We start from the raw sequence: 241344 nt of genomic DNA on the forward strand, positions 1-241344 counted from the left end.
ATATAATCCTAGACCACCAGGGGGCCTTACATAAGGCCATGATTTGTTTACCTGGCAAGTGTCCCATCGTGACCCTTACCTCCTTATGGAACTTTTCATTAGGTTGGTGTAGGGATGATACATCCCCACAGTAGCCATGTTAGTCTGTATCAGCAAAAACAACGATGAGTCCTTGTGGCACCTTAGAGACTAAACAAATTTATTTGGGCATTAGCTTTCGTGGGCTAAAACCCACTTAATTAGATGCATGGAGTGAAAAATACAGTAAGCAGGTATATATATTACAGCACATGAAAAGATGGGCGTTACCTTACCAAGTGGGGGATCAGTGCTAATGAGGCCAATTAAAACAGGGTGGATGAGGCCTGTTGCCAACAATTGACAAAAAAGGGTGAATATCAACAGAGGATATCAAAACCGATATCAAAACCACTTTGTGATAGTGGTGCAAATCAGCTGTCATAGGGTCAATGCAGTGTGGCCTTCCATCTCTCCTGTTGTTCTCGACTCATCCCTCTCCCTATAACATCACTTTCACAGCCTTCACATCATCCTTGACTCTGAAACTCCATTCTCCTCCCACATGTCCTATGTCCTGCCTATAAGTTGTTGCCATTGCCAGTACATGTCAATGCCTTAAACCCACCTCTGCTGAAATGCTATTCCATGTCTTCTCCACCGCAGATCAACTTGACTACTGCTGCCCCTTCTTTGTAGCTTTCCCATACTTCAGCTCTCCATACCCCAGCCTGGGCAGAATGGCTCACTTGACTTTTCACACTTACAAAGACTTGCAACCCCATCTCTCTACAGATTCTTCATTCATGTTCATGTCAGACCTAACTTGACCACCTTAATTTGTGGATTTTGCTCTTGTGCACCTCTCTGTTCCTTCACCGGGATTTGTGCAAAAGCCTTTGCTGCTTCTGTCATCTGGGAAAGTTTCTTTGTATCTAAATGCCTCTATGACATGACTCCTGATTCCAAATCTTGTCTGAAAACCTCTGTTTTTGTTGCCTATTTATTTCTCTCTCCTTTTTGGTTTTTGTAACAGTTATTTAACTATGAAAGGCATCTTAGGTAAAGTTTGTATGAAAGACTTTGTTTGATAGGTCTATAAAAATGTAACTCCCTCTATTAAGCTTTCTATTCTTTGTGCAACTGTATCATATTGGATCTAGATTGAAATGAAGAATGTGAACATCAAAATGAGCGGTAGCCAGACAGTGCCTGAGGGGAAGAATAGAGAAGCTAGTATAAAGGAGAAAATGTGGAAGTTTTTAATGACAGTAAAACTTTATCCTCATGAATATACTTGTTATTCCTCCTCCAGTTTTGCCCAATTTAATAAAAGCTCGGAGAACTTTAAACCTGGTACACCTCCTGATTTTTAATGAAAACCCATTGAAGAGATTAGATATTTACTTGTAATCTCTTTGGTAAAATGAATAGATGTCTACATATTACAAACCATTCCTGCATAAAAACACCTATGAAATGCATTTTTCTTTATCCCTACTTTATTTACTTCCTGTTTTAACAGACAAAATCTGCTCAGTCTGATATTCACTGGGGACATTTGTTTACACTGGGGAATGGAATGTTGCCTGGTGGTTAGAAAAAAAGTTGGTGGGTTAGGACTCCTGGCTTTTCCTTCTGACTCTGCCACTGATTTACTGTGTGACCATGGGAAAAGTCACCTCTGTGTTCCTCAGTTTAATCCTCTGTAATGTAGAGATAAGATTTAGCTACTGCAAGAGGAATTGTGAGGCTAAGTTCACTATGGTTTATGAAGCACTTTGAGATCATAGATGCAAAGTGTGATGGTACAAATTTACTAGCAGTTCCTTTTGGAACACTTACTGCACAAAACACAGGAGGAATCAGATTCAGAGATGTTTCAGATAGTTATACAGACACTAGAAATGTGTCAGAATTCTATTTTACTCTGAGAAAAGACTTTAATGTTTTCATCACTAAATAAGTATTCAAGGACATCCCTCTTCTGGAGTGATCCAAAGATCCTATAAACCGATTCATTTTGCTGACAGGTGTCTTCCAATAAGACATGGAATCAGTGATTCTGAATGGGAGCTCGAGGCTTGAAGGCTCTGGCTGTCACCATAATAATATGAATTTAACATTTACAGGCCCAGATTTTCACATGGGCCCTTTTGTACACTTGGGCTGGGTTTTGCACATGCAGAACCCAACGTGTACGAGTGAATTGGGATTGCACATGTGAGGTATGCAGTAAAGTGCACTTCTGAAAATCTCTCTCATGTAGTTTCATCTGGGGATCTCCAAGTGCTTTCAAAGATGGGAAAAGTTAGAGAGTTTAAATGACTTGCCCAATGTCACTCAGCAATTCAGTTTTAGAATTGGGTGATAAGATGGGTGTCCTGCAACAGAGATACCAGTGTAGAATAAACACCCATAATCTTACTGTGAGGTACTGTTTTGTGAGGCATTCAAACTCTGTAGAGGAGCTGAATTTGGAACCACCTTCTGTTGGAGAGATGGGAAACTACTGATGTTATGGAAAGGTTAATTTGGCAGAGGCAGCTTCAGGGAGCTGCTAGGAACAATACTATGTCTCCAGAAGAGGAGCACCCAGCAAGAGCTTGTTCTCCTGATGTAACGGGCCTTAGCTTCACAGTTCAGTTCCAGCTCTGAAGCTCAGAGGTGAACCCCTAACCCCATTAAGGCCAAGCTCCATTAAGACCAGTGGGAGTTTTGCCATTGATCTTAACAGGATTTCACCCCTAGAGCATTTGAGTCCACATTTTTGATTGATTTCTTTACAGAAATGAGGGCAGGCTGTGAAATTTGGCATTGGCTCAGGACTTGTATAAAGTCTGCTGAAGCGAGGGAGTTCTGGCCCCTGGTTTTGGTTTAGGCCCTTCTCTTAATACTTCTAACTTGGTGTTTTGTTGATGGAGTTAGTTTGCTTTAACAGGCAGTCCGGCAGTGGATATGAGGGTAGAGTTCTGCGGAAGAGATTAGAACTTTTTGTCAGTACTTTTAAGTTAAACTCTTGCTGCAGTTTTTCTTACTTGTCACTTAACTGTTAATTACTTGTGCTCCAGATTCTGTGGTGATCAAAACTTGGCTGTTACACTAAATCTAATGATAGAGCACGTACCCAGAAATAAAGATAGCCTCTATGTCACCTCCCTTAATTAGGAAGGTGGTGACTCTCAATCCATGGCATAGGTGCCGACATCTACTGGCGCCGGTGGGTGCTTGACCTCCCCTCTGCCCCCGGCCCTGCCCCAACTCCTCCCCAAAGTCCCCACCCCAACTCCATCCTCTCCCTGCCCCTATTCCTACTCCTTCCCCAAATCCCCACCCTGGCCCCGCCTCTTCCCCTGCCACGTTCCCACTCCTCCTCCCCCCTCCCTCCTGGAGCTTGTTACAGCTGTTTGGCGGCGGCAAGTGCTGGGAGGTAGGCGGAGGAGGAGGTGAGCTGGGGCGGGGCCTGGAGCTTGACTGCCGGTGGGTGCAGAGCATTCACTAATTTTTCCCCGTGGGTGCTCCAGCCCCGGAGCATCCACGGAGTCGGCACCTATGCTCCGTGGGACTATTCTGAGAGTACGGGACTACTGACCATGAGTAAGGGTAGCAGGATTGAGCCCCTTCACTTTCTTGGCACTGCGCAGTATCCTTGAAAGAAGAGCTGCTCAGATTCAGCTGTCTAGATTTTATTGGAAATGCTGTATGTGTCCCTAAGTGAAATATCATTCATGCTCCAGGCTGAGAGGCAGATCCATATTTTGCTGGCTGAAAATGTCGATGACCAGTTTCCATGTTCCAGGTGTAATTCATGGGGCTGCTGCCTGAGAAGTTTTTATATCCAACCCTAACAGAGATAAACAGAGTGACACAGTTTATTAAGCCGAAGGCAAATGTAAATGATAAAAAGCTGCTGTGTAAAACCACATTAAACACAACCTGTTATATGATATAAATCAAATTTTGTAGCTGCTTAAACTTAATACTTTTTTAAATTTCTCTAATTTCCCAGTAATTTTAAATCTCTATCACACAAGTTTTTTTTATGAGGTAGGAAAATTTATGAATTGTGGCTCTTGTATATTTTAATACAAATATTATCAGTGTCAAAATATTACATGGAATAATGTTATTAGGATAGATATTGATCTCTAAATATCCTGTAGTTCAGAAAGGGAGCTTCCTTTTATATCCACAGAATTTTTCACCCATAGCTGAATTGTGTGTGAGTATTTGCCCCTCTGCTTGTTTGTAGGCACTACTCAGGTAGCTAGATATGCAGCTACTTGGACTTACAGATCTGCAAGTCGATTTGCAAACACAAAATTGGAAGGCATAAATTGCATCTACAAAAAAGGAGGCTGGGCTTCAGGGTGATTGCAAATATACCCTTCAAATATGTCTGCAGGTATTAGGACAAAATCTACCGGCAGTAGTAGTTTTACACATCCATTGCCTTCAATAGGAAAAGAATGAATTTGGCCTTTAGTCTACTATCAATTCAACTGACAGGGACAACCAGGGAGAGCGTGTTTTCTAACAGGTGCATTAAGAGAGATCTGTCAAACTGTATAGACAAGCGAGGTCTTGGCAACGACACCAGCTACTAATCTGCTGTCATGGCCTCGGTTATAACAAGAGCCTTTTATTATTCCTTTGGGGTAGACTGGACAGCTGGGTACAGTTTGCTGTGTGAGAACCATGTTAGGGACTTCTTTTTAAATGTACCTGCTGCAGACAGGCTTTCCACAAGTTGTAATGTGTTCCATTTCCCTGATTTTTTTTGGTGGATAAATGCAGCACTACAGCATGTGATCTCATTCAGACAGGCCCTTCTGCACCAAATCTGGGACTGAAAGCCCATCCCACCTATGTTAAAAACTGCTGCAATAAATATTCGGAGTGGATTGCAGCTGAGCAGCTATGGTCCTCTGGCATTCGTTAAGGGTTACCAAAGACTCTTCTCTGTCAGGAATCGTCTCGCCTAGTGCAAGAGAATGTGAGTGTAAATAACAACTTGTGGAGCTTCCACTGATTCCGAGTGAAAGGAAGGGTGTGCTTTAGCTAGGTGCGTCTAGCTTTCTTAAAGAGGCCAGAAGGTGTTTTGTTTTGTTTGTTTGTTTGTTTGTTTGTTTGTTTGTTTGTTTTTTACACTTGATGAAATGCTACCAATTGGGAGCCAGGTTTTTAGAAATGTTTTGTGCAGACCTGAATTTAAAAAACACGCACAATACCCATGGATGCATATAAACATTGCGTGTGCCAGTGGATATAATTAGGGCCAGATTCTGGCTTGGCTTGTGAAGCATTGCAAAGGGAGTAAGGGGGTGTTACTGGCCCCCTTACATCCTTGTGCCAGCCAGCTACCTGGATTATGGGGAAGCAGTGTGGGGAGGAGAGTAAACTCTTTAAACTTTGAACCATTTCTACTTCCAGAGCATTGCACTTCATTATTTGTAATTTTGAAGCACATCTGAATTATAGCTACTGCTAGATGTGGAGGCAGAGGTCTCCAAACAATATGAAGGAAGCTGTTTTTAGGTAGTTTTATCATGATCAGGAGTTTAAAAGTACTGGAAATCTGGCTCAGAAGCCTCTTTTTCTGAATTTCCAGGTAGATTTTGCAGGCTCCATAGGTTCAGATAATCTGAAGAAACATCTGAACTACAGTCATCTTACCTGCACCACCTTACCTGAAGCTTTGGACACGTGCCCTAACTATCTTATGAGATTTGCACTAAGACCACATCAAGACCATATAGCCAGGGAGATCATCCAGGCTTCCAAGCCTTGCTAAATGCCACAGAGTAGAGAAACCCATGCTTTGGGGTGGTTTATTTCTGCCAAGATGAGAAGTGTTTCCATGTATTCTCCAGTATTTATTACACCTCCATATTGTAATTCTCATTAGCTTGCATTTGGTGTGAATCATGAGCCAGTTTCAGTGCAAAACTATTGATCTTAAGACATATGCAATGCACAGCACAAGCAGGATAAAACAAACATAATTTATAGCATTAATTAAAAATATTTACAGCACTACATTCCCAATCAAAATTTTAAACACAGCTTTATCATCTTCTTTTAGAATTTTGTTTGGCATAAATGTAGATGTAATTTGTTGTTCATAAATGTGAGAAATGGAAATATGGCCTTGAATTAGATATAAAGGATTCAGATGCACTGCAGGTCTCCACTCACTTGCCCACAGTCTATTGTTACCCCAGTCTATTATTGTTCCAGTGTTTGGCCTCCTTTTCTGAAAAAAAAATTCTGTCAGGTTGCATGTGATATGTGGATAAATATCCATTCATTACTAGGTTAATACTTGCTTTCTTCATTCATGAGAATGAATTTAGTTAATGAGGACAACAAAACAAGAAAGAACAAAAGTAAAGTGTCCATGAGGCAAGCACAGTGTGTGTATATCTCTTCCTTGTGTTACAGGCTGCAGTAGCTTTGAGAACAAAATGACTCCGCTCTCTACATATAGGCAGGGCTTTGAGAAATGTGAAGATGCAATGCACCATGAGCAAAGGCATAACAGTTTCAGAGCTCATGTGCCCCAGTAAAGATAATCAAATTCATTTTACTTATGTCTGACATTTGAAACCAGAAGTGTTAGTAAGTGGTGAAAAAGAGAGTAAATTTCCCTCTCTTTGAACCCTCTTCTGAGGCTGAAAAGGAAGTGCTGAGATCAGTTCTGAACCCAGACATGGAGAGGAGTGTTCAGGTTCAACTCAGACAGACTTCAGGTTCACTGGACATAGGGTTGCCGGCATTGTATTTCAAAAATGAGGGACTGTTTTCTTAGCACCCCCACTCCACCCCTCCTCCCAATATTATTATTATTATTTATTAATACGTGGTACTCCCTACATTCATCAGGGGTATTTCTTGATGCTTTTTGTAGTACTCAGCAATTTCCGATCTTGTGGTACAGAGATGAAAAAAAAACCACCAAAATCTCATGAAAACAATAATTCTCACAAAATTTTGGCTATTTCTGAATCAAGCCTGGAAAATAGGTTCGTGGAATTTTGTGTGTGCAAATACTTATATTAGACTGTTTAGCAGTGGTGTGCATTTCCCATCAGAAAAGTAACTAGATTTTATCATAGTGTAAAGGATGAGCGTAGACCTATGTTCTCTCTCTTATGAGTGAGGCGCCCTCTCTATGCATATCATGTGATCCAGTTTTGCTTTTTGAATTTTTCATTTACACACTTGTGCAGTTTCTCTCCTGATAACCTGCTGCTCCTGGCCGTAAACAATCAGCAGTTGGAGCCCTGAATAGTTCTCCAAAATAAGCAATCAGTGCTACTTACTATACTCTACTTCTGTAGCCTCTGTGGTTTCTTTGCTGTCCTTACATTTGCTCATGTACGGGCTGTACTCAAGTTGTTCAGTGCTAGGGCCAGTAGATGTTACACTTAAAAAATGTTTCAAAAGAATATTCTTCAGGGAGTATTTTTTGTGCCTGTACCATTAGAGTCATTAGATTTGGGTGCCTATTACACCCCATACATGCTCCACAATTTGTGTTTTTCCTCCTACCTTTTTAAAAATAGCCCTCTCAGTGCTCTGCAGCATCACAGTGTGTTGCTGTGGAGATGACTGTGATGTTGCCCATGGAGACTGTGACTTCACTGACAGACTCCGAAGCAGAACGGAAACACAGAGAGTGGTTATTGTTTTTGTTTCAGCGTCCAGTCCCTAATGACTTCATTCTCACAGTTGGCTGCGTTCCCCATGCTTTTACACACTGAATTGGAATTAGTGTACCAGTCCCCTTTCTTTCTATGTTTTGGCCTATTTAAATATGTTTAAGGTAAGTCCAAATGTAGTCTGCATAAAGATGCAAAACTCGGGCATCTAGATACCAATTTTTACCTGCAACTGTTGTTGCCCAACACAAATTTGTACAATATGGGGGCTGAGAAGTTTTCTTGTATGTCTTCCTTGTAAAGGTCAGCATTGTTTACCTTGAGCTAAGAGCAGGCTTTTCCTACTAATTCACACCACTGCCCAACATCAAACAAAGTAACTTTTTGCCCCCAAATCCACTGGATTGCGATGCAAAGCTAACCTGCCCCGGCCCCCACAGCTACTCCTTTCCTCTTCCACATTTCTCCTTGCTACCCTCAGGGTCAAATGTGATAACACAAATGAGCCTTGCAGCATGACCTGAAGGGATTTGGCATATGATGAACAGCTGAGAACAGGCTCCTCACTTCTTAAACAAGAGGAGTGTCTTCTAGTGCTTCAGGTTAGCTGCCTGGGTTCCCTTTTAAAAATGTTGTTTATTACCAGAAGGCCAGAGTAACTGTTGCAGAGTGAATTATTTATTTTCATTAGATCCATGTGTGGAAGGTGAGGGGAGTGGGATTCCAGGAGAAAAGTGAGGGGGCTGGGATGGGGCCAGTGCACCAGGCATCATTGTCCGTCTGCCTTTGAGCTCCTGGTGGAAACGTAATGCAATTCGAGGTTGTGTTAAAGAGCCCCATCTGCACTCTAGGTGTCTTCATGAGAAATGGGTTGCATGGGAGTTGTTGGGAAGCCATGAGGACACAGACCTGGCTTGGACAGTCTATGGTTGGGCCGTGTGGCCTGTTCTGCTGGGGGAGATGAAGAACAAACCCTATCCTCTGATGGAATTACTGGAGAGAAATCTCGGTGAGGAAACCTTTTAATCTCCTCTGGTGGGTTTTTTCGTGGCATGGGGTAAAATCAAGCCCTTAGATTTATAGCTAGATGGTACTATCTTGAAGTTGCCATGGTCAACTAATGTTCTCTGCCAGGCTAAAAGAAAATCTAGCTCCAGTGACTAGTGAAATTTGTAGTTATACAAAGTTTTGTACGAAACTCCCAAACTGTATAAACAAATGACAAAGTTAGCACTCTAGAAATACAATGTATTTCTTTCTGGCAATCTGGGAGCTCACATTGGAAACTTCTTGCACTCTGATGGTAATTAGGTGTCACTTGATTGCAGCTGAACTATGAATCAACTACAGCCCATGTTTAATAATGAAGAACTAAACCATAATCAGAAATGTACTTTCCAATGCTCTGCTACAGATGACAACGATTATGTGGAGGAGATGGTGCCCATGGCCTCTTCTTAAGACAAAATTCAATCTTCAGAACAGCTGATTTGATTTGAAATGGAACAGAATGCAAGAACTAATATTGCTCTTTTGTGTGCCCCAGTGCAGTCCTATTTCTGACATCCTGTTTGAGAGGAACTTCCTTTCATAGCCACTATGCAATGCCAAAATAATCAGCAGACATTATTGTTAGTAGGAGTGAAATGTGTGCTTTAAATCAGTTGTGAAAATGGTGCATTAACCTCAAGTGTGGATAATTGAAAACTGTATTTTAGCTCTCCTCAATAAATGACAATGCCTGATAATATTAATACATTGATAAGATACTGGGGTGATGGAGGCCATGTAAATAATTAGATAGAAATGAATATATGTGTAATACCTTTCAGATGAGATCTAACACTACACCCCTGACCACTAGTAGCCATTAATGATACCTTGGCACTTTGTGATAGGATAAGGGTGTGTAAATACTCAAGCCAAATTCCTTTCTTCTTGGCTAAAGGCTTGACACTGAGCACATCATTGAAATTAATGAATGTTGCACATTCTCAGCACATTTCAGGTCTAGAATTCCTCCAGCAGTTCCAAATGGTCCTGGTACGCCTCACTTCCTATCCTAAGCTGTTGTACAGTGATAGTGTGTTAAACAGTTTCCTTATTCCACTCCATTATTTTATCATCCTCCAGCTCTAGATACTGAATTTTGCCCAGGTCATCTCAGCTGAATAGAATTCTCTTCCCATGAGATACATTCCACCTAAGTAATTGCAAATTCCAGACAAAACTCCAAAGCTGATACTTTTCTAGGGCTAGGTCTACACTACCCGCCTGAATTGGCAGGTAGAAATCGATCACTCGGGGATCGAATTATCGCGTCTCGTCGGGATGCGACAATCGATCCCTGAATCGACGCTCTTACTCCACCAGTGGAGGTGGGAGTAAGCGCCGTCGACGGGGAGCCGCAGAAGTCGATTTTGCCGCCGTCCTCACAGCGGGGTAAGTCGGCTCCGATAGGTCGAATTCGGCAACGCTATTCGCGTAGCTGAATTTGCGTATCTTAAATCGATCCCCCCGGTAGTGAAGACCTGTCCTAGTTCTCGCCATCTCAGTTCCTATTGTCCTTTGTTTGGTTTTCAAGATGCAGTGCTCTATTGGGGAAGATAGCTCCATTGGAGGATTGTAGATCTGGAGTCAGTTCTCTTATGACTTATGGGCCCCTTTGTTTCTTGTGGCCATTATGGCATAAGGGCAGTAGATCTGCTTCTGCAGAATAATCTTAGAAGGGGGCGTCTCCAGCTGGCACAGTATTGATGCAGCTGGCTGTACACAATACAGGGGAATGAAACAGGTGTTCTGGGCCATGACTGGGTTAAGGGGACATGGCTGGTGTACCACTGCTATTCTCTGCTGACACAATGGCCCTGAGGGGCCATGGACTACTGAGGCCTGGTCTACACTAGAAAATTAGGTTGGTTTAACTATGTCTGTCAGGGGTGTGAAAAATCCACACCCCGAGCAGTGGTGTTAAGCCGACCCAAGTCTGCATAGATGGCGCTAAGTTGACGGAAGAATTCTTCCTTTGACTGAGTTAGCGCCTCTTGGGGAGGTGGATTACCTACGCTGATGAGAGATCCCCTGCTGTCAGCATATGTCGTATCTAAACTGAAGTGCTACAGTGGTGCAGCTGCAGCGTTGCAGATGTGCCGCTGTAGCATTTAAGTGTAGATATACCCTGCGTGTGTGTTTAGCGCAGCACAGAGGCTGGCTGAGCAGATCCTGGACAGCCACAGGTGCAGTGGAGAGGTGCAGTGCCCTGGTCAAAAAATGCCCCACCACCCACCCTGAAAAATGTCAATGGAGATGGAAAAAAGGGATATTTCATGGAAAAAGCACACTGAATTTTTTAGGTTTTGGTCAATTTTTTTTCTAGTTTTGGGTTCAATTTTCCACTGAAAAATCAATTTTTTTCAAGGAAGCCAGATGCTTTCAGGAAACATTTGTTTAGTTGAAACCCAAAGTTTCCATCAAAAGTGTTTTGGTGGGAAATTTTCAACCAGCCCTAAATGTCACGTTGCCTCTCTCTGAGCGCAGGCTGCCCAGAATAGACAACTGGGTCCTTTAATTGCTTCCATCTTTGTCTGTAAAGTGCCTGCTGCACTTTGGGTGTTGGATATGTAAGTAATAGTAAAGATACAGTACTATTCAATTAAAAAGAGGCCTTGTTAGTTATTAATGCTTTGCCCACATCTTGTGTCAATCTACAGGACCTAATACAGTGATTAAAAAGGTTAAGAGTACTAGATTATATTTGACCTCTGCAGGTCTTGATTTTGTCAGAAGAATTGGTTTAATTGGCTAGGCCGTTTGGCACTGATTAACTGAAGATTGCAGCTCCGACAATCGGCAGGAAGGGACTCGGGACTCAGTCTGTGGGGAATTCCATGAAATGCTGTTCAGTGGATGATAATGGAATGATACGGATGACACAAACTGGGCAAGGAGAACAGCAAGGTTAATTTACTAAAACTAGCACTTTATGAGCCATTGATTTATTGATGGGCTGAGCTCTGCTTGCTGAAGAGATTAGCTGGATTAGCTACTTTTAATTAGTCTTTCTGAACTTTCCTGCTTTTTTTCAAAACTCATGCTTTGCTAAATTGCAGCAGATATGATTAAATCAGAAGAAAGGAAGGGAGCAGTCTTTTGACTTTAAATGCTTAGGGACAATACCGTGGTGGGGGAGAGTTGGCTACAGCTTCCTAGAGTGATATGTAGGTTGACTTTAATGTGGATTATATGGTTTAAATTTCTTTCAGTTTCTTTGCATTCTACATGTTGAAACAGGGCAGAGAAGTATTACTCTGCTGAAGAGGGCGCATCAGTGGTAAAGGATTTGTATCTCCTGACTGAACAGGCCCGTTTGGCTCTTTTGCAGAATTCTAGTGTCGGGGTAGAAATGAAAGCTGACGTGGTATAAAAATCCTGACTGTTGCTCTTAGCAGTCCCTCTGGAATAGTGATCGGATTTCCTTTTTAGGTAATCATACTCGGAGAATGAAATTGGACCAAATCTGGAGATCCTTTATAAGTTTTTACTCAGTTCTTACTCAGTCAAACTCCCATTCAGTAAGTAAGGATTCATTTAAATAAAGTATTGAGGGCCTTTGGGTTTGGCCCATTGTGAAATTCCATATTTATTCCCTCTCAATGATATCCAGGTCCTGATCTTGTAACTTTTCTTACTTAGTAGTACGTAGTAAAAGTAAAAGTCTTGCTTGCCTTACTTAGGCAAGTAGACACATTGATTTCAATGGGACCACTTGCATGAGGAAGGACTATGGAATCAAGCCCCAAATATGTGATGTCAGGATCTGAATTTTCTAACATCTGGCATTTGTTCTTCTGCCTCCTGTATTAACCCCAGTAATAAAGACTCCAGCACTGAACTTAGATGAGTGTTCTGGTGGTGATGCATGATGAGGAAAGAAATCCAGCTCCCCCTTCCATTAGTCCTTTGGCTCTGCAGTGTTGAGAGAAGTGAAAACTGGTTTTGTCAAAAAAATAAATAGATGTAGATGAAAGAGCTAGGGGATGCTGAGTAAGAATGTGCTACTTTAACAATGTCCGTTTTCTGACCCCGAGCACAGTTTATAGTGGATCTTGATGGCAGCTGTGAGTGACTGACTGTGATGCATCTGCAAGGGACTTCACACAGCTCATTTGCAACACTCTGTACTTGCTCTTTTGGTTTTCCACTGTTTCACAAAACGACCGTGAAAGGAAGGTATCAGTCCTCCAAAAAAAAATGTTTGTGATCTTAACTGGCTTGAAGACAAACTGCAGCCCCATAGAAGACCCTTGTTCTCTCCTATGATGTCAGATGTGACAGTGATGGATACTTTAGAAATGAGGATAATAAATGACAGTGTTTCATGAATGATGAAAAGGGATGCGTGTCAGCTTATAAACTGAGTGAACTCCAATGCTGTGGATGTAAGTTTGAGCCATCTAAGGGAACGTATTTGTGTTTGCACATAATGCTATAGTTTTCCCCTCATTAATAGCTTTCCTTCTTCTCTGAAGAAAGTTTCCAGTTATGCCTTTTTGAGTGCTTCGACATCAATATCACTGAATATACCCTCCTTTTTTAACTAGGTGTGATGCTTTCTTGGGGTGTCCAGAACTGTAAGTCACTCTGTCACCCTTCTGCTTTAGCAAAAGAGGAGCTTGTTGGTGCAACACTGTGTGACAGCTCCCTGTCACCCTAGTTTGTAAGCCTGACAAAGTTCTTAGAGTTCTGCCAGTCCTTGCCATGCAGGCTAACGCTTTGTGTGCTTCAGTTCCTGAACTCTTCAGAAGCATCTCTCTGCAGCATCCAGCCCCTGTCCCTGGATGGCTTCAGAAACACCAAGTCTGCTGTCTGCAAAGAGACAGAATATCATTAGCTCAGCTGAGGATGCACACCTCACTTTAATATAGCAGCACTGAGAAGAATTGATAATAAAACAAGAATAAGAGGTACTAAGCAGAGATCGGAGAAACAGAAATGGTTGTAAATAAAACAGCAAATCTAATCATGCTTTTAGTGACGAAAAGTTAACGCAACAGGCTACACTCCTTGTCTTTTCTCATCTACAGCCAGTTCTTAGAGTCCCCAGCCCCACACAGTTGGGGATCCACCATTCATGGAATGCAAAGAAAACTGACCTTTCTGTTCCCTTCATGATGGGATAACAAAATGCCCTTTTGCTTCTCCTTATATTCCCTAAAGTTCACTGTCTTTGTCTCAAGAGTCAGGATTACCCCTGGGTGTCCTCTGGTGTGCTGACACCATGCTGTTTCCTCATCCTCCTCATAACTGGTGTTTACCTCAGAAACAAATGAACCCCCCATTATCTCTGGCATCCCCATGTTCAGTTTACATCAGAGACGCTGGCAAATCAACATTCCTTTGTCTAGGACAAACTTATTTATCATCTGTGCCCCCCAAAGATGTTTTAGGAGCATGTTTCCAGCACACATACATAACTCTTTACACACCATTGGTATATGCTTTACCCAATGATATTAATACCCAGTGTGTCACCAGCTTTCATTTGATACTTCACACATCACTCTTTACAGAGAACTACTATGACAGCAATAGGCTAGGTGTAGTGAGTGTGTCAGGCCATATAGGTTTCAGAGTAGTAGCCGTGTTAGTCTGTATCCACAAAAAGAACAGGAGTACTTGTGGCACCTTAGAGACTAACAAATTTATTTGAGCATAAGCTTTCGGGGGCTACAGCCTACCTCATCGGATGCATGTAGTGGAAAATACAGTAGGAAGATATATATATATATATATATATATACATATATATATATACACACACACAGAAAACATGAAACAATGGGTGTTACTATACGCACTATAAGGAGAGTGAGTGGGGCCTCTGCCAGTTGCATTGAGGGCTTATAGGGTGACACTAGTTAACTATAGACATTAACTATTTTATTAAGTAACATCCAGCTATTCTGGGATTCTGCGCACAGCTTGATTCTCCTCTTTTTGCCCCCATTATCTGATCCTGATGGACCCACCAAGTTGCACCTGCTTTCACACACACATGTTGAATTCCATATGTGTTCATATCTGCCCTGTGCTGAACCTTAGCAAATAGTTCAGTGAACCTGAATTAAGAGTTGAATTTGAAACCGAAAATGACACCACACATTCAACTCTCTTTTCTGCTACACATGCAACTGTGCATGCAGTCACTTGTTCAGCTTATGTGTACAATCACAACTACCTGTGCATTTGGCTAACTCTTTGACATTCTGACCTGTGGGATATGGAGGTACCGGTCTGGTTTGTGTCATCACAGTAACTGTGCATTCAGATCAGATACATATTTGCATGTGCAGTTTAATACATGCAACTGAGCACATAGTTTAGCAAATCAAGCTTGGATCATTTTGATTTCAGAAGGACCTCTAGTGGACCATTTAGTCCATGGTTAATTTTTGTTATCCTTTAAGTTTAAACTATCCTAATAGAGGGATATCTAGTCTAAGAGTTTGTGGGAAACTACCAGTATGGTTAAGCTGCTATAGTTATACTTGTATAACTCTCTTATTCTGACACTTTTATTCTGGAATAAGAGTGTCATTTTCATTTCAGCTTAAACCAAAGTGATGACAACTACTCTGAAAAAAGCCATTCTCTTATAGTGGAATAGGAGTATCCATGTTGGGAAGGGGGATGAGTCGCTCTATTGGTTGGTTTAAATGCACTTTGCTTACACTGGCATAACTTTTCTGTGACAAACCCTTTCAATTTCCAGTTACAGAGTTCCATAACTGACACTGATAGTCTCTTTCTTTGCCCTAACTCTTAAAACATCCTCTCCTAATAATTAAACCACTCTTTCTTGGCTGCATTTTAAATCCATTTACTCTTCTGTTTTCATTAACATGAACTTATTGGTACCTGTATGGGACGACGACTCACCCTGCGGTACCCTAACCCAACCCCCTACCCCACCTCGCCTCAGTCTTTGGCTACTGCCAGTCACCATCTAGCACCCCTCACTGGGGCAGACTGCAGTATAATTGCAACTCATCATCTGCAAGGAGGGTTTGGACCTGCTGCCTTTGCCTGCCCTTGGGCTGCCCCTCTGCAACCCCAGTACCCTTCTTGGCCTTTAACAAGGCCTGCAGCCTGGGGGTTTTCCAGGCCGGAGCTCCCCAGCTCCTCTGGCCTTTCCCCAGCCCTGCTCCAGTCTAGGTGCCCTGCTCAGCACCCAGGCCCATCCCTCTCAACCTCGAGAGAGAGATTGTCTACCTCCAGCCTCGCAGCCCCTTTATAGGGCCAGCTGCGGCCTGATTGGGGAGTGACCCAAGTTGAGGCTGCTTCCCCAATCAGCCTTTCCCCAGCCACAGCCCTCTCCAGGGCTGTTTTTAACCTCTCCGGGCAGGAGCGGGGTGATCACCCTGCTACAGTACCCATTTTCTTTGAAATGACTCTTTGGTAGTTATCATGTCTCCATTCTATCTTCTCTCAATCAGATTAGTTTTTTGTATGTAAATTTATACTATTCAGTACTTTCCAAATCCCTAAGAGGTCTTCAGCTCATGATTTTTATTTGTGAATTGGAAAGTGCATATATTTTCACTTGTTCTTACAGCATTCACATACAGTGTCATTATTTCTAACAAAAACTATTTAGTATGCAGATTGCAGTGTAAAAGATATTACCTCACCCACATTGTCTCTTTAGTATGCAGTGTTACTTTACTGATTAGTACCACAGCTAGTCTTATAAGAATATGGAGAAATACCTATTTCATAGAGCTGGAAGAGACCCTGAAAGGTCATCAAGTCCAGCCCCTGCCTTCACTAGCAGGACCAAGTACTGATTTTGCCCTAGATTCCTAAGTGGCCCCCTCAAGGATTGAACTCACAACCCTGGGTTTAGCGGGCCAATGCTCAAACCACTGAGCTATCCCTCCCCCCACTTCAAAGTTTGTTTCCTTTATCTACATTTGTTTGTACTCGGAATTTTTTGTTATAATGCCGGAAAACAAAATGTAGCTGCATGTCTCTTCAAAGCATCATAAGACACTAAACAGAGTCAAGAAAACTAGCAGCCCTGATTGTTGCACAACAGCCAGGAGCCCTGGATATAAAAGGAAACTCTAGCTAACCCATTTATTTGTTTCTCATCAAAATAATGGACTATATATCACTGTTCTGTAATCCTAGCAGTACTAAAGGATTAGTGTAGGGCACAACAGATCTGCACTGTATGGAAAGAATATTTTTAAAGCAATTTTGCCAAATTGTGCTCTTACACAAGGATAAACCTGGAGGGACATATTACTCCAGGTGTACAGAAGCGCAGTGTATCTCCTCCTTTTCAGGAGGGTGACTCCTTACTCCAAGTGAACTGTTTACATTTCCCAACCCTTCACATTTACTATAAAGAGTACAAAATGTACTGACAATACTTATAAGCTAGTATAATTTGTGTGTGCATTTCAACAGGTTGACAGAGAATTACTTGACCTTGAAGGGCAAAGGTATGTTTGGAATGAGGGAGCAAGATTATTTTTGCTTTAGATTGTAATTAATTTTTTTCAGCTCCGTAGTGACACCCCCAATTGCCTTTCATGATCTTCCTGCCCCAGAGGTCGTGACCCACCGGTTGAGAAACACTGCATTAAAGGAGGGCAGAATCATGAGGACACATTCCAAAACATGGGGCCAAATCCTGAATTTCTGACACAAATTTTACTTACTGTTCACTCACTCTTTACTCGGAACCTGCATTTGAATCTCACCCCTGAGAGTAAAACAAGGTGCTCAATTTTTTGTACTGACTATGGGAGTTCTGCTTGAGTAAGGACTGAATAAAGTCCTCATAGTTTGATTCAGTGAGAGTTTGCCTGAGTAAAAGTGAAGTGAAGCTTTCAGGATTTGCCCCTAAAGCCAACATATATTACCATACAGCAGTTTGAAAGCTTATACAGCATCCATCTCTAATCTATTAACTGGCCCTAAAGAGATAACAAATGGACCCAGGTGCTTAGCGAACATTGTTATGTGGTTGGGGAAACATCATTCTGTTCTACTACTGAAAAATTAGACTTTAAATAAAATGCTAATGAAGCCTGAAATCACATTTGCATTGCAAACAATGCAATTAGTTCTGCTTTTGTACCTGATTAATTTGAGCTCAGTTTGTTGTTTGTTCCAATTGTGAAATAGAATAATGAATCTCCTGTGGGAGCCCATCATTGTGAAGAACTTTTCCATAAACAAGGCAGGGTAAATAAAACTTTGCTAGACAGACAATTTACCTAGTCTACTTTCTGACATTCATTTTATCAGCCAGCTTCAGAACCCTAATTCTGGCAGGGAATCCCATTCTCCTCAGAAACAAACAAGAAATATTGTTGCTGTTTTGTTCAGTTAAAACAAGGATTTGAGTTACAGCTAAACTGGGTGATTATCTGGGGTTAAGCTGCAGCACAAAGTGTTCTTGTTAGCTCTTTAACTTACAGTAAACAGAATACAGAAAACTCTATGCATTATTTGTTAACCGATTAAACATCTAATACTATAGCAAGCCATAGAGGATGTGAATGCAGTGTAGATGGTAGTCCCTTCCTTTACTTTGATTGGTTAGTCTATCTGGGCAGGGATGTAGGATGACTCTGGATATGGTGGTACTAGGTAGCCTAAATTGTGTTTAGTTAGAGAATACAGAGAGAACCATAGAATCTTTGTCCAGAAGCTTCATTACAATACAATTTGGCTGGTAGCTATGCTCCATCTAGATTCTTATAACACCACAATATCTTAGGGTTTAGACAGATCTGGGAATTTCACTACAATGCCAGGTCATCGGCCGTAGTTGCTCTGGCTGGTGCAATGGTCCTTGATAGACTCTGGGCATCTGATGATGATGTATACTTCAGGGCTATTTTCTACGCCATCCCACATGACACCAGGCCATTGTTTAACCACAATATTGATGAAGAGACATTGGCCAGTACAATAACCTCGAATCCTTGTGAGTTATAATGCTGCTGAAGGAGACAGATTGGAGTTCCTGGGTCAAAACCTGCTCATCCTACAGCTTTGGTTTCAGATTGCACCCAAAATTTCAGTCCTGGCTCGGATGCAGTATTTGAGCAGAGCTGATGAAAGCCATATGAGAGTATCTGCATGAATAGTTGCAGCTGAAATCTTGTGAGAACAGATCGGTTGTTCTCAACCCTCAACCCACAGGCCACTTGCAGGCCAATCAGCACCCAGCTGCAGCCCATCTGATATTCTCAGGGCCATACAGGTAGTATACATGTGTGGATGCAGCTCTGATAACACATTAGCTGCATATGCATCCCACAATGGTAAATAGGTTGAGAACCACTGGAACAGATTGAGATTTCAACACTGTCTAATCAGAATCTGAGCCCTGTCAATTTGATTTGGTCATGAATCCCTGAACAGTCAGCTAAACCTCAAACCTGAATCTGAATGCTGCCTTCTCCTCTGCCCATTTCTAGTGGAGACAAGCATCCCAGCAAACTGATCTGTGGTCACACACAACAAAAACAAACAAAGAAAACAAGCCCCCACCCCCCCAAAATCACAAAAGCTCACATTATTATAAAGAAGTCACCAACTGCTAACAGTAAACTGCACACACAAACCAGCCATTCACAACTATCAGCTTATTCACAGAACTCAGAAACCTGCTCTGTTATGAATTTGTCATAAGCTAGAATGACATGCAAGTCAGAACATCCTGCTTGGCGTCAGTATTCTGTATGGATGTAGCAAGTAGCCTTGAAATTGGAATGGGGTTTCCACAGGCCAGTTTTACATTCGGACACGTTTCATCCTGTTTGGTAACTGATGCAAAAAGATAGTAAGGTTTCTCCTGGATACTTACAGTGGGGGGCAATAAAAACCCTGGGCTTACTATTCCAGAAAACAAGAGACTGTCAAGGATAGGCAAACTGGTTCAGATAAAATAAGAACCACTACCAAGGCTCATGCAGAACTCAAACCAAATCTTTTTGAAGCTTAAGGAAAAGGTTTTTCATACCATTAGGTGCTGTACAAGCACAGAACAAAAAGACAATCTCTTCCTCAAAGAGTCTTAGAGTTCACAGGGTTCTTGGTAGTTTTAGGAGCTCCCCTGTAGCCACAGGTGCTGACTTTCCAAAGTGCCTGGGGGGGTGCTTGACTCCCGGCTCGGCCCCGCCCCGCTCCACCCCTTCCCCCAAGGCCCCACTTCTGACCCCACTCCGCCCCTGCCCCGCCTCTTCCCATCCAGTTCTGCCCCCTCCCCTGAGCATGCCACGTCCCCGCTCCTCCTCCACCCTCCCAGCCTCCTGCATGCCGCGAAACAGCTGTTCGCAGCAGGTGGGAGGCGCAGGGAGGTGCTGATCCATGGGGCCCACCGGCAGGTGGGAGGTGCTGGGGGGGGGGAGGAGCTGATAGTGGGGCTGCCCGTGGAGTTGGCACCTATGCCTGTAGCTGTTTTCAGAAAGCAGGTCTAGGCAGAGATTAAACACTATTCTTCCTCATACCAGACTCTGCATGTACATTTCAGGATTATTTGCACATGACTTTATATCTGAGATGGACTAGACATGTCAGTCTCTTCCAAATCAAATGACCTCTGAAAGGACAAGGCACAAACAGACCATCACCCTGGGTAGGGTGACCAGATGGCCTGTTTTTAAAGGAACAGTCCCGTTTTTTTGGTACTTTTTCTTATCTAAGCGCCTGTTATCCCCCACCCTCTGTCCCGTTTTTTCACAGTTGCTATCTGGTCACCCTAACCCTGGGCCCAAACCTGCAAGGTCGCGAGCAATTGCTGGAGGTGCTGAACACCTTCACATTGAGCCAGTGGGAGTAGAAGGTGCTCAGCACCTTGCAGAGTCAAGCCCATTGAGCGCGTGCTAACTGATTGGCCTACAGCTAAGTGCTAATAGGCAGGGGTTCTCAACCCCTTTCTGAACAGCCCCCTCCCCCAACATGCTATAAAAACTCCATGGCCCACCTGTGTCACAATAACGGGTTTTCTGCATATAGAAGCCAGGGGTGGCATTAGGGGGTAGCAAGCCGGGCAATTGCCTGGGGCCTCATGCCACAGGAGCCCCTGCAAAGCTATGTTGCTCAGGCTTTGGCCTCAGCCTTGGGTAGCAGGGTTCAGGGCCCGGGCTTCAACCCCACGCAGCAAGGCTTCGGCTTTCTGCTCTGGGCCACAGTGAGTCTAATGCCAGCCCTGCTTGGCGGCCCCCCTGAAACCTGCTTGCGCCCCCCCCCCCCCCCGCGGGGGGGCCTCGGACTCCTGGTTGAGAACCACTGCTAATAGATATGAAATATTTCATTGGCTCAGAACTGTTTTTAAAATTAGCTCAATTTCTTGAGCTGTGCTCCAAAGCAAATCATCATCAATAAAAGGAACAATAGTGAATGTACTAATCTGGTTTTAGTCCTGGTGTAGTTGGGTATTAAAAGACTTCTCAGGCATCTGAATATTATGATTTAGCAGTTTCCGTTAAAGAATGAACTGAGGGAAGCTGGTTCCCATTTTTACTGCTAATGACTCAAACTTTCTAGAGCACATCCTGTTATCTTTTGAAATCAGCTCATGGGTTCAGATCATAAAATATTCGCAGCTCTGATTGTCATTCTGCATCTTATTTCTTATGAAAACCAAGCGATGCCTTCTGACATAAAAGAGAAGAGGGTCTGCTTCAAAATCTATTCCCCAATGACAACTGCCAGGAATTAATTACTCCCAAGTCTGCCAAAAGAATGAACCTTAGTCCATCCAGAAGAGAACAAAGCATCCCAACTGCATCAGTCTCATTAAGCAGGCTGACAACGTGTTTCGTGAAATTCTGTCCAGAACAAGATCACTGACACCACGCTTTACAGACATTTACTTTTAATTCAGCCACTCGGATGTCCAGGTGGGGGGTATATTGTGCCTATATATCTCCCCTCCACCCCAACAAGAGATGTCCAGAGGTTTCCACTTGTGATTTTCACACTTATAATACATTAGCTGAATGTTTGAAAAGTATTTTTAAGTAGGTTGAAAGAATACTCTTCATTTCTTTTTGCTTGCACGAGAACACTTAAACCTGCAAATAGCATACATAGATTCAAATATAGCAAACTGGAAAGCCTTATATTTTGAGTCCCAATGCTATACAGAAATCACTTTGGAGAAATCATTTTGGTGTGAAAGGATTATAAATGAGATGAAAAATTTCAAAGACATATTTATGCATGTTGCTAACTTAGGTGTATGCAATCCCTGATGCATGCACACAGGCAGGGCTTTTCAGATGTTAACATTGACTTTTGCACACACACTAAGGTATTGTGCATGTACAGCTCGGGCACACACATTTTACCTTTGAAGAGGAGTGCCTTGATTTCTAGTGGAAGGTATTGCATAGGGAAACCAGGCATGTAACTAGAAGATTGTGTTACTGTATCTTTGAAAGATTCTTTTGGTTTATTTGCTCACAAAGATGTAATTTTCTGTCTCAGAGTATCATATTGCTGCTGAAAATACGTATGGAATCATCTGATTTATTTCTGATTTGTCTCCAATTCTTTAATACTGTTAATAACTTTTGGTCCACCTTTTGAAGGAGACCCATCAAAATTAGCAAATTACATCCATCCATTTGTACATGAAATAATATATGAATATACAACACCACAAGGTCTTCAGAGAGTAGACCTGAATTTCTCAGCTGCGGCCCATCTCTGTCTGAATCTGCATTTCCCCAAACTTTGGGATGAGGTTTTGAATCAAAAGTTTGTGGTTCTGGTCCATCTGCATACAGGGAAGTTTGATTCAATGCAAAGCTGAGATTCAGAATGTGTGAACAGATGTCTGCAAATATTTTGGTTTAGTTTTCAGAGGCTCATTGACACTTTAGCCCTTTCCGCAGATTCTTCAAGTGGCATGGGCATAACTATGAAGCAGATCCTCTGGAGCTGAGTTGGAGGGGAAAGAGGGCAAAAAATTGCTTACTCTTCACACCGTGCTGCACTTGAGATGTATGTAAATCTGAGTGTATTGCTGCTTGCAAAAGGTATCTTAAGCAATGAGCAAAAAGCATTCTGGCAAGTGATGGCACCACACAATTAAGTGCATAAGTAAATTGTGACTAGCAGAAAAGGTTATGCAATGCTAACGAGCAATTGCCATGCAATTTCATAACTTTTGCTTGTATCAGAGCAATTTGAAAGGAGGTTGATATCTTAATAGGGTTTATATGCCTCATATGGCAAATGCTATGAGACTGAGTGCAGTGTCTGATTTAAACAGCAATTTTTCACCATCTACTTCTTTTTTTATTCCTGTTACATGGTTCTCGCACAAAAAGTGAGTGAGTGAAAAATTGCTGTCATAAAAGACTCATCTGCTTTCCATTACAGTGACATTTAAAGATTGTACACATTAAAATTCTCCTACCTGCTGCAGCAACTGACACAGAAAAAACAGAAGGTACAGTATGTGAAATTTACAACAGGTGGGAGATTTTATAATTAGACAATACATTAAAAAGAATCCAATGATTTAGATACTATAATGCTCTCCCCACACCTAATCTCTTCTCACTCCCACATATCTGTCTGTCAAGAGGATGAACTGCCAGTAGAGGGGAAACTGGGCTCTCCTAAAAGGGTCTTCCACCTATCTAATTCTTCACAAGGATCATAGTACTGTAGTACAGGAACAAAGTCAGTTGGCCAGATTCCCTGCTGGCATAATTCCTTTGAAGTCAATGGCTTAATATAAACCAGCGGGTGTAATCTATTTCCTGGGTTACAGATATAAGAGAGCATTTTTGTTTAAATAGAGAGAAAATTGGTTCCCAGCCCCTCACCTCTCCTTTGGGCAGCATACATCCCTGGTACTGTACATGGGATTTATGGCAAGGTAAGAAGGAAAGTTTTTGTAAGAGCCTTGTTAAAATTCTAGCAGCACATCTCTGCCCATGGCAGATAAATTACTCTGTATCCTTAGCATGTGAAAACGAAGGGGAGAGCGTCTCCAGGCCACCCAGGTATTGGCAGTAGAATGGAATCCACCTTCCCCCCAACAAATCTTGCATCCACCTTTTACTGAGTTCCAAAGTCAGCGCAAGGGGGCGGTGTTTGGACAATGATTGATTTGTTCATTGTTGGGATTTTATGATGAAATCAACCATATCTGTAGGCTTGGCAGAATTTGATATTTATTTTTTATAATTTTGATGAATAATATTTATTAATTTTTAAGCATTTTTTTCTATTTTTATCCATTTAAATTTTCACAATGGTAGGAAATTGTGGAGCCAGATAATGTGTGTGTGTGTGTGTGTGTGTGTGTGTGTGTGTGTGTGTCCCAGGGGTCATACAATAATTATTTAATAACAGTAGATGTTCCAAATAAAAAATTACAGCTTTATAACCATTAAAACACGAATTGTCAACAACTTGTCAAATATAAAAGGTAAATATTCTTAAATCAATCTAAGATCTTAACCAGCATTTTTTCTTACTCTGCCTATCTGTAAACTTCGATCAGGGCCGGCTCCAGGCACCAGCCGACCAAGCACGTGCTTGGGGCGGCACCTTGTAAGGGGCGGCCAATCTTGGGGTAGTGGGGGGCGCTCGGGGTTTTGTTGTTTTGTTTTTGTTTCGGCCGGGCGGTGGTCGGGGGGGGAGGTTGTTTGTGTTTCGGCGGCATGGTGTGGCACTCGGGGGGGAGGGAGGGGGGTGTTTGGCGGCACAGCACTTGGCTCCCCCCCCAGCAGCGCAGTGGTCGGGGGGGGTGTTTCGGCGGCGTGGCGCTTGGGGGAGGGGAGGAGTGTTACGGCGGGGCGGTAAAAAAGTTAGAGCCGGCCCTGACTTCGATTATCATTGATGAAATCTTTTTTCAGCAGTTTGTGTGTGTGTGTGTGTGTGTGTGTATGGTGAAATCGACATTTACCAGTAAAAATCTACTCCTTCCAAGCCTACATATTTGATATATGCTATCAAAAATATAACAAAGCTAATCAGTTGCAACTGAATTTTGCCTTGAATAGAAATGGGCATGAAACAAAAAAGGAGCAAACTCTTAATCATGAGGGTAATTAACCAATGGGACATAGCATAGTCTCCCATCTTTTGAAGTCTTGTTTTTAAAATTAAGGTTAGGTATCTTTTTAAAAAGACATACAGTACCTTTGACAGATATTATGGGCTTATGCAGAAATTACTGGGTAAGGTTCTCCGGCCTGTGATATGCTAGATGTCACACTAGTCGATCATAATGGTCCTTTTTGGAATTAAAAATCTGTGAAACCCCTGGGAAGTTTAGGGAAATCACATTTGTGGATCCCCATTTTGTGGCTTCACCCTATCTCTGGTCTCGAGTTTTTGAGTTTAAATGAACCCTTAACTCGGATCAAATTTCTTCTCGTGAAGCTGTCTGAACCAAATTTACAGGAAAGGTTTGAGTCTTATTTGAACAAAAGGTGCAGGGTTTTCTTCTCAAGTGTTCAGGAGTAGAGCATCTGATTGTCTGCACCTGTTTTTTTAAATCTGCTGGACAAACAATTGTGTGTCTAATTTGTGCACACAATTATTGTAAATTGTACACACAGTTCAGGTAGTTGTGAATGTAAATCAGCGTAATTAGCCAAGTAAATGTGAAATTGGCAAAGCAGGGTCTAGTGGGTTACAGCGGGGAGCAGATACATCTGGGTTCTATATAAGAACATCAGATTGACTATACTGGGTCAGACCAAAAGTTCATCTAGCCAGTATCCTGTCTTCCAACCAGGGCCGGCTCTAGCATTTTTGCGCCCCAAGCAGCGCAAAAAAAAAAAAAGCCGCGATCGCGGCAGCAGCTCTACCGACGCTTCATTCTATGGCGGCAATTTGGCGGCAGGTCCTTTGCTCCTAAAGGGAGTGATGGCCCCGCCGCCAAATTGCCGCCGAAAGGGCCGGACGTGCGGCCCCCCCTCTTCATTGGCCGCCCCAGGCACCTGCTTGCTAGGCTGGTGCCTGGAGCCGGCCCTGCTTCCAACAGTGGCCAATGCCAGGTGCTCCAGAGGGAACGAACAGAACAGGCAATCATCACGTTACTCTATTGCCCACTCCCAGCTTCTGGCAAACAGAAGCGAGGGACATGCAGAACATGGCGTTGGATTCCTGCCCGCCCTGGCTAATAGCCATTGCTGGACCTATCCTCCATGAACTTCTCTAGTTCTTTTTTGAACCCTGTTATATTTTTGACCTTTGCAACATCCCGGGTTTTCCAGATCATTTATGAATATGTTGAATATGTACCTCTCTCCATTCTCACCTTTTATTCCTACCCTTTGTTTCCTATCTTTTAACTGAAGTGCCTGGCAGCGCTTTCGGGATCCTTAATTTACTTTAATGATAAGCCTTTTGTTATCTTAATCACCCTGCCTCTGTTTATAAACAAACTCCCAGCTCGAAGGCTGTGCTGCTCCCAGTTTCCGAACTCATCACATATTACACTCAAGTTGTTGCAGTTAAGAGCTCCGTCTGGGGCTAGGGTGAGTAGACCTCCCCTATGAAACTCGGGGGGGAGGGGCTAGAACCCTCCCTTGCCCCTCCAAATGGCGCCCCTGTGCATATCATTCTCTGTTCATTCTACTTCATAAAATGTCCCTGCTAACAATTAAGCTGGAATCAGAATGTGGCTGGCAGTGGTGTTTCTGCTGTGTGACACAGAAAAGAATAGTTTGCACTTTTGCTATTATATGAACGCTGCATCTTGAAAGGAGAAAAAACTTGATTATGTCAGTAAACAAAGCTGCTTTGTCTCGGAACATGGATCCTAAGGGGAGTAAGTATGGAGAGTATCAAGGTATTCAGTGTGCACAGTTTTTCTGACCCTTAAAGCCCATTACAGTGGTCCTAGCCTTACATAAAATGCATCTTTCTGCTCAGTAGAAATCCTCTGTCTGCAGAAATAAGATATTTGCTATTTTAGAGGAAAGAACAAAATGGAGTTAATTTATGAAATGGGAAAAATTCCATAAGTCTCTTAATCAAAAGCAGAATGGTGTGTGGAAACCTGGAGTCCTGACTCTTGCTCCCTTTCTCACCACTAAACAAATTATATCCCTATGTTAGTTAATATTATAATAAAGAAATGGAATTGTCTTGGCTAATCAGAATACATGGATACTATACAGTTACTGGTCCATAAGTACTCTGGTCTGATTGGATGAGGGGGGTCCTGATTTGCACAATAATTTTAAGATGTGTACAATATGACAATATAAAATAGCAATTAGGGACAATTAAACACACCAGGGGCCAGATAATAAACTCTGGCCTACATATCTGTGGATGCACTTCTGCAAATGTTGATGCTCATGTTTCTCACCCCCAAACGAACTGCGGCTTCAGTTATTCAGCCCTGAATTTATGGCTTTGCAAACATTAACTGTGTGCAGAGATAACAATTTTCTTGGTGAGAGGGCAAGATTCATTCTATGAAGAAAAGACGGACAAAGGGATAGAATGAATGTCAACACTGCACCATGCATTGCAACATTTAGCTGGTGTGTCAAGGATAAATAACAGCCACTTTCTTTTTAGCAATATTCTGTTGCCTGTTGCTTTACTTGATCTGTTTTCTGTAAATACTGAGGATATGAAACAAATGCTCCTGACAAGATCAATGGGGAATTGTAATCAAAATGGAGACCAAAGACTATCTGGCAACCCATTTGTAGGTCTTGGAGGAGGGCCAGCAAATTGTAATGGTCCTCTTTGTTATAAAAAGGCCACAGGTACTTCTAAACACCTTTTATTATAGCTGGGTGAAATTTGGGCCAGTCATTTAATGTGTCTCTTGGTACCTCAGTATCCCCATTTGTAAAGTTGGGATAGCAATAGAAACTGTTCTTTATGAACAGTATCTGATGCCAATGTTCATATTTTAAATCCATGAATAACACTTATTAAATTCAGTCATGGTTGTAAAACACTTTGTGTTTCTTTCCCCAGGGTTCTCATAGTCTTATAACAAAACCTGAAATAGAGGGGAAGGGTGATCTGAACACACAGAACTGGAACACAGGAGAACAGTGTTCAATTCCCAGCTCTGCCACAGACTGCCTCTGCAACCTTGGGCAAATCACTTTAACCCCAGTTCAGCAAGGGACTTAAAAATGTGTCTAACACACAAACAGTTCTATTGATTTCAGTGGAGCTATGAGTTTAAAATTAGGCACATGCTTAGGTAACTTGCTGAATTGGGGCCTTAAACTTTGTGCCTCAGTTCTCGATCTGTAAAATGGAGATAATGATACTCCATTTCTTCCACCTTATTTTTCTTGTCTATTTTGGACTATAAAATCTTTGAAGCAAGGGTGGTCTTTCACTATCTGGGTGTACAGCACTCAGAATAATGGGGACTCTAAACGCAGTTGTAATAATAATAATAAATAACATAACTTAGGTTCACAAACCTCTAAGGCACCTGGTGTTGTTCCTGTAAATGCCTTAAATGCAAAAAGCTCTATGGAAGGATTTATGATTCTACTTTGTTTAGGTTCTTTTACCATGCCCACCACCAACCTATCTGAGCCATAACTTTGCACATGGTTTGGAATCAATTTGGTGTTTTTAAGCTTTTTTTTTTTAGTTTTGATTTTGTTTAATAGAAGTTAAACAGACTAAACCGAAAGAACACACTGTGCTCAATTAAATCACTATGGCCCATTGGAAAGAAGTACCTCTTTTCTGTGCCTGGTTTCTAACCGATCCATTGCAGAGTTTTGCTTGGATTAATGTGACTTGGGTGCTTCCAGAAATTGTAGCATCAGCAAATGCTGCCTTAATATGTTCTAGTTGGCAGAAAATACAAAATGAGCTGCGTGGACATAATATGGAAGCAAGTATGGTCAGATTTAATCGAGGAGAAATACAGATGGGTTGTTTGCAAATGAGGAAAATATCTAAAGGTGTCTTTTTAATTATTTTACTCCTGATATTTGCAGAAAACAGTGCCTCAGTCTCCTTTCACATACACCAGTTTTTTTTAAACTGGTATAACTCCATTGGCTTCAATTTGGTTATGCCTGATTCTACCTTAGTGACCATCAGATGAGAATCAGGCCCTTTATATTTACATTGTATGTGAGGTTAAACACATTCTTTTTGTTTTAATTTAGAACTGGGTCTCAAGCCAAAAGCCTGCAGGTAATCTATCTGTAGTTTGCACCAGATCTGCATGTGATGGCTTAGCGCCATCTCTAAAACAGGGAGAACCAAAATGCTGAACCCTCAGTATCCCCAAAGTTCGGGGAAGATTGCCTCTGGATCTAGATCCAGGCTTTGTGGTGTTAGTGTTGCCAGCTCTCGTGGTATTTGGTGTTTTTCTCTCTAAAGCCCTGGCTGCTGGAAACAGGAGATTGCATGAGAATCTCAGCTTTCCTCTTAAAAAAAAGTTTTTAGCCTTTGTAGTTGTAGAGAAAAGCTTGAATATGTGAAGCGAGTGCAACTTAAAGACTCAGAAACCAGAAAGCAATTAAGAAGCACCCAAGATGACTTATTATTTTAAAATAATGATCTCATGATTTTTAAACCAATCTCATGAAACTTGGAGGCCTGACTCCAGATTTTTAAATTCTTGTGGTTGGCAATGTGGGTGGTGCCAAGTGTGTTTCTAAATTACATGCATTAGTGGCTCTTACATGGTGGAATGAGGTCATTTTGGGAGTGGTCTAATGTCCCTCAGACAGACTTGGGCAAGGGAAGACAGTGGTGAGCAATAAGGCGCACAGAGAATCTGACACAACTGACAGAAAGACTCAAGAGTGAAATCTATTTAGCATAACAAAGAGAAGGTTAAGGGGTGACTTGATCACAGTTTATAAGTACCTACATTGGGAAACAAAAATTTGGTGCTTCCATCTAGCAGAAAAATGTATAATAACATCCAATGGCTGGAAGTTGAAGATAGACAAATTCAGACTGGAAATAAGGTGTAAATTTTTAACCATGAGGGTAATTAACCATTGGAATAATTTACCAAAAATAGTGGTGGCTTCTCCATCACTGGCCATTTTAAAATCAAGATTAGATGTTTTTCTAAAAGATATGCTCTACTTCCAAAAGGAATTTATTCAGGGATGCACTATGGCCTGTGTTATGCAGTAGGTCAGAGTAGATGATCACAGTAGTCCCTTCTGGCCTGGAATCTATGAACCATGGAAGACATGATTAAGTTTGGAATTTATCCATTAGCACTCAGACACTGTGATAGATGCACTTGAAATATGCTGGATAGATGAGCTAGGTTAGATAGTAACAGCTTGTCAGTGAAATCATTTTACCCCACTACAGGTGGTAAAATCAGGGTCACCTTGCTTTTAAAACCTAACCCTCCTCTCCACCTTACTCCTGGAAAAAATATTATTTTGGTTCTTTTTAATTCTTTAACTTAAGCTCCATATAATAAAATCATGCTTATTTATCAAGTTCTTTATTGGCTTGTCACATTTCACTTTAATTTCAGGTGACCTTCAGCACTGATCATGTCATCATTCGAAGAGCACATCAATAGTAGTTGACATCAATTTAAAAGAAAGTCAAGGGTGATTTTTCAACCAGCTCTGTTGCTATTTGTGTTGATGAATGAGAGAAATCATGTTTTTGTGATTTCAGTCACTTTCTGTAGAAAAGTAGCTATCCCAGTTAAAAACCCAAAACATAAAAATTCATACATCGCAGAATCCTGAGAAATTATTAGGAATTCAGTAGGATGAATAAGTTGGTTTTTAGGCTTTTGAGTAGCAGTATTGACAACCCTGACATTCAAAAATCAGGAGTCAGGCCCAAACAAGTCATGAGATTGGCTTACAAATCATGACATTTAGAAAAAAAATTATAAATGTTGGTTGCTTTTTATTTGTCTTCTGGCTGTTGAGTCTTTAGTGAGCTCTTCAGATCACTTTTCAAGCATATCCCCATATTCATGAGGGCTAGAAACTAACTTTTTAAAAAATGAAAGCTGAAGTTCTCGTGTGATCATTTGATTGCAATACCTGAGGTTTTGAGAAAAACATCAAATATCACAAGACTCACAATATAATGGCAAGAGTTGGCAACACTATTTCAGGCACACTTTCAACTTTTAGACAGTATATTAAATTATATTTACATAAAGCTAGTCTTAGGAAGAGGACTATTAAATTAAGCTAATTGGAGAATAGATAAAAATATCATCTGAGCGCCTTTATTTTCATAATCTTTACAAATTGTATAAAAAAGCTGCATGTATGTGCCAGAACAAGAGGCATGCAGACATTTGTAACTCATCATGGAAAATAAGGCAGACAAAAGAAAACATTATTGCCTCTATTACAGGACAGTTCACATTGTTATGTTTTTGTTAGCGTACAGGTAAAGTAATTGTATATGAGTCATCATTTAAGCAGCAAAAGAGATCACAGGTCCTAATTCTGAACTAACGCTAATGTAGATCAGGAGTAATTCCTAAAAGTCAGTGCAGTTACACTGATGAGAGGAGAGTTGCAGATGAGAGGAGAGTGTCTTGTCTATAATTGACCCGAGTTATTTCATGTGTCAAGCAGTGCTACTTTAAGCATTTGAGAGGCACAATCATGCAAAGATGGGTTTTTGCAGGCTTAACGGGTCCACTCATGCACCTTCCTTTTAAAATCTAATTTTGCCTTTCTATAGTGCCTGACATCCAAAGATCGCAGATTGAGATGTACTTAATTAATTAAGTGCAATAATTAGTAATTAACTAAATGCCCCAATATTCCTGTGAGTTAGGTCAACAGCATTTATCCCAAATCGAGGTCCCCAAGAATTTAATCGAAGGAACTGAATATCTCCTATAAGCTACTGACCATCCTTGCTCTGATTAAAGACAATAAAAACATAAGAACGGCCATACTGGGTCAGTCCAATGGTACATCTAGCCCAGTATCCTGTCTTCTGACACTGGCCAATGCCAGGTGCTTCAGAGGGAATGACCAGAACAGGTAATCATCAAGTGATCCATCCCCTGTCGCCAATTCCCAGCTTCTGGCAAGCAGATGGTAGGGACACTCAGAGCATGGTGTTACATTCCTGCTGATCCTGGCTAATAGCCATTTCTGGACCTATCCTCCATGAACTTATCTAGCTCTTTTTTGAACCCTGTTATATTTTTGGCCTTTGCAACATCCCCTGGCAAAGAGTTCCACAGGTTGACTGTGCACTGTCTGAAGAACTTCCTTTTGTTTGTTTTAAACCTGCTGCCTGTTAATTTCATTGAGTGACCCCCTATGAATGGGCATGGCAGTTCCTGATGCCCTTTACAGATAGTGCTGCTGGGGACACTGATGTCTACACTGCAGTGGCTACAGAGGCACAGTTATGGTGCTGCAGCAGTGATGCAGTAACGCTGTAGTGTAGACATGTCCCACATTGACAGAAGGGGTTTCTCTGTCAATGTAGTCAACCCACCTCTCCAAGAGGCAGTAGCTATGCTTACAGTGCGGGTTAGATCAAACTCATTTTTCACAGCCCCGGAGTAATGTAGCTAGGTTGATCTTATTTTTAAGTGAGACTCACCCAAAGTCAGGCAGAAAGTCAGTAGCAGATCTCTGAACAGAATCCAGGCTTGGCTTCCTTATACTGTAGAATGTTTAATGAAGTGTTAAACTTTTCCCATATTGGTCTCCTTTGATTTATGTTCTCAGTAACACTCTCTCCTTCCAATTTGACAGATATTGCTATATATTTAAACTGGTATTTATAATGATAGTAAACCCTTTTATAGTTCAAACTCTTCTTTTTTGCTATAATATCCTTATCTTGGATAATTTTATCCTTCCTATCAGAAGATTCAGTATTGGCAATCTGATATAAATTGGCTATATAGTTAGGTTATATACTGGAGTCACATCGCTGTAAGATTGGAAGAACGCAGTTGGATCTGACCCATATTCATAAGATTTGGAACATGGAGTACCTTGGAATAAGAAAAAATCATTTATAAAATATTTTCATTCTTTCCCAGAAAGGTATTTTATTATTGTTTACTCTATAATACTGTTGCCCCCTTTCACCTGAGCAGCTAGTCAAAGTTTGGGGCCCTAGTAGGGTTGCCAACTTTCTAATCCCACCAAACGGAACACCCTAGCCCTGCCCCTTCCCAACGCCATGACCCCCGCTCACTACATTTCCCCCTCCCTCGGTGGCTGGCTCTGCCCCCACCCTCACTCACTACCAAAGCACATAGCTGTAATAATAGTTTCTGCCCTTGGGGGCAGGATACTATGTTCAAGGCAAACCAATTACTTACAAACCATTTGTCTCACCTATCCCATGAGGCTATATCTTTAAAGGAATTTTCCACAGAATGAATTTTGTAGGCCACCGTTCCTGGCACTGGTTAAATCGTTATTAGCCATAATTAGGGTTACCATATTTCCACAAGCAAAGAAGAGGACACTGGGGGGGAGGAGCCCCGTTCTAGCCCCGCCCCTGCCCCACCCCCATCCACTCCCTCCCACTTCCCACCCCCTGATTGCCCCCCTCAGAACCCCCAACCCCCCCTGCTCCTTGTCCCCTGACTGCCCCCTCCTGGGACCCCTGCCACTAACTGCCCCCTAGGACCCCACCGCTTATCTAAGCCGCCCTGCTTCTTGTCCCCTGACTGCCCCCTCCTGAGAACGCCCTACGACCCTACCTGTCCCCTGACTGCCCCGACCCTTATCCACACCCCCACCCCATATTCACACCCCTGCCCCCAGACAGACCCCCGGGGACTCCCATGCCCTATCCAACTGCTCCCTGCTCCCGACAGGACCCCCCGAACTCCTGACCCATCCAACCCCCTCTGCTACCTGCCTGCCTCGACCCCTCTCCACACCCCTGCCCCCTGACAGCCCCCCCAGAATCCCTGTCCCTGACTGTCCCAACCCCTCTCCACACCCTTGCCCCCCTGACAGCCCCCCCCCAAACTCCCGACCCATCCAACCCCCCCTCCCTGTCCCCTGACCAAGGCCGGCTTTAAAGAACCCAGGAATAGGGCTGTGCTCCGGCCGGGGTTGCGGGGCTTGGGGCTGGGCCAGAGGTGCTCGGCCTGCGCTGCTGGGGCCCGAGCCGGGCCGGCGCTGCTGGGGCCTGAGCCGGGCCGGGTCCGGGCTGGGGGTGCTGGGGCCCGAGCCGGGCCGGGGCCGGGCCAGGGGTGCTGGGGCCCGAGCCGGGCCGGCGCTGCTGGGTCTGGGCTGGGGGTGCTGGGGCCCGAGCTGGGCCGGAGCCGCTGGGGCAGCCGGGCGCCGCTCGGCCAGGGCCGCACCTCCCTGGAGCTCTCCTCCTCGCGCCCCCCGCCCCAGCTTACCTGCTGCTGCCTCCCGCTTGCCCCTGCTTCTTTTCAGACTTCCCGCGAAGATCTGATTCGCGGGAAGCAGGGGAGGGGAAGGAGCGGGGGGGGGCGGAGCGTTCAGGGGAGGGGAGGAGGGGGAAGACAGCTACGGGGCCGGACAGCGTGGTAAGGCTGCAGGGGATGGGGGGAGCCGGGAAGGGGCTTTGGGCGCCCAGCGGCGCTTGGCCGCAGCTTTTCTATCTATAAATAGCCGACCGGGGGGAAATCCCGGACATTTTTAGATTTTTAAAAATCCCCCCCGGATGGCTATTTATAGACTGAAAAGCCGGACATGTCCGGGAAAATCCGGACATATGGTAGCCCTAGCCATAATGAAATCCGAGTCAATTATTAGCTCATCCACTATTTCAGCCGGCCACACTTCTTGCTCGAATTCCAGAGGTCCAATCTTCAAACCACATTTCCCCAGTTTTTGGATGGGTACCCTTGCCCCAGTCACTTGTCTCCATTTGCGACCAGTTTTAGATCATTCAGTTTGGATCCCCAATTCCCTAACCTTTTTAGAATATCTGGTTATATAATTGTTATGTTTGAACCATGTGACAATCACTCCTGTGCTGTTTATCGATCCTCTTTCAATATCCAAGCTCTCAGTATTGTTTTTTAACTGCCCAAATCTAAATGAAAACTGCGAGGCTGATCCTGATACCTCCACCAAGCTTTTGTCTCTTCAGCTTCGTGCGCCCCTGTTACCTGAACTGGGAGAGAGGCTTTCATTAGACACTTGAGACAATCTGTCTTGGCCGGCTTTAAATTTATAACAAGCTGCTGTTTTGTGGCCAATTTTGTCACATTACTAGCACTTAACTGAATTGTTTCCTTTTATTTTTGCAATATTGCCAATTTCCTGGTGGTGTTTTTTTTTACAAACCAAATTTATCAGTTTTTCTAATCATTCAATAAGGCCATGAACTAGATTAGAATCCCTTCTTTCATTGTACCTATTGGACACACAGCTGTATTTATAGAGCTCATGGCAATCAGCTTCCATGTTCCTCAATAGCAACTGCTTCCTCTTCTGGTGAACTGCTTCAAGCAAAGATTCAAGTTCTGTGGCAAATTCCACAGCCTCACATAGCGTCTTTGGCCTCCTTTTACTGATCTTTCACTGCAAGTCCAAGTCCAGCTGAGCATTTATGAATTGGTGCATTGCCAGTTTATGTTGGAAGGCCTCAATGGTATCTGGGTGTGCCAGGAACACAAGTCTCTTCAGGTCCTCTGCCAGTTCTTCTTTTCCTCCTAGCTCTTGGCTGCTCCCTAGCCAGGTCTCACTGATGGCTATCTCCAAACCGCACGTCAGGAGCGTTTACCAGGTCAAGATAACTCTGTCTTTTCTGGCGGTAAATTCTGCAGCATTGTCAGAACTGGGCCACCCAAGTTGATTGCTAGAAACCCCCCTTTCTGTCCATCTTCCCAGCCATTCATTTGAGCTATAATGTTGAAATGAGCCAATAAGCCTCCCAGTGAGTTTTTCCCCTCAAAGATAGTGGGGCTTTTGCATTATTTGCAATGGGACAATCTCACCTCTTCCCTCTCAGCCTCTGTGGTTTTAAACAGGGTAGAAAACTGTTATAAATATCCTCTGGCTCAATTCCTCATCCAGGCAGCTGCCTTATGCTATGGGCTGTGACACCCCTTGATTTCCTTCTGGAGCTGAATTTTCAGTTCCTTAAGTCCTTACTGCAACTCACCTCTGTTAGCAAGTTCCAAACAGGCCAAAGCCTGTTTGGTTTTGCACTATTTCATGGAAAAAAACTACTGGTCTGTGGTAGTCAGATTGCTGGTCACCTCATCAGTCCATTTTACCATTCCAGCCTGGGTGTGTAGCAACTGGGTTTTGCAATGTGTCTGGGCTCTTTGTAATTGCTGCTCCAGCAGGGATCTCAGCCTGCAAGTTCTCTCTGAGCCTTTCTGGGAAACTTTTAGCTCTTGCTTTAGGTCTTGTGTTTAATTCCTTTTGTGAAGTCTCCAGCTCCTGTTTTATGTCTTGTTTTAAATCCCACTGGCCATTTTTGATTTCTGTGAGCACTGCCATTATTTGTTCCATCAGGATACCAACTCACAAGCTTTCTCATTGGAAATGATCCCACGGCTAACGCCAGTGTTGCCCCTTTTCAGCCTGAGTGGCTAGTCAAAATGTGGGGTCTGATAGAGTCACATCATGTAATGGGTGTGTGCATGCATTGCTGTTTGGTTACTAGTTGGTAAGGTTTTGTGAGGAAGTTTTAAAATTAAAAGGCCAAATTCTGTTTGATTTTGAACCATGCAAACCTCATTAAATCTGTGACCTCAATTTGATCTAGCAAATAGAGTTCTGCCCATCGATTCTACTGAGGTTTTAAAGGTAATTGAATTGGCTGGGTATTCCCATTTGATCTCAAACATGAACTATATTATTTTGGAAAGGATTTATTATATCCAGATGAATCAATAGAACTGTTAAAAGAGAAGTGGGATAACAAACTGCACATGCAGTTTGAGGTAAATCAATGGAATAAGATACTAAATTTTACAGAAAAAATATTAGGAGGCAAAATTGAAGGGCACTTAAAAATATTACATAGGACTTAGTGAATGCTAGTTTGGCTGCAACAATGGGAACTTTAAGAATATAACTGAGGGAACTGAACATCTCCTGCAAGCTACTGACCACCCTCAACTGTGATTGGAGACAATGGGCATAGTAGTTTCTGATGCCCTTTGAGGTGCATCATATGCAAACTTCTCACTGCTTAGAAATTGTAACACATTTGATACAGCAGTTTTAAATCTCAGACCCTACTACAATATGCTTGTGTCTGTAAAGGAAAGAGACTAAAAGGAAGGCAGTATGGTCTAGTACAAGAGCCCTGGGCTGGGACTCAGCAGACATGGGAGATTTTTGCAGAGCTCTCGTATTGATCTCACAGTTCTGATTTCACTTGGCAGGAACCAAACAGAAATATCACAGCTGGGATTGCTGAAAGCTGAGACAGGCAGACAGAGACCCACACACCACCCTATTGAAAATGAAGAAGAATTTGGGGAGAAAAGGAGAGCAGAAGGGAAGGGAACGTCCTTCCCTCACATGCAAAAAGTTAACCATTGAGTGAACACGGTGCCTTTTAACTTCCAGCCATGGTCCAGATCTGTTGTCTTCGATAACAGCAACACAATCCTACCAACCCTTTTTTCTTCTAAAGGATGTATTACTTACCTGTAGTCTGATGATAAATACACCAGTCAAATACTGTGGGCCTGGCAAAAGCTGATTTCATGCTGTGTACTTCACAGTCCTTACTCTTGACTCACCTTCGGAGATGAATATGGCAAGTCTCATTCACTTGCCAGTGACTTTGATATGCAAAAGCTCTGGGCTTGTCTGCATTGTCTGTAGTCACTAGACCACATCTAAGAGCCAGGAACAGAAACAAAGGTTCTGGATTCCCAAAGTTCCTCTGCTAGTCAGGTAGTGTATTGGCAAGTGTGCTGTCCATATAGCTTTGTCTTCCTTATTTAAAAAAAAAAGTGTTCTTAACTCAAGTTTAGAATTGGTCAGGAATTGTTTGATGAAAGGTTGTTTATTTTTTGTGGGACTGGAAAATGCCAATTAATCAAAATCGAAACTGTTTGCAGGAAAGGTCGGTTTGGATGAATTTCCTGTTTTGAAAAATATCACTGTCAACACTGCATTGTTAGTGTGGAAATATCCTGTTATCCTGTCACTGCCTTGTGGGTTGCGGATGCAGGGCTGGAGCACCTTCAGTGCTGTGAGAATGTATGCAGTATCGTAGCTCCTTAGCTTGCTGCAGGTCCTGTACAAGAAGAAAGTCTCCTCTGCTTTATAAGAGGAGCGGTTGCTGACATATGAAGTCTGACAAGGCCACAAGAAGGGACACAACAGCTAATCTCTGTGGAAGATGGTTTCCCAATTAGCCAGAGAGTGTCAGACTGCATGCTGTGTGGCTGTTTTCTACACAGGGGAGAGGTGCTAATAATGAATATTTATACGGTACTTTTCTTCCCAAAGAAGAGCTCTGGGACTGGAATGGCAGGGGTGCTGGTCAGCATAAAGGGGTTTCAGCAAAGCTATCTCTGACTGGGAGAATTTCTCCTTTCATCCCCCAACACCCCCCACTCTCCCGCCAGCACTATGCCACAGCTAAAAGTCTCTCACATTTATACTGTATAAGAGCTAGGTGGCATTATTTATGAACAGTAAATTCATTCAGAAATTTAGAGAGAGCAAAAATAGATACAGACATAGCCAACTCATTTGAAAAACATTCTCCTATTGATATTTACAAGTGTCTACTTTTATTAGTAGTTAGAGGTCTCAATAAACACTTCCAATAAAATGCTCTCACAAATCGCTGTAACTGGCCATGGGACCTTTCCCTAGGGACAGGACAGTTTTCTCATGCACCAGGTTATGGTTTTATGCTTATCCACCTATCTGGCCGTTTTTGGTCTCTTTAAAGTGCTCTCAGACCCTTGGATGGAATGTGCTTGCAGTGCAAGGTATTATAATTAAGGCTACATTTTAGTCACGGGTATTTTTAGTAAAAGTCACGGCCAGATCACGGGCAGTAAACAAAAATTCACGGCCCATGACCTGTCCATGACTTGTACTATATACCCCTAACTAAAACTTGGGCCGGGGGGCCGCGGGTGCTCTCTGGGGTGGTCTGGGACCCCTGCTGGTGCTGGGGGGGGGCAGAGTTGGTGGGGCTGGCAGGCTCCCTACCCGGCTCCACGCAGCTCCCTGGAAGCGACCGGCATGTCCCTGCAGCTCCTAGGGGGAGGGAAGGCCAGGGGGGCACCGTGTGCTGCCCCCACCACGTGTGTCGGCTCCGCAGCTCCGATTGGCCAGGAATTGCAGCCAATGGGAACTGCAGGGGCGGTGCCTGTAGGCAGGGGCAGGAGCAGTGGTGCGCAGAGCCCCCTGGCTCCTCCACCTAGCAGCTGCAGGGACATGCCAGCCACTTCTTGGGAGCCCCCCAAGGTAAGTGCTGTCTTGCACCCCAACCCCCTGTCCCAACCCTAAGCCCCCTCCCACACCCAAATTACTCCTGCTGCTGGCCCAAGGGCTGTGCAGCCCCGGAGCCAGCAGCATCAGCTGCTGCAAAAGTCACAGAGGTCATGGAAAGTCATGGAATCCGTGACTTCTGTGACAGACACGAAGCCTTAATTATAATAAACCATTCCCCCCCTATGATTCCCAAAGCAGAGGGAGGTGTTGTAGTGTTAACACGCTAAGGGCTAGAGTTTTCAGACAGCCTTCATTATCCTGCAAAACATGTGCTTGAAAATGGCAATTAGATGCACAATTGCAGATGTTGGGCTTCAGGAGTGCCGATGTATGTGCCTACATGAATTCATGAGTCACTGAACAGCTAACAGATGGCAACAGTTTTTGATCACTCTGAGCCTGGGCTAAATTCCAACCAGAGACCTAGAGATGGAAGCTTCCATATGCAATTTCCAGTTCCCTGAGCCATCCTGTCCCCTGTTGATTTGGTTTCTTAGGGCTTACTTTTTTGCACCAAATAGAACAATACTGTACATTGAACAGCCTCTGTTCCTTTACATATTGATGAAACTGTTCATTGGAAGCTATTCTGAGATCCCTTTGTACCTAGATGTTTCCATAGTAAATTATATGTATGTATGCAGGCTTGCAGCTAGAGAAAGCTGATCAGGAGAAGCCAGCATTGGACTAACTATCATTTCTCCAATCTGCCTTCAGAAGAGACTACAGCCTTTTCTGAAGACTGGATTGTTGCTGGCATCTAAAGGTTTTGCTTGATCTGTTAAACCAGGGCTGCTTCCTTTGTAAACATTTTCTTCCTACAATACAAGTTTCCCAGGAATCCCAGCAATAACTTATGCACCAGTAGTTTTAATGTTTAGTATTAATTAATTAGGTAAAATGTAAAGTAGCAAAGGCATAGATGACAATATTAATGAAAGTAATGAAACCAGATTAATGATTAATATCAAAGGAATAGATCCAGCATTGCCACAGATGAGTAAATTAATGAGATTTGTTCCTTTAGCTTTTCCAACCCCACTGACCTCTGCCAGTACTTCAGTTTCCTTAGTTAGCTGAGAGGAACAGATTTGACAGAATGAAGCTCAGGGCTTGTCTACATGGTAACTTAGTCCACACTAGCTGGGGTGTAAATTTTAATGTGCACCAGTTATTGTGCACCATGTGGACCCTGCTGGTGTGCACTAAAAGTTCCCTAGTGCACATTAATGTAATAGCATTATAAACAGTAAGAACATAAGAACGGCAATACTGGGTCAGACCAAAGGTCCATCTAACCCAGTATCCTGTCTTCCGACTATGGCCAATGCAAGGTACCGCAGAGGGAATGAACAGAACAGGTAATCATCAAGTGATGATTCCCATTCCCACTTTCTGGCAAACAGAGGCTAGGGACACCATCCCTGCCCATCCTGGCTAATAGCCATCCATGAACTTATGGATCCATGAATTTATGAGCTATCCTCCATGAACTTACCTCGCTTTTTTTTTAACCTTGTTGTAGTCTTGGCCTTCACAACATCCTTTGTCAAGGAGTTCCACAGGTTGACTGTGTGTTGTGTGAAAAAATACTTCCTTTTGTTTGTTTTAAACCTGCTGCATATTAATTTCATTTGGTTGCCCCTAGTTCATGTGTTATGAGTAGGAGTAAATAACACTTCCTTATTTACTTTCTCCACACCAGTCTATAGACCTTTATCATTTCTCTCCTCAGTCGTCTCTTTTCCACAATGAAAAGTCCCAGTCTTATTAATCTCCCCTCATATGGCAGCCGTTCCATACCCCTAATAATTTTTGCACTTTTATGAACCTTTTCCCAAGTCCAGTATATCTTTTTTGAGATGGGGCGACCATATCTGTGTGTGGTATTCAAGATGTGGGTATACCATGAATTTATATAGAGGCAATATGATATTTTTTGTCGTATTATCCATTCCTTTCTTAATGATTCCCAACATTCTGTTCGCGTTTTTGAGTACCGCTGCACATTGAGTGGATGTTTTCAGAGAACTATCCACAATTACTCCAAGATCTCTTTCCTGAGTGGTAACAGCTCATTTTATATGTATAGTTGGGATTATGTTTTCCATTATGCAATACTTTGCATTTATCAACATTGAATTTCATCTGCCATTTTGTTGCCCAGTCACCCAGTTTTGAGAGATCCTTTTGTAGCTCTTTGTAGTCTGCTTGGGACTGAACTATCTTGAGTGGTTTTGTATCATCTGCAAATTTTGCCATCTCACTGTTTACCTCCTTTTCCAGATCATTTATTAATATGTTGAATAGGACAGGTTCCAGAACAGACCCCTGGGGGACACCACTATTTACCTCTCTCTATTCTGAAAACTGACCATTTATTCCTAACCTTTGTTTCCTATCACTTAACCAGTTACCAGTCCATGAGAGGACCTTCCCTCTTATCCCATGACAGCTTACTTTGATTAAGAGCCTTTGGTGAGGGACCTTGTTAAAGGCTTTCTGAAAATCTAAGTACACTGTATCTACTGGATCTCCATTGTCCACGTGCTTGTTGACCCCCTCAAAGAATTCTAATAGATTGGTGAGGCATGATTTCCCTTTACAAAAACCATGTTGAGTCTTCCCCAACAAATTATGTTCATCTATGTGTCTGACAATTTTGTTCTTTATTATAGTGTCATCCAGTTTGCTCAGTACTGAAGTCAGGCTTACCGGCCTGTAATTGCCGGGATCACCTCTAGAGCCCTTTTAAAAAATTGGTGTCACATTAGCTATCCTCCAGTCATTTGGTACAGAAGCTGATTTAAATGATAGGTTACAAACGACAGTTTGCATTACCATGTATTAGGGATCTTTTAGTGCATGCCAGCAGGACCCACACAGGCGAGTTAGTGTGCAACCCACTAGTGCTCATTAAAAGTTACTTTACACCCAGCTAGTGCGGACTAAGGCACCATCTAGACATCTCCTACTATAGTTTTGATTTTGTCAAGATCTCCTCAGATCCCCTACTACATTGTTTCTTAGGCAATTTTGATTGCTGTGTTGTCAAGATTTATGGATACAAGCTTACTCAAAAGTTTTTTTGTCTTTCTTTTATCATCAATATATTTAGTGTTCAGAGTAGAAATTGCATATGAAAAGAAACCCCACTTAAAGTGGACCTGCAAAGGAAAGATAATTGGGCACATGTTCTGTGTATATTAAGGGGTTTTCTTCTGCTTGTTTTTCTCTGTCAAGTCAGGTCTTGCCAGGTAACTCATTAACATTCTCACATAAGGTTTGTGAGACCTTTCCTAATCTTTAATTGAAGGGGGCAGAGGTAACAAAAACATCTTTACTCTGAAGTGTAGATGTCAGAATTAAAGTAGTAGTAACAAAAACAAACAGCTTTAAATAGTCTGAAGAAAAGTCAGCTCCCATCTCAATGATTCAGGATGATAGCAGTGATACTGTGTAAGTGAAACCTATCAATTCTCCAGATCTTGGAAAATCTGAGTAGATAGGGCCTGAATGTCCAATATACAGACCAAACAGAAAAAGAACTTTTAAAAAAATTAAATAAAAATAAAAACATTTAGGCCTTTTTTTTAAACATCATAAGGCACCAAAGATAAAAATAAATAAGGCTCACAGCCTGTCTTTTTTCGCTTTCCAGATCACCTTAATAAGGTGTTTTTTATTAGGAACAACTATGTCAGTTTTGTTCTTTGCTTCCTTATAAATTTTCTCCATTCATTGTAGTACTTGTTATTAACTAGGTCTGAGATTTTCAAAATTAGGCGGCTAAAGTGAGTTTTCTACACTTACGCACCTTGGCTCAGAACCTTAATAGGTATTTAGGGGCCTAGTTTCCACTTCCATTATTTTTGAGGATTTGAGTCTTAGGTCCTGATTCCACTCCCTTTAAACTCAGTGGAAAGATTCCCTTTGACTCCCAAAATAGTGGCCTGATTTTCAAGGGCACTGAACGTCCATTTACTTCACCTTTGAAAATCACGTTTTTAGATTCCTGCTATAGATTTATTTAAGAGCTTAACTATATTTAGCATAAGTTTGGATATCTTGGCCTAGCTAGTAGAACAGCACATTGTTCACCAAAATGCTTCAATTCCCTTTCTCCATGGTGATGCTTCTAAACATAGCCCTTAATGAGGTACTTGGGTGAAAAAAAGTTCAAGAGGTCGCTTAGGAAGATGAGGTTAATACTCTGTTGGTTGTCAATCCTTCTGCGTCATTAGCGACTGTTCCTTGGTGGTATAAATAGTGTTACTAATTACATTGATATTAACATCACCACCAATCTTATGAAGCTTCATTATGGATACAAATTGGGTTTGCTTCAGGATCAGAGAAATCAGCAACAGAGGTAATTTGTGATGGACTCTTGCCAGTGTCCAAGCCACACAAGTGCATGCATGCATGTAAATTAAAGTGGTTTTGAAATATTCAGTCATTAATGCTTCATTTTTTCCCTCTCTGGCATGGATGATAACACCAAAGAGCCCAACCCAACTCCAAATAAATGGAGAGACTCCAGCTGACTTTAATAGGAGTTGGACCAATCTTCAAGGCAGGAAGAAGTTTAGATCTTGGCATCCAAGAGAAGCAAGAGAGGCTTAGAGTTGCCTTTCCTCCTTGTTTCAATGGGTAGAGTGAGCCAAGGGAAGGGAATACCCAATGCGAACTACAAAGAGGCAAATTGAGAGAAATGGAAGAGTCACCCATAAGATTGTAAATGCAAATTATCAACAGTTAGGACAGAAATATCATCATTCTCACAATATTACACTGTATTTAGCAGTTTCTGCTTCTGGCCCCAGCTAGAAGTAGGGAGAGCAGACGCAGATTCAAAAATGACTAACAATAGAGAGTGAGATATAATTTCTTTGTAGCTTCAAAATGGTAGTGGAGGTTTTGGATGAGGGTGTGGATTGTTTCTTGTTTTATGCACATTGATTCCTTCGTTCCTAATCACCCCCTGAATCTGCTGCCACAACCAGCATCCAAGGTAAGGGGCTTATCCTGCAAGGTAGCAAGTACTTCCTATGAGACCATGGGCACCCTCAGCTCCACTCACCATTTCAGGTGGAGGAGAGACTAGTCAGCACCTTATAGAATTGCCTAAGAAACAATCTAGTAGGGGATGTGAGGGGATCTTGACAACCCCATAATCAAAACTCCAGGGTGCCTTCATAGATAAGCGTTTGATATATCCTGTATTCAGGGTTACACATGTGCTAATCACGGTGATAACCCTGCCCCACAGCAAATTAATATCAAGAACTCCACATAAAAATTGTGATTGACAAGGGAGAGGCCAGGATTCCAGATAAGAAACTGGAAAGTGGTGAAAACTGACTCTGGGCTGTATTCTGCTAAGGGCTTTCTTTATAAAGAGAGTTTAAAACTAATTTGGATAATTTATCCTCTATCAGTAAGTGAAAGCCTGAGGTATTGGTTATTTTAAGGAAGAAGGGAAGTTTTTCTTTTTCTTTTGATTATAACTCTTGGCAGCCTTAGGCTACTTAAAGAAAATTCCTGGGTCCTTCTTGCCAGTAGATGTGGATATCCGAAGTTAATGGGCTTTGCACAAGACAGTCACTGTGGAATCAAAAGCCCTTGAAATCTTTAAGTCACAGCTTGATTCAGAACTGTTGTGAAGAAGTCTATTAGTGCTGGACTGTTGCTTGATGGTGTATAGAATGTAGTCTTCTACAAAAGCTGAGCAATAAATGGGACTCCCTTTGAGTCCCGGCGGTACTACATGTTCTCTGATTCTACTGCTATGAGAATATATTATGTAACTACATTCTGCAGTCACAGCAGCCAGAATGAAAAAAATAGAGAGGAAAGCTGCCCTTAAAAATGAAGAAATTGGACTGTAAATAAGATGAGGGGAAAGAATAGCCAGGTGCATGCAGCTGAGTTTTTGACCAGCCAACAAACAACCCCCTAAAACAATAGAGGATGAAATGTATCCTCTGTATTAAGCGGTCCAACTCCATTCAAGTAAAAGCACCATAGGCCAAATTCAGCCCTGATGTAAAAAGGTGCAACAGCTCCATTGGTTTCATTAGCTTATGAGTTCTCAGCCCAGAGGTTGCAACTCACAACAGGTCACACAATGACCCTGCCCCTCCCATATTGCTCAATGGGAGAATAGATCCCAGTTAGCTGGAAGGGAAGGAGGTTCCCAGTATGGAAAATGTTGAGAATGACTGCACTGAAGTCACCAAACACAGCCTGGAGTTAAACTCTTGGAAGTCTCCAGGCAATGCAAGCTGTCATTTAAGTTACAAGTTGGGGCCTGATTCTCCATGGCTTGGCACCTTGCAAATGGTACACATGTGCCAAACAATGTTAAGCAAAACCAATCTGGCATTCTCCACGTATTCAGCACCAGTTGGGTTTTATACCTCATGTGCACTCACCTGGCTCAGGTATAAATAACTAGGTAAGGTGCAAGGGACACTCTGACCATACCTCTTTTCCCCATCGTGATGCCCTCTGCCAATGGCTGGGAGGGGAGGTGGCATAGGCGTCACCCAAACATTTCCCCAGGGAGGAGTTGGATCCATTGTCCTTAGGGCTGCTTTGCAGCACTGCAGTGGTGCAGGGTGATCTGAGCACCAAGAGAGTTAAGGCTTCAGCCTCCAAGTGTAAATTGAGAATACACAAGGGAGTGGCAAAATAATGTAACTTGCACTGATTTTGCATTCAGCAATTGTGTAATTTACATGCTGAGGTGGGTGTTTTAGCAGGAAAAGCAGCTAGCAGGAGGATATAAAACAAAGCAGTTCCCACCTCATGCATTTAAAGTTATGCCCACATAATCCCCAGAGCAAACTCAAAGCTAGCATAAGTGTGTGTAGCTTTCATTGCCTTCCATTCATACCAAGGCTGAATTTGATCCTTCCCTCCCCAGCCCTTTCCAGAAAGTGGCTTCCTCTAAATCCCAAATTTGAACCCCAAATCAGATCCTAGCCCTAACACATAGCAGGAAGCAGGCTGTTCCATGATTAAGGTAACATTTAGTCACTCAGGCCCAGCTCCTTTGAGTTATTTAGGGGCCCAACTCCCACTGTTTTCAATGGGAGTCAAGTGTCTAAATACTTCTGAGGATCTGTGCTTCCCTTCTAATGGTTGACTCCTTTGGAGAGAGTTTCAGGCTCTGTGCGTGCTCTGAGCTCTGGATCTTTATATCCTTCCAGTCTGTCTGTTCTGTAGATGCTAAGGGAAAATAATAAGGAAAACAAAGTGAATGGAACTTGTTCAAACCTCAAGATAGGGTTTCAGATTTTGGGGAAAGGTTCAGGTTGGTTTGTGCCATCCATAAAATGGTACCCTCAATATGCATAGGTTAGTTCCTACAACCATGCTGGGTGGTGTGTACACCTAAGGTGGAGGCAGATACCCATATCTTTGGGGAATGCAGAACTCTAGCCATCTAGTCATTATTAGTATTATTGGGAGTATTTAGTGAGTGCCAGTAACGTGTATGGTGCTGTGTAAGATCCAAAATGCAGTGAGTCCCTGCTGTTTCCCATGCTGTACTGGTTCTGTAAGTATGCAAGCAGGCCCTTGCAATCCTTGAGGTGTAATCCAGCAGCACGAAAAATTAATCTGCAATGTACATATAAACATATGAAATGCTTGTGAGTGGTGGGCATAACTAGACCCGAGTCTCCTTCCCCTCCCTGTCAGAGAAACATATCTACATCATTATTTTTTTTTTTAGAAAATAAATTTACAGCCATCTTCCAGGTTGCCATGCTGTGAAAGTCTCAGGCAAGATGTAAATTGTGCGTCACCTGAGAGCACCCTGACTTTACTTCAAGATAGTTCTGTTTTTCGTGCAAAGAAAATGGACATTTCCAAACTAGCTGTCTCTGTTGCTCCCACCTTGAAGGATGAATATGATTTGTAACACATGGATCATAGGAGTCAACTGTCTGAGACAGGAAAACAGCCTTGATCCTGCCTTTGATCTTTAGAATGAGGTGTTATCTTCACTGGACCTCAGGTTACTTCATTGCTATTGTAACCCAAGTTAGCTAACCCAAGTTAAGAGTCTCAGTACTTTGTGAGTCATGGAGAGGAAGCTACCAACTAGAAGTAGTCCTCTGGTTCAAGGATGAGAGTCACATTGGCAGGGCAGTGTGGAAAAGCTGATCATGCTGTACATATATTGGGGATAGTTAGAATTCAGCCTCTAGGACACTTGTTCAGTGGTAGCCAAGCTGTATTTAATTCAAAGATTTAGTGGGAAAAAATAACTGCAGCTCTCTGCGAATGACAATGGCACAAAATAATACCACTCCAGTAAGAGGGTTACTCTGCAAGGCAGATATTTTTCCTTCAAGCCAAATTTTTAAGCCAGCCTACAATTTTGTACCCAGAAAAAATTGTGTGCAACACTACTGGTGTTTCCAATATTTGCATCTGTGTGCCTGTGAATCGGATATGTGGACATATCAATTCTGCTCTTTATTTCACAAAACTGAGTTTGAAATTGTTTGGAGATGCAAATTTTCAGGAGCCAAGTTAGCCTCTAAATTGGGGCTCTTTCTATTCAGACAATAAAGATGGATTGAAGTATTTGAAATTCAGTCAGTTTGTTTACTGAATTACAATACAGGTTGTTTACCACTTTTCTCCCTTTTTAAAAGATTTACCTTTTAACCCACATGCCCTATCCAGACCTGTATGCCCAGGGAGCACCCTCCATCTCAAATCTATAAAATTGTCTAGGGTCCTTACCTTCATTTGATCCTAGGCAGCCATTATTCACTAAACACTCATTTTCCCTTCCTATAGATCAGCAGCATTAACCCTGCAGCTATGAAAGCTCACAGTCTCCTTTGAGACTCCGCTGATAGTCCAGAGCTGACTGCCAGATAGAGTTAGGAGTATAGGTCTAACTGTGGCTACCTACAATGAGTGGATTTAAAATAAAAAGAGATCTTATAGGTGATAAATGAGTAACACTGGCAACACAGGGAGCCAGGGTTGGAGGGTTTGATTCTGATCTCACATTACTGGTTTTGCACTGATGTATGTAAATCATATCATTCTGCTTTTTTTTTCTGTTTCATATGTACAGTATTACATCTAGTGCTGGTGAAAGATTCTGAACTGACAGGACTGGAGGCCTCTATGTATTCACCAAAAGGACACATCATTGGACATAGTACATGCAAACTTCCACACACTGTACCTTAATCCTCACCTGGAATAGAGATTATCATTTATAATTTCTTCTGCAGTTGCACATAGAGGCCCCCCACTAAGAATTGGGGCCCCAGGGTGCTAATCACTGTGCTGACAGAGACTATTGATAGTTACAGCCCTGAGGAACTTGCAGTCTAATTGGGGTGAGAAGGTAATTCAGACTCCATGTCCCTCAGTCTTTGTCCTTTGAATTTGGGCTGAGAGTAAAGGTGCCAATAGTGGTGGTTGCTTTTATAATATCAATAGCTACCTTCAAGGAACGGTCTTCCCCCAAATCAATCTAAACTTCTCTCCAAACATCCATCAGCTAGAACTGACTTATTCCTCTAAATATCGTTTAGGGCTGATCCCAAAGTCAGGGGCCCATTGACTTCAATAGGCTTTGGATCCAGAACTTACTCATTAAAATTCTACTAGTGAAAAATACCTGCCTATTATGGGTTTCATGATTTTGACACTCGACATCAGTAAGGGAAAGTATGGTGTGCTGAACTATTAACTTGATCATATAATACAAGGATAACATGCACAATGAACCACTTAGGCAGTTTTAATAGCAGGCATGACATTTGAGCATTAAATTAATGGGCACCACTCTCCCTTAATTCAGCCCTATGTTATCTAACATTGAACTTCAAAATGAATGATTTCAGTCTTCCATGAGAAGTCTGCAAATTCCCTTAATGACCATACTACCCTGAATAATGAAGAGTGAGAATTACATTGTGACCCTCTCAGTGCAGAAAAAAGTTATGCAAATCTACAGATTTCCATGCAAAAAATCCTTGCACATTGAGGCTTTAATGGTGCATGTATAGTACAACCTATGTTCATTAAAACTTTGTGGGTGTGTTTCTAAAACTTTGTCTCTATTTACCTGTTTTAATGATGACTCCAAACTTTTCTGCTCATAAACCAAAAGACATACCATTCAAAAGTGGCTTCTATGCGACAATGAATTTCTGACAGAATATCTCTTCAGTTACAGAAGGAGAAGGCTCCCCTCTTGTGGCTGTGAAGGAAAATTACTGACTTTTTTTTTAGTCTTCCTCACATCTCCTGTTATGGAGGGAGATAAACAAGAAAGTTAAAAATTCCAAACCCCCACCCTCCTTCCAGTTACACTAAAAAATACAGTACTGTAGACTTTTGTAGAGGTGTAGCAGAATCACAGCAGTCCTTTCAATGGCTGCCAAAACTACATCAGGGCTAAAAGAGCTGTGTGCTGACACTAGACTGCAGAGGTTATATTTAGTCTGGCTGGGCACGAGAGAATCTGAGTCTAAGAACTATGTGTTTACTGTGTGTCCAGCAGCCTCAATAAAGAATTTGTATCTAACACAACCATTTGGTGTCTCTTCTCTGTTGCAAAGAACATTGGATTTTTCATGGCTTGTTTTCTAAGGGAATTTTATGAAGAGGAATCACTGCACTCATCAACAGAATGCAGCAACTTCTGGGCTGGACCACGGCAAGTGTTTAACACAACACCGAGACACCAAATGGGTTAGGGCAGGAGGCTAAATTAGAAACACATCTGCTAGAATACATGTGATTTGGGGAAAGTTTTGGAATCACAGCATGTCTTGTACCTTGCAATTTGGAGAAGACAGTCTGTGTTCCAGGGGTTGGATTGATAGGTGGGATTCATATCTGAATTACCACAAACCCAAAGGGCTATGGATGCCGAGCTCTGATTTTGGCCTGCCCCTGAAGGAAAATATAGGTAGGTTGGCTGAAGACACTATAACGCTAATAAAAATAATCATTCTTAATTAAAAACTTGGGCTATTTCTGAAATACAGATATAATAATCCCCCAAATCTAAGCAGCAAAACCTGGTTCCTTTCCTTATTTTAAAAAGAAGAGTTTTCTAATGAGGAAGCTTTTATTTTGTAAATTTTCCCATTTGTGCTTGCCGTTCATTTTCTTTAAAAGCAGAAATATTTAGCCCAATAGTTTGGGATATTTAGGAGCATTGTCTTTTTTGCTACAGCTTTAACATACTAGGACATTTAGTCTTGAAACTTTCCTTGTGTACCTGGCAAGTAGCTCTGTTCGAAAAACTGAGATTAGCATGGAAATTGAATCCATCTTTAGGATATGGTACGCAGGGCGTCCTTAGGATTTATGGGGCCCTACACAGTATTATTAAACTGTTGCCCCTATTCTACTGCAGGCGGTCCCCAGCCGGCACCGCTGACCCCAGGTGTCGAGGGGGCACAGCCACGACTCCCTCCTGCAGACTCACAGAAGTCCCCCCACCCCATTGGTGACACACACACTGAGCTTCGTATTCAGCAGATGCTGCGGCAGTGGTTCCAGGCAGGCTTTGCGCTGTCACATGGGGGCTGCATCTTGCCAGAGCCCACGGCCCTCCTGCAGCCCCTAGCCACTCCTGGCTCACCACAAGCATTTTGACAGAAAGTACCAAGCAGTAATAACAACAACAATAATACAAGTGTGTGTGTTTGTGTGTGTGTGTGAGAGAGAGAGCCAGTGTGTGTTTGTATGTGACTGTGTGTTGGGGGACTGTGTGACAGAGTGTGTGTTGGGGAGTATGATATTGTGTGTGTGTGTGTGAGACAATCTGTATTGGAGGACTGTGACTCATGAGAGGCAGAGTGTATGTGGGTGTGAGAGCCAGTCTGTGTGTGTGTGTTAGGGAAGTGTGAGACAGTGAGCGCACTGTCACTTTAAGTTCCTCCCTTCTTCCCTCCCCCGCTCAGCCCGGCTCCCCCACACACGCTGACTTGCGTGGAAGTTTCGCTCCTCCTGTCCTGGCCCCGGCCCTGGCCCAGCCGCTGAGCGGCGCAGGCAGGCAGGGTCCAGGGAGGGACTCCACTCCAGGCGGCGGTGGGCTGGGCTGCTGGGCCGCTGCACCACCAGTGCTGCTCTGGGCTCCCTGGGGCTGGGGTGGCAAAGCCAGAGGCGCGAGTAAGGGAGGGGGCGGGGTTGAGGTCGGGGAGAAGCCCGCCGGCCCAGCACGGGTTAGGGGCTGGAGAAGAGAGGATTCCAGCATAGCCAGCAAGGGGAATGGTGCCCCAAATTTTCGGGTGCCCTACGCAGCCGCATATGCTGCATATGCCTAAGGACGGCCCTGATGGTATGAATGGAAAAGAAGCCTCCATTCTTAAAACTATATTCTCATCCAGGAGCAGTGGCCCAGATGCAGAAAACAGAGCTGTAAACAGGGGGGATTGAGTGGGAGTTCTGTTGAAGGAGAAGGGAGGAACATGCCTGTGGTCCTTAGGGACAGTGAGTGAGTTTGGTGTGTGTGTTTTTCTGTTTTGTGTGGGTGGCTTTTTTTATTTTATTTTTTTCTTCTGCTTGTTTGGTTTGTAGGCGGATAGGGGGCAGTGTTCTGTGACAGAAGTAGAGCCCTGGTTAGGGGGTGGGGCTTCCCTGATTACAGGGCCTATAAAGGCAGCCAAACAGTCAGCCAGGGGCATAGGAGCAGCAAACAGAGCCATAAATGGGGGTGTTTGAGTGGGCGTGGTCATGCCTGGAGTACTGAAGGGTATGTGCTATTCAGGAAAGACAGAAATAAAGGGAAAGGTGGTGGAGTAGCACTGTATATTAATGATGAGGTAGACTGTAAAGAAATTAGAAGTGATGGAATGGATAAGACAGAGTCTGTTTGGGCCAAAATCACTTTGGGGAAGAAAGCTGCTAGAGGTTCCCCTGATAGAGTGCTTGGGGTGTGTTACAGATCACCAGGAAATGATCTGGATATGGATAGAGACCTCTTTAATGTTTGTAATGAGATAAATACTACTGGGAATTGTGTGAGAGACTTTAACTTCCCAGATATAGATTGGAGGACAAGTGCTACTAATAATAGTAGGGCCCAGATTTTCCTGGATAGATTTCTTTACCAAATAGTAGCTGAACCAACAAGATTTGGTATTGGTGAGTAGTGAGGACCTCATAGAAGAACTGGTTGTAGGGACAACGTTGGTTCGAGTGATCATGAGCTAATTCAGTTTAAACTAAATGGAAGGATCAAAAAAAAAATCTGCAACAAGGGTCCTTGATTTCAAAAAAGCTAACTTTAAAAATAAAGGGAACTAGTTCGGGAAGTGGATTGGACTGAAGAACTCAAGTGTGATTGTGGAGGAGACTTGGAATTACTTTAAAGTCCAAGTTGCAGAAACTATCTGAAGCCTGCTTCCCAAGCAAGGGGAAAAAAATTGTAGGGAAGTGTTGAATACCAAGCTGCATAGGCAAGCATCTCAAACAGGTGATTAAGAAAAAGCAGAAAGCCTACAAAGCACATGAAATTGCAAACCCAATAGCAAGGATTTTGGTGAATCTGTAACCTCAGGGGTCGTACTGAAAGGCGAACTGTCAGGCTGGAGGGAGGTTACTAGTGGAGTGCCTCAGGGATCGGCTTGGGACCAATCTTATTTAATATTTTTATTACTGACCTTGGCACAAAAAGTCGGAATGTGCTAATAAAATTTGCAGATGACACAAAGTTGGGATGTATTGCCAATATGGAGGGGGACCGGAATATCATGCAAGATGATCTGGATGACTTTGTAAACTGGAGTAATAGAAATTGGATGATATTTAATAGTGCAAATTGCAAGGTCATGCATTTATGGACTAAAAATAAGAATGTTTGCTCTAAGCTGGGGACTTATCAGTGACAGAGGAGGGGAAAGACCTGGGTGTATTGGTTGATCACAGGATGACTATGAGCCATCAATGTGATGTGACTAATGCAGTCCTAGGATGCATCAGGCAAGGTATTTCCAGTAGAGGCAGGGAAGTATTAGTACCATTACACAAGGCACTGTTGAGATCTCATCTGGAATATTGTGTGCAATTCTGGTCTCCCATGTTTACGAAAGATTAATTCACACTGGAACAGCCTAGCCAAAGGAAGGCTGAGAGGAGATATGATTGCTCTCTATAAATACATCAGAGGGATAAATACCAGGGAGGGAGAGGCGTTATTTAAGTTAAGTGCCAATGTGGACACAAGAAAAAATGGCTATAAAACGGTCATCAACAAGTTTAGGGTTGAAATTAGGCGAAGGTTTAACCATCAGAGGAGTGAAGTTCTGGAACAGCCTCCCAAGGGGACCAGTGGGAGCAAAAACCTAACTGGCTTCAAGACTGAGCTTGATAAGTTTGTGGAGGGGATGGTATGATGGGACTACCTATGATGGCATGTGGTCCATCAGCGACTGCCAGTAGCAAAAATCACCAACGGCTGGAGACACTAGATGGGGAGGGCTCTGAGTTATTATAGGGAATTCTTTCCCAGGTGTCTGGCTGGTGGGTCTTGTCCACATACGCAGGGACTAATGGATTGCCATATTTATGGTCAGGAAGGAATTTTCCCCCGGGTCAGATTGGCAGAGACCCTGGGGGTTTTTCACCTTTCTCTGCAGCATGGGGCACAAGTCACTTGCAGGTTTAAACTAGTGTAAATGGTGAATTCTCTGTAACTTGAAGTCTTTACACCATGGTTTGAGGACTTCAGTAACTCAGCCAAAGATTAGGGGTCTATCTCAGAAGGGGGTGGGTGAGGTTCTGTGGCCTGAAATGTGCAGGAGGTCAGACTAGATGATCACAATGGTCCTTTCTGACCTTAAAGTCTATGAGTCTGAGTCTATGAGACACAAAACTAGTTTACAAAGAAGCACGAGAGTTGTCACATCAGATCAGAATATGGGGCCTTCTACTTTAGTATACTGCCTTTGGCAGTGGCCCACTCCAGATGCTAATGAGGAAGACAAGACAAGGGGGAAAAACAATAACGCACCTTGTCGGTTTGTGCACTATGATGTCAGGGAAATTTATATGGGAAATGCTTTGTCTAACCCTCCCTTACATACACATGGATCTTGAAGCATGAGGTTTGAATACCCCCTGATTGTACTTTGCGTACACAGGTGCAAACGTTATTAATGGTCAGACTAATCCAGTTCTTTCTTGTAATCCAGACAAACCACTATTTTGATTATTATTGATGATTTCCTCTGGCAGTGATAATTTAACACATATGGCACAGCAGGAACAAAAGTGACTGTGTGTTGCTGTTCTTTGACAACGCAGAGAAAAATCTACAGCTTTTCAGTTGGAAATATCTCCAAATTTGATATGTTTATCTAGTCTGCATACATTGTGCTTGTCCTTAGGTACATTGTGGGCTTCTCCTGAGATGTAGATGTGATCACAATATAACTGAATATTTATTCTCATCTGGTAAACAAATATGTATTAGAGAAGGCAATTTCAGACTGCTGCCTTTAGACCTATATCACCATTTGTACAAACAGTCTTTCTGGAATAAAGGGCACTTAGGGACTCTGTCTGTGCACTTAGAAATTGATATACAGTGCACTTGAGAGATCAAAAGTTCCCTTGTTAAGACTGTGTCATCCTTTGTTAGCTCTGTTCTGGTTGTTAGAGCTGTCTGATATAGATGGTGTTTAAAGGTGTGGTTGCACATCTTTTAATCGCAATTAAAAATGACAAAATGCTGCATATCAAGACTACCATGGAGGCTGACGGGGCAGTGAAAAATGGGAGCTGTTCTGCTTATCTGTTGTCTGTGGGGGAAGTTCAGATGTTATTATGCTTCCCTTAAAGAATTCTGCCCTAGACTCAGGTTCTTCCATTACGCATCAAGCAGTTCATGATCTAGAACTGTATGATTCAATGACCAGCTACAAACTAGCCTCACTGGTGGCAGGAATACTTCTAGGGTAGAGTCAATGGATTCTGTATGGGGAACAGCTCTCCTGCCGAAATGAATGGCACAGCCTTGTTTTCTGATGGGGGTGAACTCTTTCTCAAATAGATATGAGAAGTGAACAAAATAAATTTATGCCTTTTATCTGAGCATGCGTTGGGCATCCGATTAGAAAGCGGAAGCTCGAGATGCAAAATTTGTATTTGGATCTACATTTTTGAATATCCGGATCCAGAGTTCTGATGTGGCCCATTGTAGGAAAAAGAGTTTTTTTGTGAAATTTGCAGCTGGATTTGGGTCCAGAGTTTGAACTTATCCAAAGGTTAGAGATTTGGGGTTCAGTATAGCTTCAAAAGTTTTGGCTGTCGCTTATCACTGACTGAAATGTGAGTTTTGCTTTTATTTAACTAACAAATTAATAATATTTTGTTAGGCTCAACCCGACTGCAGTGTGTTCTGGCTCAGGTACTGCAGAAGACACAAATTTTGCTTTTTGAGTGACTGGCTTATGAATGACACAGCTTCAGTGAGCTTTAGCGAAAGGTTAGTAAAATAATTTGATTTCAAACGACCCTATTAATACTGTACAGTGTGTTAGCAAGAACATTTTAAAAAATGCCTCTAAATATGTGCCCACAATATTTAACATCCACATCATTTGTGGGTGCAAATTTTGACATCTAGCTGCTTGAGTGAAACGCATTTGCAACCGCAAATTAGGGAGAGAGAGCTATTAAATATTTTTTTATTTGTGCCTTGAAATACCTAGGCACATACAATGATGGGTGCAAATGTAGAGACTGGGAGGAGGTCCTTTTGAAAGTATTTCCATTTCTGTGATCTCATCTTATCTCAGATGCTGAGCAGTTTCACTCCTGGCCAAAATGGGGATAGAAGATTTCCAAGAACATCCCCTCCCTCCGTGGTACTCTGAAAAGCGGTCTGAAGGTCAGTTGATGGTACACTCCTATCTGCATCAGTCCCAGAGATGGATCTAAAACACCCGATCCAAATCTCCTCAGATATCTTTGAGCATACAGCAGAACCTCAGAGCTATGAACACCAGAGTTACCAATTGGCTGGTCAACCACACACCTCATTTGGAACCGAAAGTACGCAATCAAGCATCAGAGACACACACCCCCTCAAAAAATCCCCCAAAAACAAATACTGTACAGTACAGTACTGTGTTAAATATAAACTACTAAAAAAATAAAGGCAAAGTTTAAAAAAAGATTTGACAAGGTAAGGAAACTGTTTCTGTGCTTGTTTCATTTAAATTAAGATGGTTAAAAGTAGCATTTTTCTTCTGCATAGTAAAGTTTCAAAGCTGTATGAAGTGAATGTTCAGTTGTAAACTTTTGAAAGAGCAACCATAACATTTTGTTCGGAGTTACAAACATTTCAGAGTTACGAACAATCTCCATTCCCGAGCTGTTCATAACTCTGAGGTTCTACTGTATTCACGTCCTGATTTGAACTTCTTGGTTCAGGCACATCCCCCTTAGCGACCCACCGTGCAGTGAGAGTGGCTGTTTCTTTCTGAAAGACTCAAAATCCAGGGCCAAATCCTGCTTGCCTTACTGACGTGAATCAATAGGGTTGATCACTTGAGTAAAGAAAGCAGGATAATTGTCTGCAGTCAGTCAAATACTAATGCAAGACAGATGTTTGCTTGTGTGTGAAATTCAGCCCTCCTGCAGGCACCAGCCCAGGGCCTATGTCCCATTTATGCTCCATTTTGAGGTTTGGGCCTCTCTCTGGTAGTGACCTACATAAAACCATGCCTTGTGCTGTGCTTTGTACAGGAATACATTTTTCCTAGTAGGCATGTAGGGACTGGAAAGAGGAATCCCACAAGGTGTATACAAACTGATCCTGCAAACCTACATGTTTTTATAGCTCTTATTTGAGTGAGTAGCCCCAGCGGCTTCAATGAGACTATTCATGGTAGTAAGTAAAAAGGATCAGGCCCTTTATACCTTGTGGTATCTTTATACCTTCACATTACCAGCTCCATACTTGCCTATCTGTGCTTTACAAAGAGTAGAGCGTACTCACATTTGCAAATTTGTTAGTTTATAAGATAGTTTGGAGTTCTCCAGTTAAAATAAGAATGTAATTAGCCCCTGGTTTTCAAAAGTGATGAATATTTGCACAATAAATAGATCAGTCATATTAAAATGTGTTACAACTTAATTCTTCTTAATTCTTCCCAGCACTAAATATTATGGGTGAAATCCTGGCCCTGCTCAAGTCAACGGGTCAGATTTTGAAAAGGGCTCAGCCTCCGCAATTTCCATGGAGAACAGTGGGAGTTTCTGGGGGCTGAGTGTTTTTGAAAATCATTTAGGTGCCTGAGAGTTGAGCACTTTTCAAAAACTGGCCCTGCTTAACTGCATGACCACCACATTTGTATACACATTTATAAGGCAGCCCTGCATGCAGCTTCTTGTATTTGTAATACTTCACCCATTCCTGAAACAGAAACTCTGAAACATTGCTCTAGTGAGTGGGTTAGAATCACTGCTGGTGTCTCCTTGCCTTGCTGCCACCATTAATAGCCCAGTAAAAAGCGTTTATTTTCTAGTTAAACAAAAGACTCAAAACAAACAACAACAAAAACATTGCCTTCATAAAGGGAGCACTTAAGCGAAAATAATCATGTTTGCACTTTGTTAAAAAAAATTGTTTCTGTCCTATTAATAAAATTGTAGATTATTAAAGTGAATGAATTTGACAAATCCAATTAGCATTTCACCGTTGTTTGCTTTTTGCACCACGTTCAACTGGAATAACAAAAATAGTCTTGTTTTAATAATAATAATAATAATTATTATTATAATTGTATTTATTATTTACTGTACCTATTTTATGTCACTGTGAGGCATGCTAAGTGCTTCACCAAAGACACATAAAGACAAAAAGTGTGCCTTTTTAAAGTAAGTTTCTGGTCACTTTTACTTTGTGGTTTTCATTCCCAGGCACAATGTTGAAACATTTGTGTTGCAAGCACAGCAATTGGTTGTTTACATCCAAACAAAAACCAGATTTTTGGAACTGAAAAAATTAATGGCAATGTTATTGATGTTAGGTTTTGTAAAGTCTTTTATCTGGAGCTAGATTGAACGGGCATTGTTGAACAAAAAGGATAGCCATTGGGCATAGCTCCATTGACTTCAGTGAAACTGTGCCAATATATACCAGCTGAAAAGCCAGCCCCTTGTGTTAAAAATATTATTTATTTATTCGTATTAGTAAAATATGTGTAACATATTATCTGATTCTGCTGCCAATAAAGTCAAACGGATTTCCCCATTGCTTTAAAAGGAACATGATGGGGCCCATTGGGCCTGATTCTGATCTCACATTCACTGGTGTAACTCAATGAATGGAGTAACACCTCTGTAAGATTGGCATGAGTTCAGAAGAACGGGTCCATGATCTGTAGGAACAAACAACACAAATGTAATAAAACATGTACAATATTCCATCTAAATTGCCAGGAATAAACCAGTCCCATACATTGAATTCTCACCTATTGTTCATTGTGTATCCATTATGACTGAACTTCTTTTGAAATATGTCTGTTTTTCTTTCTTGTTGGAATGAATATAAATACCAGGCCCACGAAACTGAGCAGATATGGAAAAGCCTTCCATCATTTCATATGGATTAATCTCTTCTGCTGTTGGCAGAATGTTTGAGACACAACTCAGGCTGATGTCATGGTGTCCTATCATTCTAAATTACCCACCAGTGTGTCTGTGGTCAGCCAGGGTCTAAAAGTGTCTGTGCCATTATGAAGTAAGTTTCCTCAGCTATGGGTTTGGTTACCAATAATTGCTTGTGTATGTACAAATGAGAAACAAACATTTCTGGAGACTTGCAATGGATCAGTTGGAACCTCCAGTGCAGAATAAACACCCTGAGAACCTAGAGATCATAAATGAGCCTAGGCAATTTAGAGCTTAGCATTTGTAAATTACAAATGCCTCTTATTTAAAAAAAAAGAAAAAGAAGGGCCCTAGGATTTTTAAGTGGAAACAAGCATGTTTGAAGGGTCTGGTAACAATTTTGCTTGTTACTATTTACTTGTTCTGTTGGAGTGGGAGGGAGAGGTGGGGCGGGGGTTCTTTTTAGGGCAGAGCCTTTGGCAGCTCAGTTTAATATCTTCAGTCATTTTCATCTCTTCACTCTCCCCTTTCACATGTGAAAGAGAGTGGAAAGGCATCAGTGACACCCCACCCAATGGCTGTCCTGGGCGGCTGCTCTGTCACGTCATGGTTGCTGGGACGTGGGATGGATAGGCGTGTTCATGATCCTTGGGAACAACAGGGCCAGTCCCGTATCTGCCCATCTGCGTTATCCATCTCATGGTCATCATCAGTCTGAGAATAACCACTGCCGAAAAGGGATCATTCTGGGGCGAATACCTTCTGTGTTATTGCTGTGAGAGAAAAAAGGGGTGTGTGGTTAGACAAAGTGGCATGTCCAGATGACCCTATGCTAAGGCAATCCTGGACTATATTTTTCAGGGTTAAAGGACCTCTTGGGGAGGAAGGAATGCAAAGAGCAGTATCAGGATGGTATAAGAGGGGGCTGTAAATTCCCTTTGTCCTACACACTCTCCATTTGAGCTGCAACTGAGGATCTGAGCCCAGAGGTTTTTATAGCATCCACATTTTTCTTTCATAAGGAAAATCTAAGCTAATTCAGTGAGATAGCTATTTATCTGCACTCAGTGATAGTGGGGGTTATTTGAGGGAAGAGATGTGTGGAGGTGCCATTCATAGGAATGAACTATCTGTGGTTATAACAAAGAAGAAGAAAAATATCTTGCCTTCACCCTGCTGTTTTCTTTGCTTATTATACCCAGGGCTGAGGTTCTGGAAAAGTTTATGAACATTTTATAGGACTTTACTGGCATTGTCTGCCATATGAACCACTTCCTATCATAACAGTAATTTCCTAGCATTATGGCAGTGTGTTTGTGATGCTCTGGTAAAGATGTGTCAGTGTTTCCATTAGAAATTCTGTCTTTCCAGAGTTTTGTAACTGTGGTAGCAATCCCTTCCCATGACAAAACTTGGTTTATAGGGTCTCAAAGGAGGCCCCAGGACACTTCTTCTATAAATGCTGAGCAATTGCCAAAAAGTGATTTATTGGAAATGGGCCACAAAACCAACCCAACAGTAACTCCACTAATCCCTCCACCAAAATTATTATTACTTCTATTACAGCAGCACCTAGAAGCCCCAGCTGAGAATAGAGCCCATAGTACTAGGTGCTGCACAAACATATAATAAAAGACGGGGCTTGATATGATGAGTTTAATATTCAAATAGATAAGACAGATAAAGGGTAGGAAATGGGAAGGATTATTATCTGCATTTTACAGATTGGAAAATGAGGTGCAGAGGGATTAAGTCACTTGCCAAAGGTCACACAGAAAATCTGTGGCAGAATGGGATTTAAATGCAGATGTCTTGAATCCCAATCCAGTGCCTTACCCACAGGACCATCTTTCCTCTCAAAAATCAAATAAGGAATCCAATTCAATTAGAAATATTCCATGCAGCAGCCATCAAAAATTTTACTTCATAGAATGCTAACATTAACAGATGGAAAATACCAATTAGATCATCCATTTCATTTCCTTGAGACATTAATAAATTTAATCTCACAATACTCATATGAGATAGGGTAAGGATTATTATATTGACTGAATATATATTGTATTCAGATGGGGAAATTGAGGCACAAAGGTTAAGTGACTTGCCCAAGGACATGCTGGAAGTTGGTGTCAACAAATAATCCTGACTCTATTCTGTACACTATTTCTTCCTGTTGTATCTTTTATTATCCTTTCCTTGGACCATGTTATCACTTCTGCTATATTCTTCTTTGACTTTGCAAATCATTACAAATATATAGGTTTCAAACTTATTGGAGGAATCCTGATGGATACATGTTTCTGTGGGGCCAAATTGTCAAGATACCTAATTCTACAGAGAGATAAATTTTAAGACAAAGCCCAATAGCGCTGAAACATTCTGTATTTCCAAAGAGTGTGAGTTTTTAGTATAGACGAGAGTTGAAATTTATGGAGCCTTTCTGATTAATCTGTTAAACCAAATGGAGCATTCCTAATAACATATTCACAAGGTCACCTCTGCCAATTCCAAAGGAGAATTTCGAGTGAGTCTAGATTTCTCATACATTCACAATGGGTTTGGTCTAACTCCAAAGGAAGCAATGCAGGCCAGCAATAAACAAGATACACATGAGGCAATGTGTGCTACCAGGCTTTCATCCAGGGGATATTTGGAGAGGAGATGGGAAGCCAGCAGAATAACGGTTTAAGAAGTATCTATCCTTTCCATGCTCTTCCTCCTTGTTTTCCCATATTGTTGATCACATGGTCTTCCCCATGAGACACCTATCCCTCATTAACTCTCCTGCTCCTGCTCCTGCTTGCTCCTTCAAAACATAACTGTCCTACGTGCTGCTTCTCCTCAACTCCTCCATGTGGGGTTCCCCTATATTGTAACTGAAAGAAAACAGCCGGCTTGAACTTTATGGAGAGGTGTTCAGTATTTGTATGCATAATGTGCATATGCTCTGATTGAGCTTGCATATGTAACTCTGATATTTATGAGAGCAAATGGCCAGCTAAATGCCTAACTCGCCATTTGCATATACAATCACAGTAATTGCAAGTGTAGATGCAGGCACATTTTGCACTCAGACTTCTGCAAATCTGGGCCGAATCCGTTAATTTACTAAGAGACCTCTGAAGAGCTGCTATCATGATCACACCAAATTTCCACTCTTATTACACAGTGTCTGGAGTGGACTTTGTAATTCACTAGATCAGCGTGTCTCTGAGGGGATGTTTGCACAGCAAAAGCTGTGCATGGGCCAGCCTACCTAAGGTAGCTTGAATCCAGCTAGCGTGGGTAACACTAGTAGCGAAAACAGCACAGCATGGGCTAGCGAGCCAAGTAAGTATCCAGATTCTGTGCACGGCTTGTACTACTTGCTGTGTTGTTTTCACTAGTCTATTGTTACCATTACTAGCAGAATTCAAACTCAGGTAGGCTAGCCTATGCACAACTTTTTCTGTGTAGACATACCCTAAATTACATGCCCCTTGGGGATACGTGTCCTCTATGAGACACAAGAGTTGTTCTCTGGTGCTGGCACTGCAATGTTAGAAATAGGGTTGATCCCACAGCTTTCAGATGAAACATTATGGATCATGGTTTTGAAGGGCCTCCAAAATTGTGCCCACAACATATGCCAATTCAAAATTTGCACAAGAGAAACCCTGCGTGTGTGTGCACAGCTGGGCACCCACAATGTATGGGTGCATGTATACGTACCCACTTTGCAGATGAAAATGAAGGGTGCAAAGTGGACACTCTTGCAAATGCTGTGGGTGCATATTCGAATGCCATTTTACAATGTGGCCCAATGTATAAAATACAAATCTCAGACGGTCGCTCTTTGGTTGTGAATTTTGGTACATTTGTGGGTTCTAGTGGCAGCTTTAGCATTCCATTAATTGTATTTTGGATTTTAGAAACTTGACGTGCCAGAGATGTGTTTTGTTCCCATTAATGTTATAATTGGAATTTTGTGCATGAATCTCTCTATTCATCAGAGTGACGGCATGCCTGTTTGTCTGTGAATTATATCATATACTGTCACTAATGATAATGTATTAGTATAGTTATGTGCTAATAGAATAGTATAGGATGTATAGTTATGTGCTAATAGAATTTTGATACTCCAAGGAAATTATGGAAATTTGCTAACAGAATTAAATTGGAATAATACATCAGAGTAGTAGTGTCACTAGCAGCAAGGTAGCCATCTTACAGCAAAAAAACTTCAGGACCAGACTCCAAAGAGAAACTGCTGAGCTTCAGTTCATTTGCAAATTTGATACCATCAGATCAGGATTAAACAAAGACTGTGAATGGCTAGCCAACTACAGAAGCAGTTTCTCCTCCCTTGGTGTTCACACTTCAACTGCTAACAGAGGACCCCACCCACCCTGATTGAACTAACCTAGTTATCTCCAGACTGATTCTTGCCAGCATATTTATACCTGCCCCTGGAAATGTCCATTACATGCATCCGACGAAGTGGGCATTCACCCACGAAAGCTAATGCTCCAATACATCTGTTAGTCTTAAAGGTGCCACAGGACTCTCTGTTACTAGCAGCAATGAACACTTTTATAAGGTGATAGTGTAGAACATTGCTAACACTGCAGAAAAACACTGGAGCACTGTCCATAAAACATGTCAGAATTAAATATTATATGGGTATATTTGCCACAAAATTCCCATTAAATTTAGTAAGATTTATGCATGCACAGCCAGGGGAGAATATATATACTTACACACAGCTGCTCGGTCTTGTCCTCCTGCTATAATGGTTGAAATCTCTGCAAAAGATCTGGTATGAGATTATTACATCACATTTACCACATGTAAAAGTTTTCTATGTCACCCAGTTCCAGACTTTCACCCTTGGACTCCATATTTGGATGCTCACTTTTGTATGTCCCGAGGCATACAAATGCTAAAGTGTAAAATTGGGATATTTGGATGCAGAATTACCAGTTTGAGTGAGGGGTTTTCTGCAAAATAGAGAGGTACTAAGTGTCCAATTTTGGGGTGTGGTCAGATGCAAAAACAGAGGCTAGTGCCCGGTGAAACATTTGGATTTCAGCATGCAATTTTGGAGTTACACACGCTGAACCAACCATTCTAATGGTCCTCATGTAACCATTTTGCCATTGTCTGTTTTTAAGATGTCTAGCTACTTGCTATTCATTTGAGAAAGGGACTCACATTTGAGGCCTCAATTCTTCTTAGTAGTGATGTCTATTTGCCACTATGGACACCTGGATCTCTTGTAGGGATAGTTAAAATTACTGAAAATTTAGAGTTCATTAAATGATGCTGGAGATTTTTTTTTTAATTAATTTTGGGCTTCATGCCCACACAAGGGAGTAAGAACTCCCCTTGCTTGTTTGCATGGGCTACCTGACCTTGAGTCCAGCTTTGTAGGGGGAAGCACTGTATGCTAACAACGTATTCCTATCATTGGAGCAATTGATTGGAGAATGGGAGGCAATCAGAAGAGTCATGACTTCATCCCTTCTACTCAGTGGTCTGGGTAGCTGAATCAGCAAAGGGTGGGGCTTTTATGCCCGCAGCAAATTACTATCTCTCTGGACCAACGGGGCAGCAAGTGAGAAATTATGATCTGGAGGGATATTTCTGAATCACAGTGCCATGTAGGGCTTCTCCTAGTTGTGCGGGGTCGAGTTTACACACCACCCTTTTCTCAGGGCTGTGCTTACTCACCCAGCTTGATTCTCCCCATCTCTGAACTCTGCTGTCTGAACAGGGGATGGTGGGAAGTTGGTTACAGCTCCAGGATCTGCACTGAATATAGATGCCTCCACACTACTTTCACTTATGCCCTAGTGTAAGGTTCCTAAGGGCCTTGCACTCATGGAAGATCATGAGTAGTATAGACCATAGGGAGACAGGTGGTATTTGTAAATATTATCATGAGTTAGAGTATTCATTTCTGAGATGTATTTTTAGTTCGCCATCATTATCAACTCTGGTGGCTTCTCTGTTGAATTTGTAAGAGCTGTGAAAACAGAAATATCCAATATATGATCGTTGTAAACTACAGCTGGCTTCTCTGGCTCTCTTGATTGGTTTCCACCCATCTTGAAATTTCATCACTGGCATAAAAGGCAATAGTACCTGGATTGGAGGATACCAAGTATTTTAAGAGAGGTGCTGTGTGCGGCTCATTCTAATTAATGTCGGTAAAGCTACTTGTGACTGTCTGTAGTGCATTACAAGTGGCAGGAGCGTCCCTAGATTATCAAGACTGGCAGAATGCACTTTGTGTCCACCTCTACGTGGTAGATAAATGATAGGAGGGAAATAGAATTTATAGGGCTTCAGGATGAAATAAAGCTCTACAAGTCCAAAATCACAGCATGGGCTCTATCCTGTCAAGCTGGGACCTTAAATTCTTCAGTTTATTCCATGCCTGATGTATATTTTGCCATGTGGGAGGTGGTAGTGGAGCCATATGCTGTAAGAAATCCTCCAAGCCCACAAAAGAGCAGATTGGAGCTGGCAGAGCAGAACTAAAACAATGAGGGGAGTGAGAGTCCTACCAGAACAGATGACCAGGTGAATGGCTTCAGACACACCATCTGAAGAAGTGAGGTTCTTACCCACGAAAGCTTATGCTCCCAATACTTCTGTTAGTCTCAAAGGTGCCACAGGACCCTCTGTTGCTTTTTACAGATTCAGACTAACACGGCTACCCCTCTGATACTTCAGACACACCATGTACAAAGCCATCACAGAGCTCCACGGCGCAGGTTTTAGCACCTAGATTGAACTTTTCTTTTTGCAACAAGAGAAGAATGGACAGACACCAGTCTGTTCGAGCTCTCTATTTGCAAATATCTGGGTGGCTCAGCTAAAATGATCATAGTTATTGATCTTTAGATGTTAGAGTCAACACCCACTGAGATGACTAGGGCCAGCTCACACCAGAATGCTCCATTCCGCTATGTGCAGACTCTGAAGGAGAACACTTAATGGGTCACTTGTTTTTTGGATGTTTTTCCTCACAACCAAGATGGCTAGGAATTGAATTTCCTTTTAATGAAAGCTTAAATTCTGCAGAAATTGAAGGGGCCCCCAGAGAAGTGCTGGTGCAGAGATACCACTGAGTACCAGCTCAATCCATCCTCTGGCTTCAGAGAAGATATTGAGAACATGTTGGAGAAGGGTTACAGTGAACAGAGCGGGACTGGAAAGAGTTCTTTTTAAGTCAGTTAATCATAATTTCTCTCCCGGGGTGTGATGGCTGTAATGGTCATACCAATCAAACAAAGCAAGTATTAGAAAGGGAAGGAAAGACTGAGAAAACCAGCCTTGATATGCTAATGGCTAATTTTAAAAGCTGGGTGGTATCTCTGTTACTCCAATATCTGAAATGGGAACCAATATCTGAGCAGGAGTATATTCTACTAGTTAAAGTATTGGGAGCCAGGACTCCTGGGTTTTATTCCTAGTTTTGTTAGTGACTTGTTGCATGATCTGGAATAGTCATTTAACTGGTTTGTGCCTCAGTTTCTCCATCAGTAAAATGGAGATTATACCACCTCACTACTTTTTTGAGTTGTTTTACAGATTAACTAGTTAATATTTATCAAGTGCTTTCAGATTCTCAAATGAAAGGTGCTATAGGTGCTAATTTTATATCTTTATGCCAGATTTATTAGATCTTTGTGTGTGTGTGTGTGTGTGTGTGTAGCGTGTCCTTCCAAGCATTAAGTCTGAAAAAGGGCTCAGCATTTGAAGAGTTAACAGGAGAAAAGTAATTCAGCAACTTCTCTTTGTTTTCATTATGGCACAGTCTCCACTGTACTTTGAATTCCAGCCAAAATGAACTACCACCCAGCTTGCAACAATACCTTCTTAGTGCACTCAAAATGTCTCTCTCGTCAGGACTTTGTACTTCAGGTCTCACCAAAAGAAATAAAACCTGGTATGCATAGCTCCCAGAATACCAGACTGGATTCCTCCTCTTCCCCCACTTTCTTCTGAAGGCTGCAGGCTCTGAAGGTCTGAAGTCGGTTTAGTAAGTGTTCTCTGCAGCATTTTTGCTTTTTATTGTGCCACATTAAACAGTCATTTTTTATTAAAAGAGCAAAACCAGAGCATTTCTTTTTGAATGTTCCTGGTTTAAATTTTATTTTGAAGTGAAAGCTTTATGTAGAACACTCTACATGAGAATATAGAATCGTAGGACTGGAAGGGACTTCAAGAGGTCATCTCATCCAGTCCCCTGCACTCATGACAGGACTAACTATTATTTAGACCATCCCTGACAGGTGTTTGTCTATCCTGCTCTTAACAATCTCCAATGATGGGGATTCCAGAACCTCCCTAAGCAATTTATTCCAGTGCTTAAGTATTCGGACAGTTAGGAAGTTTTTCCTAGTGTCCAACCTAAACTGCTGCAATTTAAGCCCATTGCTTCTTGTCCTATTCTCAGAGGTTCAGAGAATAATTCCCCCCCCCTTCTTTGAACAACCTTTTATGTACTTGAAAACTGTTATCATATCCCCTCTCAGTTTTCTCCAGACTAAACAAACCCATTTTTTTTCAATCTTCCTTCATAGGTCATGTTTTCTAGACCTTTAATCATTTTTGTTGCTCTTCTCTGGACTTTCTTCAGTTTGTCCATGTCTTTCCTGAAATGTGGCACCCTGAACTGAACATAATTCTCCATTTGAGACCTAATCAGTGCTGACTAGAGCTCAAGAATTACTTCTTGTGTCTTGCTTACAACACTCTTGCTAATACACACTGTTTCAGTTCCTGCATGCAACACTTGGACAACCGGTTCTAAAAGGGCTTTTAAATTTAACAACCGGTAAAGCTCTGGCAGCTCTCCGCCCCGCCCCCAGCTCACCTCCACCTCCTCCCCTGAACGCTTCACCCCTCTTCTCCTCCCCCTCCCCTGCTTCCCACGAATCAGCTGTTCGCGCAGGAAGCCTGGGAGGGCTGAGACGCAAGCAGCGGCTCTGCGCAGGTGAGCTGGGGTGGGGAGGGTGCGAGGAGGATTTCAGGGAGGCGCGGCCCCGGCCCCGGCCCCGGCCCCGGCCGAGTGGCTCCGGCCCCGTGGCCCCAGCCCTGGCCAAACGGCGTGACTGTAGCACCGCCAGCCACCTCCAGGCAGCGTGGTAAGGGAGCAGGGAGGAGGTGTTGGATAGAGCAAGGGCAGGGGAGTTCGGGGTGGTGGGGTGGATAGGGGTCGGGGCGGTCAGAGGGCAGGGAACAGGGGGATTGAATGGGGGCAAGGGCCCCGGGGGGCAGTCAGGAAGGAGCAGGGGTTGGATGGGGTGGTGGGAGGCAGTCAGGGGCAGGTGTTCCAGGGGCAGTCAGGGGACAGAGAGAAGGGGTGGTTGGATGGGGCAAGGGTCCCAGGGGGCCATCAGGAATGAGAGGAGGGGTTGGATGTAGTGGCGGGGGGCAGTCAGGGGACAGGGAAGGGGGGTGGATGGGGCAGGTGTCGGGGGAGGGCGTCAAGGAACGCGGGGGGTTGGATGGGGCAGGAGTCCCGGGGGGCGGGGGCGGACCACGACCCCCTCATGGGGTGAGGAGGAGGGAACCGGTTGTTAAGATTTTCGCAGCTCATCGCTGTGTGGAGGGAGGGCTGATGCAGAGTTGCCCAGTGCTATACCAGTGCAAAAAAGCCCCTCATTCTCCCTCCGCATCCCAGCCCAGAATACCCCTGCCTCAGAAGGCTTTCCCTGCCACGCATGAAGATGGCTTTGTTGTCTCTCTGTTCACCTGCACCTGGTATCTCCTGGGACAGGGATGGACATTCTGTGCTGAAAAAGTGAGTGACTGGGGAGGTCCTGTAGCAAAGTCTATAGGAGGTATGGGCAGTCTGGTGCACGGTGCCTCCCATAAGGCTATCCCAGCCTGCACCAGGAGCTGAGCTGGCCTCCAGCAGCACGAAGTTCGGAGCTGGGGCATAAGCTTAGGGTTACCATATTTCAATACTGAAAAAAGAGGACACTCCACGGGGCCCCGCCCCAACTTTGCCCCTTCCCCTCCCCTGGCCCCGCTCCAACTCTGCCCCCTCCCCTGAGCACCCCGCATTTGCCCTCCTCCCTCCTGCCCCCCGGGCTCCAGCTGCTGCTGTGCTGGGGAAGTTGTTTCAGCCCCTGCTGCGGTGGAGAGCGGCGGGAGCTGGGAAAGTTGGAGCCCGGGGAGGAGGCGGCTGCGTGCTCGGATGCCACCCGCTGCCTCTGTGCCCCTGCAGGTCGGGGGAGTTGTTAGTTTTGCTGCAGCCACTTGCACTCGGGGTCCCCTGAGCGTCTTTTGCCCGAGTGCAAGTGGCTGCAGCAAAACTAACAACTCCCCCGATCTGCAGGGGCACAGAGGCAGCGGGCGGCATCCAAGCGCGCAGCCGCCTCCTCCCCGGGCTCCGGCGGCTGCTGCGCTGGGGAAGTTGCTTCGGCCCCGGCGTGCGGAGAAGAGTGGCGGGAGCCGGGAAAGTTGGAGCCTGGGGAGGAGGGGGGTCCCCTTACCATGCCTCCCTATTTTCTTGGAAATGTTCGGCTTTTTGGAAATTCTTCACGGACTGGGATTTGAGGACCAAAAAGCTGGACATGTTCAGGAAAATCCGGACGTATGGTAATCCTACATAAGCTCCTTCCTGTCAGTCTCTGCATTCAGCTCTGTACCAGGGGAGGGATGGCTCAGGGCTGGAGAGTGTCCATGTAGATAGCTCAAACCAGCCAGGCTCTGAGGGTCTCCTCAGTAATGTGTCAACAATGTAGACAGTTGAAAATATTCTTTTAAATAACAATATTTATCTATTACTGTTGACTCTGCTGTTGTCAATTTATTTATGACTGTAGACTGTACTGTTGGGCACTGCAGCAAAAAAGAGGAAGGAGGGCTTGAATGCACAGTTGGTGATGGTTTGGCAGATTAGACTTTCCTATCCTTTTCTCCTCAGAATTACACTATAGACTGTGACCAGGGCCCTAGTGGGGAGCCAGTTGTGATCACTCAGTTAGGGTGAACTGCACAGAATGGGGCAGACAATCCTCATAAAGCTGGTGGATATTCCAATACTTAGATTTACCAAGCCAGCATAAAAACAGCTTCTTTATTACCTTACTGGTTACTTAGAAGTCCAAACAACAGAGTTCCCTTAAAGTGATCAAGCCTCAGGCCTCCATCCAGATACCTAAGTCAAATATGATGAAGATTCCTGAAAATCTTATTTCATCATATAAAAGAAAAGGTTCTACCAATCCCAAAGGATTGGACACATTACCTCCCAGGTTATTGAATGTTTCAGATCTTACCCAAATACACTCTACAGCCAATTCTTATTAACAAAACTAAAATTTATTAAAAAACAAAAGAGCGAGAGTATGGTTAAAAGATCAATATACAGAAAGTCATGAGTTCAATTCACTGAGGTTCAGATTCATAGCAGAGATGGTGAGCTTTGTAGTTGCAAAGAGTTCCTTTAGAAATAGGTCATAGGTTATAGTCCAATGTCCAAATATCATAGTCAGCGCGTACCAGCATAACTGGGACCTCAGTCTTGCGACTCAAACTTCCCCTGATGAAGCCTAAGCAGATCTGAGATGACAGAATCAAGACCTAAGGATCTTTTATACAATTTCATGTCTTTTGACAAGTTGGAGTTCCTCAGGGAACAAAAGGTAATTTAGGATGACTTTGAAGGAGGTCCATCACCGGTACTTAGCTATAGAATTAACATAAGGCAATTTACTTGTTCCTGCACCATTCACAGATTTACTATACATTTCAAAGAGAGATGAATACAGAGATATCCCATGTTTACAATTCATTTAAATGATAGGATGTTCTTTTGATCTCTGAATTATCAGAATACAGCATAGACAGGGACTGTTGATTACATTGTCGACCCTACTCAGACATATATAAATACACAAAACCACAAATATTATCTCCCCACATGACTTTTGAGGATTATTTATTTTGCAGGATCTTTAACCCTTTCTGGCCATGATTCACATGGACCCTGTTCCTACTGAAACTAGTCAGAGTTTTGCCACTGAATTGAATAGTAACGGGGACATGCATTAGGGAGATCCTGTATGTATTTTCTAAATCTTGAGTTCCAGAGTGGGATTTCAGTATCTGTGTTAATTGCTCTGACTCTGCATTGTTGGACCATCCTATTGATGTGAACACAGTGGCAAAATGAGGACAGACACATGCATGGAGTTAAGCATCAGGTGCAACTTTTATTAAACTTTAACACCGGGGCGGGGTGCTACTTGGCCAACACTCATACTGTCCTATACCAAGCAGTTAATTGGTTCCAGTGTGGGGATTACAGGGCTCCTTACCATATAATGCATAACACAGGGTAGGCTCTCCTCAGCGCACGCCCCAGGACTCAGCTCTCTCTCAGTCCTAGCATCCTTCCCTGCCACACGGGGGGACAGAGGGTGCAGAAGGGTGGGGACGTCAGCCTGCAAGAGCCACAAGGTCTCGCCCTATCGCTTGAGCCCAAGGCCCATCATCAAAATCCCAGGTCTTTTACCTCTGGGAACCATTCATTTTGTGGATGGCTGAGGAACCTTCTTTTTTAAAACATTACATATTAAACTTATGAATTCAACGACCAGTTGATAATTATCATGACCACATAAGATACCAAAGCAGTTTGGTATTTAAGCAGTGTATAGATTCAAAGATGAGTCACAAACCAGCTCTGATATTTTACCTTTGGGCTACAGTGATGGAAGGCTTTTTAATATAAAGATCTCTTCCTTCTCCCTTCTGCCCCTAAGGCTTTCCTGTTCTCAGAAGGTTAATACCATTATGACAAGCAGATTGTTTTCCATACATGCTTGAAGCCAAACATAGCACAAAATTTATAGCTTGTGGGACCACCCATTATTACAGTCTTAATTATTTTCTAAAAAAATTAGTCTGAAGAAAATATATTGCTATTCAATAGCACAGGGAAGTTCCAAGTTCCCACTCCCGGGGAGTACCAATTAAGAGGGAGAAACCATTTGGCCTTGCATTCCTATAAGAAGCTTTGAGCAGGATTTTGTGCTGTTGATGGATGACACGCTAACTGAACTCACTTTTTGAGCACTTTTTTTTGAGCAGGCAGGGTGTAACATGTTAGTGGACTGGTGAGTGGACACTTGGGAGATGCAGGAGGGTGCATCCAATGGCACGAAACAACATGAATCAACAGTAATATTGTGCTAGGTTCCCTTCCCCTTATATTGGAGTCAAGCTCAAGGTATGGCAGATAATACCAAAATGGGCTGCACTATTGTCCTGAGAAAAGTATCTCTGATTTTGGAGTCACAAACACCAAGCACTGGTCTGCTTTTGGCTGGCATACTTCTAGAGTCATAGACGCCAGCAAGGTAACAAACCTGCCAGAACATCAAGACTATTGCTCTACAAATGCAGGTCCTATGACAGAGGATGTAATATTAGTAAGAACCTCTGCAAACTCTTACATGATCATCCTTCCTTCCTAGCCCCCTTTCTTCCTTGTAGCAATGGATCCTAGAAGCATAACCATCTTTAGAACAGTTTAGGATGATGAGGAAAAACATGCTTAGCGCCCTTAGCGTTTCCCATTTTCTAGCCTGTTCCAATTCACTGTGCCCCACTTCCTGGAGACTACACTTGCTAGTGTGCAGTGCAGGGATCTCACTGTGAAGGATGTCCATTTCCACAGGGGCTCCATTAGGTGGAGACAACAGGAGGATGAACCCCTTGGTTGCTGCTCTTGCTTCCTGCACAGGCTTGCTGTAGTATAACTCAGCTTCTCCATCTGAGTTTATTTTTATTTTTATTTTCTCTTGCCTTCATCCCTCCTTTCTCCAGGCTGGGATCAATGAGTGGAGAGCAACGTTTATCTTAATGGGGAGTGCAGGAACATTCCGGTCACATAATTGCCACGAATGCTGCTGAGCGTACCAGACGGTACCAGTTTGAGCTGATATTTTTCCAGAGTGTGCCAACAATAGGCGGCTGCTGCATGAGCAGAAATTGCTTCATTTTTGTGTGTGTTCACATCTGTATTTGATTTTCAATCAAGACTTGGTTGGTGAAAGGCCAACTAATCTACAGCGCTGAGTTTTTTCTTCGACTGGCTAGTTTGAGCCAAGTTTAGGACTATGGAAGTAGTAGTGTTGGTTTTTTTAATCGAGAACTGTTGGACATAGAATTTTCAAATGGTTCATCGGTGAAATTATTGTTATTATTTATTTACTTATATTGTGGCAGTGCCTCGGAGCCCCTGTCGTGGACCGAACCTCATTGCGCTAAGCACTGTACAAACACAAAACAAAAAGATGGTTCCTGCCTCAAAGAGTTTACAATATGAAGCCCTTGGGGTGATATGTCCACCTAAACTGACCCCGCCATCTGTGCGCTCTAGTCATGAGAGTGGGTATAATTTGAGCTGGGTGAAAACTGATGAAGTTTTCTCAGGATTTTGTCTGACATTTTTGGTATTTTGTTTGGGATGGAGTCACTTACACCCCTTCAGGTTTAATTTTTCTGTGAAATTCGATGAAATGGCTGTTTCTCTGCTTTGAGGATGTGTGAAAATGTAAAATTATAAACTTCAGAGTTGCACAGAATTGGCCTATTTTCAATCAACTCCTCACCACAAAATATATTAAATTGTTTTCAAGCTGCTACCAAAATGAAAAACCAGTCCTATTTCCCATAGTTTCATCTTTTGCTGCAATTATTCTATGAATTACAATAATATAAAGCACTTAACAATGCCTAGCACATCTTTCCAAGGAATATTCTAACATTGTCTTTCCTGTCATTTATTTGTCCAAGTGACAGTCTCCATTTCTATTAGACTCTTTTTTTTAAAATAGAATCTTTAGTTTGGAAGTGCATTTAGTGAGGTTGAAAGATGCGGAACGGACATCCTTGGTGAATGAAGCTCTTGCTTTATTCAGAGGGGCAGGGGGAAAGCACACAGGTTAAAAAGTAATAAAGTAACCAAAATATTTTGTAGCACTGTAGTATGCTGTAGGGTTGTTCACCATTAATACAATAGTCACTGTTATAAAGATGCTTTCCCCATCCTGACTTGCTGAAAGGCCTCGTCGTTGCTTCTCTGGAAGAGCTCCCTCTATAGATGAGCTATGGTAGTTGAGCTTCATGATAAATTAATCATTTCTCTTTCTGTTGCCTGCGCCAGCTGTGGTAGTGATTTTTGGGAGGTGAGTACATATCTGCTAGGAACTAAACTGAGATCGCCTCGCTTTCATGTCAGACAGGTCATTGAACACCCATTCACTCCCTAATAAATTCAACCTGAGCTGGATTTTGAATTGGTGGCCAAAAAAAAATGAGACCTTGACATTTCCCATCTCCTATACATGTGGCTTTCCTTAGAGAGAAAACATAGGACCTGATTCTCCACTCCCTTGGGGAGTGGCAGGATATGGGGAGTGGAGGGATAGCTCAGTGGTTTGAGCATTGGCCTGCTAAACCCAGGGTTGTAAGCTCAATCCTTGAGGGGGCCACTTAGGGATCTGGGGCAAAATCAGTACTTAGTCCTGCTAGTGAAGGCAGGGGGCTGGACTTGATGACCTTTCAAGGTCCCTTCCAGTTCTAGGAGATGGGATATCTCAATTTTTTTCCCCTTCATCTTGTGTCATCATTTACTGGTGCACTGCAACGTGTGTGTAAAACACTGCCTAAATCAGAATGCTTGTGTTTTATACCTACTTTTTCTCTGATTTTTTAGGGGAGGAAGTGACAGCACCAGGTGAATGGTTAGTCGAGGATCAGAACCAGTACTCCTGCAGTGTCTCTGGCATCCATGCATAAACTGTGAAATGATGATACATTTAATAATGTGGCACTATTAAATAGCTGCAAGCTAAATGTGTGTGGGTGTGTGCATGTGTGCACATATAGGCTAGGCTATGTCGCAAGGGAAAATTATTTGTATTGCAGTAGGGCACAACATATTTTAGGTGCTGTATGGAATATATACGGATGTAGGAATGCACCGTCCATGCTTTGAAAAGCTTATAGTCTAAACATTATAAAATTTAATGACGTGGCAATATTGAATAGCTGCTTAGTTGCCAGGACAACTCCTTTTGGGGCTAGTAAGTAAGCACATGCTGGAACTGGCAGACACTCTTCCTTCAGCATGAACACAGCTGCATTTATTATTTTACTGGTGCTCCCTCTAGTGGTACCTCGTGAATATGATGAGTGTTACCTTTTGTCTTTAAACATGGTGAGGGTTTTATTCTTTTTACTGTACTGTGATACCCTTCAACAAGTTTTCTGAAGCCTTTTTTCCCTCTAAAAGGACACGGCTATGAATGAGAGTCTAGTTCTACCACCCTTATGTTGGAAAGTACGTTGCAACTAATCCTTTAATACTACTTGCTGTAATAGCTACTACTCACTAGAAGAAGCTAGTAGCTTAAATGTTTGAGATTACAGACTGACCATAATATCTTCAATCATATGCCAAAAGCTGAATGTTAGTTTGAATAATGGACAATCTGGATAATGAAGTCTTTCATTCTACATTTGATTAGTCACCTTTTGGCAAGCGGAGAGCTCAGTCATATTCTTTGCACGTAAAGCTGCGAGTTTATTTCCCATCAGTAATTGCCTGGGTCAGTCCTGCAAGACTGGATGTTTTAAAAAATGTAATAGTTGAAGACTAATTTCAGGAGCTGCACCAGGGTTTTGCATAGCAGGCCAAATGATGAAAATTGGCAGTCCTGATTGTATAGGGAGTTAACTAACTGACTGACTATTAAAGAAGGCCTGTTGTAGTTGTCGGCAGCAGTCATTGCTAACACATGCCTGGTTATGATGCCATCACTTTAGGTAACTACATATGAGTGAAACATTCATTTGGAATTTGTATTTTAAAATGAATTTATTACTGTTGGGGTAGATTGGCAGACTTGTTTCTTCCACATTGAGCTGGCAGTAAACTAGCGAGGTTTTAAAGGAGCTCGCACCCCATACCCAGTTCAATCCTTTGCATTTTTGATGAGCTTGCAGTAGTATGATAAACTTTCGGTAATACACATTGGCGTGTATTGAGGGCTTCCCTGCAATGGTTGAAAACATGCCTCCTTCTGTCTGAGTTTCATGTGCATATCCAGTGTATTTTCCCCTCCATATGACTCATGCACCTCTGTGCAAACATATAACCTGTGATTTTTGTTTTTCTTTTTGAAGTCTCCTTACTTCTGCCACACTCGCCCTGCAGGAAAAAAATAGTTTTTTTTTTTTTAAAGAAAAAATGCTGAACTTCTGTTTACCTCATTTTTGATTGAACAGAGCCCTGTGTGTTAATCCTCCTCTATACAATGGAACTCTGTACAGAAAACATTAGCTAAGTGGCTCCTTATTTAGAATCATTCATCACCATGGCACAATCTCATGTGTACAGGGCAGATTTACATCAGTGAAACTGAGAAATAAAAACAAAGGCCTCATGATCTGAGGGCGGGTGGTTATTATTTATGGAGTGTCAGCAATGTGCTAGGGACTGGGTTAAAATCATGGATTCATTTCAAAGCCTGGATCACTCTTCAGTGGTGCTGGTGGCACCGTGTCAGACCACAGAATACTGCTTCAGAGAGGAGAATGGGAGAATGTGTCCAGCACCTCAGGACTAGATTCACAAAGGGACTTAGCCTAAATGCCACTGTTGGCACCTAAAAATGTAGGCATCACTAGCATTCATAATACCCCCATTCAGCTGTCCCCTAACCCTGAGGTTACCTAAAATTCCTAGGTGTTTCCACTCAGTCCTGTCATCACCTAGCAGCTTGGTCCCAGAGGGATGCTTAGATTGGGTGTTTCTCTGTCTAGCTTGCCTTCAAGGCCCAATCCACTAATCAGTGGGCCAGAGAACGAGTGAGAATGACTTGATAGCCCAGTAGTTAGGGCATTTGCAGGGCCGGCTCTGGCTTTTTTGCCACCCCAAGGAAAAAAAAAAAAAAAACAACCCCTGCTGCGCGGCCGGAGCGGCAAAGCAGGAAACAATTAAATAAAAAAAACCTGCGGGCAGCCAGAGCCAGGGTGCAGACGTGCCCCAGCTAGTGGGGAAGCGGGGGAGGGAGCAGGGGGGGGGAGAGAGAGAAGGGGGGTGGCCAGGGCCGGTCGGCGGGGAGGGAAGGACACGGGCTGCCCTGCTGGGCTTGCACCGGCTGGGGCAGATGGAGTGCGCAGCCCGCTCCCAGCAGGGCGCTCCCCTCCTCTTTGCCGCCGCCCCCTACAGGGCGGCCGGATCGGCAAACCAAAAAAAAAAAAAAAAAGCAGCCATGCTGCCCTAGGCTTGGGCGGAATGCCGTCCTGTAGAATCTGCCGCCCCAAGCACGAGCTTGCTCAGTTGGTGCCTGGAGCCAGCCCTGGGCATTCGCTTAGGAGGTGGGAGACCCAAGTCCCTGTTCTGGTGATTTGTTTAATTATTTATACAGAGTGAAACAGCTTCAACAGGAGAGATTAAAAGACTCTTACCCCAGAACACTCAATAGCCCAGTGGTCAAGACACTCTCCGAAGATGTGGGTTCAAATCTCTGGTCTATGTCAGGCCTCAAGGGGATTAGAAACTGTATCTCTCCCCTCCCTGCCCCCATCTGAAATAAATGCATCAAGTAGATGGCTAGAAGCAATAAGGGGGCAGTGCTATCATCTGCTCAGTTTTTCTTGAAAAGGGGCTGACCTTGTTTAGGCACCTAATTTCAGGACAGAGTTCATGTCTGTGAATCCCAAGCAGAGATAGGTGCCTCCTTCTGACCCAGACGTAGGCATCTAAATCCCTTCACGGGGCGGGAGTTTAAACCCACCCCTCTCCTCAGCATTTGCTACTGGCTAGCTTAGGTGGCTCCCTGATCTGCTTGCTGGCTTCTGTGAATCACATTCTTATGCACCTACCTCTCCTCTGCATTGCACAGGGAACCTGGGGCCTAACTTTAGGGCTGCTGATACCACTGGACAGAGTGACTGAAAGCTAGGTGCGGCAATGCTCAGCACTGCAGTGCTGAAGTCTTTAGGGTACGTCTACACAGCAATAAAAAACCTGTGGCACCAAGTCTCAGAGCCTGGGTCAGTTGACTCAGGCTTGAGGGGCTTAGGCTGCAGGGTTAAAAATTGCAGTGTAGACATATGGACTCATGGTGGAGCGTGGGCTCTATGACCCACCCCCATCATTGCAGGTGCTCAGAGAGCGGGCTCCAGCCTGAGCCCAAAGGTCTACATTGTAATTTTTAGCCCCATAGCCCGAGCCCTGTGAGCCCAAGACAGCTGACCCCAGCCAGCTGGCGCACTGCTGTGGGTCTTTTATTGCACTATTGACGTACCCTTAGTCTCCTCAAAAGGCATGTGGTAAATGTCCTCAATTGTGCATTGGCCCCTTCTGACTTACCTTTCAGATGATGAGGCCCTGGCTCGTGGAGACTTGTGGGCTAGTATGGATGGCAAATTGGGTTAAAATAAAAAAAAGGAATCTCTGTGATCCTTCCTCAATTTATACCTCAGCTTAAGAGAGCCTAGCCAGGTGGTGAACTGGACCCTCCCAGGATTGGAAAGCCACAATGATAGATTAAAGTCCCTCTTGCCCTTCCTCCAGGTTCTTTTGAACTTGCCACAGTCTTTGCCTGAGCAGTTACCCATTTTGCCCAAGCAAACTAGATGCACTCACAAATGCTGTAGGTGCAGCTAAGTTGAATTGAAACTACAGTCATGGAGCTTATCATTTCCCCCATTTTAGGAGTCCCAAATATATATGTTCACTTCTATCATTTGACACAGTTTACAGAGAGAGCAGTACAATGACCAGACTTTGAGGTTGCTACCCAGGGGGCTCAAACCCACGGGTCATACTCAGGATGGGTTCACTAAGAGCTCTGCTTGCGTAAGGACTGCAGGGTTTCATGCACAGTGTTGTGACATCAGCTAAACAAATGTATTACACGGCTCATTCACAAAACCTCTGCTTTACCATGGAGATGGTGGCTAAACAGTCAGTTGCTAGGCAACGAGGAAGCATTACCACAGGCTGTGTGTACTAGTGTTTTTTTGTTAGAGGAGCAACTGCATCGCTTGGCTTGTGGGAGTTCTTTTGGTTTCGTAGGCATTTCTGTTTGGTGAGTGTCCCCAGCTGCAACACACCCTTTCAGAGAGGGCCTGACTCATGCTTTTAGCTGTCACAATTAATCTGTTTTCATAAACAAAATTAAATGCGCTGTGTTTGCTCTTTAGGGAGACTTAAATTCAGATGTCTCTGAGCAACCAGGAAATATGTGTTAGGGGTTAGAACTTTATTTGTCGTTTTTTAAAGCTGAGGGGAAATATTTGAAAGAGCAGTTTTAAAAAATGCACCCAGTGGATTTATTCTCGTGATATGGGCAGAAATGCACAAGACAAGGAGCTGGCTTGTTGTATATCCAGTAGGGATTTGCAGGCCTCACTGAGAGCCGAAGAAGATGGTCTGAAGTGTGACATTAAAATGGCACAAAGCAGAGCAAGAAGGAGTAGGAAGTGTTAAGGAACTGAGCTTTAAACAGCATTCCAAGTTAGTGCTAGATGGACCACTTGCAGACAGAAGCTCTGTTCAGTTCTACAAAGCAGGTACAATGTAGGCACCGACAGTGCCAGCCTCCTCCACTCTTCGCAGCCAATGTTTCTCCCATATCTATGATTGCAGGAAGTCTAGTTCTGACTCCATGGCATCCTGGCATGTCCATGACTCCATGTCAGGTCTCTAGTCCTTCTCGTTCCTGGGCCCCCTGTTAAGGCTTCCAAAAGTGGTAATAGTTGATGCTATTTCTGATGGTAGCTAGTGTTTGTGACGTGGATGTGCTTTCACTAAAGGCTGGATTAATACCACCGATTCATTTCACATAGGAGGAGCCACCAGAGAGTAACAACTTGTGGTCACTCCTGAAAAGGGACAAATTTAGACAAGGGCAAACTGTGCAACTGATGCAAAGATGCCAGCATAAGGGCAGCATTCTGGAGAGAGATCTGAAGTCTGAAGCAGCATCCAAGCTCTTAATTGATCAATCGGTATAATATTGCATAACTGTTAAGTGACAGAAGTCATAAAACTGAGCAAGCAGTTAGAACCCAAAAAGTAGCATTTTGATTTCATCCAAGTTTCATATAAAACAATCAACAAACAAAAAATGCATTTACATCAAGCATCCTGATGGAATCTCTGAAAGACTCCGGATACCATGTATTCTTGGTGTAGATATAGCACTGCGGAAGGAAAAGTATCTATGAGAATCTCCCAGGCCACCTAACAATATTATAATGAATAAACCCCAATATTTAACAATCTCATCTACAAATAGTGCAGTGAATCATAAATTCTGGAAACAGATAAGCCCTATTATGGTATGTCTTGCCCATCCCAGCTCGCCAGTGCAGGATTGTTCCCTATGGTATATTTCCTACTGCCTTGTCCTTCTGTTTTTTAGTGTCTCCGGTGTTGAGGTTTCAATCACTTCCCTTGGAAAGCTATGACCCAGGTAGAATTAAAATGACAGAGAATCCAAGAAGGAGATTTGAGAAAAATCCCAACACTACATTCATGATTCTGTCAGAGATAAGTGTCTCCAGCCCCAGGAAATAGATAAATTTGGTGGGAAAAACTATCGTGATCATAAAACCACTGGAAGGCAGTAGGAGTAGTTCTGTTTTCATAGCTATTATTTTATTATATGGTGGATTTTTATTCCACCCTTTGAAGAGAGATCCTTTATCACAATAGATATTAGTTAGCAACAAGTGTTATTGCTGGGCAGAAAACAAACCTTGAGTTCCTATTCTTAACAAAACCCCTTTGCCTTTTTTTTCCTGTACAAATCTTGAGTCCTTTGAGCAGAAAATCAGTGTGGAATTTGCCGTCTCTGCATTAATAATGCATTTCAGCCATTCCTGAAATCCTACTTCCCACCACACATACAGTAAGCAAAGTGGATACTTTTCACTTGTGCTCTTGAGGGATCCATAACTCAGAAGTGGGGAACAGCAGAATAACAAGGGTGTTTCTGGCACTAACATGCTTGACATATATCCAGTGCCAACAGCAACAATGACAACTTGAACTGCAGCTCGCATGCCAGGCTATTAAATGTACCTTTGTTACAGTGCGTGCTTCACCTTTCAGTAATAAGAATAACATCAAGGCTTCAAATGATAGGATACAGGCTCTTACAGATGTCACACCTCGGGAAGATAGATCTGCAGCCTAATTAGATTGAATTTTTAAAAAAGGTAATGTGAGTCAATGGATAGTGCACTAGACTGGGACTCAGGAGATCTGGGTTCTATGTCACTTGTCCTACTGCATAACCCTGAGCAAATAACTTCACTTTTCTGTGTCTCAGTTTCACTTCCTGTAAAATGGGGTTAATAAGCCTTGCTTTGTAAGTACTTTGAGCTCTGTGGATGAAAAATGCTGAGTAAGAGCTACACGTTATTTCATTTTTAAAAATGAAATAACACTTTTTAATGTGTGGACCTTTATTTCTTTAGGATAGACCATTGACTCAGAATACCTTCCAGATGAAATTTGCACATGCAAAAATGATCCTAATTTGTGTTCTGCTAAAGGCATACACAAATGTGCACATGGAGTCCTGGAAATCTGGTCCTGAAGAACCAGGTCTCATAAAGGAAGGCAGCTTAACCAAGTGGTTAGTGTATGGACTCCATGGTATATCCGTAAATCATACCCCAGCTAATGTTTGCAGTGTTGTAGCCATGTTGGTCTCAGGATATTAAAGAGACAGGGTGGGATAAACATCTTTATTGGACTAACTTCTCTTGGTGAAAGAGACAAGCTTGGGAGCTATACAGAGCTTGTCATCAGGTCAGGCCACAGCTGATGCTATTTTTCCTTCTGTTGGCCTGGGACTCTCTTGTCACTGAAAAATGCACAGCCTGGAGTGGTGGCCAGGTTGAAGGAGCTGAATTTAATTCCCGGCTCCACGTGCACTTCAACCTCAAAGTCTGATTACTCAGACCCAGTCCCTCAAATGCCTCTCACTGAAGGGCCCTAAATGAATACCTATTGAATAGTACTATTTCCAGATAATTAGCTCTTGGAGCCAAATCTTCAGAGGTATTTTCATGCCTAACTCCCACTGAAATCAATGGGAGCTAGCTGACTAAGTAACCTGGGGGATCTGGGCTTCAGTCCTAAACGCGATGTACTACATTGAGCTAAGGGATTCCAAAACGTTATGTCCTATATCAAGGTCTCTGTGAAATTCTGTTTCTCATTTTAAAAATGCTATTACCTCACTCACCTTGTCTCCCTAACAAAACAGACATGGCAAAATTCTCCTCAAAAACTTCCAGACCTGCTGGGCCCACAGGCTGCATCTGGTCTTACATTACAATGAAAGCCCAAGCTACAAAATTCAGATTTCAAACAGCCCAAAGTTCGGAGGTGTTTAGATCTTGTGTTTTAGTTTGAGACATTATCAGGAGAGAGGTCATCTTAGAAACTTGAGTTCCATCTCTAGTATACTGTAACTAAGTAATTTTTTCTTGGGATTCTATCACTATCTGTTGGGCATGGATTTCCTCTAAACCACAACCAGCCTCAGCCTCTGATTTTCTTGTCAAGCACAAGATCTCTTTTGCTGCACATTTCCTCTCTCCTTAGTGGGAGAGTCACTGCCTTCTCCTGACAGTATATGGCTAAAAATAAAATCATCATTAATCTTTTTATTTCAAAGGGTCCTAAGGTGGACCACAAGATCTGGCCTTATCTGATACAACTTTAGTGAAGATGATTAATGCTGGACAATAATGAAGACAAAAATGGATCTCATTTACACATGGCCTCTTGTAGAAGAATTCAAAGGTTTATCTTAATTTATTACTAAGGAATGTAAGAATCATTCATTTAATTGTTTATTAATTGGTACCAAATCCACCTCCTAATGTAACACAGCACCACAGCCATCTTTCAGAGAAAACCTACTGTGTGAAATAATAGGATATTGTTTCCTGCTTGTTTTGTACAAGGGAACTAAGTTCTTACTCAAGGTTTGTTATTCTGCATGAAGCTGCAGTGGCCTAGTGAATAGTGCCCTTTCCTGGAAGAAACAGACCTGAGTTCTGCGCCCACATCTGTCACTAATTTGCTATGTGAACTTGGGCAGATTCCTGTATTTTGGTTTCCCCATCCGTACAATGGATGTATTGCTGCTTGCTTGGAGGATGGAATGTACATTGCAGGTGGGAAAAGTTTGGAGAAGGACGTAAGAAGTCAGTCTGTGTTCACATGGCTAGAATGCTACTCTGCAGTTGTAACAGCTCTTTAATTGTTGATTTAGTATAGAGACAGTTTAATTTAATAAGAATGGAGTCCTCTTGTGTCATGACTCAGGATGTGGTATGTGAAATATGGCGGAGGCAGTCAGCCTAGTGAAGACCCACAGCCAGGAAGAGAGTGTGATTAAAAGAGAAACAGTGCAGCACCTGCAAACAGGCAGCATGGAGAGACTCAGACCACTGGGAAGGCAGGATTTCCAGACAAAACACTTTGCACAAACATGAAACACCTACCAGCCTTGGCAAAGTGTTGTGAGATCTATGGATGGAGAAGGCATCCTGAATTACTTCCTTTGGATGGGTGTCACTCTTAAGACACAAATCGTCATCTCCCTTGTATGCAAATGCCTCTAGGAGGGAAGTGATTTCTCCTGATCTTTGACTTGCAGAGTTTCCGTTGCATTCTCCTGTTAGCAGACACGGGTCTGTGCGGAGAAAGTTTGTGGTGCCCGGGGATCCACACAGGCAAATTCTGCAGAGTGAGGGGGCAGTCCAGCACCTTGTCTGGTGCAGCCATCTTCTTTCCTCTCCCATGGCAGCATGGGTCTCTCAGGAGTCCTCTCCTGCATGTATGGCATCTATTTAACAACTGCTTTGGCTAGGAATCCTCTGGGTTGCTCCAGAGTAGAGAGGACGTTCCCCAGCTCCAGATCCCTTGGCAAACCGAGCTCAAAGTTCCCAACTACCTGGTGCTTGCAGTGAGGGGTGTTCGTTCAGGCCCATCTATGTTTATTAACACTCCTATCTAATAGACCAGGGGTTCTCAAACTGGGGATCGAGATGCCTCGGGGGTTGCGAGGTTATTAAATGGGGGGTCGCTAGCTGTCAGCCTCCACCCCAAACCCCGTTTTGCATCCAGCATTTATAATGGGGTTAAATATATTTAAAAGTGTTTTTAATTTATATGGGGGGGGGGGGTCACACTCAAAGGCTTGCTATGTGAAAGGGGTCACCAGCACAAAAGTTTGAGAACTTCTGCAACAGACCTCATGGGAACACAGCGTTAATTCAGATTTTGCGGGGGTGATGAGTTAACAGCTTGCTACTCTCTAGCTGGGTTTTCATCATGTCCTTGGGCTTCTTTGTTCTCCACAGCTCAGCACAAATGACTGCATGTGTTTTGAATACAGTGACAAGCTCTGCACGCTCACTTGGTGGCAGGTTAATATGAGTCATCTGATGTAACTGGAGTCATAAGAACACCAAGGCAGCTGTGATCACTGCTTTCCTCCAGATGGCAGTAATATTCTGCATAGAACTAAATTCTTAGCCTCAATTCTACAGTGGCTTTTGTTTTTAAAAGGAGAAAACGGTTCTTTTTACTCAAAAGAAAAAAAAATGTGTTGAGCCTAAAGAACAATTTGTGTCTAAACTTTGTTTTGGCACCAATGGAGAGGCTAGAGGGAGCAGTGCCATTCAGAGGGAGAGTATTTCATATCCCAAACACACATAAAAGTGTTGAAAATGTAAGAAATGTGGGCCTGGTTCAATTATATTTATTCTTTCCATTTAATTTTGGTGTTGTATGGCTCTTTTCAGGAAAATGAGGCCAGAACAGTATCTTGCAAAATCTTTGTGCCTGGCCAGCAGGAATCCTGATTTATAGAACTGTTTTCATGAATGAATGAATGAATGAATGAATAAAACAAAACAAAAAAGAGAGACACTTCAATACTAACGATGGAGTGAGCGGTTCACCAGGCACCTGAACTCAAGGAGCAAGCACATCTCCTTTCCCCCACAGCTCCCTCCAGCAAGGCTGACTTGGGAAAGTTTGTAAATTCATAATCTGTTAAACCTTGATTGAGAAGCAAACTGGAGTCCAATATTTAGTCTAGTCTGAGGTGCTTGCTAGTGCTAATACAGTCAAGGGTTTGTGAATAGTCCAGTGCCTTATTTTCAATAGGTTATATAACGTGGCCATAAAAATATGCTTCAGCCAACTCTCAATATTAAAAGCACTTGGCTCACTAATGAAATAGCTTTACCTCTAGTGGAAGCATTCACCTGTATTTTTGGGTATATTAAGAGTGTTGAGAGAGGACATAGGTCAAACCCAAGACCTTATTGTAAATCTAAGGAAAGTACCTTTCCTATCACTTAAGATGTGTTTTGACTCTAAATTTTTCTAGATGTGCATGTACAAACCTCTAGAAAAAAATTACCTTGAAAGTAGTGCTCATATAATTTTATCCATTTAATAAATATGCAAGTGTTCTGGACAACTTCCTTTTCGGATCCTCCCAGGTTCACTCAGCCGTCTCTGTTACTGATGTGTCAATACCGATACTGTGTAGACTATTTCACTGCCTGCTGGAAAAGTTAGATTCTCATGTGACATAATGAGTCCTCTTCATAAGTTAGCTGGGAAGGATTTGATTTTAATACTAAACACTGGTAATAATCAATTCTCCCTCCAAAAGAGGCACCAAAAAAAAATGTATGGAGAGTGAAATTAAAACCCTATGATTAGAGATGGGCTCAGGCTGTTGCAATGTAGTCAGCAGTCTCTTCAATGATTGCTTATCCCAGGCTAGGTTTTTGCTGACACAATAAACACAAACTGTGTTGAGTCAGTGTGGGTGCTGGAGAATCTGTGAGAACCACAGCATTTGTCTGCATCCAGCTACCTCAATATTAATGTATATCCCATTTATATTTGTTAGTACTGAGTCTTGTCCCTTCTCTGCCCTGATGGAGTTTTCAGCCACACCATTGGATGCAGATCTAAATGAGTTCCTAGTGTGAAGGGATTTCTATCTAGTGTTTTAAATTCAGGCTTATGTCTCCGTATATTGCACTCTTTTCTATCCAGCAACCAATAGGATATCACACAGTATGATTGTCCTGAAAAATAATTTTGTTTCTGAATTTGTTAGGAATTTTGACTTCTTCATCACATTTTGAACAAATAAGTCATGTGAGGTGCAGCTTATAAAATTTCCTACTAGTGCAAAAATGTAAGTAAATAATAATGGAAAAACTATACAACTGTAATAAATAGTTATCTGTCAAAAATTAATACAAAATCAAAGTTGACTCCTTTCAGAGTTACTCATAAGACATCATTAGGGGCTTGTCTTACTGGGTACACTCAGAAAAGTTAACCTGAATGAACTAAAGGTGTGAATTTAAAGTGGATAGTTAAACTGCATTAAACTCCTACATGGAAAATCTCATTCAGAATTAAAATCACCTTAATTCAGTTTCATTTAATTTTTGATTTAAGGTGATGTTATAATTCTGAATGAGAGTGTCCACGCAAGGGTTCAGTGAAGTTTAAGTAATCTACTTTTACACTGTCTGAGAGCAGACACTGTGGGCAATCATGAAGAGTTTGTTGGAGAATTTCTGCAAGACTTCTAAAAGGTTCCTAATCCATTCTGTATATTCAGCAGAATATTCTACGGGGATAGAGCGTTTCTGTAGGCACCCCTCCGAGCAAGGGGTGATGCATAACCTGTTTCTGTTGGCATAGCTGAATCATACTTCCTCCACTGCTTCCTCCTTACTTGGCGAGGGAAGGGACCTGATAGTAACTTGCTGCTGGTCTATAGCAGAATCATATTACAATGCCCCTCGCAAGGGCTCATCTGAGTAGACAGGGTTGTGGAGCCAAGACTCTGCCCACCTGCAGTAAGCGAGTAAACAAGAACACAGCACTTGCTGTCTCCTATGCACCTGGGCCCAAAGTTTGGCTAATCTGTACATAGATTTGAGGATTTTTTATTTCCCCTTACTTCCTTGCATATGTTTGTTGTCCGAGATGCAGTAGAATGTACTGCTACCACAGCATATGATCAGTTTTTTGTTCTTGATGCAGTCATCTCAGTTGTGCTCCAGTTATATATTGAGGGCCTTTAAAAAAAAATTGGGGAGTGATTGAAGCTGTTAATCAGACACATGGACCAGGAAAGGTCATCAAAAGGCCAACAGGCAGTAAGTTAGCATGGCAGTGGTAGAGAATGAGCCTTAACATAAGAAAAAGTTAAAAACTTTAGTAGGAGAAGGGATAGGAGATTAGAGAACTGATTTCGCTCCTTTCTTTTGTACCCAAGAGACTTTTGTGGTGTTAAGATAGGAAAGTATCAGTGGTGAATAATCAGTGCCCTTAGGTGGACTTGGAGTTCCAGTCTGAGAAAGAGCCAGCCTAGTCTATCTCTCCATCCAGTTTGCCAGGCACAATGATAGCAGATAATCCAGTTTGTTCCTCAGCGGGTCAACAAGGACTAGTCTGTTTGGGTTGCTAGTACCCTCATCAATAGCTGTCCTGAGCAAGCTGCCTTAAAGGCTGAGCCATCTCAATCTGGCTCTCCGAAGCAGCAGCACTAAATGATGCTAACCTTTGCGTGCATAGCTAGCATTGACATTGTTAGACAGTGCAAAGACAGAAATGAAAGTCACAACTGTCCAGTTCTAATTTTTTTAAACGTGTGTTTGTGTGTGTGTGTGTGTGTGTGTGTGTGTGTGTGTGTGTGTGTGTGTGTTACAGATTTCAGAATGACTTCCAATTTTTGACATAGTGGTTTTGTGTTTTAGGCATGCTCTCTGCTGTAGCGGATGGGGTAAACTAATTTGTTTTCATCATATGACCACAAAACTAGAATGGGGCTTAGTTAGCAGCAGCAGACAGAGCTGTAGGTGGGTGGTTGGGGAAGAGAACAGATGGAACTAAGACCCATCACTGCAATCAGCCAAAATACAATCTCTTTGGCAGTATTATATTAATTCACTGCACAGCAGCTGGGGGTTGCTGGGTAACTTTGCCCCTAAGCTCAGATGAACCTAATAACAGCCTTGCCAGGAAGGATACTTGAATAAGCTGTCATTCCCTCTGTTCTAGTTGTCTCATAAACCTGCTTTTAATGAGCATTTCAATACATTTGCCTGGTACTAAAGTATGGTTCATGGGGCTGTAATTCCCAGATTCACTACTAGTGTCTTTCCCAAAGATAGATAACACATTTGCTCCCATCCTCTGGAGTACTGGGGAGACTGGATATTTTTCATAGTAACTCAGGCCTTGTCTACACAAGAAAGTTTACAGCAGTTAAATTGATTTTAAAATCCATGTAGTTAAACCAGTGCAAGCCCCCCCGTGCCGACATTCTTATTTCGGTTTAAGAACCGTTTATTTCAGCTAACCTTAAACTGATTCCTAATTGACTTAAACTAAACTGAAACAAGCCTGGTTTATATTGAAATAAGAGTGGTTTAACTAAATCAGTTTAAACTCACACCTTTAGTTAAACCAGTTCAACTTTCTCATGTAGACATGGCTTCAGTCAGTTAATTCTTACATTTCTTTATTATCCTTGCATGTATGCTATCCGGAACTGGTAATGTAGTGTGCTTTAATATGTCAGTCTGTTCATACACCTTGGACACTTTGAGCACCTCCTCTGGTCTTCTTGCTTCCTTTTTTATGTAAGGGCACGATGTCTTCTGTGACACTGTTATGGTATAGCCTCAACGCTGATTGTATGTATTTTAATTTCCTTACTTTAGACATTATGGTCTCTTTGACCAGTTTCCTTTTCCTTTTTATTTAATATCCCCTTCCTAATGCTTAGTGTGTGAATACTAGGTTTTTGGTATGGTATCTCTCCTGATTATGATGATTCTATTACAATGACTATAACTATACTTGGTCACTATTGCTTCTTGAACCAACTCTCATGAGTAGGGCCCTACCAAATTCACGGCCATGAAAAACGCATCACAGACCATGATATCTGGTCTACCCCTGTGAAATCTGGTCTTTTGTGAGCTTTTACCCTATACTATACAGATTTCACAGGGGAGACCAGCGTTTCTCAAATTGGGGGGTCCTGACCCAAAATGGAGTTGCAGGGGGGGTCACAAGGTTATTTTAGGGTGGTCATGGTATTGCCACTCTTACTTCTGCACTGCCTTCAGAGCTGGGTGGCCGGAGAACAGCGGCTGTTGACCAGGCACTCAGCTCTGAAGGCAGTGCCCCGCCAGCAGCAGCGCAGAAGTAAGGGTGGCAATACCATACCATGCCACTCTTACTTTTGCGCTGCTGCCTTCAGAGCTGGGCGACGGGAGAGTGGCGGCTGCTTACTGAGGGACCAGCTCTAGAGGCAGCAGTGCAGAAGTAAGGGTGGCAATATCATACTGTGCCATCCTTACTGCTGCTGGCGGTGGCTCTGCCTTCAGAGCTAGGGTCCCGGCCAGCAACCGCCACTCTTCTGCTGCCCAGCTCTGAAGGCAGCGCCGCCGCCAGCAGCAGCGCAGAAGTAAGGTTAGCAGTACCGCAACCCCCCTACAATAACCTTGCAACCCCCACACCCCCCACACACAACTTCTTTTCAGGTCAGGACCCCTACAATTACAATAGCATGAAATTTCAGATTTAAATAGCTGAAATAATGAAATTTACAATTTTTAACATCCTATGTCGGTGAAATTGACCAAAATGGACCCTTAATTTGGTAGGGCCCTACTCATGCATTATTTAGCACAAAATCCAGAGCAGCCTTTTTACTCTTGTATTCTCTAGCACCAGCTGTTTCCAGAAGTCATAAAAAATTGCCTCTCTAAATCGTTCTTGACCAGAAACTGGAGGACAGCTAAAGTCACTAACTACTGTTTTCTTATTAGCTTTAATTGCCTCTTTGGTCCCTGTCAACACTGTGTCTCAGTATCCTTTCCCTTATCAGGAGGCAAGTAGTAGACTTGTATTTTTATTACTTGAGATTTGTATCCATACAGATTCTACTGCCTGGGTCCTCTGCACTCACCATCTGTATCTCTTTAGGTTCTATGGAACCTTGTAGGTTCAGGACTACTTCCCCAACTAGTTGTTGTGCCTTCATATCTTGGTAAATATCAACATTTGTCGTTCCACCATGTTTCAGTAAAGCCTATTATTAAAGATCCTCTGCCACAGCCTGATATTCCAGTTCACCTATTTTACTGTTTTGACTTCTTGTGGGATAGACCCTCAGTTGGTATAAATCACTGTAGCTCCAGTGATGTTAATGGATAGGCCAGCTGAGGATCTGGCCCTAATAGTTTTTATTTTATGCCATGTGCCTTCAGTCCTTTGCCTGACAATTTTATTTTTGTGATCTTCAGCTCCTTTTCAGCTGTAATTTCTGTCCTACACTTTGCTGGATAAGGAGTTGCTTTTTGTAGTGCTGCCACCCTAACAGATGTGTCTGTGCAATTTGAGTGTAGCTCAGCACCTGCTAGCTTTTCCCTGGGCTTCCAAGCCGCCCCCCTGCCCAATGTCCCAGTCCTCCCCCCCAAAAAAAAACAAAAACAAAAACAAAAAAACCCTCATCAATTTTCTGTGCCAGCAGTCTTAACAGTTATGGCGGAGGCCATAGGCTTTCCCTTTTTTAAAAAGTTCCTTGGTTGCTAATAAATGTAATGCCATTCTCTTTTCATCCATGCATTGGGACCTAGAAGCTAGCCTCTCTTGCCCCCATCTTCATGCTATCAAAGCTGTCGTGGGGACCATGATAATTAATTGGATTTACGATGTATTTTGCTGCACATTTACCAGGGGCCTTAATGGCAAACAGTTTAAACTTTGTACAGTGAATGCAATGCTGCTGAAAGGGCATTTATTACAGAACAAGGCATTTATCATGATGTATTTATAAAAAGAGCCTGGTATGAGACTGAAAAAGGGCTTCTTAAATGCAGTAAATTAAATTTGTTGTCAAAATCTTGTAGATCACTTATTTACACAGTGAAGCATGAGAGCTTGCAAGTTATCATACTAGACCCAGATGTTCATTAGAAACATGAATCTTTCTTCCTTACTACCTTGCTACTTCCTTATTTTGCTACCAAAAGAAATGTAGTTAAAAATATAATGTTGCAGGGGCATAAATGATCGGATTTAAACCTACAAAAGCCAGGACATTCACAGTTAAGAAAATTTGGGGCACTGTTGTAGGGTTCTGTTTTGGGCCCAAGAAATGAATTAAAGCCAGAGCATCAGCTCAGGTGCTCAAGTTTTCAGCCTTAACTGTGGAATTTCGAGGTTAAGTTACTTGCATTGTCCTGTGGCTGAATACAGCTAAAATTCTGTGTGCCATGTATTTGCTAGTCATAAAATGTTCTCCCTAGCCAGTAACAGCTTCTTTGTTGGCTAAGCTTGTCTGGTTTATGGGCTTCCCAGCCTTTGTGCAGTGTAGTAGGAGTTAAGAACTTCCACATGGTTCTTGCTCCGAGGCTTTTGTGAATAAGCAAAGCTTTTGCTTCTATGTCCAACAAATGCATCAAATATGCTTTGAATTTTCTGTTTTTAAATGCAAAGGATAATATTGATTTTGTTAAGGAAAATGTCTTTAATCGTATGCTACATAAACTTAAATGTTACTAAGAAATAATGGGCTTTCTGGGCACCTTTCCAGCACAGCAGTCTGAAAATGTACCTTTTAGTGTGTCCAGAAAAGAACTGCAGATTTGGGATTTAGATGAACACAAATTAAACGGACCACATCTCCAATAACTGTAAACTGTGTATATGAATACTTTGCTCAAATGGAAATTAAATTTGTACCTTTCCGTAACCCTCTACAGAGCATCTGTTAATTTGGCCTGTTTGGTTTTCTTACTAGGAAAACAGAAAATGACTGTTGAGAGCTAAGGATGGACTTTATCATTTCTTTTCACTATGTAATTCAATCTGAATTTCTACAGAAACCAGAGAAGACTTTGATTCACAGGGAGTTATCTAGTTTGCAAACAATGATGCCGATTCGGAAATTTTTACTCATACTAGCGTCACCGAAGAATCCCACTAAAGCAGTCTCATTGGGATTATTCAGGAGAGTGAATGTTACAAGATCAACCCTAATTACTGTAAATAAGGTGATACAGGTATTTAAGAACACACAAACACACATGCTGCAGATGTTATCCTTTGATTTATTGCTAAACTATCATAGTACAAGCTATATAAAAATATTTTACAGATAGGAAAAATCATTGAATTAGAGGTTAACAATGTTTTGCATAGGAATGTGTGTTATATAAACCCCTCTTCACTTGTTAAGCATAGACTTTTGCACAAGCAAGTTAGTAGTAAAATGTCTGTTTGAAAGTCATTTGCTCACTTCAGGTGAGTATCTGCATTTAACGCAGAGTGTTAGCTGAACATGGAGACTGTGACTTGAGCAGCGAGCCTGGGAATACAGGGATCACCAGAAATAGTTATTTTTTAATTGATTTACTTACTTATTGCCCAATTATGCCACCCTTACTGACACTGAATAGCACCTGACTTCACCCATAGTCTACAACCTGCCGACACCCATTGGACTACTCATGTAGTAAGGTACTGCTTAGCATGAGTATGAGCATTGCAGTCTAGGCCTTAGTACTATTTGAAAATAACCCATCTACTCTATAACAGATAGATGGATTGTTTGGAAACTCAGTGTATCCATGTAGCATCTGCATAGGTCATTATTGCTGGAATCTTCCAGCTTTTTTGTAGCAGTTTCAGGGGAGTTAGCGAAGGAAACTCGAAATATAAACTTTTCCCCTAATTGCCTCTCATTGGCAGCCTATATGATCATATACAGCTACCAGCACCTGCATTTGAAACTTTATTGCAACATTAGTCAGGTACCAGTTTATTTCTTTGGATTACACACAAGGAACAATTAAAAATAGATAAATCTTACATAGACTATAATAAGGTGATTGATGCTGGTTAAGCAAATTGTTAGCAACTGTCATTCACTGGGGTTACACAGTAGCACAGATGTAAGAGAAAGGTATACTAACTTCATGTGAAATGTTCAAAGGGGTGGATAGTTCATATTGTATTAAGAGCTAATTGGTACATTGGTGTCTATCCCTTTTCATATCAAGCTAAATGCTTTAGAATTAAGTGTGAAATCATGGACAATACGAAAAACACATCACAAATTCCATAGGAAACAGTAAGTAACTGAGTTTTGGGGAATCTGTGGTTCACTTTTTCTAAATCCAATTTAGGCACTTCTCCCAATTCCATAAGCACAAACAGTATAAATAACAAACATTCAATGTAGATACTAAATTGGGCCATCAGATAATTTAAAATGGGTCAAACACCACCAGGTTTGACCCAGTTTTATATCTTAAATTTAGACAGACATTTTCTTGAATCCATGTAAGAAACAATTGTTCTGTGATAAGTAGCAATTTGGAAACTGATTCATTGGAAAACAAGTCACATTGAAGTATTTTGAAAAATAGTGTGTTCAAAAACATGTTTGGAGTCTTTGGAACACTTATCAAATACCAACTTGAAATCATTTATCTTATGGGGGAAAAGTTCAATAACAAATGCATAGAGAAATTAATCCACTTGGAAAAAATGCAAAACAATCCTTTATAAATACCATTTCTAATGCAAAAGATGTTGCATATTTGGGGCAGATAAAAAGCATAGACACTTTTATTTTTTAAGATATCGATTACAAAATATATTAAAAAACATGCTAGCTAATTTTGAGAACTGTTTTGGATATATTATCAAGCAGCAGCATTTTTATACAATAGAGAATAACATAGTTATGTCTTTGGAAATATACTACATTCAGAAAATGGTGTATTCCTACAAGAAGAATGAAGTAATACATATTTACATGGATACAAATAAAGCAAGTGCAAAAAACATGGCTCTTCTACATTCTTTCTACCAATAAAAACACATACAATAGACACTTTCAATCCACTGCTGCTGTTCAGATCTTACATTTTGCTCATTCTCATGGAGAAAAACAAAACTGGGCTGCATATTTCATTGCAAATCTCTTCACAAGCAATTACTCCCCTGGCAAACTTTACTTACAACATTTGTAACTGACATAAAATCTTCCTTATAGCTGTCAACTCCCATTACGCTCTCAGACTGTTTATGTATCAAGAATGATTATTTTATTTTATATATTTATATAATTGATGCAACAGTTTATAGAAGCGCATCCTGTAATTTGCAGCCAAAGCTATGACGGAAAAGTGTGGGGGGAAAAAAAGACAGCTAGACGCACTTTGAGTTACAATGAGCCCCATGTACTTAGCATGGTATAACATTGATGGAAAACACATTAGAGTTGTTCACCCTGCAGACATTATATTTGGCGGGCCTTTGGTACAATAGCAGGAAGGCACTGTGGTGAAACATTCAGATAACTGAGGAAAGACAGAATTTCCTCATGTGCAAATATGGCTATTTTCCAGATAAAGTGAGAACAAATTACTCACAAATGCTATTAACTCTTCAAAGTTGAACCTAATGTTTCTACAGCGAGAGCAAGAGAGCAATTTTTATTTATGTAACAATATTAATACTGGAAAAACACTGCTTAGCAAAAAAAAAAAAAAAAGAAATAATTTAGTACTATATATTTTGAAGCTATTCAGCATAGCTATAACATTTTTAAGAGACAAAACTGCATAACGCTGTGTCTTAGGATCCTCCTCCCTCTCTCCAGAAATAAATATGAAGTTAGTTAAGACTATATTATTTATCGAATGTTTTGCATGTAAAATGATGACAAGCAGATACAGTAGTATAGGCAGACTCCATGTAGCTGTAAATAAAACCACTAAAATGTAGTCTATATTATATGCATGTATGAAGAGCCTTGATCCTTTAGCTGACATCATGCGGGTGCAGTGTTCTGTCCCTTTGGTGCCAGTCGCAGGATTGCAACCCAAGTATATAACATATGTGTGTATATGCTCATACACAAATATATCTAATTAGCTATGTGTTAAACTTAGGAAGAAAAGCATCCAGTTTAATGCAAGCGGCACTAGAACCCTTGCAGCACATAAAAATTACTATCCCACCCTACGCAGCCTAGCTCTCGAAGGAAAATGTAAGATCAATGGATTTAAAAATAAAAACAAAACAAGTCTTCCACCAAAATAGGAGAGAGAGCATGTTTAACAGGCAAATCCTGCAATGTGACTTCAGTGGAACTCCACGTGCGTGTCACATTGTAAGGATCAAAACCTTAGTTCCTGTTTGGTTTATACATTGATGTATCATGGTAAGAAAAGCCTAATATGTAAAATGGGGAAATGATGCAGGATGCTCAACTGATAATTTAGGGGCAGTGCCAGAACAGGTAGGCACACTTAATGGGAACACATGTACTATGATTTCACATTTCATTTGGGTAATTGCATGTTGAGATGACCAAGGTTTCTAGTGGATTTGTGTGTGCAATTACCCCATATACTTGTCCAAGTCAGGCATGCATTTGTGTGTATAATGCTGTTGAAAACCTGTCCCTTCTTGGGGTTTTATTTTTAAACTATCATTTAATGAGTTGCAGTGTTTTTAGAACATGCCATCTAGCCAATGTATTGTGTAAACAAAATAATTAGTTCACATATTTCTTTGTGCTGCTTATTAAAATCCAACAAGAAGAGAGTCCATACGGGAAAACAAATCTGCCAAGTAATTTTTATGGTAGCTTTTAATGACTTTATGCCAAAATTGTGTAAAACTGGAAAACTCACTACACACTTGCTCAAGTGAAGTCAGCTGAAGTAAACAACTTGTGCAAGATGACTTTGCTCCTTGAGAACCAAGACAATTCAAAACAATCGGATGTTTTGCCTGGAACTTTATCTGCCTTAAAAAGAACCAGAGATCTTAAATATCTCCTGGTACACTGCATTATTAAAGCAAGTCTCTGAGGAAATTAAACATATTAAAACATAGCACCTAGAGTTGTTGAATAATATACAATAATTCCACTACATCTAGGTCATTTTTAATTCATCATATTCAAAGCCCCAGGCTTGCTCCCATGGAAGCCAATGGCAAAAAGTCTATTGACTTCAATGGGTACAGGACCAGGACTTGAACCTTTTGTTGTATTATTTACAGATGGAGCATGTGTAGCTGGCTATATGAATGGCAGACTGAAACATCCACTGCTGGCAGTATTGTATGATAGTCACATTTAGTATTGCTGAAATGGCATATGGGAAAATGACCTTCTGAAAAAGATTCTAATCGTACAAAGCAGAATACCTTCCAACTGGAAGAAATGCTCCTGCTTGGTCTGTGTGTTACACTAACACTGTCTGCATGTATGAGCAGTATATGTTTGACCCATCTGAAAAAAAGAAGAAGCAAACTTCATGAGCAGGCCACATATCTAATCAACTTTTTGATTAAGAATAGAAAGGGGCTCCAGTAAGCCACAAAATTCTGTTCAGGATATAAACTCAGACTTTAAATGACCTAAGAAGGTTTGAATCCAGGCTTTTGGTTTTTCCCATTTGCAAAATTCTGATTTCAGATACTCCAAAGATCCTGGGTTGTTTAAGATCCAAGATTTTGGTTGAGGTCCATTTCTCAATCAGGCATTCTGAAGCTATGCAAAGGCTTATATCCTGGAGAGAGTTAGTGAAATGCTATCCATTAAATCTCTCCAGGATATAAGCCTTTGCATATCTTAAGTGGTAGAATTTAGTAGCAGAAAATATATATTTTCACAAAACTCATGAAGAATGGCTGTGCCAAACCCAGTACTTATTCCATGGGGTCTATGCACTTATCTTTCTTGCAGCATTGGGCAAACATTCTACAGAAGTTCTGATCTAATATTTTCATACAACCTAATTCATGCTGTCACCATGTAGACAAATGGGTACTGGCAATCCTTGCTTTGAAACCCTTGAGTCTTTAGCTAGTGTGCCTTCTAGAGGGATCTTTAGCACTGCAAATTTCCTACAAGCACTTTTAAGGATATTGATTTCATTAATTTAACAAAAGATTATTACATTTGTACATTATTACATTTGCTGCAATATTATGGTTAGCCCTTACTGTATTTCTTTATCCAAGTATTATATCTTTTTATCATGGCAGGGAAGCAATAACACACTGAAAATGGAAAGCGTGAAACTTGACAAGCTTACTAGCTGTGCATCTGCAAATGGCAAATATTATCCATATTCTGTTTCTTATTGTGATTAACTTTCATGAGCACAGTATATTCAAACTATGTGTTAGCACTAGAAGTCATACATAGCTAACTTATTAGACTAACAAGGAAGTTCAGCCTTTCTGTAAATTGCTGCTGGCTTTTCAAAGCAAAAGAAAAAAAGACAAATAAATGTGTGGCTTCTTTTAGATGTAATTACTTTCCCCTGCAGCTTGTATGGTTAAATGTTGTGGCTTCTAAATGAGAGCAGTTACGAATTGAAGGCAGGTTCTACATGAAAATAAACAGCAGCACTTTATTAGAATAAAAAAATTAAAAGCTGTCAATGTATTGGCTAACCAGTAATTTGGGTCAATCACAAAGTCTTTTGACAGGCATAATTCTGCTTGAATTTTGTAACTCCAATAGATGCATCCGCTTCATTTTATCAGGGGTTATTTTAACTTGGGCTGTACATTAGAAACGTTGAATTGCTCTTTTAACTTAATTCTCTTTAAGCATCCCTCTCCTTCAAAGGCACATCAACTCTGATTAAAAACAACAAAGAAAGTCCTGGATTCATGTGGCAACTACAGTGTGGTGTGCTGAGCACAGGAGTAGGAGTCAGGAAACCTGGGTTCTGTTCCCAGATCAGACTGAGACCTGGTCTAGTCTTAAATATTAGTTCAACATGGCTACACCCCTGTGTACTGTAGCTTTGCTGACCTAACCCTCAGGATAGATGCAGCTAGGTTGATGGAAGAATTTGTCCATTGACCTAGTTGCTGCCCCTGGGAGAGGTGGATTACCTACAGGGATGGAAAAACACCTTCCATCAATGTAGAACCCATAGTGTAGATGTGGCCTGACTCGTGCAAGTCCCTTAACTGATGGGTGCCTCAGTTACCCCCATTGATAACATTGGGAATAATAATGTGTGACCTGTGTTTGTAAAGGGCTTTGAGATCTGGATGGAAAGGTATTGCTATTTAAATGCAAAGTGTTGTTCATCTTATATAAAATGCAAGCACTCCCTCTCCCCTTATTTCCCGTTCCCATCTAATTAAGTGCTAATATATAACCACATTTGCTGTAGAACAGAGCTCTGGAGCGATGCCTTTCTTCTCCCTTATTATTATGATATATATATATATTTTTGCAGCAGGCAAGACACATACCGTGTGATATGAGAACAATACAATTTTTGGACTAAAGGAAGGGTGTCCTTTTGATGTTTACAGAGAGAGGTGGCGAGTTGCTTAGTCAAGGCTGTCAGCTTGATGCCAATACATTGTTCCTTGCATTGAATCGGTGCCTTGAGATGAACGATTAAGGAAGCAGAAGGTTGAAGGGGCAGTGGAAGGATCTAAACAGGTCAGTTATGGAAGGATTCAGTAAAAGTTGTCTCACAAATCTCTTCTTCTACGTCTGATTTCTGGCAGGGAGTCCAGAAAACTCCTTCCTGATAATTTCATTAACTGTGAAATGAAAAAGGGGAAAGAGATTTAGCATGTTCTGAAAGTGATGGGAATCCAAAGCAATCTGAGCAGGTTTTGCTATTAAGTCTCAAACATCCCCTTGACATTTTATAACAACATATCTTTTATTAACAAAAAACCCAAACACTCAGATAACTCAGTTCCCAACTGGATCACCAAAATGTGCATATGCATAAAATAATTCTTTTCCTGCTTCATAGACAAGAAGTCCCAAAGAGTCAGTGGATATTGACATTCTTACCAAGATGAAGTAAGAAAAATTAGAAAAGTGAAGCACCAAATTTTGGGAAGTGCATTTTTACACATGCCAAACTTGTGTGCTTGCATTGAAAATTCTGTGCAAGTAAGTCATGTGCAAAAGTATTTTTCTGAAAATCTTGCCCTTAACATATTTGTCGCATAGTGTATTTTTCTTTACAGCACAGAAATAAAACTTCCATGTTCCATGCCTCTTTATGCAATTATTACTCTAACCTCCTGACATTGTGTGCTGGTAACTAATAATAAAGACCAACAGAATGCATTAGTGTACTCCCTTCCTTGCTTTTCTATGCAAAAACCCAAAACAACATCATTATGTGTTACAATATACAGTAGAACCTCAGAGTTATGAACATCTCGGGAATGGAGGTTGTTCATAACTCTGAAACATTTGTAACTGTGAACAAAATGGTGGTTCTTTCAAAAGTTTACAACTGAACATTGACTTAATACAGCTTTGAAACTTTACTACGTAGAAGAAAAATCCCCCCCACCTTTTTTTAGTAGTTTACGTTTAACACAGAACTGTATTTGCCTTTTTTTTTTTTTTTGGTCGCTGCTGCTTTTTTTCCGGTTCCAAATGAGGTCCGTGGTTGACCAGTCAGTTCATAACTATGGTGTTCATAACCCTGAGGTTCTACTGTAGTATGCAGTGTTGTAGTTATGTCAATCCCAGGATATTAGGTAATATCTTTTATCAGACCAACTTCTACTGGTGAGAGAGAGACATGCTTTCAAGCTTACAAAGAGCTTTTCTTCAGGTCTGGGAAGCGTACTCCCACATAGTTGTTATTGGGGCATTTAGTGCACCGGATAAGGTACACCACATGTAGTGATAGGCATATGTAGGATCCACAGATTTGAAAGGTGTGTTGTGGGGAGGGGGAAGGATTTCCTGAATCCCCTCTTCTGGCCTTCAGACAGCCGCCCAACCCCTCCAAGCTCAGCAGAAGAAGAAAATTCCCCACACACCAGGACATACCAACTCAAAGCGGCATCAGACCCTGCCAGAACAACTGATGCAAAACCTAGCCATATCTCCACTGCTAAATGGAGATAATGGGTAGCTATCTCATTTGGAGGTGACATTACCTGATTTGTATCTGGCACAGCAATTATGTGTGCATATTTTTGCCAGAATTTGCTATTTGTGGGTTCAGTTTAACCTCTCGGAATCATGGCAATTGCATTTGCAAATAAGGTGCATAATTATGAATATATGGGCCTCTCAATCGATCTTGGTAAATTCTTGTTAAAATCATAATAACCAAATATTCAAAATTTTAGAAGCCCAGATCTATGATCAAAATTACTTCAACTGCTTGTGTAAATTGATTATATGCTCACAATAGTAAGTACCTTACTAATTTTTGCATGCAATTACTGGGGGTGCATTACAGATGGATTAGTCCAGAACACCAGATCCAAACTCTCTTCTTGCCCCAAATCTTTGGTGAAAATTCAGATTTGGATCCATTTCCAGATCCGAATGGGCCCATCTCGAATTGCTCTTGCAATCACGGGCACACCTTTTTGCATGGGAACTTAGAACTGCCATTTGAATTTTTGTTGGAACTAGTTCACTTAAAACAATATGTATCCTCTGCCCAAGCCACTGTACAGAGAGAGAGAGAGAAATGCCAATTTAGGAAAGAACTTATGCGCATGCTTCAGTACCCTATCTGAATAAGGAGATGCTTTTCTGAAGCAGGGTTAGAAAGAGATCAAAATACATTGAACCCTGTTTAATTAATCAGAGAATGAACCTAACAATAGAATAAAAATTCAGTGCCACATGTTAAGATGCCATAAAAATGAATCTGTTAAGGGCAAGGACTGCTTAAAAGACACAGTGCCAGTGTAACAAACCAGCTGGTGTTTCATACTATAATAGTGTCCCTTTTGAAAAAAAACTGTAGGGTGCAGTGATCTGTGCTTTATTCTGCAGACGGAATTTGGACTCCCCACACCGATGCAGCAGAGCAGTATTAAGTTCAATGCATTCAGGGCTTCTACACACCTATTTAGAGGGAAAGTAGGTTCTACCCCTCCGTGCACAGAAATCCCACTAGCAGTACACCTCAGAATTTAGCACATCTTCCTAATTCCAGTCAGGATATGCTTTCATGTTCCTGACCTGGATTTGATTGTTGGAGGCGCCTACTGAAAAGCAGAGGTATGCTAGAAAAAACTATTATACAGCGAAGGGGATTTTTACTATCTCCTCATGCCTAAACTTCCACCTGCCATATCTTATATCAGCTTCTGCCCGTAACCGCTTGTGCAAGTTCACTGAAACAACTGTATAGCTGAAGGTTATTAGCTCTGTTGTGGTTCTGAGGCTTTGCAGTGTAATCAAACTGCCAGTGGGAGGTGAGATTGCTCTAGTTTCATGCAAAACCGACTTAGGCTCAGCTTAAAGGACTTCCTGTTTTCTCTACCCAGGAAATGAGAGGAGCAGATCTTCAATGGAAATTTTCATAGCCTCTGCTGCTAAAAATAGCAGTGAGGTGAAAGAAGTGGGCACCGACTCTACGGGGTCATTTCCTTTATAAAAAGGAGTGGGCTGAAACGGCAGCCTGATTTATTTATCAACACGTTTGTTCATTCAGTCAGTGTATCAAAAACATATTGTATGTGCATTTCCTGTCAATTTAATACAGCCACCTCATATGGAAACAGGACATTCTTCCTGATGACAAGAGGTCATTTCAGTCTAGCGAGGGCTAATATTTTAGCTGGAAACAAGAAGGTGAAAAAGACTTACCCTATTTGGAAAATAGACCTAAACTAATCTTTGTAAACTTACTGCGGGAAATTCGTCTGGGATACTGAATTTTTTTTCTTTTGTTTCTACTGCTAAAAATAAAACTTGAGTAAAGCAAAAACTGCAGGGCAGGGCTGCCAGGCTAACAGTACAGCGACAGGAGAACAGCTACTATCTGGTCTCCAGTGCAAATATGGATGACTCTGTAGCTGGTAGGTGCAAAACAGTGTGGACAATGTAGTGAGGCCGTTGAAATCTAGCGGTTATAGGGTTTATTTGACAGTCAGCTTCACTTTCCTCCCCGCAAGTTGAATTCATTTGCATTGCAGGGTTTTATTGGCTGAGGTGACAGGGTGGACAGCAGTGACTGTACAACAATAGAAACAACAGAGCAACACAGTGAACCAGACAGCTTTGTAACCTGACTGGTTACTGTTTCTTGGACTGCGGTGGGGCTTCATGGGTGTACACAGGGGCAGAGGTTTGTCTGTGCTATGGCGGGTGAGGCTTTTGGTTCCTGAGGGCTGCAGAGCAAACTCTCATTTTTGTATATATTTATTACTAATGAAAGTCAGAATGAGTCGATAAGGCTGTAAAGTAAGCTAGCCAGAGGCTGCTGTCTTCTTGCTATAAATGGGCCTGAGCCACAACACTGCAGCTTTAAGAGAAGGACCAGCAATCCTGTTTGTACAGCACCTAGCACACCTGGGTCCTAGCCCAAAATGGGGGCTCCGAAGCACTACTGCACTACAACTAAATAAAATAACAGCAACTGGAGCCAATCTTCCCAGCTCAGGGTTATCTCGACACTGGGCTGAATGAAACCATTCATGTTGAACCTGTCTTTCTCGGTATTTTGGGAGAATCTGAATCCCTATCCAGATCTGATTTTAGTGACCTGAGTTTCTATAGTGGGCTGACTGGGAGCTACAAATCCAGACACACCCAAACTTTGGAGGAAGTTTGCATTCTGATCAGACTTTCATCTCTAAATGTCTCTTTTTGTGGTAGCATAGGCCTGGTCTACACTACACAGTTAGGTCGACGTAAGGCAGCTTACATTGACCTAATTATGTCAGTGTACACTCTACAGCCTTGTCCCGCAGATGTAAGTGCCCTACTTCATGCTGACATCATAACTCCATCCCCGTAAGAGGCGTAGCGCTTACGTCGGTGTAGTTAGGATGACGCAGCGTCTTGTAGACACTGCGTTACTTATATCAGCTGTTGGCTGTCTTGTCAAGAAAGCTGGTCAGTTAGAACCCGGCAGCCCCCAGCTCCCCACTTCTAGCTGGGCTGCTGCCCACAGGCTCCCTGCTCAGGGAGCCAAGAAGTTCAGGCGGCTGCCCTCTGCTCCCGCTTGAGAGCCGGGAGGCAAGAGCTGAGGGCATAGCTGGACTCCCAGTGGAGAGCTGCACAGATCTGAGAGCCCTGACTCTCAGTCCTCCCTCCCCCCCGCCCCCTTCAGTCAGTGGAAGTGCTGTGGGTGAGGATGCGCACCACCGACAAAAGCAGGGTAGTTATTGCACTGGCTGTAAGTCGACCTATCTTTGGTCGACTTACAGCTGTAGTGTAGAAATGCCCATAATTAAAATATCCAGTATAGGGTGGACACTTCCGCATCCCCAGAATACCGGACATTCCAATATTTCCAGGAACGGCGTGACCCTATCCCTGCTGACATGACTTCACGTGCACTGTGCAAGTGAAATCACGCTGCATGGAGGAAGCCATTTTGAAGACCACCTCCCCCCTACTCCCACTGGCGTGATCTCATATGCACGGTGCATGCTGGGGAGGTGAAGGTAGCGTGCCATTCAAAATGGTTTTCCCCGTCTTTGATACCAGATACAATCACATCCAAGTTTGTCTCAATACTGGAAAGAGGCCAAACCTTAGCAAAAGAGGAATGTCTAAAACTAGAGCAGACAAATGGCCTGCCTAGTCCAGTATCGCTACTCATTAGTTGAGAGTAAACAGAAATGATCTGACTAATGAATAAAATGTTATCATCTTAAGGTGCCTGTTGTGTGCCTGCTTTGTAGTGGACTGTCACCTATGTTGAAGCCAGAAGAGCTGATAAAACAGGACAAGCCACATTATGAGGACATAAACAAACATTATGAAAAGTAAATAATAAAGAATGCACATTTAAATAATATCTGATGTCAGCTGAACAGAACAGGGAAATTCTCAGGCCAGAATTCCTACTGCAGCTTATCCTTGTGTGTGACTCCATTTAATATGGAATGCATCAGCCCTAATACTTGGAGATCCCTGCAGTAGCTACAAGCAACAGTATGGCTCAAACACCATGCATTACTGCAGTCTGCATTACTTTGGGTTATTTAGTACTTTACTGTCCAGTTTTCTAAGGGCCTTCAAAACTATGACTGCAACAATGTCCTCTCCCCCATATTTGCACATGCAAATAAGCACCTGAGCAACGTGAGGCAGTCGCTTTTCTATTAGATACCCATTTGGCACATGCAAATATTGGCTGTGTCATGCACAAATATTGAGCCACATTTTCAATAGGATGGCTGCCATTTTGTGAGTGCAATTTGCACTGGTAATTTTGTACTTGACTTGGATTATGGTCATGAATTGAAGTTGGCGTCTTCAGTGACCTACATTAAGGGACTGTGCTATGGCCACAGTGGTGGCTGGTGCCTTTCTTGAGGAACGGATTTTACCCCTTCATGCGAGGGGGAGGGATAGCTCAGTGGTTTGAGCATTGGCCTACTAAACCCAGGGTTGTGAGTTCAATGCTTAAGGGGGCTATTTAGGGATCTGGGTCAAAAATCTGTCTGTGACTTGGTCCTGCTTTGAGCAGGGCGTTGGACTAGATGACCTCCTAAAGTCCCTTTCAGCCCTGCTATTCTATGTTTCCCTGCACAAGCTTGTTTATTGGTCTCTGTGCAAGAGGCTGGATTCTATCTTCTCTGATTTCGATATTATGGATCCATAGGAAGGGCTTGTAGTTGGGGGATCTAGACTGGGTCTCACAAGACCTGGGTGCTGTTGGCAGCTCACCACAGACTTCCTGCGTGACCTTGGGCAAGTCACTTAAACTCTCTGTGCCTCAGCTCCCCATCTGCTCAATAAGGATAATAACGTTCACCTGCCTCATGGGAGTGTGTGAGGATAAATTCATTAATGTTTGCAACGAGCTATTTTACTGTGGCCTTTATGAGCCTAGACAGATAAAACCCTAAGAGTCGAAATCCATATGAAAGATCTGAATTCTTTCAACCCTCAGTTCAGGTGTCTGTGCTGCTTTACAAAGGGCCACGTCCACATTATACAAGGGGGTAGATCCTCAGCTGGTGTAACCTGGAATAGGTCCACTGGAGTCATTGTGGAGGGGTTTAAATTACAGATGGCAACTCCACTAGAAAAAGGGTCCAGAATTGAATGTCCCTTTGACTTTTCAGTTTAAATCTGTATTATTGAAAAAAGCCTGCATGTAAATTTGTAGTAAAGCAGCTCTCTGCAAGGCAAAGAAAACAGGGTCAAAACTCTGGCTTGGTCTACACTAACCCCCCAAATCGAACTAAGGTATGCAACTTCAGCTACGTGAATAACGTAGCTGAAGTTCGAAGTACCTTAGTTCGATCTTACTTCGGTCCACACGCGGCAGGCAGGCTCCCCCGTCGACTCCACGGTACTCCTCTCACCGAGCTGGAGTACCGCAGTCGACGGCGAGCACTTCCGGGTTCGACTTATCGCGTCCAGACAAGACGCGATAAGTCGAACCCAGAAGTTCGATTGCCAGCCGCCGAACTAGCGGCTGGGTATAGACGTACCCTCTGATTTGCAAAACTCTTGTGTGCCAGGCTTGTGCTCAGAGCAACTTTTTACAGATGAATAATAAATCCCTAAGAAAAGAAGGGGGGGGGGAGATTAATTTTAGAAAACAACCTGCCTATCCCATTGCAACAGGGAAGTTAGTGGGAATTGTAGTACCCATGTATACATTCAAGTCTAGCCACTTAAAAAGAGTAGAAGCCTTAAAGGATTCTTGCTAGCACTTTTACTCTGAGGATGTTAACCAGCAACAGCACAAGGACTGTTTTTGTATTTTTGCTGGTTAACATCCTCACAGTAAAAGGACTGTTATTACTAACGTCATGGGCTGACGATGCAAGATCCCAAGTTTACATGCACATGATAAAGTCACAGTTTTAATAAATAAATGCATTTAAAAAAATCAAACCCCGTCTTGACAAATAAATTTAAAAGCTTGAGCCAAATGAAATATCCAAGGAAAGATAAAAAAAAAAAAAAAGAAAAGGGGGTCATGGAGTTCTCAATCAAGCAATGCTCCATTCTAATCAGTGGGCCAAAGTCAGACTTGATTTAAGTGGATGTGATGCCACTTAAAGTGAGCTTGATTCTCTTCTCACTTACGACCCTACCCAATGATCATTGAAATCAAAGAAAATACTCTCACTGGCCGTGGTGGGCATTGAGTCAGGTCCTTGTGGCTGCATAAATCAGAAGTAATTCTTAGTCACATCATTGCAGCCATGCCACCATAAAACCAGGGCAAGTGAGAAGACTCTCTTGCCCAGGTGGAGTCCTGTGACAGTGAAGTTTGCAGGATCTGGCCCAAAATTCTCACTAAAGGAGATGAAACTAATCTGCGTTGCAGGATAAATTCCCCTCTCTTCTCTGTGCTGCAGTTCAGAAATCCTGCTTATTCATGGACATTGCCAGGGGTTCTGCATGTGAAACAAGTGCAGAATATACATGAAAGAACTGACTGCATGTAAGAGACCCACAGTGAGGAGTGGAGAGGACGATCTTTCCTCACAGTTGTAGAATGATGTGTTTGCTAGGAACACAGTTTGATACACCCAGGCGAACTGCGGGTTCTAATGACATAAGGTAGGCACCACATGTAAATGTCAATATTCTTATACACAGAGCATGCACAATCCAATGCCTTTTCCCTGCCCACCAAGCCCCAGATATTTCAGGAAATCTACAAGGTATATAAAATGGAAGCAAGAGGAATTAAAAAAAAAAAGATTTAAAAGCTTTTAAGCCAAATTAAAAGTGGCAGGATTTTTAATTTTGTTTTAAAATAAGTATAAGGTTAAGAAAACACACAGCTGGAGAAAAGGCAGAAAAATATCAATTACCTTTTACTTTGATTGCTTGGATCAAAGATCACAGTCATTCTGTTTCATATAATGTTTTGTATCCAGCTAAGGTGTGTATCTATCAGCTCTGAAAAAGATTTGCAAAACCATTTTTGAGAAAAAAATTGTAACCTTCAGCCTATTTCATAAGGCCAAATGTTACAGTTATCGGCTACTCTTTCATTGTGTGTCTTAGTTTATTAAATGGACATTTCGGCATACACAATACACAAGGCAGAACTTAACCGCTGACCTTTTATTGGCTCAGATCCAGCACTCTATTTTACTGGGTTTTTTTGCATTTCCTAACTGATATTATTATCTAAAAATGAATATTAAAAATTATCCCGATAAATTACCTTGATTCAAACTGTACGAGACGTGCCAATAATTTGATCTGAGATTTCTGAGGCACAGGAGGTTCATGTGTCTTATAAGCCAGGTCAAAGACTAGTCACTGCCTTTTACAGTAATTCCATATAATTATCATCTTAGAGGCCCAAATGAAACATGATACAAATATGCCAAATCTAATCTCAGCCTCTTTTAGATTACCCGATGGCCATGTAAATGCATTAGATTTTTGCATTTTCTATGAAGAACAGGAAAGTTATGTGCAAAGAAATTCTGAAAGTTACAGCTTTGCTTCAACCACAAAGGAGATGAAACTTTTTTCTCATAAAATGGCCATACTTTATAGTCAGTTTCTTTTGATCTGTCAGATATCTTTAGATTTCCTTTAAATTCATTGTGAAAACCTTTGGCTCCTATTTAAACACAGTGCAGAGATTTTAAAAAATCCTCACAGTATTAAAGGAATAAAAATGCTCTTTCAAGAATAATCTAATTTTGAGATTCAGAAATGTCTTTGCAGTTAGATTTCAGTTGGCTATATACAGAAGAGAAATGTTTTACTTGGCTCCCTAAGATGGTGCAGCCACATATTATGTGCTTGATCCTACCATTCAGTACATGAAATACGTTATACCCTCTATCTTGGAAAACTATCCTTTGAACATGTGAGCACATCAACTTCCTACAGTACAGACTCAGATATATCAGGAGGAAGAAGCCAAGCCGCAGCAAGCTACACTGGTAAAAAATACCGGGGGACTTCTTAGTTTTGTAAACAACAGAATGAAAGATACATTCTGGGATCTAGAAAGAGGTACTCAGCTCATACTCATTGAATGACTCCTAATGTATTCATCTGTTACAAAATTCCACTCCCTGATTTAAAGAACAGACTTGAACCCCTCCGGGACCCATTCCTCCTTCTCCTCTCCATTAGCTGTGTGTTTCCTTACTCTCCCACCATCCCTCACATAACCGGCTAGGTTGTTAATGTCATTTAATTGAGCAAACTCTTGAAACAAGTTAGATATGTAAAAGTAAATGGTAATTCTGTCCCCATACCCAATCTTGATCCCTGTTTAAATGGATTCAAAACCCATCCAACCAACAAGATCTTTCCAGGAATCTCACATATCATCTAGAAAGCAGATGCAAAACAGAATCTAAATACATTGCGCTGCAATGAAGTAATATTTGCACTTGTGGCTAGAGCCTGGCTCCACGTAGATTTATATCAAAACTCCCATCGAGTTCAGGGGACCTGGATTTGGTCCAGGATGTTCTGAATACCCTCTAGTTGTCATACTTCAATAGGGCTACTTGCAAAGTAAGGAACAAAGAAGAGAAAATGGCTATTGTGCTACTGTACCCAGAATTCTTAACAGGAAGCTGGGCAGGTCTGTGAGCGAAGAGTGAAAAAATACAACATGTGTCTGTTCCTTTCAAACCCAAAATCTCCTGTGTGCAGAATGCATCACAAGTATTGAGGGAAAATTCTAGACAGCTCAGTAATTTGCTCACATCACTGATTATTATGATCCTAGAAATCCAGAGTGGATTTTGCATATTTCTATTATTGTCAATGTCCCTCCTGACAGGGAAGTTGGGCCCAGGGCCAATGGGGGGGGGGGGAAAGCCGGTACAAATTACCGGGGCCCGGTGGTCCAGAAGGGAGCCCGGGGCCTGGCTTCCCCCCCTCTCATCAGCCCTGTTTAGCTGGTCTGCCCTTGCGGGTGGGGCCCGAAAATTTTTTTTCACTGGGGCCCAAACCCGCTCTCACCAGCCCTGGTTGGGCCTCAACTCTTTTATAAAAATTCACCTTTAAATGTGTCACTAAAAAGTGTTATCTCGTGGTTAGAGCACAAGACTAGCTGCTAGCACGCCTACGCTTGGTTCTCAGCTTTGCCACTAACTTGTCATGTAGCTTTGGCCCAGTCACAGAGGCCAACATTCTCCGAAGTCTCCACTAAGAGTCTCATTTTCAAAGGTACTGAGGTGCCTAAAGATGCAGACCAGTACCTAATTGGGTTTTCAGAATTGCCTAAGCAGGTTAGATGCCTAACTCCTGGAGCCACCTCTCTGCATCTTTAAGCACCTAAATATACATTTGAGAATTTGTCCCTAAGTGTCTAAGTCTTTAGATGTCCACCTTGAAGTACTCAGGGCAGTTTGCATAAACTTCAATCAAGTTATATCTCTACCCCGATATAACGCGACCCGATATAACATGAATTTGGATATAACGTGGTAAAGGTGAATGTATACAGAGAGAAAAAATGGAGCTGTTTGCCAGAGCGTAACTAATTTGAAATTTGCATTGGCCCCAGACTCCATTCCTATAACTGTGTGCATAGTTGTTGGGTTCCTTTACTGTTTTGCCATACTTCACGTCAAGCAAATAATTACAGCCTTGTAAATCAGTAATAAGTCACACCTGACTTTGTAAGTGACCGGTTAAGTCATTATACTTTTGTGGCCAGAGGGCTTTCACACAGTTAAACTGGTTATTTAATTCTGTGGAAACCAGTTTATTAAGATCCCACAATAAGAGGACTGAAATCTCAATACAAACAGCAAATAGGGGAGAGGTGTTATTTATAAAGCCCGAAGTCTCCACTGGGAAAAGATAGCAAATATGATAGCACATTATAGATAGCACACAAATATAGCACGTTATGGCGAGTGAGATGTTAAGAGTTTTAAATGATAATAAAGGGTTATCTTTGGTGGTTTCAGTTATTGAAATGTTTTCCCTTTTTAAGACCACTGGATGTCAGTGAATTAAGGATTCTAAGATTGCTTCTCCATGAACTGGGAACGCACACATTAACTTGTCACTTAACTTTTCTCAGCAAGGGAAGGTTTGTTGATTTGCAATTGCAAAGCAATTTTTGCTTCAGAAGTGTGATTTCCTGTTTGCTTGATGGATTACAGTATTTTATCATTGGTTTCTCATCAGAAGATTCTAAGATAGGCACAAACTCTGCCTACACATTGAGCTGGAGGAAGAATTTGCGTCAGCTGGAAATCAAGAAAGTGCACTTTCATGCAAAACTTTCATGTACTTTCCCTCCTTTCCTACAAGCCATTAGGTATTAACATATTGTTGCTGGAGGTATCTTGAGCTGATCTGGAGGCTCTACCCCTCTAATGTCCAGAAAACTATCATATGGGGGCTGAATTTATGACTCCCAATTATCCGGGGTTGGGGTGGATCAGCATGCCATGCCAGTCACAGGGAATATGCAACTCAACAGGTCTTTCCTAACACCTTTCTTCTGAGTGGCCTACAGCACTGCATGTACTCAAGCCTCTACTCAGAAGTTCAGTATGGTACCAAATACCATCATTGTTGTTCCAATCCATGAGTCAGTGGAGTGAGGTACTAATCAGTGTGAGTAAGGCTCTATACCACAATCAGGCCCTATATAATTAAGGAGCAAGACTCCTTAATCACATCAAACCTCTAGACATCATGCAAAGAATGAGGAGCATAAATATTCCCTTTATAGTGCTTGATTGTTTGTCTGTTCAATCTTTATATAAGTTAGGAAGATCTACATGGTGGACTGGAAAGGGATTTGAAATCATCATGTGGGAGTTCTGGAAGTGTAAATTGTCACTTCAAAAAATATATATTGCCAGTGGAAACCTGAATTGGATTTGGTGTGATGTGGAAGTCCAGCACCTCTTTGTGGATTTGATTTGTATTAGCTAATAGCAAAGTTTAAAAAATCTTTATTTCTGTTTGCATATATTTAGATATGACTTTAATTGTGCAATTGTTTGATGCCAGAGTGTTTTAGCTGAAATTGCAAGAGAAGGACATGTGTTTGAGTCATGCAAATGGAGTTTAGTTTTAGTTAACATGTGATGAGATCAAGTGAAAAATTCCAAGTAGTACACTTGCTCATTGAATAAATATGTACAAACTTATACAGAAGTGGGAGAGGGAGCTGATTTCCTTAAACCAGAATGGATGGTTAAAGCAATACAGAAGTGTTTCAGCAAACGGACTGAAGCCAAAGAAGGGACATAAAACACAGGACAGGAGTCTCCACTTGGTCACTCCTATTTTAGGCTGATGTAACCCCATTGCACTGGTGTAAACTGGAGTAATGCAGTGGTGAATCATGCTTACACTTGTGGATACTCTGAGCCCTATCAGCGTGTTAAGTAAATGCTGAGATAAGCTGTGCTGTTCGCTATTAACAAATCTTACTTTTAAATTCAAAACAGCAAAAACAAAATGCATTTAGTGATACATTTTTGCTACTGTAATGTACACCTCCTGTCTTAAGTGCTAAGGCAAGTCTAGTAGTTACCACAATGCCTCTAAAATAGCAAGAACTGGCAGGAAAAGCACACATACTAAACTACCTGTACTATATTTACTTGTCATTCTGCAGATTCATACAGTCCTAGACTTAACCTATCTGGTAGGAAGTAATAGTAGCCATTTAATGAAGCATTTTAAAAACGAGAAGGAAGAATGGACTGGGAAAAGGGCACTTTTGATTGAAAATAATTATGGCATAGAAATAAAAAAAGGTAGCTACTGCATGTTCATGACTAACGGTAAGAAATAACAGGTTTCAGGTATCTCGGGGCCTCTCCTTTTGTCCCTCCAAGCCCACGAACATGATACAGTTCTGCAGTGACCTAGAATCCTACTTTCGCCATCTCCGACTCAAAGAATACTTCCAACACGCCTCTGAACAACATACTAACCCACAGAATCCTTCCTACCAATACTACAAAAAGAAAGATTCTGCGTGGACTCCTCCTGAAGGTCGAAACAACAGACTGGACTTCTACATAGATTGCTTCCGTCAACGTGCACGGGCTGAAATTGTGGAAAAGCAGCATCACTTGCCCCATAACCTCAGCCGTGCTGAACACAATGCCATCAACAGCCTCAGGAACAACTCTGATATCATAATCAAAAAGGCTGTTAAAGGAGGTGCTGTCGTCATCATGAATAAGTTGGAATATGAACAAGAGGCTGCTAGGCAACTCTCTAAATCCACATTCTACAGGCCATTATCTTCTGATCCCACTGATGATTACCAAAAGAAACTACACCATCTGCTCAAGAAACTCCCTGAAAAAGCACAGGAACAGATCTGTACAGACACATGCCTAGAACCCCGACCAGGTGTATTTTATTTGCTATCCAAGATCCATAAACCTGGAAATCCTGGACGCCCCATCATCTCAAGCACTGGCAGCCTAACAGCAGGATTGTCTGGCTATGTGGACTCTCTCCTCAGGCCCTACGCTACCAGCACTCCCAGCTATCTTCGAGACACCACTGACTTCCTGAGGAAACTACAATCCATTGGTCATCTTCCAGAAAACACCATCCTGGCCACTATGGATGTAGAAGCCCTCTATACCAACATTCCACACAAAGATGGACTACAAGCCATCAGGAATAGCATCCCCGATAATATCACGGCAAACCTGGTGGCTGAACTTTGTGACTTTGTCCTCACCCACAACTATTTCACATTTGGGGACAATATATACTGTGGGGCCACTGCTATGGGTACCCGCATGGCCCCACAGTATGTCAACATTTTTATGGCTGACTTAGAACAACGTTTCCTTAGCTCTCGTCCTCTAACGCCCCTACTCTATTTACAGTACATTGATGACATCTTCATCATCTGGACCCATGGAAAAGAAGCCCTTGAGGAATTCTACCATGATTTAAACAATTTCCATCCCACCATCAACCTCAGCCTAGACCAATCCACACAAGCGGTCCATTTCCTAGACACTACTGTGCTAATAAGCGATGGTCACATAAACAACATCCTATACCGGAAACCTACTGACTGCTATACTTAACTACATGCCTCCAGCTTCCATCCAGGACATACCACACGATCCATTATCTACAGCCAAGCTCTAAGATACAACCGCATTTGCTCCAATCCCTCAGACAGAGACAAACACCTACAAGATCTCTATCAAGCATTCTTAAAACTACAATACCCACCTGCTGAAGTGAAAAAACAGATTGACAGAGCCAGAAGAGTACCCAGAAGTCACCTACTACAGGATAGGCCCAACAAAGAAAATAACAGAACGCCACTAGCTGTCACCTTCAGCTCCCAACTAAAACCTCTCCAGCGCATCATCAAGGATCTACAACCTATCCTGAAGGATGATCTCTAACTCTCACAGACCTTGGGAGACAGGGCAGTCCTCGCTAACAGAGGGGGGCTGCAATCTGAAGCAAATACTCACCTGCAACTACACACCACACAACAAAAACACCAACCCAGGAACTAAACCCTGCAACAAACCCCGGTGCCAACTCTGTCCACATATCTATTCAAGTGACACCATCATAGGACCTAATCACATCAGCCACGCCATCAGGGGCTCGTTCACCTGCACATCTACCAACGTGATATATGCCATCATGTGCCAGCAATGCCCCTCTGCCATATACATTGGCCAAACCGGACAGTCTCTACGCAAAAGAATAAATGGACACAAATCTGACATCAGGAATCATAACATTCAAAAACCAGTGAGAGAACACTTCAACCTCTCTAACCACTCAGTGACAGATTTGAGGGTGGCAATTTTGCAACAAAAAAACTTCAAAAACAGACTCCAAAGAGAGACGGCTGAACTTGAATTAATATGCAAATTAGATACAATTAACTTAGGTTTGAACAGAGACTGGGAATGGTTGGGTCATTACACTAATTGAATCTATTTCCCCATGTTAAGTATCTTCACACCTTCTATGGGTCATCTCGATTATCACTTCAAAGGTTTTCTTTTTTTTTTTTTCCTGCTGATGATAGCTCATCTCAATTGATTGGCCTCTTACAGTTGGTGTGGCTACTTCCACCTTTTCATATTTCTATGTAGAAATATCTTCTTTCTGTGTGTTCCATTCTATGCATCCGATAAAGTGGGCTGTAGTCAACGAAAGGTTATGCTCAAATAAATTTGTTAGTCTCTAAGGTGCCACAAGTACTCCTGTTCTTTTTGGTAAGAAATAAGAATCCACTGCTTATTTCTTCTAAGTGCTGTTACTTATTAACTTTTCTGCTACAAACAAATATTAGAACATATATTTCATTGGCTGGGAAACAAAACAATTATTTTTAGACAGTTTTTTTTAAATAGATGTACAGGCAATAACCTAATCTGTCCTGGTCCTCGCACCCCCAAAGCATGAAAGCATTTCTGGTGATTTCCACTTAGTCATATAACTACTTACTGGGCCACATTCTGCCACCCTTACTCGTGCTGAGTTATCCTTTATTCTGTAAGAAGCCATACTGAAATCAGTGGGGCTTCTCACAGAACCTGACCTTGTGATGGCAAACCAACATTCTTCAAGAGCATATCTGCAGTAAAGCTTGATGCTGATTCTTTGGTGTCACAGTTCGATGAACTGCCCCCTTGCACATAAGGAGCATGTAAACATTATGGGCCAAATCTTCATACAAAATAGGCATACAATTAGCTTTCTGCATGTCATTTTTCAGTTTTCACAAGCAAACTTAGTGATAGATTTTCTTTTTTAAATGAGGTATGCATTTTGCTCGTACAATTGCATACCACGGGCTGGGGTTTTCAAAGGGTTTACGGGAATTAGGCATTCGGCTCTCCCTGAAAATCAGTGGAAGTTAGGCACTTCCTTAGCCATCCCTTGAAAATCTCAGCCTTAAACTGTATGAAATCTGTTCTTGTGTATATATCCCACTCCCATTACAACCCCACCCCCTCCAAAAGATGAACATTTTGAGCTTTAGGCTACTAATATTAGGAAGAGAGTTATGATCCATAATAGAACCTTGTTCTAAGATACCATGTACAGTGCATGTGCAGGTATTATAATATACGACATGCCCAGAGGATGTATTTATTGTAGAAGCTTGCTAAAACCCATCCAACTACACTGTAATTACAAGAAAAAAACTAAAGACTACAGGAAACCAGCACTACATCTGTATTTGCATCTCATCTAAATAAGGTCTGAAACCTTTTACCAGCAAAAAGTCTGAGATGATAAGAAAAAATTTACATCCATCATTCAAAGAGTCAAAACTTTCAGTATGAGTAAATTGTGCTAGTGAGAAAACTTTTGTTTTAAGTAAGAAAAAAAGGTGCCAATTACCAGAAACTACATTGAACTCTTCATTGTACAATAGCAGACAGATCATTTTATTTTTGTAAGGGGAAGGCAGGCTCAAGAGTTATAAGGTTGGGTAATTCCCAACCTCATAATAGTAGCAATAATTTAAACCAATGGGGCCCTGAGACTATTTTAAAAATCTGGACCCAATGCTTTGGGGACACCCCCTCCAGATTCTAGGTCAAGACTCTGGAACAACTAAAGAAGAGATTGCCCCAGAGAATCTGTCTCAGGTTTTAATGAGCCATTCCAAATTGTACAACTATACAAGACTTTGTGCTATGTGTATACGCATGTGTACAGGCAAGACCAATAAAGCTGTATTCATCATAGAATCTCAGGGGCATGATTTAAGAAGCGTCCAGTAATTGTCAACTGTATGACAATCTACAGCTCTATGCACTTGCATACATGGCCAGCCTATGACCCTGCATTTGTAACTTGTATTGAATATATTCAAATTTATGTTTGTTTTTACAAGAAGCATATTGCCCATCCACGGCTATGATTCTGGGTGAGTTCCAACCCAACCAGTACAGGTTTTGGAACTCTATAGTAATAAAAGACCCTCCTCTCTAAAATCAAAGCAGTTGGTAATGTTTGGCGTGACCTCACTGGAGAATGGAGTACATCCAAAGACAATTGTCTATTATATGTATAGTCATAGAATCAGAAAGGTGTAGGGCTGGAAGGGACCCAAAAGGTCATCTAGCCCATCCTCCCATGCTGATGCAGGACCAAGTATGCCTTGACCAATGTTTGTCCAATGTGTTCTTAAAAACCTCCAATGATGGGGAATTCCCGATCTGTTATCAGGTTCCCCCCTCATGCTTCTTTTCTCAAGACTAAACAGATCCAGTTTTTTAACCTTTCCTCAGAGGTTGGATTTTCTAAACCGCTTATCATTTTGTTCCCTCTCCTCTGGACTCTCAACAATTTGTCCACATCTTTCTTAAAGTAAAGATGCCCAAAATGAGATACCGTACTCCAGCTCAGGCTTCAACTGTGCTGAGTAGAATGGAACAATTACCTGCCATGCCATATATACAACACTACTGTTAATACACTCTAGAAAGATGATATCCTTTTTTTCAACTGCACACATTGTTGGCTCATATTCAATTTGTGATCCACTATAACCCCAGATCCTTTTATGCAGTACTCCTACCTAGCACTTATTCCCCTTTTTGTATTGGTGCAGTTAATTTTTCCTTCCTAAGTGAAGCACTGTGCACATGTCTTTATTGAATTTCATCTTGTTGATTTCAGACCAATTCTCTAATTTGTCACGGTCATTTTGAATTCTAATCCTGTCCTTCAAAGTACTTGCAACCTCTCCCATCTTGCTGTCATCCTCAGATTTTATAAGCAGGATCATCATTTACTATGGGCAAAGGGGGTAGGGGGGAGGAGGGCAGTTCCTCCCAACCTTGGTTTGTCCCCTCCCCACTTTTCATAGGTCTATAGGCTCCACTTTTTGTCCTCTTCCCCCACCTCCAGAATTTGCAAGATAAAATATAATCACATGTAATGTTCTAAATGCTCACAACTTGGCCTTCCCCCACAATTTTTCTAAAATGATGTCCCTGTTTATAAGCATTCTCTCCACTCCGTTATTCAAGGCACTGAGGAAAGTACTGAATTGTACCAAACCCAGGACAAACTCCTATGGTACTCAACTAGATGTGACCTCCCACTTTGATGGGGAACCATTGATAACTATTCTTTGAGTAAGGTTTTTCAACCAGTTGTGCACCCACTTTATAGAAATTCCATGTAGACCACATTTCCCTAGTTTGCTTATGAGAATGTCCTGTGGGCCAGTGACAAAAGCTTTACTAAAATCAAGATAAGTCACGTCTACTGCTTCCCCTCTATCCACTAGGCCAGGAACCCTGTCAAAGAAGGCAATTAGGTTGGTTTGGCAAGATTTGTTCTTGACAAATCCATGCTGGGTATTACTTATCACCCTATTATCCTGTAGGTGCTTACAAATTGATTGTTTAATAATTTGTTCCAGTCGACTGTGCTTCTGCAGGGAAGGCAGGTTAGATGGGAATAATGTTTGTTTTGTAGAGTGGGGAACTAACTGAAGACAGAACTATAAAAAATGTTCATCGTGAATCCTGAGACCGTACCAAAGTCACCGTTGCCCTTTCAAATGCCCTTATGGGGACAGCAAGATTCCTTTCCAAACCAACAAATCTAAAGTTCTTCCTGGTGTAAATACTCAAGAGAGAAATACACCCACTTCAACAACACATTAGTGACATTTTGGATCTTCAACTTTTTTGCAATTACTAAATAAATAAATGAACCCATTTAATAAATGTTTTGTGTTTGTAAAGGAATCTTGTTTCTGTTCATATAAATTGATACTCTGAGGCTCAGAAGCATGTGGCTTTTCCCCCCGCCCCCATAACCAATATTAGTCACCAATTAGGATTTCCCAACTTCCGAGTTCTTTTGTAAACAAATATCCATTGTGCACATTGGGACAGATTTTGCAAAAATTCTAGCTATGCAATTTCATGCTTAATATGTGCACCCAGTCCACAGCTGTATGAGAAAATCAGGCGACTGCATATACAAACAAATATTTCCAATCACCTAGTTTGCACATGCTGTTGTAGTAACTGTGAACACAAATAAGAAGCACAAATTAGCATCTATGGGGTATGATACTGCAAGTTGCTGAGTGCCGTCTGCCAGGTACTAAGGACCAGATCCTCAAAAGTATTTTGGCACCTAACTCCCATTGAAATCAAAGACATGCCCAGAAATCAAAGGTAGTTAGGTGCCTAAGTCATTTCAACTCCTAACGGGTGATGGGCACTTATTTGGATCAGACCCTCAAAGTTTTTCAAAGTCTGGCTCATACTCTCTCTCTTGCTCTGTATAATCAGACAAACATCACTCAATACACAACAACGCTAGTTGTGTATTACTACTCTAAGAGTCATTACAAACAGTGGATAAACAGAGGTGTGAAGGGTTGGCAATAAAGTGCAAGTACACAGACCTGGCTAATTAGTCGTGATGTGATGTTGCCTCCTTATGGTTTCAATGCAACATCATCTTGATGAAGGCTATTGATGTAATGTTGCTGCATTGTGTCGTGATAATGCAGTCCTCATAACGGGGCAGCGCTGCTTTGTGATGTGACAAGGCAGGGCCTGAACATGTCAGTTTGTCCTTGAGGACTTGGGCCATGAAAACTGGTCTGATAGGTGACTACTACCGGTGTGCATAGCCCAGTGCTAAATGCAGAGGGGAAGGACACGAAGCCAGCTGTCTGGGGAAGAACTCCAAAATCAATCAAAAGAACAGCTGTAAATTCTAACTACCATGCTCCTATGATTTCTGTGATTGCAGGTGACTTGGCTGTGTAATGCACCACACACTTAGGCATTTGTCAGCAGCTGGATGCAGGCTTGAATGGTATTCTACAGTATAGCATGCTTTCCTGGCATCTATTTGCAGCCAGAAGTAACAAGCCTCTGGGATGGAATTACCTGCCTGGTCATGTGATCGCTTATTAGGGCAGGCAGCAAGAAAACAGGAAGGTGTCCAGTCATGGAGAGAAAAGATTCAGGAGGGACAAAAATGCTAATTTACAAGGAATAAAAATGAAGGGGATTCTTTGCTGGGGAAAGGTCAGGGCCGGTGCAACCATTTAGGCCAACTAAGCGGCCGCCTAGGGCGCCTAGTGGTTGGGGGTACCTAAAAGCTCACTCAGGTGAGGAGGTGGAGTGGAGGTGAGCTGGGGCGCGGGGACGGCCGCCCGCAGTAATGGGGGGGCACACAGGGGAACCGCTCCCTGCCCCAGATCACCTCCACTCTGCCTCCTCCGCTGAGCACACAGCCCCCACTCCAAGTCTCCTCCAATCGGCACTTTGCCCCAGGCCCCCTGAATCCTCTGGGCGGCCCTGTTTCCCCCTATTGCACTGCGAGTCTCCTGGCTTCAGGAGTGAGAGAGTAGGTCAGTCTCCATGGCCAATTCAAGGATCAGCCTCTCAGCAAGGGAGCTGATGGCTGCCAGTTAGCTTTAGTTAGATTCTTTGGGACAAGAGCTGTCTCCTATTCCGTGTTAGTACAGCACAACGGGGGGCCATTCTCGGTTGGTCCATAGGCACTACTGTAATAAACAATAATAGTTCAGTGTTTATTTTTGATGTAAATCACCACTTTTTAAAGGATATAAGGTCATCATCTGGTAATGACTGCTGGTCACTGCTGCCCCTGGTCTGCCTCTGAATTGCTGACCTGCCTATTGAAGGCTCCACATGCTGTCAGCACCAGGTTTTGGAGACATCAACTCCCATCCCTTCCCGCCCCCGAACGTCTATTTTCATGTCAAAAGTTACAGTGCAAACTTTTTTAGGTGGATACATTTCCACACCCATAAATGTTAACTATAACAATCTCCAGGTTGTTTATCTAGTGCTCCCAGTGTCCAACACGATCTGGGGGTGCCCCTGTGTGGGGGCAGCATCAGAAGCAGGTCAAGGAGTAACATGAGAGAGTTTTTTTCTTTTTAATTTTGAAATGTCATTTGCATCCAGCTGTTGATATTTTGGAAATCTGCTGGGCTTTGTTTTCCTCTTCCAGCTGCAAAATCCTAGGCAGCCAATGGCCCTACTTAAAGCAACAGCCTGTGAAATCTTGTGTCCTGCCTTGCTACATTATTCTGTTAAGACTCTCTTAGTCTGCATTGCTTCTTTCCCTTCAAAAACTGACTTCAAAACAAGACTGGACAAAACACTAGACAATGTATTGAAGGAAAAAATCATACATGAGAGTCTAGAGGATGGACTGGATGATGTGTAGAAGGTCTTTTCTGTCTCCAGATTCTATGAGAAAGGGGATCCTGACCAGCACAGGGGATGCCACCTTGTTTGTAACCATCATTTTCAGGGTAAAATAAAAACATTGATAGGTGAAACAGTTCTAGGTAGGATGTGCTCACTGCCCAGTTTGTAAAATATTGTGGAGGACACACTTCCAACCACAACCACTGTCAACTCCAGCCCAAACTTTTGTTTAAGGGCAGGGACAGTTATAAAGGGCAGCATAATGTGGGTACTGTCATAATACAACTATGAAGTATTAACGAAATGGCAAAGCACCATGGCATAGCTTTATGCTTCCAGAGGTAAAGGAGTAATGACGTCACAGGCCATAGAAAATATGGTGGGATTTTCCACATTGTCCAGTAGGTAGGTATAGGAACCTAAAACTAGACAAGGACTTCATTCCTTCTGTGATTTCCCCCATCTAGTAGCTGAACTCATATACCCTGATTTTTACACATACAATTGTAAGTGCATTTGCACACCTGCTTTGCACACTTAAGTACCACACAATTGATCCTTTATATTGAATTGCAGTGTTAATACAGAGAATGACTGTAAGGGATTTGATCACCTCATTGGCACTTCTACATACAACCAATGCTGAACAGCAGCGGAACAGCCCTTGGAGATATACATATATTGAGAAAGTTATATTAATTGATCAGAGCGCCAGCTGTGGCAGGGTGCAGCAGGGCAGGGGATGATTTTAGGTGGGGTGTCAGGGAAGTATTCACAGAAGGGCTGTGGCAATTGGAAGTGGGGAACTCATTCTGTGGTGGGCTCACTAGCTTTGCGTGGAAGACAGGATGAGAACATATGACAAGTCTGGTTGGAGATCTTTAAGGTGCATAGCTGTTTAGCCAGTCTGCTGTCACTTGCGCTGGGTCAGATCGCTGGTTTACAAAAACCAGCACCTATTTTGTAAAACCAATACCAAGTACCTGGAAACAGGGATATTTCATTGTCAGGGACTCGTTTTCACCCTATGCTCTTGGGTTGCTGCAATGTATAATCACGTGTTGGTAGTGAGTAAAAGAGACAATAGAGATCTAGCTACCCCACATATAGAAAAATACAAGGTAAAGTGGTTACACAAAACCCCTCTTGAGGTGATCTCTAGCTATTGCTATATGTTATACAAAGGAGAGAAGCAGAACATCCTGGCTGAACATAAATCCTGTTAGCCCTGCGTTTAGCTTATGATGCTTTACAGGACATCTGTGAGGGGGAAAAGGTAATTATAGAAGTATATGGTGCAGGATGCTTATAAGGTCCCTAAACTAGTGATAAAAGGAGGTATTTTATTTCCCTTTTATCCGGAATAAAAAATAACTAAAAAGCCCTGTCCTCTATTTACCCAACCCTCTGAGAACAGGATGGTTAAAAATGCCTCATTGATTTCATGTTGTTTTCCATCCCCCAGAAGTAGAACCTTGCAGTGTGCCTTTTACCACAGCTGAACTCTGGGCAGGCATATAGGGGGAGGAGGAGAAAGGGGATGTGAAGTTTGCTATGCAGTACAGAAGATGAAAACACTACTGTTGTTTATAGAGGGAAACCCAGTTTGTCAGCCCAAATGAATTCCTTTGCTAATCCATGCAGGCTTCATGTTTTCCACCAGCCCCGGCCACTGTAAAGACTATCTTTAGGAGGCAGTGTGTTTGGAAAGGAGCAGCTGGAAAGAGGAGGACATTAATGCCAGCTTGGCAGGCTCTTTGGTATGGAAAAAGAGGAATGCTCTCTTGGGTCCCCCGACAAAATTAAAGCATATTCGTCCAGAGCAAAGTGACGCCAAGCACAACAAACAAAAACGGCTTTCCCCAAGCCTCCTGGGCAGCGTCCCTCCAAGGTTTCACAATGGTTTCCATAGAATTTGTTTTGCTATCATAACAAATTCAATCTATCCAGGCACTATGGAGCGCACTGTGTTCTGAAGACAAGAAAATTAATTTCCTGGCTTATTGGCCTGCCAAGGCATTTTTGTCTAGGTGCCACAGACAGGGACTCCCCAGATAACTGGTGCATCTGCCTTTCAGCAAACTAGAATTCAGCTTTTTAAAAACCTCTTGCAATCTTTTAGCCTAAATACAGAGGAAAGACGAGTTAACTCTGCTGTAAGGGCTGAGGGGAGATGCTTTCCTTGGTTGAGAACTCCAACTCCTTGGCCTCAGATCATCCCAATTAAACCAAGCCAGCCTGTGTGCAATGTGTCTGTGTGCGGCAACATACGTTTCCTGTAATAAACAGCCTTCTACTGCATGCATCTCTCATTGTGTATATAAAGGAAATGAACGTCTTGCTCTGCTCACCACAATATTGTTGAAATGCTAGTAAATATTATGGCCTAGTTGCGATTAAAGACTTGATTATTTGCACCGCTGAGCTGGGGTACTTTCTCTGAATGCACATGAGGATAAGAAGTTTAGTGGAATGTAACACACAGGGGAAACACTCCTTGAGCATTTTAGCTAAGAGAGTCATGTTCCTCAAAGGTTTTAAATAGCCAAGATGTTTTCTTAAGTGTCAGACAAAATGGGGAAACTGAAAGAACTGATTCAAACCAAACCATTTGATTGGAACCACCGGCCCAGACCCTCAAAGGTATTTAGGCTCCTAACTTCTGCTGAAATCCATGTAAGTTAGGAGGCTAAATAACTTTGAGGGCTTGGGCCCCAGAGTTTTGGGAAACTCTAGGTCTTGATCTCAACTATATGGCTAGCATCTAATTCTAGTTCAGAGAAGTCTGAATATATATTTGAACTATCCAGACCTTATTGAAAAGTGCTGTAGAATTTAATAGGGATAAAAGAGTATAAATATTAAATCTGATAGGGTGATTTAAAAAAACAACAACAGACAAACAAACAAAACAACATCCCAAACACTATAGGAAGTTTCCTTTAACAAAATAAGTAATTAAGCTTTTGAGTTTTTCCATGGGGAGAGACCTCTAGCATATCCAGCACTGAGCTGGGCATTTCATAAGACCAAGCAGTCTTGTGTGACAGTTGGTCAGATATGCCTGCTGGTCAGGATGGTAATATCACAAGACAGGTTCTCTGGTGATAACATGGCACATCCACCCCCAGAAAGTGTAGATGCACTGGGGGGGGGGGGGGGGGTAGGGGGGAACTGAACAAAACTTAAAAAACAAAAAAAACCCTCCTTTTACATGTTATTTTCTGATTTGGCCTGTATCTGAATGAGGAATCAGGTCACTTCTTATTTTAGCTAAGCCAATTTTCTCACCCCCTACTTTGCAGTCTCACCTCTACCTGGAATGGATAGGGCTAATGCAAAACATTATTTCTATAACTATTTCATTTCAAGAGACCTGCCTGGAGATATTCTCCAATGTCACAAGGGAACATGTTCTAGTCTAATAATTATTTACTGACACAAATACTGAACCAAATTTTCAACTATGGGTGCCTTTTAGTAACACTTGCTTTTTTGTGTGGCAACCCCTGTTATTATAAACGACAGCTGTGTGCTGCCGAAGGCTACCTGGAAATGAAGGTGTTCATACAACATCTATGGGCAGAGTGGGTGCAAAGGCAAATGTTGAGGATGTTACTTAGGTCATCCATATTTGAAAATTTGGCTCATTTTGGAGCTTTTTAATGTATCCAAATAAACAGACTTGTCAGTCTCGTGCCTTCCTATAGGACTTCCCTTTCAATCAGCGCCAAACAGAGGGATCCAAATGGCTACAAATGCTCAGAACTAGCTCTAGACATTATTTGGAGCTATTTAAAATGAGACATTTGGGGCACCAGACAGTTTCCTTTCCAGTGGGCCTGTACCACTGTGGCTAGTGAGTCTGGTAAAGGCTGCCCAGGAAAGTGGAGTTCTTGTGAAATAACCAGGGTGATTATTGCTCATGATGACTAGATATTTAACCCAGGGAGGTTTTGAATGCCATAACTCTTCTACCACTGGCTCCTGGCGCATCCTTCTGGAGTGTCTCCCCTTCAGTTAGTCATGCTCACTCTTTCAAAAGAAGCTTAGAAACCACCTAAATAAACCAGCACAGATCGAGACATTGCAAATGTCATAAGAGTTATTCATATGTCTCACTATTTGTCCTACATTCGATTCAATTCATTCATGGATGATGAAGTCATTTTATCATTAAAAAAAAAGAAGAAGAAAAACCCAAACCTAACTACACTTTGGGAATCTTTGACTAGATTACTCTGGTAGCGATGATCAAAGGGAATGATTACAAGATTATAATCTCCTCCCCCCCCCCATTTCATTGCTTTTCTTTTTCTGGTCCAAATTGATTTGTGCATATTAAATGCAAAGTTTGTGGGTCTTCATGCTTATTCAGGACTAGTCCAAAGATAAGCATTATAAATAGGTTTAGGTTGTCACAGATGTACAATTAACTTTCGATTAATTTGGATTTTTCAGTAGGGCCTCAACCCAGTCTTCCCTGGTGCATGCACAATTTTTCATTCATGCAAATTGTGTGCACTTTGATCCACTAATAGCTGCTAATGTGCTCTAGTAGAATTGGCATGTGAAAATCACGTGTGTATACTGTTGTCTGTGCTTCAAAGTGCATATACAAGTGTGCACAAAGGCAAATGTGCACAAGGGTTGGTGGAGACTGCAAACTACAAATTTTTGCATTTTACTTTGAGGCAGTCTGCTAGTATATTACATATAAGGGCAAATTCTGCCCTCAGCAGCAAACATAGAGTACTCTTTAACATGCATGGGTGAAATCCTGGATCTGTTGAAGTCAATGACAAAACGTTCATCAACTTCAATTTGGCCAGGATTTTGCCCCATAGGAATTGTGTGTATGTAGCTGAAGACAGAATTTGGCCCATGCTTTCAGACTGGAATAGAGTTTCAAAATTAAAAGTCCGTACTGGGCCATAGCTTCCGGGCCTGGTTGGCTTAGAGGATTCCTCCTGTGAGATGGAGACTATTCGGTCAGATACTTGGTGCACATTAGCATAGCACTGCATTGCTAGTGAAATTCCTAGGACAGAGTTCAGTGGAGCTAGGCTGATTTATACCAGCTGAGGATATGTCCCTTGTACGACTAACGTAGACCACTGGTTAAAACCCAGCCCAAGGCTAGGGATAACAAAGTTATTTCTATCTGACCGCTGGAAGACACAGCACAGAGACCACAGACTTAATATGACTAAGACTATAACAGGGATCAGAAATGAACCATTAGCCAGAATGGGCAGGGATGGTGTCCCTGTTTGCCAGAACGTGGGACAGGGTGACAAGGAATGGATCACTTGATGCTTGCCTGTTCTGTTCATTCCCTCTGGGGCACCTGGCATTGGCCACTGTCCGAAGACATGATACTGGGCTAGATGGACCAGTATGGTCGTTCTTATGTACCAGAGAGACTGTAGTATGTGTATTAAAGGTGGGCACACACACCAGAATTTGTTTTTGATTTTGAATGCCCCCAAAGATGTATTGGGGGAGGGGGTTGGTTGCGACCCCTTCTAGAGATAGGTTCCATCTGTGAAATTTGAATCTGGATTTATCCAGATTTCAACACTTGCAAAATTGGGGTTTGGACTGTTGATTCTTATTTCTTCTTTGTTAACCTTAAAAATAATATATTATAAAATGAGAAAAAAGGAGTATGAAATTCAGCAGCCTGCTACAAATTATTGCGATGTAAATCAGCAGGGTAAGGATGTTCAGTCATTTTCAGTCATTTTCTCCCCCATCTCTGATTGCTGCTGGGTTGGCCCAAGATGTGCTGCTTGCTTTTTCAAATCACTGAAGCCAGGGATGTAAAAGACCTTTCGGATCATCAATGCAAAATTTTCCCTACAGTGTTTCTTCTAGTATACTTGTCCAGTCTGGTTTTAAAGTTTCTCTAGTAAACATACAGCATCGAAATTAGAGCATAAAAGTGTCTTGGAACTGGTGAGTAAGCGGTCCTATAAAACGATCTGTGAGAGTAAGCTCATAGCAGCTTCTGCTATGGGCAGAAAAAGGGCTCTCACCCTTGAGAGCTTTCTTAAGAAAACTGACTTACAAATGGATGGAAAATTCAGATGATTCATCACCAGTTTTTTTTTTTTTTAAAGCACAGTGGTCAGTAAAAAAAAGTTTTTATGTGAAACAAATTATGATGATCAGGTGGAAAAAAACTATATTTTAAATGTCTCATCCATAAGGCTTCATTTGCATTAGAGAAAAGGCCCATCTTTCCAACGCTTTCAGAATTAACAATCATGCCCCAAATAATTATGAGATTGGCTACAAATCATGCAATTTAAAAAGTAATACAGTCGGAGTTGTTTTTATTTCCCTCTTGGTTTCTGAACCTTAGCGGTTTATGTTTCCAAGTTTTTTTCCACAACTACAAAGGCTTGAAACTTACTTAAAACAAACAAACAAACAAACAAACAAACAAACAAACAAACAAAAAAACCAAATAAAAGCTGATAGTCTGACTCCAGGCACTGGGGCCTGGAAAAACATGAAATATTGCAAAACTCACGATAAAATTGCAAGAGCTGGCAATACAGTTGAGCTATGAATAAGGCCCTGGATACTAACTGATTATTTGGTTACATTAACACTAAAATGCAAGGCACTGATTTCAAGAGAGTGAGAGCTGGATGTACTAGCAGAACAGTTACATATATGAAAGCCTCATGTACTGGGGTCATAAGGAAGAGGACAAATCCTCCACACAATTACAGCCAGTGGATTGCATTAGCCATGTCAGAAGTACATGGCCATTAGGATCAATGTTTTAAAAAGCCAGAGATTTTGGTCCAGAGGTAAGAAACATGCACAAAGTTTGTGATTATTGCCAACGTGACAATCAGAGATGTGTGCACAAATAGCTAGTGAGGCATCTAGGGAGAAATTATCCCTGTGCATCACTTAGGCTTCGTTTATACTTAACGGTGTTGGCAATTTAGCTCTGTTGGTATAGTTAAACCAGCAGAGACCTCCTAGTGTCGATGCAATGATATCAGTATAAAAGTGCTTATACCAACATAGCTTATCTGCGTTCCCTGAACGGACATAAGCTATGCAGCTACAAGCACTTTTATACCAATATAACTGCATCTAGTGCTTAATAGCAATGTCAGCAACAACCCCCCCCCCCAATCAACATAACTATGTGGTAAAACGTTTAAAAGTGTAGGCCAAGCCTCACAGCCCCTTGTTAAGGGCTTACATGGTGAAGGGCGCACTATGTGGGCCTAGTGCAGAGGGCACTTTCTGGGTGCAGTGCAAAGTGATGTATGTCACCCAAGCAGCAATTTGTTCATACATTTACCTGCTTTGCATGTGCACTTATAGTAACTGCAGGCATGGTCATGCATGCAGTTTTTTATCATGCATTTAATACATTTGGCCTTTGGGGAAATATTTCAGTTAAAAATAGTAACAATTTTGATTTAATTAAAATAATCTTTGCACAAGCAACCTAGTACCCCTCTGCATATAATGAGCTATTAGGGAGGAGGAAAACTTTTGATTTATTTTAACATTATGTTTACATGCTTTACATGCTGACATGTGGTACAGTCTAGTGGATAGCACAGAGAATGGGGAATTAGCACTCCTTTTGTATTTTCACTTTTGCCAGTGACTTTCTGTATGAGCTCAGGCAAGTCACTTAACTGCTGTGTGTCTCAGTTTACCAATTTGTATCATGCAGACAATAAAACTCACCTGCCTCCCTAGCTCGTAGTGTTAGGTGTAATTCATTAGTGAAGTGTTTCTCAAACTGGGGCCACCGTTTGTGTAGGGAAAGCCCCTGGCAGGCCAGGACGGTTTGTTTACCTGCCCCGTCCGCAGGTCCAGACGATCTCGGCTCCCACTGGCCGTGGTTCGCTGCTCCAGGCCAATGGGAGCTGCTGGAAGCGGCGCGGGCCGAGGGACGTACTGGCTGCCACTTCTAGCAGCTCCCATTGGCCTGCAGCGGCGAACCACGGCCAGTGGGAGCCGCGATCAGCCGGACCTGCGGACGGGGCAGGTAAACAAACCGGCCCGGCCTGCCAGGGGCTTTCCCTGCACAAGCGGGGGCCCCAGTTTGAGAAACACTGCATTAGTGTATCTCTCCCTAGAGTGAAAGGTGTCCCAGAAGTGAAAAGTACTGTGGTTATTGTTGTTATCCCTTTAATTTGAAAGTGGAGGTTCTATGTGAATTGAGCAAATAAAAGTAAAGCTATGGCCTTTTTTGGCAAGTGTCTTCCAGCAGATGGACATCTAATGATGTTCCTATGGTCTTCTTTATAGGAGCTGGCTGCTGCCTGTGATTCAGACTGTCTATGGAATGCAATGAGTGTGAAATAAGTGGACAACAAGTCTGGGAATGGACTTTATTGTGGTTTAGAAGCTTTCAGTTCCCAACTGCATGAACACATTCCTTTTTCAAGTTATTGTTTCCCAGGATTTCAAAATTACAATCGAAAGTTGTTTGATGCCATCTGGAAACGGACTCCTCAGTGCTGATAATCATCATCTGGTTTAGTCTCCAAACAAGCTTGTCTTCCATCAGCAAGTAGATGGGAATGTTTCTTGTCTTGGTGCACCAGTTGCCTGAGAGGCCCTACCCACAAACACAGGGAGCGTATATATACCCCTACGTGACTATCAGTTCTCCGCAGTCCGCTTGCTCTCTTAATGGACTTTGCATGTTCTTCTGAACAGGAAATGCTTTGTCAGAAACTTGCCTGTGGGCATTGTGCTGCACCAGTTAAAGATTCCTGAACTCAAGAACAAAGAGATGCCAGTGGAACTATGCTTTTAATCACTCCGTTCATTTTTTTCCTTCCTCCACAGCTGATTTTGGATGTATGGCGTGTTTTTTGTTGGTTGTTTTGGTTTGTTTTGCTTTGTTTTTTTGGATAGATACTCAGGAATGCTGCTAGGGAAACATCTTCAGTTTTACATATGCAGAGAGGATGTTAAGCTGCTTATGCAAAGATTCTTTGAATTCAATCAAAATATTTACTATTTTTAATTGAAATACTGCCTTAAGAACCAAAAAATTTTTAGAACTGGAGTTTCTGGGGTTCGTACACATGTGAAAAAATGCTTGGGCTTTTTTGGTCATTTTGTTTCAAGAGGCCTGTGAAAAATCAGATGTGAGCCAACCAGGACAATACTAATACGTGGCACTTAGCCAAGGATTCTTGTGCATTTTATTAACATGCATCAACTTAGCCTCACAACACCTCCTGTGAGGTAGGTTAACTATTAGGATATATTTTTACATAAGGGTACACCAAAGCCCAGAGTGGTTAGGTGACTTGTTCATGTCCCTGGCAGAGCTGAGAATAGAATGCAGGAGTCCTGCCTCCCATTGTTATGTTCTTTCCACTTCTTCATAATAGATATTAAGCTCTTGGAGGCAGGGACCATCTTTCTGCTCTGCATTTGTACAGCGACTAGCACAATGAGGCCCAGGTCTGTGGCTGAGGCTCGTAGGCACTACCACAATACAAATAAGTAATAATAATAATTAATAAAATATATGGAGGCTCTGGAACCAAAACATAGAATAGTGACCTCAACTGAGACCAAGTAGATAATGCTGAGTAATAAGAACTATAGGGCCAGCATCCGATTGGCTAATGCATAGCTTTGCTTTAATCCGGGTGAAATTGCTTGGAGAATGTACAGGCTCTACTCTACTGAATCTAGGACCGCACCTTCTATGAAAAGTAGTTCTAATTATAAACAGAAAGTGGCTTTTTTGATGCAAATGTTTTCTCTAATCATACCGCAGCCCTGCAACATACAAATTAACTACCTTCTATAATGCGAGAAAATAGAAAGAGAAAAAGCCATTTTTCTCCCTCGTCTGTAGGCTCCTTCATGATTTTGTCCAACACTCAGAGGTGGGAAAAGAGAGAGCTAAAACCAAACTGTAACTTAAGCATAGGAGACCATGTTCTGTGCAGCCTGAAGTTGAAAGAAACAGAATGAACTCAGAGAGAGAGCTACACTGAATCCAGTCAAAGAGCTAGATCCTTGGCCCTGGGTAAGTTTTCTGTGCTACTCCAGTAGCGTGAAGGGGACTTTAAGCTGCCTTAATCATGCAGCTAAGGTTCCCCTTGTGTGGGGGAATCCCCAGCTGTCATAAAGCTGACATCGTTGGCTTTAGGCCACCTGCTCCTTTACCTGCAGCAGAGGGGGCTGGAGAGGGCAGAGCTGGAGCTCAATGTGCTGTGATAATCCTGGCCCACAAGAAAGGTCCAATGAAGACTGCTTCAGCTGGAATAGATTAGAGCAGCCCTATGCCCTGCAAATAACTGCAGGTCCTGCCTCGTCTTTCCTCCCATATATATCTAGTCCTCTCCTTCCCTAAATACACAGATGGCCTGCCTCTTCCCCTGAAACACACCCAGGGCCTTGCACAGGAGTACAGCAGGCCCACGCCTGCATTGGAGAAGTACAAGACGCCTCCCCATTTGCCCCTCCATACAGGAGCCAGCCACCAGTGAGTCCCTATGCTTTGAATGTACAAAATGTCTGGGGTCGGATGCAGCCACAGTATGGGCTGGCACCACGGTTGCACTCCCATCCAATGGGTAGCACAGCACCTGCAGTCCCACCTAATGGATGATACGGCAGCTGCACTATTCAGGTGCTCCAGGAAGCACTGTGTTTTCTTGAGATACACTCCCTCCCATAGCATCTCCCTAGGCAGGGTTGCTTTGCATTGGGCGCCCAGTGGAGGTCTGTGGCTAATGGTACAACCTGGTTCATTATTAGTAAGCCAGAAAACAAGAGATGCACACTTCAACTCCTGGACTAGTCCTGTAAGGCCTGGTAACTTTCTCAGAGTGGCCGGAAGCATGCAACAGAATCATTTGCTAAGCATCTGGTGACACTTTTGTGTCATGCTGTACAAAGATAAGTAGAATCATCCTGAAGTGTCAATAATCAGAATAAAAATCTCATTTGGTCAACAATTACTGTGGTGTGTGGCAGAACCCACAGAGAGTCATATCCTGGTCTTAGTGAAGGTGAGTGAAAGTCCTGGGTCATTTATATGCATCTCAAGGTGCAGGTTGCAATTTCAGTTCTACTGAAACATCCGCTTCAAGTGCAGTTTTTCTGTGAAATAACTTTGCTATAAAAGGGCTCCACTGATCTGCAGCAGTTGTGCCTACCGCCTTCCTTCCCTTCGCTCTTCTGATTACTGACTCACTGAAAATAGTTCAGATATATTGCAGCAGAGAGGCTATTTTGGGGTTTTGAGATGTGGTTAGATAGTTGCCATCTGAATGACAAACATATTTTCTTTGTGAAGTAAAAAAACATGTAACTTACGTATTCTCAGGATGGAAAATCAATACCACTTTGGAGAGCTGCTATGTATTTATTTACTTATTTAGGGCCAGATTCTATCACCTTTATTTACTCCCACTGAGTCTGTCTAAGGTAGTTTTGTGGCCGTTATTTCTGTATTTCTGAGTGTCTCACAGTCATCAATGTATTGATATTAGTACCCCCCCAGCAGGGTATTGTAATTATTCCATTTTACAGATGGGAAATTGAAGCACACGGAGGCTAAATGACTTGCCCAAGGCCATGCAGGAGCTCTGTGACACTGCAGGGACTTGAATCTTTGTAGGCTAGTTCCCTAGCAACTGTGCCTTCCTTTTTGTACCCTAGACTTAGAGACTTCTGTGCCTAGTGGCACATGGGGCAATCCACTTTGCCCACTGCTGTCTATCCAGAGCAAGATGTTTGATTCCACTGTAAGTTGTCTCCATGATGGCAGCATCCTTTTCAATTGTCCTGTGCTAGGTCATTCTTTGTCCTCCCCAGCTTCTCTTTCCTCCAGGTGGAATCCAATCTAAGATGTATCTTGTGCTTCTAACACAGGGTAGCATGGGGGAAATCGTTGAAACAGGTCCAAATCAGAACCCTGGATAAAATCTCCCTGAAGAGCTGGACAGACTTAATTCAGACAACATCCAACTCAAGTTAATCTGCATCTGTTTTACATTTCCAAACATAACCTAAACTGCTGGATAGCTTTGTTCTATGCTCCCTTTAAATAATATTATGGAAGGACAAGAAGTTTGGTGGTTCTGCCAGCCCTTGCCTGTGAGACTAAGGAAGCTGGAAATGAGCAGCGGTGGTTTGGGAAGGTAGTTAGTGCAAGTGTAATACCGCCATACCCCGGTCGCCAGCAGGCGGGATCGAACCTAGGGTGACCAGATGCCAAAGATGAAATATCGGGACGCCGGGGGGCGGAACAAAAAAAAAGCCGCCAGAACGTGCCCCCCACCCCGCCGCAACCCTCTGCAGCAGCTGGCTGGGCCCCCCCGGCTCTGCAATCAGAGATGCAGCGCTCGGCTGCTCCTCTGCCCTAAAAGCCAGCCTTCCTCCTGGCACGGGCTTGTCCCTCCTCCGCACACAAAGGCTGGTGCTGGAGACAAAGTCCCGGGGGGTGGGGCCGGGAAGGCCGCAGGAGCAGGGAGCAGCGAGAACCCGGGGACGGGAGAGCCCCGCAAAGGAGGCACGGACTCCCCCTTTCCCACCCTGTAGCTGCCATAAGCTCCAGTGAACAAACCGGAGCGCTCCCCGCTTGGTGTGTGTGGGACTGCCGAGCTAAGCCGCTTCCTTCTTCCCCCGCCGCCTCCGCTACACTCACGGGCGGGAGGTTTTGGGTTACAGCGCCCGCACCCCGGACCCGTCACAGCCACCGCGCCAAGAGAGAGGCATGGACTCGGAGCAACTGCCCGACCCTCCTCCCTCCATCCCCCCGCCACACATCCCTCCTCTGGGGCCTCCAGGTGCAGCTGCTGCACCGCACCACCTTCTTAATCTTCATGGCAGCCGTGCCACACACACTGGTGTCTGGCCTCCCTCCAGCGCTTGTGCCGCCACCATACAGCTGATCGGCGCGCAAGCGGCATGCGTGGGGAAGAGGCGGGGGCCGGGTGGGGATTTGGGGAGCTATCCAATGGGGGAAGGAGGGGGCGGAGTCAGGGCGGGGGGAGGGGGCGCGAGCCGGAGCGGAGGGCAAAAATTGCTTCGTTGTCCAGTGTCCTGACCAAACATTGGTCGGGACACGAGACAAACAAGTAAATATCGGGACAATCCCGATAAAATCGGGACGTCTGGTCACCCTAATCAAACCTGGGACCTCTGCAGCTTAGTGCATGAGCTAAAAACCAACTGGCTGTTAGCTAAGGCTTAGAGCAGATTCATTTAACTCTTTAAGAGTCTTGGTGCCACTAGATGGGAGAAAACACCTCACCCAGAAGGTATGTGGGTTACACAAGCCAGCTGACCTCTTGTTGTAAGGTGGCACACACACACGTGGAACTATCATAGGAAGGCATCACTGATGAGTATGTGTAGCCTTTGGACACAGCAAGTGGCAATATTGTTTGGAGGTGGAACATATTTTAAAAGTAGGAGGAAAAGGAGGGGCTACGTGGATTACTCTAATAGTGTGTGCCAGCGTCAGGGGTCCTTGGAGCCGAGAGTGCACTGGGCAAAGAAAGAGTCATGATCTCAAAAAGAAGAAAAGTTAGTTTTTAGCTGCAGAGATGGGAGGAGAATTACTACAGGGAGACAACATAGCAGACCTAGCAGCAGAAACACAAGAGGGCAAGAAGAAATAAAGGGAAATAATATAATAATAGTTGTACCCTGTATTTCTCTGGTTGCTTCCAAGATTGTTCAAACATTAACGAACACTATAGCCCTGTGTGGCAGTAGTGGTTATCTCCCATTGAACAGATGAGGAACTGATGGAGCAGGATTTGCCCAGGGTCACACAGGAACTTCATGTCAGAGCTGAGAATAGAGTCTTAGTTCCCCAAATTGCAAGACTTTGCAATAACCACAAGAGCAAGGGACTTGGAGACAGAGAGGAGAGGGAAGGATGCAACTATAATACAAAAACACCCCAAACCAAACCAAACCCCCCACCAATACTGGCCTGTCAGCTGAAATCTAGAGAGAGAAGAACAGGATGAAGGACTAGAAGGAGAAAGATAGGGGAAGGGGAAAAAGAGAGAAGTGAAGCAAGAGACACCAAAATAACCACTGTCTTAGTAGTAGCTATGCAGAAGCAGTCAGCATCCAGCCGGTTAAACCTAACCATGGGAATGGGAGAGACAAGGTGGGTGAGGTAATGTCTTTTATTGGACAACTTCTCTTGATGAAAGAGACAGGCTTTGGAGCTACACAAAGCTCTTCTTCAGGTCTGAGAAAGGCACCTAGAGTGTCACAGCTAAATACAAGGTGGAACTAGCCATGGGAATGGTCATCTAAGCATCTACCCAATAAGTGTTACAGCAAGATTAATCACCATTTATAATCTCAGGAGATCGATTCAGCCAAAGGGACTTGTAAAACTGCCATAATCATATTGATTTGGGTTTCTTTTAATACTATAAAGTGCAAAAATAAATTTTCTAGTTCGCAAAATGTGGTTTTTGTTATATTCTGAATCACTTTTCCCCATGGAAAAGCAAAGTGGTTTTCAAGACCTGAACATTTTGGAATCATGTGTTTTGCAAAGTAAAGCATAACTACCCCAAGGGCTCCTTCTTAATAAAGTAAACATGTAGGGAAGGGAAATACTAGTGTGAATAGTTCCCCATAGTCCAGCTTGGACATAATACCCTATAATTAATGTGAGTATTCTGAAAATTCAGATGATTGAGAGCTGACCTCTGGTTTTGACCTACAATGTGCAATATCATGATAATTTGTGCCTACTTAATATTTCCATTCCATGAATGGGTATGGCCTCTAGCCTAAAAAATAGCTGAAAGAAGCCTCCGAATAAGAATACAATTTATGCTAAGGACTTTAAGGGCTCCAGTGAGCTATTATGATTTAAACCGGTAAATAAAATGTGTCCAAATGTCAGACTAAAGCAGCTCTTTTACCTTGTTGTGTTACTTGCAAAACCTCTCCACAGAAAAGGGTTCAGTTCTGTAGTCCTGCCTCAGACACAGCTCCCACAAACAACTAACTTTATATGCTCAGGTGGCAAGCAATTTTTTCATGCTTTTCCGAGAGGAAGGCACCTATTGTGAATGTAGGTGCTAATATCCCATAGAGTTCAGTGGAACGTTAGTATACAGACCAGCAGCCAACCTGATGACAAAGATGTTCAAACAGAAGCCTGGAATTTCATTCCTAACTCACTGCCAGTCTTTCACTAGCCCCCCTATTTTGTAACCAGGGCCGGCTCTAGCTTTTTTACCGCCTCAGGCAAAAAAAAAAAGGCGTCTGAACTGATGAAGCAAAAAAAACAAACCAGCAGCCGGACTGCCGAAGCAGGGAGCACGTGGAGGGCAGTCAAGGCGGCTTGCAGGGGGGTGAAGGGCGGCACCCGCCCGCTCCCTCCACCCGTGGGCAGCCCTCCAGCCTTGGGGTGCCTCTCCCGGCCGGGCAGGCAGAGCCCCCAGGGGCTGCAGGAGGTGCTGGCTCAGCCGCTCCTTTAAAGGTGGCTTGGCCAGGCCGGGCTCTGAGTGGCGCAGGAGGCAGAGGCTGGTACAGGCGGCGGAGAGTGGCGGGGATCGCTAGTTCATACCCCTGCAGGGCTGGGCTGCCCACCCCAAAATTGGCCAGAATGCTGCCCCTTACAATGTGCTGCCCCAGGTACGTGCTTTCTTGCCTGGAGCCAGCCCTGTTTGTACACATGCTTTGAGGTACAGTATGCACCATTCTGACGCACTCATGATATAGTTGGGCATTACAGACGTGATCCAAAGCCCATTGAAGTCTTTCTTTTAACTTTCAGTGGGCCTGCAACAGGCCCAAAGTTCATCAGCCTTAACTTTGAATTTCCTTATTTTTTCATTTGTATTGCAACCATGAGATATTTTTTTTTTGTGTCCAATATTTACAGAAAGGAGGAAGAATCTCTGATGCCCTAATATTAAAAGAATGTTAAGACACAGTGGCCACTTTTATTACAGAGAAAAATTACCTCGCGCTGCTCTAATGCTCCTTTCCCTGAGCAGTCCCTGGCTTTTGTTTATTTTATTTTATTTCATGTCCAAAAAATACTAGCAAAATTCTCTCTGCAGACAAGGATCATTTTATATTTGTAAGAACTGCCCCAGAATGATTGCTGTGATGGTGCCAAGATTACATCAACTGCCAGGGCTGAATGAAGACGCTCAAACATTTAAAATACGGACTACATTAAGAAAGAAAAAAAGTGTGTCTGTGAGGGGTGGGGAATAGGAACCTGTTCTGCCCGCAGCCATGATGATCATATCAGATAAAGGTGTCTTCAAATACTCCGTACCTCCGGGTTCCCAAAGGAAAACTGACAGGACTAGAATTTCAAAATCTATAACTGTATAACTGTGCAGGCAAAATCCCTAAGTATTGTTTGCCTAATTTATATGTCGATTGTCAGAATTGCACATGCACACGCATGGGACCAAAATTAGCATTTTGCACCAGCAATACTTGGATTGTGAGTGCAGTCGCAGTAACAGTACATGAAAATTATGGGCGCATTTTACATACACAATTGCACAATCTAGCCCACTCCATTTATATGCAACATTCTAATCAAGGGCTTCTGCTCCCACGGAAGTAAACATGGGTTTTGCTACTAACTCTAATGGGAACAGAATCTAGCCCTCAAGCCTTAGCTTTGTATTTTTTGCCTGCTATGAAATAGTACTAATGTTTAACAAAACAACCAATCAACCAGTTTGCCAATAACTCTTATCTACCTAAGGATAAGCAGGATATAGTCAAACACAGCTTTATTCTTACTTTTATTCAGTCCTAACAGCTAAATCTACTGGGCTCACAACAAAGAAATGACATTGTTTTACTAATCAATGTACTACTGTTCATCTAGAACATCTGCAATCGTTTTGCCTGCAGCACTACCCTATTCATTATGTGTCTTCATGGACTGTTCAATTAGGCTTTTTAAAAATGGGGTTTTACATTGTGGAATTTGCATTGATATAAATACTTTTGGAAAAAAAAACACTTTGTGTCGGTTTCTCCATTTTCAACTAACAGTTGGCAAGTGGGAAAAAAAATTAGAAACAGATTAAAACCTTAACAGCTCACCCCGTGACATAAAGACAGAGGTTTTCTATAGACTGTGGAAATGCGTCGTTTTTTTGAGTTGCCAAAGTGTGTTGCTATCTACCAAAAATGCAGCTGATGAAAGGCTCTTACATTAAGAAAATATAAAACTTTACAAGGGATGGGTTCTCACCCTGTCAAGAAGGAGGCCACATTATTTTTGTACAGAGGCCCAGATGGAATTAGATAGAATAAAAAAAGAGTGCTGCTTACCATCATCCAGATAGGCTTGGTCCAGGTTCTGTTCCTGTTTAATAGTGACTCCGGCTGGTAACGCTTCTTTCTGATCACTAACGGGCGGTCCATTTTTTGCTGCTCTCTGGCTGGTGGCTGTCTGCTGCTGAATCACAGTAGGATATGAACTTGGACTTATCCTTTGTGCTTGACTGACCTGAGGCTGGCTGGGTCTTGCTACATTAGAGGTAAAATTTTCGCAGCACATGATATGCTGGAATTCTTGATGACTTCCACACCTCAGCTGCTGATTGGTTGGAGAATAATGAATCACGGGAGAAGGTTGTGGACTGGCTGGAGAGTGGTGGAGCACAGCTGAGGTTTGGCCTGGGGAACCAGCATGCACCAGCACTGACCTGTGTGCATCTGAAATGGAAACCTGTGTGGCCATCAAACTGGACTGCTGGTAGCCTAGTTGGCTAGGACTGAGACTTTTGCTTCTTTGGTATATTACAGCTGCTGGGTTCTGCTGATGATATCGAGAATCAGTAGAAGACAGGCTTGAACGCAACTGCTGGCAGGAAGCCATAGTGGCCACGAGACAGGAAGGGGATTCAGTGACCATTGTGTGCTGTGAATAGTAAGGCTGTGTTACTGTTCCCAGACCACTGTGTACTGTATTGCAGATTAAAGCTGGATCATAGTCATCAATGGGCTCTGTTTTGATTGATGGTACTAGAATAAAGCATGCAAAGGACATTATTTTTAACAAGCAACTGAGAAACAAAGATTGTTTTTCCCTGGCACTAAGAAGAGACCTAAATCATTGTGAGAGTGTGTGTGAGTGAGTGCACCCTCCACAAGGGCACTAAAGGTAGTAAATTGCTTGAGTGCATACATGGGAGAATCTCTCGTGAAAGCACTTAGCATTAGGATGGACAAAAACTTTACCCAAAACTTAAACCTCACATTTCTCAAGGTTCAAAAATCCAGATTAGCTCATTATTTTTATTGCTGTCATTTTAATTCATTTTTGGCTCGGTTCTGCAATTTCTAGTTCTAGGTGGAACCCAAAGCAAAACTACGAAGAAACCAGGAGAGAGGCATTCCTCATAGCACTTCTGGCCCCAGTGGAAAAAGGAATTAATAGACTGTTTATGAGACGTGCTGATATTGCAAGATTTGCAGCCCTGTTTTTCAGTCCAAGAGATTAATTAGAGATCCAAAGGAACAGTGTAGGCTTGACCATTATTAGAGCTGTCTTCGAGATCCAATCTTTTTGCATGAGTCTTCCCCAGTAACAATGGACGACATCATCAATAAAAGGAGAATAAACTCCCATTTGTAAAAGTCAACTGAATCTTGATGTGGTGGGAAAAGAAGGGTCTTTTGCAGGCAGATAATGCAATTTTTACTTCTTGTAACCATCCCTACATCTTAATGCCCTGAATCTTAGTGCGGAGATACATACCAGGCAGAGTGGACAATATTTATGTATCCAGATAAAAACAACGAGGAGTCCTTGTGGCACCTTAGAGACTAACAAATGTATTTGGGCATAAGTTTTCATGGGCTATAACCCACTTCATCAGATGCATGGAGTGGAAAATACAGTAAGCAGGTATTAAAAATACAGCACATGAAAAGATGGGCGTTGCCTTACCAAGTGGGGGGGGGGGGTCAGTGCTAATGAGGCCAATTCAATTAGAGTAGATGTGGCCCATTCCCAACAGTTGACAAGAAGGTGTGAGTATCAACAGAGGGGAAATTATTTTATATGCTATTATATATTGTATATTTGCACCTGCTAACTGTATTTTTCACTCCATACATCTGATGAAGTGGGTTATCGCCCACGAAAGCGTATGCCCAAATAAATTTGTTAGTCTCTAAGGTGCCACAAGGACTCCGCATTGTTTTTACTGATACAGACTAACACGGCTACCACTCTGAAACCTGTAGACAGATAAATTTCTAATGGAATCTTATAGCTTTTTTAAAAGTTTACATTTTGAGGCTCTCTTTGAAATAACAGCTTATTTACAAATGTAATTTCACAGTGCAACAATTTAGTGGCCATCAAAAGCCTTAATGGTATCCTCTCTCTAACTATGAATCATATAGAGCAGTGAAGCATTTTCCACTAGGGATGGGTGAAATGCTTTGTACCAAGTAAGAACTGATCTGGATGTTTCCCCATCCTTAGAAATTAGCAGCACTGAGATATCATTTCAAAGCTTGAAAAATCTAGTCAGGTTAGTTTGTGCTTTCTGGTTTCCACTGAGAAAAATCAGCCAAAACTAGGAAGTGCTGGGAAGCCAAAACTAGGAAGTGCTGTTTCACTTCTTGCTCACCAATTCCCAAAGGAAAGAGTTTGAGAAGCATCCAAACTTTTCTTTCATATTTAAACTGGCCCTCCAGTAAAGAATATATCCCACTCCTCTCCTTCCATACTCTAATACTCCTTTCCCCAGGTCTGATGTTAATTTACTGTGGTACACGTCAGCTAGGTAAGGCAATAGTCATTGTTTTCACAGGGTCAGAGCACATAACCATCTGATCCTGTTCTCACTGAAATCATTTGCAAACTACTATTGTCTTAAATGGGGCAAGATCAGCCCATTGCCTGGACAGCTGATGTAAAGCCCCCTTACATACATACATGTATATATAAAAAAATTCCTCCTCCAAAATTACATGCAACCTTTAAACCAATAGCAACTGGTGATCTGGCAGTGACTCCGCATTAAATTAGAAAAATTCAGATGCTTAGTTAATGACAAGAGAATGAGGTATCAGACTACACAGCCTGCCTTGTGAGAAATTGTAGCCCAATGTGCCCTCTGCATAAAGAATTACCTGGGTGATAGGTAAAATGCTGTGGCTGACTTCTTTTTCTTTTCCCATTGATGACATAGAAATTCACCTTCACAGGTGTACGGATGTACTTGTTCCGATACTCTGGTATCTCTACAAAAAGCATGCTCTGAAACAATGAAAGGCGGCAATATCGTATTAGAAACTGAAGTTCAATGATCAACAGGCTCTCAGGCAACTACCTCATGGAGTACATAATCTTGGAGGAAGGAAAAGGAATTTTCTTGTTCCCGTCTGAAAAGGAGGTTGTGGGGAAAGAAGGGACAGGTGGGTTAGGACTGGAAGATTTCTGATATCAGGAAACTGGTTTTTAAATGTCACATCCTCTATGGCTTCTGTTGCTAGTGTCCCGATGTTGAAAAGAGAAGTCTCAGCTAAAGATAGAACACACACAATACTGATTAATGCTTCAGTGCTTTAACTACTCTTATGCACTTGATAAACATGAAATGTAATTATTCTATATATGTAGTTATTACTTTTTTACAATCTGATCCCACTGATCCAACTTCCATAGCAACAGCGCCATTCACTTCCTTAGGAGCAGATAAGGCCCATTGCACTATAAGGGCTGGAACCTAGATGACGCTGATGGTATACTGTAAGTTTTCCACTGACCGCCATAGGAGTCAAGGCTGCTCAGCACCTTGCTGAATCAGGCCCTAAATGTAAATAAAGCAACGCAAACAAAGGGTCCCAGCCTGCAAAGCTCTGAGCAGCCTGGACTCCCACTGAAGTCAACGGAAGTTGGAGGGGACCAGCACCTTGCAGAAGATGTTCTCAGCATATAGCTGAAAAGCAAGGAGTAAAGGACATACATTATGTTGCATACTTACAGGTTGGCTCTTATCTTTATCCACTGTTGCCTCCATCTCCCAGATCTGCTGACCATCTAAAAGTAATATTACACTATTAACTTGTTGGAAAATATTATCAGAAACCTAACTTAAATAAAGTCGAATCAGTCATTAAGGCTCTAAGGCCTGGTCCACACTAACCCCCCATTTCGAACTAAGGTACGCAAATTCAGCTACGTTAATAACGTAGCTGAATTCGAAGTACCTTAGTTCGAACTTACCGCGGGTCCAGATGCGTCAGGCAGGCTCCCCCGTCAATGCCGCGTACTCCTCTCGCCGAGCTGGAGTACCGGCGTCGACGGCGAGCACTTCCGGGATCGATCCCAGAAGATTGATTGCTTACCGCTGGACCCGGAGGTAAGTGTAGACCTACCCTAATTTAGCAGAGCACTTAAGCACATGCTTAGTTCCAACTGAAGTCAATGGGATTTAAATGTAAGCATGTACTTGAGTACTTTCCTGAACAGAAAAAGATTTATGCACATGCTTAAAGTTAAGCACATGGTTAAGTGCTTTGCTGAATTGAGGCCCAGCTGATGCTTTATATGTAAATACACCTCTACCCTGATATAACGCTACCCGATATAACATGAATGCGGATATAATGCAGTAAAGCAGTGCTCCGGGGGGCCGGGGCTGCGCACTCCGGTGGATCAAAGCACGTTCGATATAACGCGGTTTCACCTATAACACAGTAAGATTTTTTGGATCCCGAGGACAGCGTTATATCGAGGTAGAGGTGTATTAGGAATGTTCAATACAGATGAAACGTCTGCTTTTCAGCCAGGCTCTGACTTCAGCCAGCAGGATTGACTGAGGGTACAAGGAGTCATACTGATTTGACCAGAGTCATACTGTGAGTCAGCGGCTCAGCAGAACCCGGTTGAATCTTCATTGTTTGTTTTAACCATAAGCCCATGCAAATATTCATCTTCCTTAGTAACATGCATGTTACTGACTGGAGGATTAGTTTCTAGTAAAAAGCTATTATTTATTGAAATATAAGTCCTAATTTTTCACCTAAATTTGTGTGTCACTGGTTTTAAGTGCCCAAATTGAGACACGCGGGGCTTTGATTTTCAGAGACACCGAGCACCCAACGCTCTCACTGAAATCACCTGGTGGCGTGAGTGCTCAGCACCTCTGAAAAGCAAAGCCCCACCTTTCTCTAGGAGTAGTTTATAGGGACAAATTGTTACTGCATTTTTTTTAAACAGGAAAAAAGATATTACCCAAGGTGAAGGGAAAGGGGGAACATTGTTATTATTATTAGAAGACGACTCATCTATTTGTTTTATTTTATTCTACCCAAGCTTTTTAAGAACCATAGTTGGGAAGACAGTTACAAGGTGTCTGATTTCTTTGTGCTATTTGTGTCCTCTTCCTGTTTCATAGGGGTTTCTGATATGTACAACATGAAGCCTAAATTTACATGATAGCTATCTATCAACCCATCTACTTTAGCTAGTAATAAAAATGACCTATAGCTAGATATGCACCTTCAGTATGGCTTTACTCCAAACTTCTAGCAACGCCCATAGACATTCACTGTCTGGGTTATCCAACTATAATGGATTGAGGATTTACTGTATATGCTCTAATTAGCAATACATCCACCACCTCCATAAAGATGGCCACTGAAACACAGAACTTCTTTCTGCTGCCTATTACACTCGTGCACTTCCAGTGAGTTACATGGAATTACCCGGATATAACTGAGAGCAGAATTTGGCCCACAGTAATTCAATCTGCTTTCTCTCTTTCTGTTGCTTTCTAGCATTATCAGTAGCATAGTCCAAAGTCTCTTAGCAACCCAAGGCTAACAATATTAGGTAAGTCATATACCCTGAATAATTTTTCATTTAAGGGCTGTTCAAAGAAATATAGTAAAACTATGTCCTGTGAAGTGCCTGGCAGTTACTTTTGAGACTGCTGAGGGCTTTGGGGTCATTGCATATTTAGTCTCTATGAGGTGCAATGTGACTTTGATTGTGTTACACATATTTTTTACATCTCCGTCTAAAACAGATTATATATACACTGCTCTGCCACTGCATTCTATGTACTGTACCTGCATCAGCCTGGGACATTTCTCACAACAGTACGTGGGTGTCCATTAACACCAATTTAGCTCACTGTCTGCTACTGTAAAACTCCGCGTACTACTGCACATTGATAAAATGGCATCCCAAGTTTTGTGTGTGAAATGTAAACTGTTGGACTGAAATTAAATTTTGCAGAAACAGAAATAAATGTCTTCTTGGAACCTTCATGATTGGACCATACGTTGTGTACGATGCCTACATAAATCTACCCACCTTAATATCTTTATTAGTTGTACTGCTTGCATGCTTCTGAGCCACCTCTTAATGGGCCACACAGGAAAATAAAACCTACCTACTAAGAGCAATTTATCTTAGAGATCCATTTACTGTAATATATACTCTACACATGCTGTAGGGCATTTACTTGAATGCACTAAAGCATATTTAGAGCATGTGACAATAAAAAAAGTTTTTATATTAGTAGAATTAAATTAGTAGGATTAAAAAACTATAGGTATCCAATTGTGCGCCCAATTACCATGTGTACACATGCCAGGCAAGCTATTGCATGTCCAAATGGTCAATGCAGGGGTTTTGCACATGCATTTTTAGTACTAGTGCACAAATTAGGGGCTCAATCTAGCCAGGAATATTTTTTCATTGACCCCCCAAAAAATATGGAAGCTGCTTTTTTTTTTAAAAGACTTTGAGCCCTGCTGCTAACATTTTCGTATATTGCATTGGGTTTTTAGTCAGGTGATTTGCTTTAAAAATTTTGATGGAGTGTAAAAACTCCTAATAGCTCTCTGAGAATTTGATTAATATGAATTATGGGAATTGTGCATCCAAATCACTGAGCCAGCACCCAGAACTTCAGCCACTAGCTGAGTGTTTGTGCTGTGGGGGGAGGGAGAATCTCCAAAGGTGAGATTCTGTTGGAAGGTTTCCCAGAAGCTTATACATACACTTTGGGTCTACAGAACTGGGGTAGAAATCTAATGAAAACTGCTTCTCATAAAAAGAACAGGAGTACTTGTGGCACCTTAGAGACTAACAAATTTTTGCTTATGCTCTAATAAATTTGTTAGTCTCTAAGGTGCCACAAGTGCTCCTGTTCTTTTTGTGGATACAGACTAACACGGCTGCTACTCTGAAACCTGCTTCTCATAAGACTTCTTATTTTTCCTGATGCCTGGAAATTCTGCAAGAGCAGCCTCTCTCTTCTGCTTCTGGTCCAAATGGAAGCAAAGAATGAAGGAAAATGGAAGAGGATTGTGAGGATTTTTGTGTTTTATTTAATGCACTTTGCACCGCTTATGCTCTTCGTTTTCTCTTTGTATTCCACGCCACGTGGCTAATGAGAACTGGCGTGACAGTTGCACTTGGATGTCTAATCCGTTTCCTCCCATAAGCAGAGGCTAATTCCAACTCCAGGAGACATACTTGTGCTTGAGCATAGCCAGAGTGGTATGCACTGCCCTGAGTATGTGCCCATCCAAGATGCTAGGTGTGTACTCAGGACAGCTAGCCCCTCCCACTATTTACGTTGCTGCTGGTACCCTTCTATTTTTGGTGCACGAGATGGATAAGATCTAAAGTAGGTATGTCTCCTCCTGCTGGACTTTACACCTTCCAGCTTGAAGTAATACCCTAAGTAATAATAACAACCACATGCCATATTCATCCCAGTGTAACTCCACCGGCTGCCATCAGGATGAATTTGGCCTAGTATGTGGCTCTTCTATAGTGCCTTTCATCCAATGATCTCAAAGCACTTATCCAACAACAAGTAATTAAGTCAGCACCCCTATGAGGTAGATAAGGGGCACCCACTTCTGAAATGCACCCACCTCTGGGTGGAATATGGCTGCTGTTTAACAGTGTGTAGCAGCATCACTACACACTGGAGAGCAGAAAGTGAAGAATACTCAATCCAGTTGAAAGTGCAGGGGGATTTGTAGCCCAGATGGAATTACTGGAGTTGGTGTAATCTAACTGCTACTACTAGTACTACTACTATTACTACTACTACTGAATTATTACCCAGGCGAGGCCCTGACTCAAACAGCCTCTCAAAGAGGGAGAAAGAATCCCCCTTACATCCATTCTAAGGACTTGCTGGATCTGGGTGCACAGGCATAAGTGGGGCCACTCACCCACTTACTCCCTCCCTGCAGTGGAGAGAGTGTTCAAATGGCTGGAGACTGGGCTCCATCCACCCCACTCGCTGGACAGAGTAGCTGAGCCAATGCAAGGACTATGTAGCAGTTTACTACTGTTACAAGTGAGCAGTAAATCACTCTCCCTCCTCTCTCCCCCAACAAGGCAGCGTCAGGGGAGGAATTATGACTCAACATGTCTCTGAGTCACAGGCCCTCCTTTGGGACTACTCCTGAAGTTGTATAGTTTATGCACTGCCCGGAGCTGTGCCTAAAGGCACAATCTACCCCTTTGTCTAAAATCTGGAGGCACAGATTTTTCAGAACTGCCCACTCTGTCACCAGGATACTCTGGACAATCACAGCACTGGAATGCAAAAATGCCCAGTTAGATACTCAGTTTCTTGCACGTGCAATCAAACACAAATGCCTACACAACCATTTCAGTGCAAACTGGGACTGCAGATATGCATAGGTTATGAAAATCTGGGGCTAGGTGCCAACATTTTCTTATTTATTGTCATCTTTAACACCCTCTCGAATACTTTTTTTGTTGTTACTCTACAGGAAGAAAATGCTGAATAATTTCCTTTTAGTACTGAACAGCTCAGTTTCTCCAAAGTGAGCCCCTTGTCTCTTCTATCTTACACGCAGTAATGGATTTCCAGAGTGCAGACAGCACAAGCAGGCTGTAATTAGAGTCTGCAAGCCTCTCACCCGATTTGCTGCTTAGCCCTAACATCCCAGAGGACCACTGTGTAAATTAATGGAGAGGATTCCAGAATTTTAATAATGAGCATTTATTTTGGCCACTGCTGTGGACTGTCACAGGTTACAGCTACGCTCCTGTTAACACATTTACTGCTGAAACCTATAGAGGCAGTTGAAATGAAAACACCTTTTTTTTGGTGTGTGTGGCAGCTCTGGGTTTACTCCAGCAAAAACAAGGGCACCTCATGGCTGAAAAGCAGCCCTTACTGAAGGATTCCCTTTGTAGCTGGTCGTTATGGTGAAAGGCCATCATACTAGCTATTAAGGATTCCTCGTAAATCAAAAATACCAGAGAGATTGTTATTGCGATTCCTCTGAATGTAAGAGGAGGAGGAGATCAACAGCAAAAAGTATCTTACCGTAAAATAGTTTATAAATCAATCAATTAGGAGTTGACTGGGGATTTTTTTCTGCTCAAGGAATTGAAGGATAGGGTTAAAGCAGTTGAAAAGCACAGCTGGAGGCAGACCCCTTACAATGGTGTTTACACTGATCTGGTGATGTACTTCATTTTTCACTTGCTGTAGTGCATTGTCCCATACACCACTCTGCCAAAGCACCTCCTGCTGTCCTAGTCCTGGGTCTCCACCCAGCTCTGCCAAAGCACCTCAACTCTCGACATGCAAAACCTCCTTTTATTACAGTCCTGGTTCTCCATATTACTGCCAGTGCCTCAAAGCCAGATACTTGCTATTTCCGCCCTTGGCATCTTCAAACTACCACGTGTGATGTGGAAATTCACTACAGATTCTATTCAATTAATTTTCATTTTAGACCTTTTCTTGCCTTCACATTTGAAGCCAGGACTTCATGGGTGACAGGATGGGCACTCATTGTTCCAGCCAGTACTTAAAATGACACCTTTGGACAAGGTGAAGGTTAGAGGCTTGTTTGACACATAGTGGAGTTTATGAACTGTTATGAGATTTTCCTGGTGTAGGTTAAGAACTATAAATTCTTGAACTTGGAGAGGAGTTAAGAATTAGGATACAGTTGAATGTCAAATTAGCCAAGAAAATCCTATTTGTAAAACCAAAAGCTGACTGGTATATTTCTAGCGACAAGTCTGGGGGCTAGTCTTACTCTCAGAACTGCATGGGTTAAACAGTTCCTTAACTAACCCTCAAAGCCAGCGGGCACATGCATATAACGTTGAGTCATCTAAACAATGCAGTATGACCGATCCCTAATAACAACTAAGGCAACTAAATGGGACTTTTGACACTATTCTTCCTCATTACAGAATATGATCATCTTAGATCGTGTGCTGTACCCCAGTGTTCATATAACAGAGTTACCTTGGGCATAGAAGTACTACAGGCAGAGACTTTTCGCCGTCAGTAATGCATAAAACAAAGGCAACACAGGCCTCAGAGTCATGTTCAATACTCAAGAGGCCTGTGAAGCATACGCAAACCACAACAACATTTGATTTGATTTAGTGACTGAGCCACTGAAACTGCATTGAAACCTAATGAATCCAGGCATAAAAGTCAGATGATGTTTAGACTGAGTTCAAAGTCCATGGGGATTAAGAGTGGGAACGAGGCTAACGCCAAGTAAACAAGAAATGTATTTATTTGGGGGTTATCATTCTAATGATGACGGATGCTTCTACATGGATCTATTTATGCCCACAGCCATTAAACATTTTCCTACCAACTCTGTCACCAGTGACAATTCCTGTTCTTTAAGCATTGAAAGGCTGTTGAATATAAACATTTTGCAGCTCATGCACTGACCTTTATGCTTAAATATCATGTGCCATGCTCCATCTGTCTTGCTGCTTTTCTTTTATAGTCATGCACATACAAACCCTAATTTTAGATGGTCAATATTTGCTTTTCCCTTAACCCCTATGATCAGTGGAGCGAGCTTCTGGCAGAGGCCAGGAGGCCATACATTAATGGCTGCATTCATTAAAAAGAGCCCCACTTTAACCTATTTTTTTCACAACAATAATAATAAAAAGAAACCTCTGAATTGTGCACACCCAGAAAGGTAACTGAAAATCTGAATAAAATGTGAAACAGAGACGGCTTCACTTGGGTTCACTGATGGGGCAATCTGGGGAAGCCCTGAACACAGAATACTTTCCACACAGCTGCCAACACAACACATTTCACCAGCATGAAATATGCATAAATGTGTGGGGAGGGAAGGGGAGAGAGAGATCAAAGCAAAATTTTAAAATGAGCTATTAAAAAGATGTATGCAGTGTAGCTGTAGCCATGTCTCTCTCTCTCTCTCTCTCTCTCACCAACAGAAGCTGGGCCAATAAAAGATATTACCTCACCCACCTTGTCCCTCTATTGAAAAAGTGGAATTTTTACCAGGAAGGTGGATGCACTGAGAGATGCATGGGTTACTAATACCTATATTATAATAAAATCTATAGGTCCCAGCTGAGATTGAGACGTTATAGCCTTTCTATAGGCTTGGAAGGATTCACTTTTTATCAGTAAATATCAATAAATGTTGATTTCACCATGCGCACACACACACCAACCGACAAATAAAATATTTCCCCTGCGAATGCTCAAAATTTACAGATAGGCAAAGTCAGAAAAAAGCTGCTTGAGAACGTATTAGACATGGATCTAAGGCAATATATTTTGACAGGACATGTTGACAATTTGTGTTTTAATGGTTGTAAATGTAACATTGACCCCCTCGGTTGTCGTCAGCAGGGATCAACCTGGGACCTTTTGAGATAAATGCATAAGCCTCTATTGCCTGAGCTAAAAGACTTGTGTCGCCTAGCCAACCTGTAGCAGCCTCATCAATCGCTTGCTGGCTTAGCCACCACTAGAGGGAGACAAAGTAATTATTTTCAGACCCCTCTCTTGTCTAATCCACGCCACATAATTCCCTGCAACTGTGAAAATTTAAATTAATAATTGAAAAAAGGCTTAAAAATAACATCAATATTATCTATTGAAATTAGAAAAAAAATAAAAATCTAATTCTCTCAAGCCTGCTTTTATAGCTGGATGTAAATAGGTTTCTTCCCCACTGAGCAACATGCTCAATGTCAGTACTGGAGGAACTGCATAGTGTTTAGATAGCATAATCATGCTCTATCCATGCGTTAGATAGAAACACATTTTCAGTCGCCTCTCTGCTTGCTAACAGAGAAAACTGGGCATCAACCCGGCTGATACTTTACCCCCAAGTGTGTGTGTGTAACACTGCCTTCTGCTGGATAGAATCAAAACTTCTCCACCTGTGTACTGAAGTAAGGAGGCCACAAAAGCAAAGCAACAAGCCGTCAGAATGGGTTCCTGCACTTCATGGAACAGGCTAACTGCCCTAGAAGAGGACAGGTATATTTTCCAAAGTCGCCTTTTCTTATTGTGCACATAGGTAACTGGAATGAATTACAGAACCTGACCTAAAATTTGGCCCCAGAAAGGAAACTTAAAGTGGAGGGTGGTGGTGGAAAATACATTTCAAAACCATTGGAATCTATTCAGTTCTGTATTCTGTTGAAGGCTTGGTAGGAGTTTATTTCTGACCCTGAACACCTATTTCTAAAAAAGGGGACATAATGCACTGTAGCTAACCCTACTTTCATGATTTTTTCACCCCTTTATCATCATGTTTACTAAGTCTTCATAAGCACATGAGAGTGGCAATGAAGCCCCTATGTGCCCTGTTACCTAAAATCAGTGGCTGCTCTATCCCTGAAAGGACATGCACTTGAAAACGCATTGCCATTACTACCCAAAGACATAGTAGATGAGCCCAGCTCCAAACCAGCTCCTTGCCAGGGTCCACATAAGCAAAGAGTCTCTTGAATTCTGTGTGAGGATTTTATATATAGAATTCGGACTGCCTAGCTGAAGGGCCAGCAGATCAACTAAAGAAGGTAAATGTAGCTGGATTTAGACCTCTAAGCCACAGTGGCCTTGATAGCCGACTTCTCAGTTTTTACCGGCGTGGTTCCCTGTATTTGTTCATTTAATGGTTTGTCTTAGTTGGCAAGTCGCTAACATACAGTGCAGTGAAATGTTCAGGAAATAGCTGATTTTTGTACTGCTTCAGGGCAGTGAGCTTTAGCACTAAGCCCTGATGAGAGATCTGATTGTGTCAGCACTCTCTGTAGAAATGAATGAGTTGTTAGAAGAATGTAATTCTACCTTTCTAGCCCAAACCATGATCGGACCAAAAGTCTTGCTTCAAACTTTGGGGGAAAATGAAAGTGTCAATCTGCATTAGGAAAACTTTGCATGATCCTCTGCAGGTCCCTTGTAGTTGTTTTTCTTAATTAGTCAAATAAGTTTTCTCGAACCAGTTACAGCCTTTGCACATTATTCACGATCCGTTATTCATTACGTTAGATTGTTAACTAGCAGGAAAATGAGCTTTCTGCCTTAGCTGAGCTGGCATGACTGATGGACTGAGATGATTCTCTTCACAGTTCTCACCAACTGAAGACTAACCGTATTATTCTGTGGATTCTATAGCAGCTGGTAGGTGATTTTCAATTGAAAATGTACATTGCCTTTTAAGGATCACATCAAATATTTAATGGGACACTGTTAACTTTTCATCACACAGTAAGCCCACGTCAACTTCTAAAGGAATTGAGCATAGCTGGTTGGACAGTTGCTTCATCACTAAACATCTATATATAATTGCCTCTGGGCTTGGCTATTCACAGTGCTTCTTGGAAGCGCTTCCAAGATGCATGAAGATTAATATGTCTCTGACTTTTTATGAGCGGGCGATAGGCTGCCCCCCACCCCCCATCGAGAAGACCCTAGAAAATTTTTCAAGATGCCCCGAGAACAAAAACTATCACAACTTTGCCAACTCCACTGATGGAACAGAATCCACTTACGGAATGTTCAGAAACGTCCTGGGAGACACTGTTAGGGGATGGCATCTGATCTCAGCCAATGGCATTACTCCGAGTCACTCCACAGATAGTGAGGTCAGAATGTGGCCCTAGGCAGTGCTCCCCGGGAGCTTCCACTGTCTTAGAGATAACTCTCAAAGTTAGAGTTACTGCAGCTGGAACACATTTAGAACTCACCCGAAATGGGCCACTTAGTTCTTCATAAGGGTTGAATGCTGTGGATTTTTTTGTTTTGTTTTTGTTTTTGGATCAAAACTCCCATTGCGGTTCATAAAGATGTGTTTGTGGTGAGCTGAAGCCAGTGCTTTCATTTCACTGAGGACTTGAATTTGAGTCATCAAGGCCAAAGATACATGTCAGGGTCTGGGAGGTAAAAGGCCAGTGAATTAGTCATCCACCATTCAACCCCACCCCAAGTCTGACATTTGGTACAGTGAGAACAAGTCTTAGAGGAGCTGTCCCCGAGTCTATTGTTTAAGGAATTCGACTTGAGTTGCAATGAAACAAATACAGTAGTTGAGTAGTGAAACAGCAGGGGCAGATTGTAGTTCCAGAGCTGTTCCAAATAATTCCTTAGGCCAATTCATGGAAATATACTTCATTTTTTTTTAATAAATATATATCATACACATATTTCTATATTTTATTAAACAAAAGCTCCACTCAAAATAAAACCACTGGGAACCTCCATATAAGAAAATGAGTCACACCAGGATGCGATGACTAAGTGGGAGAATGAGGAATTCCACTACCCACGCCAGCATTTTATACGATCAATTTGCTTTCAACAGGTGATGGGAGCTTCTCTCGCTGCCTTTTGTTTATTCCAAGAAACGTCTTTTTTTTTTTTTTTAAATATGCTCTTTAAACAATTAAGTTTCAAAGCTGAATAATCAGGAACAGGCCTGCTTCCACCCAGAGCCCCCATAGTAAACAGTGAGCCAGGGAATCCAAGCCAGTAGTGGCTGCCTGTGTTAATAAGGATTTACCAGCTGTAAAATTCCAAAACCTTGTGTCATACGGGGAAACCTTCCAAAACACTGGATTCCACTGTGTCTCAGTGAGTCTCTCACAGCTATGGCAACTCAGCTTCTGCAGCCGCATTTTTAAAATATAAATATATACTTGGTGAATGTATCCTTAAATTCCTCCCCCCCGTTCCCCCATTTTGCAGTGAGGTTTTGGGATCCCCGCTTTAACATCTGACAACTTCCCCCTGGAGTGTGAGAATGCTTGGGGCGCTACACATCACACCCAAGCTAAAGCCTGCAGCTAGAACGGTTGGCAGTGCTTTTTCAGCAACTGTTAGATTGAGAAAAGAAGAGCGTTCCATTTACCAATGAAACTTCCCGTCTGCTCAACAGAAAAAAGGCAAACTTTAAGCTGCCATGAAGGCCGACATAATAAGCATGTGGCATGTTGATGGCTGATGCGCCTCTTCAGCCAAATGCTCAAGCACTGGCATTTATCAAGGCATCTTTGTCTTTCTTCACCCAAAGCACTGCCCTCTACAGTTCATGCTGAAACCTGACCTCTTTTGGCAGCAAACCCTCCCAGCTGGGCTCTGGGCTACACTCTCAGTTCTGCAGATACCTTTCTTTGGTGGCGTGCAAGCCATAAGGAGAGGAGATTAACTTGTAAGGCAGTCGGTCACCTTTAACTAATATAAAAAGCAAGGGGGGACTCCCCGCTCAGAGAAGTATAATTTATTCCCCTGAACCATCCCGCTGCTCTGCAGGGGTATATTGGGGGAGGATGTGCATCCAGAAGCATCCAGCCTTAAAAGATGGATTGCAGTCACAAAATGAGAGGACCAGAGAAAATCCTAGCAATCCGGTGCACTAAGAAAGGAGCAATACTAGCATTGTAGCACATGTATTTCATATAGTCCCTGGGAAAAATCTTGTCGATCCATAATCAATTGAGTAATCCCATGTTCAAAGGTGACAAGCTCAGATCTACTGAGCCTGTTGCTTTTCCCGGAGTCTACAACTCCTTTTCTGGCCTCTTCTACTGAAAAACTGAATCAAATTCCTGTTCCTGATGCTGAGTTCTGGGTTCAGTGAGTTATGGAAACAGACAGTGGTGTGTGTGCATGTGCATGGTGAGATTCTTATAAAATCAGAGAGTGGTATGTTAAACTATAATCTCTTTAAGTCATGTTCTCTTGCTCTGGCCACTCAAAATTTAGATTTTCCCATTTCAATTCCTTTGAGTTTGAAATTTGCTCTCAGAATTTACTGGGGCTTCCTTGGAATCCTGCAGGTTGTTCTCTAGGGTCAGAAAGCAAACCTTTCTGCGGGGAGAAATGGAAGTGCTTTATTGTGGATCCTGAATTTTCCAGGGTGTTGAACATGGCCTGAAATTTTTGTATTTCCCTTGGATGTTTTTGAGGTGAACAGAGTGATCATTAATAAACTGCGAGGATTATTAGAAGGTAGCTGTTCCCCTTTTTCTCACCTACTTTAGACTTAACACTACGAAAAAGAGAAGAGGGACATTGCTCTAGGGCAGAGAGTGTCTTCTTTATACTTGGACACAATAGGGCCCTCCCTTGACTGGGACTCCAAGGCATTACTGCAATATAAATAAATAACTGCACATTTGAATTAATGGCACAATTGCATGCATTTCCAGGCCATAAGTTGGAACTGTGAAAGTAAAACTTTAGCATTGGAAGGGCATGTGCTGCTAGTGGTTTGTGCCTGAATCTATGAGAGTGCGTGTGTTTAAATTAAAGGATGTTGGCAGGTAGGGACTGCAGAATGCCTATGTGCACATTCTGGCAGGGCTCTGCACACCAGCAAAAATGTATGTCACCGAACAGCACGCCAGTTACAGCAAAGCACAGAAGGGCACTTCCAGAAGTGGCCTTAATTAGGGCCAGATTTTAAGAGCAACATCTGAAGCATTCATTTGGATTCAATGAGAGCTGGAGGTGCTCAACAGGATTTAGCCCTTGATGTGCCCATGTCCAGCTAAGGCCCCACCAAAAAAATTGTCCTCAAGGTGCCACCATGTTTAGTTTCTGTCCTCGCATGGTTTCTGTACTCCCCCCTTCCCCCCGCCCCCTTTGCAACCTGGCATCATAGAGCTAAAAGACCTGATGCTCTGAGATGCTGAGAATCCTGAACTCCCATTACAAACTGAGCACTTGCTGCTCCCACTGACTTCAACTGGAACTGAGGGTCCTCAGGACCACTAGATGTCAGGCTCTAAGTAAAGAGATGTCAGGCTCTAAGTAAAGAGAGAGTTAAGATTGAGCTTTTCTTATTTGATCAGCAGCTGTTCATTTTAACTACATTTATAGTGGCAATCCACATTTCCTCAACTAGAGGCAGAGATTATAAAAGCCACAGTTTCCTTTAAACTATGGTAGACAGCTGCATATATTGCATTTTAGTAGGATTGACAACAGGCATCATTACGTCCAGTTTATCTTCCTCTTTAGAGGAGAAATACCAAACAATAGAAAATGCCCCTACACTCACCTGCTTTGAATGATACGCTCCTGGAATATTTAAAGAGTGCAATCCTTGACAGAAAAATTGCTGTAAAATCTGTTATTTTTACAATTGCCGTGATATGTTTCTGAGAACTGGACGTACTTGCCCAGTGTCAGCGTACTGATGTGTGTGGTGAAGGCTGTGCTGGTGTTGTTAGAAATCAGCAACAGAAATAGCGCAAATGAACTCAGTTGTTTATTATTAGAGGGCAGTGAGGGATGGGTATTCAAAAAACTTTGGCTTGCGTATTTGCATGTCTACCTATGTGTGCAGGCATAATTACTTTGTGCAAAGCAGGCAAATGGAGCACAGATGGTTTAATAGGCACATTTGAACATGCAGTCACCCATTTTATGTATACAATCAGGGACTTCCTCACATAAATTAGAAGAACATGTATATGTGCACAAGAGCAGTTACAGTAGTTTCTGTGACAGCTATACCCAAACAATCTCTCTGACATATTGTGGATGTTCAGCCACCAGCTCAAGTTAAGTGTGGCTAAAACACAGCTCTGAACTTCCCCCCAAAACATTCCCTACTACCTCCTTTCTCAATTACTAGGGACAACACCATCATCCTGCCCATCAAACAGGCCTATAACCTGAGCATCTTCTTCAACTCAGACCTCTCTCGAGATCCTCACATCCGGGCTATGGCTAAATCTTGCCAATTCTTTCTGCATAACATCTCTAAGACACGGCTTTTCTTATCCCTCCACACAGCTAAAACGCTCATCCAGGCTCTTTATCATAGTGCATCTTGATTACAGAAACAGCCTTCTCTCTGGCCTTGACAAGTGCAGACCTGCCCTGCTCCTATCCAATCAGAATGCTGCTGCAAAGAGCATTTTCCTAGCCTATCACTTTGGTCAAGGCACCCCTCTCTTTGAATAACTCCACCAGCTCCCGCCTCTCTAGCGCATCAAACACAAGTTGCTTGTATTCACTTTCAAGGCCCATCATAGCCAATACTCACCCTACCTGGCATCTGTCACTCATGACTGAGCTGTTGATGCCAGCCTCCATTGCCCACTTGTTAAATTTTCAAGCAAGCCCTTTGTGTTTTCTCCCAGGCTGCCCCCTACACTTGGGAGCAGCTCCCTGTGAACATCTGCACAGCTACCTCATTATCTACCTTCAAATCCTTCCTCAACACTCTCTTTTGCTTTGAGCCCTAAAAAAACTTGACAACTATTAGGCTGCTGGTGTGCAGAGAGCACAGCCTGTCATGCTGACCAATATTGTCCCACTATTTCCCTCTGCTCCCCTGTCTGCCTGTCTCCATCTTTTGTCCCTTGTCTTATACTTAGCTTGTAAGCTCCTTGGGGCAGGGGCCGACTTTTTGTTCTGTTTGCACAGTGCCTACTACAGTTGGGTCATAGTCCATGACTGGGGGCTATGGTGCTATAATAAAGAAGAACAGAGCAATGAAGAGATATGCTTCTTAACAGAGCAGGGACTTTCCTTTTGGATTCACTGTGGTGGGGTCACTGAGACTGGGGTCTCAGCGGAGGTGGTGGTGGGGTCACTGAGACTGGATGTAAATCAGGATGAAAAAACTATCCACTTTTGTAGCTACCAGGGAAGTGCAAACTGTTTTTGCCTAATTTGAAGCCTGCTCAGATATCATGGGTTGCAAAGTTCATCTAAAAACTTTAACATTATTAGGTTCCCATTCTGCATAGGGCAGACTGTGGGAAGCAGAGAGCAGCAGAGAAAATTTCTAGTGGGCCAAATTCTGCTATTCCTTACACTGGTGCAAGCAACCCTGTTGAAGACCATTTTTTTACTCCCACTGGTAGGGCAGGATTATCGCCTGCAGTATTTTTTGTAGTCAAGCGTCCCTTGCATGACATAGTGAATTCTACTGAGACACCTTCAAAAATGAAGCAGCAGACTCTGTATAGCTTCCTGCAGGTGGAATGAGAAGAGGGTTGGCAGTCAGGGAGTCCTGAGCTTTCATCTTGGCTCTGCCACGTCTTTTCTGTGTTGACTCTGGCAAGTGCCTCAAGTTCCCCCATGTGTACAAAGAGATAATATCGACCTTGCAGTCATAGATGATTCATGCCTCCCCATATGAGGAGGGGGGGGTACAATCTAAAGGGGAGGACAAGTGACCACCCCACGTGTCTACCCTGCCCAGTGACCCCTCCTCCCCCCGGCCCTGCGCCACCATGCTCTCCCCGCCCCATATTACCTGCAGGGTGAGGCTCTGACCTTCTCTCCCTGCACCTCCCCCTCTCCCCCACACACACATTCAGCTACTCTCCCTGGCAGCCATGGCGGGGACAGAGGCCAAGTGAGCCAGAAACATGCTGGGGGGAGAAGGTGTTCCTGCTCGCTTGGCCCCTGTCCCCAGCAGCTAGGGCAGCAGTGGGCTGCTCCCCGCCCGGACCCAGCTGCCAGGGACAGGGGCTGAGCGAGCCGTAGCCCCTCCCCCGCAGCATACTGGACCCCTGTCCCCGGCGGCCAAGACTGGGCAGCCGCATGCAGCTCTTTTGAAGTCAGTTGGTCTCCATATAGAGTCAGGGGTCCGTGTATATACATTGCTACCGGATTGGAGCCTTAGATACCACAGAGATGGGAACCTCAGAAATGTGAAATAGACAAACTCCAGGGGGAGAAAAAAATCAGGACTCTGCTGTCTGAATCTGGAGGGTTGGGGAGATTTTTCTTAAATGGACTTTAAGCATCAGTGCATCAGAGACCTCAACATCTGCACCAAGTTCAAAGGGCACAGAGGCAGCCACCTCCTCTCCCTATACTGTATAGCTGAGTTAATGAAAGATTTATGGTGGATCTACTCCAAAGACATACACTTTCCATTTGGGTTGTTCTTCCACCTCCTGCATTGTCCTACAGATGATTCATGATGTTCATGTGGCCACCATAAGAGTTTGGCAAAGGAAAACACCATGCATATGTACGATTCTCCCACAGGAATATGAAGCTTTCCTACCACTTGCAGAAAGCAGCAATAACCAGCACACAAAATGGGAGTAAATACAATGCAACTGAAGGCATGTAATTTGCAAATTACTACATGGTAATTAAAACAAATCTAAAAGGGAAATTCCAGAACTTTTTTTTACATAGATTTTACTAGTAAGATCGAGGCTCAACCAAAACATGGACAGCCTTGAATTTCTGGACTTTTGAAACCCTTCTCCAACATTGGAGCCCGCCTCTACCAACGTCAACATAAAAAGAATAATTTGGCCTCAGAAAATGAATTCTTATCTACAGAATCACTTGCTCCCTTATCAAGTTTTATAGACTCAAGTATTATATTTACTTGAGTTAGAACCAAGTAAGTGCAAATCTTAACCCACTTTCAGCCAGATTCTTAACTGATGTAAATCAGTGTAGCTCCATTAACTTCACTCAGATATAATGCCTTACGCCAACTGAGGATCTGGCCCTTAGTTCTGAGATGCCTTCTTAATAAAAGCATGCAATGCAGTACGTGGTTGAAGCTCAAGATTACAGTGCTTAACTGTAGCGCCCAGCCACTGAAGTTCACTTCCTGCTACCATTTCCTGTACCAGTCTTAAAACAACAGTCTTTTATACAGTACTGGTTAGTGAGTTCATCAATTTGTGTTGTGGTCAGTACAACAGAGCAAGCACCGGTTATTTTAACATTGCCAGCCAAAAATATTTCAGCCTATCACCCAATGAGTTGCCCAGGGAAAAATCTATGTAGTGAAATAGTTTGTACACAAAATCCAGTAACATTTACCATTGTTCCTTATGGCATATTGTATGTTAGTATCAAATATGGGTAGAGTTTCATTTCTCTAATGATGAATGTTGAGTTTTCTATAAAATCCAAAGAAGAAACTGAAAGGTCATCTCAGGAATGGCAAATTTAGGGTTTCAGTTTAGAGAGTCAAGTTTAATTTATCACTAAACACTTTAATAGCCCTTTAGCTCTGTTTCTTATTGCACACCAGGTCATACATCCTCAGTTCCCAGTTCAGTGGAGAGACTGGCCTTTTGACCCCACATCCAAATACACCCAGATTCTGGAGTGTTTGCAATTCAGATCAAAATTGTCAGATTGAGCAAATCGCAGATTCACAGCTGAAAGGGTTCATTAACATTTCTCACTGCATGGAGATGTGTGTGCTAGTCTTTTGCCAAAAAAAAATTCTGATCCTCACCCCCGCTGGTTCTGTCAGCTGGATTGCAAGGGCGGCCTGAAACTTCACCTTTTAAGGATCACGTCATCTAAGCATGTTCAGAGCAGTTGTACACACTGTACAGTGTTTAAACGCCCATACTTGCTAGTGCCCTGTTTACACTAGCACTCCCACTCTTGTTAGCATCGATGGAACTGAAACGGGGACAGCCAATGTGGGAAATTTTTGAGACAATTTCCCCATGCGGACAAGGCCCATGATTTCACAAAGTGAAACTCAGAGATAATCATACTTTCCCTTTGTGCTGGTGCAGCTTAATTCCTTCACAAAGATGTAATCCTTGCATAGGCTCACTAGGGCAGCTTAGCTATCTGAAAGCAGAAGCAACAATGACGGGGGCACCAGAAAGATGCACAACCCACCTACCATGGGTTTATTTTGGCGTTGTTTGCTTCTGAACAGCTTATCAGTGTTTCTTATGAAGATCAGAGCTGCAGCACTCAAGCTACCCCTTTAAAAAAATATTCTTAGTGTTTCTCCAGCAGCTTGCACCCAAGGATCTCAAATACTGTTATAAACATTAATAAATTAGGTCTCACACCCTCACTCTGAGGCAGGGGGTTGCATTATCCCTCTCATTGTTTGCTGGTGCTCTCCTGTCTGCTTGTCTCCACCTGTTGGCTCTTGTTTTAGACTTAGACTGTAAATTCTTTGGGGGCAGGGACCATCCTTTTGTTCTATATTTGTACCGCACCTAGCACTATAGGATCCTGGTCCAGGATTAGGGCTCCGAGCTGCTCCAGTAATGCAGGTAATTATTAATACTAATAATTATGCCCATTTTACAGATAAGGAAACTGAAGCACAGAGGCCCTGATTATCAGAAGTGCTGAGCACCTGCAGCTCCCACTGGTTTCAAATAGTTGGGAACAGAACCATCCTTCACCTTCCCATTCCATGCCTTAAGCACAAGAATCCCATCCTTCCTCTCTTCTTGGATGGATATTCCCTACATCCTGCTATTTGGAAGGTACATCTGGCAAGAATTAAGGCATGTGTTGAAACAGATCCAAATTAATCTCAACATCATTTGCTTGGGGTTAGCTATGAAGATATGAGCTATATTTTTGCTCTGTTATCAAAAAGACTTCCTTTGTGCAGTCAGTTTGTAAAAATGGTACACAGTATTGGAAAGATTTTCAATCCCATCACATTCTGTTGTTTGGAAGGCACCTATTGTTCCACTACCCACACACCATCTCCATTAACTGTCTCATATTTTCACTCTAGTAGTACATCCATGCAATGCCAGTCAGATAGCAGTACATGGCGTTCCACATTCTGATGGATGGGGATCATCCCAGGTTGAAAACATCAATCTCAGACTGACTTTAGGTCTTTATTCTTCTTAGAGTAGATGCCCTTAGATTTCATGTGGTCAGAACTCTTGTTTGTTTTACTTTCTAACATCCATTTTGGTCACAAATTTCTCTAGAAGTCCTATGAAAATAGGGAGAGGGGTTTTCAGACGCTGCTTCAAAATGGCATTGAGAGGAGCCATTAACCCTCTTTAGTCACTGCAAAACAGCTAGCAGTGCTATGCTACCAAAATACTCTCATGCACCCCAACAATTCACGGACATTGACGGAACAATGGCAGCACAGCAAGGAAAGAATCAACACACAGGCCTAATAAAAAAAAAAGTAAACCAAGAAATTGCTCTGACTGACATTAAAATTTCCAAGGAAAGATTGGTGGCCCATAGACCGCTGGTCTCTCCACTAAATAGCAACACACTTTCTGATGGTGTGTGAGCGACTGAGGCTGACCTCACTTTTATTTTTAATTAAGTCCATATTTTATTGGGCAATTACTGGCCCTAGCCTTAATTTCCCCCCCAAAAAGACAATGATCATTAATCATACCTGTTGTATTAAAATTATACGCTGCTCAAGAGTCCCAAGCCCAATTACTCTTATGAGACCTTGGGCACATCACTTAATCATTCCATGCCTCAATTTACCCAACTATAAAATGGGAACAACACTATTTGCCTTATCTTCCGAGGACCTGTCACAGATATTTACTCCCACGAGTAACTTTACTTATATGATTAGCTCCAGTGACTGGAATGGCTTTACTCACGTGAACTTTAGTGGGATTACTCATATGAGTACAGTTATTCATAATGTGTGACATATTTTTAGGATCAGTTCCTAAGACTATACATTTCATCAGAGAAACACTGCAAAATCTGCCTTACCTGACGTCTTCTCAGTGAATACAACTTTAGACTCTGCTGTGAAATTCTGACCAGACAGGATCATCTGCTGTCCGCCGTAAACTAGGCAGCTCTCAATATCTTGTCTTTCAACCATTGGAAGCTCATGAGCAGATCTTTGGGCTGTGGACAAAATGCAGACATGAATGAAATCAAATATGTTTTACCAGGACTTTCCAGATCTTCACAGAACTATCCACGGATTGATCTTGTCATCGTTACCATCCTCTTGCTGCCAAAGGAGCTTCTCTAAGATGCTAAATTTAGGTTTAAAAAGGAAAAATAAACTTACTCGAGACCTTTTATTTGGAAACATTCGGGAGCTGGCTCCAAAGTTGTAGCTGTGCTGGCCTTACTCCTTGTCCTTGACAAAGGACAGCTTGGATGAATGAGCTGGAGCGTGCCCATGTCTGTTTCCAAATAAATGGCCAAATTTTAAATCCTCACACACTACAATCCTGGAGCCTTAACATTCCACCTGCCAGAAGGATTCCACTGAACAACACTGAATTCCTTTTTTAGAAAACCAATACAAATCTCCATTCCTTTCCAGCAGGACAGACAACACGAAAAGGCTTCAGAACAATTCGTTCACCAACATCAATGCACAACTGCTGAGTACACGAAGCCCTGGGTTTGTACCCTCAAACAGCTGCTTGGAACAACAAGATGGGCCACTGCATGCACACAGCACCAGTGGCTTCAGCATGGCTCTGCTACATTCTATGACCTTGTGGGGTTACTTGCCGCTGCAGGGATAACTGAGTAACAGGTCTATGCACTACAGAAAGAGAAAATTTTAACATAACAGGATAAACAACAAGGGAATGACCAGCCGAAGGAGGATCAGTGTGGAGATATGTTATTGATTGATGCCCATCTATAACAGAGAGGGTGGTATCTACAGGATGGGGCAAGTTGGGACCAGATGGGGCCTAGACCAGGAATATTTCTCCACCTCTCTGGATTTAGTTATCCCAGTCAGGCAACTGGGGAGACTAATACTTTCCTGCCTTGCAGGAGGGAGAGAGAGAGAGTTATGAAGCACATGAGGCTCCTCTATAGAAATGTAATATAGCATCTTCCAGATCATAATCATCGATTAACATGAGTTAGAACAATTCATATGGGCAGGAAAAAAGCTTCTAGGAATCACGTCTCCACCACATTAACCTGTTTCCTCAAGCAAGCCTGCTTGGTCACAAACAGCAGTATCTGAAAAAAGCCATGATCCAGGAGTCCTTCCCCAGAACAGACATCTGGAAAGGATCAAACACCGTCCTGGGACCAGGCCTGGTGTTTAGCCCAAATGTATTTGTGTGTGCAATTTTTTTGCAAGTGATACTATGGAGGCTGGGTACAGGCTCAGCTGACAAACTCCACCTCCAATCCCAGAATACACTTTATGCTTATTTAAAAAATATAGTTTGGTATTTATCACAGTAACTGTGTCATTGTAAATTTTTTTTATTTTGTTTTGCTTTGAATTTAGGACAATGCCTTATTGTGCCCATCAAATGTATTATGACAGCTGGACTAAGAAGATGCCAATGAAGAGTATCTATGCAGATAACTTTCACAGAAGCTGTTAATTTCTTCCACATGGCTGTATGATTAATCCCTTTTTTTAAATACTCAAGGTTTTGATGAGTTCATAATTGGATTTATCACAAAGGCAGATTTATAGCCCTGAAAGCTTAAGAGTAAATAATAGTCATAAAAAACCCATCTACTGCATTTAAAGGAGGACACACTTAAACTTCACCTGTGGCAGTAGTATGTCCTCTCATTCAGTCCAATGTTGTGTCAGAATGAAGGTGTGATGTTTCTTTACAGGGTCGCTATAGGCCTCATTTTCAATGGAGCCCAGCACCCACCGCAGCTTCCATTGATTTCAGTGTCTGAGGCAGGAAACCTTAAATCCAGTTTCCTTAAGGGCACATGCTTACTCCGGCTTCTGGGCCCTGCAGCTACAACTTTTTCTTTTAAAGGGGTCCACAGAAGGTAACAGATGCACTGGGATGTGTTCATGCATTCCAAGCCCTAGTTTTCCTTTATGGGCACCTTTCATTCTAAAGTACTTTTCACACTGGCCCATGCAACTATGTATTCAAAATCCACACTTGATTTGCCCATGCAGGTTCAGCAACTGTGTGTGTGCAACTGCATACACAAATCGGCAATTACAGTCATTTCACGCACAATCAATTACCAATGTGCACATGCAGCGATCATAACTACATGTATAAATTAGGCCCCCAGTTGCAAGTGAATTTTGTGCGTGCAACTGCACCTCTGGTTCCTCTGAAAATTGTGCTTATATATTGGGATCATTTTGCCCATCATTGAAAGGCTGCCATTTCTGAGGGTGGAATGGTGACTATGCCCCCCCCCCCAAACCCTAAAATACTATATGACAGTTTAGGACAGTGAAACATTCCATATCTAATTAAAACGTCAGGATCAGAGGATTAAAAATTTCAGTACTAAGAGTTTCAATCACAGGGTCTGGTTTTTCTCCTTGAGGCAGGCATAAGGTTAATGGGAGCACTAGGGGAAGAGGTGAGGTCATAGTGCATAAAATGGTTTATTAACATTTACCTGTATGCATCCAGCTGCCATTAAGTTGTTTGCAAATTGAATATTCTATTATTAATGATTATTTACTATTATTTTTGATGTATTATTTCTCCCTGAGCCACAACTGTAATGGAACTGGCAAAGAAATTAGGATCTTAGCATATGCCATGTTTTCACTCGTAAGAGGACAGAAGTTTCACTGGTGTATTGCTTCCATAGGATTATTGTTTTCCTTTGCAAAGAATATCAATCACCAGTAAATCCCCTTCCTCTAAGGCTCACGATGGATGGCCTGTATGCAATAATTTCACATTATTTCTTCTTCTCCCCCAGGGGTCGGCACTTCATAAAGTGACCTCCAGCTACTGTAGTTTATGAGCTTGAATAAATAAAACACTGTTGATTTAACCAGTTGGGGTGTTTACTTTCAATAGCAACTGTTACTGACATAAGGCAGCAAAGCAAATGTTAAAGAAATACTCGCACTTGGCCTGAAGCAGCGTGTCAACCTATTAAAGTGTGCATTATTTTTCTATTTTATTTGACTGTCTGCAAATCAAGATGTCATGGATCCTCAGTGCCAAGAAATACAATACGCCCAGCGACATGAGAGAAAAAGAGAACGGCTCTCGGGGGGGGCTGTGCTGTGCCTCTGCGAGCCCCAGCCTCCCAAAAGGGGAGGAGGGAGGGAAAGGGGGAAGCAAATGGCTCCACGTGCCACGCTTCAGACGAGCAGAGCACACGACAGGCAGAATGTGTTCTGGCAGGAAGGGAGGTGGCTCCTACATCTTTCTGGTGGTGCAGCCTGCTTTTCTCATTCATATTCATAGATCCCAAGCCCAAAAGGGGCCATTGGGATCAGCTAGTCTGACCTCCTGCATAACACAGGCCAGAGAACTGCCCCAAAATAATTCCTAGAGCAGAGCTTTTAAAAAAGCATCCAACCTTGATGCCAGCTAATGAGGAAGAGGGTGAGTCCATGCCTCCCCTAGCACTTTGGGATGGCTAGCAATGCCATAAGGATTTATGCTGCACTTAGGGTGCTTGTGGATTGGGATTGTGGCTGACACCTGTGCAGGTGTGCATGGGTGCGGGGAAGCTCCTTGCACCTGCTCGCTTTCCCCTTCCTCCTCTGTCCAGATGCAGAGAGCCAACTACCATCTGCTCCTCACAAGTTCCCTGCAGAAAAGCTGGTGGTTCTTTGTACGAAGAAGTTGGAAGACAGCAAGTGGCTCAGAGACCTCATTGGAGACAATTAACCCTTGAGATAAGCACCACTCTGGGCCCGATCCTGCCCAAGTTGTTAATGGCTGTGTAGCAGGCAGCATTGGGTTCCAAGTGACAAACTCTAGTAACGCCTTACAAGCATTATTTTAAATAATCACCGATCCTTCCAGCTTTACCCGAGACCCACCTCCCCCATCACCCCAAGAGGTGCCGCTCTTCTCTTCCACTTTCACCCTGCAATGCCTCACTTTGGATAAGCAGATCTAGTCCTGCTTCAGGGTCATGCTTCCTCCATTGGCTGGGAGGGCTGCCAAACATTCCCGTTTTCCCTGACTGCTGATGGGAGGATGACAATAGCACAGCGATTTGTGAGGTTCCAAAGTTTGTTTTAGTCCAATGCACAACAGAAACACTCAGATGTTTTCACAAAAACGTAACTGTGTCAATTTGGGGAAAGCGAGGTGTGCGGGGGAGGGTGGTTTGGGGGCTAGGGCCGTGGCCTGGGAGACCCAGAGAGTGTGAGAGTCTCTCTCTCTAACCTTCCCAAGGAAAACTTCATTGAAATCCATACATCTCGGGGAGACATTTCCACTTGGGTGAAACAACATATTTCGGTGAAATTTCATTTAGCCAAAGATGTTCTGACCAGCTCTTGTACTGACTCATTCTATGACTAAACTTCATTGAGTCTAACGCTTGCCTGAGTCCCCAGAGAGGAACTTCCTAGGCATTCTTTGTGTGTGTGCCTGGTGGGTGTGAAAGGAGCAGTGGGATGGAATGGGAGATGTGAACAAAATCACTAAATTGATCTGCCTCTTGGGAGAAGTAGACTCGTGGGCTCGCCCTGGGCAGCACCAATCCAACCATCACATAAGGAACAGACACTCTGCTATGTACCCAGACATGGCTGGATCCTGTCCCCTTTTCTCTTGGGGCCTGTTCCAGTCTAGCTGCAATAATTCCTCCAAGAGCTTATCCTGACCTCCAAGAACACCTATGGAGAAAGAGTCCAAAGAACAGCTACCAGGGCTCAGTTACATACCCGAATTTCAAACTCCTGCAAAGTTCAGGTTGTTTGGTCCCAAACTTTTGGTTTGACCTATTATCATGAGGTCAGCTGCAAAATTCTGATCTGGTGCTGGGTTTGCATTTTGATCCCTCTCAAACTCAAAGGTCAGCGGTTTTTCAAATCAAGGTCGTTGGCTTGGGGCCATCCCTACCTGAAAGTTGAAAGGATTAGAGGCAGGATGTCTAATGAGGAAAGTCTGAAATGATGATCTATGCATGGCTCCAATGGAAGACAGTAGACATGTGCTAGGATAGTACTGGAAAGGAATGACTGAACCTTACAAGATTTAGAATAGAGGCTTAGTATGCAGAAGATTCCAAAACCACCTGGAAGCTAAACGTGCAAAAGCTTTAGATGAACAGTTCAGAAGCTCAAAAGAAGTTTGGCTTGGAGCTGAGTTTTGGATGAAGGTTCAAGTGTTCATTCCTATTTTACCTGACCTGGTTTGCACAATCTGTAGGGCTTTGCAGGGAACCAAAAGTAAGAAGAGAGATTATTCGGACTGGTCAAAAGGGACAAGGAGGCAGCGATGAATGGAAGTAACGAGGAAATTGAAAACTGAAAGCGAGATGGTTTTGGGAAACATTGCTGCCACAACTTCAGTCAAGCTCCCGAAGGAGCTCCACCAAAGCTCCATCCAAGTAGAGCTCACAAGAAAAATTGGACACTTGAGGAATTACAGCCTGGATCCACATTGCAATTGTCCCCCCATGCAAACTTCAGGCATCCCCTGGACATACCCACCCTCCCCAGTGTTTCAGCCAGCCAGAGTTCACCTCAGCCAGCCAGAGTTCACCTTAGCGGCAGGCTTTCAATTAACTGATCCAAACAGGTTCCCCTGATTCCCAAGGCTCTTGACTCGGTCCAATGCCATATGGGGGAAAGGGAAGACAGGAATAGATGACTGAGGTGATGCCTTTTGGTGCTAAAAATATCTGATCCTATAAAATTCAAACTAAAACCTGAGAGCAATAGGAAAGGCTCAACAGAGGCATAATTGCTGTGAAGCAGCAGAACAATTCTTCCTTCTCTTCTTAGAGTGAAACTTAATGAGCCAAAGTAAATATCTCTTTCCTCCTGTCACACTGTGTTTATTAACCACAAGCTGCTCGCCTGAGGCAGTGTAGACGTTAACAGAGCTCCTGAGCCCCATGCCTAGTTGAAGCACGAATGTTCCTGAGGAGACTTCAATCCAACAATCACAGTCACAGAAGCACACCAAGCCTTCTGGGATATATGCATGGGAAGGCTGCAGGAGAAAGGGGACAAAGGCTGGAGGCAGTGCTTAATTTGTGCCAGGGCTTTCCAGGACTGAGCCCCGGCACCTCTAGGCTTGGCATTTCATAGCCCGGGCACCTGTGCCGTGTCAGTTCTGAAAATAAAAAATTTGCTTGGGCCCCAGCACCTAATTGCTGGAGCCCTGGCACCTCTTTCATTACAAATTAAACCCTGCCTGGAGGGAGATCTGGATTCTGGGATTTCCATGAGGAGACTAGGGATGGGAGATAATTTCAATAGAAAGGGTGGGATATTCTGTTCCCAAATAGGAGTGAAGGGTGGTGAACGGTCTATGTGAAAATTGCATCTTTCGTTAAATCAAATCAATCAATCAATAAAATAGCTATGTTTCAGGACCTCAGGGTTGCAGTGAAAAGCTTGAAAATATGACCTAAGTACACCAAAAAGGCTAAAAAGAAGAAGTCAAAGAAAGAGAACCTAACAGTGATCTAAAAACAAATCAAACTTTGGGGCCTGGCTGTGTTCAGAGCTTCGGATTTGCAATGCTGCCCTGTGTCCCACACTATTAGCCTGCGCAAGGCTAAATGGTGCCATGCTACAACTACCTTGGAAAATGGTAGGGAAGTGCCGTTCTGGGAGAGCAATGTGGGATGAGAACAGTTTAGAAAGCATTTGTTGCCAGCACAATTGAAGGAGCAGTTTGCACAGGGCCTTTCGAACAGAAACAATGCACAATAAATAGAGGGCTTGTTCATGCCCTCCCTTTGCACATTACTGTTTAAATGAGACCCTTGGGGAGAAGGAGTAAACAGCATCGGTGGCAACAAAGTGAGTTAAGAATGGTACTTTCTATACTGCAACCAGCTCACCAACCCAGCACGTGATTAATGACAGGAAAACCATGGCCTCGCTTCACTTCACTGCAGAGTAACTCTCTGGGTATGCACAGCATTTCCTTTTAATCCCTCATGGAGGAGAGCTGCTGAGATTAACCTTTGCTCAAAAGTTTATGGTCTGCATAATGCATTGGGTTGTTTGCTTACACTTGCAACAGCATCGTGATGGCAGGCAGCAAACGGGAGTTTACTCTCACACCAGGACTTTCAGCCTGAATCTGTGGGTATGCATTATCCCACTGTCTGCAGCTCCCAGCTCCCAGGCCGAATTCTGCCAGCACCCACTGGGGTAAATATGGAATTGCCATTGCCTAGATTTACACAAAATGATGTTGAAAGAGGCAAACATTATCTCTGTCGCAATGAAATTTCCAATTCTAAATTTTGAAAAGGGAATTTTTTAAAAACAAATCCTATTATTTTTTAGCAAAACCCCCACAAAATTTCAAGGTATGTTTTTCTGATGCTAAATTGGTCAATTTTCATGAAAAAAAAAAGTTACGTTTTTCAAATTTAATTGAGAAAATTTGCAATCATCTTAGCACTCATGCTCCATTAAAGGGACAAATTAAACAATCTACCAATTGTCACCAGATCATTTGTTACTGCTTTTAATCTCTATAAACTAAAACCCTTCTAGCCTGTCACTGTAGTCTGATCAGCTGGGATTCATAGCTGGGGAAAAGCAATAAATGATTTGCTAAGAGGAAGACAACATTTTTTAAACTGACTAGCTCTTTCTATCATAGTTATTAACATGCCATATATTATAAACTGAGAACATCTAAATTTATGGGAAAATCTACTAGTAGAAAAGGGAAACTGATTAAAAGGAAACAAAATCTTTGATCCTATTTAGTGGAATAAAATTAGAAAATCGGAATAATCTAAATTCCTCAGAAGAACACGGTATTAAAGGAAGAGGGTTTTTTTAAACAAAGCAACCAACCAACCACCTTATAAGAACAGGTTTTCAGAACTCTCTGTTATGTCAACTGCAATCATTGTAAAGAATTTATGAGGCCGGCATAACATCAGCTAACATGGACTGCATAATAAAAGAGCTGCAAGAGACTTCAAACTAGACTAACAAGCATCTACTAGAACAGAAGCTGTGACATAGCTTGAATGGTATTCATGAGTCTTGCATTCATTTCCCATGAGGGATTTTTTTTGTTTGCAAGAACCTTTGATAAAGCAAAATGCCAATGTGTCTCAATGCCAGAAATGATCATGAGGCTACCTGGAAATCCCTCCTTCTCTTTATAGAAGTTTGAGTCAAGGAGCAGAAAGAAAACCATCTGACTCAGGTGGCCAATCACACGCCAAGAGTAAACTTCAGCCAATAGTAAAAGATGCCGTGCAAGCAAATGGGCTGAAGTAATTTCACAGAAAGGGTTTGAACAATTCTGTAACATTGGGCAAGTGTCTAAAGATTCAAAACTGTTCATGGATGAGTCACAAAGAGGAAAAAAGGAGGGAGGATAGACATATTCGCTGAATAAGCTTTTCATGATGGAGAGTTTGCCCAGCTCTAATAGCAGCTATGTATCCAGAAATGTCATGCTGAACCTAATATAGAATCATATTTTGGCACTAAAGAAATTAGGGCTCCGATTTTCAGAACCAGAGACCAGATTGTTTCTTATGGATGAGCGGGCCTAGATGGGTGAAAGCACCCTTCCACCTCTGTACCCCTGCACAGCAACGGGACACAGTCACAGTCCAGGGCAACGCAAGGACTGCATTTTCTGAGAACCCCTGGGCTTAGGGTTGCCAGGCATCCGGTTTTCTACTGGAACACTGGGTCAAAAAGGGACCCGGGTGGCTCTAGTCAGCACCGCCGATCAGGCTGTTAAAAGTCTGGTCAGCGGCGCAGCGGGGGTCCGGGGCTAAGGCAAGCTCCCTGACTGCTCTGGCTCCGCGCAGCTCCTGGAAGCAGTCACCTGGTCCCGGTGGCCCCTACGCACATGGACAGCCAGGGAGGCTACGTGCGCTGCCCCTGCCTGAGTGCCATCTCTGCAGCTCCCATTGGCCGAGAACCATGACCAATGGGAGCTCCTGGGTGGCGCCTGCGGGCATGAGGGCAGCGCGCAGAGCGTCCCTAGCCAGTGGCCACCCATGTGAGTAGGGGGCCACAGGGACCTGGCTGCCACTTCCTGGGAGCTGTGGTAAGTGCTGCTGGAACCCTGCACCCCAACCCTCTGCCCCAGCACGGAGTCCCCTCCCACACCCAAACTCCCCACCAGAGCCCACATACCACACCCCCCACACACCAATCCCCCTGCCCCAGCCTTGAACCCCTTCCTGCACCCCAAACTTCTCATCCCTGGACCCACCACAGAACCCAAACCCCCAGCCGGAGCCCTCACCCCCACACACACACCCGAACCCCCGCCCCCGCCCGGTGACAGTGAGTGAGGCTGGGGAAGAGCGAGCGATGGAGGGAGGGGGGATGAAGCGAGTGGGGGAAAGGGCCTCAGAGAAGGGGCAGGGTAGGTGTGGAAAAGGGCTGTTCGGTTTTGTGCGGTTAGAAAGTTGGCAACCCTACGTGGGGTGCAAGACACCCCTGTGCACCAGGCAGAGTATGCTGCACCTCCTGAAATATTGTGGTAGCTGGCACACTCCCACTGTGCATCCCACAGCCCACTGGGGTTGTTGGCTCTGCACTACATGTATTACTCAGCTAGGCCCTAATTCAGCAAGGTACTTAAGCGTGTGCCTAACTTTAAGGACATTGATTTATGTGCTTAAGTAACTTGTTACATAATGGCCCTAATTTGTGCATTACATAACCACATATGCAATGCACAGGTGACTGACCAGTGTGTGCAGGCACTGGGATCGTGCACGCACAATCACAATAACTGCACGGGCATATTACCTGTGCAAATGCGCTCACGTGCAGAGAGGTTTGAGGGCTGGGGGAACAGGCCAGGTGAACACACTGCTATGTGGATCCACTGGCTATAGATTTCTGCGGACATCTGGTACAGATGTAGGGGCTAGTGCAGCATCAGGGCTCCACAGCCTGTAGGGGAGGCTTCCTACCAGCCCGTGTAGAACCCCCACCAGTGCCACGCCCGTGAGGGAGCGGATTTAGCCACAAGCAAACGTTAACGGTTGCTACAATTAACAGTGCAGTTTAAAATTCCTTTGCCTCATCGATTGCTTCAGAGTAAAAGCCGCAGCCACAAAAGTCACTAGCTGCTGAATAATCTAGATGTCTAGATACAAGGTCCCTTCTGAGACATAATGGATCATTTAAACACTGCACAAAACGATATCACTTCTTCATATCTTTCCACACATCCGCCTTGGGAGAAACTTACTCCTAATGATATTTTTGAAATCGCTCCTGAATCGGACATAGGTGGGATGGAATAAGACCTCCCCATGAAAGGAAGGTTTCAGAGTAGCAGCCGTGTTAGTCTGTATCCGCAGAAAGAACAGGAGGACTTGTGGCACCTTAGAGACTAACAAATTGATTTGAGCATAAGCTTTCTTTGGCTACAGCCCACTTCTTCGGATGCATCTATTCTATGCATCTATTCTATGCATCCGAAGAAGTGGGCAGTAGCCCACGAAAGCTTATGCTCAAATCAATTTGTTAGTCTCTAAGGTGCCACAAGTCCTCCTGTTCTTTTTTCATGAAAGGAAGATACTTCTACAATTCAGTGATTCACAATTCTTGCTTCATTGCAGTCGATGATCTGCTGACACCAATGGGAGTTCTTAAGCAGGATCAGCCTCTGTTGAGGTGGACAGTCCAGCGTTCTGTCACAACTGGCAGAGCAAATGACCAGTTCACTTGAAGCTGCTACATAATGATGTTCCCCTTGGGGACATTTTAAACTGCTGCTGGATATGGTGGGTCTGATGGGCGGGTTTATCATGGACAAGGACTCCCAAGTGGCCAAAGGGAAAAAATAACAGAACAGTGAAACCACATAAATACTAGATGTGGGGGTGGGGTGGGGATGAGGATCTGACCCAATAAGTATCCTGGATTGCTGCATCCATGGTGACTCTACACTTTGTGATGCTGACCGTGTGATTTGAGCTAATCTGAGTCAAGGATAGAAGGTGTAAGTCAGCCGGAACACAGCTTTCTCCTTCATTGTGTGCTTTTACCTGCTTTGCTAATATTGCTGGTTTTCCCAAACTAGGCTGCGGTTAGTAACTGGTGCTGCCATTTGTAAACATTGATAATTAAATACCGGACATTAGAAATGGAAAAGACTTATTACTCCTAATTATCTAGTCCATCTCATCAGGCCAATGCAAGCTGGCTCTCTAAAATACATTACAGTGCTTTGTCCCAGCCAGGGTTAAGTTTCCCAAGTGATGGGGCTTTCTCTTTTTCCCTTGGGGAAACAAATAAATTTTTCCCAACAGGAACTTTAATTATTTATAATAGGAACCTAAATTTTCATTGTCTCAATTTAATTCCAATAATCCTAGTAATAAGCCAGCTGGGCCAACCTCTGTCTTCTTGGAGTTTACATCCTTCAAATATTTTTTAAAAGTTTTCATGTCACCAGAGTAAATGTGTAGCCAAGTCGAGCAGGCCAACATTTTCAAAATAGCACAGGTGCTATGGCAGCAATTCCACGGGCAAATTGAACATGCATGTGCAAAATGGTGTATGCAAATAACCAGCTCCCTGATTGACTCCTACAATCCTGTTGACTGTGTGCACAAATTCAATGCAAAATTGTGGATGGTTTTAAAAAATGTCAGGCTGCATTCTTTTCTAAAGAAAGCATTGTTCTTTGGGCGGGAGCCCAGACACCTGAGTTCTGTTCTGTGCTTAGACACTGACTCACTGTGTGACCTTGGGGCAAGTCACTTAACCACTCCATGCTCATTTTATCTCTCAGTAAAGTGAGTATAAGACTTACCCTACCTAGCTCACAATGGTCCATTGAAGCTTAAATCATTTTGAAAATTGCTTTGATACCTTTGATCGCTTTGATATATGATCTCTTCAGATGAAAGTAACTAGGGAGATGTAAAGTTCCACTCACCTTCCCTCATCAACCAATCTTCCTTCCCCTTGCCCACTCTAGTCACTTTTGCTGCTCTTCTCCAAACCGGCTAACACCACGATTAAATTTGTAACACTTGATTTCTTATCACAAAACTGCTTCTCCTCCCCCACAACACTTACACTAATTGCTCTAAACAGAGCCTGCCTCTGAATTATAAAACACATGGTGGCCTCTTCAGTAACCTCCTTCACATGGCTTATTACAAAACGGTCTTTGTTCACGGACATGAGTCATGTAGTGCAAGAGTGAAAACTGTTCATGGTGTATTTGTGAAATCCCCAAACAATCGAGAAAGCTCCCATTACCAACAAAAAGTATCACAGGATGCGCTTAGGCCAGATAAGTAGGTGGAGCCCTTCCAGAAATGACTCTGAGGATTGGGTGCACTTTATTAGAGACCTTTTCATGGCCTACTGCCTATGGTTTCTTAAAGTCCAAGCCTGTCAGGTGCTGAGTGTCTTTAACTCCCATTAAAACCAGTGGGAGGTGTGGGCTTTTCAGCATCTTACAGGATCTGGTCCTTAAAGAATCAAACTCATACACTTTCCTCCATCTCTGTTATGTTCCCCATCATGGGAATACCAGAAAACCAGGGGCTTTTCCTGGTTTGTTCTTGTGCGCCTCTGCTGTGCCCCCAAGCTTTTAGATAAACTAAATAGCTATCAAAGATGAACCCAAGCTTCAAAATCCAGATCTCCATTGTACATACTCCCCTTCAACACCCCCCCCCCCACCAAAAAAACCCAAAACCAACAGCTCAAGGATTTTCAGCTCTGCAGATTGGGGTACTCCATAACGGAAATAGAGATTAACCACAAAGTTAGGATCTGATCTAGATTCTGATTCCAAACATCCCAATGTCTGTGAACATTTGGATGCAGAGTTTTCCTTCTGGCATCTTTCTACTAAATACCAAAAATGTCTCTAGGATAGATTAGGTAGGTATGTTAAACACACACACACACACACACACACACACACACACACACACACACACACACACACACACACGTATAGCCACTACATGAGCACAGATGCAGAAAAGAGGATGACCTATCAGTCAGAAGGATCCAGCAACAAGGAGCTAACGTTAGGTTGGATTTTCAAAAATGCCTGATGGGAATTAGGCACCTAAGCACTTTTGAAAATCCTACTATAAAGCCTTTTCTACTCCCAAAGTTAAATGCTTCTGCCTGGAACACAAACCCTATAGCCAAATTCTGCCATATGCTGACATTGGAGACCGTGTACATCTCTAGATCCTGAACCTGCAACTGTGCATGCCTGAACAATCCTTGCTCACTGAGAAATCCTCGAATTTCAATGAAACTACATACATCAGTAAGGATAGCTTACATGAATGAGAGCTGCGAGACCAGGCCCCTGATTGGGAGTCAACCAGTGAGAAAGGCAGAGCATCTGCACTTTGCCAAACGATGTGTACTCTACGTGGGATGTGCTAATTTCCCTTTACTGCATTCTGGTTTATAAGGACAATGAAATGTAACGGGTAGTGGGCAACTTACAGCATTCGATCGGATTAGATGCCGCTTGCAAAGAGACTATTCTGCCATTGGATTCAGGGATGTGCACACGGAAGACAAGCCGCACCCTGGTGTTCTTCCTACCAATGTCCGTCTCCCCCTTCCGCAGTTCAATGTCCGCGTTCCTCAGCTTCAAAATCCCTGCACAGTCAATGCTGACAAACAAACAGAAAACATGTTGTGTATGTGTGTCAGTGTTTCTGCTCTCAAACATTTCAAAGACATTTGAAAGACAAAAGAGGGCTAAACCATTTTGCCTCAATGATTTTGAAGAAGCAAAGATAAGAGAAGCCCTGAACTCTCTTTCCTTTTGTAATGTAGGTATTACAGTTAAAATGTTTTGAGCAACATGACTAGGCAGTTGTGCATCTAATTTGGGACTGCTACATGTGTGCAGATAGCTAGTTGCACACCTAAACTGTGCAGCAAGTGCAATGCTCAGATACTATGATGATTAACAGGATATCAGTACATAGATAGATAGAGTAGATAGGATGTGTATATAATCATGGTAACTGCACAATCAAATGAGACACACAATGCATGCAAATTCTCCTGAAAATTTGTATGTACAAACTTAAAACTAAAATAAAATACATGATGTACTATAGGGGTTACAACATAGGACTGGGTGTCAGAATTCTAATTCCAGCTGTGATACTGGACAACTTTGGCAAGTAATATTCCTTCTGGGCACCATATGTAAAATAGTGATCACTCTTCCCTGCACTACAGAATTGTTACCAGGCATTTGAGATCCTCAGACTGTACTACTAAGTGTTGCAGGAAGCATGGCTATTAAAAAGGTATTTTAACCGCAGCTTTAAATGCAGGTTTTATTCATATAAAGTTAACATCAACAGTTTGGAGACTTGGATCCAAAATCTGTTTCCTACAAAAAATATTTGGTCATGATAGTAGCTTATGATTTTTTGCCATGCATATTAGTTTATTATTGTAGGGTTGCTCATGAAGGAGTGGCAGTTTACCCTCATTTTGGTTGTAGGTTTGTTTAAAGCTTGGGGTGCTGACTTTTATTTATTGATGTTGAGGTGGGAGGAGAGAAAGGGATGATGGAGCATTTGTTTTGGAAAAAAACAGAAGAATCATGTGGATTTTGCGACAAGGTACAGTTTTTAAATAAACAGGGTAAGGTTTGAGCCTCTACCAACTTTGCCCATATCCATTTAAAATGGTGGACTATTCCCTTTCTCTAAACCATCCTATAGCTGTTTGGAACATATTCAAGCTGAAATTTAAGATTGGCTTTTCTGTTGCTCTATTTATATATTACAAAGATAAGGGGAGGGAGTATGGCCTAGTAGATAGAGCACTGGATTGAGGACTCAGGAGATCTGAGTTCTACTTCAGGCTCTGCTGCTGGGTGACCTTGAGCAAGAGGCTTCACCCCTCAGTTTTTCTACCTGAAAAATGGGAATAATGAGACTGATCTCCTTTGTAAAGCACTTTGAGATTGACTGATGAACAGTTCCATGTATCAGCTGGGTATTATTATTAGCATTGTACCTTTGAGCTACATCGGCAAGGCTCTCTAGATTCCAAATCTACTCTCTTCAAAAAAGGGAGACTTTGTGAATCGTAACATGGCTTGCCAAATTCTGCGTTCTCACCAGATGATGTACAGCTGATAAGATCTACCTGTAACCCCTAATCCACCCCACATATCCTATGTCCCTCACTACGCTGCACAATATTTACACATTTCCTCTAGTTCATACCACTATTCATTGCTGAAGGGTTTCTCCCATCCCTGAAACATCATCATAAATTCTCCAAGCCCAAGTCATTCACACTGAGAACATTTATACCACTCTGGCATCGTAAAAAGGGCCTTAAGTGGTATAAGTTATAGTCACACCTAAAAATCTAGAACCTATCCCTAGCACAGGAAGTTGATTCATTTAAGTGATTCCTCCCCAAACAACACACATAAATTAATTCTGCCTTATCTCACATAGTAATAAGAGTTTTGCTGCAATAGCATCCTTACGTTGCTCTCATGTTGTTTTTGGGCTCCAGGGGGATCTCTAGAACTTTGGTGTTGCCTATGATTTTCTCATAGCTGGTGGTGGTAACAGTTTTGCCCGTAATGCGATGGACTTGATAGAAAGCATGAGGTTTAAGTATCCGTTCATCTGCTGTCCCAATGAAGATCTGAAGGCCCAGGGGTTTGTTCTCCATGTAACCATGAAGCTGTCAAGAAATCAAATCTATTAGCGCATGTTGTACTCCCAGTGCCCTCAGTCATGTAGACATTAAGACATATGCACAACACTAAAAGCAGTTCATCTCAACTCGTGTAAATGGGATTTTTTCCCCCCAGCAGCGCCTTCTGGAGACCTTGTTATACATGGAATACATCTAAGAAAAGATGAATGATTAATTATTCTTTGATTTTCAGTGGAGACAAGAAACCATATTGCCTCAGTATTGTTTTTGACTGCAATCTTTAAAAAAATCTGGGAAGTAACAGCGGAAGCTCTTGGCTGCTTGATTCAATCAGCCATTTTTGAAGCAGACAGACAGGAGGAGAGATACTGCTATTTTGCTCAGACTGGGTTTTGGAGCAAAGACCATCTTTTTGTTCTGTGTTTGTACAGCACCTAGCACACTGGGGTCCTGGGCCATGACTTGGGCTCCTAGGTGCAACAGCAAGATAGATAATAAAATAATAACAATAATAATAAACAAACACAAGTTTTTGAAGTACATTTGTTAAGAGATGAGCAAAACAGGGCTAGAATTTCTCTCTAGGCCAGAGACCAGGGAATATATATCTTTGTTTATTAACTTTAAAAATTATTAATCAAACCATTTGAAATTTCTCACATCACTGAAAATTAAAAACAGATATATCTACCACATAGCCAGGGATTTAGCTGAAAGGGAACTTTATGGCCTGAGGCATGCTAAATTTGTTTTCAATTACTTTGTCCGCATACAAAACCTTGATGAAGCCATACAAAGCAAACAGCACTGGAAGATCAGAGAACAAAACCATTAAGCTAATAGAATTCATGGCCAAAATCTTTTTTCTTCTTTTCACCAGTAAGCAGGAGGTATCTTTGCATAGAGTGATTAATTCACCCCCCTGGAAAGAGACCACATGCGGCATCAATGCATTGCTGGCAACCTCCCCTGGTATGGTAAATGTAAAGTAACACTCACAGTCCTCTGATACATTATGATTCACATAGCACATATTTGCCATGCATATGAAGACAGGATCCTTGTCCCAGAGATCTTACAACCTAAGGTCCCAATCTTGCAACCTTTACTCACATGAATGGTCCCACTGAAGTCAATGAAACTTATGTCCAAGAGAGTAAGGATCACTTGTGTGAGTAAAAGAGTTACTGGATCAAGCCCAGACACAGTTTGGTGCAATACATTGACAACAGTTCAGATGTAAGAAGGCCTGTCAAGAAGGTGTGAGTAACAGTAAGGGAAAAATTAGCATGGGGAAATAGTTTTTACTTTGAGTAATGACCCATCCGCTCCCAGTCTTTATTCAAGCCTAATGTAATGGTGTCCAGTTTGCAATTTTCCCCCCTACTGTTACTCACACCTTCTTGTCAACTGTTGGAAATGTGCCATCCTGATTATCACTACAAAAGTTTGTTTTCTCCTGTTGATAAATGATGACTCTTGTTACAGTTGGTATGGCCACACCCATTTTTTCATGTTCTCTGTGTATATATATCTTCCTACTGTATTTTCCACTGCATGCATCCGATGAAGTGGGTTTTAGCCCAGGAAAGCTTATGCTCAAATACATTTGTTAGTCTCTAAGGTGCCACAAGTATTCCTCGTTCTTTTTGCTGATACAGACTACCACAACTACCACTCTGAATATAGGATCATCTCCCAAGGCCAAGGCTTAATTTTTACACTTCTTTCAACAAAGCAGAAAATACAAATCTGGATTTCAGGATAGAGACTGAAAGCTGAGAATGATTTATGATTAGAAAACCCTGACAGGATATTTTGGGGGGTATTATAAGGTGAGCTATTCACAATAAAACTCCCCCAAACTATATACAGATTGGACTGGAGAAAAAACAACTCTTTTGAGTCACATTTGCCACAAGGGGAAAGAGAAGCCAGACATGATGTGTACCTTTCCATACGCTATTTTGGGATTTTAAGATCCTATTTCTTTTAGTTTAAAAAGGGGTTTTTTTTAAAAAACAACTTTGCTTTTGCATAACTCTTATAATATTAACATAGTCAGACACGGGCTGGTTTGTGACCTGAGGAAATGCAAGGCACTTTGGCAGATAAACAAATAACATCATTCAGAAAACAAGGAGACTTTTCTTGTTTGGTTTGCGGCAGCAATTGGGTTTTATAAACAAAATGGAAATTTGTGGCATGATTTGACTCACCATTTCATAAACAAGGTTCATTCATGTATTCAACATTGCATCTCTATATCAATATCAGTTAAAAATGATGTCTATGTTTAAGTGCATTATGAGGTTTAGAATTGCACACCCATAATTTTAAATGCAAAAACTCTGTGCATTTGCACGTATATTACCACTGTTGTGTGTATGTGTAGTAGAAGTCCAACAAGCCATTTGGAAACACAATTACCATACAAAATTGCAGTAACTGTGACCACAAATTAGGCAAGCAAATGAACATGAAATTTTGCTTATGCCATTCTAAACAAATGGACCAGTACATCCTACAAATGGCTGTAAACACAGATCCAAAATTCCCCAGACCTTTAAGAGGGAATTTGAAATTCAAATCTAGATCCAGATCTGCATTGGCCCTTGTCCCAATATTTGGCTGAACCAAAATCCCAGTTCTGAATACTCTTCAACTTTGCAGGGTTTGAAAACCCAAACTCATCTCTAAAGTGTAATACAGTGCACTCAGAATAAAGCCCATCACCTGAGACTCAAGGGGTGAATCCTTTAACATTGCTCAGTTACTGCAACTGAAAACTGCATGATAAACTTATAGTGTACATCAATGATAGAGGGGTAAATTCCCTAGAGTGTTCCAAGTGTGCTCTCATATACATATTACATGTATTTGTGTCTATAGGGAATTTAGTCGGACCTTCTTTGAAATATATTTACTGACTTAAGTTTACATTGACCACCCTACAGCTTATAAACAACAGAGATTTACCCCTTCAAAGACACCACTCATATTATATTTGTTGTGAGATGTGAGTTGTAGCCCCTTTGTACAAATGGGAAACCTGATGATTTAAGTGATGTGCTTATGGTCATACAGTGAATTAGTAACAGAGGAGCTCCCTAGCTCCCGCGGCTATGCACAGTGCAGTAGATCACACTAAAATAATTTGAAATGAATCTGGTATTCCAAGAATGAAGTTGTAACAATTGCTGACACCATTCCGCTCTGCTGGCCTTGCACTATTTATACGTCAGTATTTGTTACTTGATGTTTTTGTCTTCTTTAATTTGTAGACTTTTGGGGCCAAATTTGTAGTGGGCTTCTGTTTGGGCACCTGCACATTAGAAAATTACACACCTGGCTGCCTGTTGAATGAAGGCAAATTGTGATGAGTTTTGCACTAAGAAAAGTGGAGACACCTGCAAATCTTGTGGGCACCTTTTGGGAGCCCCACAGAAAATCTGGCCCCGTGTGATAGAAGTGCAAGTTTCATGACAGAGTGAATGTCATGGAGAATTTTTGTTTCCCCTTCATCCCAGCAGAGCTTCTCCTAGTCTGAATTTGCAGATCTTTCTCCCTGGAGGGGGATAAGGCTGCATCTTTAAAGTTGATCACATACATCTTCCTGTCTAGACAATGCAAGCCACTGCCAGAAGGAAAGTATAAAATAAGCGAATAAATTCACTGAACCTACTTATCAAAGATCTACAACCTATCCTGAAAGATGATCCCTCACTCTCACAGATCTTGGGAGACAGACCAGTCCTCGCTTACAGACAGCCCGCCAACCTGAGGCAAATACTCACCAGCAACCACACACCACACAACAAAAACAAAAAGAACAGGAGTACTTGTGGCACCTTAAAGACTAACAAATTTATTTGAGCATAACCTTTCGTGGGCTACAGCCCACTTCTTCAGATGTATAGAATGGAACATATAGTAAGGAGATATATATACATACAGAACATGAAAAGGTGGAAGTAGCCATATCAACTCTAAGAGGCTAATTAATTAAGATGAGCAATTATCAGCAGGAGAAAAAAGACTTTTGTAGTGATAATCAAGATGGCCCATCTATTTCCCCATGTTAAGTATCCTCACACCTCTTGTCAACTGTCTGAAATGGGCGATCTTGATTATCACTACAAAAGTTTTTTTCTCCTGATAATTGCTCATCTTAATTAATTAGCCTCTTAGAGTTGATATGGCTACTTCCACCTTTTTGTGTTCTGTATGTATATATATATATATCTCCTTACTATATGTTCCATTCTACGCATCCGATGAAGTGGGCTGTAGCCCACGAAAGCTTATGCTCAAATAAATGTGTTAGTCTCTAAGGTGCCACAAGTACTCCTGTTCTTTTTGCAGATACAGACTAACACGGCTGCTACTCTGAAACCTGCCAGTTTTGTTTGCTTGAAACTAATCAGCTCTCTTGCTCATTTCAGTTCACCACAACCTGAGGGCTGGTCTGTTAACTATTGCATATTACTTGCCAGCTCCCTGTGGAAGTCATTTCAGCTTCCCTCTGAATGAGATGCGTGCATACGTGTGTGTGTGTGGTGTGTGTGTGCGCGCGCACTTGCGGTCAGCTTTTAAAATAATGCACTGGTGATTCAGAGAGATATTCATCAGCCTCTGGTGAAAAATTTGGAAAACAGACCTGTGCTGGTTACATTCAATTAGAAGTAAATACAAAGCAGCGTGAGAAATCGCTTCCGCCTACTGCTTCCCTTTTCCTGCTGTACACGAAAAGATAAGAAAACACTTAGAAGCTCTCTCCTAAGTTTACAAGGAGTAGCATAGGATTTCAGCTTGCAGCTCCCGCTAGCTCAAATTGGATCTGCATGCCTGCTAAATTCCATACTCTCCTTTTAGACATGGAGAGGGGTTTCCACGTGAAACCAATGGCTCTCAACGTTTTTAACAATGAACTATTTCCCCATCCAAATTCTTCATCTTCCCTGTGTCTATTAAAATGCTCAGCTACATGAAAAGTAACATTAGGACACTACTGAGGAGACAGGGTGAAGATATACTTGTTTAGGTACCTCCTGCTTGCTTCACATTTTCTGTCTTGGCTGTTGAATTTATCTCCTGGGAGGAAGAATTTTACATTTGGTGTCTAATCACCTACTAATCATTAATTCTCTTAGACTGCAATGTTTCCAAGGATGCCCGCAGACCTTTATTCACAAATGTTCCAATCTGAACTGAAAGCCTCATTCTCTTGTCCCATGGAGACCAGGGTATCAATAGCTGTCACTAAGCACAAAGGCCTCATCCAGCCACTGTATCACAGAGCAGTCGGCATGCTTGTTTTAGTTAAAGCAATAAAGGGGAAACTTGTCACATGTTTTTGTTCAATGTAATGTAGTCAGGACATTCCAAGAGAACACAAGCCAGAGGAACTCTCTTCCCTCATTCTTTTTACTACTTAAAGAAGCAGCCTAAAAAGGCCTCAAACGATTATCATTTGAACATCTGATTCTGCTAAATGGTGACTTTTTATTATGCTCATTTTTTATGTTTTTTATTTTGATGATATTTGATTAACATTCCAGGGACCTGAATCTCATTTACGCTAATGTCTCTCTAATGAGATTCAGGCCCCAAGTGTTTGGGATTTCTGTTTCCAAAAGAGACAGTACTGGGTTAAGCTAGAGCTTTGGTGAAGAGGAGGCAATAGAGAGTCGTGGTTACAGCAAGTGATAGAGCGTGAGACCTATAGGTTCTATTCTTGACTCTTTTGGCGCTGACTTACTTTGAGACCTTGGGCAAGGCCATATGTCTTTCTGTGCCTCCCTTTCCTCTCCATTGTGTAGATAAACTATCTTGAGACAATGGTTCCAAGGTACTTTGAACACTTCTAAAGAAAGGTGCTATAGAAGCATAGTGTACATTATTATTAACTACATACCGAAATGTGGAGCCAATGCACTTCTGTGTAGTTATATTTCACGCCTACATTGGGTCATTGGTACCGTTTAGGAGGGGGAAAAATGCTTTTTGCTGTTGCTAGCAGGGCCGGCTCTAGGCACCAGCGTTCCAAACATGTGCTTGGGGCGGCACTTTTCAAGGGGCGGCACCCCGGTTTTTTTTTTTTTTTTTTTTTTTTGCTTGGGGCGGCAAAAAGCCTGGAGCCGGCCTTGCTTGCTAGCATGTGATTCTCTCCTTTTTCAAGCACTGGTGAAGTTAAAACATAATCTTCTCAAGCAGATTATCTAGTGTTTGGTTATCATTTCTGGAGTTCGACCAAAACAAACAAACAGATAACTGTAGGGGGTCGACCAACACACATGGGTTTTTAAAGGGAAAGTTACTGAGGAATAGACGCAAATGGAACAGGGTCGTTGATTCCTATATAAAGAGCCATATGTAGCAGCTGGTTATGGGTTTGCAGGTGTATTAATAGGCGAGATATATGAGGATTGTTTTACAGTGATGGATAAGCTTTATTATACTTGTGTGGAAATGTGAATTTACTTCATGTTAAGAAGGATAAACTGTATAATTTAAGGGATTCTATTTTCTGTTCATGTATGTTAATGACAAAAATAAAAAGTTTAAACAACACCATACACATCCTCTATGTCTCAAGTAAAACACAAAGGGTCTAATTCACCACGGGTGCAACTCTGACTGGTTAAGCACAGGGTAAGCAATCCTGGGGAAAATTAACCCATGCTAGCCTAGTCTGCGATTGCATGGCCACATTCCTGTGCCTGCTTCCACACACATGCTGTGTCTGGATATTTCAATCAGTAGAGCATCCCAAGATTCATAGCCTGCAATTCAGTATGCTGCCCTATGCTTTCATTCACAGGGTGGGGTGGGACAACTTATCTGCCCAGTCTAGGGATTGTGGGAAGAAATAGTCTACAGCCACAGAGTTCATTTCTTGGCATGCCCTCTCCAAGGGTCTGTCTCAACCCTGGGCTGTGGAAACTTTCTCCCCTCTTTGTGATAACCCCATGTTCCTTCTTCAGGGACGGGATTACTCTCTCTGGCCTGTCTCCATGTAAGCTGCAAGTCAGACTCCCTTGCCTTAACTATCCCCCAATATCCTATGAAGAGTCCGCTATTATAGGGAATGGCTTCAGAACTGCCACACACATACCTTGGGTGTTTCCCACCCTTGGGTGGGAATCACGTTATGCAGGACTCTGTAGCTGCCTCAGTTTCCCCACTTTCAACTGGGCTCAGCCACAGCACTACTGAGCTGTGCCTCAGTTTCCCCACGTTCAGCTGAGCTCTTGGCTGCAGCAACACTGAGCTGTGTGTGACGCTGGAGAAACTGCAAACAGGAAGCTTAGCAGAGGGGAGGAGGAAGCTGAGCAGAGGCAGAATGATAGTCCACTTCTGGTTGAGGAGGGGCCTATGGGAAAGGAGGGTAGGACTATCACATGTCAATTGTTGTGTCCACCTGCGGTTGCATGTCTTCACTGCAATCACCTCCAGACAGTAATAAGCATAATAAGCATTATTAACATCTACCACAGGGTCAGCCTTATAGCTCCAGGCATGGCGGTTGCCTCACTGTGTAACACTGATAAAGGAGTGTGAATGCAAAGCCGGTTCAGGGGAAAACCCAGAGCTGAGCTTAAGTTAAGCCTTCAGTAAAGATAAGAAGGCACAGCGTGGGAACAGCCTCTTTGAGTGGGGAGAGGTGAAGGAGAGTGAAGTGTCATTTGGTTAAATGTTTCTTTACCACCTCACTACCACAGTCCACTGCAACACGCCTCTCAGACTTCTGGGTAGTCGGAAGTGACAATGATGCTTCAGGTTTCAGAGTGGTAGCCGTGTTAGTCTGTATCCGTAAAAACAACGAGGCGTCCTTGTGGCACCTTAGAAACTAACAAATTTATTTGGGCATAAGCTTTTGTGGGCTAAAACCCACTTCATCAGATGCATGGAGTGAAAAATACACTAGGCAGGTATAAATATACAGCACATGAAAAGATGGGAGTTGCCTTACCGAGTGAGGGGTCAGTGCTAATGAGGTCAATTCAATTAGGGTGGATGTGGCCCATTCCCAACAGTTGACAAGAAGGGGTGAATATCAACAGATCCCTCTTTGTTAGTCTCTAAGGTGCCACAAGGACTCCTTATTTTTTTTTAATGATGCTTCAGATTCCAAATCCAATATACATTCTCCAGAATAGTTACTTGGTTTATAGCCCCCAGAGACTCTGCTGTGTAATTTAGACATAGCACAGTGCGCGAGAGTAACAAACAGTGCAGAAATTGGGTGAGGAAGGATGTAAGCTGCAGTGATAACATCTCAGTTACTCAGCTTTGCTACATGCACATCACCGTAATTCAGTTACATTTTATCAAATAAATAAATAAATAAATAAAATGAACACATGCACTGCAGGTGATGGAAGCAGCAGGGGGCTTCATGAAATGGGGACCGAGATTTCTTTGAAAACTGTGATGAAACGCTTATGGCACTAAGTTGACTAATAACACGAGAAACTCAGCAAAAACTCCACTGTGAAGCCCTCCATTCCGCACTTCCCTGTGGTTTCTCTCAGTACCTGCTAGAAAAACATAGTAGCATTGCTGAGCCCTTAAGCCATCCATTCATTAGTCATTTGTGTGAGCACTGTCTGATTTTCAGACGTACCTAGACACCTAACACCTATTCATTTCAATAGGATTTAGGCACCAAACACACTTAATCGCTCTGTTTCCCATCTGCTAAATGGAATACTAGTATTTCCCAGTGATGATAACTATATTAAAGATCGTAAGGTGCTCAGATACTACAGTAATAAATACGCACAATTACCTAACACAGATAGATTTTAAGATTGGAAGAAGGGGCCATTATGATCATCTAGTTCTGCATAATCTGGAGCAAAGAATCTAACCCAGTAATTTCTGTATCAAACCCATCATTTTTGTTTGAGCTAGAGCTTATCAATTAGAATGTTATCCAGTCTCAATTTAAAGCCTTCAAGTGATGGAGCATACACATGTCTCTAGGGGAATTGTTCCAATGCTTAATTGCCCTCACAGTTATTAAAGGAAGCATAGATAAGCCTGCACTTCTCCTCTTCCTTCAATTTTGCTTTACTATCAGGGGTTATACCTGACATTCCCTATTAACTAGTCTGGTTTCAGATGTCCATATAAACCAGCTGCAGGTTCCTCTAGGTTTACAGGAACTACATTTGATATATCTAGTCATTTCATTTTCTCTTTAGCTCCAGTGAACCTTTAGACTGTTACTTCCTCAAGGTAGGGAAATGTTAAGTGTTTGGCAAACTTCTAATGATACAGCACCATGTAACTATAAGGACAATTGACTGATCTGCCCTAATATTTGGCAAGATTCTTATAAAGATAATTTTTTAAATTAGCCCAAAATATAGGCCCGAATTTTCAGAACTGCATTGCTATCACTGCAATTTGCACACATAATTGAGGTAGATCTACCCACAAAACTATCAGTTTAGTGTCTAATTGGCCATTTACATGCACAATTATCATAGTTGCACAAACTACCCTAGTAATTTTGCACTTAAATTAGCCATGAAATGTATGTTCAGTTTGACATGTGCTGTTTTGAATATCTGGTCCATAATCTTTACAAGGAAGTCAGAGAAGAGGATTGGAGTGTGAATAAGGTTATTGCTTGCTAAGAAGGGGAAGTAGGTGGGTTGTCTGCTTCACTGAGTTCAACACAGTCTGTGCAGACAAAATGCTAAGCAAAGAGCAAACACACAGAACTTGATTCTGGAACCCGTGCTCACACTGAGGGTATGTTGACATTTCCAGCACTACAACACTGCAGCTACCTGCTGGAACGCTTCAATGTAGACACTACCTACGCTGAGAGGAGGGCTTCTCCCAAGAAGAGGCAGTAGGTAGGTCAATGGAAGAATTCTTCCGTTGACCTAGCACTGTCTACACTGGGGGTTAAGGTCAGTATAACTGCATTGCTCAGGGATGTGGATTTTTCACACCCCTGAGAAATGTAACCATACAGATGTAAGTTCTTAGTGGCACTTACCCAACTAGTCTCATTTTTTAAATCAATATAAAAGAAGTGAGAGAGCTCTCCTGACAACAAAATAAAACCACCCCTAATGAGGGGCGGTAGCTTCAGTGCCCGGAGAGCATCCCCCATCAACGAAGCACTGTCATTAAAATAAAAAAGCTTTTTGTCTTTAAAACTTTTGTCGTTCAAGGGGGTGTTTTTTTCACACCCTGAGCAGCAAAAGTTTTAACCACGAAAGTGCAGGGTAGACATAGCCTTAGTCCCACTCAGTGTGTGTTTGGATTGCAGTATCAAGCCCATAATCTTGTGTTATGTTTGCATCTGATGGTCTGGTTTTACTAGTAACCCTAAAAGTACTAGCTGAACATTAAACGTTACATATATGTAAAAGTCAGAGCCCTACAGGGAAGTCTGAGCTAGAAAACAATGTCCTCTTTGACTTGAAACCACAAGAGAACACCCACAGCAGAATGCTTGATTCAAAGAGGAAAGTAAAAAGTAAGTCTGTTATTATAAAACAAACTCCTCTGTGTTTCATTAACAGCTGGACAGTTGCAGCTTTTTTTAATTAATTTAAAAAGCGAGAGTCACAATGATCACTAAAGAGTTAAAAACGGGGTAGGAGAGAGGAAAATTTGGTGAGCGTGGTTGATTGAATGAGTCCCTTTTAAACGTCACTTCTCTCTCTTTGAACACAGGAAAAGAGCTCCACAGCAGCATGCAGCACACTACAGACTAGCCTAGGTAATATCAAATATTGCATTTTTCTAATGCCTTTCATCTCAGGATCTGATATTTTGCAGACATTAAGGCCTGGTCTACACTTGAAAGTTGTACCAGTATGTTGTACCAGTATGACTTATCAGGAGAGGCTGAGGGAACTGGGCTTATTTAGTCTGCAGAAGAGAAGAGTGAGGGGGGATTTGATAGCTGCCTTCAACTATCTGAAGGGGGATTCCAAAGAGGCTGGAGCTAGGCTGTTCTCAGTGGTGGCAGATGACAGAACAAGAAGCAATGGTCTCAAGTTGCAGTGGGGGAAGTCTAGGTTGGATATTAGAAACACTATTTCACTAGGAAGGTGGTGAAGCACTGGAATGGGTTACCAAGGGAGGTGGTGGAATCTCCTTCCTTAGAGGTTTTTAAGGCCCGGATTGACAAAGCCCTGGCTGGGATGATTTAGTTGGTATTGGTCCTGCTTTGAGCAGGGGATTGGACTAGATGACCTCCTGAGGTCTCTTCCAACCCTAATATTCTATGATTCTATGTTGGTTAAGGGGTATGATTTTTACCACTATCATTATACTGGTACAAGCCTAGTGTGGAAGCAGTTATATTAGTATAAAGATGCCTTATAGCTTATACCTTTCTTGTATGGCAATAGTTACACCTTAAAGAAGTACCTTTACACTGATATAACTGCATCCATACTGGGGTGGGTGAGGATGGGTTACTGATTTAGATATACTGGTGTAATTAGAGTAGTACACATTTCTACTACAGAAAAGGCCTCATCTTCATGGCACTCAAGCAAAGTAGGTCATATTATTATATCCATTGTATGGATAGGTATAAACTGAGGTACAAAGTGGTGAAGTCATTTGCCTGAGGACGCACAGTGATTCAGGGTCAGATCCAGGAAGAGAACTCAGGACTCCTGCCTGTCTTCCAGAAATTTGCTGGGATTTTCAAAGGTGCCTAAATTACTTGGGCTCTTAAATCACTTAGGTGTTTTGGAAAATCCCTCTCGAACACCACACTCAGTTGACCAGATCAACTTAGACTGGGGGGGGGGGGGGGGGGAATTAGTCTTTGATGAACAGTCAAGGCAGAATAACTGAGAATAATCACTTTCTGTTTAACAGTGAGAGAGAGATGCAAAATAACATAGCGCTTTTCATCCAAACACATCCCAATCCTTTACAAAGGTACATAAGCAATAGGGTGGGAGAGGAGTTTGTTGAAATAGGACCAAAGAGCAACAAGATGCCAGGGTTGTAAAAGTTCCTTTTAAATAATTATTGCTTACAAATCCTTTGAGTTGAGCGGCTCTATATAAATGAGAGATTTACAGCTGGAATCCACCATATCTAGGTAATAACAATAGCTTATTGCATGAATTCAGCTTACAGTTCTTCTGCAAGGAAATAAAGCCAATGGGTGAGGAACATTATTTTGTTAAAAATACAATTCTGAGAAGTAACTCGAGTTTTTGTGTTAAAAACCAAATATAGATTCCTTACTATGACTTTTCTTTAAAATTTTCCCCAAGTTTGAGCTTAAATTGTCCTGTTCCTGCTGTGCTCTTCACATGCAGGAGTTATGGTTTATGTATTACTCTCCATGCTTCAAAGCTTCTATTTCCAACATGCTTTAGAGCATGGGCCAGATTGTCATACAAGTCAGATGCAAAATGTGCTTGTCTAATTTGCACACATGTAAACAGAATAACTGTACACCACTAATTAACTACATGCAAGCACAATTATCCAAATTATATGTGCAATCTTTGCACAAATTAACTGCAACATAACATGCCTAACTTGGTTAAAAATCTGTCCTTTTGCCCATTATTAAAAGGCAGTCACCTCTGGGGAAGAGCACGGTGTCTGTTTAACAGCTCACAGAAACATTACACAACTGTTTAGGATATCATATTGAATCAAAAAGTAAAACTGTTTTAACTTTTCAAATAAATTCAGCCTTCTGCAAAGCCAATTTGGCACAAAGCCAAGGGGCTATTTAAACTCTATCTAAGTCCTGAAAATAGAACTTAACGGGGCTGAGGTTGTCCATAGGTTCTTGGGATGGTCCAAGGTGAATTTCACCTTAATTTAGCTTCTAATTTTTGAACTGAAGAGATCTTTCCTGTGCAAAATGTTCTTAATGAAACAGTTACAACCTCTTTACTGCATACAAAGAAAATCTCTTGGTCTGGGTTCACCTCCTTTTTTTTTTCCTGACTCAGTTTTCATACATACAAATATAGGATTTCAACAGTTTCCTGTGGGCACTAGAAAAAAAGAGAAGCCCAGCTAGCAATACTCACATTCCAGTGCTACTGCACACCCAGTTCCCTCAGGCAACTCTGAATTAAGTAATGTCAGTATTTCAGCATCATTAGCCACTGGGGGGAGGGGGGTTCAGGGGAACTTGAGCAGATCAAGGTTCAGTTCTTGATCCCCGTGTGATGCTGGGCAACTCAGTTATGTCTGTCTTAACCTCATTTCCCAATCTGTAAAATGGGGATAATAATATTTCCTCTCTCTGCCACCTTTTGTCTATCTTGTCTATTTATACTATAAGCCCTTCATGGCAGGGACTGTCTCTTAGTGTCCGGACGGTATCTAGCATAACCAGAACCTTGATCTTGGGTGGGGTCTCTAGACTGGGGCTATGTAATGTAAAATAATATCCTCCCCCACCCCATTTCTTGGCCTTCCAATGCCAATAAGCCTGATGGCAGCTTACAAGGAGGAAACTGAAGGTATCTGCAACTTCCTCCTTGAATTGTCAGTGACCATGCCAAACCGGTAAGAATATAGCATCATGCTAGCACCATTCTTTGTTCCTGACACACAGGCTTCTGTTGCTGTTCTCAGAGATCTAACACAATGTAAAATACAAAAGCAAATGTCCCAGATCAGTGGTTTTCAACCTGTGGTCCGCAGCCCCCTGGGGGTCTGCAGACTATGTCTAAGATTTCCAAAGGGGTCCACACCTCCATTCGAAATTTTGTAGGGGGCCACAAATGAAAAAAGGTTGAGAACCACTGCCCTAGTTCAATATGGCTTATCCAGTCAGTGGCTCTAGCATTGTTCTGCCACTCTTGGGAGCATGGCAGTGGTGCAGGCTCCCCGTGCAGCGCTCCAAATGTTCTGCGCTAAACACATGAAGAAGAGGAAGCAGCCTCAGAATGATCAACCACAAGATAAAACTGAAAGGATATGAGATCTGCCGGCTCATAGCTTCCGAGCACCCAAAAACAGCAGCTTGCATGCAAAACACAGATTTAAGAGAAAAAAAAATGCAGGCCAACACCATGCCGTAAAAATTAATCAATATAATAGAGAGGGAAAATGTTCTCCTTACAAAGAATTTCTGGGTAATGCAGGCACACACACGATCTCTCTCAACCTATGTTAGAAGGATTTTTAAAAGAGGGATTATTTCCGAGAGAGGATAGTCGAAATGGTGGAATCAGACATTAACGGTGGAATCAAATAGGATGAATGGGACAAATTCATCCCTCATGTAACTCTGCTGAAGACAATGGAGTTCCTACAAGTGGGGTGAGTTTGGCACATCGGATATAAGCACCATGTGGACAGCAATAAAGAGAACTATACAGGATCAGACTTCGAAAAGGCAGTACAGGGAGGTGCTAGCAAAAACCTTCCAAGGAAACCCAATGACATGTTTTATGATCTGTCAAAGATAGGTGGTCATGGGTCTGTAGTTTCAAGTTATCTGACTGCTGGACAACTGCAGCCCCATCGACACTGTGCAGGCAGCATCAGCTTCCTATTTTGAGTCTTAAAAGGAAGAGAACTTGCTGAACATTAATTTTCATTAGTTAATAGACCATTCCCAGCCAGTTGCTAAAAGGCTCCTGTACATTTTCAGCAACACAGTCTCTACTAGTTATAATCATAACCACCACCACCACTCGCCTGCTTTATTTCTTTCACTTCTGTACAATTTAAACTAAAAAGGAGTGAATACAAAAGTTGAAATGTACTGAGGGGAAGAAATAAAAATCAGTGCCAAGCAAATTTTATTACCTAAAAGCTTTGGATTTTACTAGCCTGCTCTGGTTTCAGATGTCATAAACCATACAGGTGTAACGCTGTCATATTGCTCTCAGGGCCGGCTCCAGGCACCAGCTTAACAAGCAGGTGCTTGGGGCGGCCAAGAGAGAGGGGCGGCACCTGCAGCAATTCGGGGGCGGCAGGTCCCTCACTCCCTCTCAATCATGGCTTTTTTTTTTTTTTTGCTTGGGGTGGCAGAAATGCTGGAGCCAGCCCTGATTGCTCTGCACCCATATGAACCTTATTATGTTAGACTGAACTGAAATCCAGTGAATATTTCCAAGTTTAGAATAAATCCTCATAAAGAAACTGTCCATATTTTCCCCATATACATGCACATCTGTTCGGAAGCACATCTGTTTGAGAGAGTATAACATTAATCTTTTGAATTTGCAGTTCGGTATCCTTAAATCTGACTGTAAAATTATGATAAAACTCGAAATATCTGTTCCTGTCTCCACCAGGAAATGTAAATCCCTCTTTGACTGCTATCGATTAAAGGAAAGAAGTGAAGCGCTGTTATTTCCCCCCACCTCTATCCCTTCATGTCATAAGAATCCCCTTCACTGTGATAAACATCCCACTGGTGGGCATTATCTTGGGAAGGTAAATGATACCGACTTGTAAGCAACATAAGGAATGAGTAAGTGCTGATTGGTCATTTATGTCATAGAGCCATATGATTTAATACATACTGTCCTGGGTCATGAATTTGTCAGCTCCATAAACTAAGCGATTGCAAATGTTTAAATCAACAGGCTGAGGTACACCAAATACAGGATTGCTGTTTATTGCCCTAAACCCCTTGCTCACACTCCTTACACATAAGCACAGTCCAGAAGAAATAAATAAGGACCACTCACGTAAGGGCCAAGGTCTCGATCCTGCAAGATGCTGAGCACTCTGGCCTGATCCAGGAAAACACTTACGCGTGTGCTTAAATTCAAGCATATGCTTAGACCCACTAAAGTCAGTGGGATTGTTCATGTGCTTAAAGTGTTTTGCTGGATCAGGCTAGAAGATTTAGTACCTGACAGTTCAAGCCCTGAATGCAAGAGGAAAGTTTGAAGGATCTGGCCCTGACTTTGGCTAATCAAAGTTAATTTTTGTATCTGTGACTGATATACTTGTATCATTTCCACATACTACTGTAACTTCTGGAAACACCAATCAAAAATTGTCCTTACTTCCTGAACAATATTAGCTGAAACCAGGGGGGACTAAGAAAGGTGATAGCTTAAAAGATTGCCATGTCCGACAGGAATACTGCTCAGTTACTCAGCCATCCTTTTATCCAAGACTTTTAATGGTGAAAGTGACAACGGTCCACCTTACAATGATATTAAATTCCATAAAATGATGTCTTAGATCATCTGTCTTTGTGCTAGACAAGGGGCCAAACTCTGCTCTCATTTAGACCAGTATAAATGTGAAGTTCTTCCTTTGATTTCAATGCATTTACACCAGTGTAACTCGGAGCAGAATTTGAGTCTGATCATTGATGTTTGGGTCAGACTCCAATGCACATGAACCATAGGTTGTATAAAAAACTCCCACTGTTTCTGTGATTACATCATCCCAATTCACAAGTGAGGTCCTGCCCTAAACTCACTTACCCTTTCCCTACAGACTAATGCACCCAATAAACATGTCTTCTCTCTATTTACAACTTCATAGCAGGCTATCAAACTTCTCCTTGAAATCAGTCCCAGCACTGTGTACTTAAATTGTCCTCCTGTCCCCGTATCACACCCCAACTGTTGCTGGTGTATGTATTTCCTATTGGGGTTGTATATCCAGAAAAAGGAAAAAAGGAATTGTTACAACAGATGACAACTGGAACTGCAAGCAAAGTATTAAATAAAGACATGATTCAGCATCTGCTCAGTGAATTAAATATATCCCAGGAAAAACATTAAAATGCATATGCTGAGGGATTAAACTAGGGAGAAGTGAATTTGTCTGGGCTAATTTCAAAGCCTACTAGTCTGGGCTAATTTCAAACCCTAATAGTACTTAAAACCCTACTATTAATCTGCTCAATTGGTAGGTGGGTTTGCTATCCACTTAGGAGAGACTTTGTAGAAAGGAGGCAGAGACAGAAGGAAATTCAATGGAAAAAAATAGGGTGAAGTAGTTGAGAAGAGAGAGGAGCAAAGGGAAAAGCAAACAGAGAGATTATGAAAAAAAATGAGCAAGCAATGGGGAGAGAGAAACTCTAAAAAGTAATGGAAAAGGGAAGCCTAGTTTGTATAGTGCCATGTACAGGACACCCGCCTGTGTCAGTCAAGCTTTTTGGGGTGGGGGATCTTGCAAACTGGCCCCATATTTTTCCAACTAAAGGGAAGCACAGGCTTCTCTTTAGTTGGAAAAATATGGGGCCAGCTTCTCCTCTCATTTGCATGGATGAGACTCAAGGAGTTATACTGATGTAAGCGAGAGGACAATAAGGTTTTACAAGTCTTTTAATCACAGATCAGGGCAGGGAAGAATTTACATTAGGGGGCAAAAAAGATTTGGGAACGCCAACTAGTTTGGAAAATTAATTTAAAAAATAGTTTTAATTGGTTTGCAAAACCTCAACCCTCATCCCCAGAGGATTATCTAGTTCTGTCTTAAATTAACTCACATGAGTTATGGGGAGCGTATTATTAACTCTTTGGAAACTGTAGCTGAATGTACACACTGCCCCAATCCAACTCTCATTAAAGTCAAAGGGCGTGGTCGCTGTCTGTTCTTTCACTGGACTGGAAGCTGGATGAGCCCTTAGCGTTTATTATCTGGAATAAAAAGACTCTACGGGTTAGATACATTCAGAAGTATGCTTGGCACCCTCTAGTTGGCAGGAATGTAATCTGCATAGCCCATGTAATCCAGTGAGAGAGAATGGCAAAGTGGTTCAAAGACAGTGAGATCAGCTGTGAGCATTCACTGGAAACTCCAGTGTGAACCCAACATTGAACTGATTTCTGAGGTTGAAAAATGGGGTAGGTAGTTATTTCACAAAATAATAACAATCACAAAAGGCCTGAAATGAAACAAAAAGAGGCTGTTTTGAGAGTTAAACTGGCTCAATTGGAAGTAGGAATTGTTGGACATCTAATGACAGAGAAAGAGGAGAGTCTGTTAGTCTATAAGGTGCCACAGGCCTCTTTGAGAGTCTGAATGTGATTTCTATTCCAGAAAAGTTGGTGTAAACTTTGGCCTCTGAGGTTTTCACAAACAAATCTCCATACTTTTTGAAGTTCACCATCGCTCAACTTCAGAGACCTCATACATGTTGGTGAGTGCAAACATGTTGCTTCTTTGTATTTATGTTTACACATGTCCCCCCATAGGGTTATCTCCATTACAAAATGAACTAACACGCTTCCCTATCCCCTACTCCCCAACCATCTGCACATTTCATTAATTCTAAAATCTCTTACCTGGACCACAGGATGGCTCCCCGTTGGTGCTTTGACTGCCCCTCGACTCCCCTCTGTTTCATAGTGTGCCCGATGGTGAGGTTTTGGCTGCACTTCAATGCGCAATTCATAAGAGCCAGACTGATTGGAGAGTGGCCACTCAAGAGGTGGGAGGGATGCAACAGGTACGCTGGACAGGAAAAGATCAGGCAGTTTGAAAAACTCTATGAGATGTAGGTGTGATGCTGGCAAACCAGCTAACCAACAAACCCATAACAACTTAACAAGAGGCATTGCAATTGTAATCATGACAATTCACTTGTGTGTAAATATCAAAGAGATGTAAGTAGACCAGCAATCACTAACCCATTCATCTTTAGTAACAGGAATCAAGGGAGATGCTAATGTATAAGGGAGATGCTAAATATCCTGTAGAAGTTTCCAATGTAACAAATTAGCTTGTAGATGCTAAGTCCCTTTCATGTCTTAATTGCCTTTACATCGGGTAGGAAGTGTGTTCAGTCAACATTAAGATCAAAGATGTGAGACACTGCATGAAACTAATAATATTACATATATTGTTTTCAGCTTATTTATCCCTGTAATAATGAATGACAGGCAGTTGCCTTATGTAAATCAGGCTACCTGGGTTACCTGTGGATGCATAGCAAATAGAATGTTAATTTCCAAGTGATGGGTCAGTGTGCACTCAACAAAGAAGAATCCGCAGTCACATGCTGCGCTCATCACACTTGACAGCCTGTTTCAGTTATAAAAGAAAGCTCAGACCCGATCCTGCTATCTCTGGTCTGCTGAACTTTTAACAGGGAAAGTTTAAGCTGTGGCACTGAGATCTCCAAGTAGTTACTTGAAATACCCTGGAAAATGCATGGAAAGGCTCTCACAGACTCTACATCTAAGCTGCCCTTTGGGTTCTAACCTTTTGGGATGATTCCTGAGAGACTTGTGTGCACGCCAGCAGATTCACCATCGCAGGTACAGCTCTGATCTAAGGACTGTGCAATCACTTGTAATGTATATGATCCTTTTCACCATTTAATAACTCTCTTCTTTTTTATTATTAATAAATCTTTAGTTACTTTACTGAGGATTGGCCGACAGCATGATATTTGGGTTAGATCTGAAATATCTATTGACCTGGGGTTAAGTGTCTGATCCTTTGGGAATGGTAGAACCTCATGTATGGTGAATTGGGTTTTCAGTATCCTCTCATCATAAAGACAGTTGTCTGGATGGTGAACTGGGGGCTCAAATGCCTAATGGGGACAGTGTTTTGGCTTCTTGTTAACGGAAGCTCATTTTGTTATTGGTCTGGTAAATCTAATCATAGAATAAACCACCAGTTTTTGGGGTGTGTCTCCCCTGTTTCTTGCAGTCTGCCCTGAGTGTTGCACTTTCAGTTGTGATCCACTTTAGGCACTGGTCACAGTAGGTACTCATAAAAGTACTTGTAAACACTTCCTCTCCCTAGGTCTAAGGTGCTGTGGGTGAACTCCTGGCCCAACTGAAGTCACTGGGAATTTTGCCATTAACTTCAATGCTGTCAGGACATTACCTTGTACCCTTAATTACAAATGCCACCAAAATCTAGGATTAGCAAATCTTTCTGCAAATCACACTCCACGCAGAGACACGGTAGATTCCTAATAAAATTGTTTAATGGAGAGCGTGCACTTATATCTGATCTTTGCCATGCACCTTAGATTTTAATCATTTATTGTGAAATAATAAATCTCCATTTACTTAGTTCTGTAAACCGTGGTTTTTGTTTTTGCTTATATAAGAAGAACAAAGTGATGTATAATATACATGAAAACAAAGATAATAATGCACAAAAACACTAATAAAATGCTAATGTTTCTTACCAGATACTACATTTCCCTGTTATTAAAGTACAGGAAAATCTAATATTATAAAATTACAGTAAGAGAAAATATGTTCAGTGCTGGCAATGGATCTTAACCAACTATTACCTCATTGAGATAAACTTCAGCAAAGACTCCTCTGATCAGACAACCCATAGAATTTAATGTCCTATATATTTTTGCATTAGATTTGTGGTTACTAGAGGACAATGTGTTAAATCACACAGGGTCCAAGTCTGTGGGCTGCTGAGTAGCTTCAGTTCCCACTGGAATCACATCAGTGAGACTTGAGAGCATTCAGTACCACAAAGGATTGAATCCATAATTTCCAAATACATCACCGCATATTGAGGCACCAATCCTAAAGCATGATCTGAGGCAAAGTAACTTCACACAAGGACCAACACTGGTGAATCATACTGCAGGATTGGGGGCCTTATACTTTAAGCTTCTTGGGAGGGAAACAGTATTCGTCTTTGAAGCGTGCCAGTGGCGCTGAATAAATTACATACAGTGCTTCCACTGGTAAAGTCGATCTGTTTATACGACTCTTTACAGCAATGCAGCGTATCTGTAAAGAATTTGATGAGAGTCAAGGAATAAACCTAGCAAGTGAAAATACAAAAATGTGAAAAGTACAACATACCTGCAGATGGGTATTGCAGGCACCAGCTGCTTTGGCCAAGACGGAGGTACTAACAAAATGGATTCAGGTGCTGAGTTTCTCCTGTCTTCCTGATCACAAGGCCCAAGGTAATCAACGGTCTGAAAGAATGCTGGAATGCTGTTTTTGTGGGAAGGCACTGATGGGGGATCAGGGCTGGTTTTCCAAATTTTCATGGGAACACCACAGGGAGGATCCGTGCTAAGGTTGTTCATAGCATCCATGAGACTAGATGAGCTGGGCAACTGGGTGTAAGTGAGCAAAGAGCTGTCTTCTCTCAAAGGGATGTGAGGAGAGGCTTGTGGAGAAGGGGTCCTTGACTGTCGTGGAGAAGTGGAAGGCGGCTGAGTGTTGTAGAGCTCAGTGCAAGAGTACCTCCGTTTTGCACCTGGCGATGAAGACCTTGAGTTGGGACGGGGTGATGGTGAATGTGGTCCCAAGCAGGTATCCTCCGTGATGCTTGTTCGTGGTGACATTATTGGCGAGGTTCTAGGGGAATAATGAGTATGGATGTTTTGAAACTGTGGACAAAGGTCATCACTAGGGCCATTATTTGGTGAAACACATGGTGATGTGTAAGGAGAGAAATTTGTCTCTGAAATGAAACTTGCAGATGAGCCACTACTAGCTGGGCTCAAACACAGCGGTTCTCTGTAGCCCTCATGGCCAGGGACAGGCAGTGTAAACCTTGGGCTAGCGGTGGCTGAGTTGGACTGATGTTCTACCAAAAGATCTGTGTCTCTGCTGTGCAAGGGAACCCTTGGATTAGTCAGTTCATGGGATGGAGTGATTTCAATCCTAGGGCTCAAAGCAGAGGCCCCAGACTTTACAGGGTCCAAGTTGCATTTTGACCCTATGCTATCTGGCTGTCCATATCTGCCCATGTGATCTGCAGAAAGACTAGGAAAAGCCAGGGGGCTGTATGGCTTGAGGCCATAGTCCAAGACATCATCATGAGGGTATGTAACTCCAGTGGGTGGGCTGTTGGTTTTATGTGAAGGAGTCGATTCTTCTGGAAAAAGAAGGGTCTCTTTAAGCTATAGATATTACTACAGAAGCTGAGCAATCATGGATTAAAAAATGCATATTGATAAAATGGATGTGATCTGATATTAGGTGAATAGTAGGTTGTTGTTTTTTACTATTTTTTACTGCAGTTAGTGCATGTGAAAGATACTGGATTAACAGCTCAGGAAGCTTAAATCCTCAGAACAGGCACAGGATGGACAGTGACACTGCAAACTTCTCCACACTGTCCTGCCAATCTACTGCTACCTGAACCCTGACGTGGGGTCACCTGTGGGGGTGAGACGGTAGTTCAGTTTCCATGCCTGTTTAATCTTTGGCCTCTCTGCTGACACTGCCAACAGGGTACAAATTAATGCCAATTGTGGTGATGTGATTTTTGTATATTTTTATCTGTCAGGAGCTGGACTGAGACTTAACATGTCACAAAACCAGATCCCAAAAGGACTGAATAAAACTAAAAGACAAAAAAGTGTTTTTCCATTTTCTCATATAGCAAAGTCTAGGTCAAATATGCTTCATGAAAACAAAGTTCAACACAAATATATAAATTACTAATTAATTCTGTTTTCACAGTGTGGTTGTAGCCTTCTAGGTCCCAGGACATGAGAGAGACAAGGTGGGTGAGCTAATATCTTATTGGTGGAAGAGACAAGCTTTCGAGCTCCACAGAGCTCTTCTTCAGGCCCGGAAAATGTAACCAGAATGTTTCAGTGTCAACACCTGTACCTTTGAGAACGAGGACTGAGCTATCAATCCATATCTAACCTGACACTAAAAATCATAGTCTCAACAGAGACACTGGCTTTATGGCTCATTACAACAATTTGTAACCTACTAAGCCTCTTTTGTCCTGTGACTGCAGAAGTGTTAATTGCCCACTTCATTTTCAGTGGTTTATTGCAACCATATGCTTAACAATCTGTCCAACCTTGTATTTAGCTGTGACACTCTGGCAGCGGCGGCTCCAGGCACCAGCGCTCCAAGCGTGTGCCTGGGGCGATAAGCCGGGGGGACACCCTGCCGGTCCCTGTGAGGGCAGCAGTCAGGCAGCCTTCGGCAGCATGCCTGCGGGAGGTCCGCCGGTCCCGTGGCTTTGGCAGCAATTCAGTGGTGGGTACGCCAAATCCGTGGGACCGGGGACCTCCCGCAGGCATGCCGCCGAAGGCTGCCTGACCACCGTGCTTGGGGCGGCAAAAAAGCTAGAGCCGCCCCTGCACTCTGGTTACCTTTTCCAGGCCAAAAGAAGAGCTCTGTGGAGCTCAAAAGCTTGTCCCTTCTACCAGTGGAAGGTCCAATAAAAGATATTGCCTCACATAGCTTGTGTCGCTCAATAATTCTGTGAGACAGCTTATTTGGCTTCATATTTCCTCAACAAAGCATGCAATAAGTCTCAAACAAGTGAGCACGAGTAATCAGAAAACATTCTGTACAGTTGGTATTTAAAAATTAAATATGTACAAGGAAGCCAACCTATTTCTTATCCGGGCAAATTATTTCTTGATTTCAAGTCAAAGAGCATTTGGTCTTTATAAGGAGTACATGGTTCGGCAGAAGACGTCAAGGCTCAATCCCAGAATCTTTGCTTATGCAAGTAGGGTTGCAGGCCAAAGCCTATAATTATCTAAGAATCTAGATTGAGTGGGATGCTCAGGGGCTGCAAGCCACAGTCCCCGCTCTACTGCCTTTGAAGTCAATAGCAAAACTCCCATTGGTGTCAATGGGCCTGATTCTGATTTCACACAGGGGTTCACCAGTCCACTGCCATCAGCTTCCGTGAAATTACTCCTGAATAGCATCTGTTAGTGAGAGCAGAGTCATGCCCAATGAGAGCAACACCTGACCCCCAGACTTAATGAACACACATATGTTAGCTGCAGTGCTGATATAGTTTCACCAAAGTGACACCTGAAAGATATTTATTCACTGAACAAAATGATAGAAAATATAAAAATAATTTCCACATTTGTCTTTAAGTGATAAGAGGCACGGATAAGAGGAATATTTTTTAAGGATTTGATTAATTTGGCAGTCAGTAGTCAGAATTACACTGTAATTATGGATTAATTGGCTCTCTGAATTCACCCTGGGACATACAGCTGTACGTATTGCAGGCGAACAGCCCATCATTAAAATATCTAACTAACTGTTCCACCTTATTCTCCTAGTCATTCCCAAACAGCACTCCACGCAAGAGACCAGTATTACATATGGAATGCGGGAGGTGCCAATTGTGCATCTTATAAAAGTAGTGTATGTTTTTCCATGAAATGTTTGCTCACACTCTTACACACACAGTTACATTTTATTTCAAGGGAATTTTTCACATCCTTTAGTATTTCTTTTTTCCCGATACAATGCCAGTTTTGCATTGAAAGCATGCAGGAATTCAAAAGTTGGCTTCCCTGTTTCAAATCTTTACTTATAAAGGCAAATTCATTATTCCTCCGCTTTCCCAGATCACTTTCCAAGTGAAAAAAAAATTATAAAATGCTCTGAGTTCCTGGTAAAATGACTCTTTCTAGTTTGCTACAAAACATGACCCCCACTCAAAAAAACCCCAAAATAACCAAAAACCGCTAATTTTGACTAGTTCTGCTTTTTTGTTCTGCGCATTTTGCACAGCCTCTGGGATGCTGCGTTTAAACCGAAATTCTGTGTGGTTTTTTCCCCCTTATCTTTTATGCCTCAAAAATGCCTGCCAAATGTTTATTTGACAGAGCCACAGAAGGCTCTCAGTGTCCCACTTGCAGATTTCTTCAGGCTCCTGTTAGCAGTTGCCTTATTTCATCACAGTAAATGGCTGCTTATAGGGATCACAAATTAGAAGTAACTAAATCTTGAGCCAGATACATTTTGGCATTGTTGATCTCAAATTTCAAATCTTTGGTATCAATGAAAACTGACTGTCATCCAGATCACCCACGTTCTGTGGCACCTAACCCCAGAGACTGATCCTACGCATCATTTCATACAAGAGGAACTCATCCCACACCACTACTGTACAAGGCAACATGCCCCTTCTCATTCATACAAAATGTCCCTTTCTTTGATTTCAGTGGAATTATTCCTGATTTACATTGGTGTAAGTGAGAGCAAAATCAGCCCTGCAACTAGAGCAGGACCTGATCTCAACACTATAGGAACTTAAACTTCTACATTGTCTCAGTAATCATGGAACGGTTCTCTAGGCTGACCAATTTCACACCAAGGAACAGTAAAATGATTGCATGTTTCAGTTCCCAGATCAACTATTGCCCCTACCATACATAGCAATGTGATATGGGCACATAGACAGACAGATGATGAGATAGCACAATGTGGAAGCGTTACAATTCCTGGCCCCAGATCCTTAGCTACATTTGTTAAGTGGTGCAGTTTTTCAGCAGAGAGAGAGAGAGAGAGAGAGAGAGAGTGTGTGTGTGTGTGTGTGTCATGAGGGCAGTAAAGAAATTGTCCTATATATGGAATTTTCAAAGATGCTTCTGCTAACAGACCTCACCCCTTCACATGTTTTTAAACTGAGCTGCAGAGATCTAATAAAGACTAATTTTAATTCACACATGAATAAACGTTGAAGAAATATTAATACAATAAAATTATTGTGGTGAGCATCATTCTAAGATAACTTTGCTTATTATTAAAATACTTCAACAGTCACTTTCACCCTTATCAGCCACTTTTACTACAGGGTCAAGCAGGGGAATTCACATTCCTGCTCTTATTTACAGCAACAAGCAACAACATGAACCTAGATTCATATAGCACTTTTCATCCTCAGACATTCCAAAGATCTTTACAGACTGTATATACCGAGATCGCGCACCCACCGCGAAAACATGGCAGGCAGTCTGTGCCAGCAACACTACACACAATGAAAATTAAAACCATCTGTAATTTAACCTGCATAAGTTATTGATATAGCAGGCAGCATCACTGGAATCTGATCAAGGCACTAAGCAGAACATCTCTGAACGTCACCTTGAAAAAAAAATGCCCGAAGATCTTCACTGACTAAAAAAAAAAAAAATGGTTAAGACTTCAATATTACCTCTCATGCAAAAGAGATCACCTCCAGCAGCACAGTGAACTCCCTAGAACCACCCTGGTTTATTGGCTCAATTCTGCCTCAGAGGGAAGGCTGCCACTCACTGAATCAACATAACTTCCTGCAGTACCTAGGTTTTTCTTGGAGTTCTCCCATCCAAATCCCAACTCTGCTGAGCCTAGGAGATGCAATGAAATCACTGTCTGAGGTGGTATGGCTATAACCCATGTGTTTGTGACATCACAGTCTGTCGCCATAGAAATGATTGTGATGTTACAAATACAGCATTGTGACTTTGCTGCAGGAAGAAAGAGGAGAAGGTTGGTGTGAAGCAGCAATTCCTGCTTTAAATTTAAACCACTCTTTCATTTAGGAGTTTTGCCTTTAACTTCAGTGGAAGCAGGATGGGGCCCTTAATTAGCAGACACATAATTGTCAATAGTCCCTGTCTGGCTAGCACTGTTGCTGGGTTTTGGACTCTGTTCCAGGAAGGAATAAGCCCAGCCAACATCCCAGCTCCCCCGCTTGAGCACCACAGGAGTTTGTTTTTGTAAACAATGTCAGCCTCCTGCCTTTGAGAGGGGAAGTAAGGATGTTTCTCCACATGCAGGGCAGGCCACTTGAGTGCTCTGCCTGGCTGCTTGCCCTTTGCATTCACAGGCACCAGCAAAAGCACTGAGAGTGCCTGGGGGAGGATTCAGCCAGATGGCCCCAGACAGTGGCTGCACTACCCTGGCCCCCTCCCCTCCAGGTGATGACAGAACCATGGCAAATGCATAGCTGGGTCAGCAAGTCCAGGGGGCGGAGGGCAGAAATTCTCCCTGGGACTGACCATCCACTTGTTTACAGCTTCACTATAGGGGCTTGTGCAGTGGAGAGAGGGGTGTAATTAGTTGTGCTGTGGGGACAAAGATGCATCAATGGTGCTGGGTGGACAAGAAAAATAAACTGAAATGGAGCAGGGGGGACAAATGGCAGGAGCTCAGGTTGGAGAAAAACAGGAGCACCTTGAAATGAGAGAAAGAGGCGGGGAGAAGCCTCATAGTCCTGCTCCCCCATTGAAGATGTTAGGGGGAATGGCCCTACTGCTTTCCTCCTGAAAGCAGCAAAGGGGGTCAGAGTCTCCTTCCTTGCAAGCAGATAATGACACGTCCAATGAGCCTGTTGGGAAAGGTTTAGGGGGATTTTTTGGGTGGTAGAGTTTTGAGTCTCCTTGTGGGGCCCTCCCTAGATTCAGATAGGCATCCACACTTCTGTCTGTCTAGCCAAACCCCACAGCTTTAAGGCTTTGTCTGTTTCACCCACGTATGGCATCCTAAAACCTCGACTGTAAGCTGTCTGCGTAAGGGCTGTCTTCTCTGGTGCTTGGCTCTACAGTGCCTGTCACAATGTAGTCCTGATTGGAGTTCCTAAGTGCTACCATAATAAAAAGAATAAGATATAGATATATTCAACATACTTCCAAATGCATCAGAAAGCTCATACAACCCCCTGGTGGTTGGAGACTTCTTGCCCCCTACACACACACCCTAGCTTACATGAAGAAGAATTGTCCGTCGAGTTTATTTTTAAGAACACAAAAAGTTAAGCCACACAGAAGTAAGGTAAGTGGATTTAAGTTTAAGGACCAAACTCTGTATTCCAAAACTCTCCTGACTTTGACGGGCAGTTGAAGTGCATAAGGAAGGAAAGCTGTCTCCGGCACCTATATACCGTATTCAAGATTTCCCCAGCATGAAAGTTTCTCCTATTTTGTATTACTTGCAACTTCAAAGCTGCTTAGACTGCCAAATGTGATCTGGCCAATTAGTATGAATGTAGAGAGTAATAGATCATCAACACAACAGCATAACACATGCTGGATTTGTGTAAAATCATCTAAGAAAAGCTAAAGATAGCACCATCCAGGATGCAAGAATCAAGAGAATTCAAAGTAATGGGCCTGATTTGGATCTCACACCAGTTTTCCAACAGTGCAACTCCCTTGATTTTAATGGAGTTATTTCTTATTTGAACCAGGGTGAAAGGAGAATCCAGCCCATAGAATGTTAAATTACATAAACTACCTAATTGAAAGGGCACAGTAAAGATATTTTTCATGTATTTGAAAAAGCCCTTTCTTCTGTTATTTCACTAACTACTTGGAAGTGTAGAGTGAAAGTTGGTTTCATAAGTGAAATATGCTTCTCTCTAATGTGCACATTGGATTCTTTATTGCAGGGCTGCTGATAAACACTGGGCTGTGCATATTGGTTTGTTTATTGTAGGGCTATTTACCAGGACTGGGGTGCTGATATTTTTTCTTTTAATAAAAGCAGTATAAAAGACTTTGTTTTGTGGCAGGGGGAGTGCAGGGGGCGGGGGGATGACGGAGAGAGGGAGATGAGGAAATTACATGGAGATTGAAAACAAAAGAAGCCAGGTCCCAAATCTGACTTATCAACATTGGCAGTGTCCTTTTAAATCTGTGTAAAAGATTACAACTACATTGGGTTAAAGATGCTAGCAAAAGGTTGTGCCCAGAGACAACTGCTGCCTTCAGATACGCACACCACCTTTCATTGTTGTTAGTGGCACTTGCTTGTATCTTAGGGCAAAATTAGTCCTCAATCATTTTATAGAGACATTTTTATGGGTCTCAAATGACTCTACAAAGAATGGTGCCCCATTCTGAATCCTCAGTATTAATGGATCTTAACTAGTCACCAACAGATTGTGTGATAGCAATCAGAGAACACATCTCATTCCAGAACACAGAAACATAGGAATTGCCATCCTGGATCCGATCAGTGGTCTATCTATTCCAGCATTTTATATCCCACAGTGGCCAGTACTCTGAAACATCTATTAAGATGTATGAAACCGTACAGAATGGTTGGTGTAACCTGCTCATACAAAAAGTTCTTTTCTGACTCCCAACCATCAGAGGCTTATGAGAATGTGTAGCCTCTCAGCCAAAAATGGAAAATGGTGATCTTCAACTGGAAGAAATTCAGCAGATGGGTTTCCAAGAAGACATTCTCTGAGCAACAGGAAAGGATGTCTCTCTCAGGTTTTAAAATTAGATAAAATCAGGACAGCAGCACTAAGAAGTTTTCAAAGCACTGGTCAGGTGCATCTTCAAGAGAATAAAAAAATATTGCACACACCTTTGGTTACCATGGGAAAACTTACTGTTCATCCCTACAGTACAACACACCCTCTTTTCAGAATTCCAGAAGTCTGTTTATCTAAGCAAACCTCTCAGTTCAGTCTGTTACTAGCTGGCATTTCTAGTTTTAATACCCTCAGAAGAAGATAACTAATGAAAACCTTGAGATCAAAGTTAAAAGTGAAAGGCAAAGTGGAAAGTGGCACCTTTTTACTACACTCCTGCCTATGTAAATGCTTGGCTTAGAGATGAAAATCCAATATTAATAATATTGACTGTTGGATTTTTATTTACCCTTTTTTTCTCGCTGTTGTTTTTATAGCAGCCCATGTTCCTGTTGTCTCAGGCACACATAAGCACTGGAGACGGCCAGCTGCTTTCAGTAAGGATATTGCTGTCTTTTCCATGGCAACAGATTGTAATATAGATACTAGTTTTAAGACATAAGCTTAAAGGGACACTGTCAAGTTACAGTATTTTTTTTTCCATTTGTCTAAAACAAATTTCCCCCAGGCTCCAATCCTGAAGCCTGAAATTGATATGTGTTTTCTTGCCAAAAAATGGTTATAGGGTTGGCCAGGAGAGGTGGGCTGAGCAAACTAGTCCATAAGGCAAAACCAGAGTCTCATAGCAAAATGTCTCTGAATGTATGAACTGGATTCAAAACCTAGAATCCAAAGACACTCCTATGGCTTTGGTTGTGTTTTGAATCTAAAACTGAAAAGGACCTGTTTACCTTGTTCCTGCTGAGATGTGGCCAAAATCTCTCAAAACCAATCATCAACTACAACCAGCTTGACATATGGATTAAAGTTTTTTCTTTAACTTTTAAATTTTCTGTTTTCTGTTGTAAACATTAGTACATTGAAGGTTACTGATGTACACAAATTGCTTACAGATTCTGAATAGTGTCTTTTCAAAGTCAGGGAATGTTGTCCAGATTACAATGCTAGTATTTTGTTGTGCTCTTTCTTATGCTAATTATTTCCATCTTGGGAACAAACCAAATTAATAGTAATTATGGTTTCTAGCCATTCAAATATGGAGAAAGCAGGCTTTAGAAGGAAGTTACATCTCTCAACAAGTGTACACTGCTCACCATTCGTGTGGTTGAGAAGCTGAACCTTTCTGCACCCTCCTACACACTACGATATCCTGTGGAGTTTCCTACTATAGACTAGCACTAGCCTCTACACTAACGAGATGAATGAAAAACGAATCTGAAGACTTCACTGAAATATGTTTTTCATTAAAATAATTGCCCTTAACAGTCACTGGTTTACTTTAGCAACTTTGAAATTGTATTAAACCTAAGAGATAATGTGGATTTACGATAAACTTTAGATTATATTAACCATCCTGCTTCTATTACATTGCTTGTGCCTAGGAATGTAGCAATAAAAATAATCTACTGTGCTAATGGTGCCATACATGATACCTACTTTATCTCCTTCTGCCACACTGCCCCCTATGTACTGAACAATCTTCCAACTCCAGTGTGGCAAGCCATTACCTTCTCTTCATTCAAATCCTTCCTAGAAAACTGACTTCTTTTGCAGTGTCCACAAAAAGTGATTCCGTCTCAAAAACTAAATCCTAGTTATTCCCTTCTCTGTGTCCTATCAACTGTTGCTATATAGTTTAGACTGGAAATTTTAGGGGACAGGAACGCTGTGTATTTTATATCACTTAGCTAACAAATAGTAAGAAATCAAGCATGGTTAATTTTGTTAGGCCTGGACAACTTAACACAGTGGCTCGCAACCTTTCCAAACTACTGTACACCTTTCAGGAGTCTGATTTGTCCTGCATACCCCCAAGTTTCCCCTCACTTAAAAACTACTTGCTTACAAAATCAGACATAAAAATACAAAAGTGTCACAGCTCACTATGACTGAAAAGTTGCTGACTTTCTCATTGCTACCATATCATTATAAAACAAATCAATGGAAATATAAATATTATACTATACACTGAAATGTAAGTACATAGAGCAGTATAAACAAGTCATTGTTTGTATGAAATTTTACTTTGTACTGACTTTGCTAGTGCTTTTTATGTAGCCTGTTGTAAAACTAGGCAAATATCTAGATGAATTGATGTACCACCTGGAAGACCTTTGTGCACCCCCAGGGGTATGTGTTGAGAACCACTGGCTTAACATGTAACTTTGGGTGGCGGGGAATGGGAAGGCATATATTCACATATCAACCTTTACAGTAATTCAGTCTTATGTGGGCTTAGCAGGATAAAAAATCCCCCCCCCCCCCCCGTTTTTCTGGAAGGACTCAAATTGTAAAGTTTGGAACTAGAAAATTCCTCAAAATTCAGGAATGATCTTGGGTTTTGGTTCAGACCCATCCAATTTTTTTCTCCTCAAAATTTTAAATCCATATAGTCCTTTAACCCAATCATTTATTATGTCAGGTAGCACACAGGACTCCCATTTTAAATTCAACTTTCAAAATATCCTCTGCCAAGATGATGCTAGTCACAGGGAGTAAAGTAAGGCATCCTCAACTACTGTCAATTCCATTGCACAAATGTGCACTATTGACACTGATGTGCAAAGTATTTTAGAAAGGGCAGGAGAGTGCCTCCAGTCATTCAAGTCACTAGATGTAGCCAATGTACCTTGCCTTAGCGATTGGTTGCTACCGTTTTATAAAGAATCTGAACGCTAGAATAATTTTAAAGCAACCGCACATTTCACCTAAAACTAAGTTGTAAAATAATCATTTCGCTCACTATTAGTCACTCCAGTAAAGTATTAAATTAGGCTCACTCCCGCAAAGATTTATGCACACGTTTAACATTACAACTGTGAACAACTCATGCAAGTAAAGTTCAGCAGGTGGGTAAGTCTTTGCAGGATGGGAGCCACAGTGAGGAAGTGTGACGGTTTAAAAACAACAAATTCAAATGATCTGACATAGTTTAAATCATGTTTCTCTCTCTTCTGCATTACCCAGTTTTTTTAAACCAAAATGTAAACGTTATGCAACTTTGAGCAAGAGGCAAACACAAGGCAGTATATTACATGTGTTCACTGGTTGTGTTTTACTATTGTGATTAAATTCATCTGCCTGCTCTCTGGTCATTCATCCCATTACAACCAAAGCAAATCGTTCTAAGGGATATACTCTTGCTACTGCACGAGGAATAGCAGGTGAAGTTTTCTTTCTCTTCCTTTCCTTTTGCTAATACAAAGAAGCTCAAAATAGATTGTCCACAAGGGATATTGTAACCTCACCAGACACTGTAGCATTTCCCTACCGCCCTCTTAGGGTTAACTGGAGAAAACAACTTGATCTCTCCCGAGAGCGCAGCCAACCCCTCCCCAGAAATACTGTTACTTCTGCCCAAGTTCTAGAAGGACCAGGCAGCAACTCATCCTGGCACAAAGCCCTACATATTCCAGACACTCTCGGTACTTTGAAGCCATTATTTCACATATCCAGGGGCACGGGGTTTTAAGCTGGGTTGTTTTGTTTTTTTTTATGGATAGTCGCCACAAACCTTCTGTACACTTCAAGTAATCATAATCATAATCGAATAATATCGAGAAGTCGAATTCCTCTTGAGGGCTGACGTTTTGATTTGGGTCATGGTCCCCGTGCTGTGAGTCAAACTCCGGATCCTTATGGGTGGAACTCATCTGTGTCGCCTGGCCAAGTCCTGCTTTATTAAGAGGGGGAGGAGATGGGAGCAAAAATGGACACCTCCCTGGCTGAAAAGCTGTCAATTTCACGCCCACCAAAAGACAAGATCCTTCGAAGTATAAGAGGAACCGGGAGTTTAAAAAGAAAAAGAAAAAAATCTCCCGAGCTCCTGTTATCACCTCTCAGCTCAGCCAGCTGCACTTTTAAAGCAAGGTCCGCTCTGGTCTGTATAAATAATCCGGAATGGGATGGTGAGGTGAGGCGTCCCCAGCTGTCTGTGTGATGGGTGAGTGATCCCAGGCTGAGATTCCCCGCTCCTAGCCCCGTCACACAGCAGCTCAGTGACAAGAGTGTGAAATTAACTAGATGAACAGTGGCAACTTCCTGTTCTCAGCAGCCACCTGCAGCTAGGAGGCGGGTCCTGCCTGAGGGAGGAGCCCCCTCCTGCAACGAGCAGAAGGGGGACGGGGGGAACTGCCCGGTAATTCGCAGGACGATCAACCCGGGGGATGGGGAGGATGAGGGGGCACAGAGAGGGAACTCGGTCAGGAGCAAGAGATGAGAGAACCCTGGGCACCGGGGAGCTGGAGAGAGGGGAGGCCGCATCTGAAAGCAGTGGGGACTACATATTTTGGGGAGTGCAGAGAGGAGCCTATATGTATGTGCATGCGAGCGGGGGTGGGGGAGGATGCATGTGTTGCGGAGAGAGCCTTTAGCTGCGATGGTGGGTTTTTAGTTCAGGGTGGGAGCCTTTGATAAGGAATTTTGCATGTGACTGGGTGGGGAGGGGGTGTAGGAGGGAGAGATGATTTGGCGGGGGGGGGGTGAAGCAAGCGGGCGTGTGCATGGGTAAAAGTGGTTTGGGGAAGGGCTGTAGGAGAGCATGTGAGAGAGGCTGGAAGGAGATGAATCCGTCCAGAGAGACTGGGGATGGGGAATCCACAGACGGAAGAAAGGAGGAACAGAGGAGGGAAATGGAGAAGGCCGGGGGGGGAGACACACCGGAAAAGAAGAGAAGGAAGGAAAGGGACCGAGTATTTGCACAGTACAGCAAACTAGACTTTACAAATATGGTGGAAGAGATAAGGAGAGACGTAGCAGAAGGGGGAAAATAGAGAGGAGGAAATGAAAAGTGAAAGTGAAAAGAACAAACACAAGGGATACAAAATAATGTTTTTAAAGGGCTTTATACTTAATACAGAGCTTAAATGGCAAACAGTAGGTGGTTATTTTTAAAGGGGTGGATAGTACAGACTGTAGGGGTATGGCCAGATATTTGCTGAAAGCAGCAAACTGCCTAGGACAGCCTTGTTCAGCCAGCCACTTTCCCCTGGCTATCGTTTTTTTCTATGCTGAATAAAATTCTTCCTCTTGGATCCTCCCTCCCCACTCCTGGGATTGTTCATGTGGTTGCACTTGTTTTATGTGCTCTGGAGGGTCTGTTGCATCCCAGCCATCCTTTGCTCTGCCCCCAGCCACTGCTTCATGCAGTTCTTACTCCTTCAATCATCTGTGGATTTTCACTAAACCCAGTGTACGACAGTGGACAGGTTTTGGATTGGACGTATCCAGCAAACAAGGACTGGCCTCTCTGGACTAGGATGCCTTTAGGAAAGAGAAATTTTGTGTCCATCTTCAGAAGGCCTCTATTCTGCTCATCCCTTGCTCATGGGGGAAAAAAATCTTACAAAGCCAACCATCCAGCTCCCTTTATGCACTTCCCACTGACTGCACTACCAATGCAACCAGCCTCCAGACCCCCTTAATCAGCTTCTCCACCAGTCAGCTCCATATTTGCCTCAATTCACAGGACATCCTTCCGGAGCTAGTCCACAAAGCTCCCCCTCCTGCGTCAAAACTCACCTCTGTCGTGACGCCTGGGACCTGGCTGTCATTGGGGGTTCTGTATACCTGTACTATGTGTTTTATTTCTTAAGCATATGTTGTATTATCTAGGTATCTACAGGACTCTCATTACTATAGTGTTTGAGCAACTCACAGTCCTTTAATGTGTCCAGTGAGGTAGGGGAAAGTGCTGTTATTCCCACTATACAGATGAAGGAGGAGGCACAAAGAGGCCTTTGTACCCTTCAGCATGTCACTTAGGCACAAGTTTTTAAAGATATTTAGGTGTTGCTGCGCTCAGAGTTGCAGTCTCACTGATTTATGCACCTAACCCTCATTTTTCAAAAGGGATTTAGGCACTTGAGAGCCTGTATCCCACTGTCTTTAAAGATCTGGGCGTAACTGACTTACAGACAGTTACACAAGAAATCCGTGTGAATTGGTCTCCCAAGTCCTAGGTTAGTGCCTTAACCACTGGACCATCCTTCTGCTCACTATTATCATAATGTAGCCAACACTTGCTGGCACTTTACTTGTTTGTTGCTCTCCCTTCCTCTCATTTTCATGTCTCTTAGTTCTGAAAGACAAGATGGGTGACAATATCTTTGGGCCAAGTTCTCTTGTTTTATCATTTTTGCTCTTTGGGGGAGATAATGTGCCTTCGTCTGTGTTTGGAAAGCATCTCATATATTGCTGCCTCCACCAGATACAAATAATAACAGTTTGAAAGCTGATATTGAATATATTACATTTATATATAGCATCTTCATCCACCATTGGAGTGAAGCTACTAATGGGATGGAACGTTGGAGGGGTGTAGCGCTCAATACTTCCTGACATGAAATGAAGACGATAATAAATGCAATAACATTCCTCTTGTAGTTTCAGGTAGGCAAAGAGAATTACCCTCACTGGAATATGACTTGAATAACATGCTAACACTCCCACTATCACAGAAAGTGTCATGAAATATTTAAAGCTAGATTTTCAAAAAGGCAGGTGCTGTTGTGTACCTAGTTTGCATGTGCTATTACTGTAGTTCAGGGGTGGCCAACCTGTGCCTGAGAAGGAGCCAGAATTTTCAAATGTACATTGCCAAAGAGCCACAGTAATACGTCAGGAGCCCCCCATCAGCTCCCCCTGCTCCTAGCGCCTCCCGCCCACTGGCAGCCCTGCCGATCATCGCCTCCCTCTCCCTCCCCACACCTCTCGATCAGCTGTCTTGTGGCGTGCAGGAGGCTCTGGGGGGAAGGTGGGAGGAGTGAGGGCATGGCAGGCTGAGGGTAGGGGGCAGGAAGGGGTGGAGTGGGGGCAGGGCCTGTGGCAGAGCCAAGGGTTGAGCAGTGAGCACCCCCCAGCATATTAGAAAGTTGGTGGCTGTAGCTTCAGCCCCGGAGTCGGTGCCTATACAAGGAGCCGCATATTAACTTCTGAAGAGCCCCATGTGCCTCCGGAGCCACAGGTTGGCCACCCCTGCTGTAGTTGTACACACAACTGTGATATTTACAAAAGCAGATGGCTAGGAATGCCATGAAGTCTAGTGGTATTTTCTCCACAAGTACACACTGCATGATACAATTTAAACAGACGGAGAAGAATCATAGTCTAGTCCTTAATTGACTGAACATTATGCTGACATTGATACTATACGTTAACCCAACAGAGATTAAGCGGGCAATCCCACACTTAATTCATGCAAAACGTACATAGTAACACAATAGCTTCCTTGGAGTGAGCAACTTGAGCTTTCTTCTGCACTTATTGCCAAAACAGCCAGGAAAGACAATTGACTGGGTTTCCACTTTGTCAGCACGTATGTGCATGTGTGTAAGGAAAACAGAGGGTACGTCTTCACTTACCGGAGGGTCTGGCGGCAGGCAATCGATGTTCTGGGATCGATTTATCGCGTCTGGTTAAGACGCGATAAATCGATCCCGGATCGATCCTGGAAGTGCTTGCCGTCGACGCCGGTACTCCAGCTCGCCGAGAGGAGTACGCGGCAGCGACGGGGGAGCCTCCCTGCCGCGTATGGACCCGCGGTAAGTTTGGACTAAGGTACTTCGAATTCAGCTACATTATTAACGTAGCTGAATTTGCGTACCTTAGTCCGAAGTGGGGGCTTAGTGGGGACCAGGCCTCTAGAGAGAGGCTCACAGGCCACTTATTTGCCTCCTTTCATGCAATATGATGTGTCCTCCTTGCCTGTCTCTTATGTTGCTGCTGGGGCCCCTGAGTCACCTTGAAAAAGATCCAGTGCTGCTTCTGTAGTCAAGCTTGAGACAATTCTTTAAATCTCTACAGACCCTCTCTCTCTCTCTTGGTCTCTGGGTGTGGTTTCATATAATCTATGTTACTACGGAAATCAGGGCCCTGCTGCTGCTGCTGAGAATAGGTGCTACAGTTTGAGGGTCTATCCTGTTTCTGAGGTTAGTGGTCTTGGCTAGTGGGATTAGAAAAAGAGGCCACCTCAGAAAGCATTGCTGCCAATGGGTTTGGGCTCTGAAAGCATCCTGAAGCACTTATATCTGCTATTGCTGCCATCTCAAAAGATAGCTGCTGCTGCTGCCTTGGAAAGCCTGAGCTATTCTGAAAAGTTTCCATTTGAAGAAATTTTTAAAAAATGTATGCAATGGCTGTCAAGTGTGCGTTTGAGGAAGCACCGGCCTTCCATCATTGGGACCATTATTTAAATGTAGTTAGAACCTCAAACTGTAATACTTGTGGTCTTAGGTTAGTACTCCGGGGTACCCAAGAAACAGATGTCAATGGTGGTGGTTGACACCACCATCATTATTAGCCCTTCTGTCCCCCAAAAAGGAAAGAGCATGGATTGAACCACCACAAACAGTGAATTTTACTAATTCTAAATCCCCACCCCTTTCTAGCTGGCCTGTGACTACATTAAAGATTTAAGTGTCAAACTTAGCCTTGATGTTTCTGAGAACAAATCATTTGTTGAGAAATAGAAAACGAAGCTTTTTTTCTTCCAAGGAAACCATGTTGTTTTAAACCTTGGCCACGGACGTTCCATTTAAACATAAACGAAGACACCTGGGTGGGGTCTAGAGGGAGTAATGAGACAAAATCTAACCTGCTGGCCACCTTGGGCAGTAGACAGTGCTCCACACACCATCCAGGTCCCCCATCCATTGAGATGAAGAACTGGTATACTGTACTGGCAACAGGAGGTAAGAAGCAGATCCCAATGGCTGTGGAGGAGGAGTCACCTGTCTCCAGGAAGTCTCCTGGAAGACTTATAGCTGCCACATCCAAGAGGCAGTGTAGGATGCTGGTGGTCAGGGATTCCCTGCTGAGGGGGACGGAGGTACCTGACAGGATGTCCCAGGAGATGTATTGCCTGTCTGGCACCTGCATCTGATGGCATGCTGTTCCAGGAAGGGGGCTAGTGGGAATAGATGGGGTCTACTTGGCCAAGAAGAGGAAGAGCATCTTCATGCACCAATTTTCCAACCTAGTGAAGAGGGCTTTAAACTAGGTTCAAAGTGGGCAGGTGATGAAAGCCCACAGGTAAGCATTAAAAAATGTGACCATAACAGAGGGCTAGATGTTGGGGGGTGGAGGAGGGGTGGGACATGGAAAATTACAGTAGGGTCTTAGAAGCAACAAGAGGAAAATCAGTGGGGGAATCTGCTCAATATTCTAGATGTCTGTACACAAATGCATGAGTATGGGGAAGAAAGAGGAAGAACTGGAGGTATTAATACATAAGCTAAATCATGGCTTAACTGGCATCACAGTCTCTTGGTGGGATAAATCTCATAACTGGAGTATTGGAGTAGAGGGGTACATCTTATTCATGAAGGGCAGGCAGGGAAAAAAGGGAGGCAGTGTTGCATTATACATCAAGAATATATACATTTGTTCTGAGGCAGGGCCTGGTGAAATTAATTCTAGGCTACTTAAAGACCTAGCTGCAGGAATCTTAGAATGGTTAGCAATTATCTTAGAGGACTCATGGAGGAATGGTGAGTTCCCAGAGGACAGGAGAAGGGCAACCATAGTACCTATCTTTAAAAAAGGGGAACAAAGAGACCCAGCCTAACCTCAATACCTGGAAAGATACCCAACAAATTATTAAACAATCAATTTGTAAGCACCTAGAAGATAATAGGGTTATAAGGAATAGACAGAATGGATTTGTCAAGAACAAACCATACCAAGCCAAAGTAATTTCCTTCTTTGACATGGTCATTGACCTAGTGGGTAAGAGAAAGCAGTATATGTGATATATCTTGATTTTAGTAAGGTCAGTTGGACTGTATAAAAAACGTTGTCATAAGCAAACTAGAAAGATGTGGTCTAAATTAAATTACTATAAAGTGGGTGCACAACTGGTTGAAAGACCATTCTAAAAAAGTAGTCAATGGTCAAACTGGGATGGTTTGTTATCTGTATCTAGTGGGCTCTGCAGGGGTCAGTCCTGGCTCCAGGACTATTCAATATTTTCATTAATGACTTGGATAAAGGATTGGAGAGTATGCTGATAAAATTTTCAGGGGACACCAAGATTAGAAGGGTTGCAAGAACTTTGGAAGACAGGATTAGAACTCAAGACAGCCTTGACAAATTAGAGAATTGGTTTGAAATCAATAAGAAGAAACCAATAAAGACAAAGTTGCAAATACTACCCTTAGGAAGGAAAAATCAAATGTACAACTACAAAACGGGGAATATCTGGCTAGATAGTTGCACTGCTGAAAAGGATCTGTGGGCTATAGTGGATTACAAATTGAATAAGAGTCAACAATGGGATGCAATTGCAAAAAAAGCTAATATCATGTTGGGGTATATTAACAGGAGTATCACATGTAAGACATGGGAGGTAAGTGTCCCGCTCTACTTCGCACTATTGAGGCCTCAGCTGGAGTATGGTGTCCAAGTCTGGGCATCACACTTTAGGAAAGATGTGGACAAATTGGAGAGAGTCCAGATGAGAGAGACAAAAATGATAAAAGGTAATGGAGTGCTGTCTCTGTATGCAAAGCATGAATTGCACGCCCCAGGACTGGCTGTGCCCAGTGGATGATTCCATCCGGCCCCTGAACGCACATGGAGGATGCCATTTTGTATCCTTCACACGGCATGACCTCACACATATCATACATGCGAGGTCACACCACATGGAGGATGCCATTTTGCATGCAAGTATAGAATTGCATGTCTGACTAAAAATGCAACAACATGCCATTGATAACAGGTTTATAAAACCTGACCTGCGAGGAAAGATTAAAAAACTGGGTATGTTTAGTCTTGAGAAAAGAAGACTGAATGGGGACCTTATAACAGTGTTCAAATATGTTAAGGGCTGTTATAAAGAGGACGGTGGTCAATTGTTCTCCACATCCTCTGAAGGTAGAACAAGAAGTAATGCGCTTAATCTGCAGCAAGGGAGATTTAAGTAAGATATTAGGAAAACTTTCTAACTATAAGAGTAAAGTTCAGGAACAGGATTCCAAGGGAGATTGTGGAATCCCCGTCATTGGAGGTTTTTAAGAACAGGTTGGACAAACACCTGTCAGGGATGGTCTAAGAGTTTTACTTGGTCCTGCCTTAGCACAGGGGGCTGGACTTGATGACCTCTCAAGGGCCCTTCCAGTCCTTCATTTCTAAGATGCTATGAGAAAGTGCTGGATGAATGCCTGGATTAGCTCTGATCAGAGGTGTCCAAACGTTGTCCACCTGGAGACTACACCTCTACCTCGATATAACGCTGTCCTCAGGAGCCAAAAAATCTTACCGCTTCATAGGTGAAACCGCGTTATATCGAACTTGCTTTGATCCACCGGAGTGTGGACCCCCCCTCCCCAGAGCACTGCTTTACCGCGTTATATCCGAATTCGTGTTATATCGGGGTAGAGGTATATATTGGCAACTTGCCAGGAACCTGACAGCTATGCCTAACATGGGTTAGATTCCAGCTGCTCACAGAGATGCAGCACACAGAGTGACTATAGATCTCACAGGACAAAGATGGAGTATCACCTTCTGGGACTAGTAGTCTTCACAGGCTGCAATTCCATATTAAAGAAAACAGTGGACGCATTCTGTAACTATGCAGGCTGCATTCTACCCAGCAATGCATTGTTTTTTTGCTAGAAATGGTCCCAATCCACAAAATAGGGATCTGAGCTCTTGCCCAAATATCAGGAATGTTTGGATCCACCAGCCTACCTCAGATCATGATAGAAATAATTGCTAGCTGCGAAATTCAGGTCAGATTATAGCTTTGGCTTCTGAGCACCTCCAAAGGCTGAGGGATTTTGATTTAGACCCATTTCTAACTTTCACCAATGGTAGTCTCAAGCCATCAGAGGAAATAAAATGTCAGAAATAGTTTGTTTCTGCTATTATGGCTCCATATCTTACAAAATACTGCCTACAGTCTGTTGTTAATAATTATCAGTGTAGACATATGCAGGATAAAACTACCATACTTGAGTAGCCTGTGGAATCTTCAGCTGAATATACATACTCCAAGACAGCATCTAGCAGCCCCTGAATAACTTTAAACCAGCCTCTTCTTCTAATACAATGTGACAAATACTTCCCCATATTCATTTTCTACCTAGAGCGGCAGTGATTTATGAAGGCAAAGACCAAACTGTAGAACACAATGTCCAAAATGGATTAGTTTGCTGTGGTGGATCTCAACCTTTTCCATACCAAGACCACCTTGTCAATATGAGGATCTTCCACTAACTTAGTTGGGACTCAATCTCATTTACCAACATTGGAAGAGCAGGTTGATCATGATCCCTGACACCTAGTCATGATCCCACTGGGGTTCATAACTCTCAGACTGAGAACCCATGACTTAGAGTTGCCTCATATTTTTTGTGAAAGACATTTTCATGAGCCGGAGAGGTGCATCAAGATCTTAAAGCAGGATCTGTCCTTTCAGCATTAATAGAAATTGTAGCCATTTATGCCTATAGAAACCTCTACACGGAGGAAATACTGGAAATACACTGTGATGCATACTGCCATTTTGGGGAACTGGTGAATTTTCCACATAGCTCAATCAGTGCTTGACTTTGGAAGGGCTTTACTCTAATAAACTTGAAACAGTATTTGGTACTCAACTACCTGTGTACAACAGGACCAGGAGTCCAGAAATAAAGGGAAGAAATAGCAGTAAAAACAGATTTTCTAATGTCATACAAACTGATATTAAAATGATAATGAAAATATTTTTCAATTTGAAATCCTTATGCAGATATAAGTTTATTATTCACTGTGACATCATGTTCAATTTTCACCTCCTATCTGGGCTTGGAAGGATTAGGGTTTTTTTAAATCAGTAAACGTCAGTAAACATCAATTTCACCATACACACAAACTGACAAAAATATTCCCATTGATAATAATCAAAATGTTCCGGTACGCAAAATAAGAAAAATGCTACTTGAGAACTTATAAGAGTTTGATTTAAGAATGTTTACTTTGTATATTTTGACATGTGATGTTGACAAATTGTATTTTAACAGTTATAAAGCTTTAACTTTCTGAATCTCAGCATCTACTATCTGTGATGCTAGACCAGGTGCCAGCTTGTGCCAACATCCCCATGTCTCAACAGAACACTGACAAATACACACCTGGCATCAGTTTGGCTCATCTCTGTGTTAGTATTGTTAAAATAGGTATTACAATTATAAGAATGTGTTTAGGGTTTAGACATTAGACTTTATTGACTGCTTGTGAGTTGCTGCCTACATTAATCTCACTCATAACATCTGTATCTCATACTATAAGGTAATATTTGAGCAGTTGTACTGGGAGTCTCTCTGACTGTGTAAATCACCAGACACGAGAGAGATATTAACTAGTGTGAAGTGCTGATCTCCAATAGGAGGTGTTACTCCCTTCCCAAAAAGAAAGGTCCATTGATACCAGATGGACAATTGTGGAACGTTGCAACTGGAATTTTCCTATGTGCCATCGATAAATGGACACAATAATTTTGGTGTTATTCTGCTTCCGCCCCATGAAGATGAGTCATGCAAGGGACTTGTCCCATCAGATGAGCTTTGCAACCGAAAGCTTGTGGGATGAAGAGAATAAAACCCCCTAACAAGGAGGAATTGATTATCTCTATACTGCTTGGACTCTGGGGAGCAAGGTGTGCCTAGGCATAAGCAAGAGATCCCCAGCTGCTCAGCCTGGATTAGCTCTCGAGGACATATAGTGATTGCTGATTATAGAAGCTTCTATTATCTTTTGAAACTTAAGATTGTAACACGTTTGTGTATCTATGTTTACCTGCTTCAACCTTGTAAATAACTCTCATTTCCTTTTCTTAGTTAATAAATTATTTGAGAGCTTATTATAGGATCGGCTACAAGTGTTGTCTTTGGAATGAGATCTAAAGTGCAATTGATACGTGGTAAGTGACTGGTCCTTTGGGACTGGGAGTAACCTGAATATTGCTGTGATTCTTGGTGTAAGGGACCAGCTATCACAAAGGCATGCTTACCTGGATGGTGACATAACTCAGAGTACCCAAGGGGACTGTCTATGACCCCGTGTTCAGATTGTTATAGTGCTTGAGGAGTTTACACTTGACAATTGGTTGGTGAAATCTAAGTATAGACCTCACAACCAATTTTGGGTTTGTGCCCTTGTTCCTAACAGTCTGTCCTGAGGTTGGTTCTCATGCTCTTGAGTCACTGCGGGCAGCATTATGTGGTCATTAAATAATTATTGTCTGTGTGACACTATACCTCAGGGGAGCCATGTGGGGTATCGTTGGAAAGGTTATGATCCACTGAAACCCACTATTGCATCTAAATATGTATTTCATTAATGCATATGAAGTTATGAGAATTTTGTTGTATGATTGTCACTAAAATATGCTGTGGGTTTGGGAAGTGCCCAGATACTAACTCCCCAAAGACAATAACCAGGGGGATAACCAATGCCTGGGCGGGTGTTAAACAACCATCAACAGCCATTGTCCAGCAAGGAAGTTACAATTCAATGACTCACTTCCACAAGGCTATACCAGGGGAAGCACTCAACCTTGCCTGGTGACTCAGCAATGCCCACCAGACTTGCCTAGACTTGTATTCTCCAGCACATGGACTAAGGGTATAAAACAGAACACAGTGGCCAGACGCTTGGCCTCTTCTCCTCTGCCTACCTAGGCTGCAAGCAACAAGGACACTGAGAAGACTGATGATTTCAACAGAGGAGACTGGCCTGGGTTTAAGAGACAAACCTGTATATTAAGATCCAATGGGGTGAGAACATTGCTTAATCTAAATCTGTCTAGTGTGATAAGAGTTAAGGTTGAGACTGCGTGCTTATATTTTCTTTTCTTTTGGTAACCATTCTGACTTTTTGCTTATCACTTACTATCTATCTTTTGTAATCAATAAACTCATTTTACTATTTATCTTTACCAGTGAGTTTGCCTGAAGTGCTTGGTAAATCTCTCAGGTTCACAAAGACTGGTATCAGACATGCCAAACCCGTGGAAAAAATGCAGAAATTGGACTTGGTTTTGGCTTAATTGGCTTGTGAGTTGCTTGTTAGCTAGTTTTTGCTTGTAGCTTGTTGCTTCTTTTTTTTTTTTTTTTGATCAGCTCCTGGCAAGCAGGGGCATATGGGGGAGAGAATCAGGGGTGCACAGCAGGCCCCCACAGTCCCAGACTGCACACTGGAGGGATCTAGTCACATAGAGTGTTGGGGTTCTTAGGGACTGGATTGTTTTGGCCTTATTTTGAAATAGGATTAGCTTGATTTTTGGCTTATTGTGAAAGTCGGGGTGAAAGTTGGCAATTGTGGCTAGTGTATGTCCACTTTCCATTAATGAAACTTGTATTGCTCAAGAAGGGGTCTTAAACAGTGCAAGATGGTATATTCCTGAAGTACAAGGCTGGGGGGATATGGCTGGTGCCTTTCTCTGTGTGATTCATGGGTGGCTCTGGGAGCATTCATGCAATCTAGCTGGGCATGGGGTTCCACATGCTGTTGCGCTGAGTGATAACAGCGCCTGGAGGGGTTTGCTGCTTGTCACTAGCAGCAAAGCATTGTGAGAGACAGCCCAGGCTGGAGAGTTAAGGGGGCACAGCGGTCCCAGAGTTCCAGGTTGCACCCCAGGGATCCCGTCCCACTCTGACACCCCCCCCCCCCAGTGTTTGACCTGCACCATAATTTCCCCAAACCATGAAAATTTAAATTGATAAAAATAAAAAGCTTAAAAATAAACACTGATATTAACCATCAAAATTATTTAAAAAATAAAAATTGAATTCTGCCAGTTAGGCCAGAACTCTACACACTATCATGGGTTGTATGAAAGCATGTGTCTTCACAGAAAAATGCAACTGATCAAAATATATACCAAGCTCGAGCAAATTTTAGACAATTTTCTGAAAGAGGTTTTGACTATATTATTTTTTATGTAGGACAGGTTAGCTTTAGTTTATATTTATTGGAGGAGGAAAAAAAATACTGGACCAGCAATATACATATGAACCTTTTTCTTTAAAACAAACAAACAAACAAAATTAAAGGTAGAGAAGGACCATATAAAAGATACGGCACTTACATATCAAAGTTAAAAATGGAGGAAATACTATTAATCTTAAAACAAAAACAAAACAAAACTGGTAGTTCCAGTGGTGTCTGTGGCATGCATAAGGAGCCTAAAAGTTACAAGTGGATTTTATCCAAGCTCTTAAAAGTGAGCTCATTGGGTCCTGACTCCAAATGACTAGTTTGGGGTTTGTTTGTTTTTCAGTAAAGTAAAGAAAAGGGGGAAAGAATGTTATTCCTAGTATGTTCTTTTAAAACAAGCACAAGCATTCATTTTTGGGGTCAGCTTGAGTCAGATATTACCCCCCAATTTCAGACTCAAAGTGGTTTGGCAAGAAAAGTCAATGGAAAAATTGCTCATAACGTCCGTGTTCCCATTAAATTCTACAGTCTGCTCTGCAAACCAATGGAATGTACATATAGTAAAAAAAAAAAAAAAAAAAAAAAAAACCAATAGTGAAAAAGAAGCTCTAAGACATTATTATCCCTGGCCTATCCCAAGAGTGAAGCTTATAAAAAGAACCTTCTGGTTATGGCAGCTTCACGTCCACATCTGTGAATGGGATTTCTTTGCTATAGGAAAGACTTTGAAAATGAATGACTATTTGAGGACTTTCAGCTCCAGGTCAGTCTCCTGGCAGCCCTTCTCCTCAGGGCATAACCACAGAAAGAAGGGTGAATCCCATTTCAAACTACCAACCAGTGCTTTGTAAGGATGTTTTTTTGGGAAGTTTGGAATGATCACTGGCTTGAATTCAGCCCAGTGACTGAAAGTCCTTAACATTTTATGGTTGTTTGGCCTGTCTGTGAAATAGGCTTGGTAATCTCTGACCAACCCCTACTGCATTGATGGCTGCTCATGAAAAACCACTACCATGATTGGCATCCTTGTTACCATTCACAACACCAGCCAAGCACGGATCAAAAGAGCAAGGATGCTGAAGTATCTTCTCACCATAGAGCTGGTTCAAGAATGAGGTAAAACTTTCATTGCCCATGCTGTACCTGCTCTGTGAACAAACAGGGGGCTGCACCCAGACCTAGCTTTTACAAACTCTTATTTTGTGGCATTATGGTAACATGATAGAAAGACTTATACACCACAAATTCCTTATACTTTGCACCATGTTATTACTAACAAATTTATTTGGGCATAAGTTTTCGTGGGCTAAAACCCACTTCATCAGATGCATCTGATGAAGTGGGTTTTAGCCCATGAACGCTTATGCCCAAATAAATGCATTAGTCTCTAAGGTGCCACAAGGACTGTTGTTTTTGCTGATACAGGCTAACACAGCTACCCCTCTGAAACATGTTATTACTGTGACTTAGTGCTGCTCTTCTCCCTTTGGGCTACTACTCTATGGAGTTGATGGAGAGCAGAATTATGACATCAGGGATGAATCAACCAAACTGCAGCCTCCCTTCTTCTCTCCTCCCACCTACTCCTGCCCCAGTACTGGGAGTGGCTTCAGTGAGAGTTTTGTCTGCATGACGAGTGCAGGGGTTGGCCCCAAGATTTATCCCTCCTTGAGCCGCTGAGGGTAAGAAGTGTAAATACACTATATTGCTGCTTTGTTTACTGAGTTTCCCATGTTTAATCTGAAAACCCCAAGTTTTTATTTCCCCTCAGTGGGTTGCTGGTTTTCCATGGACAACATCCAGCTCAAAGCTGAGGGGAAGAGAGAAGAGAATTTCCTCTGGGATTTTTGACAGCCTTGAGAATTTACAAGAGATGCATACAAATACAAGGCAAGTTGCTAGCGGCCATCCAAGTGCTTCATATGGCTGTTAGATACGTGGACACAGGAGCTGATTTCCCAAAGCAGGAGGCAACGTGACCGGCCAACAGACAAAGGAGCAAGAAGAAACCTTCCATTTGCCCCTGTTATTTTATATTTACAGCATATTAGCATGTTGGGGGTGAAAAGGCTAGGAAAGCAAATGGAGAAAAGGAGAGGGGGAAGATATATTTGGGGGGTGAAGTAAGGGTAATAGGACTGCATAGGAGAAGGGGAAGGGCCCTGTAGGTACTTATGGCTGGAGAAAGTGTGGGTTATGGGTACAGTCAGAAAGGGGGCGGTGAGGGCTTGCTCCAAAGCCCAGTGAAGTCAATAGGAGTCTTTGCACTGACTCCAATGAATTTTGGCTCAGAGCCCTAGGGTGTATGTGTTTTAGCAGGTGTCTGCTGGGCCATCACATCTGCTGAAGGAAAACAAAACAAAAAACAGGCACCACCAATAAGCCTCCAAAGAAAGCCCTTTGATGCCGTGCCCCCAGCTGGCACCGCTTCTGCTGGCGTTCCCATACCAGTCCTTCGAGTTGGCCGTGCTTCCTGCTCTCAGGCTGGGAACAGACGAAAGCATAATCGTGATCATGTAAAAAAAATACATCGGCATCAGAGCATCTAAGCGGCACCATGTTTGCCTTTGAGAAGGGGGACCAGAGCGGTTTGCTGGCCTCCATCCGGCATCCGAAGAAGTGGGATGTAGCCCAGGAAAGCTTATGCTCAAATAAATTTGTTAGACTCTAAGGTGCCACAAGTACTCCTGTTCTTTTTGCGGATACAGACTAACACGGCTGCTACTCTGAAACCAGTCATCTAGCAGGTCTACTTCTCCCGCTTCAACCCCCCGACTCCCTCCCCGCCTTTGAAAGGCAGCGGGGGAGGGGCTCGCCCTCTGCTGTGACTTCAGAGCCGCGCTCCCAGCTCAGGCTCCCCGGCCCTGCACCTCGCCGCCGCACGCGCTGAGCAAGCGTCGCTCCCCGGCCGCTGGGGCAGGTACCCCCCTCGCCCCGCCGCCAGCGCCTCTCCGGGAGGAGGAGCGAGGCGGCTCCGAAGGACTGATCCGCACCGTCCCAGAAGGGCGGGACTTGCGCGTGGATCTAGTCAATGGCAAAGAGCCCCCTTCCCCCTTCCCCTCCCCCTGCGAGCTCGTTTCGTCACCAGCACCCAGGGCCATCTAAACCGAGCCGCTAACTCCGCGCTCGAGCCCGATTCCTGCCCCCTGGGCGCAGGTTTCAGCGGTGGGCGCCTACGCTCGGCTTTCCTCCGGAGACTCGCCCTCGGCCCGTGTGTGCTGGCGGCTGCTTTGCAAAGCCGAGCGCAGAAAGGAGTCACCCAAATACAACCCTGTCCGCCGTTCGGCCTCTGCCCAGCGCTCGAGATTTTGCAGCAAGCGGGCCGCGGCTTGAGAGGGGGTTTGAGGCACTGCCACAGCAGGGAACTGGGTGGATGTTGTGGCGTTCAGACTAGATAAACCCCCTGGCGCTAGTTTCTATTGAGCAGCTAGTTCCTTGGCCCGCACGAATGCGGTTATCGCGACAAGTCACGATCGGGCCCAGAGTCTCTGGGAAACGAACATGCTTCATTTCCAGATCTGGGTCCTTCCTGGTGCGAGGCAGCAGATAACTTTCCTAGACCGAGCCCTTCACAGAGGGTCTGCGCCTCTCCGCTGGTTGTCTGCCAACACTTTGCAGCTTCAGCGGCTACCGCTCCGCATGCAAGGGTTGCTAGTCTAATCCGGATTACATTACTCACACCGATACCACACCCACCTTCGCTCTCCCATACACACGTACACAGGAGAATCACCATGGAGACTAGCCCTTGTAACAGCCTCTGCCCGAGCTTTGTATTGAATCAGGTGGCTAGTACTTGCAAAAAGAAGGGATCATCTTTTCTAGAGAGCTCGGTGTCTTCTAAACAGCTGCTAAAGCCACGCCAGCGTCTGTGCCTATCGACCCGTCCCCGCCCCCTCTCCTATAGCCCGCACGGATAATGACAGCCTAGCCCTGCGGTTCCCCTTGGGACGCGGATTCAACCCTTCTGCCGTCTACACAGCCACGGCCAGGCGGTCACACGCCTCCGAGCCCCAGCGGAGCTTGGCACGTTCAAAACCTCCGGGCTATTTTGTGAAGCGAGGGAATAATCTCAGCTGGGGCGCAGTGAAATTGCAATTTCTTCTCCCACAGCCCGGCCACGCCGAGCGCAAACCCCACCTTCAGCCCAGATTTATGACACCAAGCAGACTCCTCCCCCACGCGGCTCACTTAACCCTTCCTGCGCTCCCCCGGGGACCCTCCACCGCGCCGCTTTCCCCGGCTCCGAGGTGGGCTTGTGGTTTTTAAAGCCTCCCTGCGGGAGCACGCGCCGCTCGTTAACAAAAAGGTCCCAGGGACCGGGCAGCTCAGAGGCGATCGCGACTCCCAATCGCCTAGAGTCTGCTCCTGCACCACCGGGACATAAGCGGAGCCAAGTGCGTTCAATCAGCTTTAAGGTACATTCTAGGTTGGGCATACACGATACTTAAACCAAATGATAACACGGCGCGCATCACCCTGGAAACCGAGAGGAGGAATATAGAAAAATGAAGGGGGGAGGAAATCCAAACGAAGGATAACCTGTCCGCTTGGTCATTGGCTATTAAAGCAACGTCAAACATGAGCCAGCCCAAGTACTATTTTGTTTCTTTCAAAAATTGCAGGTAACCCATGGAACCCCCAGCCTGTCAAAGGTAAAGTAAGGGTTAATCACGCAAGGGGTTAGTAAGCAAGACTCCTGATGATGAAAATCCCTCTGGCTGAGTTTGAAAGGAGATTCGTTCAGACAAATTTTGATCGCCCGTCCGGAGCGCTTGAAACCAAGCCTGAAAGTTTCTGTACCTTCCCCAGGCGAGGTTCTAGCAGTGGAAAACTTCCTACCTAGAGATCCTTTAGTTGTGCTTCTTGAAGCAGAAACACACAAACACTGAACATTGCAGCTAGCCCTTAGGAAAGATCTACAAAGAAATATTTGAAGGAATATAGAGAGCGCGCGCGAGAGAGCATAGAATTGGGAGGACTCTACCTTGATCCATAGACCTCATGATGTGGTGGTAATGTACCAGCCTGCAGGCAGCTTCTCTCTGCATTAGGATTTTTTTTTAATTACTCAGTGGCAGTGGGGAAAAAAAAATCTTCTTTAACCATATTCAACCCAGGCTGCCCGAAGAGAGGCACTCCCCGTTGCTCGCCTCCCCTTGGTGGCTTTGGGGGTGCAAAGAGGGATCCGAACCGGGCTGAGTGTGTTCCTGAAGTGAAGTCAGTTCTCTGCTCTGAGATGTGGGTTACTAGAGAGGGAAAGGCCACTTCCTTCCCTGCTCCGAGTGTTTATAGTCTTTGAATGCTGTAAAATAACGGGATTCCCTCACTGTTTCCTCCTGTTTATCCCAGTGCCATGGAAACCCCTGGATCGCCTCCATCTCCCAAACTGAGGGCTTTCCTGCAAACTTCACACTCAGGAATCCATGACGTCTCCCAGCTCCGGGCCAAGGCAGCTCTGTGGCTTTTCTCAGTCTGCAGCACAAGCACTTAATTGTTGAGCCGAAAGTTACCGAGCGCGAGAGAAATATGGATGATGTTACAAATCCCAGTGTGTGTGTTTTTAACCAAAACTTGCAGGCACTGCAAAAGCTTTCAAAGCAACGGGGCTTCTGTGCAGCTTTCTCTCGTCCCAGCAGAGAAGCTCAAGCTGCTGTTTTTTTACCTTTGCATAAAAACATTCAGAAAACTCAGATCCCCGTCGCTGATTTAAAGTCTTTGAAATTTGCCAGCGCCCTAATAATATCCATCTTGTTATTGGCACCGGCTTTAGCTCCTCATTGGCACTGACTCGATCCTTCAGTCAATAAATATGGCTAGTGTCATTTCACAAATCTCTCTCTGTCTCTATTTTTAGATCTCTGTGTGTGTGTTTGTGTGTGTGGGTGGGTGGGTGGGCGGGGGAGGGGGGAGCAGGCCCATGGCTTTCCATTGATACACGTGGATCTTAGCAAGAATGAAATAGCCAAGGAAGCTTCTGAAACCAAGACAACCCTGTGTGTTTACACGGACTATGTATAAACAGGAAAATAAAGTCAAAGAAAACAGGAAAATAAAGCCCAAGATGTCATGACCTTGGTGGTGGCTTACAATGTATAGTTTTCACTGTTTTGTTAACAGGCTTCCCTTGGTTCTTTAATGGGAATTAGAGCCTACACTCAGATGGCAATTTTTTTCCATAAGAGATCAAGAGTTCAGAAATCAAAAGTGCTTAATTTGCACGTTGCTCTCCCGGTGTTTGTCTCTAATCCAATCAAGCAGTGAAATTTACATTAAATACAAGTTGCTGCCGAGGTCAGATAGAATCGTGGGTAGCAATAGAGAGTGAGTCACTTTCTTTGCAGATGGACTTGGACTTCACTAGCCTGGAGGGCTGGCTGGCATCGGCGGGACATTTCCATTTTTCACTCTCTCAGTCCCACATGGACTCGAAGGAGGTGTCACAATCAAACTTTCTGCTGCTCTGGTTTGTTGTCTTGCAGGCTAGCAACTGCCGGCAGGCCAGGGAAACAAGCGCACCTCACTTTCCTAGCCTTTGTCATTTTTGGACCCGCACAGGCGGAAATACATTGTACCTTCCTCAGCCCCATTAATGTCTGTTATGTAACCGTGCGACTTCCACTGAACTCTCAAAGCACTTAGCAGTGAGCATGAGAGTCTGGTCCACCATCGGGGAATCCATCTTAACTTCATTCAATTAAGGTGCACCAACTTTTTAGATTCAGAAGGTTAGTACTGGATGTTCTACAGCTGCTTCAGAATTAAGGCTGTGTCCCCACACCGAAGACCCGGGGACTTCCCATTGATTCCTTTAATTCTCCACACATTCATTTCGCTTTTTCTGCTTGTCATTTGCTCAGTTTCAAGTCACTTACTCAGTGCCCTGAATGCAACTATGAACCGAGCCACTGACACGGTCACTGTTTTAATAAAGGACTGAAAGAGGAGGGGGGAAACACTGTTCTCAGGGAAGCCAGGAAGAAATAAAACGCCATCCCGGCAACAAACGGCATTTGTTGTGGGTCCCTTGTCCCACACCAACTCAATAATTCTAGACAGAATGAAGTAAAACTATTTTTTGAGCACAAATCCTTTTCAAAAATGGTAGTATCAACTTCATCATTTGGGCAGGGCCTATGCGACCATCGAAGTACCCCTAGTAACAAATACTTGACTCAGAATCACATATACTTCCCTATTGACCCCATTTGCCCTAAGATAATTTTCTGCTCCTTTTGATGGATTTGTTTTTAATTGTGTTTTTCTTAGAATCCTTAACACGAAGCTTCAAGACAATCTCTTGTTTTCCAAGTGAGGTCAGTGCTTGATCCACTTACCACATTCATTGCCCCTTGAATTAAATGCTGGAGTGTTGGCCCTTTTTGTTTGTGTGCGTTGATTTTTATTTCTTTGTATGCGAGCTGATAATAACTGTGCTCTGTCTTCCAAGAAGGGCAATGCGACTGCCTTAAACCCAGACCCCAACTCTCTTCATAGCACTTTGGGCTGGATCCCACCATTACTAACAATGAGACATCTCAACAGAGAGGAGGTGAGTGTCTATCATTAGTACTGAGGTGAGGGTAAGAGGTTGATTAAAGTGACCAGCTGGAGGAGGGGGTGAAAAGGGGATCAGAGGGGAGCAGTGGAGTACATGTGACCAGAGAGAGAGGAACAGCTGGGGTGTATGAGGGCAGGCCTGCCAGAGGGTATCCCAGAGTGAATGGAGAATGGGCTGCTGCCCCGGTGGAAAGCTTCACCTCATCCTTGACCACACACTGCATAATAATCTGGGGAGCAGTCACAGCTCAGTGGTTATGGCACATAGGTTGGCTTCCCCAGGCTGGACAGTCTAAAAATACAAATGTCTTTCTTTTAATAGCTCAGTTTGATGGGCTCCAGCTTGTTCACAAGACGGAGTTTTCCTAAAATATCTCCTTGTACCAGTTTTTTCCAACTTAAAAATGCTGAATCCTGCTACCAAAATTAAACTCAGTGAAAAAAAAAAAAAAAAGGCAGAAGAGTGGGCCTGGCGGGCGGTCTCTGTAATGCTAGCATTCCCCACACCAGCATCTGACACAACTGTAAGATTTCCAAGGCTTTTGGAGAGTTCAGCGAGAGAATTGTGTCCTCCATTGGCTCCAACTCCACAGCTGAGTTAAACTTTCCTGATGGAACCTTTTCTCCATCTGGCTTCTGCTACTAGAGATTTGTGAGTGACTGTGGAGAAGGGGAGGATAGTTCAGATGTTATATAACTGTACAAACTCGAAGTGGGGGTAGAGACTTTCCCTAGAAACGAGAGATTTTTATATTTATAGTTACTTTCAACTTCCTTTTCAAAGGAAGGCCAAATACCTCCCTCTTTCCTTTGCTTTCTAATTTTGGGATCACTAAGGGATTCTATTTTTGTAGGAAAGGAGACAATAACTATTTATTCCTCTTCATTAGAATATTCCCTCTTCTTTTGAGCAGCACCTTCAAGACCATTTTCTTTCCCCTCCACTTCTCCCATCTTAACATGGTTCATCCCCAGAGATCTGCAAACCTAGGACAGAATTTTGAAAAGTGACTCGTGATTGTAGAGGACACCTTAGAGTGGCCTGATTTGCAGAGTGCTTTAAAGACAAGACCCTTGAAGCATCTGAATTTGGGCTTCCCTAAACTGAAGCACTCAATCACCAATGTTTGTGAAAACCTTGGCTGCAGCTGCTCAGTTGTGGCTGTGTTACTACATTATTTATCACTAATTATCCTGAGCAGAATTTGTTCCTTAATTTCAATTGGGATTAATATTTTCAGCCAATGAAATGTAACTAGAAGGCACTCTTGGGAGAGCAGGGCAACTCTCCTCTCATAACTGCATTGAAATCAATCTTAGCTATTAAGGGATAAACTGCTGTGTAAAATCACCCTGCCTTACAAGTAATAGCCCATATTATAATCAACACAACATCATACATCTTCCCTACAAGTTGTATCTTGAAACTCCTGTTGGAAAGTTAAGCAGAGAAGGAGAACAATGAAAAAGTTACAGCATAGGCAAGGGAGAAAGAAGCTTTCAGGTATAGTCTGAAATAAGCCAGAAAAGAGGCAGAAGGGTCCAAGAAGGATATTTTAGAGATCAGCAACTGCAGAGGAGATGGCTCTCACAGCAACAGTCTCATCTCATCTCTGCCACCACCCCAGTTAGAGCAGAGCATGTTTCAGACACAGTGAAACAACATGTAAAGTAGAATGACAGGCACTCAGATATCAGGGAATAAGGACCTACATAAAACAGAAGAGACTAATAATTTCAATGTGCAGTGATATACAGCTTGCAACTGTGGCTACAGGGCAAAATTTAGCCCTCTGAGCAGCAACTAAGGAAGCTGTCAATGCAGTGGATGGATGATGGTGGAGCAGGTACCCAAGGGGACTCTGCGTCCTACAGAGCTTGGCTCAACACAAGTTCCGTACAGCTCAGCACATAGAAAGACTGTGGGAAGGATGGGTTTGACCATTAGGACTGTATTTAGGTAGATCCAGTGCCATAAATGTTGCACTTGTTGTCCAAGTGAGTCTTAGCCCGAGTGACTCCAGAGACTGGAATAACAGCTACAAAGAGGCTGTGGGGCTGCCTTGCTCAATGCCTGGGGAGTGGGTGAAGATTCCAGCCCACAAGCCTGACATTGGTTCCCCACACAAAGTCCATTCCCTTGAGCTATGTGCCAGGAGTACATGAGCATGTGTAGATGTACCCCTAGAGTGTGAAATTTATGTCCCTGTAAGAGGGTTCCACTGTACATGTTATTCTGCACGATCTATTTATGTTTTGATCTTATTCTCTAGAGGCTTTGTGTGTATAGATCATTGTTGCTTGCAGTTATTTTCTGGGTAAGGAATTTTCTTTTCTGTTTTCTATAGGTTCTTATACCACACTCATCCACCTAGGGTCTGAGGGCCTTCCAGTAGTGCGTTCCGCAATGTGACTAATACCTGTCAGCTGCTGTTTGTTCTCTCGTCCTCCCCCTGGCAGAGAAGCCTGTAGCGGAGTGTCTGTTCTGGTAAGGTTGTAGAGGTTTTTTATTTGTTTTAAATATGCATGTTACTGTGTATTTGTGCTAGAGAAGGCAAAGTGAAAGGCCTTGCACTGAGGACAGGGAGATTTGTGACTAAGGCTTGTTATACCCTGTCCTGTTCTTCCCCCTCTTTCCCCCCGCCAATGAATGTGCTAAGTAAACAGGGTTGAATTTACAAAACTGCTCAATGGGAAAGCCTCCACAGTAGAAACCAGCGAGATCTGCATCATTACATTTGCAATACAAACGAAAGGCCATTTTTTTCTCATGCTCTCCAAGACATCATGGCTTCCTGAGGATGTGCTCTCAAGCCACTGCGGCAACTGCTCTGGGTTTATCATAATAGTCTTCATGGAGACGTCTCTGTTTTCCATTTGTAAAAGTATTTCAGGCTCACAGTAACAATAGGTATTTCTGACAAAAGATCATCATCCTTCCAAAGTAAATAATCCTCACTGAACCTGCCATCACATGCAATGCAGCACAGATAGTAAATTGAAATTGGTTAAGGCATTTCTAAAGTACCTAGTAGTGTCTAAGCACTGATTTGTACATGAAGGCCAGGTTTACACTAGGAGAACTTTACTGGTATAGGAATACTGATATACCATACTGGCAAGGCACTCTTCATATGAAAGCAGCTAGACTGGCAAAGCTGATTTGTACCTGTATAGTAAAACCACCCGCCATGAGTGAAACAAGCTATTGTATATCAGTACAAGAGTAGTTTTGCCAGTATAGCTGCTTTCACACTAGGAACTTCTGCTGTCACAGCTATGTCAGAACAGCCTCATGACTGTGCATACAATCTGCACACACAGTTACCTTTATTGTTGAATGCCTTCTCATTTGTGCATGCAATTGCCAGATTTGCACGTGCAGCTGCAGTAACAGCTCATGAAAATTAGGCATATAATTGTATCTCAATTTTTTGAAAATCTGCCCCCATATTTAGAAGCAAAAGCCAAAATAAACAGGTTGCAAAAACTGCAACCCCCAACAGTTAAGGCTACTGGATGTCAGAAAGTGCAAATGCACTTCATTAATTAGATCAATGGCTAACAGTGTTTGTGTGAGAGAATCAGATGTTTCAGCGGCACCCACAAGTACCTGAATCGTTTTAATATGAGGGACACAAACAGACACAGAGCACGTATTTTGGCAGCCATCCCTCACACTGTACTGAATGCTTGTTAGTGTTGATTACACCAGAATATCTATCACCAAAATCACAATCTAGAACTACAGGTTTCAGGGTAGCAGCCGTGTTAGTCTGTATCCTCAAAAAAAAAAAAAAAAAACAGGAGTACTTGTGGCACCTTAGAGACTAACAAATTTATTAGAGCATAAGCTTTCGTGGGCTACAACCCACGAAGAAGTGGGTTGTAGCCCACGAAAGCTTATGCTCTAATAAATTTGTTAGTCTCTAAGGTGCCACAAGTACTCCTGTTTAATCTAGAACTACATCAACATTTTACGGATCAGTTGTGAAAGATGCCACATTGACCCTGAAATAGAGGCTTTTGAAACAAGGAAATTCTTCCTTTCAGTGTAATATGCTAGATTATTCCACAATCTCCCATGGGAAGTCATGGGAGCCTCTATTTAACTGAGACATTCAAAACTAAACTGGACCAACCACTAGAAATAATGGTGTAGGGAACAATCCTTCACGAACAGAAGGACAAACCAGATTACTCAACAAAACCTGAGAAATTAGAGATGGAAAAGTCCAGAGAAAGTGCTACACAGGATAACAATTGAGAAAAAGGAATTGTCGCTTTCACAAGACCTATAAGAGTATATGTGGCACAGCACTGGAGTGAATATAAGCATTTGGAGGAGACCTTTTGCTTGTAAGAGAATGAACCTATCATACTGAGGGAAATCATTACGAGGAAAGCATAGTTTTTGAAAGGTACAAGTGGAAGATGAATTTAGTGAATAAAATTAAAACACAATAGACTAAAAAGTATAATCTACTTGACTGATCATAACTGATTAGGAGGGAACTGATAGAGGGATATGGTATAATATGATCAACTGGGATGTGAACATAATAAAATGACAATAGGAGAAATTAATTTTATTCACTATCATTAGTCAGGAATTAATAAGTACTGTACTATATCATCACAATGTATATACTTGAAGTTCGTGGGAGTTTTGCCTGAGGAAGCACTGAGGATTTCAGTATTGAATCCATATAAAAGCTAGTTGAAATCTGACACTTGTTTTGTACAGTACGATTCAGTAAACTTGCTAAAAGGAGGATGTTTACACTGAATGATTTATGGTTTTTATCTAAACATCAAACATTGTTTTCAGGGGACACTTAAACCCTTCAGATTGGCCGTGTGTTACAAACTAATAGCAATGATTCTTTTTAGTGGCTCTTAGTTTGCAGACATGCATGCAGTATAAAATTGAACTCTAAACTTTTTAATAGCTAAACTAATTAAAAAATAAGAGCTAAGAACAAAGCCATGAATTAAGATGCTTGCTTCTTGCCAAAGGTATTTTATCTTGAAGATTATAAAACGTTGGTCTAAACTAGTGGTTTTTCAACTTTTTTTCATTTGTGGACTCCTACAAATTTTCGAATGCAGGTATGGACTCCTTTAGAAATCTTACACATAGTCTGTGGACCCCTCTGCGGACCACAGGTTGAAAACCACTGATCTAAACTATGGTTCAGAGAACCAAGACGGCCAAATCAAGCAATTGCCCTGTTGGAATAATTTGGCTGGACATTAATCAGATTCACAGAGGCAGAGAAAACAAACAAAAACTATGTTTTACTACTAAACTAACTAAATGTATCTTAGTGCTTAAATCATTTTAACTACAGTCACAGGGTCAGATTTTGAGATCGTAGGTGTACAACTGTGCAACGTACATACACAATTGCATTAAAGTCAGCTTCTTGGCCCCACTCTGCTCCCTCACATCCCCAGCTAGGCATTCCCTGGATTCCCTAGTAGAATAGAGCTGGCTCATACACCTCTTTCCCTGCAGTCCCTAGCATAGGGGATGGGGAGCAACTGGGAGTGGCTGGAGACCTATGTGCTTTGGCTATCTCCAGCTGATGTATAGCTCCTAGATAACCACAACCAGCTGGCTCAGTTTAGAGCAGCCCCTGACCTGCTCTAATCTGCACTGAGGGTGGGGGCTGAGCAGAGAATCAGGGAGCCATAACGGGTTTCTTGAGAACCGCTCTTGCCCTGCTGCATTCAGTGGACATTGGATGTAGAAGGAAATCTGTCCCATATTTGTGATTGCAATTACTGGGATAGTTAGTCACATTTGCACATGCAGTTACCCAATCTGCAGATTAAAACACAGTAGTTATACACACATTAGTTGTACATTGTGCATGCAAGGTTATAAATCTAAAATAGTGGGTGATCTCCCCAATAAATCTTTATTTATTAATTCAGTGGAAATGTAAAGAGTTGTATAATTGAGTGATTTGAAGGGACCCAACTGATTGGAGGTGATCGTGAATTGTTTTACTAGCTTTTGTTTTATGAGATATGGGTTCAAATTCTACGTAGTGTACAAATGGAAATTAATGGGATGATTTTATCGTTGTGTTCGCACACCTTTCCCAAAACTACCACACAGTTAGACCTACTTGCTAGGCATCACCTCAAGAAAGGCTGAGAACTAGGTCTAGCAAGGTTGGGGCCAATCACAACTGATGGGTGTTGGCAGAATGGTTGTAAGGAGTGCTTGAAAAGGGCAAATGCTTCACAGAAAGCTAGTCTAGGCAAGACAGAAACATAACAATACAGGGCATCCTTTTATTTAGAAAATAAGGTGACAAAAAGATGGCTTGAAGTGGTACTGTAAGACTATCGAATTCTAAAGACATTGACATTCACTATAATGATAGCACTTCATTTTGCCGCAATTTCAACTGGAGGCTGTCCTTTACTTCCTGTCCTAAACTGTGCACTCCTAAAGGTTCTGTTCTACCCCAGCTCTGAAGTGATTCTTGCATGTAAGGTCAGATTCGATCCTATGATAGGAGTGGTGTTTATAAATGGATGGCATGGCTACAACAACACTGCCTATAAGTGACTGATATCAGTTTCAATTACAGCAGGGTTGAATTTTGTTCATTATTAATAATTACAATGAATGAAGCAATTAAACACCTGTACTGTAGGTGTATGGGGATGGCGGGGGGAACAAGGATGCAATTACTAGATGCATCTTATGACAATTAAACTAAACCATGATGATGATGATGAAAGATATTTAGTTATTAATCAGTGTTTCAAAAGATGATGCTATCCCTTTAAAATCACAGCACCAGATGAGGGAACCTGATCTTAATGTCTAAACACAATTTACAGTTCATTACTGCAGACACTGGCCACACCCTGGAGCTAATATAGAATGTCACACATTTAATGAACTCCATACTTGAAATACATGGTCTGTAAAATCTGACTTACACGGTCGTTAAAATACTTGGTGTTTGAAAGAAAATGTTTAAAAGGTATGTATTTACAGCGTTTAAAAAAACAACCCTCAAAACGAGTCATTAATTTACCCAAAAGCATATAAAATGTTCCCTAAAGCGTTATTTCTAGTGCGGTATTTCTTTCAGCACCTCAAATTTAGTTGCTATGTTTTTTTGAGAGCAAATGTGTTCAGTTACATAAGGATGGAGAAAGCCTTCACAATGTAATTGTAGATACTTCAAACAGTAATTTAACTTGACAAGTCAGTTCATGATGAAGTCCAGGTTCTATAATTAGTACTTACCTGCCATCATAATAAAAACTCTGTATTAGGTTAGTTCTTGTCTGGACCATACAAGAGGTACCTTGCCCTTCTATTTTATTCAGGAGTGTCAGATTTTTATTGGATGTTAACACCTGATATTTCCTTCAGGCTCTGGTTTTACTGAACACTTTGTTGGATTATGTTCTTTGAAGCTGGAATGGCAACAGGAGCTGCCCCGAAAGAGAGAAGAGTGGGAATGATTATAAATCACATCACTGCATGGTATCCTAATGGTGAAATAACAAAAAGAAACATAGCCTGCTAAAGGCAAGAGCTGTCATTCAAACATGAAATACAAGATGTTTCTCTCGATTGAAGGCTATTTATTGTGAATGCTAGACCTGTAAAAATTAGTTTCTCACTTCAATGGCAAAGTCTTTTGGGACTCATGTTTGGCTTGAACAAATAAGGGCCAGATTCTCAGCTGGTATAAACCAGCGTGGTTCCTATGCCAATTTACACCAGCTGGGGATCTGGCCCTAGAAGTCTACATAATACATTTCTCACCACGATACTTATGGGAGGGTACTTTTCTAAAGATTAATGGCGTAAATGACAACTTCATGTGACAATATTGTGTCCTGGAGGCTGGGCAAATATGTATCCCCTACAACTTACGGGGAAGTTAGACTTTAACACAATTAAAAAATGAAACCAAATTAGTACACGCACCAAACAAGAGGTTTGAGATTGCCTTGAAGAGCTCAGCAGCTCTTTTGTCTATAGCTTGAGTAAGTTGCCTGGAATGTTTTGGCACTAGTTTTTGAAATGTAAACTCTCATTGATTGGGAGCTAGCTAAAAGGCAACAATGTGGCTCAGTAAACAAAAAACCCACCAAAAAACCAGATGCTTAGGCTTGTATCTTGAGAAGGCAAGCAGATGAAGGGCTGGTAATGTGTATCTCAGTTTGAATAAGAACGGCCATACTGAGTAAGACCAAAGGTTCATCTAGCCCAGTATCCTGTCCTCTGACAGTGGCCAATGCCAGGTGCCCCAGAGGGAATGAACAGAACAGGTAATCATCAAGTGATCCATCCCCTGTCGCCCATTCCCAGCTTCTGGCAGATAGAGGCTAGGGACACCATCTCTGCCCATCCTAGCCAATAGCCATTGATGGACCTGTCCTCCATGAACTTATCTACTTCTTTTTCGAAGCCTCTTCAACTTATAGCCCAGCTGTAACGGTGGAGAAACTAAGCTACTGTGCATCAGCGAAAACTGCTTTGACACTGGTCAATGAGAGCTGAGGATGATTGCGTAAGTATTTGATAACTGAACCCATCTTCTCATTCAGGCTTTACCTGACCTTGGAGACAACCACATTACAAATGAAGGGAGGGACCAATGTTTGCAGCTAACGTTTTTGGAAAAAGATCTACTTGTTTCCAAAGTATTAACTCTCAGGGAGCTATTCAGCTCAAATGTTCAGCTCCCTCCCCTTGCCGTTTGGCTTCACAGTAATTTGCTCTGGCTGGAACTAAAGCAAAATGGCATTTAAAGTTGTATTAATAACTTCAAGATGTATCTGCTCCAGTCAGATTTTTTAAATGCAATTAAAGAGCAGATCCTGGTGTAAATGCATGTATGTGTGCAGGCAATAGCTATGTAAGAACCAATGGAAATCAAACAGGGCCATTGAGAAAATGGACACCACAACCACTGCACAATGGGATTTAGGAGAGTTTATCCCTGCCAATGCTAGGCTTTTGCTCCAATTTTACCAGGGTTGTTACCACCAGCACAGCTCCTGCAGTCAGAGCTCTAGTGTAGACAGTCACTGGCATTTTAACCATAAGAACGGCCATAATGGATCAGACCAAAGGTCCATCTAGCCCAGTATCCTGTCTTCCAACAGTGGCCAATGCCAGGTGCCCCAGAGGGAATGAACAGAACAGGTAATCATCAAGTGATCCATCCCCTGTTGCCCATTCCCAGCTTCTGGCAGATAGAGGCTAGGGACACCATCTCTGCCCATCCTGGCCCATAGCCATTGATGGACCTGTCCTCCATGAACTTATCTACTTCTTTTATGAAGCCTCTTCAGTTTATAGCCCAGCTCTAATGGTGGAGAAACGAAGCCATTATGCATCAGTGAAAATTGCTGACACAAACTTATCTAGTTCTTTTTTGAACCCTATTATGTAAAACCAACATGTAAGCCAGACCAGCTCTGAGGAAGGTTAGGTAACACAGTGGTAAAGGGTCATGGGCCAGTCTACGCTAGGGTTTCCAACCTTGCTCCTACCCAAGGAGCTGTACCCATGGTAAATGCTGGGAAATCTTAAGGAAAAAAAAGTCTGGTATAGGTGCAGTTTTGATAAGCTTCTCGGGTTCAACTTTCAGGTAGAATTTAAGGAGGGAGAAATAATTTTCCAAGTTGGAATTTGACTGGGACATCAAAGTTATCTTTGTGACCCCCAAGTGGTAATAGCCAAGAGATTAATCTCTAGCAGCACAGTGCCCACTTGTACCATGCTGGGGCACTGGTTCAGAAAGCTCCCTATTAAATCAATCACTTTCTGTAGCATCTTAGAAGTCTCTGACCCAAGAAAGTCTTCACTTTAGCAACCTAACAAGATCAAAGCCGAAGGCATACTCATAGTTACCTGTTAGGGTTTCAGCTGCACTTCAGAGCCCTGATCTGCCCTAAATACAGCAGATCCCCATTCAAAGCCTTCTACACTGTCAAGAATTCCAAAGATGGCCCTGCTTGCAATGAGATACAAGAATGCAGTCATAGCAACAGAAGATGCAGAATACAGCAATTCATTAGAAACCAAATGTGTCAGAAAGAAGGTGTTGTTTGACAACAATAATGGCGATCCTTATAAATGTGCCTTTTATTCAGAAACTTAACTTCAGATTTACAAATGATGCAAAGGAATTCTGTGGCTGTGAACAATGTGCTTTGATTTCATGGTAGACTTAGCAATGGATGACATTTGTTTTCAGAAAGGTTACCTCACTAATTTGGAGATGGGTGATACACTTCACAAATGCCAACACAGGGCACCAACAACTTTTTGTTAAAAATCTTAAAAATGAATGAGTTTGTATCAACATAATGTTGGTGTTACTTACCCAGGTCTCTTACTACCGTTCATAACATTTTTCCACACACAATTTTTGTAAAGTGACAGATGTTTGTCAATGTTACCAGATACAACAGGCCTTAAGTATTTCTTGTGCTAGAATTCAGGCTCTTACATAGTTACATTTTATATGCAGAGAAGTGTAGTGCCAACAGTGTAGTTAGAATTTTGTTTTTGGAGTAGATGAATTGCATCATGAAATTGTGAGTATAGAACACACCTTGTGTGTGTAGGGTGTGTGTGTGCAATCTAATTATTTCAACATTTCTGAAATAATTGAACAGACTGTGGTAGTGTAATCAGCTCACCTTTGTTCATGCTCTAATTTATATTGTGGGCAATTATACTTTTCCCCTTGGTAAACAAGTTTCTGGTTATAGTTAAGCAACTCAGAGTGCATTTAAAATAAAATCTGTTTCACATAAAGGGACAAATGAGAATGACTATTACCCCCATCTTTAATGCACTAAATTCTTTTGCACAGATTGTTCTTGTTACTACTTCTTTATTTGAAACGATCTGAGCAGCACACAATATTCCTTCCTACGTGCATGACTGCAACAAGCCAAGTTAAGGAAACGTAAAAAGTTGGAACACTGTTGTTTTAATGGTGCCATATTTTTAAATCACTTTTTCTGTAACATGTTTGCCCAATATATATCTACCAATGGATGGGTCTAAGTGGCAGGGTGGGAGAAAAAAGAAAAGCACAGCCTTATACAGGCCAGATCCTATCAACTGCTGAATGCCTCCATCTCCAGTCACAGTCAATCTCAGGACTCTGGAGGATTCACCATGTCATCTAGAGACAGCAACTGAACTCAAGAGATGTAAAAACAATGAGGAGTCCTTGTGGCACCTTAGAGACTAACACATTTATTTAGGCATAAGCTTTCGTGGGATATAACCCACTTCAGCAGATGCATGTATCCCATGAAAGCTTATGCCCAAAGAAATGTGTTAGTCTCTAAGGTGCCACAAGGACACCTCGTTGTTTTTACTGATACAGACTAACACGGCTACCCCTCTGAAACCTGTCAAGAGACGTAGCATCAGAGCACACAAAAATCAAAGGGCCAATTATGTGCAAGGTTATATAGCCGATTGGCTCATGGACTACATGAGAAGCATCAAATGGTGTGCCCTTGATTGAATTTTACCACTCAAGTCAGTGGGCACAGGACTGGGATTTAGTGTTACCGAGCAGCATCAGTGCTCTCAGTAGTTTTTACTCATATTCTGTTGCCATAGGTAAGTGTATTTGTGATAAAGCTAGTGCTGTTATTTGCTTCTCACTTTGTTCTGACACTCACGGCTTCAGCATTGAGTTGCAAAATATTTAGTGAAAAGTTACTTTTGAGCTGCAATGGTTCTCTAAATCTGAAATGGGAAAAGAGCCAAGATTTTTGGTTTGGGGCTTATGGAAACTCTGCGGGGACAACAAAGACAATTTTGGAGGCCTGAGATCACACCTAGAATCTAAGGGCAGATGTGAGTATTCTATGATCTCAACGCCTTTCCCACTGTATTGACTTTGTTGATTCGGGGGGGGGGGAGGGGGGGGAGAGAAGGATGCTCCAGTGGTTAAAGCACTGGCCTGGGACTCGGGTGACCCTGGGGTTCCATTCCCTGCTCTGGCACAGACTTCTCTGCAAATCAGTTTCTCTGGGACTCAGTTCTCTAGCTGTAAAATGGGAATAAGAGCACTTCCCTACCTCTCAGGGCTGCAGTTAGGATGAATACTTTAAGAGCACATTGTGAGATAGATATTCTAGTAAGGGGGCCACACAAGTACTTAATTTAGAAAGAAAGTAAAAGCCAGAATCCATAATCACATTTAGCTCCTTCCCCAATTTT

General features: G+C 42.5%; 1 protein-coding gene and 1 long non-coding RNA gene across 9 annotated transcripts; one reads left to right on the plus strand and one right to left on the minus strand.

The window, feature by feature from the left end:
- Nucleotides 1-91946: 91946 nt before the first annotated feature.
- On the minus strand, nt 91947-226888 carry NFATC2 (nuclear factor of activated T cells 2). Of its 7 annotated transcripts, XM_065566003.1 has the most exons (11): nt 209119-211771; nt 197357-198386; nt 194846-195014; nt 176422-176624; nt 174393-174565; nt 160784-160924; nt 141008-141063; nt 140154-140280; nt 137334-138029; nt 106662-106749; nt 91947-98462 (listed from the first exon to the last, which is right to left on the minus strand). In XM_065566003.1, exons 1-10 carry the CDS (start codon nt 209255-209257, stop codon nt 106706-106708), a joined length of 2778 nt encoding a protein of 925 aa, XP_065422075.1. In that variant the 5' UTR covers nt 209258-211771; the 3' UTR covers nt 91947-98462; nt 106662-106705. The 7 variants fall into 7 exon arrangements, with proteins under 7 accessions (XP_065422075.1, XP_065422078.1, XP_065422077.1 ...); XM_065566006.1 differs by lacking the exons at nt 106662-106749; nt 209119-211771 and adding an exon at nt 226519-226888 and having other exon boundaries at nt 197357-197863; XM_065566005.1 differs by lacking the exons at nt 106662-106749; nt 209119-211771 and adding an exon at nt 226519-226888 and having other exon boundaries at nt 197357-198383.
- LOC122174495 (uncharacterized) lies at nt 219903-227022 on the plus strand. 2 transcript variants are annotated; one of them, XR_010592283.1, is made up of 4 exons: nt 219903-220369; nt 222485-222647; nt 223303-225949; nt 226884-227022. It is a non-coding gene; the product is annotated as an uncharacterized LOC122174495 (long non-coding RNA). The 2 variants fall into 2 exon arrangements; XR_006176400.2 differs by having other exon boundaries at nt 222485-225949.
- The last annotated feature ends 14322 nt before the right edge of the window (nt 227023-241344 follow it).

The sequence above is a fragment of the Chrysemys picta genome, chromosome 13 (genome assembly GCF_011386835.1).
Source record: "Chrysemys picta bellii isolate R12L10 chromosome 13, ASM1138683v2, whole genome shotgun sequence".
In the NCBI taxonomy this organism is placed as follows: domain Eukaryota; kingdom Metazoa; phylum Chordata; order Testudines; family Emydidae; genus Chrysemys; species Chrysemys picta.

Coding starts and splice junctions, on each gene's coding strand:
- NFATC2 (XM_065566001.1), bottom strand. CDS start 209,257: ATGAGTTCCACCCATAAGGATCCGGAGTTTGACTCACAGCACGGGGAC. Junction 174,566..176,421: donor AAAAACAACATGAGAGCAAC/GTAAGGATGCTA, acceptor TTTGTTTGTCAG/CATTGACTGTGCAGGGATTT. Junction 141,064..160,783: donor ATTCACTGAGAAGACGTCAG/GTAAGGCAGATT, acceptor TATTACTTTTAG/ATGGTCAGCAGATCTGGGAG.